This window comes from Cyprinus carpio, chromosome A7, assembly GCF_018340385.1.
Source record: "Cyprinus carpio isolate SPL01 chromosome A7, ASM1834038v1, whole genome shotgun sequence".
Taxonomy (NCBI): domain Eukaryota; kingdom Metazoa; phylum Chordata; class Actinopteri; order Cypriniformes; family Cyprinidae; genus Cyprinus; species Cyprinus carpio.
This window is the reverse complement of record NC_056578.1, coordinates 22,572,514-22,816,306: the sequence shown is the minus strand read 5'-3', so window position 1 is coordinate 22,816,306 and position 243,793 is coordinate 22,572,514. Positions and strand designations below refer to the sequence as shown.

The 243,793-nt window shown below is 37.8% G+C and overlaps 17 protein-coding genes and 3 long non-coding RNA genes across 37 annotated transcripts in view; 9 read left to right on the top strand and 11 right to left on the bottom strand.

Annotated features, from left to right (window-relative positions):
• Positions 1-10,540: 10,540 nt before the first annotated feature.
• Positions 10,541-11,195, bottom strand: LOC122145463. Its single transcript, XR_006160344.1, has 3 exons — positions 11,034-11,195; positions 10,728-10,810; positions 10,541-10,646 (listed from the first exon to the last, which is right to left on the bottom strand). It is a non-coding gene; the product is annotated as an uncharacterized LOC122145463 (long non-coding RNA).
• A 676-nt stretch (positions 11,196-11,871) lies between these two features.
• On the top strand, positions 11,872-41,912 carry LOC109055197 (PHD finger protein 21A-like). Of its 7 annotated transcripts, XR_006160464.1 has the most exons (18): positions 11,872-12,348; positions 25,611-25,665; positions 26,199-26,288; positions 26,436-26,468; positions 26,576-26,641; positions 28,760-28,909; positions 30,812-31,057; positions 31,319-31,402; positions 32,765-33,022; positions 33,648-33,806; positions 33,911-33,962; positions 34,045-34,124; positions 34,232-34,289; positions 36,237-36,259; positions 36,352-36,530; positions 37,345-37,420; positions 38,239-38,342; positions 38,522-38,663. XR_006160464.1 is itself a non-coding variant. In XM_042760416.1 (17 exons), the coding sequence occupies exons 2-17, from the start codon at positions 25,636-25,638 to the stop codon at positions 39,098-39,100; spliced, it is 2,052 nt and encodes a 683-aa protein (XP_042616350.1). In that variant the 5' UTR covers positions 11,885-12,348; positions 25,611-25,635; the 3' UTR covers positions 39,101-41,912. The 7 variants fall into 7 exon arrangements, 6 of the variants coding, with proteins under 6 accessions (XP_042616350.1, XP_042616348.1, XP_042616351.1 ...); XM_042760416.1 differs by lacking the exon at positions 36,352-36,530 and having other exon boundaries at positions 11,885-12,348; positions 31,355-31,402; positions 38,522-41,912; XM_042760414.1 differs by lacking the exon at positions 36,352-36,530 and having other exon boundaries at positions 11,885-12,348; positions 38,522-41,912.
• Positions 18,397-20,993, bottom strand: LOC122145651. The gene is made up of 3 exons (XR_006160465.1): positions 20,886-20,993; positions 19,979-20,133; positions 18,397-18,599 (listed from the first exon to the last, which is right to left on the bottom strand). It is a non-coding gene; the product is annotated as an uncharacterized LOC122145651 (long non-coding RNA).
• A 926-nt stretch (positions 41,913-42,838) lies between the features above and the next one.
• On the bottom strand, positions 42,839-45,889 carry LOC109095848 (ras-related and estrogen-regulated growth inhibitor-like). 2 transcript variants are annotated; one of them, XM_019109515.2, is made up of 7 exons: positions 45,727-45,889; positions 45,412-45,507; positions 45,266-45,322; positions 45,071-45,144; positions 44,257-44,404; positions 43,773-43,866; positions 42,839-43,514 (listed from the first exon to the last, which is right to left on the bottom strand). In XM_019109515.2, exons 1-7 carry the CDS (start codon positions 45,887-45,889, stop codon positions 43,325-43,327), a joined length of 822 nt encoding a protein of 273 aa, XP_018965060.1. In that variant the 3' UTR covers positions 42,839-43,324. The 2 variants fall into 2 exon arrangements, with proteins under 2 accessions (XP_018965060.1, XP_018965061.1); XM_019109516.2 differs by having other exon boundaries at positions 45,412-45,489.
• A 94-nt stretch (positions 45,890-45,983) lies between these two features.
• On the top strand, positions 45,984-57,709 carry LOC109055200 (autophagy-related protein 13-like). Of its 3 annotated transcripts, none has more exons than XM_042760408.1 (18): positions 45,984-46,121; positions 50,348-50,428; positions 50,532-50,612; positions 50,712-50,831; positions 50,911-50,957; positions 51,094-51,234; positions 51,352-51,392; positions 51,484-51,580; positions 51,681-51,779; positions 52,722-52,815; positions 53,478-53,576; positions 53,976-54,071; positions 54,263-54,402; positions 54,499-54,583; positions 54,911-54,988; positions 55,144-55,257; positions 56,369-56,497; positions 56,858-57,709. In XM_042760408.1, the coding sequence occupies exons 2-18, from the start codon at positions 50,360-50,362 to the stop codon at positions 56,933-56,935; spliced, it is 1,608 nt and encodes a 535-aa protein (XP_042616342.1). In that variant the 5' UTR covers positions 45,984-46,121; positions 50,348-50,359; the 3' UTR covers positions 56,936-57,709. The 3 variants fall into 3 exon arrangements, with proteins under 3 accessions (XP_042616342.1, XP_042616341.1, XP_042616343.1); XM_042760407.1 differs by lacking the exon at positions 45,984-46,121 and adding an exon at positions 48,889-49,097; XM_042760409.1 differs by lacking the exons at positions 45,984-46,121; positions 53,478-53,576 and adding an exon at positions 48,889-49,097.
• On the bottom strand, positions 46,273-48,705 carry LOC109095847 (putative nuclease HARBI1). 2 transcript variants are annotated; one of them, XM_042760412.1, is made up of 3 exons: positions 48,636-48,705; positions 47,289-47,977; positions 46,273-47,192 (listed from the first exon to the last, which is right to left on the bottom strand). In XM_042760412.1, exons 2-3 carry the CDS (start codon positions 47,956-47,958, stop codon positions 46,816-46,818), a joined length of 1,047 nt encoding a protein of 348 aa, XP_042616346.1. In that variant the 5' UTR covers positions 47,959-47,977; positions 48,636-48,705; the 3' UTR covers positions 46,273-46,815. The 2 variants fall into 2 exon arrangements, with proteins under 2 accessions (XP_042616346.1, XP_042616345.1); XM_042760411.1 differs by lacking the exon at positions 48,636-48,705 and adding an exon at positions 48,462-48,629.
• A 154-nt stretch (positions 57,710-57,863) lies between the features above and the next one.
• LOC109055199 (SPRY domain-containing SOCS box protein 3-like) lies at positions 57,864-60,099 on the top strand. Of its 3 annotated transcripts, none has more exons than XM_019072439.2 (5): positions 57,864-58,108; positions 58,363-58,536; positions 58,864-58,995; positions 59,268-59,459; positions 59,543-60,099. In XM_019072439.2, exons 2-5 carry the CDS (start codon positions 58,368-58,370, stop codon positions 59,752-59,754), a joined length of 705 nt encoding a protein of 234 aa, XP_018927984.1. In that variant the 5' UTR covers positions 57,864-58,108; positions 58,363-58,367; the 3' UTR covers positions 59,755-60,099. The 3 variants fall into 3 exon arrangements, with proteins under 3 accessions (XP_018927984.1, XP_018927986.1, XP_018927987.1); XM_019072441.2 differs by having other exon boundaries at positions 58,361-58,527; XM_019072442.2 differs by having other exon boundaries at positions 58,361-58,536; positions 59,268-59,458; positions 59,551-60,099.
• Positions 60,100-60,192: 93 nt separating this feature from the next.
• On the bottom strand, positions 60,193-72,785 carry LOC109055203 (rho GTPase-activating protein 1-like). The gene is made up of 13 exons (XM_042760410.1): positions 72,632-72,785; positions 68,873-69,017; positions 67,685-67,777; positions 67,513-67,600; positions 66,205-66,336; positions 66,022-66,108; positions 65,814-65,912; positions 65,593-65,703; positions 65,273-65,349; positions 64,962-65,039; positions 64,755-64,883; positions 64,033-64,136; positions 60,193-62,141 (listed from the first exon to the last, which is right to left on the bottom strand). Exons 2-13 carry the CDS (start codon positions 69,006-69,008, stop codon positions 61,971-61,973), a joined length of 1,305 nt encoding a protein of 434 aa, XP_042616344.1. The 5' UTR covers positions 69,009-69,017; positions 72,632-72,785; the 3' UTR covers positions 60,193-61,970.
• Positions 72,786-73,544: 759 nt separating this feature from the next.
• On the bottom strand, positions 73,545-78,353 carry LOC109081878 (prothrombin-like). The gene is made up of 14 exons (XM_042760406.1): positions 78,147-78,353; positions 77,887-78,044; positions 77,673-77,697; positions 77,247-77,318; positions 76,995-77,100; positions 76,674-76,804; positions 76,027-76,341; positions 75,632-75,739; positions 75,398-75,524; positions 75,130-75,297; positions 74,804-74,977; positions 74,120-74,298; positions 73,935-74,005; positions 73,545-73,806 (listed from the first exon to the last, which is right to left on the bottom strand). The coding sequence occupies exons 1-14, from the start codon at positions 78,262-78,264 to the stop codon at positions 73,651-73,653; spliced, it is 1,908 nt and encodes a 635-aa protein (XP_042616340.1). The 5' UTR covers positions 78,265-78,353; the 3' UTR covers positions 73,545-73,650.
• Positions 78,354-79,011: 658 nt separating this feature from the next.
• On the bottom strand, positions 79,012-82,934 carry LOC109055201 (zinc finger protein 408-like). Of its 2 annotated transcripts, none has more exons than XM_042760404.1 (5): positions 82,787-82,934; positions 81,756-81,967; positions 81,368-81,432; positions 81,018-81,268; positions 79,012-80,923 (listed from the first exon to the last, which is right to left on the bottom strand). In XM_042760404.1, the coding sequence occupies exons 1-5, from the start codon at positions 82,809-82,811 to the stop codon at positions 79,110-79,112; spliced, it is 2,367 nt and encodes a 788-aa protein (XP_042616338.1). In that variant the 5' UTR covers positions 82,812-82,934; the 3' UTR covers positions 79,012-79,109. The 2 variants fall into 2 exon arrangements, with proteins under 2 accessions (XP_042616338.1, XP_042616339.1); XM_042760405.1 differs by having other exon boundaries at positions 82,774-82,923.
• A 7,468-nt stretch (positions 82,935-90,402) lies between these two features.
• Positions 90,403-102,293, bottom strand: LOC109055204 (synaptotagmin-13-like). 2 transcript variants are annotated; one of them, XM_042760402.1, is made up of 6 exons: positions 101,820-102,293; positions 98,986-99,190; positions 98,098-98,235; positions 96,357-96,673; positions 93,759-93,885; positions 90,403-93,032 (listed from the first exon to the last, which is right to left on the bottom strand). In XM_042760402.1, the coding sequence occupies exons 1-6, from the start codon at positions 101,991-101,993 to the stop codon at positions 92,728-92,730; spliced, it is 1,266 nt and encodes a 421-aa protein (XP_042616336.1). In that variant the 5' UTR covers positions 101,994-102,293; the 3' UTR covers positions 90,403-92,727. The 2 variants fall into 2 exon arrangements, with proteins under 2 accessions (XP_042616336.1, XP_042616337.1); XM_042760403.1 differs by having other exon boundaries at positions 93,759-93,882; positions 101,820-102,291.
• A 6,244-nt stretch (positions 102,294-108,537) lies between these two features.
• On the top strand, positions 108,538-113,649 carry LOC109045596 (F-box only protein 3-like). Its single transcript, XM_042760400.1, has 5 exons — positions 108,538-109,032; positions 110,527-110,649; positions 111,768-111,883; positions 112,072-112,253; positions 112,379-113,649. The coding sequence occupies exons 1-5, from the start codon at positions 108,851-108,853 to the stop codon at positions 112,505-112,507; spliced, it is 732 nt and encodes a 243-aa protein (XP_042616334.1). The 5' UTR covers positions 108,538-108,850; the 3' UTR covers positions 112,508-113,649.
• Positions 113,650-116,849: 3,200 nt separating this feature from the next.
• LOC109091782 (CD59 glycoprotein-like) lies at positions 116,850-119,588 on the top strand. The gene is made up of 4 exons (XM_019105569.2): positions 116,850-116,920; positions 118,291-118,371; positions 118,480-118,581; positions 118,711-119,588. The coding sequence occupies exons 2-4, from the start codon at positions 118,317-118,319 to the stop codon at positions 118,908-118,910; spliced, it is 357 nt and encodes a 118-aa protein (XP_018961114.1). The 5' UTR covers positions 116,850-116,920; positions 118,291-118,316; the 3' UTR covers positions 118,911-119,588.
• A 6,239-nt stretch (positions 119,589-125,827) lies between these two features.
• On the bottom strand, positions 125,828-131,331 carry LOC109057709 (26S proteasome regulatory subunit 6A-B-like). The gene is made up of 11 exons (XM_042760399.1): positions 131,219-131,331; positions 130,626-130,706; positions 130,404-130,529; positions 130,179-130,283; positions 128,898-128,960; positions 128,649-128,786; positions 128,437-128,580; positions 127,199-127,444; positions 126,969-127,114; positions 126,514-126,595; positions 125,828-126,172 (listed from the first exon to the last, which is right to left on the bottom strand). The coding sequence occupies exons 1-11, from the start codon at positions 131,258-131,260 to the stop codon at positions 126,062-126,064; spliced, it is 1,284 nt and encodes a 427-aa protein (XP_042616333.1). The 5' UTR covers positions 131,261-131,331; the 3' UTR covers positions 125,828-126,061.
• Positions 131,332-132,784: 1,453 nt separating this feature from the next.
• LOC109057721 (mitochondrial carrier homolog 2-like) lies at positions 132,785-140,651 on the bottom strand. The gene is made up of 13 exons (XM_019074954.2): positions 140,496-140,651; positions 139,333-139,417; positions 139,086-139,192; positions 137,630-137,653; positions 137,406-137,462; positions 135,945-136,002; positions 135,794-135,845; positions 135,660-135,719; positions 135,300-135,393; positions 135,050-135,097; positions 134,311-134,378; positions 133,992-134,067; positions 132,785-133,494 (listed from the first exon to the last, which is right to left on the bottom strand). Exons 1-13 carry the CDS (start codon positions 140,580-140,582, stop codon positions 133,408-133,410), a joined length of 903 nt encoding a protein of 300 aa, XP_018930499.1. The 5' UTR covers positions 140,583-140,651; the 3' UTR covers positions 132,785-133,407.
• Positions 140,652-179,252: 38,601 nt separating this feature from the next.
• Positions 179,253-181,743, bottom strand: LOC109057723 (hatching enzyme 1.2). Its single transcript, XM_019074961.2, has 9 exons — positions 181,564-181,743; positions 181,417-181,447; positions 181,275-181,337; positions 180,969-181,121; positions 180,772-180,889; positions 180,478-180,656; positions 180,250-180,331; positions 179,996-180,117; positions 179,253-179,521 (listed from the first exon to the last, which is right to left on the bottom strand). The coding sequence occupies exons 1-9, from the start codon at positions 181,726-181,728 to the stop codon at positions 179,517-179,519; spliced, it is 918 nt and encodes a 305-aa protein (XP_018930506.1). The 5' UTR covers positions 181,729-181,743; the 3' UTR covers positions 179,253-179,516.
• Positions 181,744-181,787: 44 nt separating this feature from the next.
• On the top strand, positions 181,788-216,305 carry LOC122145649. The gene is made up of 4 exons (XR_006160463.1): positions 181,788-181,942; positions 188,208-188,310; positions 199,622-199,724; positions 215,461-216,305. It is a non-coding gene; the product is annotated as an uncharacterized LOC122145649 (long non-coding RNA).
• On the top strand, positions 201,262-210,475 carry LOC122145648. Of its 2 annotated transcripts, none has more exons than XM_042760398.1 (2): positions 201,262-202,000; positions 205,871-210,475. In XM_042760398.1, exon 2 carries the CDS (start codon positions 206,409-206,411, stop codon positions 207,363-207,365), a length of 957 nt encoding a protein of 318 aa, XP_042616332.1. In that variant the 5' UTR covers positions 201,262-202,000; positions 205,871-206,408; the 3' UTR covers positions 207,366-210,475. The 2 variants fall into 2 exon arrangements, 1 of the variants encoding a protein (XP_042616332.1); XR_006160462.1 differs by lacking the exon at positions 201,262-202,000 and having other exon boundaries at positions 205,758-208,361; positions 208,521-210,475.
• Positions 216,306-224,097: 7,792 nt separating the features above from the next.
• On the top strand, positions 224,098-226,808 carry LOC109096915 (low choriolytic enzyme-like). 2 transcript variants are annotated; one of them, XM_019110608.2, is made up of 10 exons: positions 224,098-224,217; positions 224,651-224,735; positions 224,921-224,924; positions 225,074-225,139; positions 225,230-225,373; positions 225,563-225,680; positions 225,860-226,038; positions 226,126-226,207; positions 226,290-226,414; positions 226,692-226,808. In XM_019110608.2, coding segments are annotated over exons 2-10 (792 nt in total). In that variant the 5' UTR covers positions 224,098-224,217; positions 224,651-224,663; the 3' UTR covers positions 226,694-226,808. The 2 variants fall into 2 exon arrangements, with proteins under 2 accessions (XP_018966153.1, XP_042616330.1); XM_042760396.1 differs by lacking the exon at positions 226,692-226,808 and having other exon boundaries at positions 224,162-224,217; positions 226,290-226,422.
• A 10,740-nt stretch (positions 226,809-237,548) lies between these two features.
• The window catches only part of LOC109096912 (complement C1q tumor necrosis factor-related protein 4-like), a 14,742-nt gene continuing 8,497 nt past the window's right edge, over positions 237,549-243,793 (top strand). For both annotated transcript variants that reach the window (XR_006160461.1, XM_042760393.1), the window contains exons 1-2: positions 237,549-237,743; positions 243,772-243,793. The exon at positions 243,772-243,793 is cut by the window's right edge. Coding sequence is in view for 1 of the 2 variants with exons in the window: in XM_042760393.1 (XP_042616327.1) it covers positions 243,777-243,793 (17 nt within the window). In the remaining variant the exon portion in view is untranslated. The remainder of the gene's footprint in view (positions 237,744-243,771) is intronic.

Below are 243,793 nucleotides of genomic sequence, written 5' to 3'. Positions count from 1 at the left end.
AGCAACAGTCCAGTGCTGCTTCTCTGTGGGGAATGCGGCACCTGTAGCCCATTTCCTGCACACGCCTGTGCACGGTGGCTCTGGATGTTTCTACTCCAGACTCAGTCCACTGCTTCCACAGGTCCCCCAAGGTCTGGAATCGGTCCTTCTCCACAATCTTCCTCAGGGTCCGGTCACCTCTTCTCGTTGTGCAGCGTTTTTTTTGCCACACTTTTTCCTTCCCACAGACTTCCCACTGAGGTGCCTTGATACAGCACTCTGGGAACAGCCTATTCGTTCAGAAATTTCTTTCTGTGTCTTACCCTCTCGCTTGAGGGTGTCAATGATGGCCTTCTGGACAGCAGTCAGGTCGGCAGTCTTACCCATGATTGCGGTTTTGAGTAATGAACCAGGCTGGGAGTTTTTTAAAAGCCTCAGGAATCTTTTGCAGGTGTTTAGAGTTAATTAGTTGATTCAGATGATTAGGTTAATAGCTCGTTTAGAGAACCTTTTCATGATATGCTAATTTTTTGAGATAGGAATTTTGGGTTTTCATGAGCTGTATGCCAAAATCATCAGTATTAAAAATAAAAGACCTGAAATATTTCAGTTGGTGTGCAATGAATCTAAAATATATGAAAGTTTAATTTTTATCATTACATTATGGAAAATAATGAACTTTTATCACAATATGCAAATTTTTTGAGAAGGACCTGTACATAAAATATATTAGAATACAAAACAGTTATTTTACAATTATAAGAATATTTCAAAGTATACTTTTTATTTAATAGCTATATATGAATAGCTTTATTTTGAGTACTAATAAAAATGACTTTATTACAGTAATGAGAATCATCAAAAAATGTTTGGTTTTAAGGACATTTTTGCTAACATCCGTATGCTAATCAGTGTTGGTACTGTACTGTGCCACTTCATCTAAAATCTTAGTCAAAACCACTCTTCTAATGCAATAAATTGATTATATTGTTATCTTCAAATTGTAGGCCTAAACATTGCATCACTTGTTTAAAAATAGACTATCAGTCTGAGAAGGGGAATGAACTGTTCTCTGTTCTGCTGCCTCTGATTTATGCATCTTTTAGCTGGGTTGCAGTGTGTGTACAACAGTGAGTCAGTGTGTTAGTCATCACTCAGGGAGGTTTTTTTTGGTGGTGGGGGGGGGGTTAAAACATTGTTCTGGATAGTTCTTGTTTCAGACAAGCACTCCTATCACAATATGACACTGCTACAAATGTAGTTCCATAAAGGGATGGACATTTGTGTATTTGTACGCACATGCGGGTGCTGTGACAAAATGAGAGAGAGATACTAGGAATACTGTAACATTTAAACAACATTATGCCGTGAACTAAATGCAGTTTGAGATTTCTCTAGATGCAGATGAGATTTCTTGCAAATCTGTTAGTAGCCTGGAGATATTTGCACAAAATCACAATCATACAGAAATACCATAGAAATACTGCTAGTTATCTGGGTTGAACGGTTTGTTTTGTTATGTGGAAATGAAGCAGAGGAAAATTCAATGAAATTCAGTGAAGAAATAGAGATAAAATGTTATTGTAAATGTTAATTGACCGTAATATAAGAATGTATATTACCGTATTATATGAAATGCTTGCAAATGCATGAACCTATAACTAAAAGTCTATAAAGTATGGGTTGAATGTGCACTAGCATAGTTGTGTTTAGTGTGTATTGAGATAAATGTAAGCACTAAATTAAGGGTGGTAAAATTAGTGAAGCCATATTTAGTGTGCATTAGAGTAACACTGAGCTGTTTGCCACCTACAGTGCCTACTGTGACTGTGTGGGAACACTTATCGGGTTTGATTCATCCAGAGCAGAGTGAGCCAGAGCCAGAAGAAGAGTGACAGAAGACAGACAAATGTGGAATCATCAACTGTATAGAATCATCTCTCAAGATTTACAATTTGGTTCATGTGTTCATGTGTTTGTGTATTAATAATTCAGCAAAACATTGGAAGAATACAGCAAGATTTCTGAACTCATGAAGAAATCCTTTTTATCGACTTTACCGTTTTGCTTTCAATAGACTGAGAGAAAAATGCATTTGACAGAAAATCCATGTTTGCTGAAATGTCACCATATATTTGTGATTTTCATAGTGTGCATATATCTGGTTGTCTATTATGATGTTGATTTATGGTGTATGGGGTGGTTTTGTGTGCCTGATTTGTGCCTGAGTTTTGTTACTGTGTGTGTGTGTGTTCAGTATGATCATTTAAATGTAATCATCAGCAGGACAGAGCCAGATCAGACTCAGAGGTCACAGGATGCACTGTGAGGGGGTGACCTTTTCATGTGTGTGATCCTGACATTTTCCTATGACGCCTGTGAGAACAGTGAAGTTTGATAAACACACACACCACCTGAGGCAGATCTGAATGATTCTCACATAAACATGAAATATTCTAATGTGACTCTGTTACAGGAGGAGATTGGATATATCCCAGAACCAAAGGGACAGGTGACTCATCTTACAGACCTCAGGGACAGAAACATCATTTGTTAAAAACATTCCAATCGCCTGATCACCCTTTATATATTATAATTAAGAATACATATATATGCATGCATATATACATAAATTGTCAGTTAATTTTATATTTACATAATTTTTCAAGTGACAAATATTTATATTAAAATTCTATTTGTTTTACATATTTTAATTAGATCTTTTATTATTTTATAAACACACACACACACACACACACACACACACACACACACATATATAATGCCCTACATAGTCATTTATTGTTATAAATACATATATATGTTTTACCATCACAGAAATAAGTTACATTTTTAGATGGATAGATAGATAGATAGATAGATAGATAGATAGATAGATAGATAGATAGATAGATAGATAGATAGATAGATAGATGGATAGATGGATAGATGGATAGATAGATAGATGGATAGATAGATAGTTTGTCTTCAGAGAATTATGTGTGTGTGCTTTCAGCTGGAGTGAATTCCCTCGTCTGTCCCTATTCTTCTGTCTCAGATGCACACCTTACATACCCTCTCCTTCTCTCACTCGCGTTCTGTGTCTTTTATTCTCTGAGGTTTACTGGTTATTTCAGTCAAAAGCCAAAATGAGACGCTTTAGGCAGCAACCCCAGAAGCAGCCAGCAATAAGAGGGATATTTATATCAATGCATGGGGTCAGTGTGTCTGCCTGTCTGAAAGAAAGAGAGAAGGGTGTGTCTACTCTCTGCTCCCACAGTCCTGTTCAGCAGCTGCACACTCTTCTGAGACTGGAGAACAGAGCACACGGCCGCATGGTTCTGATGTGGTGGTGGTGTGTGTGTGTTTGTGTGAGTGTGGGTGGTGTGGGGGGATAATAGCAGAAGACTGGGGGTCTGGTCTGCATGAGGAGGGTGAAACCCCCACTGAAGTAGCAGTGCAAACTGACCCAGAAGCAGTCCACTTCACTCTGAGCTCTGTCATTTTCCTAAGTGATTCACGAACCACACTGTCCACCAAACCATGAGAATAATCCTTAAAATAATAAAGCTACAGCTACCTTTGTAATCAAGGCATTGTGTTCCATTCCTCTTTTAGTTCAGTGATAGTTTTTTCCCTTCATTTCTCAATGTGAGGAAAGTGGTGTCTGGATTTTCCAGGTTTCTGTCTAGTTTAACTGGACATCACTAGGTACAGTACGGTGTAATATGACAATTTAACTGCTGTCAAATCATATATTAATCTCTTCCAAAATTGTCTGCGGTAACATAAAATTGTAGAAATTATTTGTACTTGAAACAGCATATGAACATAACAAACTCAATTACTGATCATAAGCATAAAAACTAGATATGCAGTCTTTATAAAAGTGCACAATTACAAACGGATTATAACTGATGTGATTATAGTAATTACAAGTGTTTTGAGTTACAAAAGTTACAATAAATTTGTTGCCATGACAAAGCCAACATACCACTATTATACAAACTTCAAATCTCTCAATGCAATGCAATAAATATTCAAACCACATAAGACCTAAGTTATTTTCAACCTCCATAAATTTTTGACTTTTAGTCAAGGCTGCTTTCCAATTCTTAAAATGGTAAAAAAAAATTTTTTATAAATAAACAGCTTGGTTTATACCTCTTTTGCCTGCACACCAATTGGACCACATAATGACCAGCAGCTAATGTTATTTAGCCTCCCAGAAGCATTCAATAACATGTGTAAAATTGCAGTGTGCTGTGAGGAAACACTCCAGTTCATCAATTCATCTATAATCACAAATAAACTCCTCTGCAAATGGTGTGAAGGGTTTTATTTTTTATTTGAAGTCTTGTCTGATCTGGTTTCTTCATCAGTGTGCTGCAAACAAATGTAGATGAACTCAGCACGAGTCTGGGCAGCATTTAGGAACAGATGGAGAGATGACTAGTAATAAAGCTATCAGATCTCTTTAGACACACGCACACACACACAAACTGCACAGATGTACCTGATCATTCTGCAATGTTATGATTCAGACTTTCCCTCTTCTTTTCAGGACGGTATGCTACAGTGCCATTTGTGTGAGGCTGTGTATGATTACTCCCAGGATAGCAAACATCACTCACAAAGTGTGCCTGTTAAGTGCTGTACAATAACACACATCATACACACACAATCTATACCAGTAGCCCCTACTGTATGTTAGCACACACTGACATGATTCAGTGTGTCAGCACTGTTAAATGAGTAAGAAATGACCCCCACAAGAGAGATCCGTGGCCTTACTGAGGAAGACTCACTGTATATTCCTCAGGGATGCCTAGAGCTCTGTCCAAGTCATCAGGACTGCTCCACTGTTCTTATTATGGTCATTTTATTCATAAATCAAAAGGACTGGAAAAATTCATTATTTCTAGAAATACTGCAAAGTAATAAGTTTATTTTCTAATGCAGATTGCATGCAGAAAGTTAAGTAGGGTCAACTATACAGGCACAGTTTAGGCCGAGACTAGTGCCAAAATATCTGTACTAAGCAAACTACAAACACACACAGACACCTAGATATGTACATACAAGCACTAATGGAAAAAAGAATAGACCTATAAGTGAATGTGAAGAAGGGATACCATTCGTTCTAGCTCAAACATGCATGTGATGTGTCTGTTTCCATGTGAATTCAAATGATTTCACATTCTGGGGTTTTTGTATGTTATTCAAAAACCACTTCACAGCAGCCTTTTCTGTTTGAGTTTCAAACATATGGCTTGTGAAGTGTTCTGCTATTGGGATTACTCTTCATTAAGTCTGTTGCAAACATTAAAAATGAAATATGAGCAATTTAATTTTGCTCTAATTCGCACAATTTACACTGGAAAGTCTCTGGGGAATTGCTGGCACTTGCGCTGCTAAGAATCCTGTCAGCTACAGTTTTAAAACTGTTCTGTGGGAGGCAAATTCGTGCATTGACATAGTAGAGTTTATGCAGAACTATTTCCATAGTCCAACCATTTAGTGTAATAATCCACGGGGTAAAAGAAAATAAGATTTTTAGATTAAGTAAATAATTGGTAAAAAAAAAAAATTGTTTTGGGCGAAATCTGGTAAAAATATAACAAAAGGTTTACTTAATTATTATAGTTCTTCCATTCAGAAGTAGTTTTTATTCATTTATTTTATTCAGCAGTACACACTTCAGTCTCCATCTATATTTCTTAAAGAAAAGGTGGTGAAGCATATCATGAGTCATTTAAAACTACATGAATAGAAGCAAGGTGTATAAAATTCTTGACAACTTAAAATATTTTGAGCTTTCTGCATAACATTTATGGTTCAAGAAAAAAAGTACTTGTATGCTTAGAATAATTAAGTACAGTGAGTAAAGAAAAGAATCACCCCCTTGAAAATAATCACATTTTGTTGCTTTGCAGCCTGAAATAAAGACAGACATTTTTTTGTTTTATCCAGCTGTATTTACTCAGTGCAACTTATAACATCCAAGTGAAAGATATAACACCAACATGTCAGAAAAAACAAAAACAGAATCACTGAGTTGGAAAAAGGATAATTTCCTCCGAAAAATGACTTGTAAATGCAATCAGGTGTAGCTAATCACCTTCTCAATGGCACATTAAGCCATTTGACTTCCAACTGTGTTCAGCCGTGGTCATTTTGATGAGCTCCGTATGAAAAGAGCTTTCCTGGAGCATTTCAGTCCTTGGTAGTGCAGCTGAAGCAAACGATCAGCTATGGGTGGCAAGGCAAGGTCAAAAGATCTCTGGCATAAAGTTGTGGACAGACAAAAGTCAGGAGATGGATACAAAAAAAAATTCAAAGGCTTTATCAATGCCTAGAAGCACAGTGAGGTCTACTATTAAGAAGTGGAGGGTATCTGGTACAACACAGACCCTCCCTGGATGATGGATCAGGACGTCACTCCAAACTGGATGAAAGAGCCGTGAGGAAACTGGTCAGAGAGGCGACCAAGAGGCCTACTCCAACTCTGAAGCAGCTGCAGGAATTTATGACAAAGAGTGATCACTGTGTGCGTGCGACAACAATATCACAAATTCTCCACAGATGTGGCTTGTATGGTAAGGTTCAAGAAAAAAAGCTACTCATCAAGAAAGGCCACATGCAGTCACGAGTTACAACTGAGCTCTGCAAAAACGCACCATCATTACTCCAATAAAGAATAGACTAAAAATGAATTATTTGGCCTCAATACCAAATGATACTGTATGTCTGGTAGAAATCCAGTCCAGCTCACCATCCAAATAACAGCATTCCTCCAGTAAAGCATGGAGGTGATGATATTCTGTTATGAGGGTGTTTCTCTGCAGCAGGGACTGGAGCACTTGTCAGGGTAGAAGGAAAAATGAATGGATCAAAATACCGTCAGATTCTTGAGGAAAATCGGCTGCCCTCTGCCAGAAAGCTATCAATGGGGAGTAAATGTATCTTCCAACATGAGAATAACCCAAAGCACACAGCAAAACTGAGCACACAGTGGTTGAAGGAGAAAAAGGTGAATGTCCTTGCATGGCCTGATCAGAGCCCAGACTTAAACCTCACTGAAAATCCGTGGAATGACTTGAAGACTGCAGTCCACAAACACTCACCATCAAACTGAACTGAACTTGAGCAGTTCTGCAAAGAAGAGTGGACAAATATTGCAAAGTCTAGATGTGCAAATTTAGTAGAGACAGAGATATATCCCAACAGACTATAAGCTCTAATTAAAGCAGAAGGTGGTTCAACAAAATACTGACACAAGGGGGTGTTACTTTTTCCCCACTCAATGATTCTGTTTTTTGTTTTTTTTTAGACATGTTGATGTTATATCTTTCATGTTTCATGAGTAAATACAGCTGGATAAAACAAAAACTGTATCCGTCTTCATTTCAGGCTGCAAAGCAAGCAAATATGATTATTTTAAAGGGAAATATGATTATTTTAAAGGGTGATTCTTTTCTATACCCACTGTAAATTAATTCAACTCAATAAAGCTATCCAAACTGTTTCCTTAATATTTGACAGTGCAACTTATCACCATTCATTCTTGTTTTCTTTTTTTACTTTCCTAACTGTTACAGCTTTATTTCTTATCCAGCAATCATGACAAAATACACTACAAGTCTTACTTCAACTAAAAAGAGAGCATATAAAAGCAAGCAAGCAGGCAGACAGTGATTACTGGGTATATAAAAGACAGAAACATACAGTATGCAAAAAGGGCCCTGTGGTAAGGAAGATGGAAGGAAACCATCTCTTTTCCTAATTCTATCTCTCCTTTTTATCTGTGTGTAGTAAGGTCAGAGGGTTTGGGTCAGCCAATGGAGTTCAGAGTGAAGGATGTGGTCATCCTGATGAGAGGTTTAAGGCAGCAGTGGTTCAGCTATAGCTTCAGCATAGATGTCAGATCACAGCACTCTCAGCAGCTGAACACAGCTTTGCTTACTCTGTGCCACTCAAACTAACACCACACACAGTGGTAGTGGTAAAGCATAGCTTTACTGAGTTTGCCCGTCATGATGCTGAGTTTATTGAGTTGAACTTACAATAGGGCTAGGCAGGGCTGAAGCCCCGGGGCCCGAGCAAGGAGGGGGCCCGTGATTGGCTGTGGAGTAGATTGACTGGCCATCGGTAGCGCTGATCGTTAAAGCCCCACCACGCCCTCCACGTATTAGCACTATTAATTAGTGGAGCTTTTCCGTAAATTCCATGCATTACCATTAGAGATCAAAATGTCACGTTTGATTTTGGTTCACCAATCAAATGCATTTATGTGAGAGAGGAGATCAAAAAAGAAAAAAAATACTTTAAAGATAAACAGCAGATAAAACATGATTTAGTTTTACTAAAGCTGATGATGAAGTGGACCGGGCACATGGAGCAGATAAAAACACAGCTTCATCGTCCCCACAGATTTTAGGTTAGTTTGATTATTAACTTGATGGATGTATATTGCTTTTTTTGTGTGTTTGAATCATAGACTGTATAAAAACATGGATGTAGTGTGTTTGACGTAACCCATAGATTCCTGAAGAGTGTTTTCGAAGTGCAAAATGAGCGGATCAGGCTGTCGCCATCTTGGTAGCGCGTCACCGCGCATCTTTCCCAGATAATCGAAAATGGGCAAAAAGGCGGGAGATGGTTGCTGAAGCCACGCCCACCTAGCGTGACAGCAGTGTCAGCAGCGGCAATCCACCTGTCACTCAAGTGGCCACTCCCTTAATTATGCAGAACTTTTAGGCTTAATATAATTTAAATGGATTAGTTATAAAAAAAAATTCACCCCCCTCACAGTTGTCATGAAGGGCAAAATTAGCTATATAGACCAAAATAATTTTTTGTATCAGGCTGTGAACATGTTTTTTTCTGCTGTAAAGTTGGACATTTTAACATGGGGAGTCTATGGGATTGACTCCCTTTTGCAGCCAGCCTCAAGTAGCCTTGACACTTTTATTTACTTGGGAGTCTATGGGAGAGTCTCAAGCTTCCCTGTTTTCATCCAAAATATCTTAAATTGTGTTCCGAAGACGAATGAAGCTTTTACAGGTTTGAAACGACATGGGTTTAAATTACAAACAACAAAAATTTCACCATTGTTTTAATCATACCTATAAAACAGTTTCAGCCTGATGCGTGCGTGCTAATAAAGTGCCTGAATTAACTTGAGTTCTTTTTCGCACCTTGTGCTTAAACGTTCAAATACACATAGTTATGTGTCAAAATTGTGAGTATCCTCGTAAACACAGTCATTTGTGTCTTAAATGAACGTTAATAGTTAAAAGATAAAACTTATAGTATAGTTATAGTATAGTGTATAGTAGTAGGCTTAGGCTATATGAGAACCTGGCATTATGATGATTTCTTGAAAGGATAGTTCACCCAAAAATTATAATACTGTCATCATTTATACTCAGCCTCAAGTTGTTCTATATCTGTATGAATTTCTTTGTTCTCCTCAACATACAAGAAGATGTCTGTCTGACCAACTGAGATTTTCAGCACACCGTGAGTGTATATAGTACTGTTTATATGAGCACTGTTTTCTGTTTGCTTTTCGGATCTAGAAATGGTGACGTCACATCAAACCTAAGTCAGATAAATAGAAATGAATACATTAGAATAAAATAGAATAGAAAAAAGTAGAATATTTATTACCACACAGACAGTGGCAAAAAAATTGAATGTGGTACACTACCATTCAAAACTTTGGGGTTGGTAAGATTTCTTTAGAAGAAGTCTCTTATGATCACCAAGGTTGCTTTTTTTAATTTAAGAATACAAATAAAAACAATAATATTGTGAGCTGTAATTAATAATAATTTAATTAATTACAGATTTGGTGCTCAAGGAACATTTCTTATTATTATCAATGTTAAAAACATTTTTTGTGGTAACTGATAAGTTTTTTAGTATTCTTTGATGACTAGAAATATAAATCTTTTGTAACATAAATGTCTTCACTGTGACTTTTGATCTGTTTAATGCATCTTTGCTGAAGAAAGGAACTAATTAAACCTTTCTGACCTCAAACTTTTCAATGGTGGAGCATTTTATACTGTACAACGCAATACAAAATACTCTGCAATTGTGACTGACCTTTATTGATCATGTGTTTCAGTATTTTGTTTGTTAGGGTGTCATGCGTCAACTACATAATGACAGTGTAAAATACACAGTTTGGGATGAGATGCTAAGCACCTTATCATGTGTCCTTTCATTAACTCTGAGAGTCTCCTTTGCTCTTTACTTTATGTAAACACATGTTGACAAAAAGAATGTCTGACTCCGTCTCTGGCAGCGTGGGACTCCTGGATAAACTCCTGGATAAAGTCTTGATTAGTTCAGTCACCTCGGTGCAGAAATCCATTTTCATACTTTATCAATGTTTTTCACAAAGATCACAGACGCAGCAGCCAATCACAATCAGCAATGAGGTCCAATGACACAAGAGCTGAAGAGGATGAGTCACTGACTGCCAACTGATATTTCATTGTGTTAGATGAAATAAAAAAAGATAAACAGCAGAAGCTACTGAGGATTCTGATGATTCTGATGGCTGCCATCATGCACTGCTGTGCAATGGATAGTAGGGTCGAGGACCTTAGCAAGCATTGTGTATTCCAAGCTACTTGTGCACTTTGAGTCTCCTAGGAATGTCTATGTTTAGTAAATGCAATCAATCAGTATTCATGCATATCCCAAAATAGTAAACAACTACTTTCACTGACCTCACTCCCGGAAATGTTGTGTTGTATATAAGATCGATGCCACACAGGCCTCCTCAGCTCATTGTGCCTCCAAACAAAGAGTGCTAGGAAAAGGAACAGGGAAACATCAGGAAATAGCTCTGTAATTAAACACACAGAAAGCACCGATACAATTACATTCATTAGAACATCAATAGTGTGTTCTTTCATCTGATGTATTAATTTCAACTGCTTTAGCATGTTATGCTTGCAATGACTCGACACTGATGTCACGCTCCTGTTCTGTATTTCATTATTAAATGGATATAAGAATTTTGAGGCTTGTACTTCTTGTTCTTTTCATGCGGCGGGATAATTCAAAGCGAACTGCGGTGACTCAGTGGTGCTGATGACAGAGAGTGTGGACCAGTTTAGGAGGCAAGGGCCTAGAAAAGAAAACGGTGCTGAGAGAGCAGGAGCGATCGCTCACAAACACAGCGCTCTGTCTCCCCCTACCGCCCACGTCACGCGACCGGTGCCACAAAAAACAAAACAAAACTGGTCACAACATTTTTGGCAATGTTGACAGATAAATAAATAAAAGTAACTGTGGGTAAATTCGTTTGCATTCACTAATCACTCTTTATATAAGATTACACCATACAGAACAATTTCACAGTATGCATAAAAAGTATATACTCCACATTAACTGAAATGTGTACAGTAGGCTGTATTTTGTGTAATGCATATCAGAGCATTTATACAAGACGGTCACTTAGCTACATCACCAGGAATATGCATGAAGCACGTGCAAAATTACTAGCAATAAAAATGGTTTGAAATGAATTATTAAAACACTTTTGTGTTTATCGCAATGTGAACGCTATGTTTGAATGTGTGTGAACAGCTCTAGCGGCTTTATTTGCGACGATTTAATAGGTTTACTTAAATTATCATGGATAAGACATTAAAAATAAAAATACCGTAAAGTACCGTGATTTTATTCAATACGTGAGCAAATCTCTTTTCTGTTGTCCTAACAATATCTCTGGCCCACACTGGATGCACATTATGGTAACTTCACTCAACATGAGTTTCGCTGAGTTTACATCCGGGACTTTTCCCTAGGCAATGGGGGCGCACTACATCCGTTCCTTAGGCAAAGTGAAATAAATTCGCCGCACCGTTACATAAACTAGTTCTCTTCTCCTAAGTGTTCTTTCGCACTCGGCAATAATTCTTTCGCCCCATTTAGCGACAATATTAGATTAATTTCCAACGTGACGAATAATGCGTTCTGTTGGACGAGTTATTTTGTGCGTTATACGGCCTGGTTTTGCTGTCCCATTATCTCTCCCCTGCGCGCATTGATACGCCGAGCGCACAAGCAGGGGGTGAATGGGATGGAAGAAGAGTTCTTGTTTTGTATATCAGTTTCTGTCTTTTTATGTATTTTTGGTTAAAAATCACGCGAACAAAGCGAAGATTCCTTCTGTTACACTGTTCAAAACTTTAAGGCGCTAAAGGGAGTAAATTCATCCGTGGGATAGTGTTTTAGTGGTGAAATGCTCGGCTGTTTGTAGCTATATATTTAAATAATTGGTGAGTGTGTGTGTAAGTGTATGAAGATCGGGGTCTGACTGCTGGAGGAGTGTGTACGAGGGTAAGTACACCTCGGTTTTTTCATCCTCATTTTGTGAACTTTTGGGAGCGGTGTCTTGGAGCTCTTTTCGCCTTCTTTCTGTGATTTTGTTAGCAGTGATTTGAGTGGATGTGAAGCGCAGAGCCAGCGCAGGGGGGTTTTGTTCATTTCTCTTTATTGTAGGAGTTGCGCGAGAGAGAGTGCGGCTGCAGTCAACGAAACGTTATAACTTACACCCGTTACACAATACCGCCTCGAACGGCACCGAAACACACTATAAACGACACTTGGTAGCAGAACTGCGCTAATATGGATGAAAATGTGATTCCAGCGCGTGCCGTAGTTTTCACACCATGCCGTGAAACAGTAATGGGATGCCATTATAAATGCACTTTGCGCTTATATTTCCATTCACAAGAGCGAGGGACGAGATCTCGAGCAATAAACCTGACAAAGTGTGTGTGTTTGTGTAGTCTTGGTGTGTTGAGCTCGTGCAGTGTTGAGCTACTAGTATTGTTAAGAGCCGCGAGGGCGACGAGACGCGTTATAATGAGAGATCTTCCCCAGTTCTTGTTCTCGGCACCACGCCTTGACATATCAGCACAAACGCGAGCTCGCTGTAATAAAGTCTCCTTGAATACATCCTCTGATAAGGTGGAGGAAAGTTGTAGGCCCGGTGTAGTGAGTTTGATGTGTGATTGTGTGAGTATATAAAGTGATGGTGCTGTTTCCGGTGTGGATGCGCTGGAACGCTAATGATGCTGATGCTGATGATGATGATGACCTTTCTCAAGCGTTCAGATGGCGACCGGGCGTCAAGAGCTCCTGTCTCACTCTCTCAGTGTGTCTCACAAGGTGGTGTCTTTTGTATTTTTTTTGTATTAGTACTGTTTTGGTTATTGGGCCTGGTAATGTATAGCCGTCAAACAGTATGGTTGTTCCTCATCACAATGACACCCTGGTTTTTTTTTTTTTTTTAGCTTGAAATCGCTACATGTGCCGCGTTATTAATGAACACAGGTTTCTCTTTTCAGTTATGTCATGTTTTATTCATGTGTTGCTATGCTCTTCCATTATCAACTATGTTGACTGTACAGCCATTTTTCTTCTCCACCTGCTTTTTCTGAGATTATTTTTTCCACCCATATTCAACCAGTAAAATACTATTTAATTGAGGTTTCTATCTGTGATGTGTAATGAATTCATTTAGTTATATTTTCCCAATGCATTATCAAATAATACAATTGCATGCTTTTTTTTTTTTTTTAATAATGCCTTTAGTTTTAGTTATATAGTTATATATACACTTTTGTATAGTGTGTAAATAACCTCGAGGTCAGTGCTGGTCTCACTGTATGCTGCCATCATGTTACTTTAACGTAAAGATGGTGAGTGATGGATGTGGTGGATGAGGTTTTTTTATACCAAGTCACTTGACCTGAGTGGTTTCAGGGCCCCCTTTTCAGTATTTTTCCGAGACATTAGGCCCACATATTCACTGCCCTCCCCCCACCTCTCAAATGTCTGTTTCCTCTAAGAAACAGAAACCATTTAAGGATTGAACTCGCAAGGTGTATTAATATACATGAAATATATGTCCATGCTCTTAGCAGTAAGGTGACTGTGTCCAATATAGTACAAACATGGAATGATTTTTTTTTCTCAGCTAAACTGATGCCTTAAATTTGTAATTAATAAAGTAAATGTTAGTTCTTAAACATGATTGTCTCAAGACCACTGGGATAGGCTTCAGCATCCATGGACAGTGGATGTTCTGAAGAGTTGTCTTATAAACAGATAGACTAATTGATGGAGTGATGCATTGCAGAGGTTACAAAGACTTCATTAAATGGAGTCCTGAATAAAAGTTGAGAAAGAGCATGTTCTTCTAAACCTGTACAACATAAGGCATCTAAGCAGACATTTACCTGACAATTTGGCGAATCCAGCATCCCTTTTTTGCCCCATCTCCATTTTGATTCTAATATTTCTGCCCTATATTAATAGAGTCCTGCAGTGATAATGTATTTTTGAAGGCCAACCCGGAAGTGAGCATCGCCCAATAGGATTTTTCCACTGGCTTTTGGAATATTGCAGAAAATAAGCTCTGTGACCAACAAAAGTTTGTCTTAGGGTGCTTTCACACTAGCACTTTTGATGGGCACCTGGGTTCGATTGACGTCAGAGTTTGGTTCGTTTGGATGATGTGAACACTGTCTTCCGAACTTGGGTGCGCACGCGCAAACTGTGCCCCGGTCCACTTAAAGGGATACTCCACCCCAAAATGAAAAATTTGTCATTAATCACTTACCCCCATAAATAACAGTGTCAATCGAACCTTTTATGGACCTTGACACTGTTATTTATTTGGCAGTCTATGGGAAAGTCTCAGGCCTCCAGGTTTTCACCCAAAATATCTTAAGTTGTGTTCCCAAGACGAACGGAGCTTTTACGGGTTTGGAACGACATGGGGGTAAGTGATTAATGACAAGAAGAATTGACAGAAGAATTTTTCAGTGGCAGTTTAACTAATAAAACCCTAATGTAAAGTGTGAACGAACAATAAAGAATCAAAACACTTTCAAACAATATCTAGGGCATGTTGTAGTCCAGCTTAAAATGTAAAGAAAGTTTGAAAATGAATAGCCTATTAAGTCTAAATATTTAAGATAAATGCAGATATATGAAATGTAAACAAAGCTTATCATTTTGAATATCAGTGACGTTGATAACATTAATCATTTTAAGCGGCTCATGTTGTTATGAAAACAGTCGCTTATTAGAATGATTGGGAAAGATCACGTAACACTTAAACAGCCTTCTGTCTGTACCGCCTTCATTCACATGCTTGTTTTCATCACTTTTGTTTTAATTCTCGGCACTGACTCGTTCGTTAAACTGAACATCCAATCAGAGCTCTCACTCTCGCCAACTGCCCCGACGTCCCTGACGCTGTTTCAACTGCCGCCGATGTGAACCTGACGAGAGCCGATGAGTGGAACACACCAAACAAACTAGCTTGACCATCGCTCGCCGTCGGCCCGATGATGGTAAACGGCCGATCGTCGGCTTGGTGTGTCCCGGGCTTCACGTGTATTTACGCTTTGGTTTGAAAGCAAACAGTGCATCGGCACAGCACGACGATGCTTTTCATACTTTCCTGTACCTTAACACTGTTATTTATTTGGCAGTCTATGGGACAGTCTCAAGCCTCCCGATTTTCATCTAAAATATCTTAAATTGTGTTCCGAAGACGAACTGAGCTTTTATGGGTTTGAAATGACATGGGGGTAAGTGATTAATGACAAAATTTTCATTTTGCGGTGGAGTAACCCTTTAACTAATGAGGTCTTATTGTAAAGTAATACCTATGGGTCTTTATAGGTCTTTTGCACTTGATATATTTTTCTTGTATTGCTTTATTGTATTTAAATATTCATTTATTTTTGTTATAAGAAAAAAGTTATTAAACCTGTTATACTTTATTATGACCACTTTTTAAAACTAAATTTCAATATCGTGATAATACCGTATACTGTGATAAAAGCATTAGCAATTAATCGCAACATGAAATTTGATACCGGCATGTCCCTATTCCTTTCATGAGTTCACATGTTGATATAATCCTTTATGATGATAAAGGTGAACAGACTGCTTTAAAGCGTCATATGATGCGATTTAAATTTTTCCTTTCTCTTTGGAGTGTTACAAGCTCTTGGAGCATAAAGAAGATCTGTAAAGTTGTAAAGACTAACGTCTCAAACCCAAAGAGATATTCTTTATAAAAGTTAAGTCAACCACGCCTACCTAAAACGCCTCGTTCTAACACGCCCCCACATGTCTACGTCACGATGTGGGAAGATTTGCATAATGCCGATCAAATGTTCACGCAAAGAAATAAGGCATAACTTTTATTCTCGCTCTTGCCGCAGCCACCATGTCACTGTGTGTTTCTTTGTGAAAGCGAAAGTATTTTGTTTGGCACTGTTCTGGAACATTCCAACTCAAATATTTAGATGTCTGCAGAACATTTTACGGAGGATGAGGACTGTTTCCTGGGAGAGTAGCCTTTAATGCCAGTGTCTGTTTCTATAAAGTGGAGCAATTCCAACTTTGCAAGGACAGTCTGTCGCTTCTGACTCACAGTTTGTAAGTACGTTTTCATGTTTATAGAATTTGCCACTGATGAAGCGAGATTTGAGCAGTGTAGAGTAGCGCTTGTTGTTTGTCATTTTTCCGATCACAAATGCAGACTTGGTTTTATGTTTATGCGGCGTGATATTTAACACAACGTGTAAAAATACAGTATTGTTCTTTTTAGCAACATCATATGACTCCTTTCATTTTTATTCTGGAATACATAAATAATACATGTTAATAGAGTACTGCAGGGATGATGTATTTTTGTAGACCAAAACCCGGAAACAAGTCAGCATTTTTTCCTTAAGTACACTCTCAGAAATAAAGGTACAGAAAAGTCAAAAAAAAGGTACAAATGCTCGTCGCTGGGGCAGTACCCCCAAGGGGAACAAACTTGTACCACATTAATGGGTACAAAGAAGTACCCCTACAGTTTGTGCCTTTTAGGTACAAATATGTACCTTTGAGGGTACAAATGGCTCATCGCTGGGGTGGTACCCCCAAGGTACAGCAATGGTACCCTTACCATAGGTACAGAGTTGTACCCTTTTATAATGTACCTTTTGAGAGACAATTTGGTACCTTAGCAATACATTTGTACCTTAATCCACTGGTACAAAAATGTACCCCATTAGATGGTACTAATTTGTTCTTGTTAGGGGTACCACCCCCAGCGACGATGCCATTCTACCTATAAAGTGGCAAAAAAGTCCTTGATAAATAGAAAAGAATGAGAGCAAAAGAAAGCAATGTTTTGTTTCCCACAATCAATGATTTAAAAGAAGTTAAACTGTACAAATTAAAATACTGGAAAGAGAATAACGACCGCACACACCACAATCTTCGTTTGCAATAAACTTTAATAAACAAAGTTTTTCACATTTAAAACAACTTTAACAGAGAATCACTTTATGAATGCATTACTTACTGCAGTGTAAGAACATAACATAGCATCATGCTTTATATTGACTAAAAGCTATTGTGAGTGTTCATTGTATGCTTAAAGGATTAGTTCACCCCCAAAATGAAAATTTCCTAATAATTTACTCAACCAATGCTATACAAGATATCCATGTCTTTCTTTCCTCAGTGGGAGAGAAATTATGTTTTTTGAGGAAAAAATTTCTGGATTTTTCTTCTAACAATGGAGTTCATTGGTTACCATCGTTTTTAAGTCCAAATCAATGCAGTTTCAAAAGTCTTTGAAGTGTTTAAACGGGCTGTACGCGATCACAGCTGAAGAAGGTTTTTATCTAGCGAAATGATAGGTCGTTTTAAAAAAAAATTATAATTTATACTTTTTACCTTCAATAGTTCAGATTGAGCTGATCAACAAATGGACAGGGAACTACGTCATCACGTTGAAAGGTCACGCCAGCACCAGCAGAAGTACCACCTCACTGTTTACAACGTGACCGTACGTAGGAGAATAGTTCAAATAGTATTGTTTGCCATATACATATATATATATATATATATATATATATATATATACACTATTCATATTCACTGAATACTATATGAATAACATTCTGATGAATATGAATAGTAGTTTAAATAGTATTGCCGGCGCCGGTGTGACCTTTCAACGTGATGACATAGTTCCCTGTCCGTTTGTTGATCAGCTCAATCCAAACTATTGAAGCATTGATTTAGACTTAAAAACAATTTTTTTTGAAAATGACCCACCGTTTCGCTAGATGACAACCTCTTCTTCAGATGTGATCGCGTACAGTCCGTTTAAACACTTCAAAGACTTTTGAAACTGCATTGATTTAGACTTAAAAACAATGGTAACCAATGAACTCCATTGTTAGAAGAAAAATCCAGAAATTTTTTCCTCAAAAAACATAATTTCTCTCCCACTGAGGAAAGAAAGTCATGGATATCTTGGATGGCATTTTCGCAATACATCGCAGGAGGAAGGTCAGAGTGTTCGTGTTTTTGGGTTGGTATTCAAGATTGAAAACAAAATATGAATAAAACGAGAAGATCATGGCTTCCTCTACCTTCATGCCTTCACACACCTCGACCCTGTCTACCTTCAGGGAACAGGAGCTTCATCCCTCAAATGTGGACTTCCAGTCTTCTTGGGTCACCTGGACAATTGGGTATGGTGTGTTGTGTTCACCCTGAAGAATACAGCAAAGTAGACATGGGGCAAACATGTGAATGTTCACAGTGCATTTTATGCAAACAACTCTAATCGTAGCTGTAACTCTATATTTACAGTAGGCATAATTGTCATTGCGTATGTATATGCAGCATGAGTCAAATACAATCTTCTGTTCGTGAACAGTTGTATTTCATTCATTAATCTGACTATACATCCGTACATTTAATTGCCATTTGCTCGTGTGATAGTAATATGCATCTTAGTATTATTTTAAGTAATAACTGATTCTATAAACAACTATAAAAGATACATTTCGGCTTTCTCTGGCTCCCTGCACAGGATGTAATTCGAAACCGGAAGTGTCTAACCGCACACTCGCTGGTCCAAAATCCAAAATGGCGGCCACGTGCAACTAGTCTATTCTAACCATAGACAGTAAAAGAAATGGACACAGCGACCCCGTTGGATTCAACGGAGACAAGTGAAGTCAATTAGAAGCTCACATTTTATGGACTCTCTATGGTCTTCTCCCTTGACTTCATGCCTCCACGTCCCCCCCGATAGCCTCATAGACAGTAAAAGATTGCCTGCGAGCTTCTCCTCCTGCCTATACAGTAATTTCTCTACTGTGCGACAGAGAGTCGCAGGTTATGACGCAATCGTTAGCCTATTTTTACAAAAACTGCTTCTACGGGGCCATAACGTAAGATACAAGGTAATAGGGCCTATTATACATTTTCGTGTTTCTTTAGAAATAATTAATGGACAAATGGAGTCTTTAAACGCCTCTGATGTAAAGTTATTCGCTGTCAAAGTGATGCCAAAATGAATGGGAGTCAATGGAATGCTAACAGCAGGTGGGGGTCCGCTAGCCAATGGCGGCGCCCAGGGATGCTTAAATAAAATATGAAACCCTGCCCCCCTGATTCTAACGTACACAACATAGCCGCCATCTTCTAACGTTAAACTGTGCTCCACGTGCACAAATGGAATCGAACATCATCCAACATCTTCAACTTATAAATATACAATACCCATACACTAAACACTTATATAATTGATTATCTACATAGCAGCAGCAGCAGCACTATTTGGGCATCAACTTAACTTTAACTCAACTTTTCAGTTGAGTACGTTGGCTGTTTGAGGAACTCAAGCTAGCTAACGATAGCTGTAGCCAACTCTAAGCTAGCTGGCAAACGTTAGCTAAGGTTATGCTTTTTTCTTTATAATCTTTACAACTAGCTACATATAACGAACGTTAGTGGCAACTTACAAATAAGTCCCGATATAATGTTAGTTCGATCTAACTGTCGCTAACATGCAGCCAACTTTAATCAGCCGCAAGTGTCACTTAAATGTAACTTTACGTTAGCTAACGACAGTATTACTCACCTCTGAATTTCTGTGCTTCAGCTTCTGTCATAGTTACACCACCTTCTGTCATGTTTGGATCAGCTCATCTGAGGATAAAGTTATTGAGCTGTCAAGCGTCCTGCAGGCTCCAGCGACCGCCGTGCCGAGTGAAATAAAGAGGCGTGACCACTGACCTAGAACACGAATAACGGCGCGAAAACACAGCCAGTCATAATATCAGACAGACCAACAACAGGATAATTTAACAATTTTCGCCATCTTATTCATCACTAAATTCACTTTTGAGAACGTTTTAGGCGAGAAAAGAACTGTTTAGATTTCGAATATAGGCAGTCTTGTGAAAATTGATGCCGAATTGACAATTTGCTTCAAAGTTTTCGGAGTTGAGAAGCTCCATGAAGTGAGGCGAAAGCCAGCAGGCGCCTGCCCCAGCCGCTAGCTCGTCGCTCGGCCAGTCCTGCTCAGAGACCCCGCTGTGAGCTGGAGGTCTCTCAGACCGGTCTCGTACATTAGAGGCTTTTATTTCGCCGTTGACGATTCGTTTGTTTACATGCTGTTCATGTAAACACTCAAATTCCATTCAAGCCATTGATGTACATCCAAGTTCACTCGACTACATACTCATGACGTCACATACATACTCACTATCAGTGAAACAGTACGAAATAAACTCAGAACACAGAATTAATGAATAAAGGAAGACATAAAACATGCAGAATAACACTATACTCGGTGCTTTATCTCCGCATCTCTGCATAATTTGCGGCGCGCGCGCGCTAATCACACCACATTTGCTAACAACGTGCGCAGCACAGATCGTTAACACTGTAAACAGTTTACAGTCTCGTATAGGAAACAATACAGTTAACAGTCCTTCTTATGAAGATCTAAAACAATGATGGTGTGCATTTTATACATTCGTTACCTGTAAAGGATGATATTAATCAACAAGTTTAAGCGATGCGATCATCAGCGTTGCTTTATCTTGAATGAAACGTATCGGAGAACTCCTTCTCTAAATGCGCGCAATGCCGCGCCCACGCCCGCACAACCAAGCACACATCCATCTTAACTATAATAATATATATTGAATTAATTTGAACCAATAGTGCTTATTATAGAACCCAAAATATATGCAACAATTATTTAAATGAAAACAATAATGATAATAATTATAAAAATCGAGTATAAATCTGTAAATAATCCCTTAGCAGAAACAAATGAAAATACTTACGAAAACTGATAGTGATAATAATTATGCACTTATCACAGAGGATTAGTTCAGCATACCACATTTACAAATTATGACAAAGGCTCTATCAGTCTTAGAAAAGGCACGCATAAGTAGCTGCTACACCAGAGGATTGTGTACCCTATAACTTGAAAAGTACTTCTTAGTACCCCACAGGAAGTGTACCCTTTGACTTGAATAAGGTACTTTTTTGTACCCTACAGGATGTGTACCCAAAAGGTACTTCTAAGTACCCAATGGGAATACGATAGGACCTTTAATGGTACATTTGTGAATGTTGTACCTTAACTATTACTTTATATGACAATGTACCTTTTCAAAGGGTACATATATGTACCTTTCTCCATGGATATTTCATTGTGTACCCCTTTTCTTTGGAAAGGTACTTTTTGGTACTCAGTTGGATACATGTTTGTTCCTTTGCTGGAACATTTGTGAAATTTGTACCTTAAAGTACTTAATTGTACCCTCACTGTACCTTTATTTCTGAGAGTGTAAGGTCTACTGTTGACACAAGCTCAAGATATTTTCCTGTTTAATTCTATGACAAAATACAACAGTAACACCCCTTCATAATGTTTTAAACCTTGTACTTGTCTTGAAAAAGTATAAGGTGGTTGCTAAATACGACTACAGACAGAGGTTGTTGGGGATATTAAATGCCATCACATCGAACGGATAAACTCATCTATTCATTAGTCCATTTTCACAGCCTCAATTTGTTTATAATCACACTTTTGCAAACTACTCTAACTCAGACTTTTCACGTTGCTCTTTGTATGGTTGTAAAATATATTCATTTATATATTTATTAATATACTATAAATTAAAATACATTTCTTTTAAATATATAGCACAGTAATGAGGCCGTAACATATGATAGATAAGACAACAAGAAAGGCTATTAAATGTGCAGTTTGTAGATCTTAGCGGCATCTAGCGGTGAGGTTGTGGACTGCAACCAACGGCTCAGTCCCCCGCTCACCCCTCCATTTAGAGAAGTTACGACACAGGTAAAGATGTCGTCGGTAAAGGAATTATATTTAGTTAATTATTCAATAAATCAATGTTATTGCGAATGTTAATTAGAGCTGCAAGATTCTGGATAAATTGAGAATCACATTTTTTTGGGTCTCAAATAGAGATCACGATTCTCCCACGATTCTGAACTAAATAAAATAATGTGTGACAAAATATTGCTGCAGTCTATTTAAAAGTGTCTAATTAATTTGAATGAATTATTAAACATTTTAATATACACTACCAGTCCAAAAGTTTTTGAACAGTAAGTATTTTTATGTTTTTTTTAATTACATAAAAATCAGCATATCAGAATGATTTCTGAAGGATCATGTGACACTGAAGACTGGAGTAATGATGCTAAAAATTCAACTTTGCATCACACAGGAATAAATTACATTTTAAAATACATTCAAGTAGAAAACAGTTATTTTAAATTGTAAAAATATTTAAAAATGTTACTGTTTTTGCTGTACTTTGGATCAAATAAATGCAGGCTTGGTGAGCAGAAGAGACTTCTTTAAAAAAACATTACACATCTTACGGTTCAAAAACTTTTGACTGGTAGTATATATATAATATATTCAATACCTCAATTTTTAATATTAAAATTATGAAAAAGTTGTTTGAATCAATGATTCAATGACTTATAAACCTACTTCACTTGTTTCATTACTGGAGGAATTAGCGTTTTTGAACGATTCTCTTGAATGAATAATTCATTCATTGACAAATACATTTTTATGTCACACAATGCAATCGACACAAACTTTATTTGAAGCCAGTTACTTTCAAAAAGGGATCTGCTCTATTTTGATCGCTGTCATATAGACATCAATGTTTATATCTGAACTATAAACTTTATCCCAGTATTTCTGTGATAATATAACTGACTGCAAGACAGAAATAATACTGTGTAGCTGAAAAGACAGTTTGTGAAGATGTTTCTTAACCAAACATGGTAACTGCTCTCTCTGTGTCAGTGGCAGTGCGAACACAGATCTGAATGACCCAGTAAGACTAGAGGTTTAATAGACTCGGGGAATCGTTGTCATTTAGAAATGAGATCGAGAGGGTGTCTGAATTGAGATTGCAATCTTTTAACGATTAATCGTGCAGCTCTAATGTTAATGTACATGTTCATCACTGTGTCAGTGTTTTATTCGCAAGAACAACAAAGTGATGAAACGCGCTCTGTAGAGCAGTATGTCCGTTTAGGGCTACTGTACAAACATGGTGGTGACTTACATGTAAGGGGACCCGCGGTGTATGTAGATAGATATTGGAGTGCCCTACTCACTCACTTTTACGGGTTTGAAACAACACGGGGGGGGGGGGGGGGGGGGGGGGGGGGGGGGGCTGGGTAAGTGAACATTAACAACAAAATTTTTAACTCTATTGGTTAGTAAGACTGCCACTCAAGGCTGGCAGTCATGCATATGCTCTGGAACAGAGTAATATCGCGTCCACATCACAGGCTTTTGCGATTAGCAAATCACAACGTCTCAAATCGCGATTCCGGTCGTAGATGCCGGGCCGGGTTTCCTGAACTGCCTGTTCTGCCATGGCACCCGGAACAGCCTGATCCGCCATGGGTCCCCGATCCGGTACCGCCCTGGAGGCCTTCTGTCCCATGTAAGCCTGTCCCTATAGGCCTCCAGAGCACCCCCACCCCTCCCGTTGGAAGATATGTGGCGCATGGATGCGCCTTCCAGGAGGGGGAGGTAATGTCAGACCTGTGTTCATGTTTTATCGTTGTTTAGCTCCCTATGCCCTAGTTTCTCCCTCGTGTTTCATTGGTTCTTCCTGTTCCTGCTCCTAGTGTATTTCATTTGTCTCAGGTGTGTCTCGTTATCCCCTTGTTTAGTTGTGTATTTGAAGAGTGTTCTGTTCCTGGTTTCGTCTTTCGGTATCTTGCCTCATGCCCTGTTTCAGATTGTATTTCCTTTGGTTGTTAAAGACTGTTTACTTTGAGTTTATTCCTGCGTCTCATCGTTTCCTCGCTCCCCACTCCTCAGAAGTGTGACAGTCATATGTTCCTTTTCTCTAAGGAGTAGATCTGAACTACTTGTGCTTCAGCATGTTTACTGAGCCAACAGGTGAGGGTTTGGTATGCCAGTCTGATCAGGCAGGTGTAGTGTGTTTGTGTGAGTGTGATGATCTCTTTGGCTGTTTGCCCTCACTGAATACAGAAGTCCCAGAAAATTGCCCTTTTTCTCTGCTGCGGGCAATTATAATGCAGGATTTGTTGTTTTTAATAGGCTAAAGTTAATCTGCTTCCTGTGGGTTTGTAAATATATATTTTTTTATATTCCTTTGGTTAAATACTTTCCTGAGGCAGATACATCACAGTGACTGGTGCAACTACAGATAGAGCATGCCACTCTGTAGATGAGTGAGAAGCTCTTAGTGTGTGGAGTGCCCATCTGGTAGTCTCTGCTTTCATTCCGATGAGAAGAGAGTGATTATCTGTGGCAGAGACAGAGACTGATTCTGTGACACAAGTACAGAGAACAAAAAATAACAGCTTAAACAAACTAGAGAAAGCAGGGACTGAATTTGACATCATTTTATACAACTCCAAAGACATATAAGACAGAGACGGTCCATTTGTGGGGGAATTCACAATGTATAATGCCTGGCTATATTCCCGCCTTACCATTTTTGATGGAGGCATTGCAACTCTCAACATGGTGGCTATTAAATAATTGCTAATTGCTGTTTGTTTAGTACAGAATGTGCTTGTTATGGGCCCAGACAGGTCTAAAAAATACCCTTTTGTGTGAGTTGACCTTAATGAGCACAATTTATGATTTATTTTCCTGATTTGAATTATGTCATTGAAATATAGATTTCGGTCTTTCCAAATACAAGGGAAAAGAGCTGGAAATAGCTGTTAAGGGGTCAATATGGCCACCAAGTGAACTGACTTGTCTGCAATGTGTCTCTGTAAATATGCAGTTCCAGGACATTGTACTAGCTACTTAGCAATTTGTAGTTCATCCATTCCAGGAACCTTATTAGATAGAAATAGTTCACCCAAAAATGTAAACTCTGTACAAAAAAAAAAAAAAAACTGTCTGAAAAAGTCACACAGGTTTGGAACAACATGAAGGTAGTGATGACAGAATTTAATTTTTGGGGCTGAACTGTCCCTTCAGCAAATAAAGAAGCATTGTTTTCTTTTTCCAGTAAGCCTCCAGTTTCTGTTTCCTCTAAATTTGAGATTGAATCAGCAACCTTTGCATGCAGCCCAAATCTTTTTTCAACAAAGCTTCCACTTTCTTCTATATTGTTCTGATGTCGATTTGTCACTCACGAGAGCGCTGCTGTGTGTAACTGTGTGTGCTCCTTACCATCCTCTCTTGTCTCTTCCAGCTCCACCCCCCACTCTGCCAGTTGGATGGTGTTCAAGACGGCAGACGTTGGGAAGGTATAGGATAAACCATTGTCCTAAGGGGGGTGCACACATTCTGACACAACTGTGATGGTCAACTTTATGGCGTTTCATTGGCTAGCTAATTAATTTAAATGTTTTTCTGGACTACACAGTGTAATTATTAATCAAAACAGTGGCATAGAAACAGTTCTGAATAGGTTTTTTACAAAAGACTCTGAGGCTGAGAGGGATGGAAATTGTTAATGCATGCATCAGCATCATTTCCCCCCAAAGAAGAGTGACAGAGGGAAAAGAACAGGAATGTGTATGTGCAGAAGAGTGCTGTTCAGTTTGATCCATGGTGTTGAGGCAGGATTTGATGAGAGTAGTTCTGATTGAATCAGTACACAGAGATATATTGTTACCCACACTGAGCAGATTTACGCACACTTGCACTAGAACACTAACAGATCTGTCATGGCATAGTCATGCACACTGTGAGACCTCAAAAAGCTTTTTTATTCGCAGTCATTCAATAACATCACAATTAATGAAAGAATATCTGCTCTCTTCCTCTTATTCTCCAGGCAGCTGTGTTGGGTTTTGGGAAGAAGAGATCGATGATGGAACTGCAGAATTTACAGGAAGCACTCAAAGTGGAAATCCAGATCCATCAGGTATCCCCACAGCCCTCCGCTCACACCAAATGGATGGAGTGTGTAATTGTTGCAGCTGTAGTGCCCTCTTTGTCCTCTAGAGGTCACTGCATCGGCATGTTTTTTCTACTCATGACAATGCTAAAACTTTCTCTCTCTTTCTTGCAGAAACTCGTGAGCCAGATGAAGCAAGATCCACAGGTGCGTCTCCCTCACTGAACATTTCTGTTACTGTTTGATCGATACGCTCTCATATACCGGCCGCTGGACTAGTGTATCAGGGAGGAGTGTGTGTGTTCTTTGTACAGAATGCAGATCTGAAGCTGCAGCTCCGTGACCTGCAGGCCAAGATCACATCGCTGAGTGAGCGGCAGGTGAGAGCTGCTCTCTGAGAGAACCCCTGCTGCCGTATCAGTGTTCTCTACGAGCTACACGTGTGTCTTGATCAGTTCAATTACTTGGGGTCTGAAAGTCTTTATCTTCTCGTGTGTCTCAAGAAAACGAGGCGATCTTGTTAGGTTATGCATCATGGCGTTGTTTTGTGTTGTATTGTGCTGACCATTTGTGGTGTGATTTGTGCGCTGTTGTTTTGTGTTGCCAAATGAACAATTTGCCAACACACACACGCTCAAATCTATTCTCCCCCCTTTCATTTGACATTTCAATAACTGATGATTAATGTCTGGGGATGATTACATGGCGTACTGTCCTTCGCTTGAGCTTACTGTACAGAACCCAAAGTTCTGTGGAGGAGATGGAGAAAAGATGCGTTGTAGACTGCAGGCAGCGGAAACCATTTTAATTAGTATCTCAAAAGCTTTTTAAAGTAACAGAACAGAGAAGCTACAATCAGCAGGAGAAAAACACACACCTGAGGTCATTCTGCAGAGAAACACAAGGTCAGTCCTATAATCGCTGTGACGTCTTAAAGCTTCAGCATTCAGAAATGTACCAGCATGCAGCGCTATTTTAACAAAGTGCGCTGCCTTCCTCGCTCGCACACATACTGTGTCCGGTGGAGTTCACTCAGATCTAGGAGCGTGTGAGTTTAACAGATGGTGGAGGGGTTGTGTTCATATTCATTAATGTAACTGTCACTCTGTCTTCACTGGTTACAGAATCAGCTCACACTCAGCTGAACACAAACAAGGAAGCTGCATTGAGTAAAGCCAGGCACTCTTACAGCCATCTGAAACTTTTGATATCTCCCTCCTTCTGTCCTCTCTTGGACGTGTTATGGATCCATACTTTTTTAATGTTGCTTTGCGTACACATGTTCATGTGTATGTATGTATGTGCAAGTTTTTTGAAGCCTGTAATGGCTTCAAATAAATTGCATTTGAGGTACGTGAGGAATGATCGTGTCCACCATTTAGAATCACATTCTTTTTTCTCAGTAGAGGTTCTTATTTGCACAGTTATAAGGGAGCTCAATAAGTGTGCAAGTATGCAAATTGTTTATTTTTCATTCCTCTACACCCAAACTTCATTTCTGTCCTGTTCATCTTAAGATGATTGTTAATTTGTAAAGAACCTACTACACGTCACTAAAGCATGTCTGTTTTAAAAAAGTTTTTCATAACTGTTTTGATAACTTATTATGCAAATGTTTGTGCTCAGTTTGTTGTTGTAAATGCTAAAGTTCTAGTTCTTATTATGTGGGAACCCTTCTAAAAAGATTTGATGGTATTATAAATAAGAACAGATGAACATTTGAACCTTTAAAGGTGAATTTCTGTGCTACTAGCAGCACTAAATAGAATTGTGTAATTAATGGTGTTTCCTAACAAGTTTCCCAAACACTTGTCCATCTGCCATTGTTCAGACTCTTAAAGGGAAAGTCCACCCAAAAATAAAAATTCATAAAAATATTTGAGCAGAACACAAAGTAAGATATTTTGGAAGAATGCTTCAACTGTTTTCGTTCACACATATAGATTACAATAGTTAATAGATACATATAGACAAAAAACACTGAAACAATCCTAAAAAGATCTGATAATAATACCTTAATAATAGAATAGAGGGGCAAAGTTTTAGACACAGGTTTCACATTACTTCAATATATCTTTACTTAATTACTGAGGTTACACTTGATTTGAAGAAGCAAACGTAGTGACATTGCTTTCAGTTGTATGCCGGACATAGTTCATAGTCACAGCTGATGCTAATGGTAATATATTACTGCTAAATGTTCCTGTTATGCCATTATCTTTCTCTTTTTTTTTGACACTTTTAAGATGTTTTTGAAAGCAGAATACTGTTGGCCCCCTGCCTGAGACAGAAAGAGACAAAGACAGAGTGATGTTCAGCTGTAGGGACTCCATGTTCCCTCTTGCTGTCAGTGCAAATGAGGCCAAATCCAACATCATAAACTCTCTTATCAACAGCAGGCAGAAGGAGAGGGTGTGAGTGAGGGAGATTTCATTGCAGGTTTAAGTGACAGAACACACAAAAAATGAACATGCACTTGTTCTCTCTTTCTCCCTCAGAAAAAGGTGGTGGAGCAGTTAAGGAGGGATCTACTGGTGAAACAGGAAGATATGAAGCTGCAGACACTACAAGCCGATGGGCAAACATCTACCTTGCTCATCACACAGACACAGACGCCTCTGCCTGCTGCCAGCCTCACTACTCCACAGGTACACACACAGCACACAAGAAGCAACACAGTAGGACTCCATACAGGACCTCTCTAAAGACAATGCCTTGTCTTTGCTGAACATTTAAAGTTTTGGTTCACACAAAACTAAAATCAGCTTGTTTGCAGTCACGTGATTCTGATGGGGAATTCAGATGGAGGGCAGGAAGTGAAAAGCAGAATGGATGTGCTGGAGGAAAGTCCGTACTGTACTGGTTTAGACACTATTACAAGAGAAAGGTATAAACAGAAAAACACAACTTATGTTGGACATGATCCTGAATTTAAATAATTGCCTGTTATCGAGGCTGTAGATATAAGCAACTAATCCTGATTGCAAACAAGCTATTTCGACAAACATGTATGTGGCCATTGGTCTGGTTAGCAGCACGAAAACCAAAACTTTTATTCAAATTCTGAATTTATTATATGTAGCTTAAAAAGCAAGCAGATAGCACTTCTATATAATCACTAAAAAGCTGTCACTCACTTGTCACTTCAGTTTATTGCAATCTCACAATGTTCTGTTATAATCAACAGAGCTCTCTAAAGTGCACAATGAATCTCTTATTTACATCGTGTCTATGTGGCATTTAGCAGTGAGTGAATTCTGACTGTTTCACGCTGAATGCGTGAGAGTTGGCTGTATTACTTTGTATAGTTTTAATATCTTAACCATTTGCACAAATGAGCATCTTCCGACTCCTCCCGACCGCAGAAGCAGGTTTACAAGCCAATTTTTGCTGCGTTTTTCAGTCAATTTCTTGCTTTTATCCTACTTAACAACACCTTTTGGTACACTATAAAAGCTCCTTGTGGTTTTTCGGTTTGATCAATTTGAGCAACCATAAACGACGCAAGGCACACGCAGTTTGGGTTTGTGATGGTGCTTCCTGTGTAGAAAATCACTTCCTGTCCTCCATCTGCACAAGAACGCAGTGACGTCAAGCTATTCTGTCATTATTTACTCGTTTTCATGTTGTTCCAAACCCATTTTTCTTTCTGGGATCACAAAAGGAATGAAGACCTGGGCTGTCAAGCTCCAAAATGACAAACACACACTAAAAATCTTATAAAAATGGTCCATAGAAATATTGTTATGAGAAGTTTTGGAATATTGTTTTGGTTATGCTTTTCCATGCAGTTAGGCTAAGCACTGAGGCTTTCAAGCTTCAAACAGGGGCACCATAAAAGTGGTCCATATGACTCCTGAAGCCATATTATAGCTTTGTGTGAAGAATGGGCTTAAAGTTTAATTTTGTTATCCACTTGAGATCTGCCCTAACTCTCTTTGGCATATTCATGAAAGTCAATGAGAAGTAGTTTCTTAAATTGGTTGTTTTGAGTCAGTGGTCTGAATTATTCATTTATGAATCAAACTGATTTTGTGAGACTTCGTTAACTCCATTTACACACATCCAAGTAATCACATTGATTGAGCCTAACTGAACTGAAAAACCTTTATGTAAACACCTCAATCGATCCAAATTAACTAAATCCAAGTGAAATTGGAGTGGTATAGACCTGAAATAATTCAATCAATTGTCAAACTGATTCAAAGATATCATCAAAAATACTTTGTGCACACGCACAGTTTACATCTTAGGGATGTGTATATGCTTATCTACATCTTAAGAACTGGTCACTAGAGGAGACTGAATATTTACGTATTTAAGTATTCAGACATATGTCCACTTTCTTTATAGATATGTCATTAAGTCAAAAATGGTAGTTATACTCATGGTAGCTTCAGTGACATTTTCTCAGTGGATTTTTTTTTTTTTTTTCATTATATGAAGAGTGGCCAGAAAAATCTGCAGAGCATAAGTTCAGTAAGAAGACCTAACCTATAAAAGAAAAAAGAAACATGTTTACAACAGTGTATGTGTTTGTGGCCCTGTAGAGCTCTGTGGCCCCTGTCATTGCTTCAAAGACTCTACCTCTGGTGCTGAGAGCTGCCACACCCACCTCACCTATCATCATGACACCAGCACCTACTATCACCGTGGTCACAACCCTTGGCAACACACTCCTGGCAAGCCCTCCTAGCGCAGATCCTCTAAAGTCCCCAGTAAACTTCCAACCGGTCATCCAAACAACCAATCAGGGAGCAGAGCCAGTGCGACTCATACCCAATAGCACTGTTGTTGTAAGTATTACTCGAGCTGTTTTGGCCAAGAAGAGTTTTCTTATTCCCACTTGTTTTGCAAACTGCATGTGAATTGGGAGGCAATTTCAGGCTGTCGGTTTTAATATAGATCCCAAGAGCTCAGGGCTGGTTCTTTTAGATTTTAGACACAATTATTCCATTGCATCTGCCTCTGTTTGTGGCTTAAATAGCTAAAGGTGTTTGTTGTAGGATGAATGTTGGACAGGTTAGTGGGTGTCTAAATGGGCGGTCTTGTCACAGGTGCAAGCTGCCTCCCAACTAATCAAAGTTCCTCAGTTTGTTCCTCCAGCCAGACAGACAACTCGGCCAGCCACTCTACCGCAGGTTTGTTTCCATAGAAACCCTTCACACCCTGCTGCCTGGCTGGACTAGTGAAAACCCCTCACTGCTGAGTGTTAGTGTGCATCTATGTGTCTTGGTTCTTTTTTTTTTCAGCTGCAGGTGTTACTTTTCTGTGTGATATTTTCTTAATGCTCCACCTTGTTTTCTTGCTCTAGATTTAATTTCTTTGTGCTTACATAGTGGTGACGTTTGCAATCCCTGCTTTGGCTGTTGCTTTTGACCCCACAGTAAATTAAACCTTAACCCTGATCTCTCTCCAGCAGTATTCTGTGCTGTTGTATTCTTTGTTGTATATGTTGTGTGTTTGTGTGTGTGTGTGTGTGTGTGTGTGTGTGTGCGCACATATATGCTAGGGTTGGTTGATATAATTTTACATTTATATTTATGCATTTAGCAGACACTTTTATCCAAAGCGACAGTGCATTCAGGCTATACATATTTTTTTTTACCTAACAAATCATGCATCACATAGTAATTTTCTATTACATGGCAGTATATAAGTTTGTGGTTGACAAGATATTTTAAAAATGTTTTTTTTTTTTTTAAAAGAAGTCCCTTATGCCTACCAAGGATGCATTTATTTGATCAAAAATAAAAACAAAACTGTTTTCTAAATATTAAAATGTATTTTATTGTTTCAGTGGCAAAGCTGAATTTTTAGCAGTCGTTACTCCAGTCTTCAGTGTCACATTATCCCATTTTATTTATTTTATAAATAGTTTAAAAGAACAGCACTTATTTAAAATGAGAATCATTTTAACATTATAAATATCTTTAAAAGTTTTTTTTTTTTTATCTTATTGACCTCAAACTTTAGATAGTGTATATTACATAAAAATCATAGTCACATAGTCATTTATATAATATCATTTAAGTTGGAAATTTATTGAAAAGTGGTTCATATATTAAACGATGCAAAGTTTTTTTTAATATAACCGAGTAAATTACATACTTTACAAATAAAAGGTACTTCATCTCGTTAATTTTTTTTTTCTCTTTTTATTCAGAAGTCGATAGATGCAAACTAAAAGATAAGGTTATTCATAACAAATAATTAAGCATTTTATTGAAATTAATTATAATATAAAATAATAGTCAATACATAGACAACTTTCAGTTATATTGGAGTGGAGCTGGTGTTAGAGGTATTGTGGCGTGGTAATGTAGGGAACGTCTTTCTGTAAGACAAATCTAGATGTGAAAGAGCTGCTGTGTTAAACTGCTGAGTTAAGCATCACTTTTCTGATACCTCAGTCATTTTTTCACTGCTTAGGTCCACCTTTTATTTTCTCCAGTCATTCCGCAAATAATTCTTCTTTTTTTCCTGTGTGTATGTGAGCGCAGGTCAGGCCAAAACCTCCAGCGTCTTTGTCTCCAGCCGCTGGTCAGGTTTCTGTGCACACCTTACAGTCACCGGTGTTACTGAGCACTGCCCTCCCTTCCTCTGGTCACGTCCAGCAGATGCGTATCCTCAATGGCCTGCCCTGCCACAACAGCTCTAACAACACAAGCATCCCAATCTCCCCATCTACACAAACGCAGCCATCTGCGCAGAGACACACGCAGCACTTACCTCACAACAGCCCAAGCTCTGACAACACGGTGAGGAAAATTCACAAGTGTATTTAGGTTTACTTTAAAACATTCATTAGCTCATAAAACATTTAAGGAAAGTTGGTTCACTTAGCAGCAACCTTTGTCCATCCTCTAATATTGGCTTATTTTTTATTTTATTTTTTTTTACAAGAATAGTTTAATTCAGCAAGGACACATTAAATTAAAATATGGCAGTAAAGACAAACTATTTCTATTTCAAATAAATGCTTTTCTTTTGTACTTTCTATTCATCAACTAATTCTGAAACAAAAAAAGTATCATGGTTTCCACAAAAATATTAAGCAGCACAACTGTTTTCATTGATTTTGATAAATGATAATAAGAAATGTTTCTTGTGCACCAAATCAGAATATTAGACTGATTTCTAAGTGTCATGTGACACTGAAGATTATAATTGCCATCACAGTAATACATGACATTTTAAGATATATTCTAATAGAAAAAAAGAGGTTTTAAATAGTTGTAATATTTCACAATAATACACTTTTTATTGTATTTGCGCAGTCTTGCTGAGCATAAGAGACTTCTTTCAAAAACATTTTTAAAAAAAGCTTACTGACCGCAAACTTTTGAATTTAGGTGTATTAAAACATCTTTGTTTCTGCTTCAGATACCCGCAGTGGAATATGGGACAGAGCCAAAGACTTCATTGCTCATCTCTCCAGACACGCCTACACACACTTCACCTCCACTCTCTTTAGATACGCCATCTTCACCTGCCCCCACCAACACACACACTCCTGCCTCCAAACATCAGGAGAGCCCTCTGGTAAAATACATTTATGTTTATATCACAATGTATAATGATGATAAGAAGTATGGTGATGTAGATTATGTTGATTACTTAGATAATGGCATGCATTCTTTCCACAGAAATTAGCCTTCATGTTGTCTCTGGGACTGGTCACACGCGACTATTTAGAAGGTCAGGAGAAAGAAATGTGTCTGTGTGTGGGTTTGTTTGTGTGCATGCATGTGCATTGACCTTTCCCGCTTTGCTTGTGTAGAGATTCAAAGCAGGCGTCAGGAACGCAAGAGACGAACAACAGCAAATCCAATATATAGTGGAGCCATGTTTGAACCAGAGGTAACAAACATACACATCTATTAAACAAGAGCAGTTACGTGCAGACAGGTGGAAAATATCCAATGGAATGAGCCATGCTTACATTGACATATGCTTCTGTGTTTCAGCGGAAGAAGAGCTCAGTGTCGTATCTGAGTTCTATAAACCAGTCCAGCAGGAAGAGAGGTGAGTTCAGTCTTTCTGTGCCTATATTAGATGCGCCGCTGGAAAAAATCCAAGCATTGACATAACAGGTTGTTAGAGGTTTTTGCTTAGGCAAGCATCACTGTTGCTTTCGTTCTTACTTTAGGGATTTAACTTGTCCTCCACCATTTCTCCTACCGACTTTAAAGTTGCGATGGTAGATCTTTTCCTCCAAATTGTAACATATCCGAGTGTAATGGATTACCAAAAAAAAATAAATAAATTGAAGACTTGGTTCATGCATTGGTTGTTGATTGGAGGCAGATCTGAATGGGAGTTTGCAGTGGATTGTAAGAAAGGGGCGGGGTTAAAGCGAAAGAAGTCTGTTGTTTCACTGGAAGAACAAATTATGTGAAAAATAAAGAAACATTTTGTTATTTTGACAATGAATCGTCTAGTTTTATCGCTCTAAAAATCACTAGCCAGTTATTATTCAGTTCAAGCTGTGTTTTTTACACCTCTCATCCTGAACTGGTCCACTCTGCTTTATTCCCATCAGTCAGTCAGTCTCTCTCTGTCTCACACAAGCACACATTCAGCAGTAATGACTGTTTGATTATGTAATGTGCTTACAGGCACTCTGGAGTGTATGTGTGAGGCAGAAAGAAATGACCCTGCAGTGTGTTAAGTGGGATAATGACTGTCTTCAGGCTGCTGTAAAAGTGTATACATTAGTAAAAGACTCAGACAATGTTCACAGCCTGCTTTATAGATTTACAATTAGGCGAGTTGTGCATATCCTAAAGGTGCGACAATACTGCCTCAATAGTGTGCCACTAATACTTGTACTGGACAGACTCAAATACAAAATCTCAAAACGCAGCATTACAGTCAACCAAAGTTATCTTTTGATACTTTTGATATGACCAGTCTGTTGCATGATATTAAAGGGGTAGTTCACCCAGAAATGGAAATTGTGTCATCATTTACTCACCCTCATGTTGTTTCAAACCTGTATGAGTTTCTTTCTTTTTATAAGATATTTTGAAGATTTTTTTGATTGTTCTTGTCCGTATAATGGAAACTCAAAGTCTTAAACAACATTGGACACGACTGACCTTCATAAGGGTGAGCAAATGAGTTTTCATCTTACGGTAAACTATCCCTGCAAGTTAAATCCTGAAAGAACTGAAGATGTGAGCACAAAAATTAAAGATGTGGCTTGCTTGAGACAAATATCTGTCAAAGTAAAGTATGTGAGTATTAATGTGATTGAGGACAAAATTATGCTTTTTGATATTTTTGGATTCAAAAGTTCCTGTCTCATTTAAAACCTGTAGTAAATATATTTGTTTGAAGGCTGATTAAAATCCTCCTTCTCCGGTAGTAGTGTTTGTTTAGAAGCTAAAGGTACTGTTCTGTTTTGAACTTAAATAGATCTCTACCACATTAAGGACCAGGTCATATTATTGGCTATATTGTTTAGTTGAATTTAGCTCTTGACTTGGGTCTATGTGTAAAATGAATAGAGCTAATTTAAAACAATAATACATTTTTTTTTTTCTTTTTAATATATGACATTGAAACTTTGCTACCGTGTGTAATGTAATAGTGCTATGAGTACTTGTTGATAAAGGACTTGTTCTGTTAATGCCCAGTGTGCAATATCTGTTGATATGATGCTACATATTCACTTAAGGCTCGTCTTAAAATTTGACAGCATCTGTGTTAGCTGTAGATGAAAATAAGCTTCTTGATGCCTGATAAGCTTCTTTGAATCATTGCCCTCTGATCGTTCTTTGTTATTGGCATTTCTTATCCCCATCTGCCTAAATATAATGCCTTCTGCCTTTATCAACTGATCTGAAGCCAGCTTTTGCAGAATGTGTTGTTACCCAGCATGCAATGCTTCCTTTTGTGATCTAACGTTGCTCTCTCCCTCCCAACCTCCATCACACCACCCCCGCCTGCTCCTTCCTGCTACCCTAGCCAATGAGGACAGCTTGTCAGAGGTATGCTACACCAAAGTTTTGTCTTCCTTTTCCTTTTCTTTTCTTTTTCTTTTCTTTTGTGTTTTGTTTGTCCTTTGTTTCATCTCACCCAGGTCGCCTTTCTAAAAACTGCAGTATTGTGGAGCGGGGGCCCCTCCCCCCAACCACCAGCAGCCGTCATTCTACCTCCCCAGACCTTCAGCGGCCCACTGCGGGCAGCCCATTCTCCCCTGCCCTTTCACTCACCCTTCCATCTCATTCACCCTCACCCAGCCCCAGCTCAGCAGGGGATGTAAGTAGCTGTGATAGTCCACTACAGTTACTAAGACACAATTCAGACTTCCCTATCCCACTGTTCACCGTGCTCACCAGCGACACCTAGTGCTAGCGGAGGTGAATTAAGAGTTTCATTTGTCGTTCACTCTCACTATTCATTTCATTTTTTTTGTACCATGCCGTGTCACGTTTCACTTTTGTCACTGATCTTACAAAGCAGACAGTCTTTATAGAGTTCATTTAACTTGTTATATTCTTTCAATATAGAGACTTTTAATATGAATGGCATTGTAATTTCAGAGCAAATTTTGATGAAATTGAGGACAAAGAGGTCGCTATTTTACTCAACCCAACCAAAAATGTTCTGTTTACAAACAAGCTCAGTTTAGATGGAATAGAGACTATAAGCATGAGGTTTTGACTGATGAGTCAGTATTGAGTGGCTGCAGTGGGCAGCATCTCATATGTGATACTTGCTAATAATCTGGACGTCATGCAGCTCTGCCTAAAACGCCAAAGCCAGAGGCATCAGCCCACAGTTCTGCTGCTTAAGACCCCTGAAGTTGGAAGAAATTGATGCAGGACCTAATATTTATTCCAAATATTAAAAAACATAAATTTACATCAAGACTGCTCCAAACTTTGTAAGTTTAGGTAGCCTCATTTCTGTCCACTTCATTTAATTTCACTATTATAAATTAATTTCCACATTAATGTTTGTTTTTTGTGTGTTTATGTACATTTATGTTTTTGTGTGTATTACTTTGAATGCAATGCAGACTGTGAACAATTGTGTATTTCAGTATCATTCAGTTACATGTTTTCTTCAGATTCTGCAGAAGGAAGATGCCATTGAGTGGCCAGGGACTCTTGCTATTGTCCATTCCTACATCTCTTATAAATCAGGTGAGGAGTTTCTCATATAACTAATGACGCGGTCTAGAAAAGTCACCTGCAGTGACACAGAATGGTGTTTAAACTGGTCTCTAGTTATGAGTTTCTTATGAAATGCATCAGTAATCCTCTGATCTCTGGAAAAACTGTCTTAAAATTGACTTAATTCTTCAAGCCATGAACCAAACCAACCAGCTCTGAGATAAACCATGACATTGCACACTTTGAGAAAAGCAGAAAAGTATATGACAGTCAGGAGAAAAGATGAAAGTTCTAGCCTGTGCACTTAACATCTCTTTATGAACTACATCAACAAGCTTTTGAAATACTCTGAAATACGAAACACACAAGGACAGAAGTATAACATGCTATTTGCTTATCAAGTTGATAATGGTATTAGATTTTTTTTAATTAATATTCTTATATTTGTCTCAGTGTTTGATTTGCTTTGACTTTCATACCTCCCTTTAATGAAATTTAAAATGTTGGAATAAAAACACAAACACAGGCACCGTAGAAAGTAGCCTACTTGTAAATATGAAGATTGAAGCACTTGAAATAAATATGCTAGAAAACCTAGCTCTTTCAAGAACATGTATCTTAAATGTGTCATAAGTGTCTTAAATGCTGACTATGCTGACTGTTGGCGCCAACAAAAGCCTCCACAATTGATTAATAACCTCAGCTCTCATAGTAGGTCTGTTTCCAAAAGGGTTCTACAGAATTGTTAAAAATCGATTTCTCTATGGGGAAAACCAATGAGATTTTCACTTCCAGAGCACAAGCTGTGCTTTCTTTAGAGATTTAAACTTACACTAATTTCCCTGCAGCTAAAGAGGGAGAGAAAGATCGTCTGAAGAGATGGAGCACAGAGCTGCGGCAGGAAAGAGAGACGCTGGAGCAGAGAGTTGGGCTGCTCAGCAACTCTATAACAGTGAGAGAATTCTTAAGTTCATATCCACTTTTGTCTGCACGATGAGTCATACCACTGAAATTACAAATCGAACTGATGCATTCATTTATTATTCCGTACCTCCAGAAGGCCACTAACTATATAATGATGAGATTTTGGTTGTATGAGTCAGCAGCACTGTGTCCTCTCTCCCTGCACAGAGCTGTGTGGACAGCAAGAACAGCGTACTGGCCCAGCAGAGAGAGATGGAGGCTTCACTTGAGAAGATGAGAGGGCTGGTGCGTCTGATCAGAGGGATCCAGTTGTCTCCCTTCATCTCCCCTGGGGTCATGGCGAATGGAGAAACCTCCCACAATGGAGCTTCCAAACCCAGCAGCTTCAGTGCGGTCACCACAGACACAAACAACAACACAAATACCCCAACAAGCTCCTCAGAAGCGACGGTGATAATTAGCACCCTCACAAACACGAGCGATACCTTAAAGCAGATCGCCACAAATAATAACCCAGAGGCTGCCAGTGCAAACAGCGATGAGGGCAGTGGGGAGAGCGCACAAATCAACAGCACGTCCAGAATCAAGAGCCAACCCACAAATATAAACGCCGCAGCCTTCAGCAATAACAGCAGCAACCAGGCGGTTATCAGTACCAATGGAACCGTGTCCACGGGGGAGGAGAATACAAAAAAACATATAAACAACAAGGACCTCAGCGTCATCCCACAGGCCCTCCTCGGCTCAATCGTACCCCTTACAGAAGTGACAGAAGGGGTGAAATAGCATCGACTACCCCGCCGCAGTTGGGGCCGAAAGCGTGCCAGTTAACAGTGTTGTTGTTTCGTGTTGTTGTTTCATCTCTTGTATCTATGAGGGAAAGAAAATCCATAGTGCCATTTACTACATGCAGGAAGGAGGTTCCTAAAGTACCAGCAATGTGTATGCTCACGTATGCACACCGAAAAGAGTTCTACAAAGAATAATGATATAGAAAAAGAGTAATAAAATTTAAAGATATCACACCATTGTGTGCCTGATACAGTTGCCATAGCACCTCTGAGTGGGAAAGCTTCTGAAGGCTGGATCGGGGTGAAGGTCTCGTCCTGCTAGATGAGTAGTGCAGCTTCCTATCAGGTCCTGTAGCTCTGATCTAAGACATAAGATATGACGTGTTGAGGAGTTCAGTGTCCGTTTTGTCTGTGAAACGCAACCGAGGTGCAGTTGTTTTGTCTAGTTTTCAGTTGTTGTGTCTCCAGGACAGAACATGGAGCACAAAAAAACAGGTTCTTTGTCACACACTGACAGAAATACAGGTCTTCCAGGCGTTCTTCTGGAGGTTTAACTAGTATCATTTGCATTTTGTCTATTTTGTGGTGTTTTTAAAAACCGAAACGTTTCTGTAAATAGGTTTTGCTATTTTTTACATATGACCTTATTTATCATTTTCTTCTTTCTTACAAAAAATATTCCGTAATTCTGTTCTGCCAAATAATCGATGCCACAGGGAACTGTTCTTTTACTTTACTCTGAACATTAAATAGATATTTAAGAGTAGTAGAGTAGTATTTGTAGTGTCAGTCCTGAAGTGTCTGAGGTAAATTCTGACCATGCCTTATCTACTGAACAGATGTGATTTACTGAGAGCGCGGTTCAGGCGCCGTCACAGAAGGGAATGATTTGAGATGTCTCTCACATCACTCTCACTCCATTTCCATATCCAGAGGATTTTTTTTTTTTTATTTACCCAGACTGTAGCAGGGGTCTCATGCTTTGTCCAACAGCTTGCAGTCAGAAATATCCCATAAAACCACTATGCCAGAAACGTTATGCTTATGGGCCAATTTAAGGGCTTCTGTTCTCTATCGTTTTAACTTTACTACACTGTTCTGTAAACCTCTCCAAAAGCACAAGACAGCAGGCGTACGTTATACGTGCCTAGCGCAACTACTTCACCATCGTCTCTTCGGGGCTCTTCTGTTATCGCTTTATTTACCCTTTGCATTTCTCTAACCGTATCGAAGCTCTCGACGCTCTCTCACCGCTGTGCATTTCACAGTGTGTGACTGCACATGAACAAGCACAGACAAACACACCAGACCAGTTCTAACACCTGAGATACAGCCGCCGTAGCTTGAACACTGTATCATGTGCCAAGATGACACTTCCGCAGTGTTTTTCTTAAAAACAAACAAACAAAAAAAAAGCACAAGAAATAATCCAGAAACACGGTGGTGTCAAACATTCTTTTGATAAATATCTTTATTTCAGGTTTGTGAGTGTTTTCAATGCTGAACATGCAGCTCTGGCCTGCTGTAGCCTCTGTGTATTGGTTGCCTTAAGTTCTATAGACTATGTTAGGCTGTTTCATCGTAGTGTTATGACTTGTCGGTGTCTTAGAGTCAGTTGTCAGCGAAACGTGTGCGTATTTTCCCTTTTCGGAAACGGAACCTACTTTATCATCCAGTGTGTGATCAGTCAGGTTGTGTTAGTGAGGACAGTGCCTGCGCTGCCTATAGTGAGTCTGAACACTACTCATAAGAACCCATCTTATATCAAAACATAAAATTATTTGCCGGTATGTTTATGAAAAAAAAAACTTACTTTTAGTTAAACCATTCCATCCCAGTCTGATGATCTGGGTATCCGCCCCTCATTTTTTATCGCATCTGCATTTTCAAGAGTTTCCAACAATCGCAGAAGTATTCAACACATTTTTTCTGAGAGAAGTTAATACTAAAACATATTTCATCACAATTGCGAAAATTCCAAAGTGACATGTAGAGAAGCTGCGTTCTGTTTGGTGGTTTAATGGTACGTCAGATTTTCTAGTGCATTGAAAAAAGAAAGAAAAGGGAAAACAGCCCTTACATAAATGCTCATCAGATTTGACATTTGCAAATGTCATCTCCCGTCCTTTAGGAGCCAAGAATCCTAAGGCCAGATGTGGTTAGTAGGACTGACAGTGCTTCTGTGACAGATGTTCCTTGACGAGATAGATGGGAATCTACTGTGTCTCCTTATTCATGTTCCTTACACATGAGAATTGGGTATTGTGTCCTGAAGTGTATGAAATCTGATCTCCTCAGATATTAATAGTGTTTACCGAGAGCTCAGGCTTTTGTTCATGTTTTCAAGATACGCATATTAATGCTTTTGAAGATTCACGTTCTTACACCTCATGCTGTTACCTCATTCAGGTTGATGAAACCCTAAAGTGAAATCAAGGATAGATTATAGCAATGTGAAAATCTCAGTGCTTAATCTAATGTCCTTAACTATAAATTGAGAACACAATTTACTTCAATTTGTTGTTTAAAAAAAAAAAAAAAAGTCTAATTCTTTCATAATAGTTTTTAAAAGGGATGTGTATTGCTCGTTTCATTTTACTTTTCTACATTTTGTATGTTTTGTTTCTTAATCTTTGTGTGTTGCCTGATGTCTGTTTACCTTTTCTCATAGAAGTCCATGTGTAAGTTATTTGAATATATAACTTCATGAATTCTTTCTGTTGAGGAGGCTGGATATTACTGGAGCATTTGATCAATTTGTATTTATTTATTTTTACCATTTTTGCTAAATAAAATTGTAAATTAAACAGTCTGATTTCTCTCTAAGATCTGTTTTACATTAAAGCAGTAAATAAATATTAACGCCGTCATTTTAATGAACATTTAAACAATACATGCACATAATACATACTATAATACAACATTTAACATTATGATACACTGTCCTGTAACCCAATTTAAAAATAGTTTACTCCACAGAGTGGATTGTGTACACTGCCAGGACATAGTCAGTCTAAAAACAGCTGTGTGAAATAGAAAAACACTATATAATTGGTTCTGCTCCCTCATGACATTTCAATCTAATAGAGGCACATGAGAATGGAATTGGATCAAAAGAGCATCAAAATACCAACTCAGAAGACAGATCATCTGCCACATGGTGCGTCATCTGCCATTTTAAGCTTGACTTAATATTAGACAAGCTCAGTCTATCAGAATGAATTCAGTGCCTATAAATAAGCGTTTGTGACTTCTCACACATTAAATTCAGTTTAAATACAGAATGAATGTTGCATTGGAATGACATTATTTACAGTAAAATTTATGCAAATGAAGAGGTAAACTGAGATCAAGTGGTCAATTGGATCCATTTTAAATAGGGTGACCAAACATGCCATTTTCCCCAAGGACACGTCCTGGCCAGGATTTCTATATTGCCTAAAATATCCAGGTTTTGGCTTTGGTTTCCTGTTTTCATACTTAATGAAGGTAATGATCTTTGACCAATAACATGCAGACATTGTAAGTAATCGACCAATCGTGGTGCATAAGAAGGTGGGATCTACAGAGAACGGTCAAAGCGATGCAAATACATGTACATATTAGTGTTGGACTAGAAGCAGCACTGAGCATACCGATCGGTGTATGACATCAAAGTACCGTGAGAGCGATTCTTAAGCACATGAAGCCGTCTGCTCTCTAGAGCTCTCACAGTACTTTGTCATACAACAATTGGTCTGCGCAGCGCAAACAAAGCCAAAACCTGGATATTTCAGGCAATATAGAAATCCTGGCCAGGACGTGTCCTGGGAAAATGGGACGCTTGTTCACCCCATTTTAAATATTAAAGTACTTTCTCTTAAACTGGTTTAATAGAGTATCAAGCGTTTATCAAATATGTCAGCTTCTGACTCAATCAGCTGCAAGTGTGAGGTGAGACTACCTGTTTTTCCAAACAATGGCAGGGAGTGTTTTAAGTCATTATTTTCACAATTCAGTTTGTTCCTGCCAGTGGCCTGTAAATTGCACACTGCACCTTAAAAACAAAACAAACAAAAAAAAACACTGCTTTTTGCTGTTTTAGGCCGTCTGTCATAAACACACAGATTACAATGCCCATGACAGTATTTGGAAATCCAGAAGGCACTTGTTGTTCTCTGAAAGGTTACAGGATACAGCACTACGGTTGTCATGTCTGAACTGCGTTTAGTCTTTCTGGTCACCACTGCATGGTTTTACTCCGTGTGAGCTTGTTTTTGAGTGCATGTCTCATCTGCAGCATCCGTGAGCGCTTGTCCATAGCCAGCAGGTGACGCTGAAACTCCTGACGCACTTCACGCACCAGCTGCCCGCACGCGGCCTCCACTGCTGAAGCGTCCTCTGCCACAGACAGCTCAAAGAAACTGCACCTACACCACCAGTGAAACCCTACCTTTAACACACACAGCAAAACCTTCTAATTCAAATATTAAATGATGTAATGGAGGCATTTAAATCAAACTGAAGATCATCTAAGTGTGTTCACACTTTTGACTGGTAGTAATGAAAACTTTTTTTTTTTTTATTAGGATGGATAACGGAGTTAAATGAACCTATATTTGTATATATTTCATACTATCACTTAAACCTATGCAGTTAAATAATAGTAGGAAAAAAATCATACTGACCTCAGGTCTGAGGCTAATGCCTGTCCCTCATCTGTCCTCACCACTCGGCCATTCTCCATGTCACATTTGTTGGCAACGATGACTGTTGGAATACCTTGAAGACACATATATATAGATACACACACACAAAGACACAGAATGATGTAATGGATAGCTCTGAGGAAGAACAGACTGCCATTAAAATGACAGTACCTGGAGATGAATGGTATAATAAAATACTGCAGAGTTGTGATCTATCTGTAATTTACAAACTTACACTCACAGGCTGCAGTTCACTATATTAAGAGTTCATGCCTGAAGTGAAATCTCTGAACTGAGACCAATTAAGGCAGGCTGAGTCACACTGATGGATAACAGCGCTATTCGCTAGTTGGAGGGACCATATACATAAACAAGACTGCTCGCAGCAGTGCTAATGGCAGAATAGTGTCACTATTTCTCCTTAGTTTGTGATCATTCACATCCACAATATGAATGGTCTTACCAAGCGTTTGTTTAATGTGGTCAATCAGTCTCTTCAGGCGCGACACAGCCTCAAAACTGCTGCGATCCGTCACAGAGTACATAATGAGAAACCCATCACCCCATTTAATGGAACTCTCCAGAGACGACGCAGCAGGTCCTACACATTCCTGAAAACAAACAGCTCTCAATCCAGGATCTTGAGTCTCCATTATTTAAAAAGATAGTTTTTCCAAAAATGAAACCCTACTGACTTTCACTTTATTGATAAAACAGCCATTCAATGTAATGACACAAACATTCTTTTGAGCTCTGCAAAGGAAAGAAAGTCATACAGGGTTGGATCGGCATGATGGTGAGTAAATGATGACAATTTTCATTTTTGGATAAACTATCCTTTTACCCACACCTGATTTATATCATCAGCTCATTCAAAGACCTAAACTGGGTGTATCAAAGTCCTCCAAAATACCAGAACCGCTACTCTACTGCATTTACACAGACGGTAAAGCTTCAGCCTAATCCTATGAATTATCAAGTGCTGCTCTACTGTGTAACACGATCAATGGCAGGCGGGCTGTTAAAGCTGCTCCAGCAGCCTGAGATTCAGCACAGCAGACATGAAAGGAATGGAATGGTTCAGAGAGTCCTGTGTCTCATCAGCTGTTTGACAAGTCAAGATCATCCTGCTGACTTTCTTTGTGTCTACGGATAAATAGGCCTGTAAAACAGCACAGCGGCAGATGCACAGTGACAAAGAGATGCTTCCTTAATAGGTAAGAGCCCAAATACAACGCAATAACATACTGTAAGATCTAATCTCAGACACTCTGTACCTTGTTAACAGTGTCTAAAATCTCCAGTTCAATCGCCTCCTTGTCCACGATTTTCTGACACCTGTAAGTGACCTCTAAGAGACACAAAAAGTATATGGCATGTCATATGATGCAGATTACTTGAATACAATACAGATACACAAATATTTAAAGCGTGAATACAGCACCACTGTGTATGCATTTCACTTGTGTTACCCCTTTTATGTTCATACTCTCCAATGAAACGTCTGGTGATGAATCTGACACACAGAGCTGGAGTTCAAAAGAGATAAACAGATCAATTAGAGTCATCAAGACCAACCAATAGTCATTAACCTCGAAAAAAAAAACAGCATTGTTACCTGTCTTCCCACAGTTATCTCTTCCCAGCACCACGAGCTTCGCCCTCAACATCTTCCGTACAGATTCTGACATGATCACTGTGGATAATATTATATCTGAATATAATAGTAACACTCTTAGAGGCAGGCCAAATGAATGAACGCAGCTACTGTTAGTAACAAGTGCTTTATTCGGGTTAAGCTTGACTGCACTTCCGCTACGCTAAAGATGACAGATAAATGCGGCACAGGAGAGATGCAATTCTGAGTATAATACAAAGTTAAGATACAAGCACCGTGTTAAAGAATGAAACAAAGTTCCCCCGAAATACCTACTTTGCTCCCGAAAGTTGTTAAAGTGCGAGCAGTGCGTGTTCCAGAGAAGAATCTTGTGGAGCTCATATACTGCAGCCTCTGCGCTCTCCGTCTGTCTGCTTTTAGTAATGACATTAGAAATAGCACACACACACACACACACACACTGCGGACAGCACGTCATTGTTCAGCGTGCTCTCTCTTCTTATTCCACACATTCATCACCGGGCTCGACTGCGAGACTCATTAAACAACCAGCTGATTTATCGCCTTTGACAGTCGAGCCTCCGGAGCAGCAGAGACAGCACCATTCATTAAACCGGGCTAAAATTAAAGCTTTTTATTTTTGCCTGATACAGCTTTTACTCAGATTACAGAGCATCAGTGGAGATCTTTGAGGAAGATACTCTTAGTAGGTAAGTGCTTCTGATGATATGAACTAACAATGTGAAAGAAGCTTGAGTTCATAAATAACTAGCAAGAGGTTTGCCCTGTTTGGAAAGTCATTAGTTCCTGTGGAACTTTGAAACATACAGTGCACTTGACAGAGATATAAACAGACAAAACTACTGTTGAGGTGTTATTTATTGGTCAACATTTTACAGGTCTATAAGTTTTGAGTAAAATATATATCAAAATTAAATTTAAATTACAATAACTTGTAATAAAATACCGTTTGTTTCCTTTTCTCATTCCTAAATACTTTACATGTACATTACTTGAAAATACTAATAATAAAAAAAAAAACTCCAGCTTTGCAGATTTTTGTTGTTTACAGGACCAATAAAGAGTGACAAAAAGCACATTCATAAAGGGATAATTCACCCAAAAATTCCACCATAATTCACTTAGTCATTCTAAAACTTTATGACTTTCTCTTTTCCTTACAAAGACAATATTTTGAGAAACATCTCAGTGTGTTTATTTATTTGTTTACTTACTTTTGTCCATACAATGAAATGAATTAAAACTCAAAAATATCATCTTTTGTTTTCCACAGTAGAAAGATGAGTTTGAAACAAGTAAAAGGTTCAATTATGATTAAATGACAGATATTTTTGGGAGGTGGGGGGCTATCCCTTAACAAACAATTAAATGGTGAATTCCATCCTAGCTGAAATGATTTTGGATGAGTTCCTGTCGAACTCTGAGAGCTTCTGGGTCGACAGTGTCATTGAGATCGATACTCTCCCCTGATTGGTCCGTGGCCTCAGTTCTCTCAAAAGTCCAGGCATCAAGGCCAGACTGCAGGGAGATGTTATGTAGCACACAGCAGGCCTGGATGATATGGGAGCATTTCTCTGGGGAATACTGCAGGTAACCTTTAGCCCCATCCAGGCACCGGAAACGTGTCTGAATGGCTCTGAATGTGCGGTCCACAATCTCATGCGTCGTTGTGTGGGCCAGGTTATAGCGGTACTCAGCAGGCGACTCCGGATTCTGCATTGGAGTCATCAGCCACTTCTTCAGAGGGTAACGGTTGTCACCTGGAGACAAGAGACAGAAAATACACCGACATTTTCACAAGATACTTTGGCGGTGTCAAGAAAAAGTAACTACGGCAACCAAACTATGGGTCTCACCTAAAAGCCAACCTTCATCCTGGTCTTGCTCTTCAAACAGCTTTGCCACACTGGATTGCTTAAAGACAGCTCTATCTGTCAGACTACCTGGCCAATGTGTCTCAGCGCTCAGCAGCAGCCCTCTGGCATCGCATACTAATTGGCAATTGATTGAGTGAAATCCTTTTTTATTTACATAGGAAGAGTCATCTGCATTGGGAGCTTTAATGGCTATATGCGCACAGTCCACTACTCCCAAGACATTAGGAATTCCTGCGATTCGGTAAAACTCCTCTTTAGACTGCTGCCTGGTGGCCTCATCCCGAGTGAAGCCAATAAACTCGGGCGCTTTCTCAATCAGAGCCTTAGTGACGTTAGAAACACAACGGCTCATGGAGGCCTGGCTGATGCCGATCGCATCTCCCATCTTGCTCTGGAAGGACCCGCTTGTGTAGAATCCCAGGGCTGCGAGTATCTGAACATCTGGGCTGATGGCTCGTGACCTCTGTGTCCGTCTCAACAAGCTGTCCTTTAGCAGTTCCACCAGATAATAAATGAACTCGCGTGGGAAGCCGAACGTTGTCATCAGAAATTCATCGGACACTGTCTCAATGTCAAATCGATCAAGTGTTTTGTGCCCCCGGCCATGCAGCAGCAGGTCACAGTCTAGGATTGCGATAGAGATTGCCATTCCACACACTCAGGAGGACCTACGGACAGATGACACATGTGAATGCCAGCTAGCGTCATGTCATGCCATGTCAATAACTAAAAGATGATGCATCCAGATTTTCATATTTCTGGGCTTCTCAGAAGTGGAAATCGTCATAGTTGGGTAAACGTCTAGTGGACAAAAACAACAACAAATATAATGTTTGCCTTCCTATAAAATCCACAATAGCATTTCTGTGACTTTCCAGAAGAGGAAAAGAAATTTAGAGATGAATTACGTTAGCCAGAAGAGAGAAACATGTCAAAATAGCTCAGCCATTGTATTAGGAGCACCCACACATCAGCGTTTCTTAGTTTCTGTCATTTAATGGCAAAGGAATAAAGCACAAAATATAGTGGTATATTTGTGCTAAATGTTTCTGCATGCACCGCTGCACTGATTTCTTCAATGTGTGACTGCTTACGACACAAGCTTAAAGCCTATCTTGACCTAATCCCATATTTGTATTACAGTAAAGTTACCTGTCGCCATTAAACTGAGCTGGTTGTATGATCTAGTTTGTCGGCTCAGCACAGTATTTTACACAAAACCGAACGCAACCAACTCTTGAATTAAATTATCTCATAGCGAACAAATCTGATGAACGCAACGGTAGTGAAAACAGTCAGATTGACTGAAAACGAGTTAATCGTTACCTGCACTGGCGATTGTTTGTGTACGCCGACATTGAGATGTGACGTCATTCACATAACAAATTTCCTGTTCAGGGGCTGCACTTTCGATATTTGTATTGGTTGCTTTAAATAATAAACTAAGAGCAGGCCCGTGCATATCATAATATAACATATATGTGCATATAACTTTATTATATCACAATTGCATACAGTCCTTTAACCATATTTATATAAAAAAAACGAAAGTGGAGTGGTTGAATCGGTACAGGCAACACGTCATCCCTGACCTAGCCAAACAAGCAAAATAAACAAAAACGGGGCGCTTGTCAGTGTGTGACGCTGTGGTGCTACGATGTGATTAATTAAAAATACAGGATCGTTCAGGGCTGTATTTGATCATTTTACGCAGTCATCCTCGCTGTGTTGCACACGTAGCGTCACACTCTTCGTGTTAAGAGTTGAGTCTCCGCTCTGTGATGAGCTGTAAGTATGTGCGCATGTTCTGCTAAGGAGCTAGCATTGGCTGCACAGACATACAGATGACTGTAAACTATTCGAGATGTCTGGCTGTGAGAAACAAATGGCAGCTCTACTGTTTTTAAATCTCGAGTCGGGTGAACTGGCAGCTGTCATGTGGCACTGATTGTTATGAAAGTGTTTTAGTGTTGTTTTTTATTGAGTACATGTTTAAATACATAGAGGCGAGCTGTCGTAGAGATGCGACACTATTAATGACACAAGACACCAGAAAATTCGTTAATTATTACTATTATTAGAGTTGGGTGGAGCAAGATGACCCCCACCTTATTTTCGCTCTTGATCACAGAAGACACATAATCTCATCTCAACACTTTTGATGAATAGCTTTGCTCTTCTTCATTTTGTCTTTTCATTTTTTATATCAACGTTTTTAAGATTTGGTTAGTCGGAACAGTTTTGAGGTTAACTGATCTAATTTTGCATCTTTGGGAAACAGTGATCTATGACATTGTACTATGTTGAATACTCTGCCAAATGTCTGCTGCATGCATCACAAAGATTTTGTGTGGATTTGTTAATTAGGGATTTGTGGACCAAATAATGTTTTTACATCTGTGGAAGAAAAAATAAAAATAATATATATATATATATATATATTATATATATATATATATATATATGTATATGTATATGTATGTATGTGTGTGTGTGTGTGTGTGTATATATACACATATACATACATACATACATATATATTAAAGTTAAAAGTTAGTTCGGCCCACAGAATTGGCACATAAGTCCCTAGTGGCATGTTATTGTTATTATGTTATAATAATGTCAATTGTTATAACAGTGGTTATTGAATAATAATTTCATGAGTTGGATCTCCATATTAGACATATTCTCTATTCATTAAAACCTGCTTTGTCTGTTTGTTTGTCTGTCATCAGTCATAAAGATATTTAAACTAAATTGTCAAAGTACAATTTTAAACAGAATAGATGATGCATTGTTTTACATACATGATGACACTCATCTTGTACATGTTGTATCTAAATATGTTACGATTTTAAAATATGTTAAATGAAAATGTGCATTGTTATTAGTTTTAAGGGGGCTTTTTCCTCATCGTATCCTACTAATTGACCTGACTTTCAGTTTTGTGTATTATGTACCTTTTTAATTATTGTGTTGTTTATATCAGCTTTTTTCACTGTTCACTGAGGAAAGTGTTTTTATTTTGTGTGTCTTAGGCTTGTGCGACAATGGATAGTGATCTCAGCTCACAGGACAGGAAAGACTTGGATAAATTCATCAAATTCTTTGCCTTAAAGGTGATTAAACACTGCAGTGCTAAGGGTATTGTTGCATTCATGAAATCTGGTATCCCAGGCAACAGGGTGATGATATCGTTTCCTTTATGTGTGTGTCTTTCAGGCAGTGCAAGTCATAGTTCAAGCCCGGCTTGGAGAGAAGATCAGCACTTGCTCCTCTTCATCACCGACAGGGTCAGACTGGGTAAGACGCATCCAGGATGCTTCACATACAGTGGTCCTCTTTTCTTCATCATAACTAACGTGAGATCTGCATGTCTGGTTTTCTTCATCTTTTTATTAATTTAATCTGGCAATAAAAGACATCCCAGAGGTGACTCATGAGGCCAAAAAAGCTCTTGCTGGACAGCTGCCTGGCATCGGCCGATCCATGTGTGTGGAGATCTCCCTCAAAACCTCAGAGGTCTAGTCTTGTTTAAAATGCCTAACTTAATAAAAAAGATGTTTACTTGAGTATTAAGAAGTTGTGTTTACTCATGCAGGGAGACTCCATGGAGCTGGAGACGTGGTGTTTGGAAATGAATGAAAAGTAAGCACGCACAGTTCCCCTACACAGACAGGACGAAGCAGTCAGCTGACACCTGCTCTGTGTCGAGATCGATACATTATCATCAAGTCAATATTTACTATACCAGGGCATAACTAGGGTTTGCGTTTTTTTCCAGGTATGACAAGGACATTAAAGTGTCCTATACAGTTTATAATCGGCTGTCTCTGCTGCTCAAGTCTTTGCTGGCCATCACAAGGGTGACACCTGCTTACAAGCTTTCACGTAAACAAGGGCATGATTATGTCATACTCTACAGGTACTCAACACACTTTCTTCTTGCTCCACAAGCCCTATATTGCTTGATACATGAGTTTATACAAGGAAAACAGGATTTCATTTGTACAATCAGATCTTATTAATATCTCTATGGTAGGATCTATTTTGGAGATGTCCAGCTGACAGGTCTCGGGGAAGGTAATATTATGAAGGATTCTCTTCAAAATACAAATAAAGGACACGTAGATGTTCTGTAGTATTTGTTTATCTTCTTCACTGCTCTCTGCAGGGTTCCAATCAGTGCGAGTGGGTGTTGTAGGCACTCCCATAGGCACCATCACTTTGTCCTGTGCATATCGCACTAATTTGGCCCTCATGTCTTCAAGGTATATATTACAACTTCCTGTATGCGACACATTCAAGTATTTTGGTTATTGTAGTTTTGGAGTGTTATTGTGCAAGAAATTGTCCTTGTGTGTCTCACAGGCAGTTTGAGAGGACAGGCCCTATCATGGGTATCATCATTGATCATTTTGTGGAGCGTCCCTTCACTAATATGGCACACATGCATCCCTGCAGTTACAGGTGCGTAAAAATCATAGATGTGGTAAAGGTATGAATGTTTTTTATTAATACTTTTATTCGGCATTACACAAAAATAATCAAAAGTGACAACGAATACTTTTACATTGTTTAATTTGTTAATTTGTTGATTTGTTTTAAAAATACAGTTTAATTTTGTTGTCACTTATTTGACATGAAATGTGTAGAATTTTGTCTGAGAAATAATAAAAGGACAGCTTTTCATTTATAATTTGTCTTAAATGTCATTTTGTTAAAGAAAATCGTATAGTGAAATCAGTATTGTGAATTATATTGCCTCATGAGATGAGTGAATTATTACATCCCTATACAAAACATTTCTATTCATCAAAGAATTATGGAAAAAATATATCACAGTTCCTACAAAAAAAGAAAAAGAAAGAATACTAAACTTTTCAACATTGATAATGATATGAAATGTTACTTTAGCACCCCATCGGCATATTAGAATGACTTCTGAAGGATCATATGACACTGGAGTAATGGAAATTCAGCTTTGCCATCACAGGAATAAATTACATCATAAAATAGAAAAAAGTTATTTTAAGTTGTAATAATATTACACATTCTTACTGTATCAAATAAATTTGATCAAATAAATGTGGCCTTGCTCTTGACCACAGAAGACTGAAAAAGAGACTGAAAAGAGACTTCTTTCCAAAACATTAAAAAAATCTTGCCAACCCCAAACTGTTGCATATATTGCAGTGTAGAATATCACCAGAATTGTTATTTATAGTAAAATTAATATTTCTTTTTTTTATTGTATAGTAAAAAGACATACAATGTTTAAATGTTTTTTTCAGCGTTCAAGATGAGTTGGAATTAGACCATTAATACCAGAAGTTCACTTTTATATGTACAGGGATTCAAGCTGATAACTCTGCTTTCTTGTCTTTTGGCTTGTTCTTTTTTCTCTCTTAGAGCGCCTGGAGAAGATGAGGGAGGGACTTATGCAGGAATAGAAGACTCTCAGGAGGTGTGCACCACGTCCTTTTCCACCTCCCCACCATCACAGGTAATGGCATCACTATCAGCGATCCATCTGTCCCATTAAAATAACCCTTCACCGCCTTCCTTTTACAGGTCAGGCTTCAGTACAGGTGCAGTGCAGCCTGCCATTAAGAGATTAACTGTTAACCTTGGATAAGCTGTTTTCATTCATGAGTCTCTTTCAACTGTTCCCTGATGAACAGCTCTTATTCTTTATATGTGATTATTATGTATTGGTGTTCCTGTGGCTCAGTGGTAGAGCATTGCATTAGCAGCGCAAAAGGTTGTGGGTTTAATTCCCAGGGAACACACATACTGATTAAAAAAAATGTATAGCCTGAGTGCACCATAAAGCATCTGCTAAATGCATAAATGTAAATGTATGTTAATTATACTAAAATAATATTGGTCTTGGTGTACTTGCTTCAGTATGTACCCTTCCACATCATGATTGTGTAGTATTGGAGGTTGCAGAAGACTAGCATTAAAGTCATTTATGTGACTATAGAATCAGATTCTCTCTTCCCCTTATCACTTTCTGTGGTAGTGCTTTCATTTCTGTTGTTGCTTTTGTTTTCTTTCTTTCTTTCTTTCTTTCTTTCTTTCTTTCTTTCTTTCTTTCTTTCTTTCTTTCTTTCTTTCTTTCTTTCTTTCTTTCTTTCTTTCTTTCTTTCTGTGTGCATGTAGTGTGTGTGTACTGTAAGTCAGGCACATTTTAAGACACCTAGGCCGACTCTGATGGCCACACTGAAGGTTCCCCTCATGGGGCTTGGCATCTCACAGCAAGTGAGTCCAGTGTGTGTGTGAGAGAAGTGTGTGTACACGCATGCAGCTGGTAGATTAAGTACAACGTGTGTGTGTGTGGCCTTCCCCAGTAACCTATACTCCACTGCTTACCCTTCATAACCTTGTATAACCTTTTAATGAAGAGGGTTATACAGTATCACTCACACAAGAAATTGTTTGAGCACTGCTCTGACAAAAGCACACAATCACTGCTGCCTTCTCCTTAAACTGACCTTCCTGCTGTGTTACTTGAAGCATTTGTCTGTTTGCTCTGACAACTACTCTGATCCTTCTTGCTCTCTGCTCTGCAGTGAGGTTTTTTACAGGACCAGATTTAAAAAGCCAACCTCTTAATCTGACATTTGACTCTTATTTGTGATATGAATATCTCTGTCTCAGCTTTACAGCTCTCGTCTGTCATATCAGACTCCGGCCCTGGGAACTGTGGATTTGTGCCATCCTACAGCTTGTACTGCTGCTGCACATCCTCACCAGGTACGGCACACAATGCACCAGCGCATACACACATGCAGAAGCCCCACCCTCACTATCATAACTTCATGCCCTTGATCCCTTCTGATGTAGAACAGCTGCTTGGAATTACTTGCACCTGTCTACAGAAATGGGTTTACTTGTGTCATTCTGACCTGACTGAGGTGGCCATGTATGTGTCTCTTCCAAATCAGATGGTTGTGCCGGGTAAAGAAGGTGGAGTCCCACAGGTGCCGGCTCAGCCTAATCATGGCACTGCAGCTGAGCATGGTCGTATCCCATCATGCCCCAATGGACAGTCGCCTCAGCCGGCACAGCCCACATCCTGTAGTAGGTAAGAGTGTGAAGCGATTCAAACTTGTCAATACTGATTTTTCATTTATCAACTCAGCAAAATTTGATTCCATGTTTATTTGTGTGTGTGTGGTAGTGAGGTGAAGACTGTGTTCTGTGATGCTCTAGAGACCACCTTCACCAGGAAAGTCGGTGCTTTTGTCAACAAAGCCACCACTCAGGTTAGAATATACTAATAATTTATAATAACCTTCAGAACAAAAATTACCTTAATGTATACTGAAATAGTTCTCATTAAAAGACATGCTGATTTGGTTCTCAAGAAACATTTCTTCTGCTTCTTATTGTAATTATTGTCAATGTTGAGCAACATTGTGCTCCTTAATATTTTTGTAGAAATTGTGAACTTTTCAGAATTTGTTTGTTGAATAAAAAGATCAAAATAACACCGCTTATTTGAAATAGAATTATGAACACTGAAAAATGATGAACACTGTCATGTTCAGGGGAAAATGCATTCTGATGTGTTGTGTATGTGTGGAACTCAGGTGACAACAACCAGCCTGGATCTTCCTTTTGCTGCATTCGCTCCAAGAGCCTATGACTTGGAGGTGAACGACCCAATGGTATTAAAACCGTAAAACACCCATACTTACTATGTATTTCATATTAAGAAAACCCACTTGGACACTACAAGACCTTAGTGTGCAGCTGCATCATCCAATGTCTCCTCATTTTCTTTTCTTTTTTGTGATTTAGAGGTGTTTTTCTCTGTTTGCAGGTGCACCCTCCTCCATCCCCAGCTCCTTCGTCTCCCTTGCAAGGCAGCCTGCACTCAAACAGCTCGAGCCACAGCGGAGGACAGCCACAAGACGACTTTGTCATGGTTGACTTTGTAAGTGCACCAACATATAATAAAAATGCACTTATCAAGATCTGCTGTAACAGCGAGCACATTGAAAGGCACTGCATCAGTACATTGAGTGAATGGGAACTGATAAGTATCATTAGAGAGATGGGTTCTGGTAGGCATTCTGTTGTTTATGATTCCTCTTGTGAGAGGTTTGACAGCAAAAGGGAGTTTTATCAAGCCCTTGACAGAACATCTAGTGATCCAGACAAATCAATTATTTGTCAAAAAAAGAAACTTGGACTCTGACCTGAGAGAAAGCTACATATGATTGATGTTTAATAAATCTGAAGAAGACTTTACTCTTCTTTATTTTTATTTCATAAATACAGTGTTGAATGATGCAGTATCTCTCAATTGGAAGTCTTTGAAGCTAGTGAGTTGATGTTGCTAAAGAGAGGCCCAAAGTGACCTGCTTGATCATGTTATATTTTTTTTTTAAGTCTGTTTCTGCATGACAGAGCAGCACTGTTTTGGTGTTGATCAAAGCTCTAGCGTCTATAAACAAACAAAACAAAACATAATAAATAAAAAAAAGAAAAGACCAGACCATCTTGCTTTGTGTGGGCAGCTGGGACATGAGAATTGGACTGCGAAACCAGTTGTGTAAACAAGCAAGTATTGATTATCTTGTTTAGTCAAACCTTCTAAGTCAGGGATGGGCAACTCCGGTCCTGGGCAGCTGCTGTCCTGATGAGTTCAGCTCCATCCCTAAACAAACACAGATCAAAAATCTAACTTAAGCAAAGCCACCGGAAGGCAAGCTTGCAGCCTTTAGCCAAAAATGTGTAATGGCTAATTTTAACGCTATGGCTTTGGTGCTACAAAGGGAAGGAGACAGAGGCTGTTTTATGATTGGCTGAGATGCCTTACATGATCCAAGTTAGCCGTTACGCTTTTTCCAATGGTAAAAAATACAGACCCTTGCATCTCCCAATAATAAGACAATCTCTGACTTAAGTCTTCAGAATTGCTTGAAAATTACAGACAGGTGTGTTTGATTAAGGTTCCCCATCCCTGTTCTAAGTGTATGGAAAAAGCCAGATATGGTTCATATTATGTTTAAGGACCAGTTCTGTGTTTGTGTGCCAAACAGAAACCAGCATTCTCTAAGGATGATCTTTTGCCAATGGATCTGGGAACTTTCTATAAAGAGTTTCAAAACCCTCCTCAACTTGCAAGCCTGTCCATCGATGTCAGCGCTCAGTCTATGGCTGAGGATTTGGTGAGAAACAAACACATTCTTGTCACAGCACATACCGAACATTTTTGCAATCTATATAGGACAGGTTGACCTTTAAAGTAAGAAAGGCATGAGAATATACATAAGAGTAGAGACACTGAGAGTATTCATATAGGTATGATTACATTACAGGTAGTTTTTAGCACCAAACCAGGGTTGGTGTTAAAATCTTAAGGATTTTTTTTTATTGTGTGGATAATAAAAATAATTGCAAGTATTGTTTATGTGTAGTACTTAGGGTGATTTATTCACATTCATGCCGTAGTATGATGTTAAAACTTCGGTAACATTGTGATGTGTTCATTATTAGATGTTTGGTAAAGTGAACATGTATTTTTGCAGGATTCTCTTCCAGAGAAACTGGCCATTTATGAGAAGAACATTGATGAGTTTGATGCGTTTGTGGACACGCTACAATAGAACAGAACAGAGATTGCATCCTTCACAACTTCTTTACTCTTCTTGCTTCCTTCACTGAAGCATCCCTCATTGGATGTCTTCATTAACCCTGTTTTGTGTCAGTTTTTCCTTGTGCAATGAACTATGAAGAGAATCATCATTCAAGAAAAAAGTGAACTGAGGTATAAGGAGAATAGCATCTGTTAAAGGAACTGAGCAACATAAAATTTCCAACACTTGTATTTATTATAATAGCAGAAGTGTTTAAGTAAAGCTCACTGTAATGAATGTATAAACCTGTACCAGCCTTTATTTTTGTTTTGCTCATCACGACAACTCATGTAGTTCACTGACTAGTCACTGAAGCAGATTTCTGTCATTGTACTGCTGACACCATACAAATTCTCTACAACTTAAATGTGAGGGGAAAACTTGAATAATCTAAGAGTATGTCCAGTTTTGCTTTATAGGCTTAAACATGAATGACACTACAGTGAACATTGACAACAGTGAATTGTGAGTCTGTGTCTGCTTACCTGGTTCTTGTAAATGCATTTTACCATAACCTATTTTTTTTTTTTTTTTTTTTTTTTTGAAATTAGGGACAGTTTATCATTAATACTCATCAGATTTTTAAATGGTGAGGAATGCTTTTTTCCCTTTTCTTTTTTTTAAAGCTTATGTTTGGCAAGTCATTAGGAGCTGGACCTTCTTTTATTATTTTAAGTGTCTTCTTTCTCTCCTCACTTTGTTAATGTGGCATGTAAATGTTGGGTAATAAACTGATTTATTTCAGACAGGCCTGTTCTTGATTGCCCTTTATGCTGAACTAGTTCCACTAGCTAATGAATATTTGTTAGCTCGTCGTTCGCCCAATGGAATGTCGAAGGCTTGGCTTATGAATATTATTTTAGGATGCGTCAATGGAAGGCTACTGAGCGACGTCAGCAGCGGCTACTGTAAAATTCATGAGCGCCGCAGCACAAATGCACGTCTACTTCCAAATTAGGATGAAAACTGTTGTTTTGACAGCAGTTGTGAAATGTTTTTCTCTCGTCTAGTTAAAGGAACGCCTATATGCAAACTTGACTGTGCAGTCTTTATTCCTTTTTAAAGGCGGATTTCAAGTGCACAAAAGAAAGATTTAGTTGCTTCTTAATTAAACTTCGGATTACATCATTTAGAGTACACTTGGTAAGTCACGTATGTTTTCTCTGTAGTAGATGTGTGCGTCGTGTGCACGCGTCTGAATGGTCTCCGCGTTTTGAAATATAGAAAAATAGTTGGCACGGTACACTCGTCGTCTGTATGTAATAACACATATTTAACTTTAAAATATTCGAATGATAGCAAACTATCAAATGGTGGCAAAACCCCCACATTGCTTTCTTTATTGTTTTGTTTAACTGTACAGTCATTGCTATGTATATATGCTGTGTGTTGTAGAGAGCAAATGTTGCGCTCTTTTCGAGGTCACACCTGGGAGAGTTGGGATTGGGATCCGGACAGTAAATCTCCTGATGCTCATCTCTCTCTATGCCGACAAGCGGTATATTTTCATGTCAGCCCTGTGTTGGACAGTCAGGGTACTGCAGGGGTCAGAGGCACCAAAGGTGAGACTAGTGAGTGATAAACGCTGTTTTTGTTGTTCACGAGTCAGCTAGTTTTATTATTAAAATGCAATCTTACATTTCATCAAGCTGATACTGTTTTAGGAGTAGACGTCCAGTGATAAAAATTTGAACATGAAGCGTTAGTTTATTAAGTGATAGTTTCCTTTGCAACACACCTGGTTCGAGTCAATTTTTAACTAGCAATTATAATGTTATTAAGTGTTTAATAATGCTCTAGTTTAGTATTGCTTTGTAGGATAACTATCATGTGTTATGGTATGATTTTCTGATAATAATTGATTCATTACTACAGAATATCACATATTTCTGTGTAAGGTTTCACTCGTGGTGAGCATTACTGGGAGATTGAGTTCCTAGAGCCTCCTTATGGGTGCTCTGTGATGGTGGGGGTTGGTACCCAAAATGCACTTCTGCATAAAGGGGATCAAAAGTTTGTTAACCTCATTGGTGAGTACAGTCATGTTCCTCTTAGGAATGCTCATGTTCTTCTCCCAATTCAGCCCAGCCCAGCCCAGACCTAAACTCCCATAGGTTGATCTTACTTGACAACCTAAAAATGAATAACATCATCTAATTTTCAAACAGGAATTTTAATTATCAACACCACCTAGATTAACAAGGGAGGAAACGTACAGAACAAGTAGACCATATAAAAGCACACAATGCTTTTCTTTGAATCATTTTAACGGTGTTTATTTTATTGTTATTGTTTATCAAAGGCATCGACAGTGAGAGTTGGGGTCTGTCATACAAAGGCTTCATCTGGCATAATGGAAGGAGTCAAAAATACACGGAGCCTTTTTATGAAAGAAATACAGTCATTGGGGTTTTGCTGGATTTGAACACTGGGACACTGACGTTCTTCCGGAATGGAGTGAACCTTGGGGTGGCCTTCACTGGCCTGGAGCAGGTAAATATCACTGCACTGAGTACGTGGAAGTACTGGATGTAAGTTATATGTGGGAATTCCAAATGCTCCTGGAACTTTTGTGTTCCTTTCAGGCCAGCAAGGCTCTGTATCCTCTGGTGAGCTCTACGGCCCCTGAAACTGAGCTTCAGCTGGGTGTGAGGAGCCAGAGAATCTCCTCCCTACAGGAACAGTGTATACACATCATCACACAGTCCCTCTCACATTATAGACACGCACACGAATTACCATTACCCACATCTCTGCTCTGTCAAATACACACACATGCGCATTTATAAGTGAGGTATGACCTGTTTCTGATTCATTCAGAACATGCCAACCTCAAACAACAACACAAATATTTCTAGTGCAGCAGATCCATTTTATATGCAGCCTACCTCAAAAATTATATTTTTATTACTTCTGTTGAACAAAAACAACATGTGTGACTTTAATGTAATCATATTACTGTTTTTATTCTTAATTTATATGCCATTTCTACATTTTATAGATGATATTGTTGGCAATGATTGTGTTCCAAAATAAGATATAATTACCTGTATTATGCTCACAGTAGTTCTTTGGGACCAAATATGTAAAAGCCAATTAAATATAACTGCCTGCTTTTATCCGTATTAAGAAAACTGTGGTAAAAGTGTTTTTATTTGCTCACCAAAACCTGTGGATGTCTAAAAAAAAAAAGTTTAAAAAAACAAATCCAGAGAGGAAAAAAATTGTTATACCTCTAACGATTTATTACTCTGAAATCACAACATGATATACAAAAGTAAAGATTTCAAAAGCACAGAATACATTTTAACAGCCAAAATGGAAGAAAAGAACCTTCACAAAAGAAGTAATAAGTTCCACCTGGAAACCAGATATTCACGTCTACAGTAAAGGTGAACAGGTAGGTGTTTGGATACAGATACAACAAAATGGCACAAAGTTCACAGATCTGTCCAGAGAAAGGGAATTTAACAATTAATATCATCGCCAGTTCACTCCATTAAGGCACACATACACTTGGGTTTGAGGGCGCTTGTCTAAAACTATTCAAGCCACTGGTCAACATGTCAATGCTCGAATGGATTGACATGAATAGGACGTTTACATGACACAGTAAACAGTTACAATTTTATATCATCAAGGCATATGACACTTAACTCATTAGTGCTAAATAATAAGTACCTGCTTTATGGTTCTTTTGGATTTCAGACCCAAGACTCTATTGTGCGAAATCTGGATGATTCACTTCACGTACAGAGCCCTGGGATACAACTAAAATGTCACTGTTTTTTTATGTACTCTAGTACACAAGTAATAACTCACTGCACTGTGATACGTTTCCTCAAAGATAAAACCACAATTTTACTGAGAGGACATAATGACATCAAATTGTTCTTTGCTATTTCTATCTTGATTTGGGCTTTTGTTGCACCCAAATGCCCCCATGTTTAATGGCACTGTCCTCGACAGGCAGTATGTCTTCCAAGTTACAAAAAAATTTGATCACACAAACATTTTAACCATATAATCTTTGGCCAAAATAAAAATGTCTAGGGTAGAATAATACAACAGCATTACTGAACAAACCACACACAACTCCACACATACAGAGAGAAAAAGCAGACTGTTGGCAGACATACAGCGTGTATGTATGTGTGTGTGAATATATATATATATGTGTGTGTGTTTGTGTGTGTTTGTGTGTGTGTATAAATGTATATATACACACACATACAGGTTTTGATCATAAAAATGACTTTTCTGTTTCAGCATCAGGAAATTTGTGCTGGCCATAGAGCATCTGCCCTGTTCTTGGAACCACTGAGACAACAAAAGAAGATGAAACAGATTATAGAAATAATAAAAAATATAATGATTTGATAATATAAATGAAGACTAAATGAAAGCTCTTTGAGACAATACATAATATCATATATTTTATGTAAAAAGAAATAAGCATGTTTAAAATAAGTGTTTCAAGTTTGAGTAGTAGTGCTTTATACTTGTCCATAGCTTGTGCCAACTATGGCTTACAAAAATGAGGACGTGTGCATTTAGTCTAATTTTACTTGGAAAAATTAACTGAAATGAATTCCGTAAAGTCCAACAAACAATATCTGAAGTATTGCAGATGAGCTACCAAAAAATAAAAGCAGCTACCTGTACACTTTGTTGGGTTTATTGATCTAGGCCTCTGCTAACAGACCATATAAAACTCTAGTGCCTGTGCCAGTACCATTATGTCTGACAGCAGCTACATGACTTCTGCAGGAAAGAAAAGGAGACGATTGTCAGAATTTGATCACAGCCTAAACGTTTGTGACAGCTTGACCACTCTGTGCCCTCCAGTATCCTTTTTTCTTGGCTTCACCCAGTTAAAATACTCATGCATTTGGCAATACTGAGGGAGACACGAAGGACGGGACACAGCCACAGAGGAGCAAAGCTATGGAACTAGGAGGGACAATAACCGGAGAGGAGTCCTCGTGAAAAGTTCTCCTGCTTCTCATTGGATAAAGACCTCCTGATGTAGGTCGAGCAGGATGCGGGTGAAGTTGTTGATTGGTCCGATTGCACTGAGTGTCATGGAAGCATCCTGCCCCCACAGCAAGTTGGGCCCAAACACCACAGCCAGGTTGGCATTGGTCATCTTATTGACTTCACTCTCAGCAGACACCTGCACATTAATAACAATTAAGATCAGAAAAACTAAAGAGCGCGAAGGAGAAAGTAGGAAAGAAACAAATTATAAGAAGATACATTTGAAATTTTAAATGTAATATAAAAAAATAAGTACAGTCGTGGCCAAAAGTTTTGAGAATTACATAAATATTAGTTTTCAAAAAGTTTGCTGCTAAACTGCTTTTAGATCTTTGTTTCAGTTGTTTCTGTGATGTACTGAAATATAATTACAAGCACTTCATACGTTTCAAAGGCTTTTATCGACAATTACATGACATTTATGCAAAGAGTCAGTATTTGCAGTGTTGGCCCTTCTTTTTCAGGACCTCTGCAATTCGACTGGGCATGCTCTTAATCAACTTCTGGGCCAAATCCTGACTGATAGCAACCCATTCTTTCATAATAACTTCTTGAAGTTTGTCAGAATTAGTGGGTTTTTGTTTGTCCACCCGCCTCTTGAGGATTGACCACAAGTTCTCAATGGGATTAAGATCTGGGGAGTTTCCAGCCCATGGACCCAAAATTTCACCATTCTGGTCCCCGAGCCACTTAGTTATCACTTTTGCCTTATGGCACGGTGCTCCATCGTGCTGGAAAATGCATTGTTCTTCACCAAACTGTTGTTGGGTTGTTGGAAGAAGTTGCTGTTGGAGGGTGTTTTGGTACCATTCTTTATTCATGGCTGTGTTTTTGGGCAGAATTGTGAGTAAGCCCACTCCCTTGGATGAGAAGAAAACCCAACACATGAATGGTGTCAGGATGCTTTACTGTTGGCATGACACAGGACTGATGGCAGCGCTCACCTTTTCTTCTCCGGACAAACCTTTTTCCAGATGCCCCAAACAATCGGAAAGGGGCTTCATCGGAGAATATGACTTTGCCACAGTCCTCAGCAGTCCATTCACTATACTTTCTGCAGAAGATCAATCTGTCCCTGATGTTTTTTCTTGGAGAGAAGTGGCTTCTTTGCTGCCCTTCTTGACACCAGGCCATCTTCCAAAAGTCTTCGCCTCACTGTGTGTGCAGATGCGCTCACACCTGCCTGCTGCCATTCCTGAGCAAGCTCTGCACTGGTGGCACTCCGATCCCGCAGCTGAATCCTCTTTAGGAGACGATCCTGGCGCTTGCTGGAATTTCTTGGATGCCCTGAAGCCTTCTTTACAAGAATTGAACCTCTTTCCTTGAAGTTCTTGATGAACCTATAAATTGTTGATTTAGGTGCTATCTTAGTAGCCACAATATCCTTGCCTGTGAAGCCATTTTTATGCAACGCAATGATGACTGCACGCGTTTCTTTGCAGGTCACCATGGTTAACAATGGAAGAACAATGATTTCAAGCATCACCCTCCTTTTAACATGTCAAGTCTGCCATTCTAACCCAATCAGCCTGACATAATGATCTCCAGCCTTGTGCTCGTCAACATTCTCACCTGAGTTAACAAGATGATTACTGAAATGATCTCAGCAGGTCCTTTAATGACAGCAATGAAATGCAGTGGAAAGGTTTTTTTTTTTTTTTGGGATTAAGTTAATTTTCATGGCAAAGAAGGACTATGCAATTCATCTGATCACTCTTCATAACATTCTGGAGTATATGCAAATTGCTATTATAAAAACTTAAGCAGCAACTTTTCCAATTTCCAATATTTATGTAATTCTCAAAACTTTTGGCCACGACTGTATATGTGCGTGTATATTATTGTTATATATTTTTTCACCCCCCCCCATATATATATATATATATATATATATATATATATATATATATATATATATATATATATATATATATATATATATATATATAATATGTAAATCTATAATGAATATAAACTTTAAATAAAAATTATTTTTGCTGAACTTTGCCAATTATAATGAGCATTACCTGAGCAAGAAACTGTATAAGGAAGTACAGTGATGCATAGTTCTCCTCAGGAAGTGACATCAGCATGTTTCGAATCCTTTCTGCCCGAGACTCTGTATCAACATCTGATAACACAACACATGTGGAATGCAAATCAAGCTTGTGTGAATGTGTGTGTGGTGTGGTCATGTCACTTTCAAGGCTCATTGTAAACAGTCTACATGCAAAAGCTGTGGTTTTAACAATCAGTAAACAAATGTCAGTATAGTAGGTGTACAGATTAGGGATGTAACGATTTTAACGATTTAACGTTTTCTGCAGATATGTTTTATGTAGTATAGTTTCACATAACCAAAGTCAGACCATTCTGTTTTTGCTTCAAATTTTAAAATTATACAGTCTAATTTAGAGTAAAAACTACTCATGCTGCATGTATGCTGTATCTTTGTTTGGATCATGATTAAAATCCAGTGGTTGCCTCTAATTTTAAATGGAAAGAGCACAAAAGAAACATGCAGCAATAGCCTAATAAAACGACATCTTTTCAATTACTATATGTCTTCAATCTCATTTTGTAAAAAAAAAAAAAATGGTGAGAAAATCGAATCGTGATTCGAATGGAATCGTGAATTGAGTAAATCGTTACATCCCTAGTACAGATGTGTGTGTGTGTGCACGTGTATGTGAGCTTTCTGGAAGTTACTGGTGTTGGTATGTAAGTGCGTTGTGTTTTGTGTTCTCACTGTGGAAGTTGACAATGTCGTTGTAGAGCTGATAGGTGAGCAGCGGCTCTGGCAGTTCTCTGAGGAACATCTTTAAGATCACAGCTGCCAAGTGGACATCGTCCAGCTGATAGAAACTCACTTCCTCTCCTATAGACACATGCAACATTTCTAACGACTGATGCCAATCATCCTTGTGAACAGGAAATGTGCATCACACAACTTTACCTGAGTTATATTTCTGCTTAACTTCCTTAACCAAAGAAACATTAGCAGAACGCCGGAATATTCCCTCTGTCTTAAGACCTACAATGAAGATGGGAATAAAATTCACATTCTCAATTTAAGAAAGTAAATAAATAAAGTTTACACTATTCTATAATAAATTTGGCCCATCATTCCACAACCCACCCCCCAGGCTAAACAAAAAGACTAATGTAAGTATATCCAACCTAATGTGGATACATACAGTACACTCACGTTAAGAGGTATGTAAAAGTTTGATTGAGCAATAAATCTGACTTGACTAAAAGACCTACCATTCTCTTGCAGGAATCCAATAGTATCACGCATGACTGGTGGGATTCCCTCTGAGTCTGCCGTCCTGTGTCTCAATCTGATTACAAGCAACATTACAAACCATCATCTAAATAAGCAAAGCTCCTCCAAAACAAAGCTAAATAGCAAAAAAGAATTTCTCATAGTGCACAATCAAAATGTAAAAATATTTCTATTAAATTCTGTAGTATAAATGAGACTGTCATCTTCAACTACATTCAGTCCAAACATTCAGTAAGAAATAATTTCTTTAACAGTAGCTGTGTTAGATATGAGATGAATTGTTAGTGACTTTACTTACACTGACAGTGGAACCCCAAACTGCTGGAAAGGAAGAGGAGGACTATGAGGGGGAGAGATCGGTCCTGGGACGACAGACGGCTTCAGGGACAGACGGATCTTATCATCATACCTACACAAAGAAACTCCTGAATGCATCTCAGAAGAACAGGCTAAGACATGATCGTGTGATTCGAACACATGCATAACTGCGTATATAAAAGCATATATAGAATTTCTTACTCTCGGACTCTGTTGGGGATCACCAGCTGATCACACTTCACAATCTCCTCCAGTTCACTCAAATAATTGATGTAATTTATCTTGCGGCCAAACTTAAAGCTGTGAACAGAACATAAGCATTCAGGCTTTAAGATTCAGATTACAATACAGATCACACCTGATAATCAAAGTGAGAATAAAATAACATTGAGTATGGTGTGGCACTGACCTGATGATGGGTTTGAAGAGAATAAGGATGGTTCTGATAAACATGGTGGGGTGGACAATGTACAGCGCCTTGATATTTTTCTTATACCTGCAACAGACACAGCAAAACTGAAGCTTGAGGTTTGTTCTCATGTGCTGCTGTTAAAGCACTCATGAGCCTCTCACTAACAACAGCATCACTCACTTCCTGTCAAACTCTCGATAGGCATCCCGAAGCCAGCTTAGAGAGGGCTTGTTTTCGCTGGTCAGACCATGATGGAAGTAGATGAGGGTATAATCACTCTCCACATACTTATCAAGAGTCTGCTTCAAATACCTGCACACAAATACACCACACCAAATCAAAACTTGAGTTCATATTAGACACTAAAACAAACAGAAGGCACTTATTGTTATATTTGTGAATCAGCTGCCAATTACTGAAACTTCAGGTTTTATTTATACACTTCAGAGTCTGACATTTGCTCTAGATTCCATTACACAAACCCTTCTGCTCTCAGACGACTCCTGAAGTTCCCAATAGGGAACTAAACTAAGTCTTGATTTCACTTCATTAAAAACTGCATTGTCTTAGGACGTTGTCTTATGGTGCTCTAACCCACTGAACACATGATTTATTTATAACTCAGCATACGAGTGGTTGATATTTAACCAAAAAAATGAAGGAAGGAAAACCTCAAGAATCGTCCTAAATATATTTCTCACAGGAATATACATTTTGGCATTTTAAGCTAACTTTAATCTTGGAAGAACTGACAGTTAATCCCTGAAATCATCAAATGATGTGACATATGGTGCATCATACATTTATATAATTATGTAAAATTACATACTTATATTCAATAATTATTCCACTGAAATAAAGTTTCAGATTAAGTACCAATGTGGTGAACAAAATCACGTTATAATTTAAAAAAAACTTTTGACAACATTTCCAACAAACTCGGATCATTTTATCTGATTATTATTTTGAATGTCACACCAGGATAAAAAAAACAGTATTCTAAAATTTGACATAAGCTTGTATATTTTAACCTTGAACTAAAAAAAAAAAAAAAATCAGGAGATACGAATTTAATCAACATATAGTTACAACATATAAATTAAAATCTAAATATATTATTATTAACCAAATAACCTGGTAACCTTTCCTGAACCTGGTAACGTAACATTTCTGTCACACGTTTGAGGTATTCGGCCAATCACAAAGCACTGGATAGCTGGCCAATCAGAGCACACCGCGCTTTTCAGAACGATGAGCTTTGAATAAATATACGTGTTTCGGAAAGGCAGGGCATAGAGGAGGAACAATAATGTACAGTATGTGGAAAATAATCTGTTTTTTAAACAAATTGCATTACACCAAATACACAAAATAATGTTTTTAATAGCAACGTCATATGACCCCTTTAATAACAGCTGACACAGTGCATTGAGCCCGACTTGATACATCTAATGAAACATATAAATGAAGTAGAGCAGCGATGCCTACATGAGAAGTTTATGATGATCCAGCTGATGTTGGGGAGGCATGCGGCAAGCATTAAAAACAATGACCTTCCGACCAAAGTTATCATCACCTAAAAAGAAAGAGAAAGAACAGGAGATTTTAGAATTAGAATTAATGTTAGCTGGTGATGCTTGTGCATTTTATAACACCTCACCTGCAACCTCCACAATCTGATGTCTGGCAATGTCATAGAAGGGGTCGTCCCAGGGCAGATGTGATGTGCCGCCAAGGCTTTTAATATCTGAAGCTGCAGGAAAGACTATAATGAATGCTACATTTCAAAGAAAAATAAAAAACATGTAACTGACATGATCATAAAATATCCCAAACACAAGCTATAGAGTATATGGTATAGAGTGATAGAGGTAAGTCAGCTTCTCAGATCCCACTTGGCACTTTGCTAGCTTAACCACATGATCAGGATTAGAAAAGAACATCCACCAACCCGACAAATGCAAGTAAAACCAGCCGTGGTATCACATATCATGTCCTTCAACCAGAAGCCTTCAACATCAAAACAAAAAGCATAAAGAGGGCCACACATTGGACAAGAACCGGCCCCTAAATTCAAATCATTGATGCCACTTTATTCATTCTTGAAATGAACTTTTGCCTGTATACTGATTGTGTTCACTGCTTTGGACTGCTGCCATAAACTTGAGAACAAGAGTACAGAATGATGCATCCGGTGTGCCATACCTGCTACTCATCCAGTGTGTGACTGAGCCCACTAGGAAACGAAGCCACTTTTTCTGAACTGTTTTTTATTTTTTTTTATGGATGCCAATGGAATTAATTAATTCAGTACACTGGCTTCTGTGAGGATATAAACTGTCAGCCTGCTAATTTTTGTTTCAGCTAGAAGAAATTCTGAATGACCAGAAACTTAATTTAGTAGCCAAATTGTCCACTAAGTAAAAAAAAATAATTTCAAATTCCGCAGATGATGAATCAATTACACTGGGCTTCACCCACGCCCGCCCAGTCACAGTATCCTCTGTAAAAGTGCTAAAATGTGTCTCTGGGTATATGCCTGTGTCGTAAGTGTGTACTTTATGAGTAATGCTTTTTGACTCCTTGAGTTCTCTGCTGCCTCTTAAAAAGGCAATGACAGTTATGTCAACAGGAAGGTTTCGGCTTCACTTGCCTCTAAAAATACAGCAAGCATTTGATTGGTATTCAAGATAAAATGGTAAAGTACTGGACAGTTACTTCCTTTTTCTTACACTGCTTTATTCTTTGAAAAGATCAGTATAATTCTGCAAAATGAAACTAAATTTTAAAATTATTATTATCACATCACACACATAAACATGCACAATTCCCACCACCATGCACTCACCGGATTTGCTCAGGCTAACAGGGTCATCTGGTGGCCACTGTTTTTCCTGAACCAGTTTGAGCTGGTCCAGCGCAGCGCTAGGAGAGTCATCTCCTCCCAGATCATCGTGAAAGTCCACCAGCAGGTCAGAGGACATGATGGTCCTCTTAGACAACACAAGTCACACACAAAGGTTAGACACAGAACAGCAGGTTACAATACCACACAATGTTATACTGAGATCTGTGAAAGCTCAGCTGCCTTCACACTAGGTTCCTGTCTGTCCACCAGCATAAGCCTGGGTAAATGCAGCACTTTCACACGGGCAAACTTGCATGTTCAGTGACTGAATGACTCAGATGAGTGACCACAATGTCAAATGCTGAACAGGTCGTTTGTGTTTGTTTCATAACTCACTCTTGCTAACTGTGAATCTGCTTTTCACTAGAATTAACAGAAGTACCTTTCATAATACAGCACAGTACTAACATAACACATTATTAGAAAATGGCTAATATTAACTTTGTTTTCTGGCTTAGATACAGATTCATACTTTACATTTGTAATAATGCAAGTATACGTGTACAAAAATTATAATTATTTTGTTATTTAAAGCATAGTGCACCCTTCTTCAACAGCGTTGTGCTAGGAAAACCAGCATATAAATAAATAATATTTATATCAAGTTCGATTTTTTAGGCACTGACCACATTGCCTCGATACGAATGAGTATCGAAAAATGTCTTGTCGTTCAGTACCGAATTTTGATACCTAAGGGGTTAATCTGGTCAACGTCAGTGAGCCAGTAAGCATGCAGCATGCAAGATTTGCCTAAATCAAGTGCTGGTGATTGGCTCTGGTGAGACATCAAGAAAAAACACTAGTTTACGCCGGTTACGCCGAGAGACGTGAGGCTGTAGTGTGTAAGCGTCCAACCCCCATAGATGTAAGTCTGTGTGTATACTAGTGCATTTTTTAAAATGGCGTTTTAAAATGAAAATGATCCTTGTGCATACTGGCATTTCCACTGCGTTTCAGAAAAGATCAGGGTAGTCATGGTATCAGTATTGAATATTTGAGAACGATGCCCAGCCCTACTCACAAAACTCAAAAAAAAAAAAAAAAAAAAAAACCTTAACTCCTACATTGCATGAATATCACATTCAAAAGAACAGGTAAATTGTGGCATTAAATTTGATTATTAAATTAGCAAACTGAGTCCATTTAAAAAAGAAAAAAGAAAAAAAAAGCATGGTTAAAAATGATTCATTTCCAGATCACATAATCACTAGCTGCTCTGCTCTGCCTGTGCACTCCATCATAAGCAAACTACCCCTAACAATTAATACCATTTGTTCTTTCTAAAACAGTACACAGTGCATTCATTTGAAAGCTTGCCCTTAGATTTCATTTCATCATCGAATGTTTTTATTTGCCACAGCTATAATGATCACAATCAATCTTCTCAGCATGCATGTTGGCAGGGTCAAGATTTGTGGAACTAAATTCTTAATTATATCTAATGTTATAATTACATTCTTTTAGTATTAAAGTATTGTGGCACTGTGAATGTGCTATATATTTTTAATCTGTGTGTAGCTATAGGGTACCTAGTGCAGGCGTCAGTAGGGCTCAGACAGTGATCTCCTGTGACAGTCCCTCGGCAATGAGGCCGTCTAGCCGTATACTGACAACAATTTTTGGTTTTACCCTTTGCTCCTATTTACATCCTCTACCCTAGAAAAGCCAGTTTCACATTTACTATCATCTGTGACAGCCTTTATTCTGCTATCTCTAAATAATGTGATAACATTAGAACAGTCTTCGGGTGATGTAACCCGTAATCTATCGCTCTGATTAAAGAACATCTCAGTTATCTAGCCTCGTTGTAAATACTGACAGCAATCTTGCTATAGATTGCTTATAGTCAAAGAAACCATACAAAGAAGCTTTCACAGTTCTTATGTTACTAGTTGGACTATCGTTGATGTCAATACTTGATCATACATCTTTTGGTTCTAACCAAACAGCACCCGTCCAAAATCAGTCCTGTCCCTCTCTACAGTGCCATCTAATTCATGAGCCAGTTCGAAAGATCATCAGCAAAAACAATGTGCCTCATTCACAGTTGTGCTTCAAGGCTGCACTCAGTGAATCAACCAGCACTTCAGACAGAAACAAAGACCCTAAAGAGAGCTTAAAAATAAGAGACCTAAAGAAAAAATCAACTACACTTGCTAAAATATAAAGACCACAACATAAAGCAATAACTGCCAGAATAAAATCAATAGCTAGTGCTTTTCTCATGTACTAATGAGCTTATTATAATTATTAACAAACTCCATACAATCAAGATTTCACTTTAATTTATAATCTTATGAGCACTACTACAGGAAAAAAACAAATATTGGGATCTGTGCTTGATTTCTGCCCATTCAGATGGTAGTTCATCTGTGGCTGGTCAGTAATACTGAGTGCCAAACATCGCTTAAACCAGCTCCATATTGCTGTAACGTTCCTCAGTCATAAGTTACTAAACATCTGCTTAAAAAAATGCAAATGTGATAATTATCAGTTCCGTTTCAAGATGGTTTAGATGTGCTCAGCTGACAAACACAGTGAGGTGCCACAGAATTATCTGCAGAATGGAGCAGACGAAAGCAAAACTGAGTGTGAGGTCTAGAGCTTAACAGCGTCATGTGCTTCTGCTCATCTCTCTGCAGTGTCACACATGGACCAAAAGGAGACAAAAACATAACAGTTGATCTCTGCACGTCTCAGATGATCACATTAGCAAACTGGTAGATTAACTGTGATAAGGTCATTTGCGATAAGGTAGAAATATATTAAGGTAATTAATAAATTGTGAGGATAGGATGGATATGAAGGATTGCCTTCTAAATGGCCCTGCGGTGAAATCAATTGTTTTTAGATATAAGTATAAATGTAAGTATAATGTAATGTTAAATGTAAGTCTCTCAATTAATGTGAGTTCATAGAAATTGCATCATACACAATAATAATAATAATAATAATAATAATAATATAAGAACGAATGGCTGTTTAAAATAGTTTTAGATGAAACATACATGTTACACTGCAGTGCATGTCAACAACCAAAAACCACTTTTTTGTTAAACAGGTACTGTTATCTCCATGTACAAACAACCATGGTAGAGCCAAGATTTGACTATAACTTATCTCATGATCAACATTACAGGCAAAACAATCGACATTCGGGATCAGGGCTTAGCGCTCGATTTCTGCCCAAACATGTGTTCACGTACGTCTATGTGCGATTCATCCGTGGCAGGTCAGTAATCTCCTGTAAGACGACATAAACACGATCGTGTTCTAACAGCTTTCAGAGTATTGTAGTAAAACGACCAGGGCTTGCTCTGTTTGTGATCGTCTGATGTAGTCGCACGTCTGTCAGTGTTTCTAGGGAAACGCAACATCTGGATGCGCAGCCGCGCGACTAACGCACCCAGCGAGACCAGGGTCTGGGTCAAATAATACGAGACAGATCAGGTCTCACTGTTCAAGCAAACAGCCAGATGCCGCACATATTTGCTCGTTATGATCATTCGACAGTCTGCTAAGCTAACTAACGTTAGCTGAAAAACCTGTTAACGTTACATCTTCACTCAACAGAACGGAAACTCTAACAAGTGTCGCCCTGCCGAGTGACTAGCGGCTTATGCGGATCTGAGAACAAAACGCTGAGCAAAAAAAAAAAACTACAGATGTTATGAATAAAATATGGAGAAATTAATTTACCTAATTTTCAGCGCTCCCTATAGAAATCTTCACGAAATGTCATGCGGCACTTCCGGTTTGCGATCCGTGTAGTTCAGTATAAACGGCCCGGATGCAGGAGGAGAACGAATGACCACACCTCCAAGAATGTGTTGTTGTTGTTATAATCGTTGAACAACGGGTAAAATGGGCCACATGCATATTAATATGTCATTGTTTAAAGCAAACGAACCACCGTACACGTTTTATACTGCTCTTTGTGGGTTCAGTCAGGTCTCTTTTATCATAATGTGTCTGTGTATATTATAGATCAGTGATTGAACAGAACAAGAGCCTTAAATGTCAGAAGTCTGCCTCCATGTCAACACTCCTTCATTCCGGGACCACTGAATCTGTGCAACACCATAAGTTAATTTAAAGTTACATTATACCCTTATAAGAAATGTATTAGTTTAAATGAGTTTGATTTAAGTCTGTTAAGTCTGAGGCGATTGCCCTGAAACTGCTTTACATTTATTTTAGCATTGCATGACATTTTGGTGTGAAATACATAAATTCGGAAAAGAGAGCATTCAGTGATCAGTTGCACGGCATCCTAAATGATCTAGGAAGATGAAAAACAATTTTACTAATTTAACAGTTTACTGATAGGAAACTTTATGGCCTTTAAATTGCTAATTTTTCTTCTTCTTTCAAAGCATCTCAGCAGAATACAGTGGATTTGATAGCTGTGAAAAAATAAGAGCATCTTTGGTGCGTGTTGTAATCACCCTCAAAACTGTTATCATTCAAGTCACTGTTCCTTCTCTACTTCTGTATGGCAGGAACCTGGCATTTAATTTAATTTATTTAAACCAGAATTACATTATAAACAAGACACCTGCCTATTCTCACCTTCAAAACACAGAAAGAACTCCATGATCACACACTGATATCAACATACAAAGAATTCAAATTTATTTATCCATTTGCAGGTTTGATCACATTTGACCAAAGTGTTCATTTACTGTGTGGCAAAGGTGTTCTTTCAGCTTGGAAGATCACTCCTCATCTGATGAGCCTGTTTTTTCGATGACTTTCTTCATCCAGCGACGCATACGGAATAGATGTGTGTAGAATCCATATTTGCCATCGCGGTCACAGCCCTCACCCCACGACACGATGCCAATCTGATACCAGCGTTTATCTGTAGGACTCTGTGGGCAGTAATGGGTTTTAAAAGGACAAGATGTTCAAATATAGAGGTGTGAGTCCAACAAACAGAGCTTTATAGGTCACTGACAAGTCAAACTCGTTTGAGGAGAGAAAAGCATAAACACCATACCTTCATCACAAAAGGTCCGCCACTGTCTCCTTCACAAGCATCACCTCTTTTTGTATCATCTGGCTGGTAACCTATAAAACAAGAGATGACCTTGTTGTGACACCTGAGTGCAAAAGCATCACACAAGCTCTCAGCAAATGAACTGTCTAGTGTCTAAAACCAATTTAGAATATGAAGTATATTACCAGCACAGAACATGTTATCGGTGATGATGACCGAGGTGGAATTGCGGCACAAGTTCTGATCTGTAATGGGCAAGTGAATCTGTTGCAGCACTGATGGAAGATTGGTTGGGTTTGAGGACCACGATTCCCTCAGGTTCCCCCAGCCAGTCACACGGCCCTTGTAACCTGCAAACATCAAACTTCAGAGAGAAAATCTGTCAATTACAGCTATATGCATACTGTCAGTTTGTTCTAAAGTTATGCTAAAATGCTTTTTCCATACAACGTCATTCGCCAAGAAAATGTGTCCTTAGTAAGTTTCACCATAAATAAAGGTAACCAAATGCATAAAGGGGGTTAAAGGGGTTAGCATCATTATGGTGTGAAGTTTCAAAATCGGAATGAAATGAAAATCTACTTCTAAATGCATGTTATTAATCTTATTGTGAATGATTCATCCATGATTCATCAGACTTCTCAAATTGTTTAGTCTGCTGAAACTCCACCTGTTTCTTACAATTGACTGCTAACTTGCATTCATCTGCTTCCATCCAATCAACAACTTATGAGTAGAACCTAGTCCCTGCCCTACACGATTTTCTTTTCCAATAATCTTTTCACTTGTATAAACAGTATGGAACAATATATCGCTACATCTGTCTCATTGTAAATATATATCTATATTAAACTACTGTATTTTCTTACTTCTTTGCAATGCTCTTGGTGGGCAGACAAACAGGGTGGATCTCATTCGTAAAGGTAACAGGCTTCTTCATGTGCAAAAGAGCAATGTCTCGGTTCAGGTTTTCCTTCCAGTTATATTTAGGGTGGACAATGATTTCATCAATGGCCACAATCTTCTCAGTGCCCCTCTCATACCTGAATCAGAGAGAAACAGGGAAGGGTTAAAACAGCTTAACCTTCGGTAAACTGACGTTTCTAAATTACTTGGCATAAATAAAGTATGTATTTGTGAAAAGTCCAGTGGAAAGAAATATATACAGGTTTTCCAGAATTTTTTGAGGGCTCACTTGGTACGAGAGTGTTTTCCAAGGCGGACGATGATATCATTGATTGTGAAGTTCTTGTTCCACGGTGGGTAGAGAATGCAGTGGGCGGCGGTGAGAATCCATTCATCACTGATCAGACTGGCTCCACACAGCAGCTCCTGAGGACTACGCTTATACAGCATCACCTGCCTGCAAATAACAACAAACACATCATACAAAGTGCAGCATTAGCTGTCGAGATGATCAATAATGTCAAGATGTTTAAAAACAGCCTCTGTATTGTATTTACCATGGAGCACTGCCCATTTCAGCCTCCTCTCCTCCCACTATTCTGCTTCCAGAGTATGACATTAGCAGCTCCTTCTCGTTCTTATCTTCTTTGCTGATCTTCTCAAACAAGGGGCGCACTCCACAGTCTGACAAAAGACAGATTAATCATCTTAATTATCAGCTGATTTTAGAAGAACTCAAACTTCTAGTGATAACATCCACAAAACAGATGGGGAAAGTATCAAACTCATACCTTGTTCTCCATTGCCAAAGCTACGGGGGTTAAAGAAAGCTTTCCTTTTGTCTCCGAGAGTTGTTCTCTCTCTGCCTGAATCCTCGACAAACTTGTCCAAAGGGGCATCTGAGAGTTAATGACAAAGACCGAATGATGTTCAGTGTTGGCTTAGTGGTGTGTTTATAATTTATGTCTAATGCACTTAGGCTTCCTAAACATTTGAAAATGACATTTAATCCTAATTTAAAAACTTTGGTCCAGATGTCACTTTCAATGAAGGTTTTTGTTGTTAAAAGGGTTAGTTCACCCAAAAAGGAAAATTCAGTCATAAATGATGACAAAGTGTAAATTTTTGGATGAACTATCCCTTTAATGTATGTGTGTTTTTGTAGAAGGCAATACTGTTCACTTACCGCACATCTCGAAGTCACAGTAATCAATGGTAATGTTTCCACCTGCTACCTTTACATAGCACCAGGGACCCTCCATATCTCCATCTGGGTTTCTGCAGTGGTTCTTCACCAGCTGAACATGATGCAGTAACTCTTTCCCTTTAATTAAGGCCTGCACTTCTGCTGCGCTCCACTGCAGGCATGTGTGACCCCCCAGAGTCACAGACAAAACCCCTGTGTAGGTCTCCCCACTTCCATCTAGACAGTCTTCAGTCTTCAGGTAACGCTCTTCAGGTTTCACAGTAGGTGGTCGAGGAAGGGAAACAACAGTCTCACCTGAGGAGGAAAGAGTGAGATCATCAGGGCAGGTGGGCCAGCATAAATGATGGAATGGACATGTAGAAACTTTTTTAAACTGTATTTACACTGAAGCATAAAATGTGCCATAACCACAGGGCACAAATATGTGTCAGTTGCTATCAAATATGGTAATATGCATGTTTTAGTAAGTCAGCAGTCATTTAGCAGATCCACAACTACATCCGGTACACTTATTACTGCAACAATTTCCTCTGAGCAACCTGGTTCAACAACACAATGGTGATGGCTCAACTCTCTGGTTGCCAGCACAGAGCTTTAGTTATTGCACCACAGGACATTTTCTCTACCGCATTTTGTCACGCTGCAGGACTCCCTCCTGACTGTTGGGTCTCTTGTAAAACACCAAGGGCCTTCAATGCTCTTATCTGGGTTTCTGCAAAAGTTCTCCGGTAGCTTCAGCTGTGTCACATTAAATTCGCTAGGGGGGGGAACAAGACGGTCATAAGACAGAAGAGCTGCTTTAACATCACTGAAGGCTTGTAAAACTAAAAACATGAAAACAAAACAACCTTTTCTTTACTGAGAGCATTTGTGTTTTCTAATCAATCAACATAAAAAGATTAAAAATGGTTCAAAACAAGAACAACAAAAACAGCAGAAGTACATACTGAATCCTGTGGGGGAAGTTGCTTTTCCAGTACTGGCACGACTTTCCAGACTTAGTGACAGACGAAGTACCACCGTAGTTTTCACCAATATTAATGTAACAGTCTCCTGTCAATCACACATCCAACTTATAGTTTTTTTTTTTGCAACATAGAAACTAAAGGTTTTACCAAATATGTCTTTGTGTTACGAGAAGGACTCATTTTTAGTTTTACGGACATATTCTGTGTTATGTAAGTATGCATCCTCCTTACCCTCTGTTTGCACACATACTCTCAAACTGTTGATATTTTGTGGTGTTCGGGATAATTTTGTTCCTTCACACGCTGTGAAAAAAAAAAAAAGATTAAAAAAAAAACCCCTTAAAAATAACAGAGGTGCCAGTTCGGTAGCATCAGAACAATTTCATAAAGTTATACACATTTAATATTAAAAAATTGTTCAAATTTAAAGGATTGTCTCTTCCTCCAATGATATTTGTTCACAAACTGTCATTCATAAGGTATGTTTATTATTGCTAATGTTTTAATCTGTTACTAATCTTTTTCATTTGTAAATTGAGCAGGGAAAGGTCAGTGACAATGCACTTTGTCCCCTGTTCAATACAAACTGTTTACACAAAATGTTGTCACTGTTTACACTGAAACTTTCCGTAATGTGTTATATATATATATTCTTACCCATATATTTCGTCCAAAAAATCTCCTGTGAGGCAATGGAAGAAAAAAAAATTATGTAGTATACAATATTAGATAAAAAAAAAAAAAATAACAATAATTATACCACACTTAAAATATCTGTATAAAGATATACCATTAAAAAAAGAAATCATTAATTTAAACACTTCCATTTATTTTCAACTGCGGCTAATCTGTCCACAAGGGCATTGCTCACCGTTTTATCAGCCCTCTCGAATACTTCTCGAGCTTCCTCATGGTCACAAATCTCTTCCACACACTCTCTCTCCAGATTCCCAGGTTTTAACTCCTCAAAAACAGTGTTAGCCCTCTTTGCCCGAATGATCTGAAGGGCTTCCTTACTGTCGATGAACACTGAGGCACAAAAGTCAATATTTCTCCAAAAACATTTAGACTTACATGTAGAATCATCACATTATCATTTTGTTCTTAGCCTAAATCTCCGTTAATGCTCACCATTATGACACCATGTGAGTTGGAGAACTTGTCCAAGAAGTAGGGATAGTAGGAGAGTTGCTGGTTTTGCTCCCATTCTTGAGTACTGAGCCTGTAATCCTGAAAAAACTTGGAGCATCTCATCAAATCTTTTCACCCACTCAGTCAGAAAGCCCACAGCTAGAGTTACTGGAGTCACCAAGTTAATATTGAACTACCAAAGTTCAAAGAGAACAAACTGTCTGAACTCTTTTCACTCAAAAAAAAAAGCCACTCTTCTGTATCAGATCACCCTTATATCAATGTGTTACATTCTGTGCTTTATGAGGAACATGAATCACAGATATATTTAATGAAAACATGATGATACGCGTCATATCTCCAAAGCTATGTGAATTCATGCATAAGGATACAAATTTATACAAATTCTATTATTCATAACAAAAAAATCTTACAAGTCTGTTTAAATATTTCACACAGTGCTTTTTTTGGTTAAATATATTTTATTATTGAAATGTAGATGCATTTTTGGTACAGGCCATCAGAAATAGCTTTCATCATGAAATGATCTTCTCTGTGTAGCTGAAGAGCTCTGTTAGTGCTCTGCTTATAATCAGTCTGTACTTTATGTAAAATGTACAAACATAGCATTTCAACTTTCCTGTTAAGGTATAAATGATGTCCTCATTTTTAACTCCAATACAAAAGATATATCATGAACTTCCTCTTGTATTAGCTCATTTGCCAACCCAACTGTGTTTTGCTGATGTATTTGTACAATGTCTGTATAAACAGTGATGAAACAAGGTCCACTGCGCACAGGAGTCAATATTTACTGATACGTGCCACAAACCTTGCTAAAAATCAAAGAACAGCAAGACTTAAATTCAACAGAGCTTATACATTTATTTCACAAAGGTTGTTTGTGCTTCGGTGTGAGACATAATAGGAAGAGACAATATGTGAAATGGAAACACTTCAGTGTCACAGCCCTGTCTCTATTTCTACAGTCTCTGCCACTGAACCCAGACCATCCTGACCTTGTAAAATGACCAAACAATTATTAGCAACATGTTCTGGAACTACAATACAGCCACTGCTGGCATCATCTTCCTGCACAACTAGGCATTTAGCATTAGCTTCATGTTCCTGAAGCTCTATAGACTTAGAAGGCTGTTCTTGCACTACTATACACTTGGTATTTTCATCTGAGACAATAATCTCAATGATATCCTCACTTATCTCAATGCGTTCAAGCCCTTTTTCTGCTCCCTTTTCCAAAACAATTGTGCCACGGTGGTACACTCCAGAGTCCAAAATCACACCTTCTGGGCGAGACACCATAGTGAAATCCTCTGAGGCTTGAACGTACGCCACAGCCTGTCCCTCCTCCAAATTACTGCAGTCTGTCCTATCCTGCTCACCTTCTGCTTTCTGGCCTGACCTTTTGGGTCGACCTCGTGTCGGTAACGCATGTCCAGAGTCTGAGAGATGTTGGTGCGACTGCAGATGCCGCTGTAGACTCTGCATCATTGTGTATTTGGCTCCACACACCTGGCAAACATGTGGCTTCTCCTCCAGGTGAGACTTCAGGTGGCGCCGTAGCTTGGTTGCCATCGTGTACCCTTTCCCACATTGTTCGCATCTATAGGGTCTGTCTCCTGTATGCAGCCGTTCGTGGGCCCGCAGTGTGTGAGGGTCCCGTAGAGCCTTACCACACACGGGACACAGATACACCTCACCTGTGTGTGAAATCAGATGCCGGCGCAGTTCAGGCACTTGGGAAAAGCGCAGCTCGCAGTGGTCACACTGGTAGGGTTTCTCTCCCGTGTGGATGCGCATGTGTCCCAGCAGATTGCCACGTTGACGAAAGCTCTTGTTGCAGTGCTGGCAGACGTACGGCCGTTCTCCGGTGTGCAGGCGCATGTGGTTCCTCAAAGAACCAGAATTGGCCAGTTCTTTATTGCACTCTGGACACTTGACTTTGGGAGCCTGGTAGTCCGGCTCTTTTGACCTATGTACTTCCCTGTGGACGCGTAGCGAGGGCCGGCGAGCGAAAGCTTTTCCACAGATGTCACAGACAAACGGCTTCTCGCCTGAGTGAAGAACCTGGTGCTCCTTGAGGTCCCGTTTCAAGCCGTAGCTTTTGTCACAGTGCTGGCATTGAAAAGGCCTCTGACCGCGATGCATCAGCAGGTGGGCTTGAAAGCTCTCCTGCGAACTGTATGTTTTACCACACTCTGTGCATGCGTAAGGCTTCTGATCCTGATGTGTGAATCTGTGTTTCTTCAGATGGCACAGCTGAAAGAAGCTCTTGTCACACTCGTCGCATTTGTACTTCCTCTCTCGGATAATAAAGTGAGGAAAATCCCGCTCGGTTTGCTCTGCGCTGGAGTCCTCATTAGTATACAACGTCTGCATCGTGTTGTCTTTGTCATCCGAGAGCTTCTTCTTGCTGCTTAGGTCTGACCTGTTTTTTGATTCTTGTCGTTTGTAGATATGCATGGTTGACGAGTGCACTTTTCGAGGTTTAGCGGCAAGGCGAGAGCTGGCTCTCAGGCTTCTTTCTGGCTTCAAATGTTCTGATGAACTCTGGGCTTGTGATGTACTCATACTAATGCTCGGAATCTCTTCTCTAGCAGGACGCTTCTCGCTCTGCTCAGCTTCAGTCTCCACATGTGCCTCATCCACCCCATTCTGCTCCATGACACTGGAATCACAGCCTATAGACTCCTGCACAAGATTTTTCTCCTTGATTGGAGGTTTTGTAACCTCTTGTGAGACACTTTGAACAGGATCTGTTAGAATACAAAAGTTTCCACATTTCCTAATAAAAAAAAAACATTATATCATGGACCTCTTACATAGCGCAAATATTATGTATAAACTCACCTGAAAAGCCTGAGAGGTGATCTAAAGCGATGGCCTCTAAAGCATCATCTTGTTCTCTGTTTGGTGTACTACTAATTTCACAGGCTTTTACTTCCAGTACTTCTTTTTCAAGAGGGGCTTTCTGTTGATCTTTCCAGAGGAGCAGTTCTGTTCCTGGCTGAATGTCCCGACAGACCTTGAGGCCTAATTTTCCATCCACCTCGAGCACACTGACATTGCTCTCTTCTTCATTTTGAGCGCTGCAGGCAAACCTGTGGAGGCAATTAAACAAGTCTGATTCTGTGATGTCTTGATGTGCAACTTAGTAATTGTACTAAATACAATAATAAATGAATTCTGGGTGAACTTACCTCATCCAGTAGATTTCATCTGAGATTTCACATTTGAACACATTATGGCATGCATGTTGCAACCCCTGGATAATAAGAACATTGGGGCTATTACTCACTTACAGTAAACAGTTAAAAACAGCAACAGCTTATGTAATGCAAAAACTGGAAGGCCGGTGTCCTGCAGAGTTTAGCTCCAGCTTGCCTCAACACACCTACCTGGAAGTTTCAAGTATATCTAGTAAGAGCTTGATTAGCTGGTTCAAGTGTGTTTGATCAGGGTTGGAGCTAAACTCTGCAGGACACCAGCCCTCCCGGACCGAGTTTGGTGATCCCTGTACTAAACAAACAAACCTTTATTTCAGCTGTATGGTGCAGAATGAAATCAGAAACACACTGCTATGCGTACCTCAGCTTTTTCCTTCCTGATTATTCTGTCAGGTTCCTCCAGACCAAGCAGGGTGCCTTTCTCTAGCACGCGCCCAACACACCACAGACCCAGCTGTCCATCTTCGGCCAGAGAAGGACCCAGGGTCAGCCCTCGTGGTATTGATCTCAGCACACGGTGAATGGAGTCTCTCATGTTCCCAGAGTCTTTATCCCTTCCACTTCCTGCAGCCACTAGATAAAAACACAGGACAATTAGACAAGGTGGTACTTTCACACTCTCATTTTGAAAACTGTCTGTCGCTCAGAGAATTATGTGATAAAAATGTTAATTTTTCATTAAACTATTTTCCCCTCTATTATATTTCTATTCTTTTGCTTTTTTTTCAGATTTATCAAAAAGATTTCTCTCTTCTTACTTAAGATTTCTAATTTTTTACTGTTTGAAGAAAAGCCTATATTAATTTATTATGGTTTTACAGTAATAACCACAAAGGTAGTAACTACTAGTAATTTTTGTACTGTGAATGTCACAGTTAGATACAGTACAAATTAATACAAATGAAAACTAGTTGATATACGAATTAATGCAGTTCCTAAATTGTAAATGCACATTTATATATATATATATATATATATATATATATATATATATATATATATATATATATATATATATATATATATATATATATATATAAATGTGGTCAATTCAAGACTTTGGTACCCTTTTATGTGATAATTCTGTTTGTAAGTTTATAAAGCAATGTGCAGTTTGTAAACTAGAAAGAATTATGGGAGAGCAGCGCTAGCTGACGACAAAATATTCGAAGTTCAGTATTATTGTCCAATGCGTTCCATCGTTCATAAGTGCAATAAAACATTATGGAGTAACGCGCAATGTCCTATAGATCTCCAGCAAATATTGTTTTTGTTGTATGTCTATAAAGCTTCTTCATAGATACAGAGTGTGCCAAAAACCAGCGTTCGTCTAGAAGGTATCTGGTTGAATCTGAAAACATAAGCATGAGCATAAATACTTTTTCAACCAACTCAGGGCTATATTTCCTCTGCGCATTGGCCACTCGAAGGTGTTTATCCATCCAAAACTCCGGGAAAATTATCGTTCTCCAGCCAACGGTGCACCGACCGGAAGTCAGGTAGCTGACTGTAACAGAGAAACGGTTCCCTGTAGAAACAGCTACCGCTGCTCTACATGCAGACAAACTTTCTAGCACAAGGTGGCGCTAGAGACACATCTCCGCTTCACACAGAGGCACACAGCTAGAGCACAAGGCACAGACACAGCACAGTCCTCGTGGGCGTTTTGACAAAAAGACTAGCCCCCGGTTTCACAGACAAGTCTTTAAGCTCGTCCCTGACTAAAATGCATGTTCGAGCTGTCTCACCTGAAAATTATCTTGCTATATCTTGAAATATGTCAGTGTCGTTGTTCTGTGTCAAGATGCACATCTAAGGCATTTTTGTAAAAGTTGCTTAAACACCTTAATTTAACTAAGGCCTAGTCCTGGCTTAAACTAAGCCTCGTTTGTGAAACCGGGCCTAGAGGTTAATAAAGTATAAAAGACCACGATATTCTGATGTAGTGTTTGTATTTTAAAGCTTTCATGCTGGCTATTCACAATTTGCCCACAGTGTCAGTACAAATGCAGGACATAGCAGATTACTAAGATCTACTGATTTATCATTCTACATGTTATAAATTAAAGTTCTGACTGGCATGACATTAATTTCCTTACAATACACCAGCACAGTAACTTGTCCATGCCACTAGAGCCTATCAGAATCTATACTATATCTTTTTGCAATGCCATTAGAGTTGTAGTAGCCGTTTGTCAACAAACAAAAAGAAATTAAACTTAAATCAAACTTTCAAACGACAACTTCTAGCACCCTGGGCAGGTGATGTACGCAGGCAAGAAATGAAATCATATTCAAACTGGATTCAGGGTTGTGGCTGGTTTATTTGTTCCAACTGAGCAAACAATACAGCATCTCTCGTGCTGGTAAAAAACCATATGCCCATCACCCAGGTGCTACAGGCCATCTCCTACTTCCTACCTATATTTACCTTTACCTGTGCCCACTACCGCCCTCAGGTGTCTAAATCAAATATTGTAGTTATTAAACTAACCAAAAATAAAGACTAAACATATAAATAAAAACAATTAACTAAACAAACAAACAAAAGAATATTACCAAATATAGATTACTAATATAATCAAATCATAATATTAAACAAATTAATTAACAAATTAGAACTACTGAAAGCAAACTAATGTAGCTCCAACAAGAGTAAAGAGCCTTTAAAATAATAAATGAATGCATACATATTTCATTTTAATAAAAAGCACAGGTATTTTCCTTCATCTGCTCCCCAGTATTCAGTCTAGATGAGGTTACAGTGTTAGTTTAGGATACTGCTACATCAAGGATGCAATTTCAGATTATTTCACTGTTTGCTACTTTTGTATCAAAAGTTTCAAACATATGCTACATGCATTTTGAAGATTTCAAGAAAGTGAACTGACGGTAATTGACTTTGAGATTATGTGAGCTGTCCTTGTTTGTTTTGTAATTCTGTAATAGAGAGACCTGAGCAGAAGAGTAGGCTAATGCACGAAACATATTTTGCAGAAATATATGTTACAGTAATCTAATATGCCTGAACAAGTTTGTGCCAGAAGCCAGATTTTCCTTTTGTTATGCTACCTGAAACAGATGTTGCAGTGGGATTTGTAAAGGCTAGCTGGGTGTCCAGTATGCATTAGGTGACCATGACTGCTGTAATGGCTGGCTTTAATCACAGCAGCTAGCAGCTAGCAGCTAGCAGTGCCACTTATATGGCACTTACAATGGAAATGGATGATGTGCAGAAATAAAAGTTTTTGTCAGTTTTTGACCGAATATACACATGTGTATATATTTAAGATATATATATATATATATATATATATATATATATATATATATATATATAAATCAATATATATATATATATATATATATATATATATATCAGAATCAGAATCAGAAAGAGCTTTATTGCATACAAGGAATTTGTTTTAGTGACATAAGCTTCCAGTACACAGAGACAACAACAACAAAAAACAAAACAAACCAAAACAAAAAAACAAACAAATTGCAAATAAATAAATTGTATGAACAGTTGTGCTATAGATGACAATGGATTAGAATAGAGCAAGATGCAGAGATGTACTTGGATGGAGGGGTTACAAATAAATATAAGAATATTGCACATTTTTTGCATAAGTGGGGAACATTTAACTGTTCATGAGGTGGATTGCCTGGGGGAAGAAACTGTTCTTGTGCCTGACTGTCCTGGTATTTGTGGCTCTGAAGTGCCGGCCAGATGGCAAAAGTTAAAAAAGGGGGGTAACTTGGATATGAGGGATCCAGAGTGATTTTCTGAGCCCTTTTCCTCACTCTGGATGTATACAGTTCTTGAAGGGTGGGCAGGGGAGCACCAATAATTCTTTCAGCAGTCCGAACCGTTCTCTGTAGTCTTCTGATGTCTGATTTTGTAGCTGAACCAAACAATATATATATATATGTGTGTGTGTGTGTGTGTGTGTGTGTGTGTGTGTATTCATACATATAAATATACACAGTACAACCACATATATTATGTAAACACAAACTTTTATTTTGGATGTGATTAATCATGATTAATCGATTTGACAGCACTTTTACATACACATACATACATACATATAATGCGTTTTTTTTTTTTTTACTTTTATGTGCTTTTGACAATAATATCCACCAAAGTAGAGCAGTTTATTGTGTCAGAAGACACATCCAGTCACAGTGAATGTGTTAAGCAGCTAATTCTTTAATTGCTTACTTGCCTCTGCATTGAAATCCTATCAGTTTGTTTTCTTGAAGATCAATCTGTTTCTGTTTTTTTTCCCTCTTCATTAGCTCTGTTACTTTCCCCATATCCTGTTATCCTCTTATCTCTGTCTCCTTGTGCCAGTTATTGATCTCTCTACTCTGGTAAAAGTGATTGTTGAATTGTTACTGCTAAGGACTTGCACATTTTGTGTCTGTTAGTTTTGAGTTGATTGTTGAGGATGAAGAGATGGTCTGAACTGATGTTTCTAAACCTTGATGTTGTTCAGCAGTCCTTCCTTTCTAAATTACCAGCCAGCCCTCGTGATGAATGCAGAAAGGATCTCGATCACTCAGCCTTCTCACGTCACCGTGGCAACATGACCAGTCTAACCCAGGAGAGGCTCAGAGGGCAGACTGGATGTAACACGCACACATGACCCGGTCGCTTCAAGCTGTGATTTGTTAAACATGTAGCAACCTTCATTCACAGGTTTTATGGTGGCTTGAATGAAGAGAGAACACATTCTCATATAACATCACATCTTTCTGTACATTTAAGAAGGAGAAAAATGGTGTGCAAAGGACCTGATTTTTTAATCAGAGTTCATTATCATCTGAATGGAGCTGCAATAGTGTTGTGAATCAAGATTGTGTCCATGCATGCTTGTGTTAAAGGAATAGTTCAGCCCCAAATAAAAATTCTCACCCTCAGGTCATCCAAGATGTAGATGTTTCTTCATCGAAACAGATTTGAAGAAATTTATCATTACATCACTTGCTCATCAATGGATCCTCTGCAGTGAATGGGTATCGGCAGAATGAGAGTCCAAACAGCTAATAAAACATCACAATAATCCACAAGTAATACACATTACTCCACTTCATCAATTAACATCTTGTGGAGCAAAACGCTGCATGTTTGTAAAAACAAATCCAACATTAAGGCTTAACTTCTGGCCAAAATAACTTGCCATAACACTTCATCCAGTGAAAAAGTCCGTACCCTGTTGTCATCTCACATCAAAATCCACTGACATTTGTTTATAACTGTTTTGATCTGTGCATATTTCTCTCCTGATTTAGAGATGACTACATTTCATTGGAGAAAGCAGTATTATTGATAGAGGTATTTTGGTCAGAAGCGACGAGTTAAAATTAAAATGCCTTAATGGTGGATGTGTCAATTGATGGACTGGAGTCATGAGTCTCTCATACTGAGAACTCTTCTTATGTTTTTAGCATAATGATACATTTAATAGGTAATAGCCCAAATACATCTGTTTTTACCTTTGTGGTATTTGTATCTTTATAAAAATGCTGCAGATGAAATATTAAAGACATTAGTTAAATTAGACGGCATACTGAATTTAACACAGATTTAAAAAACGAGGCTGTGAGGGATAGACTTACAGTCTTTACAATGACACATGCTATATAAAGATCATATATCAAAACTTTTATGCAGTATGTGTGTGTATATATATATATATATTTACAGTAGATGACAATACAATCCATTGGATGCACTGTACTTCTATCTCTCACAGCTTCATTTTTACTCCTGTTAAAAAATTAAATATAACACTAGGTCTTAACAAATTACATGAAACATTTTTCCTCAGGTTAGATACTGATTATTGAATAGAATCATACTATGCATTGACACACTTATTGGTTTTGAATGAATCGGTTGAATGAATAACTCACTCATAAAGATTGTCACCACTTCCTGAAGTAACGTAATGTAACCTGCAGAAAGAGTCACTTTCTGAATTCCCACCACTAATGGATATACTGACAGTCTGTCAGGAACACACAGATACAGACAAGCGGAGTGATGGAAACAGTGAGAAGTCCCAGTACTGTTATATATCAGCACTCAAATGCTGAAATCAAATTTGAGGACCAGAACTAACTGTTGTAAAATCCTAAATATAATTTTCAATTTTACAACATAACATTTAACTACGGTTTCACTAAATCCTATGGCCTAGTGGTTAGAGAGTTTGACTCCTAGCCCTAAGGTTGTGGGTTCGAGTCTCGGGCTGGCAATACCACGACTGAGTTGCCCTTGAGCAAGGCACCGAACCCCCAACTGCTCCCCAGGCACTGCAGCATAAATGGCTGCCCACTGCTCCGGGTGTGTGTTCACGGTGTGTGTGTGTTCACTGCTGTGTGTGTGCACTCTGGATGGGTTAAATGCAGAGCACGAATTCTGAGTAAAGGTCACCATACTTGGCTGAATGTCACTCTGTTTCTGTATACCGGCTGATACCACAGAAATTTAGCAATATTAAACAGGCCACAAAGAGGAGCGAAAGAGACAGAAGAGTTGATACAAAGCAGTACAGTGTTTTTTCTCTCCCTGCTTGAGAGCAAAATTTCACTCAGCTCAGCATCAGAAAGAAACATTTTCTAGAGCAGCTTTTCCCTCCATCTATATTTCATGTGTGGTTTCTTTGGGAAGAAGATGGTTTTGTTCAAAGCAGTGTTGTGGTCAGGGTGAATGAGGACAGTGCTTTTAATGCTGTCCATGCTGGGCAAGGGAAGTAATGAGCTGTAATTTTGTGGTTCTCTCTCTCTCTCTCTCTCTCTCTCTCTCTCTCTCTCTCTCTCTCTTTCTCTCTCTCTCAATTCAATTCATGTGAGCTTTATTGGCATGACTTGCACAGTGTTGCCAAATCATTGACATATAATACATAAACAAAACAAGAATAGATCTATAAATCAGTAAGTAAATAATTACATTAATATTTTTTTTTATTAACTTAAAAAAAAAAACCCTTCATACTATGTACTACAACATGTAGATGTAAAAAATAAAAATAAAAACTTTAGTTTTGTGCACTGGCTGACTCTCTTCGTTTGTGACATGCTGACATGCGGTGTTTTGCTGCTGTAGCAATCATGCTGGAATTTTCTCCTAAATATAACTTAATATTTCTGCATTTGAGAACGCCATAAAAATTTGGTTGTATTTCTTGGAATGTAGGGAATTATGCAGCTCTAATGTTGTGGTAATAATCACAATGCAGTAGGAAATGTTCTCGTCTCTGTCTGTGCCGTCCTCGCTCTACAGCCAGACAGTGATCACTCAGTCTGTACCTTGTTAGTGCCTTTCTCAATTTGTGCTCTTTTACACAGCTCTGCTGGTTTATAATCTCTTTTCAGGTGTAAATAGAGCTCCATCTTCTTTTGTATTTTAGTGGCATCTTTCCAACAGGCAATGTAATTTTCTTTTTGTAACTGTGTGATTTGGTTGGGCCACATTGTGCTGTGCTGGTTTGGGTGTAGTTTGAGCACCAGCTGTAAAAGGGCGCTCCTCTGCAGGGCTTCAGCCTGGTATGAGCTTGGCTCATTGCATTTCAGATGCTGGTAGAATTTCAGAGCTCTTTTTTGAATACCAATTAATAATGGGTATTGTCCTAATTCAGCTCTGCACGAATTGTTTGGGGTTGCTCTGTTTACTTTTAAGATGCTTTTACAAATTTGTGAATGCATAGTTTTGATTTTTTTCCCATTTAGAGAAATATTGGGTTTTAGGGGTCTCCATATCTTGCTGCAATAAAGAGCAATTGGTTCGATTAATACTTTTAGGATTTTGAGCTAGGTTTGGACTGGAATTTCATGTTGAATTGTATTTTTGGTCATGTAGAAGACCCTCATTGCCTTTGCTTTTAGTTCATTCACAGCCAGATTGAAGTTCCCTGTTGAACTGATTTTTAGTCCCAGGTAGGTGTATTCATGGGTGTGTTGGAGGACCTGGTTTCCTGCTCTGAAGGTGTATATATCTTCCCTACACCTGGATCTATTTTGAAAAATCATTATTTTTGTTTTTGCTAGGTTGATTTTAAGAGTGCATGTTTGACAGAACAAACTCTCTCTCAGTACATTTAAATGAACGTGTTTTATTCTCCATAAATACATTTGAATTAACTTTAGATATGTGTTGTGTATAACTAGGAAAGAGTGATGAAAATCCTTTCCACAGGTCATTCTCTCCACTGTTTCACATGATCAGAAACATATTTATGTGAATTTACTTCTGAGTTCATTTAATCTGAAGAACTCATTGTTTTGAAGAGCACAACCCTGATCAATAAGCTTGTTGTCAGTGGTCAGCCATAATTTTTCACTCAGTCCTTCTGAAATAAGGACAGAAACAGACAAAAGACATTTGTCATGTGACTTGTAGTGTGTTCTCTCATTCATTCATACACACACACACACACACACACAGCTCCTCCGGGAAGAGCGAGCCAGCAAAATAATTTTTAACTCTGGCAGGGCAATATCAAGCAGGTGGGAGTTTGTTTTTTTTATCAGTGGGATTATGTAAGAAGCTCATCAGTGATGCATTGCAGTTACCGCTGGTATCCTGTGCCATTTTCAAGGCTGCCGAGCAGACAGACAGTGGACTCGTCCATTCTGATTATACAGACTACTGTGCTCTGTCGTGCCCACCAATAACCACACAGAACACATTAATGTCACCTGTTATGCAACAAGACACTATTTATATGTGAGATGAGAGGGAGAAATAAAAGGCAAAAGAAAGATTACTTTAATATGCTGTGATTCATTTTGTTTTCCATTCTTGCTCTCTGTCTTTCTCTGATATATTTCTCAGTGTGTGTTCATTTGCACTGATTGTGGGAAGTGCTGTTGGTCTGGATAGCTGTCACGTCCTGATATTGCTCATCTGCGTGTCATCTATCAAGCCAGACCAATTCTATAAATAGATCCTTCAAATCTCTGACATTAAGCAAACACATGTGAGAAACAACACATTTTGAGAAAGGAATATTTATTTCACACCAACACATGGCTATTTGTTTCAAGCATATCTGTGGATTAAAAATAAATTTCTGTCCGTACGAAATTGAGAGTGTTATGCAGTAAGTCATACAGATGGATCAGACTGCAGTGATTAACATTCCATTGGTCATCCCTCTCTGGAAAAGTATCAAGCACGGCAATGATGTAAATTCAATAACCACTGCACCGTAAATATTCAAACATAACTGAAGGGCAAATAGAGATTAAAAATGGTTATCTAATGTTTTTACACATAAAATGGGGGATTTCACTGCTTTTAATTGCTACCCAAGGAACCTCTACAAATATATTTAAAGCTTAAATTGACCAAAATAATTTTAACGTATCTGACATAAACATGATGAATAATTTATGATCTAACTGGAGATTTTATTGTAATCAGGTCACACAAAACAGATTGACACGAAAATACACAACAAATACTTCAGTAGATATCTTGTGTGGCTGATTGTTTTAATTTGTCATGTGGTTGAATGACTACTTTGTTGGATATAGCACAAAATATGCAATTCTTCCAAGATAAATGCACAATATTTGATTTTAGTGGCATTTGGCATGTCACCTCTAGATTGTGCACTCATGGTGAAACACAAATACATTTTTGGAATAAATCAGGGTTGGTTGTGTTTGGCTACAGTTTGACTTGGAATTGGAAAGAAGGAAGCATATACTAACTTAGGTTAAAGTCCATACTTTTAGGTTAAAAAATCCATAGTTTTACATGGGACAAACATCTTTAATGCTACAAAATTTAAGCATTTTACAACAGTGAGCTATAGATCTGTAGCTTGAGTGAAGCCTGTTTTCGCCACAGACTAAATTATTTTAATAAATAAATTATTTTCCTACAATTCTTGCAAGTTTATAACAGAATTGCAAGAAAAAAGATCAGAACTGATGTTAACTTACAATTGCAAGTTCATAGAATTGCAAGTTTATATCAGAGAGATCCAATAAAAACTCAGAATTGTGAAATGTAAACTTGGAATTGCAACAAAAAAGTTAATGTCTCACAATTGTTTTCTCAGAATTGTGAGTTTATATCTCACAATTCTGTTTATACATTTTTTCTTTTCACAATTCAGATTTTGTTTCTCGCAGTTCTGAGAAAAAAAGTCAGCCTAAGTGTCAAACTAACTGATATAAAATTTTCAATTACCATTTTTAATTGTAACTTTTTTTTTTTAAACAGGCTTTCATAGGTCTCCAAACTGAGTAATTATCATTCCAGTTATGTGTTTAATTTTTTCATCTAAAATGTCCTAAAGTACAATAATGGTAGAGAACATCATCCTCTATTACACTCAAGAGTATAAAGTAATTGCCCCTAGTAACTTTCCTGGAGCCTGGCAGTACCTGTTGAGATACTTCATCCTGCTAATACACATATGGTATATTGTATACATATCCAGCTGTTTATATATATTTACATTTTTTAAATTAAAAGACAGTGGTACATTTTTTTTTCTGTATACATGCATATTGAGAAGAGTAAAGCTGCCCTATTGAGACCCTGTATATTTATTTAGTGTGTTACTGCAGTACACAATCTACAGTTAGTGAGCAGGGCTCCATCTTTCCAACTGTGACAGTGTGACTAAGAGCATCCATAAGCCTTCATAGCAGGAAAACCACACTGTTTGCTATTAAACTTAAAAATGAATTATATTCTAATGTTTTCTAAGTGTTCCCGACCACAATAGACTGATTTCTGTATTCTGATGCTTTCAGAAAAACCCTGCCTGTGGATCATATAAGGGCTTCATCTGACAAACAATGCTTTAACCTAATATTTGTTGTGATTGTTTATTCATGATCAGTTATGAGGGACATCTGTTCTGCCAAACCTGGTTAGATACAGTAGTTTAACCTTTCTCCTGATCTGATCCAGCCAGGCTTTACACTCTGCAGTACATCAGATATGAGCCGTTTGCTTCGCTCTCCCATCGGTCACTATGATATTGACTGAGTGGGCTGTTCAGTCATATTTTATATCTGAGTAATTTGAAGATACATTAACAACAACAAAGGTAAATGCAGCACTGCTCACATTAAAATACTCTAAACTACTGTGTAACAATATTAGTACTGCAGAGAAAATAGTTTCATATTACTAAATGATAACAACTGGGTTCACGCATTATATCTAGTTAAATATTTATTATATTGGAGTACTATGTTTTTACACAGCAATAGAGTACTGTCATAAAAATCCAACCACACATTTAACCAATCATTGCGTAGAGGTGATGTTTTGCAGAATATTAACCTGTATTCTAGGTGTATAGAGGATGCCACATCGCAATTTGTTTGCGTGGATTATCTAACATCTGTTTCCAGTGCTGCAGGCCGGTCCCAGAGGTGTGGAGCCCCAGCATGCAGCGGCCCAGGGGGAGCAGGGTCCCGGGACTGGCCAGGTTCAGTACCTCCAATTCAACACTGGATTTAGCCAGTAACTCACTAGGCAGCTCCAACATCATCATCTCGTTCCAGACCGGATTCATCTTGTGCTTCACTCGTCGCGTCTGCTTCTTTTTCAGCTTGGCATTTTGGTGTTTCAAGGTCAGCTTTACCGATAGATCTATCAGAAAACATACAGGGTACAGTGTTCTCTTTATTACACCTAAAATATTGATACTAATATTGAATGTACTGTCTTTTAGAACCAGCAGTTTGGAAAATGAGTGGATGGATAGATGGATGCATATATTTATTGTGTGTACATATACATGACTGGTCAAAAGTTTGGAATTATAAAAATATTTGAATGTTTTGAAAGACGTCTCTTATGTTCACCCAGGCTACATTTACAGTAACATTGTGAAATATTATTTCAGTTTAAAAGAGCTGCATTCTTTATATTTGAATATATATTAAAATATCATTTGTTCCTGTGATGGCTGAATTTTCAATAGCCATTACTCCAGTCTTCAATAGAACTAGTAACATTTTAAAATATATTCAAAAAGAAAACAGTTATTTTAAGTGGTATTAATATTTCACAATGTTACAGTTCTTATTGTATTGTTTTTTATCAAATAAATGCAGCCTGGGTGAGCATAAGAGACTTCTTTCAAAAAAAGAAAAAAAAGAAAGAAAAAAACCTTTATTATTCCCTCTGTTTTGACTGGTAGTGTATTTCATTTAATTGCTAAATGCATTGCATTGAGCTGCTGAATCTTTAGTTCACTTCCATATTAGAATAGAGATCATACAGATGATAATGTAACTAATAGTTGATTTAGGATTATTTTTAATGTTCATATTAATTTAAGTGTTGTTATGGTCATATGTTGGGGGTAAATACCTATGTTATCTTTCAGTTTGTCTGACTGTAGTCCTCTTGCCTTCATTACCACCACCCCAAGTCTATTGGCCGCTGGCAGATAACTGAGTGACAATAGTAGCTCTCCAGATGATGATGCCACTTCCTGCTGAAAAAGACTGGGTTAAAGTCTTGAAATACTTCTTGTGTTAAAGTTTTTTTATTTACAGCATTGACTTGAAAAAACATTTTTGTGCCAGGATATTTTACTTAACTCTGTGTTCACGTAAATATGGATTTTAGAATTTGCATATTCATAAAGGTCTCTTTTCAGGGTTTTGACATGCATAAAGAATCATTTCATGCAAATGATCTGGTAATTTGTGAGGCAGACTGAATATGGCCAGACCCTCCTTCAGGGTAAAAGCTGCTGATTTGAAATTGTCAATTTGTCAGCACAGTCCTCACATTAAACACTCTGAATGATGGGATTTCATTAGCATCATGACCTTATACTAATCTTCCCCTGCCTTTAGTCCACCTCACATAATCAGCTGCATGAGCAAAACATGACATTTTCTTTCACAAATTTTCTGAAATCTAATCTGGTGCTCTGACTGTTTTGTTTTTATACTCCAGTGCAGTGACAATGAACACAGTGACAAATACTACTGATAAATATTATTTAAATGAACAATACGGAAAGCTTTAGAGTAATGCAGTCATTATTTTGATTAACATTCTTGTCATTGAGTCAAAATAGAATAATAATATTAAAACTGATAAAGTCTGGATAGGAACTGAAATCACATTCAATGCATGCAGATATATCTGCCCATATACTTAGCACATCATTTTTCGTCTCATTCCCATATTCATCAAAGATACTTAGCTGCAAGAATGGAATTAAAAGGTAGAAAATAAAAGAGTCCAAGGTCTTCCATTCATAAACTAAATCCCTATCCTGAATAATTAAACACGAATCATGTGAAAAATTAGAGCACTCAAAAGGATAAACAGTGTGTGAACATTTTGTTGTATATCAACAAATTATATATTTTTAATGATGCTTATACAACCCAGTTCAACTTGCGTCATCCTTTTCATCACACGCCTGGACCAAAACATACAGTACATTCAAAACACAAACACACACAGACACAGACACAGACACAGACACACACACACACACACACACACACACACACAGACAGAGACAGACACACACACACACACACACACACACACACACACACACACACACACACACACACACACACACAGACAGAGAAAGACAGAGACACACACACACACACACACACACACACACACACACACACACACACACACACACACACACCAAATACCTCTAGGCATTACTTCCTCTCTCTCTCTCTCTCTCTCTCTCTCTCTCTCTCTCTCTCTCTTTCTCGCTCTCTCTCTCTCTCTCTCTTTCTTCCTCTCTGCAGTCCAATGGTAGTTAGTAATTCCTGGCATGTCTTTATGTGTGTATCTCTCTGTTAGAACCGGATCTCCTCTGGGAGGTATGATGACGCAGATAAGGATCTCCAGCTCTGGAGGTCTATGACATCATCAACAGATCACACAATAGTGGGGGTGGACTGTGTGTGTGTGTGTGTGTACGGTTTAGGACCCAAGAGATTGAATTGAAACAAACAAGGTGAGGAGGGAGTACACAGAGAAACACATAAACACAGCATGCTAAAATATTCATCTCGCACCAAGTTTGCAACCACAACAACCTCTTATTGTGAAAAGTGTGTCAGAAGAATATCACCTACTGCTGTACTTCATATGTTTTAGTGTTTAGAATGCTTTAATATGTTTTCACTTTTGATTCAGGTCTATGTTTCAATTTTATTTCATTTTATTCAGGCCTGTATTGTAATATGTTTTTATTTATTTATTTATTTATACTTCGTTTAGTTTTCTTATACAACATAAACTACTTTAAAAAGTGTGGTCCAAAAAAGAACAACAACAGTACGGTACAAACAGATATACAAAAATAAAAGTAAACAGAAAAGGTCTTAATTGTCAGGGATAAATATCTATGATACATGCAATGGAAAACATCAATCCGATCAAAAGATCACAATTATTACATCTTGAAGGAATAAAGAAAAATAATAAATAATGTTTTCATTTTTTTTATTTAGGATCAGGTCTATGGGTATCCACTTGTTTGGATAATCTATGAATACTGTAACTTAACACACAGGGTCTGTTTAAAGTCCAATAAATATAAATCAGTTCAATCTGTATGATTTTCCCTTGAACGGTCCATTGATATCTTCCTCTGCATCTACCATTACATTAGGCATTGTCCACACATTGTGTGGTTTTATTATCCACTAAGTTAAATTCTTATTTATTACCTGACTTACTGGAACACTATTCTGATATTTGGGTCATTGTTCATTTGTGGTGGTGAGTGGTGTCTCTCTATTTTGTAACAGTTCATAAATCTTTAAATACCAATAAATTATAAAATGTTTGCATATTTGTATTCTGTAGGGTGAAAACTTTGTGCACTATTAAGAGTTAAATATTTTATTTAAAATTCATATTTAACTGAGTTTGAGAGATTTCAGATGAATTTAAAGCAATGTTCCTCACCTGTTTAGGTGGCTGTAAGTCAACCCAGCAGTCAGCGTCCAACATCATGCTTATATCAGCCAGCTTAAAGCGCATCGTGCCCAGAGTGGAATTATGGGAGAATCGATCACAGCAGTGAAGTGAGAGGGCCACCTCTCCATCTAGACTGTCTGTGTCTTCTGTGCCCTCCATGGGGAGAGCGAACACCAGCTCCTCTCCCCACTGCACATGAGCTGCTAGCTTGTGGACGGCTGTGTGAGCGTGCTTCTGCTCTTCAGAGACGCTCACACACCCTGATATATATCCCTCACATCCGGCCTCCACTGATATATTCTCCGCTGCAGAAAAAAGAGAATATGAGTCATATTATAACAAGGAACAGGATGACAAATTGGGCCACATGAAGCTGCTCCAAGGCGCAGAGGCACCAAGCATCACATTCTCACTTCTCATTCCTTTCTACATCTCAGCCAGCATGACTGATCCTCTCCCCTTTTCCTGTTGGGATGTGCAGAATAGAGGTTTTGAGTTTAAAGCAGATTTACTCTCATTACCGATAATGATGCGTATCAATCACGGCTGCTACTATTGAAATGGTAATTCTGTGATTAAGAGACTTTAAGCTGCCTGAAAGAGGCTTTTATTTCTCTCAAACATTGGTTTAATCACAGAGAGTTTTGAATATCAAAACCACCCTCTGTTCCAGCCTTGAAAGCAGAGCAAAACCATTGTTCAGTGGCAACTCTATCCCATAAACACAACACACCTGGCTGAGCCATAAAAGCCTGCTTTTTACAGATACATGTGCTCATGCTGTGTGACCTTCAGATGACATGTGCACATACTGAAAAATGCTCCTAGAGCTTCACTGGAGCTGAGTGCAGAATTGTTTGTGTCTGTCATCTGAGTTGATCTGTTTGTAGGTTCTTTGCACAGATATTTCCCCCCCGTTTTGCAGTACAGTTGTCTAAAGTCAGAACCAGTCTGCAGATTTTGGGCAGTCGGAGTTGACATAGTTTGCAGAGTGTGAGCACAGACTCTTTGCAGAGCACAGACTCCAATTTTTTAGCTTAAGACTATGATTCTATCCAGTATCCAAAGAATATCAAGGATAGAATCATAGGATATCAAAAATGTTTTATATTTCTAATCTGATTCAGTTGTTATGTTTACAGAACTTACAGAATCAATGATTTGGCTGCAGCAGCCAAATTATCAGTAAATAACAACACAAATTAGTGTTATTTTAATATTTTATATGGAATATAATGGTATAGTGTTTATTAATATTTTGAATTAGTTTTGTATTTTCATATTTTAATATTAGTTTAAGTTTTAGAAACTTTATTATGTGCTTACTAGTTTTATTAGTAACAAAACTTTATTTTGAAGTTTAACTTAAAAATATTTTTAACTTAAAAATATTTTTATTTTTAAAGCAACTGCATTTTTAAAAAAAATTTTTTACAATCATTCGGATTGGAACACTTGATGCTTTCTGACTTGTAACACAGTGAATGGCGAAAGTTTGAAAACTATGAAACTGAATTAGTGGTTGCAGACAGTGTCTGAGTGAGGTGTTGCTAATAAGTCTTCTTATAACATGACAGCATTTCCACAGGAATCCAGATTGTATGTATCCTTTGAAACACCTGTTGGTAAATTATCACCAAAAGGATGCTACACAATATGAGATTCACCTGCAATTCACAGGTGCCCCACTCTCTTTCTAGAAACATCAGAGGGGATGAATGTTTGTTACCTTCCACAATGCTGATGTGTAGCTCTCCATTTTCTTTGTGCAGGCTGATGGAGAAGTGTAGTTTAGGATATAGGATGGAGCTACTTGTCGTCATGGCACCAGTTTGCTCAGATGTGCAGGGCGTTTCATCTGCGGAAGCTAATATGAAGAAAATAAATATAAGTGACATTCAGCTCTGAGTACATTTTAGGAGCAAATTTTCTAGAACCAGAAAAACATTACAGACTATAGTTATTTCTGGTCCTCTTGGGACTTTGCACTGTTTCATGGTGACAAGTTACTGTCTTTTTAAAGTGAGTCATGGAATCATTTACATAACCGATTCAATCAATAACATTGATTAATTCAGGATTAATTAATTCATGAGTGCAATAGAACAAGTGCTGTGAGATTCTTCAAGAAAGGTAGCACTTCTTATCTTTCTTTTTCTGCATCTGCTAGTGGGTGGATAAACGTTAAATCTTGCTCAGATCTTGGTCATGAATTATTATATTGTATGCAACCTTTACTTGACATGATAGAAGCTGTGAGCTATGAGTCAGATCAATGTATGTCATTCACCAGGCATGATTATAGGAGCAGGTTTCACTGAGAGGTTGACAATTGCCTCTGGGTCACATCTGCACAGATTTTAACAGCAACTGCAAATGCCACTGGTGTCTAACATGTTATTAATGGTGTTTAATGGGCCGAAATTCCAATTTCCAAGTTGGTTCCAATTTTCCAAGTTCCAAGTGGTCTGGAATGCATAGGGAAGCTGTCCACATACACACACACACACACACACACACACACACACACACACACACACACACACACACACACACACACACATGAACACAACCTCCCCCATTGAGTTCCATTAGATTTTAGCTGTCATATCCTTACCTTGCCGCGGGAGGGAGAAGATTTTCTCATGATCGGTTGCCTGGTTACAGGTGTCGAGCTCGGCAGCAGACATGTCACTGGTAGCTCCATGTTCTTTGTAGTTTATTACCTCTTGAGAAGTGACACAAGGTTTGGGGCAGTAGATTTTAGGAAACTTCAAAGATGCTTGAGGCTGGATGGGTTCTGTGGACTTCTGCACACTGAACTAAAACATGTACATAAATAAGAAAGAGAAAATAAAAATGATGAAATAATATGATTGGTTGGAGAATAGATAGGTAAAACAAAAGTAGTAGGTTACTCCACTCAAACCATTAGGTATTCAACCTGCTCAGAAATTTCTTAAAATTTATGATGAAATATTCAGAAAACATTGTGCCAAGTAATACCATACCAGTAATACTTGATCTTAACCAAAGAGTATATTCAATAAAATTAGACTAATCCTAATCAATCAAAAAAAAAAAAAAAAAAAAATTTTTTTTTTTTTTTAAATTAAAAAAAGTAATATTGTCTCAGTATGAATTAATCATTTCCATTCCTTCAAAGCTTACATTACACAGACATAACTGATTTTAAAAACCTTGACATGAGACAGGGGCATTTCACTAAGGGGCTTTCTGATGACTGAATTTAATGTCTCATTGAGGTTTTGATGTGTAGAGTCTGAAAAAAAAAGAAAAAAAAAAAACCAACCTGGAAAGCATGAATGAAAAAATCAATACCAGAACACTCAATTTCCCCCAGGTGGGCAGTTATCATGCTGAAATAGAGTGCACAGAGAAAGGAGCGAGAGAGGATATTCTTATACACCTCTCATCTTCCTCCAACCTCCTCTTCATTATTAACAAATACTGGTGCAGTGAGACTGACCTTAACTCTAAATATACATGATAACCATAAACATATAATCCTCTAGATACAGATAGGCCAATAACACTCAGTTCTGTCTTCACTGTGGTGTTTTTTAGACAAAATCAGCAAATCAACCATATAATCAGTTTTTGCTCATGTCTGCCTCAGATTACATTTTAATTGGGCACATCAAAAGAGGCTGAAAGATTTAAGAGGAAAATCAACACTCTCACAATCAGCACCTTCTCTTTCATAAATGGAGAGAATGATTGTAGGATTGTTGATTTCGCAGGTTCCAGTCATAAAGATTTAATTTACTGTGTAACACAGAATGTCACAGATTTTGGCAAAATTTGGATGAATAAATCAAATTGCAGGGTTGTGCACTTAATCACATTGTGATATGGACAAGTGTCTGTGAATATTGAACCGCAAAAACACTACCATTTTAACATGTCTGTATGTTCTGTGTGTCTCTGTGTGAAAGAATAGCCCAGTTTCATGTACTATACACAAAAGCATGCATGATGCTCGTGGTGCTTTCAGCATTCATTTTCTGTAAAGACGCTTTGAAACTATATGCATTGAAATGGGGGAATCAATTGGGGAAAAAAGAAGAAAACTTCAAAGGGCTCTAGAACAATGGATAAATGTCCCTATAGATCTAGTGTCACTTTTAATGAAGACATTTTTTTACTTACTTTTCCTTCAGCACACACATATTATGGTCTGTAAGTGATTATTCATGACTCTGTATAAATATACAAAGACTATGAAGGGAAGTGTGTGGGGAGGGGTCGGTTTTTGCCAACATCATGACGACCAAATGTCCCCAAAAGGATAAAATCTGAAATTTTGTGCATTGTGAGCACCAGCCAATGGCCCCCACGAGAAAAACAGCTTAAAATAATCTATAAAATGAGGATGCTATCAGAGAGGATCCTCAGTGAGGATTACATTTACAGGCAGGGGATGGGAAATATCATTAGCTCAAGATAAACAATACAAGTCATTGGAAAGACATGATAAAAGTCATGAGAGAAGAACAATTGTGTGTGTGTGTGTGTGTGTGTGTGCGGCTATGTGAGTCGTGACTCAGTTTCAGGGAAAGCTCAGCAGATGCTGAACAACATCAGTGTGAGAGTGTGTGTACAAGAGCATGTCTGTCTGTGTTTTTAAGTGCAAGAGCACAGAAAGACAAATCATTTATAAAATCACTCTGGAGAAGATTCTAATAATAACACACTTGTCCCTCACCATTCTTAACTTGCCTGTTACTGGATGAACTCAATGTTCTTTGAATTAGTTCAAAACTTATTTACAAGGCGGTGGTTTCGTATGAATTCGTATGATAAACATACAATTTTTAGGAAAAAAGTAAGCATGAAGGCCCACCCCTAAACATAACTGTCACTGGAGAGTGAGCAAATCATATGAAAACGTATGAATGAGACCATACAAATTCATACAAATTAGCCACCAGTTTGCCAAAATATAAAATACATACAAATTGTCATGAGAATGTGTTGGCTTTTCTGCCCCTACTATACCAGGCACTAGTAGCAGCAGAAATTTGAAATAAGGTTACTGGTGACATATGGACAGCTACATTGCATTGCATTTGCAGCCAATACATTTTGATAAACAATGTATTTACTATATAATAATAGAGCAGAACACAATTTTTAGTGCATTTATACCATAATGTTACATTATGAGCAGGCATTCAATAATGACACAGTCATCCACTAAAGCCTTTTAGATACATGCAAAGAAATCCTTTTCTGTACAGCATCATTGTTTCTGCCTCAGTCTGCTAATCTGTGTTATGTAAGTGCCACTTCCATCCTTCCACTCAGGTCAGAACATTTCACTCGTGGCATATCCCAGCCTTTGTTCTCATATCTGTTTGTTCTTTTATAAGCTGTGTCTGTATTTAAAATCAAAACTGGTTGCCGGTCCATGAGTATTGGTCTTACCTGTGTCAGAGTATGCAGGATACTGGGTTTGGCTTTCTCTGGGTCAGTCTCATCCCCTCTTTCAAGTTTCCCCTTCTTACAGCTCTTGCACAGCAGCGAGAGCCCACACAGCGTCAACAGTCCAGACACGGTTCCCAGCGTAGCCCCCAACAGCGCTGTCGCAGACATGAGCATTCCCACCTTGAAACAGACACCCAAACACACCGAATGAAGTGCAGAGGAGAAAAGAGGAGGAACAGGAGGAATAATCCACTCTTTAGTGATGTGACTCCATGGTGAGTGAGGAGAAGGAGGAAGAGAGAGGAGATGAGTGGAGAGCTGCTAGAGACATAGAGTAGCACATGTATGTGTGTGTGTGTGTGTGTGTGTGTGTTTGTGATGCACTGTCTGAAACCAACTCAGCCTGGCAGACAGAGCAAAAGGGAGAGAGAGAAGGAATGAGAGACAGACATGGACAGAAGGGAGGTAATCAAAGGGGAGGGGCTCGGGTGGCTGGCGACTCCTCCTCAATAAGGAGAAGTCTGTCACTGCAGCCCACCCCCTTCATCACCAAAGTGGCTGTACGTCAGCCTTTACGTCAGAGCTGCATGAACTCACCTTCACACACTGGGTGTGTTGAGGCAGAGCTTCATATATACACTCACAGTAAAGATTCTTAAAATAATGAGGTCTGAAGTGTAGGAGTGTCATTATTTTATTTACGCATGGCAGACATTTCTATCCATTTTACATTGCATTTTATCAGTTCATGCATTTGCTGAGAATCCATGACCTTGCAGTTGCTAACCACTTGCAGTAATCTTTGAGCTAAAAAGTTACACAACATTAAAGGCAGGGCTGTCTTTTATAAATGTGGTAATACTAATATGCCTATTAAATTTACATTTCTGACAGGCCTGTATTTTTGGTGATTTTGCTTGGTGCCACCAAGCTTGTGCTGCTGTTTTGGTCATACAGTTCACTCACTCTCTAGTGTGCCATAGTGCACACTGTAAAAAAAAAAAAAAAAAAAAAAAAAAAATAGATATATTAATCCTCTCTCTCTCTCTCTCTCTCTCTCTCTCTCTATATATATATATATAATAAAAAATAAAAGAATCTCACATTTTTACTGACACATTGATTTGTTGTACACTTCTACAAAATTATGACTTAATAATAGGCTACTATACGACTTTTTACTGATGCTTTCACAAGAACAGATTTGAACTGGTGCCTAGTAGTTTTTTTTTTTACTGTTTTGGTAATATTTTTAAGGTTTGGAATTCATTCCTTTAAAAATATGTATCTGTCTGTGATTCAAAGACACGAGGAGGTAATGTTTGATTGATCTGACCTTGAGAACGAAAGAAAGAACGTGGATTTGTGACGCCATCTTGAGGTGATATATAAGCAAAGCATTTTAGCCCATTACCTGATTAAATACCAAAGTTGTCTTCATATAATAGTTACAACCCTTGCTATTATTTAAAGGGCATATATCTCATTCTACGGCTGTATGTATTCTGTGGGTTCTTATTAAGAAGCGGTTCCGTTAAAAATACCAGAACTGAATTATTTATATTGTACGTGTTCGGTTCCGTTAAAGGGTTAGTTCAGCCAAAAATGAAAATTATGTCATTAATGACTCACCCTCATGTTGTTCCAAACCCGTAAGACCTCCGTTCATCTTCGGAACACAGTTTAAGATATTTTAGATTTAGTCCGAGAGCTTTCTGTCCCTCCATTGAAAACGTATGTACGGTATACTGTCCACGTCCAGAAAGGTAATAAAAACATCTTCAAAGTAGTCCATGTGACATCAGAGGGTCAGTTAGAATTTACTGAAGCATCGAAAATACATTTTGCTCCAAAAATAACAAAAATTACGACTTTATTCCGCTTTTTCTTCTCTTCTGGGTCTACAACTGTAGATAAAATAATGCACATATCTGTACATAAATATTCTGTTCCAGATTTTCCCACATTATTATTATTATTATTATTATTATTATTATTATTATTGTTATTGTTATTATTTGTATTTTTTTCTTAAGTCTTATTTAATTGTTTTTTCTGTCTTCATGTCATATATGTATGTATGTATGTATGTATGTATGTATGTGTGTATGTACCAATACAACAAATTCCTTGTGTGTTTGCTAAGCTAATTCTGATTCTGATTAATTTATTCTTCCTTAATGGTTTGAGAATAGCTGTCATTACCAAACTTGTTTGAGAATAAATAGATTTTTTATTTATCAAACAGTTAAAAGCCTCCAAGTTAATTTCAGTTGTGTTTTTCTTCACATGTAATTACCAATGCAGATATAATCAAAAGTTGGTCACAATTACACTTTGTACCACATTATACAAAAATCCATGTGAAGGTTGACCAAGACCACGATCAGATCTTTATGTTTTAATAGATTAAGCTTTAGCGACAGTGACAGTGAAAGTGACGTGACACTTGACCCATACTCAGAATTCGAGCTCTGCATTTAACCCATCCAAAGTGCACACACACCCCGTGAACACACACACACCCAGAGCAGTGGGGATAGGTGAATAGTGAATAGGTAACCTTTTTTCTACATCTCAAGTTGTCAAAAGTGTTTGCGTTGATCTTGCTTGTTCTTTTCTCAGCTGCAGTTTTGTAAATCGTCGACTCAATGAGCTGACAGGCCATAACTCCCTGTGGAAGAGACTTTGTCAGAAGCACAGGCTCCTTACAGAGTAAGCTCACTCCTCATGCCCTCAGAAGCATTTGATTCATCACATTTTTCTGTCTTTTTTTTTTTTTTTTTTTGTTACTTTTTTAGATTTGTTTAATCAAAATATATTGTCAATGACAATTTTTTATTTTTTTTTTTTCGTTTTCAGGGCAGACAAAAGCCACAGAGGCGTGGCATGGAAGGAGCTGTTTCGTGAGTTTTATGCTGATCTGGGCCGTTACATTGACTATTATGGCATTCTCAAGAAAGCCTGGGATGACCTGAAGAACTACCTGAATCAGAAATGTCCCTGAATGATAGCTTCACTTAAAGGTCTGTCCACACTGTTACTCATCCAACCATATTTTGAAAGCCTATGGGTATTTTTTTTCTTTTTCATAATATGAGTGTTGTCCACTAAAGGTTTTGTTTCCTGTTCTCTGAAGAGGGAGTGAGGGAGGAAGAACTAGACACTATTGAGGTCCAGATTGGCTGCAAACTCCCTAATGACTACCGTTGCTCCTATAAGATACACAATGGACAGAAACTTGTGGTACCTGGGTAAGACTTCTGATAATATCCTTGATCATTTCAAAATCCTACTGAATTTCTTTCTTCTACTTTAGAAATATAAAGTATTTATTTAAATGCTTGTAACTGATTCGTGGCCTAATGGTTAGAGAGTCAGACTTGTAACCCGCAGGTCACGGGTTTGAGTCTCAGTACCGGCAGGAGTTGTAGGTTGGGGGGGTGAATGAACAGTGCTCTCTTCCACTTTCAATACCCACGACTGAGGTGCCCTTGAGCACCCAACCCCCACGGTTCCCTGGGTGCCACAGCAAAAATGGCTGTCCACTGCTCTGGGTGTGTGTTCACTACTCACTGCTCTGTGTGTGTGTGTGTGTGTGCAGTTGGATGGGTTAAATGCAGAGCACAAATTCCAAGTATGAGACACCATAATTGGCCACACACATGTCACATCACTGAGTTAAATAACATTTACTGTATACAAGCAAGTGCACTTCCTTTCACATAATCAGCCTCTGCCATAGTATCTTATATTATCAATAAATTGCTAAATGAATTGGATCAGTGTAGGAACAACAAACGGTATGAAATTATCAATAATCACTGGGATCAGACTTAGGCCTGTTTCAGAAAGGAGGTTAAGTGAAGACTCTGAGTATGTTCACACTTAAATGAGGATAACTCTGGGTTTTCAGTTTCAAAATGGAAAGTTTGTCCAACCGGAGAAAGCAGGGTAAGTCAAGCCCTTCTCTGAAAGAAAGGTAACTTGTACGCAGAGTCAGTTACCATGGTAACTTACACTGTGAACCTAACCTGGTCGGGAGCAGGTTTTCTTTGTTAAACCCAGAGTTTCTTTCAGTCTCCTCTTTTTTTAAAGCATAAGCGATGTTTAAACATCTCATTCATTCATTCACTCATGCTGCAAAAAGTGCATTTCTTTGGGATCTAAATTAAGTGCATTTTAATTAAAAGAAGAAAAATAATATTAATGCAAATGGAAACAAGATTATTTGTCTTACCCCATTGGCAGATAATTTGCAAAATAAGAAAAATATACTTAAAATAATAAATACCTTATGTCATTTTTTTTATGTAGAAAATGCATATTATGTAATTTTTCTTATGTAAAAAATGCATTTTGATTTAAGAATCTTTAGATATTTTGACTGGAAACAAGAAGACAAAAATACTAAGTAAAATAAGCATTTTTTGCAGTGCAGGTACATTTATTCATTGCACATATTTTCATCATGCAGACACTCTGGAAGTGACAAAAATGGCATATCCTCTTATACTGAATCCTGTACATGAGGAGGCTACATCAATTTGTAGGGAGTGACATTTACATTTTTTTGCCATATCCACATGCATATTTATTTGAGCTGTACCATTTTTAAATGGTAGTTTTCTGTATATAATTAGGGACGCAGAGCACATTAGTAAGAAAAGTGTGTCTCGCTTTCATGCTCTTTCTTCTAATATTTGTGTTGTTTTCTGAGCACAAGCCCATCAAAAATGAAGATGACTGATTACTGTATTGAATGGAAGGATGCCAGATGGAAGGGTAGTTCGAGATATATGCCTTAACCACCACCACAGTTGTTAAATTTATTTGGTCATTTTTTTCCCCCTACAAACACAGAAGCAACAGTTATTATTTTTTCCTATTTGATTTTAATATTCTTCCGATACTTGGTATTGTGGCCATGTCCTCTTTATCTGTTCTTCATTATTTTTGCAAGCCTTCTTGCTGTTGGCTGAGTAGAAGTCAAATGTTCATTTTATCTACTGTAATTAATAAATGCAGCAGTTTGGATTAGAGAACACTTTATTATGTGAAAAGAGCATTAGACTATGTGGAAAGAGGTGCTGTGCACTGAAATAGACATCAAATGTAAATGTAAAGTCATGTATACACTCATGAACCTTTAGAAAGTGAAAGTGACGTGACATACAGCCAAGTATGGTGACCCATACTCGGAATTCGTGCTCTGCTTTTAACCCATCCAAAGTGCACACACACAGCAGTGAACACACACACACACCGTGAACACACACCCGGAGCAGTGGGCAGCCATTTATGCTGCGGCGCACGGGGAGCAGTTGGGGGTTCGATGCCTTGCTCAAGGGCACCTCAGTCGTGGTATTGAAGGTGGAGAGAGCGCTGTACATTCACTCCCCCCACCTACAATTCCCACCGGCCCGAGACTCGAACTCACAACCCTTGGATTGCAAGTCCATTAGGCCACGACCTGTTTTATACTTAAAGCTTTACCTTTATTGAATTAAGGTTTTATACTTCATGTTTAGCTGCTTTTTTTTTGCCTGTAGGATACCATGAAAATTAATATTACTTCAATAATTTACCGTTCTGCCACTTTTTACAATTGATATTATAACAGTGATTAAGTATTAAATTTATTTGTTGACTCGCAAGTATGCAGACGTCTTTTTGTCGGGTGCTGTTGCCATGGTGAATCATAATTTTGGAGCTCCATTGATCATGGCTTTTCATTCATATTTACTTGTATCAATAGGTGTGTTCGACTTGAATCGGCGCTGCGCAGACCGATCGGTGTATGACATCAAAGTACTGCAAGAGCGATTCTAAGGCATAAGGAGACGTCTTTCTAAAATTAGAAAATTTTGTATCTGAACTGTAAATCATGTTTTTTACAGTAATTTTACAGTTTAATATGTTTTCATTAGAGATTTTATATGTTACCATAGACACTGCCCTACCACGCTCATATGGTATTAATTTTATTTGTGCAGGTCTTAAAAAAGGTATTTAAAAGTCCTAAATGAGCTTAAAAATTCTGCAGATAACCTGTAAAATGGCAATCAACCTTTCACATGATCATAAGTGATCTTTACACTGTTTCCCCTCCACAGGCTGATGGGCAGCATGGCTTTGTCCAATCACTATCGCTCAGAGGACCTGTTGGATATTGAGACCGCAGCAGGGGGATATCAGCAGAGGAAGGGAATGCGGCAGTGTCTTCCACTCACATTTTGCTTCCACACTGGCCTCAGCCAGTATATGGCCTTGGAGAGCACAGAGGGACGAACTCGCAGTGAAATCTTCTATCAATGCCCGGTTAGATCACCACCCTCAGACCACAACAATTTACCATGTATAAACATGCATTTATGTAGGGCTGGCGAACAGTTATAAAAAGTGAAACTGATGCAAACCACAGGAAGCAGGTTATATAGTAGCTGGAGAGAAATATTCACAGATCAAGCACCGCTTAAAAGTCCAAAATGGTTCAAAACAAATATGACTTTTTAACTGGAAGAAGTATTATTATTGATTATGGACTTTTTGTCAGAAGTGATGGTTTAAAGTTAAAATGCATTGATGGATTTGTTTCTTTCAAACGCAGTTTTTTTTCGTGGGGATTACTTGTAGATTTTTGTGGTGTTTATATCAGCTGTTTGGTCTCTCATTCTGATGGCACCCATTCACTGCAGAAAGATCCTCCAAAACTGTTCTAATGAGGAAACAAAGTCATCTACTTGGATGGCCTGAAGGTAAGAGTAAACTTTCAGCAAGTTTCATTTTTGGGTGACTTACTCCTTTAAAAGGCTTCCCAACTGCATTGTAGCTGACAGGAGGTGAAGCCATTTACTGCATCAAGAACAGTTTTGCTTGTGCATATGGGGACTCCAGCACTAAATAAAAGAGGGATTTTTCTTGCATTGTTGCACTTTGACCAGTAGGAGGTGCTCTTGTCTTCTTTTGTATTACAGCCCTTCTTGCTTTCTCTCATTTATATATTTTCTTCACAGGATCAATTCAAGGACATGTTCAATACGGGTAACAAAAAGCAAAAGGCTCCATTAATGCATTGCAGTTTTATCAGATCATATGAACCCTTCTCAATCCTCTTTTCTTTTTTTTCAGGTCCTAACTTTACTGAGTGGTTTACTTCCTATGATAATGTTGTAACAGGAGAATACCCCATTATTCGGGACCAGATCTTCAGGTGGTCCATCTTTAATTATCTTACACTTAGTAATGTATGTCAGCATTTGAAATCACAAATCCCACATTAGTCCCAAGTCTCAAGTCAACATTATTTATAGAGCCCTTTCCACTACAAAGTAGACCAAAGGACTGTACAGTAACAAGATGAGAATAGTAATAGTAAAAACAAAAATCAACAATAACAGAAAAACAATTAAAACAATTTACATCTTCCAAAAGTCAACAATTAAAAGCCATAGAAAACAAGTATGTTTTCACATGATCAATTGTGTTTTAGGACTAGATGAAACAATCCCCTGTTTAACAACCGGAGGTATGAGTGATAAAGATGTATCCCTCTGAGTGGTTTCTTTGCTGTAATGGCTGCCGGTCTGGTTGAGTAGGAGATTAGAAAGGGGAGGTGGGTTTTAATGAGATTTAAAACATCAACTGAGGGTGCAGATCTGATGTCAGGTGGAAGGGTATTTCACAGTCTTGGGCCAGCGACAGAAAATGCACGATCCCCCTTTGTTTTCAGGTGAGTTTTTGGAACTGAGAGCAGTAAGCAGTTAAATGATCTTTGAGATCTACCAAATGAGTTCAAATGAATCAGGTCCATAATATATTCTATGGCCATATCATGGACAGCTTTAAAAATGTACAGCAACACCTTATAGTGAATCCAATATTTAACCGGAAGCCAATGCAGCTTTTCCAAAACTGGAGTAATTTGCTCCCTTTTCTTTGTACTAGTAAGGAGCCTCACAGCTGCATTTGGACCAATTGCAATTTTGAAATAAGAGACTGGCTCACTCCCAAATAAAGTGCATTACAGTAGTCCAAATGGGAGGAGATAAATGCATGAAACACTATCTCAAGATCAGCACCAGACAAAAAGGATTTCATTTTTGCAATAGTCCTCAACTGAAAGAAGCAACTTTTACCTCACATTTAATCTGATGATCAAACGTTAGAGCGGAGTCTAAAATTACACCCAGATTTCTTATTTGGGACTGCACATTAGTTGTCCATGTACCTAACACATCGTTTATGTCACAGTCAACCTTATTTGGCCCAAAAATGATTACTTCAGATTTACTTGCATTTAGCTGTGGGCGAGTTTGCTCTAACCAGCACTTCACCTCCTCAAGACATAATAACAAAAATGAATGAGAAGTTGATCCTCCAGATCAAATAAATCTGAATAAAGTTGATAAGACATACTGTGTTTTTTAAAAAATAAGGTTTAAAGGCAACAGAAATAATGAAAACAGAATAGGCCCCAAAATGGAGCCCTAAGGTACTCCATAGTCAATAGAGACTGAAGAGGAAGAAAATTCCCCAACCCTCACTGAAAAGGATTGTCCCTTCAAATAAGAAGAAAACCATTTTTTTCATCAGTGCTGTGTCCTGCCCTAAAGCCAGACTGAAAAGCATCTAGCACATCATTATTTTACTCATTTTACTTTATTAATTCTACACATTACATTTTATCCCCTTTATGTTTGTTCAGGTATGTTCATGACAAGCGCTGTGTGGCAACCACTGGTGACATCACAGTATCAGTCTCTACCTCCTTCCTGCCAGAGCTCAGTTCAGTCCATCCGCCACACTTTTTCTTCACCTATAGAATCAGGTACTGCATAAATCCACACACATTAATTTGGCTTTGTAATCTGAATCGGGCTATTTAAGTGCTGAGCTCTGCATGAATGCTTTCCCAGGCCTGATAAGTGATGAAAGTTTGCTGATGGTGATGAAAGTTACACTGTGATATTTTTGACTGTGAAAAGGTGAAGAACTTTTTTTTTGTTTTGTTTTGTTTCGCATGTAGCATGCAATATGGACAAAAGTTATGTCTCAGTATTTTCGGAGATTATTGAGATTTTGCCTCTGTTACATTTTAACCAATAAATTAAATTAAAATAATAAGATAATGTTACCAATCAAATGAAATCCGCATCAACAACATCCATTTTTGCACTGCAGAAGTGGCACAGAAGCTGCATCTGAAATGGCATTTACTTACATTTACACAGACTGAAAAACAATGTTATGTGATGTTGTTTAAATCATATATTTGATTATGAAATGATTTAAAAAAAAAAATTCAAGTCATTGTCTTAATGAGTTCAGTAATTCATTCAAATGGTTTGTTCAAATGGCTAAATAATTTAGTCATTGAATCATCCATTAAACTAATTTGTTCAAACTGCTGATTCATTCGGTTATAGAATTACTCAAACTGATCATTCAAAATGTGGATTAATTCAATAATGAAGCACCGATATGTGTTATTCTGAAAAGCAAAAGTTCTGCTGTTGTTTCAATTTAATTGTGTGTTGTAACTCACAGTGTTAACTTGTTTATTCCACTGTTTTGATAAACTCAGTATGACATTTGAAATTGTGCTTTAATTTGGTAGAGAACAGCAAATCATTCTTAACTGGCAATCTATTAAACATCACATAGTGAAAGCATGCTCCCAAGGCAAGTTTTTGTTAGATTTTTGCAAAATGAGTGACATACTCAATGTCATCATGCACATTGTTTAATCAATAATTCCATTATTATCGTAGATGATACATATTGCGCACCCCTGTGGCATGCTTCCTCTATTTCTTTTTCCAGTGTCTTAACAAAAAGTAGAGATCCCAATTCTTGATTTGTAAACACAGCTGTACTAAGACTTGACATATGATGATACATTGAGCTGAACCTATGACCTCTGAGCCATGCTATCTTATGCGTCAGGATTGAGATGGCAAAGTCTGCCCTGCCAGAGAGTGCATGCCAGCTAGACAGTCGGTACTGGAAGATCACAAATGCAAACGGAAATGTGGAGGAGGTCCGTGGCCCTGGTGTTGTGGGTAAGAACATATCCCTCTAAGTTAAGAGTAAATTAGAATAATTCGCATTGGTGACAGATATGTTGAATTATCAAGATATTACATTCTGACAGTATCTTTCTGTCCATATAATTCATAGTGACAATTGCTCTACTTTCTAAAGAATGTCCTGCATCTGTTTTTTGCATATAATGTACATGCGAGTGCAGGCGAGTTTCCAGTGATGACACCTGGTAAAGTTCACGAGTATGCCAGCTGCACCACGTTTTCCACCACCTCTGAGTACATGGAAGGACACTACACATTCCACAGGCTCAAGAATAAAGGGGACGTGTTTGACGTTTCAATCCCACGCTTCCACATGGTGTGCCCACCATTCCGTGAATCAATGGTGCGGTCGGTATATCACTATTTATATCTTTGAGTTATATCCAAGAAAAATGAATATCCAAGATGCTAATATGTGTACTTTTGTCATTCTGAATCCTTCATTCTGTGTTTGTCTCTCTCATTTAGAGCTCAGTCAGTGAGGTGTCTGCTCCTTACGGTGATGAGAATTCATCGGACACAGATGACTATGAGCAGGGAGAAATGCATGGCATGAACATGGCTGACCCGGGAGGATGCTGCCCTCGGCATGTCTGATGCACTTTTACATGCCACGGCCAAGACCCGCCCACAGATACTGATGCACAACCCACTCGCACAAACGGCAGAGCAGGAGGACAAACAGAGCTTTTAGGCAGCCATTGTTTATTGTACAGCGCTCTTGTGCCTGTCACCTCTTGAACGTTTTCTCCAGTTTCTGTGGCCATGGGTCTGGGTCTGTGTCTGTGCACGTGTGAGATTATTGTGCGTCAGTTTGAGTCTGCAAGTGTGGTTTGTGATTGAGTGAGAGTGAGAGAGTTTATTGAATGTGTGTGAGATTCTGTGAGATTGGCTCGTTTTGCCTGGGTTTCACAATTACCTGCAAATTACCTAAAGGGATGGTTCAGCCAAAATTGAAAATTGCAATTTACTCACCTTTACGTTGTTCCAAACCTGTATGTCTTTGTCTCCTGTGGAACACAAAATAATATATGAGTATATTTTGTCCATGCAGTGAAAGTAGATTCCATTGTTGTTTTGGACCCACTGACTTTATTTATGGACCAAAACAGTTTTCCTTCAAAATATCTTCGACCGTAGACATTTTTGGCAGAAGTAAGACAGTCATACAGGTTCGGGATGACATGGAGGTGAGTAAATGATGACAAAAATGTTCGTTTTTGCCCGAACTATCTCTCTAAAAGCTTACAATAACAGAGCACGAGAAGAAATTATGACACTACTATTAGCAGAAAAGTACATGCACACTGAATTGAGAATACTTGCTGTGTGTGTTTATATATTATATATATTTATAGATATATAGTTTGAATACTTAACAGAAAGGCTAAAATAAATCGATCCCATTCATTTCCTCCACAAGGCCTCAGGTTTTGTGTAGCATGTATGTGCTTGTGTATATATGTTTGTTCTTGTGTCGTTTGCACTGAGGGTTTCGGGGGCAGGCTGAGGTACAGACCTTGTGAAGTTAAAGTTCACGCATACAACAGCTAACCTGTGCAAGCAATCATTTAACTTTACCTGCTACTAGTTCTCCACTAGTTAGCCGTTCAGAGGTGCTTTTGGCCTGTTCTCAGCAATGCTGGATGGGTGTACCCTTACGAAAAGAAGTTTATTCAAGTGTGCTATTAGTATACTTCTTTTAAACTAAAAATAGATAAGTATGCTTTTAGTTTACTTTTTATGTACTTCTCAGATATGGGCTTTATGTACTTCTCAGAAGTATACTTAAAATGAAATTTAAGTATACTTGACTTATACTTAGAAAAAGTCTAAATATACTTGAACTTTACTTAAGTATACTTAATAAAATAAACTTGAAGTATACTACTTTTTAGTAAGGGTAAACAGAAGGTCAGCCAGGACACATTGGTGTACTTTTTAGCTCTGATTATCTTAAGGGTTGGAGGGTACACAGACTGGTGTGAATAACAAAAGATAATTTTATGAGAAGTTTATGGAATTATTGTGACTTTCCACATTTATCTCCTTGAAACCCTGTGCAAGAAGTAAATGATCAGAAAATGTCTTTGTACAGTTCAGTTTTTCAGAATGAAATCTAGACAGACTTATGAATTTCTTTGCTATTTTCTTCCCCTTTCCTTCCTAACGGCAATGTGAGCTAATCTTGCCTAGAGATATGTATAATTTTGATATTCATGGTTTGAATATTATGTTATCATCTTTGTAAAATCAGTTTGCTATTATGTTCTCTGTTTAGCCCTATTGTACTTCTCCGATTACTTAATTACTCCTTTTTTTATTTTGTATGTGTTAGGTTTTTTTATTTATTAATATTTTTTTATTTGGAGTAAATAAAAAGGTAGTGGTGTATCAATACCATGTTTCACAATCACATTATTTGTTTACATAACCATTGTGATCAGGATGCTTTCTACTATGGAAGCACAAAGAGGCCATTGATCTATTTTTCACCAGCCAGTCTCAGCGCTATTGTCTTACGCTCTGGAATATCTCTGAATACATCTATTGTTCTCACAACACAAAACATAGTCATTTTTGTCACTCTGACCCAAACCCTAAACCTATCCCACCCGGATAGTGTCAGTTGTCATGGCAACATGTAGAAGAGGCCTTGTTGTAGTCAGACTGATGTTTCTTTGTTAAGCTGTTTTGTTTTATGGCCCACATCTCCTCCCATCTCTTTACTCATTAATTTCAACTATTCTAAAAGAGAGAAAATGCTAAATTTTTGTAACGTATCTTAGATTTCTTCAATTCCTTCAAGTGCCCACACTAGGGCAAATACATCAGACATGTAGGCTTTTCAGGGCAGATGACTTCAAATCACAATGCATTGCACACCAATGTATGTTTAATGGCCCTTTATGCCTAGAGACTTTGTGTCTTGTTTATGCAAGTAAGAATATAAACATTGTAGATGTACTGTATGTGGAACGGTGGGATTTTCACTAATAAAACTTTAATATTCGGCTTTCAACCACAGGATATTGAAGAAAGATTATAGAGAAGGTTCTCTCATAGGAGGTTCATTCCTAAAACCAGAATAATGCTGGATTTCAACAGTTACAGAAATCACAATGCTAAACTATCAATTATTATACTATAGAATAACTCTGTTTCAGGGAGACTGTTCATACATTACTTGTGATTAATCAGTTCTTATAGTGATGAATTGTTATAGCGATATTATTTCTTCTTTTTTATTTCTTAAATTAAAATCACCGCAACACCTGATAATATACAGTGCACAGCATAAATGAGTACACCTCCTCTAAAACTTAAATTCAGCAATTACTCTTTACTCAGAAGACATGTTAGGGTTCTTTGGAGATACAATGTTCCAACAAGCCTGCTTGATCAATTACCAAAGAAGAATGCCAAAATTATTCAGCAAAATAAGATGTTCTTATTAAAGTGATACATTTTTGTGTTGCAAAAATGAGTACACCCTTCTGAAAGTTTCTAAATAAAAAAGTGTATAGGTTTAAGGCTATTTTTGAAGTATATTGAACCAAAACTTTTAAAGACAAGTAATTTCCTGGAAATTAAAAGTGTTATATAGCCCACTGAATCATACTCATAATCATACAGACTTAATGCCGGCATCAGTGGAGCCACTTGGGAGAGAACGTCCAGGTGACTTATTTCTTAGCATTAAAGAGGAGAATGGTACAAGAGGAATACCAAATTATTATTTTAAGTGTAAAAATATAGCAGAAGTAGCACCGACATTCAAAAGCAATGGACTTGTGACAAGGCTCCTGAAATAATCAGGTCTTCACTTTAGTTTTCATTTAGTGATGAGTGAATTTTTGCTAGAAAAAGAGCAGGAGAAATAACATGCAAGTGTCTCAGAGCCGGCAAGAGCTATGAAAAGAGTGACACTTTATCTCACAGAGTATGACGCAGCCTCCAGAAGTGACATGCATGCCTGCTGTCACCACTAGAATCACCTACTGTAGCCAAAGCAAAATAAACTCATTTAACCTCTACCAGGGCTCGTATTTACAAAATACAGATTTCTTGGAATCCATACTCTGGTCTCAAGAGACCAAGTCAATCATTTCGGATCCAAAAGCATCCAAAATATTCTGGTGTTGCTAGAGGAGGAGTACAGAGAGAAGTGCCTGGTTCCCACAGTGACATTCAGTGGTAGTAAAGCTCTTCTATAGGGATCTATGAGTGCTGAAGGTGTGAGGGAGTTGTGTTTTATCAATGCTGTCATGCATTCACACAACACTGTGTGATGTAATACTAAAACCTGAAACTGAAAATGCCACCCTCTTTTCATTTCCTGCATTTTTTTTTTGGTTACATGACAATAAAGATATTCATTCTCCTGAGGTGAAAATCCTTATTTCACTCAGTCTTAACGCTCTTGAGCAGCTGTGGGGGATTTGAGCTGAGAAACACTCCCCCTTAAGACCAGAGCATTTATGGAGGTCATCCAGGAGTTAAACAGCACAGATGTGAAAATTTGTCATGAACTTGTACACTCAGTGCCAAGAAGGGTCAGAGCAGTATACTTCAAGTTCTGGAGGACATACTAAGTACTAGAATATTATACATTATTTTGCTGAATTAAATCTAGGGTATACTCATTTGCAATCCTTCATTTAAACAAAATTGGATTTACTTATCTTACAGAAAATATTGGCATACATTTTGTTGTTTTTATTAAGTATATGTTTAATATGTTTCAATTTTGCCATCTTTCCATGAATTATATTAGTGATCATTAAGAAAATACATATTTTATGTTTATTCAGAGGGGTGTACTCATTTATGCTGTGCATTGTATTACATTAAAATATTTTAGGACAGTAGAATGGTATACAATTAAAAATACAAAAGAATCATTGAAGAGCATCGTGGGCGTGTTTAAGAAAGTGTGAGTGGCTCAATCTCTTCAGTTTTCAGATTGGTCTGGATGTGTCTGTGGTTGGATTCCTTCTTCACATTGGGGTAAGGCTACAGAAAAGTAACTGATAGATTATGGGATACTGCTTAGTATATTCTTCGCTTGTGAACCAGGCTGATTTAGATTGCATTTTTACAACTTTTAAAAAACTATAAAGCATTAAACATATTAACTTTTTTCTGAGATCATAGTAGCAAATTATTATAAAATGTGTGACATTTGATTTAAGGTAGTCTATTGGTTTCTGTTTTACAAATACTATAGATTCTGAAAATCAATCAATCAATGCTTAATTTAATAAAATGGAGACAAGCTGTCGGCTGGGTCAAAAAAATTATTGTTTTTTAGTTGGTTGACCCTCCAAACACTTTTTTTCCAAAAATATTTTGTGAATCCTATTCAAATTAAAATTATAATGAAATTGTTGGTTAAACAATAAAACACTGGCATGCATTTAGAGCAAAGTTACATTTCAGAGTAAAGTACAGCTTTAACTAAAAGGTCGAACTGTGTTCTCAGGACAAGGTTTTTTTTTTTTTCTTTTCATAATGTGGCAAGTGTTATACCATAAATACATGTTATTTATATGTTATTTATATGTTATATAGTTATATAATTATTATTATTATAATATTATTTATATGTTATATATAATATTATTATTATATGTATTGTATATATGTGATTCAAGATGAGTTGCCATAGGATGTTGAGAAAAGGCATGACATGTTCAGAATTTTTGAATTCTGTATGAAGTTCAAAAGACAAATAATACAGCAGAATAGATTCAGTAATGTCTAAAACAAAATAACAACAAGCAAATAACAATAATAGTTTTGGTGGTAGATGCAGTAATAATAGTAGTAGCTATAATACAGGCCAGATCATTGGCCAAAACTATGTACTCCTTAGATGACCCACAATTCTTCTATTATGATTATGTTAGTAATCTTTAAAAACAAAAATGTCAAAATTGTCATCATCTGCTCATCATCATGTTGTTCTAAACCTGTATGACTTTGTCACTTCTGTGGAACACACAAAAAGTTATATTTTGAAGAATAATGGTAACCAACCCCGTTGTGGGGATGGTTGACTCACCAAACACCAAACAGACATTTCTCAAAATATCTTCATATATGTTCCCCAGAAGAAAGTGAATGACTGAAGCAACTACAGGCATGGTGTTTATGCATTAACCTTTAACAAGTCTAAACATTACCACTGATCACCTTTATTTCCATAGGATCTAATACCATTCTGAATGTGAGGGTTCGAGACCAGTGTACAAGTTTATAAAAGAAATTTAGGATGAATTTGACTTTTAAATCTAAATTTAGAATGAGCATATGCTGTCACATTCAGACAAATCCAAATTATACATTTCTCAGATTCCTGTCTTTCTCTTTGTCAGGATTAGACTGGTAATCTGAAGGCATTATGAAAGCTTCTGTTGGAGTGTGTGTGGTGTTCGTTCTGGCTCTGGTGGAGCTTGGTATGTATTGTCAATGATCCTGTTTTCACCATGCATAAGATATGTTTTTGTTATATTTTGCATTACTATTCTTGCGAAAATTTGATCTCTGTCTCTGTGTCTTTCAAGGCTCTGCCATTAAATGTTACAATTGTAGGGACTACACGGGCACATGCTCTAAAATTCGAGACTGCTACTATGATGATGCCTGCGTGACCATCTACGAGAGAGGTGACAGCTCACTCACTCTTAGATAATAGTGTCTTTCTGTATTCTAACAAATTGTCAAAATGGCCCAACCATTCCCATGACCCTTTGACTTTGCATGACATATCTCTCTGTTCTCCCTTTTTTTTCTAGGTGGTGACACATACAGGCAGTGTATAAAGTACTCTGAGTGTGAGTACAGCACACTCGCCCAGAAGTTTCCCAAAATTTCCAGCTTCAAGTTCTCCTGCTGTGCCACTGACCTGTGTAACACAGCACCTGTGTCCGTGTCCAGCCGCTCTGTGGTGGGAATACTGCTCTCACTAGCACTCTTCTGGTGGGGTGTGCTCTAAAACGTCACAAACACAAGCGCTTCTGCATTGTTCCTTGTAAAGCTGGTAGTGGTATCATGCAGTGAGAATGCAGAGATCTTCTATATCTTGAGTTAATTGGTCAAAGAAGAATTCACAGCTTAAATCTCAACTGTATGTTAAAACGGTGTGTGCTCACTGCTAAAGCTTGTATTTTTTAGTTTTGTACTTAATAGTGAAAGGGAAACCATCTGATTATAATGTATTGTATTCAGTTTTGCTTTGTGTAGGCTATATGTACTCTTTCGGGGCTAAACCTGTTACCCAGAAAATTGGTGGGTTGTGAGGGTTCTGATGCTGACATGTTCAAAGGGTTATGTGTTATATTATAGTCATTTTCATAAAAACTGTTTATGCCTGCTTTTCCTCTGCCTTGTTTACGAATGTCTCTTTTAAAACTTAAAATCTTTTGAAAAACATTGTGTGCAATATGTAGACATGTAGTCTTTTCAGTGTACTGATTAGCTTCTTGTTACCACTATAGCCAGCGAAACTTACTGAACCTTTGTGACCAATAAAAAGATCATGCGGTTTTATGCAAATTGAGAGTTTGAGAATTCTGTTAAATATTTACAGTGCATCTGTATCATGCATCTCATTGCTTCTTATAACCTGCAGTGCTATAAAGAATAAAAATATATTGGTAACCTTTATATAGCATTTTATTTGTGTGGAGGAAATTTTATTTCTATCTGAAATATTTATATTATTATTAGTATTATTTGCTTCACTGTACTAAAGAGTGTTCTTTAGACTGTCTCTGAGTGCTTCAGTTTGCTTCAGTATGCTTGAGCTTTTAATGAGCTGAGAGTTAACAGGAAATCTTTTAAATGTGTGTGTGTGTGTGTGTGTGTATGCAAGACAAGTTTGAGAGAGGAAATGTTATTTTAGCCTCTTAGTCATCCTGGCTTCTTAGAAATGCATCTGGAGGACATAGTTGGACACTTTAAATGGACATATATGTTGAATATGCATTATGATTGGATGAGATCAAAACATCCGCATTTGATGAAGGTATAAAAGTTGAGTTGGGGTGTTTCCTCTTGGTTGCACTCAACTTGACTGTATGACTATTGAAATTTTCTTGCAAGAAAATAAATATTCAAAAGAATTTTGTCTCATACCTTTATTAAAATTGAAAATATAAAAAAATATATATATGTCTTAAGAGATTTTATCAAGCTCTAGATTCATCTCATAGAATATGCTGCAATTTCAAATATTTCCATTTTGAATTTTCAATAAATTTAGATCAAATTTTAAGAACACTATCTCTAAGGGAGTGCCCAGCCACCCTACGGAGAAAGCTCATTTCGGCCACCTGTATCCGGGATCTTGTCCTTTCTGTCATGACCCACAGCTCATGACCATAGGTTAGAGTAGGAATGTAGATCGACCGGTAAATAGAGAGCTTCGCCTTGCAGCTCAACTCCTTCTTTACCAGGACAGACCGGTACATCGACCGCATCACTGCAGAAGCTGCACCTATCCGCCTGTCAATCTCCCGCTTCATCCTTCCCTCACTCGTGAACAAGACCCAAAGGTACTTGAACTCCTCCACTTGAGGAAGGAGCTCTCCACCAACCAGAAGGGGACAAACCACCCTTTTCCGTCTGAGAACCATGGCCTCGGACTTGGAGGTGCTGATTCTCATCCCATCTGCTTCACACTCGGCTGCAAACCATCCCAGCGCACGCTGAAGGTCCTGGCCTGATGAAACCAACATGACAACATCATCTTGAAAAAAGCAGAGACGAAATCATGTTGTCCCCAAACCGGACACCCTCCGGCCCATGGCTGTGTCTAGAAATCCTGTCCATAAAAATACTGAACAGGGCCGATGGTAAAGGGCAGCCCTGCCGGAGTCCAACATGTACCGGGAACAAGTCTGACTTACTGCCGGCAATGTGAACCAAGCTCCTGCTCCGGTCGTACAGGGACCGGGCAGCCCTTAACAGAGGGCCCCGGACCCCATACTCCCGGAGCGCCCCCCACAGGATGCCGCGAGGGACATGGTCAAATGCCTTCTCCAAATCCACAAAGCACATGTGGATTGGTTGGTCCACCTCCAAGCCCTCGGCTTCTGCTTCCTCAATGGATGACATGTTGGTGGAGTTGAGGAGATCCTCAAAGTATTCCTTCCACTGTCCGACGAAATCCCCAGTTGAGGTCAACAGCTGCCCACCTCCACTGTAAACAGTGTTGGCAGGGCACTGCTTCCCCCTTCTGAGGCACCGTACGGTTTGCCAGAATCTCTTTGAGGCCAACGATAGTCTTTACTCCTCCCAGACCCAAGTTTTTGCCTCCACAACCACCCCGGCTGCAGCCCGCTTGGCCTGCCGGTACCTGTCAGCTGCCTCAGGAGCCCCACAAGCCAGCCACCCTTACCAAAAAGTAGTATACTTCAAGTTTATTTTATTAAGTATACTTAAGTAAAGTTCAAGTATATTTAGACTTTTTTGTAAGTATAAGTCAAGTATACTTAAATGTCATTTTAAGTATATTTCTGAGGAGTACATAAAGCCCATTTCTGAGAAGTACATAAAAAGTAAACTAAAAGCATACTTTCCTATTTTTAGTTTAAAAGAAGTATACTAATAGCACACTTGAATAAACTTCTTTTTCGTAAGGGCAGGCCTGGTAGGACTCCTTCTTCAGCTTGACGGCATCCCTTACTTCCGGTGTCCACCACCGGATTTGGGGATTGCTGCCTCGACAGGCACAGGAGACCCTACGGCCACAGCTCCGAGTGGCCGTGTTGACGATGGAGGTGGATAACACGGTCCACTCGGACTCAATGTCTCCAGCCTCCCTCGGAATCTGGTCGAAACTCTGCCGGAGGTGGGAGTTGAAAATCTCTCTGACAGGGGGCTCAGCCAAAGGTTCCCAACAGACCCTCACAATACATTTGGGTCCGCCGAGTCTGTCCAGCTTCATCCCCCGCCATCGGATCCAACTCACCACTAGGTGGTGATCAGTTGACAGCTCCGCCCCTCTCTTTACCTGAGTGACATACGGCCGGAGGTCAGACGAAATGATCACAAAGGCCTAGGGTGTCCTGGTCCTTCTGTACAATGATAGACAATTTATATTTTGACCCAGTGCTTTTGGAACAGAGTGTGTTTAACTCATGTCATATATATGACCTTTTTATAGACCCTCACTATTTGTACAGCTGAGATCAATTAAGAACAAGAGAGAAAAATCGATGAACGTCTCTCTGGCATTGAGGAGATAGTGTGAAGTGTATATTCTACATAAGCTATGCAGTAGCCAGGGCTGTCACGGGATAAAATCTTTAGGGTGGGCCTCCCACTGGCTCAATGTTTTTTTTTATTTTATTGAGTAATTGGTCTCGACTAGTTCGAATGGAGATGCAAACAGGAAATTTCATCTGCTTCTACCACTGCTAATAATAGTTTCTGTGAGCATCTCATCTACTGACTATTGTCCTCTGCACATATTCATTACTATTAGTTTGAGAAAACAAAAGTTACACAGCTGCATTTTTAAATATTTGCAGTGTGTCATTGCATTGCATCAGAAATAGCTGTACTGTTGACTCTGTCAAGATTTTCTTCAAGACAAAAGACTTTCCCTTTCTCATTCTCTGTGTCAACATGCAAAAACACACAAAGCCCACAATAGGGAACCCCTGAGTTTCGGAAGTGTTTAAACAACACAAGACTCAGAATGCTCAAACAGAACCAACACATTGAATTTATTAGTTAAACAGGCAGGTGAACAGTTCACATAAATGTGCATGAGTTTATTTGAGACTAATTATTTCTGGAATAATCTATTATAATCTAAGATATGTTTCCAAAGATATTAACATCATATTTTACATTAAATTTGCCATGTTTGATATGGCATGTTTATTGTTTATTTTTTGCAAGCCACCATATGAAAGTTTTTTGTAAGTCTCTTGTCCAGACCAATTTTGGAAGAAGCAGTCAGAAATAAGACTTAACAGAAAACTATAAAGTATAGCAAGTTCCTCATTGTATTCTTTGAATTAAGCAGCATGAAATTGATGATAATTTTTTACTTTAGAACTTCAGAAATGTAGATTTATGGTGATTAATTTATAAAAATAATTCCCAATCCTGGGTATTTTATTTATTTATTTTTTTACGTAAAGATGTTTGACACTCTTCAGGCATGTGCTGATATAGAAATGTATGCAAATGTACAGGTCTAACTCTCACTTTTCTTGGTATGAAATCTCCCTCCAGTGTGATTCAGTGAACACAGTCAGTTCAACATTGGGCCACACATATAATGTCTCTGATTTCCTGATCTCCCAATGTGTTAGATAGCCCATTAGTTGTGAGAATGCATACTTTGCTAATACAACGTTGTGTATGTAGTGGTAGTGTTGTTGGCCAGAGGTATGCTGTTTGCTAAGGTGAAAAACATTGTGGTGTATATAAAGCATCTTTTAAGCCTGAGGTGTTCTGAGTTTACTCAGTCTGTTAAAAAGCAGGAGGACTATTTGGAGATCTCACAAAACTGCTACAGTTTGGTCCTATGAGAGAAGAGGGCTGAACAGAAAAGGGAATGGACACAAAGAAGAGAGGTCTTTAAAGAGCAGACACTTCTCAGTAGGTGAGACATGAAAAAAACATTTGATTCTGGGGAAGACGCTGAGAGAGAGAAAACCATGGATACAGAATAACTTATGTCCTTCTTTTTAAAAAGATAATCTGAAAACAGACTAATCACAGAAGAGGGAACTGGGCACATTTATTAACAGAAGCAGAGGTTAACTCCTAAGAAAAACAGGTATGAGATGCTTTGTTTCACATTGTATGTCCACCTCAGGTGTGATAGAGAAGCATTGCTTTTGTGGGATAGATTTTATTACTGTTATTCCTATACATGTAGTATGTACATCACTAGATTAGTAAAAGAAAAAAAAAAGAATGAGATGCAAGATTTTTTGAACGTTCCTGTATTTATTGACATGGATTAGTTATGTCCAAGTATAACATACTCTGCCTGAGTAAAATAAAAATACAAAATCCCTGTTTGTGTTTAAATAAGCAAATACTTAGGAGTGATTGAATCGTTATTGCACTGATTATGCTTCTGACATGTTATATGTTTGGCAAAAGTTTTTAAGACCCATCTGATACAGTGTGTAGCTTTTTATTTGTTAAACAACCACATTGGAAGAAGTATCCCATGGCCATATTCTAATCTTTTTTTGGCCAGGCAATGTATAAGCTGCCAATTTATGGGTTGAGAATGTATGTGACAACCAGAAATTATATGAGAAGGTCTTTCTCATCTGTTTTTTAATTCACAGCTTCCAATAACCTTTTTTTTTCTTCTTTTGTCTGTAAGTGACATCCCACAGAAATTGAATAGGATTGAGGAGGAAGGAAGTCACTGACTCTTTCAACTAATTTGTGGGAAACATCTAAAAACAGAACAAACAAGAATCCCGGGGAAAGACAAGTGCTACCCTCATCAATTTATAAAGAAGCATTTCTTTTTCAAACCATTCTTCCCCTCTCAAGCCCTTAAAAAGAAACTCCGTTCTCTTTGCTGCTCATGTTATCCACTTGCTTTCTGCACTAGGTGCAAGTGTGTGGCTCTCAGATGTCCGGGTCTCTGCCCTTCCCTTTCACTCATGTGATAACAGAGAATGGTCTGCAACCTGGGTGCTGATTCCGAGCGTGTACCTCCTAGTGTTTGTCGTGGGCTCCCTGGGTAACAGCTTGGTGCTATGGGTGTACATGGACCACCGAGCGAGAGGCGGTGGGAGGACTGGAAGAAGTTCCAAATCTTCCCAAACCCCCGATCCATCTCCTTGCCCCTCCTCTACATCTTCTCATACAGTAACAGAGTCTTTAATAGCCAGTCTAGCATTGGCTGACCTGGCCTTTGTCATGACCCTGCCGTTGTGGGCAGCGTACACAGCGCTGGGCTACCACTGGCCCTTTGGCCAAGTTCTGTGTCAGGTGAGCAGTTACACTGACAATGAACACCACAAAAGTTTACCAGTACCATCTGGGACACATGAAGTGACAGTTAGTAACAAAGAGAAATAAAGAGAGATTTATTTGGCAAACAGTCTCAGTGAGAGAGCTGAACTGTTTCTGTGGAAAATTCTTAAAGAGGACTGTGAGAATCTAATTATTCTTTCCATTCATCTGAAATTTAGCATGAACTTCACCCCCTCAAAAAAACAATATGCCAGTGTGGGAACTGATAAACAGACAGGATCCAGTGAAGGTTTTCCCATGACATTATGCCTGAAAAGTAAAGAGGATCTTTCAAGTTTTAGATTAAATACAGCAACACTTCCCAAAATTATGATGCAATTCAAACTGCACAGTGGTATGTTGTTGAATTATGAACAGCTTAAGTATGATATTAGCCCTTCTGTGCAAACATTTTTACATATAAAATTTTAAGAGCCTGTTCAGCCATATCGGTGACTTTCAGTATAAGCAAGTATGTATTTTTGTATTTATAAATGTACAAGCATAAAATAAAACTAGAAAAAAAAAAGTTGAAATACTTTCTTCAAACCCAGCAATGTAAATTGATTCCTGTGAAAGGTTTAAACATTTCAGCACTATCGAACATTGCTGTTTGTCTGAGGATCTCTACCAGCCTGACACAATACCACCGGCAAAACCAGTGGTATGAATTTGGGGCGGGACTAACTATGTGAGTAATGGCAGATTGGGAGCATTTGTAGACAGTCACTTTTGCAATTACATTTTACACTTGTGGTGCAGAAATTACACTAATGGGAGAGCTTGATTACAAAACTAGGATTATTCACTGACGGTTTTCCCATCACTATTAATAAAACAGGAAAAACAGCGAAGATATAAAGAAACAACACTTGACACCTTCATAGTAAACACACAAATAAATGGAAAAAAGGTTTGTGTTTTAATGAACTGAAAGACAAACAGAGGTTAATTGAGAAATATTCCATAAGTCATCACCGTGAGGCAGTCCAGTCTGATTTCAGTTGATCCGTCTCCATCAGAACCAGGTAATTACTCAGAACAGTACTGGATCCCAGTAGCACAGGTTTACCTGATTCTGCTGTTGGACCACTTTCACACTCACACACATGCACACACATACAGTCCTCCACTGGGTTAAGCATAGTACTGCAGATTGGCTTTCTTCTTTGCCTGCACCTCCAGAATGCCCTCCATGTAGTCCTCATGGTTAAGCTCAGTGGCCCCACGGCGCAGAGCAATCATACCCTAAACATAAAAGCGAACAATACAATTTTAGGTAACATGCAATAACAATAAGGCACAATGACAACTTCCATAAGAAAAAACACAAGTATTTAAGTGGTGCATTAAAGGGTGTAATTTTGACTCTGATTCTGTTTTGCAAACAAAAATCTCTTTTTGCCAGGTATCATCAGACATGCTGTATCTTGCATTAAAGCACATGAATGAGTGAAGTACTTTTTAGTACACATGCGCCTCCCCTTTTTGGAATCAAACTTGTCACACAAATGACATCCAAGTCCAGGGACTAAACCACATTTTTAATACCACCTCAAAAAAAAAAAAAAAAAAGACTGCATACTTACAGCTTCAACACAAACTGCTTTACACTGAGCTCCATTGAAGTCATCGGTACAGCGTGCCAATTCTTCATAGTTCACATCAGGACTACAGCACACAAAGAAGTTAAAGACACCGTCATGAAATAAATTATGGAGGAGAACATAATGCTAATTTTTGTTTAAGAGAATTATAATTCAAATTTGCTTGGCAGTTGTACTTTAGTTTTACAGATAGAACAGACAAATGACTGCCATGCAATCCAATAAAACATTATATATGCTCTGAAAGCTCTTGTTTTGTGTCATTTACTTCATGTCTTGTCTACAATAACTGCGTGCTCTACCACTGCAACTGTCTCATCAGTGGATGTGCAAAAACAACCATTTAAAAGCAAATGCCCAACCTAACAGTAAAATATATATTCACTAATAACAACAGCCAAGACCAACTAAGACACAAAAGAACAAATGTTCCATACCAGACGTTCATCTTGCGTGAGTGGATCTGCATAATGCGAGCACGAGCCTCCTCGTTGGGCATGGGGAACTCAATCTTACGATCCAGACGACCTGAACGCAGCAGAGCCGGGTCAAGGATATCCACCCTGTTAGTGGCAGCAATCACCTTGGGGGTCACATAAAAATAACTCAACTTGAGGCTGACAGGTCCATGATTATGACAGAGTTGCATATGGGTTCAAGTGTGTACCTTCACTTGCATGTTGGGCTGGAAGCCGTCTAACTGATTGAGCAGCTCCAGCATGGTCCTCTGCACCTCTCTGTCTCCGGCCTTCTCACTGTCAAAGCGCTTGGTGCCGATAGCGTCCAGCTCATCAATGAAGATGATGGAGGGAGCTTTCTCCTTGGCGAGAGCAAATGCATCACGTACCAGTTTGGCACCATCACCAATAAACATCTGCACCAGCTGAGGGCCTGCCAACTTCAAAAATGTTGCCTGAGAAAAGACAGTAAAAGAATAACTTAAGGTAAAGTTTGATGCATCAACACAAAAACTGTTGTGCAGGGGTGTCAATCTCAATTGTTTGCACCCCCAAAAGGGCACACTATAAATCAAAGACCAATTTAATTACTCATCATAATAAAGGCTTTTTTTAAGAGTTTGATCATTACTGGAGCACATGTCCCTTGAAAATTTCACAAAGTTACTTCTAATTATTATTATTTTTATTTATTTTTCCAAACCTAACAGCACCAGTTTTTGGGAATACACTTCACACTAATTTATTTTCTAACCACATTATGTAACAAACATGTATGTGCTGCAGATAATTAGTTCAGCTTAATTTAATTTGCCATATAGGTCCTTGTTAAAATTGCCTATGTAAACTTTTTTTTTAGGTATAAAAACTGGTATTTTTTTAGTTGATGACCATATATTTATACCTTGGAACTCCATTTTATCAGGGTAATTTTTAAACAAATGATTATAGTTTTTATTAAGAACAATTATTTTTTTCATTATTACTCCCACTTCCAAAAATGTTGTATTTTTACCAACTATGAATCCTTTACTAGAACTAATGTCTGAAACCTAACAAACACTGAACAGTGATATATGAGGCTCGGTCTGCAGTAAATGCAGAGATGGATTTCATGTGGAGCAGCACCTGCTCTGAGTTTGGGTCGCTTTTAACCTGCATTAGGGAACGCAACATGCACCAAACAATACTTGTAGTTAGAAGTGCTTATAAATCGGCTGTTGTAAACCAATGAAAAAGCTTTAATGGTCCCTGCAGTTTTGCATCAAAATAAGTTAGATTTTTTTAACATTTGAAAATAAAGAAAATTAAGAAATAGTAATACTGTTACTGATACAACAGTAAGCGATAGCAATCATAATTTTATCAGGAAAAAATCAATAAAATTTCAACCCCAAATCATTCATCCCTAGCACTGATGGCTCTCTTTTGCTCCGAGACTCTGCACCTTTGTTTGGGCTGCACAGGCTCTGGCCAGCAGGGTCTTTCCTGTGCCTGGTGGTCCGTACATCAGAACTCCCTTTGGTGGTTGGATCCCCAGATTCTCAAACTTCTCTTTGTGGTTCATGGGCAGAACAACTGCCTCCACCAGCTGCAAAAAAGAAGCAATTAGTAAAAAAATAAATCAACTAATGTTTTGTCACTGATCTCCTTCATTACCTCTTGAATCTGTTTGTCAAGGCCACCAATGTCACTGTACTGCTCTGTAGGCCTCTCATCCACTTCCATCGCCTTAACTCTAGAGTCATACTCAGTGGGTAGAGTCTCCAAAATCAGATAAGAGTCTTTATTCACACCCTGTGAAAAGGTGCAGAAGCAAATTTAACATGTTTCTAGGAAAAATACAACATTATTTAAGGTTGTAAATATCTTGAACTAGTCCGTCAGGAGAAATTAATTCTCACGTACCACAAGATCACCAGGTTTCAGTTTCTCAGCATCCACCAAACCAATCACAGGCAGGAAATAGGTCTGCAATTATAGTAATATGTCATACACTAAAAACCATTAAGATAAAGTATATTATTTGCATGTGCTTTAAAGCCATTTCATTTGCGTGCCTGAAGCGTGTGCACACTAAAAAGCCTGCCAAACAATGCCTGATTTCTGACTAAGTTATCTTTCGCATCTGATAGTGCTGCTAACACTGTCAAAAACACACAAGGTTTACATATAAACACAGTTACTTATGTCTAAAGTGAATGTAAACAGTTGAGACTGAGAAAAAAAAAAAGTGGATGCTTGCCTGTATATTAGATGCATGCAGGTCTAAAAGTGACAGCAGACTAATAGTACGAAACATGCTACTGCTTCTCATTAACGGGACAGTTCACCCAAAAATTATCATTATTTACTCTCTCTCATGTTGTCACAAACCTGTATTAATTTCTCTCTTGTGCTGAACACAAAAGAAGTTTGAAGAATGTGGGTAACCAGGTCACTGGGGACCAGCAACTATTTGGTTACCCACATTTTTCAGAATAACTTTTATGTTCATCAGAAGTCAGGTTTAAAACTACTTGAGAGTGAGAAAATGATAAAAGAAATTTCATGTTTGGGTGAACTCTCTCTTTAATGTTAATAAAATAACAAAAAGAGAAAAATTCCTAACTGCTCTTGACTGAAGAACTTTAATACAGTTGCTTTAATAAGAATCCATGTATAATTTATACAGTGAAAAGCACTTTATTTTTATATCTGTTCATTTAATTTATTGAATGCTACTGCTAAATACACCTAATGTACCTGAAAAATAAGGCACTGTTTGTTTATTTGTATATAATGTGTATTTGTAATGTGAATCTTTGTTCTTATTTTTTAATAAAAATAAAATAATACCAAACATATTTATCCTCGCCCACTTTGGCCTGAATGTCTGCCATTCTTTTTTATTTGTACGGCTTTGCTTTTAAAAATAGAGAAACTAGTTTGGCTGTACTGCTCAGACAACTTGTAAACTAGTGCAACCAACATGACAAAGAATTGTGATAAAATCATGAATCGTGATTTTTCTTAAAAGAATCCTTATATGATATTTTTTCCATATTGCTAGCCCCTAAGATAAACTGACTAAAACCTATTCAAAACATGAATCAGTATTAACACACAAAGGAAAATGTTTGTGATGAAGGAGAGGAAAGCAAGATGGAAATTTACGGCTGAAGCTGTTCAAATAACAAACCGGCTCACCTGCCGCGTGGAGGTTTTGATGACGGCACACTTGCCCTTCCTCTGCGAGTCCAGATCAATATTGGCTCCATCCTCCTCTTGGTCATTAGGATCTACATCTAGCAGTTCCATTCAAACACACAAACTTTAAATCCCATGCACATACTGACGTGGACCAAAAAGTGTCCTTATGTCCCATTCTGACACACCACATAAAAGGTCTAAAATAAAGGGGACATATTTTACCTCTATGACGTTGGAGACGAGGTAGGGCAGAGTCTTGTTCACTTTGATTTTCTCTGTGTTCTCCTTGATCTTGTCCTTCATGGCTTGCAGCTCATGAGTGACACGCAGAACCTCACTCTTCATGATCTGAAATCACAAACATCACAATGAGGCACAGAGCTGCAAGACGACACCGAAAACAATCATCAGCACACTAGATGTGAATCACAGCATGGAGGTTACCTTAATCTCACTGTCCAAAAGACGAGTCCTCTGAACAATCTCCTCAGTGGACATCTTAAGGACTTCTTCGCCGATGCCATCCTATAAGATATAACAGAGGATTCATGTTTGAATATTCCTTCTGTTTCAAGTCCTCCAGCCTTTAAACTCATATAGGTCTGATACACTAGATTTAAAATGAGTAGCAATACTCATACATCATCTCCTGGTTAAAATTAAGCTTCAGTTTATTGATCACCATTAGCTCACAATGCTAACGTTATCCTAGCAAGCCACAGGCACACGTAAGATACTTGTATCAAAGCAATTTCGACCTTTTAGAAATTGAACCGAATTAAGATTTGGAGTTGTTCTGTCATTATCTAACATGTGATCGTATGGGTGAATGAACACACGGATAAAGACTGAATGAAGCAAAGTGAATTTCACTGTGTCATGCTGCGCTCTTCCATCAGAAGGCCATCAGACCCAAAGCCGGAGCTGAAACATCATTCAAACACGTCTCTCCTAATACAGATTTCTGCACATGTGTACAATATATACCAGTTTGGGCAAACAGTACAGAACCCCAAAAAAAAAAACATAAAACAGACCTCCACTTCATCCCAAACTGATCTGTCATTCAGCGACGACATCTTGAAGTGTTGATTCGGCTCGTTTTCTTCTTCTTGTAGATGTTTCTGCTCGTGGTGCTTTAGCGCCACCAATTGGACAGGAGTGTAGAGTGCCAGACGTAAGTGAGAAACAACAACAAACAAACCCTCCAATAACTTAACAGTATATGTTTATATGATATTTAAATCCTTTCATCTAAAGCTGTTGTTTTGAGATATTTTAATAAAGCACTTTGCGATGTGACGTTATGTTTTCTGCTTCATATGTGACTCAGAATATAAGAACATGTTCAACAGTCGTTGTTGTTGTACATAGTCTTGTTTCATGTTTTTCTATTCTGGATAAAGAATAATTTAAACCAGTTATTTTTGTGTCGTTTTCCCTTTAACCCCTGTCTCGCTTATAACATTTATTTTGCTACTCAGCTACTTTGTTTTCTTGGGCTCCCAGGTACTCACATGAATCTTAGCATTTCCCCCATATTCTGTAATTTAAGCAAATTTAGAAGGATTTCATAAACAATATTTGGTTGTGATGTAGACTATGTAGAGAATAGATCTAAGCATATTACCATATTCAATGACTGACCTGAATTTTGGGATATATATTGATAAAACTGTATGACCAGAGTTAGGAGTCCTGGATCCAATGTATATATCCTGAGCACTGAGAAATATGCCTGATTTAAAAATAGATTTACAATTAATTGATGAGGATAGAATTCTCCTTTTTAAATTTATTCTTCAGTTGGAAATCATCTCCAGGAAAAATGACATGTAAATAAGAATTCACAACAATTAAGTTTGCTACACTTAACAGTGTATAAGGTTCATGCTCTCTCTCTCTCTCTATATATATACTTAACCTAGTTTCCTAGAAATGCTGCAGGAGATGATGAAGACCGATTTTCTGTACTCTCCGTACTCTAATGTCTACTTACATAAAATGAAGACTCCTAGCATATTAATATTTTACACCACATATTGAGATCACATGACAAACTGAGCACTTTATCTGCCATGTTAACCAAAAAAATGTGTTGTACATTGCACCATAAAAAGTATATTGTACCATATTAATACATTTAATTGCTTAATGTGGTAATATTAACAACATTAAATATAACTGATGTACATGTGTGTTACATTATAATTTTACATTATGCATAATTGTAGACAGGACACTTAAACATACAGCTTTACTACTCTAGTTAAGCTTTGGTTGATACTAATCAATTAAATACATATTTTATCTTTTTGAAACATTTTATATCATCAAATGATAACTGTCAGATCCCCCCAGTTGAAATCTCATAAAAACTCATAGTAGTTAATACATCCCTATTTTTTTGCACCATGATATTATGTAATAATATATATGGTATTTGCAGTTCGGGTTAAACTGTATTTCATTAACTGGACAATGACAATAGAACTGAAGATGAAGAACAATGCTACAGCTAGTTTCTGAAATGTTTCTGTATGTTTAGCACCTGTCTGTTGTTGTGCAGATGATGGATGACTAAGACACAAAGACCAAAGAAAAAAGCATTCTCACATTTATTTGAGTCAATTAGAATGGCATTAGAAATAAAAATCTCAACTGATTTAGACTGGACTAGAGCTCAGATGGATGTGGCTGGAAATTGCCCTCCACAACACACACAGTTCTTCCTCTCACATGGACACACACAACGCAGTGTACTATTAACAGGGAAGAGAATTTCTTGTTTGTCAGTCAGTCAGTGCATGAACCAGTAGAAACAACAGCAGGTGTAGAATTACTGTTTTACTGACAAGCAATATGGTCAAGCACAAACAAAAAAAACAGATGTAAGGGGCCTGTACTGGACTCAGGCACAGATGGTCTAGAGCGCCCTCGAGTGCTCACCCGGAAATTATACTGTGGTCTGTTTTACTTGGTTATGTATACAAATCCCTGGGTTTTAAAATAAAGCTCTTTATGTTTCACAATTTCAAATTGCATCGTAATGTAGTGAAAATGTACTGATAAAATGAACAGAAATACTCCTGGAGGCTGATGCGGACTGATTATCAAAAAAAAGTTTGTCATCTTAAACAAGTGCATACGAAGAATTAGGAGTCCAACTTTGTGGGCCAGCTCAATTATATTATTATAATTTTAGACTATACTGATAGCTTCCCATTCAAAAAAATCTCTTCTGCTCAACGGCATACATCTTCCCTGCAGGCAACTTTCTGAAGAACAGACTGTTGCCTCTGCTCATGTTGCCCTGAGACACACAAGAAGAGAAAAAAACATAGTCAATTATATTTTCTGACAGTTTCTTCAAATGGTAACATTGCTAAAGCAGTCATACTTAATAATGAAGTGTCTTATTTAGTTGGTCACAGTAGAAAAACATTACCAGGTACTGTGGTCAACAAAACGTTTTCTGTTGCTCAAGATGTTCTGTCACTCATCCAGTTTAACAGATCAACTTATTTGGATGACAAGAGAAGCATCTTTATCTTAAGCAACAGAAAAAAAAAACAGATCCAGTTGACTATAATAAATCACTTCCAGGTTGTTTTAAGCAGTCACGTAGGTAAACTCATCATTACAGTGGTGTGCTGCTTTAGTTCTATTAGCCCTTTAGTTCGATTAGCCTATTCAGATTCCAATGATCGTTAGAAGGTCATCAGTGGAAGAACATTCAAGACATTCAAGAAAAGTTAACAAAATTCAAATCCCCATTCCCAGTAACTCATATCAAGAAAAATTGCTCACCTCTCGGCTCAGGTGACTCCAGCAGTGGAGCCAGTTGGGATAAATGGCAGCATAAGGTGGCAGACCTCCAGCCAGCCTGGGTCATATCAGGAGAAACAATCCCTCCATTAGTCTTAAATATTGTATTGTACAGGTGATGTCATTTTCAGAAAAGGATAAGAAGTGAATAAATTAACTATAGTCACAGAACTTGATCATTCGAAAGGGGTGAACAAGTATATGATTACAAGATGCTTATGAAGTTCTCTGACTACTGAGTCACTATTTATGTACAGTAAAATCTCCTTTAATGCTACTAGAGTCTCACAACATCCCTTACCCACAGTTATTTACTGCCATCAGGTTGGACACCAATACAAATGGATACGTCAGCATACTTGCAAAAAACTGAGCAAAAGTTGAAAAGAAAGAAGTACAAAGGTAAAACATGTTAGAATGAGAGCAATAGCACAACCTTGTCAAACAAAACAACCCTCTATTGACACACTGGCAATAAGGTTGCATTGGCTGATACATTTTTTATTTTACTTGCCAGATACACACAAAAACATATACGTACAGAGCAAAACACCTCTCTCCAATTTACTCTTTCAGCTGGTGCTTTCCAAAACAAGAGTTGTCTTGTGTTTTTTACTTCTATATTGTTAGATTACTTCTATATTGTTCCATATTGTTAAATTAGACACTTTTCTTATTTTTATTCTTACAATTATATTATTAGTATTTTTAAATACAATTTAGAGGTGTAGGAGGAACAATCTGAAAACTCCCAATCTCATCAGCTTCTCCTCAGAAAACAACACAGCTTTATAAGATTCTGTAAGTATATACATTTATTTGTAATATCATTTGAAAGCATAAAAGCTAGAAACATCAGTCAATAAAGCATTTTTTTTTTTATTATAGAACATTAATAATTGGAACTGAAATGTGGCAACCATGTTTTAATGAAAATGTATAAAATGCATATTTGTTATTTTAAATAGAAATTATGGGCTGGTGGTGGTGCTTGAGACTTTTTTCGTCATTTAATGTTTCTGTAAAAAAAAAAGACTTACCCCGGTCACAGCTTGAGAGCAGTTTTTGATCTCTCCTGTATGACTCGTCTGAAACGGGCACAACAGAATAATCAACTCCGCAAATAACATACAATTATGACTGATACTTGTGTACAATTGTTGTACGCAAGTATGCAATGATGAATCAGTGAATACCGAAAGATTTAAAGTATCTCACATGCATAAAATGAAATTTTGTACAAATCTAAGGTCAAGACGTTTTGTTGTTTGTGTGTGTTTGTTTACATACCGAATCATCTATAGCGTAAGTGTTAATGAAGTGAGCAAGCATGTTGCAGATCCACAGGGAAAGAATGTCACCCAGTAGACGAGGAATGAGGCCACTGTGGGTTGGCAAACACATAAATGCTTAAATTAAAAACAAAGGGTTGTAAAATGGCCTGACAGCACTCATGAAAATTTTTCTTGTCAAGCCTACTCAATTTATTTATAACTTAAAATGTCAAGTAGATTAGTAAGGTTGACAAATCTTTCTCATACATGCATTTTTAAAATGGTGCCATAGATTAAAAACAATACAACTTTTAAAAATGCATGCTGAGGCAACCCACAGATTACTTCATTTGAAATTATGTAATTTTGTACTTACGCAAAAAAACCCAGGATTCCTTCTTCTCTGTAGATGGTAACTATGGAGTCAAAGACACCACTGGAAAGAACAAAATAAATGATTAAATGTGTGAGACAGAAAAGAGAACTGTCCCTGTAAAGAAAACAACTGACCTGTATTTGGCTTCTCTACCAATAAACTGGACCATGCATCTGAGAGTGATCACTGGGATTGGAAAAAAGACAACAGGTGACATTCACAGACTGAGAGAAAAGTGAAATTCAAATCACAAAATCTGTTATTTATTGTAATAACTGTATTTACCATGAAAAGGGTGTGTGACAATTGTCGCACATGAGCGTGCAATCATCTCTTTAGTGGTCTGAAAAGACAATAAAAAAATGGGGGTGTTCATCAAAAACACACAAGACATTTCACTTCTCAGAAAACAATAACTGGTGCAAACATGAAAGTCTGTTTGCAAATATATATATATATATATATATATATATATATATATATATATATATATATAAAGACTGCAATGCAAACTGTGCTGAAGATACATGTCATCAAAGTCAGGCAACAATATTAATGCAGAAACTAAGAAATTGATTTTTCTATCAAGATATTTTAAGGAAAAATGATTGGAAAAGTCTAAACAATTAAAGAGGTCATATGATACTGCTAAAAAGAACATTATTTTGTGTATTTGGTGTAGTGAAATGTGTTTATGTGGTTTAAGGTTAAAAAAACACATTATTTTCCACATAATGTACATTATTGTTTCTCCTCTATGCCCTGCCTTCTGAAGCGCGTCGATTTTCACAAGGTCATCTCTCTAAAAATGTGAGGTGTGCCGTGATTGGCCAGCTATCCAGTGCGTTGTGATTGGGGGAATGCCTCAAGCGTGGGACAGAAATGTTACGCCTCTTAACATATTGTGATGCCTTGTCCAGCCGGAGTGACGAGACAAACATACAACCCATTATAAACATTTCTAGTCCTTTTTTCTTTTGGAAGGCAAAAACAAAGTAGTTTCGCTTTCTCAAAGAAACAGCATCACACACCGGTTTGAGTGAGCAGAGGCAGGCGGCTTGAGAACGGTGCAGCAGGCGGATTTTACAAGGGGTGTACCTTGGTCTTACAGCAACCACATGTGACGACCCCGGGCTGGACGCGGATATCGTCCTCTTTTGGAAGGCCAAACAAAGTAGTTTCATTTTCACAGTGAAACACACAGTGTCTATACGACATGGCGGCCACAACAATACTACAACGAGAATAAAAGGTACACTTTCTTTCTTTGCGTGAACATCTGGGCGGCGTTATGCAAATCTTCCCACAAACTGACATAAAGATGTGGGGGCGTGTTAGAACGAGCCGTTTCGGGGGTCGTAGACGAGTGTTAACTTTTATAAAGAATATCTCTTTGGATTTGCGACTTTAGTCTTTGCAACTTCTCAGATATTCTTTATTCACCAAAAGCTTGTAACACTCCAAAGAGAATTTGAAATCGCATCATATGACTCCTTTAAAACACGTAAAGGTTTTTGTCATGTTCTGAGCATAAAGAGTAGTTTAAAACCAAAATTAATGTCTGGTTTCTACAATTTTCACTTGAGAGCAAAAGTCTGCCTTTAAACTGGAAAGAAATAAAGATTTGAAATTTATTGTGATAATTATATATATCAACTGATATGAAATATTGTATTGTGATAATTTTTTTGGCCATATCACAGAAGGTATGAAAGCTAGTCCAAAATTCTGCTTTAAATATCTCACCTCATTTACTACATGTTGCAGAGAACCATCCTCTGCTTTCTGACTGCTTCCCCATATCTGAAAAGTGAAGAGATGGGATACGTGCTATCATATTATCTCACATACAAATGTGCAATTAAATTAAAGTGTTAAAAAAAAAAAAAAAAAAAAAAAAAAAAAAAATTGGTAAAAATAAATGGATTCAAGCACTAAAATACTAACTCTATACACATGCGTGTTCCTACCTCAATTTTTTCATCCTGGCATTTCTGTGGGTTATAACAAAAGGTTAGAGACATTTAAAACAGGGTATAAATAACCTCTACTTAACTGTGCCCAGCCAAATAAACACAAAAGTCACATTACAACAGTCTGAACAGTACAACATACAGCCACCAACACCCTAACACAATTCACGGTTACAGAAGCCTATCTAAAGGCTGGAATCATGCACTTTACTCGTTTTGTTCTGAAAGTCTGGTGGTGTGTTATCCTTAGTTTCTCACTCAGAAACATGCACATTTCTTATCAAACCAGTCTCAAAAAAGGAAACCTCTACAGGGCTCACAAAATGTAAAAATCCCTGGTAGCCCTTCGGGCAGGTACTCGGAAAATTAATTTAACTAGCCCAAATAAAAAAAATACCCTTTTTTTTTTTTAATATAGAAAATCCGATTTCTATAGGAGTTTAAATGTCAATCAAAAATATTTTCAATACACAAATATCAACAAATATGAAATAAAGAAAATTAATTAACCATTTTAAGAGCATCACAAGAAAAATTAAAAATAAATTTAAGGCAATTTATGACCCATTTTAAGAGCTGCACAAGTAAAATGAACACTGTATTAGTGGTGCTGGACAATGTCTATGGTAACATACAGTAATGAGCTATAAATTTACATGATTTACAGTTCAGATAAAGGTTTTCACAAAAATCTTATACAACAGCATTTCAGCCTTTAGACCATTTTTATGAAAAGGAATAAATCAAGCATATAAATTATGTCAATTTAAAACGTATAAATATTACTGTCTTAATTGTTTAGATTTTTAGAAGGCACATTAATTTCTCTCTCATTTACAACTCTATGTGTTTGCTGCGTAAAAAATGAGTCAATATTTGCATTGATCTGACCATGAACAGCAAGAAAGGCTTGTTGGAAATGCAAATTCATTCTCTGGAGCGCTGAAATATTGCGGTTTCCCCGGTAACGGCTGTACGCAAAGCAGCTCCGCGCTCATAAACGCTGCTTTATCAGGAATTATAGGTAAATTAATTAAAATGCCAACGACACGTTTCTGAGCACAGTCGGTTCCCTTCGATACATTCAAATAAAGACATCCACACCACGTTTTGACTTGAAACGTGCAGCGCTCATATTTATTCAATGACATCATTGCCTTTTAAAGTTTAATTCAGCCGTATCGCGACTCTTGTCTTTCCATCCCCAACTGTAAGACCTCTAGAAATTATAATTAAGAAATTTCTTATACCATTTAATGTATTTAAAACTTTTTATGGCCTTAAGTTTGATACAACTCACTTAAGGAGTTTTTAAGGAACCGCCTTTAAGGTAGCCCGTCGGGCAGCTTGATGATACATTTTGGTAGCCCGACTGGAAAACACAATAGACCCGGGACGTCGGGCTTGCGATTTTGTGAGCCCTGCTCTAAAGAACCTGGTGTGCTTACCATACCTGCAACACTTTACTGTGAACAATGGTCCCAATGGTCCCAGCACAAAGCCTTGGGGTGAGACCCTTAAACAGGCCTGATTTCCCATCGATCTTGATGATGTGTTTGGCTAGATGAAACAAATGAAAACGTGAGAGCTGCATGCATTTTACAGAAGTCTTAAAATCACATTCAAAATCAAATGGAGACTTGAATTAATGGCTACGCAAACAAAAACAAAGCAACCAGAACATCGCTTGTTGATCTTACCATATGCAAAGAGACCTGGAAGCTGGTACACTTGTCGACCAAACAGATTTCTGCCTAGAGTAGGAGGAAGAGGTTCATGTCCAACCTATATTTACAGATACAAACAAGTTAATGCAACAATAAATACAGGTGTGAATGTGACAAACGGATACACAATACATTTTATAGTGCCTGGGAAAAAACAAGAAGAAAAAAAAAACCTACGCTGGCACACAGTTCCCTCTTGTAGTACTGTAATATTTCACAATATCTGACATGAAAGACGGTCTTTTGTATTATAACTCTAGGGTGAAAACGTGTGGTAATACATCAAATGTAAAACAATGTTAAATCTTGAGTATAAACCTCATTTAGCTTACAGAAGTAAAGCTGAATCAATTTACTTCCACTTCTACACAAATCAAATGGGGTGACATCTGTGCTTGCCTACTACAGCATTTGTTATAAAACTGTAAATGTAGAGCACACTGCCTCACACACACACACAAGTGTGTTTGTCTATGTATCCCATAACCTGCAATAACCTTTATCAACAGCCGGTGTTCTGACAAATAATGCTACCAACACTGTATTTATCCTTCAGGGTCGGGGTAGGTGTACATGTCAATAAAGCCTCACACCTTATTAATATCACGCAGGAAGCAAAATCTGATAGGTAGCACTTTTCGCTAATTATGCTACCATCTGTTTTAATGGGAGGTAACGTTAGCACAAATCGTCAGAACACCGGAAAGACAGACATGCATAACAACAATATTAAATGATATATGCTACTCGCACTGTTTTCTGGGTACATATAATGCATTAAATTACAGCACAACGTGTTGGTATATTTACAAAAAATGCTAGAAAAATGATTACTGACAGATCTAACAGACTGACCTTTCATAGCATTAACTCACACCCGTTAAGACAGCGGTCAACAACCCTGCTAGTACAGCTAACTACACCCACACGATGAACACCGACATCTTTATCCCTGTAAACCAGTGTACTGCACACAGCGATGCTCATTGTCTCAGAAGGACACATTATTGTGAGATGTATTAACCAGGTTACTGTTAATAAACGAACTGGCTAACGCTGGTCCACATGCTATCGACACTCCTCGACAGCAGCGCGTGGTGTCATTTCTGCGTGTATTGTGTAAATCCTAACGTTACCTGAACTAAAACCTTGATGTACATAAGAGGGTGGGAAAGGATTGTTAATCCAGACCCAAGGAGGACTTGGCCACATGTTTCCGCCATTACCAAGACAATCCGAAACGTCCCCCTCCTTGACAGAGAAGGTCCGTTGGTAATACGCGCAAAACAGTGTTGCCAGATCTCGCTAAAAAACTCCGAATAAAATTAGTCATAAAATAAGCCTAAAATAAGCGATTTTCCTCACGTACAAAAGCCGATCTCAGTTTTGTGCTGCCGATGTTTCGCTGGTCTGATTCTATAATTTCATTTTATAGTTTACAAACAAATTAAAATGTTTTGCAAACAGCCTACAACTATCTAAATCACTGTGGGTAAAGAAAATTTAAACAGAAAGCAGCTCGAACAGCAGGTGGGATAATAACTGACAAATGTGAATATTGGTCGGCCATCATTTATTGTACTACCTGGGCCAAGTAAGCGCTAATAAGAGACTTTATTCTAGAAAAAATAATAAAAACAAGGCCTAAAAATTGCAACCCACGATGGCCTAAATTTATAACCTACTGGATAAAAACCAAGAACAATGTGCTTATAATAAGCGGACATGGCAACACTGGCTCATCACGTGATGAGGTGACTCGTGTACATAGGTCATCTGACTGGGAGCGCTTTCTACATTCTCCGGCAGACGGCGCACTCTTACGTCATATTAACAATGTTACATGTGATATGTTGGTCTCTTGTTGGATTTTTTAGTAGTTGAAGTAAAATGAAAGTATTTTATGCAAAAAATATTGTATGTCTTTAAAAGGTCGGAGCTGTTTGTGATGTAAATGAGAGTTTTTGATATTATATTTGTAGTTTGTCTTTACGCCATCCAGGTAAGTTTACCCTGAGGGGACTGTTTCTGTGTATTAAAAGACAAGATACTAAAATATGACCCACCTCAGCCCAGGGGGATCTGATGCTACTCATGGCAGTGTATATATTTTATAATTTAATGTTTAAATTTTATATTTTCATAAATTACTTTATGTTTTTGATTATAATTTTGTTTAAAGCATGTCATTTTCCATTCCTGGGAAAAAAAAAAGACACCAGCTGAATAAAGTACGGAAGTCCTAAGAGGCCATGGTTTATTAAAGCATATCAACATATTCTGTTACACCAAATACACAAAATAATGATCTTTAAAATAGCATCATATGACCCCTTTAAAATATGTATGAACCTAATACATGACCTAGATTATTTATTTAGCAAAATCTTGTCATTTTAATAAATATGACATGAAATTTATTAAAAATTGTTGCTGCTACAGTTAAGCTCAGTGTGCTCCCTTTTAGCTCTTCCACATTGAACATCTATATAAATACTTCATAATATTATAATATAGACTTTAAATATTAACTGATGGTTGTCACTTTAAGTTCATCGTTATAAAATGGATAATAACTTATTCTCACAGCTTCAAGATGACAAAATCTAGACGTAACTATAGTTTGTGCTCAAAGATGAAAGGGGCATGTCGTCTATTTAAAGAAGGAGCCATCAGAAACCTGTCATATCTGTCAAAAAGTGGTTGCCCACTGAAGCTAAGCAGGGCTGAGCCTGGTCGGTACCTGGATGGGAGACCTCCTGGGAAAACTAGGTTGCTGTTGGAAGAGGTGTTAGTGAGGCCAGCAGGGGGTGCTCACCCTGTGGTCTGTGTGGATCCTAGCGCCCCAGTGTAGTGACGAGGACACTATACTGTCAAAAAGCACTGTCCTTCGGATAAGACATTAAATCGAGGTCCTGACTCTCTGTGGTCATTAAAAATCCCAAGGCACTTCTCGTAAAGAGTAGGGGTGTAACCCCAGTGTCCTGGCCAAATTGCCCCCCAGGCCTTTGTCAATCATGGCCTCCTAATAATCCCCAACCACTTGATTAGCTCTGTCTCTCTCTCCTCTCCAGCTGTAGCTGGTGTGTGGTGAGTGCACTGGTGCCGTTGTACTGTGGCTGCCGTCACATCATCCAGGTGGATGCTGCACACTGGTGGTGTTTGAGAGACTCCCCACATGACTGTAAAGCGCTTTGGGTGTACAACAATACACAATAAAGCGCTATATAAATGCTTCATTCATTCATTCATTCAAAAAAAAAAAAAAGTGACTAAAGGCTGGAATACACTAAACGACTTTTAAAATGTGAAGAGATTTTTAAAACACCCGGCATCATACACTTACAGACTTTGTAAATTGTCGCAAAGGAAAACAAAAAGGACACATACACTAAATGCCCTTGCAGACTTTAAATTCCTTCCAATCATAACAAACTCACGCAGAAATGTGTGCATTGTTGCAAGGAGACATGTTACATGACAAATGAAAACAATACGTGTTCTTAAATCTGCTGAAAATATAAAACATGTTTGATCTCCTCCGACTGCATCGAATCAAAGACTAAAAACTCGTAGTCTGTGACCATCAGACACTATGCGATTTTCTATGGAGTCATCAGTTGACTCAAATCTACAGACTGGCTCTGACCTTTGGCAACTAGCGTCAGCTTCTTCAGACTGTAAATCGGTGGAAAATCAGGGCAAAAAATTGTGTAGTGTATTCCAGCTTTAAGAGACGATAAACAAGTTGACATCCATTTAATAAAAGGTTTCATAATGAGGCTAGTTTCTGTGTTCATTCCCATGAATGAAATGTTTTATTGGTTTGTTTTATTTTATTTTTGAATATCTGCTGAACGTGACTAGTCTAGATGTTGCTTAAATGACACTTCACTATGAATATATAACTGATCAAAATGAATGCCTTGTTACTTGATTTTAGTGTTCAGTTTTGTTTATTTTATTTTATTTTTTCTGTGATTGATTCTGTATCTTTAAATAAAACACTTTTTAATTATTCTTTAAAAAGGTTGTTTAAAATAAGAATTTTTAATAAAACATGATGTGAGCTTAATGGGAACAGGAGTGTGCTTATAAAGGTTAAAAAAATGTACCCATTAAGCACAGCCAGACTTTTTGCATTTAATGATGTATATCTTAATTGAAATGCTTTTGTCATTTAAAATAAAATGAAATATTTTTGTGTGAGAGATTCATATTTTTTTATCATAACTTCTTGTAATAAAATCGATATCTTGTGCACAAGAAATGTATATTTTGGTGAGCTTAATAGGAACATTTAGCTGTAATTCAAGAATGAAAATGCGTTCCTTATTATGGCTTCTTGTTTTTTAATAGAAGCAAGGTCTCATCAAAGTCAGTGCTCTCTGAAATTTTATATTAATTTATTTTTACGTTATTGTATATATTCTCATCTGATTGTGTAATTGATCAATATAGCAGTCATCCTAGATCTGATTTATCTTATGCATAACTTAAAGCGATTAGTCAATAATCATTGATGAAAAATGATGATTCTTTTTCTCTCTTTTGCTTGTTTCAACAGGAGCAAATACACCCCAAAGGCTCTTTCAAGAGCCACAGCACTGAGCATCTTTGGCTTTGTAAGTATGGGTTTTAAATATCAGGCGCACTATACTGCAGCTATGCCATGCTATGCAGCAAATTAGAGTATTCCGAAATGTCTTAATAATTAAAGAGATGTTTTGCAATAAAATAATAATAATAATAATAATAATAATAAATAAATAAATTATTATATATATATATATATATATATATATATATATATATATATATGATTAAGCATCCCGCACCTGTGATTTGCCATGTTCCTTACTGAATAGTCAATAATCATTGATGATAAAGATTCACACAGACATATCATCCTGACTACCTGGAAAAAAACTGTTTTGTGAATTTAGTATTTTGTCGTTTTGTAAAGAGTTACTCCACCGCAAAACAAAAATTTTGTCATTAATCACTTACCCCCATGTCGTTCCAAACCCATAAAAGCTTCGTTCAGAACACAATTTAAGATATTTTGGATGAAAACCGGGAGGCTTGAGACTATTCCATAGACTGCCAAATAAAATACACTGTCAAGGTCCAGAAAAGTATGAAAAGCATCGTCAGAATACTCCATCTTTCATCAGTGGTTCAACCGTAACGTTATTAAACGCCAAAATGGCGGTGCGCTGATTTGGAGAGACACAGAGGAGAGGAATTGTTGAATAAAGTCTTTATTTTTGTTTTCATTGTGTACAAAAAGTATTCTCGTTGCTTCATAACGTTACGGTTGAATCACTGATGGCAGATGGACTATTCTGATGATGCTTTTCATACTTTCCTGGACTTTGACTGTTATTTACTTGGCAGTCTATGGGACAGTCTCAACTCTCCCTGTTTTCATCCAAAATATCTTAAATTGTGTTCTGAACGAAGCTTTTATGGGTTTGGAACGACACGGGGGTAAGTGATTAATGACAAAATTTTCATTTTGGGATGGAGTATCCCTTTAAACTGTAAATAGGCCTACATCTAAAAGCAACTTCAGACGCAGCTTCTATCGCTGAAGGATTGATAAATACTGATTTAATTGGTAACAGCCTATTGTTATATTACATGTATTCTAATTTAACATTAACATATAAAAATTTAACATTAAGGATGACATACATATTTAGGCCTAATTTAAAATTCTGTTTAAATGTTTAAAAAAAAATCAGTTGCCCCTAATGAGAAAGTTAATTTCTGACACTGATAGAATCATCTCTGGTTTATTTCTAGCTGTGAGTGCAGGTATGAAGTAAATTCAATAGATAAACAAATATTTCACGGGTAGGTTGCAGAACTTAAGCTGCCTAAAGAAAGCTCTGTCTTTCTCGGTACGGTTTGTGTCAAGCCACTCGTTAATCTGGCTGTTTGATGAAGAGAAAGAGATTAAATGTAGTAGAAATAAAACTCATTAACAATCTGTAGAAGCGGAGGACTATTATTATGTTTTTTTTTATAACTATTTTTATGTTGTGAGGTTTGGTTGACTAATCAGCAGAAAGGGGTGTCTTATTCCTGCCCACATGTAGAGATCCGATATTCAAGCCATTTACTCATTTTCTATCCCTGAACGTAAAAATAAAAAATAAAGGCAAATTCTTGATTTTTCGTTTTGAACAAACGGAAAAGACAAAAAAAAGTGACGCTTATTTTAACTTCAACCCTGATACTACAGTATGTTGTCATCAGTAATCGCTAACTGAAGAAAGGCACAAAGCAGTAGATTAGCTGATGCTAAAGATTAGACATAATAGGAATATATTAATTTTTTTTATTTGTACAGATTGCAATGTAACTGTAAAAATAATGTAAATATGTAGCTTCATAGTTCTGTACATATGTGTTTACATGTGCACTGGAACTGTTTGTAAGTGTGTATTGCTAATGTTATATCCCGGCTCAGTGAAGCAACAGAATACAAAAGGTTCTGAGTTCAAGTATTGGATATTTATATGGGTTCAAAAAGAAGAAAAACAAACAATAATAAAGAATCACATAATTAACAGAACTAAACTAAAAATGGCAAAAGGTCCAGCCAGGCTCAAATACAGTAAGGTCTTCACAAAGGATCTAGGTCTCTTAAATATCCAGTTTGTGATTGATAACAGGTGGATCCAATTAACCTGTAAAAATAGAAAGGAACAACAACAGAACCAAAACAACACCCGTAGCACCTCCCTCTTTTAAAAGGGAGAGGATGAAGGACTCTACCACAAACAATAACCTCACCAAAGTTAAAGCTTAGTCCCTATTTCCATTTCCACTCTCCCAGACTCCACACACCACTTTGGTTTCAAACCCAGTCATCTCCTGGAGCGTGGAAAAAAACAACATTTCAGGAAATAAACCAATAAAATAAAAATCAGGGGCTAAAGTGATCAAAAGATTTATTTCTCGTCACATGGAGCCCGGGACAGCGCATCTGCTATCACATTGTCCTTGCCCTTCAAATGATGAATCTCCAGAGCATAAGGCTGTAAAAAGAGAGACCACCTAATAAGACACTGGTTGGGATTCTGCAAAGAGTGAAGAAATGTAAGAGGGTTATGGTCAGTATATACCATTATTGGCATAGTCCCAGCAGACAAATAGACCTCGAAATGCTGCAGTGCCTAAATCAGTGCTAAAGCCTTCTTCTCAATAATAGAATAATTAAACTGACATGAGCTGAACTTCCATGAGAAATAACTAATAGGGCGATTTATTCCACCCTCATCAGCCTGCAACAGAACAGCTCCCGCTCCAGCCTGACTGGCTTGGACGTTAAATTGTTTGTCCAGTCGAGGAGCTGTTAAAACAGGAGAAGACATGCAATCGCTTCACGTTCTCAAAGGCATGTTTACACTCTGGTGTCCACACAAATTTTGCTCCTTTCCTCGCAACAAACCAGTCAATGGGGCCACAACAGAAGAAAAAAATAAAATAAGATAAAAAAAACCTTGCTACATGTACTGCCTTGGGCGAACCGAGACTTGTCATAGCGTTTGCATTTTAAAGCTCTTTTGTTGGTTTTGATTGCTTTTGTTGTCCTTATTTGCAAGTCACTTTGCATAAAAGCAAATGACTAAATGTAAATGTATTTAATAATTAATGATCTACTTAAAATTTCCACTATACCAAAACAAGTGGTTAGCGTTATTTCAAAGGACATTTAAACCTAAATCTCTGAATTTTCTTACATTGTGCTTTATTGTAGGCCTATATTGTTATTGTACATAGCCTAACTATGTGATCCCTAAAAAAAAATTGTATTCTTTAGCCCCGGAATGAATACGCGGAAGTGACCGCATATTGGATACAATATTCTAATGTTCCAAATATAATTTTTATGATTTTGAAACTTTAAGACAGAGGCGGTGGTTTTCTAAAGAAAGCGGAGCTGTGGAAGAGACTGTGTGCAGAGGGCGATTTTAGCTGTTTTCCTCAGTTTGATAGCTTCACTGTAAGTGAGAATATGGAGAGAGACACAGTAAATTTCTAGTTTCCAATCATACTTCCCTCATGTAAGAGAGAAGTCTGAGCAACTGGATTGGGTTAGAAACCCATTAACACTTTCCCATAGCAACCGTGGCATGCTACCTGTTCACCTGAGGGAGGAGCTATTGGAATTATCCACAGACTGTGGGTTGCAGACTACTTTTGAAACCTGTTCCCTGACAGAGTTTTGGGTGTGTGTGAGGAGAGAGCACCCTGAGCTAGGGAAAAGGGCTTTGGAACACCTACTACCTACCTCTGTGAAACCTCATTTTCAGCACTGACCCAGATAAAAACAGACTTTGCCTTGAAAATAGTCTGATAACAGCTGTAGCTTCCCCATCCCTACAAAGAATGTCAAAAATCCTAAGAGAAGGAGAGGCCCATGTATCCCATTGAAAGGATCACGGAAAAAATTGACACAAATGGGCATACTAGACATAAAGACATGTATGAAAACTGAACTGTTAGTTAAATTTAATACAACGTCAACAATAAAAACAGCTAGCTAGTTTAACTCATTACCTTAAAAGTCCATAGATATCACCATTATTTAATATGGCTTTTAACACGTTTTCCGACAAACGGAAGTGATGAGGCCTGTTTTCCAGGTTTGGTCAGGTGACGTTCTACATATACCCTATTCAGTTTTAGTCACAATTATTCTTGATCTCTTATTCTGTTTCCAGTTTCCATACGGTTTAATTAGATTAATTTGGAAGTATTTGGAAATATTTCTGAGAATTGGATGGCAGCCAATTATGTTGATTTAGTATTAATTTTGGTTATAGTCTTGTATTCTTCAAGAGTACTTCTACAAACCTGATTCCAAAAAAGTTGGGACACTGTACAAATTGTGAGTAAAAAAGGAATGGAATAATTTAACATATCAAATGTTGAAAGTGAGACATTTTGGAATGTCATGCCAAATATTGGCTCATTTTGGATTTCATGAGAGCTACACATTCCAAAAAAGTTGGGACAGGTAGCAATAAGAGGTTAGAAATGTTAAATGTACATATAAGGAACAGCTGGAGGACAAATTTCAAACTTATTAGGTCAATTGGCAACATGATTGGGTATAAAAAGAGCCTCTCAGAGTGGCAGTGTCTCTCAGAAGTCAAGATGGGCAGAGGATCACCAATTCCCCCAATGCTGCGGTGAAAACCACCGTGCTGTTTGCCGTTGCCGGCTAAAACTCTATAGGTCAAAAAAGAAGCCATATCTAAACATGATCCAGAAGCGCGGGCGTTTTCTCTGGGCCAAGGCTCATTTAAAATGGACTGTGGCAAAGTGGAAAACTGTTCTGTGGTCTGACGTATCAAAATTTGAAGTTCTTTTTGGAAAACTGGGACGCCATGTCATAAAGAGGAAGATGCGACAAAGAAGACCTTAGACAGTTGAGCAACTAGAAGCCTGTATTAGACAAGAATGGAACAACATTCCTATTCCTAAACTTGAGCAACTTGTCTCCTCAGTCCCCAGACGTTTGCAGACTGTTAGAAAAAGAAGAGGGGATGCCACACAGTGGTAAACATGGCCTTGTCCCAACTTTTTTGAGATGTGTTGATGCCATGAAATTTAAAATCAACTTATTTTTCCCATTAAAATGATATATTTTCTCAGTTTTAAACATTTGATATGTCATCTATGTTGTATTCTAAATAAAATATTGAAATTTGAAACTTCCACATCATTGCATTCTGTTTTTATTCACAATTTGTACAGTGTCCAAACTTTTTTGGAATCGGGTTTGTACATTGACTTAAAAGCCTATTTTGCTCTAATATTTACACACAATACACATGTTGTTACAGTAGCTGATACATATTCCTTGGATCAAGAGTTGTCACAACTAAAAAGATTCTTTAAGACACAGCCAAAAGAGAAAAAAAAGGTTTAAGTTTGCAGGGCCATAAAGTTAATCAGTACCTTTAACATGAATGTACATACAGTCAATTAATGGAGTTCCCTGACAAGGATCTCCAAGAAAGCTATACTGTTTAAACAGTACTATACTGGGAATAACTGCTGTTGCACACGTTGTTACCCTGTCTGTCCATGAACAAATTTAGATGAGAGAAACTTATGACCATTTCTCACACATAGCCTCAGTTTATTTATTTATTTGTTTATTTATTTTTTCAGATCAGCTGTCAGTGGATATGGAGGCCAACCAAAACCAACTGGGATGCTATTTGTTGGCTTATTTGTTTTTGTTGCCATATTGTCATTATGTCTGCTTTGATTAGTTCTTTATTTTTTTATTTTTGTTTTTATAATGTTGCAGAATAAAGCACAATAAATATGTAAGTAGTGGATGTATTTGATAGTAACAGTGAATAAAAAATATTCTTCTGTATATGAACTTAAGTCAGTTATTTGTGATAAATTCAATGGCATTCACGTAAAATATTCAAAGGTTTTGTAAAATAATTAGTGTAATATAAAATACAGCAAAATTACTGTAATATTGTAATAATAGTAAAATGCTGTAAAACTAAGTAAGAGTAAGGACATAGTACTGTAAAACTAAGTTGTGGTAAAGGTATTTTACTGTAAAATAAAATTACAGTAAGGGCATTATACTTAAAATGAAATTGCGGTAAGCTACTATAAAGGGGCAGTACTGGCAATAGTGCTGCCAAATTACAATAAAAAGTCTAACAGTGGGAGTTGCTTCATGCACTGGGCTTTTACCATGAACAGAACTGCAGTGACCATGACAATTGTGCCCAAATCCTTTTTAAAAACATATTTCCTGGTACCTCTGATTAGAACACATGTCTTAAGCAGGTTGTGATGTACAGTGTAAAAAAAAAAAAATTATATATATATATATATATATATATATATATATATATATATATATATATATATATATATATATATATATATATATATATATATAAATTTCTGTAAAAAAAGGATGTTGTACTGGCAAAAATTACCAGGACATTTTCTGTTAAATTAACGGACATTTCCCAACTTTAAACCGGAGAGTTCTGTAGATTTACATTATATTCTGTACAATAATGGACAATCTCTTATCCAGAAATTTCTACAAAATTATAGCACAGGCCTATCTTTAGTAACAAATAAATCCAGCAAAATATATACAAATTGAACATGGTTTATTTTTTACATCATGTAAACATTCTTAAAAGTGCATTCAGTGACTTTTGTTTGCCTTAAACAGGTGAAGACAAAAATATCACTACATAATTTCATGTAACAATGTGTAAAGCACCATTGAAAATGCCTGTATTGTGGAACACATTTTTGTTTTAAACTGCAACAGGCAGAAAAAAAGAAAATAGGAACAGGAACTTGTTCAATATTGGTGTTGCACCAAATAGTGGTCACAAAGATAAACTTAACTGTGAAACAGTCAAGATTCAAAACATTTTCAAATACATGGGAAAAAACTAATACAAAGACAAGTCTGTTATAAATAACACTTGCTATAGACTTCTACTCAATAGTCAAGTGAAATGTTCCAGTGTTGACACCATTTTCCTATTGGAGAACACAAGACAGTTCACCCAAAAATTTGAATTCTGTCATCAGTTACTCACCCCCATACCGTTCCAAATCCAAAAGATTTTCATTCATCTTTGACACAAATGAAGAGTATTTTTTTTAATGAAATCTCTGTGCTTTCTGTCCCTCCATTGACCGCCTATACAACTACCACTGCCAGGTCCAATAATGTATAGCTGTCAGATTTCAATAAAATGATCTTCATTAGTATTCCAAAAATGAACAAAAGACTCACAGGATTGGAATGATCATTTTCATATGGTATTTTGGGTGAACTAACCCACAAGGCTCATCGCTCTGAAAAAGCGAGGTGTGCTTGATTGGCCAACTATCCAGCGCATTGTAATTGGCCGAATGCCTCAAGTGTGAGACGGAAATGTTACGCCTCTTAACATATTATGATGCCTTGTCCAGCTGGAGCAACGAGACATAAACATAAAACCCATTATAAACGTGATATAAACATGATTTCTAGTCGTGTCTTCTTTTGGAAGGCAAAAACAAAGTAGTTTCGCTTTCTCAACGAAACAGCGTCACACACCGTGGCCAGCTTGAGAGAGCAGAGGCCGGAGGCCTAGAGTGAGCCGGGGCCAGCTTGAGTGAGCAGAGGCGGGCGGCTTGAGGCGGATTCTATGAAGGAGTACACCCTGTGCGTGTGGCAACTACATGTGACTACCCCAGGCTGGACGCCGCTTCATCCACGGTGAAAGCCCATTCTGCGATCCACAATGCAAAGTTGATGTATTTCCTCAGCGACCAGCATGGATCAGCCCCAGGCATGACAAAGCGTATATCGTCCTCTTTTGGAAGGCCAAACAAAGTAGTTTTGATTTCACAGTGAAATACACAGCGTCTGAATGACATGGTGGTGGCAGCAACAACAATACTACAACGAGAATAAAAGGTACGCCTTCTTTCTTTGCGTGAACATCTGGTCAGCGTTATGCAAATCTTCTTACATACTGATGTAGATAAGTGGGGACGTGTTAGAACGAGCCGTTTCAGGTGGCTGGATGATGTAATCGGCTGTAATCTTCCCGCTAGTAGTTTTCCCCTGATTGAGCTGGTTAATCATTTTCTTTATTTAAATGGAGTTAATCTGGAGGTAGAAAAAATTCAGCATGATCCTCATCCAGTCCCTCCCGAAAACCACTGAGCCTCACCAGTTCACCCTTCGCCAAGAACCTCCACTTATCCAGCCAAACGTTCTGACCACCCATTTCTTCCCAGCACCGTCTCTGTCTTCAGCCAAGAAACGCCGACAGTTCCCGGGTCAAGTCAGCCAGCCCCAAAGCTCACTACAGTGCCCCCTCCTTTTGCTCCAGTTCCCGAGTCAAGCCTGCCATCCTGGGAAAAACTGCTGTTGCACAAGTTGTTACCCTCTGTCCATTAACAAATTTAGATGAGAGAAACTCATGACCATTTCTCACACATTTCCCCTCTGTTTTCTTTTATTTTTTTCAGATCAGCCATCAGTGGTTATGGAGGCCAACCAAGACCAACTGGGATGCTATTTGTTTCCTTATTTCTTTTTGTTGCCATTGTCATGATTTCTGCTTTGATTTGTTATGAATTCAGTTCTTTTATTTTTGTTTGTGATGTTGTAGAATAAAGGACAATTAATATGCAAGTAATGGATGTATTTGATAGTGACATTGAATAAGAAATATACTGCTGTACATGGACTCAAGTAACTTATTTGGAAAAAATTCAATGGCATTCATGTAAAATATTTAAAGGTTTTGTAAAATAAAGTGTAATATAAAATACAGCAAAATTACTGTAATATTTTAATAATAGTAAAATGCTGTAAAACTAAGTAACAGTATGGATATAGTACTGTAAAATTAAGTTGTGGTGAGGGTATTTTTCTGTAAAACAAAATTGTGTTAAGATCAGTATACTGGAAAATTTAATTACAGTAAGGGCATTATACTGTAAAATGAAATTGCAGTAAGGGCATTTTACTGTAAAATTTAATTGTAGTAAACCTACTATAACGGGGTCAGTTACGGTAACTTACTGGCAATAGTGCTGTCAAATTACAATAAAAAGTCTAACAGTGGGAGTTGCTTCATGCACTGGGCTTTTACCATGAACAGAACCGCAGTGACCATGACAAAATCCTTTTTGAAAACATATTTCCTGGTACATCTGATTAGTACACATTTCTTAAGCAGGTTGTGCTTTACAGAGTAAAAAAAAGGGATAATGTACTGGCAGAAAATTACCAGGACATTTTCTGTTAAATTATTGACATTTCCTTCAACTTTAAAACGGAACGTTCTGTATATTTACATTATATTCTGTACCATAAACAGACAATATGTTGTGCAGAAACTTCTACAAAATTATATCTTTATATCTTTAGTAGCAAATAAATCCAGCACAATATATACAAATTGAACATGGTTTATTTTTTACATCATGTAAACATTCTTAAAAGTGCATTCAGTGGCTTTTGTTTGCCTTAAACAGGTGAAGACAAAAATATTACGACATAATTTCATGTAACAATGTGTAAAGCACCATTGAAAATGCTTGTATTGTGGAACCCTTTTTAGTTTTAAACCGCAACAGGCAGAAAAAAATAAAATATTGGTGTTGCACCAAATAGTGGTCACAAAGATAAACTTAACTGTGAAACTAATACAAAGACAAGGCTGTCATTAATAACACTTGCTATAGATTTCTACTCAATAGTCAAGTGAAATGTTCCAATGTTGACACCATTTTCCTATTGGAGAACACAAGACAGTTCACCCAAAAATGTGAATTAAGTCATCAGTTACTCAACCTCATACTGTTCCAAATCCAAAAGATTTTCATTCATCTTTGAAACACAAATGAAATTTTTTAAAAGAAATCTCTGTGCTTTCTGTCCCTCCATTGACTGCCTATACAACTACCATTGCAAGGTCCAATAATGTATAGCTGTCAGATTTTAATAAAATGACTCAAAAGGCTCCTGCCAGCCCCAAAAGTCTCAAAAGGCTCCTGCCAGCCCCAAAGCTCACTCCACTGACCACTCCTTGAAAGCGCCTTCCAGTGCCTGCTCTTCCAGAGTTCGCTCCAGTGTTGGCCCAGACCACGCCTTTTCCCCCCGATCCAGAAGAGGAATCTAGGGGTGAGGAGAAGGGTGTCGGCCCAGGCCCCAGAGTTTGCTCCAGTGTCGACCCAGAGCACATCTCCCGGAGGGCTCCTGATCCTCAGTCAAGCCAAGGAATGGCTCCCGATCCCTAATCAAGCCCAGGGAGGGCTCCTGATCCCCAGTTCCGCCCAAGGAGGGCTCCTGTTTCCCCGTTAAGCCCAGGGTGGGCTCCAGGCCTCGAGTACAGCACTATAAATTTCCCCAAGAATTTTTTTTGGGGGGGATAGTAGGGCTCGGGGGCGGGGGCTGGGGCCGCGGCCTCGGAGGCTGCTCCCCCAGGGCCTCCCGAGTCCCCAGATCTGCCCTTAGAGCGTCTGTCTTGAGGGACCTCCAGAGAGTTTTCATCATTATGTTGATTTAATCCCAGGTGTTCCCTGTGTAATTTCCATTGATCCCATGTGTGACTTGTCTTCCTATTATCCTGTTCTGTGTACCCTTACCAAAAAGTAGTATACTTCAAGTTTATCTGATTAAGTATACTTAAGTAAAGTTCAAGTATATTTTGACTTTTTGTAAGTATAAGTCAAGTATACTTAATTGTCATTATAAGTATATATCATAAAGCCCATTTCTGAGAAGTACATAAAAAGTAAACTAAAAGTATACTTTCCTATTTTTTTAGTTTAAAATAAGTATACTAATAGCACACTTGAATAAACTTCTTTTTCGTAAGGGTATAAATAGTGTTCCCTGTGTTTAGTCCAACTCCTTGTGCTACATGTGATTCCCCGCAATATGAATAAATTCCTTGGTTGTGTACTCCTGGTCTCCCCTTTCCTTGATCCATGTTCCTGCACTGTAAAAAAATGTGACATTGGTTCCCCTAATCTGAACCTTTGACCCTCATTCAGGATTTCATCACAGGAAATGACAAGAAATTAAATGAATGAAACTGAAGTACAAAGTAACATGCAGGACAGGTTGAGATTGAATTATCATCTGCTATTCCAAATACTTTCCAGTTTACACATTGTTTATAAAATGCTAAACTTGCATTTCCAATGGTCTTCAACTGCATCTGTCATGTGATCTTGTCAACAATGTTTTACGATATACCTAAAGTGATAGTTCACCCAAAAATGAAAATTCTGTCTTTAGTTACTCACCCTCATGTTGTTCCAAACACATAAGACCTTCGTTCATCTTCAGAACCAAAATTAAGATATTTCTGATGAAATCCGAGAGCTTTCTGACCCACGGCGAATGCGTGTGGTGCTGCTGACATAGACCCTGCATGCGCTGCACCTTGTTTACTGGCAAATGAACGCACATGCATGCATTGCGGTACTCTCGTTAATGACAGCAGACTCTCCCACGGGAGAAGAAATCATTGAATAAAATTATTTTTGTTTTCTGAACGATGAATGAAGGTCTTACAGGTTTGTAACGATATGAGGGTGAGAAACTAATGACAGAATTTGGGCGAACTATCCCTTTGAATTTTTTCAACTAAACAGCAACACAACACAAAACAAAATGCTTAATACACAGTTTCATTACATGTTATTCCAGCGTAGGTGCAATCTCCTGTCACGGTAGGAAATCCATTGGTTCCTCCGTGTCATGTTTTGTGTTTGTTTTTGTACTCACGTAGTCTCCATGTGCTCGTTTGGTTGATTGTTGTCACCTGTGTGTTGATTGTCTCGCTCCAGCTGATCCTCATCTCCACTCAGCTACATAAACTCACTCATCTCTCTGTCTATTGTCAGATCCTCATTCATGTCTCAGCTTCCTAGTTGGATTACCGTCTCCCGTGTTCGTGTTCTGGATTGTGTTCGTGTTGTCGTCTTCGTGTGAGTGTTCCGGTCTGTTCCTGGTTTCATCCATCGACCGCCTTCACATTCACCCCCGACTTCACCATCAGCACTTCTCACGCCACCGTAGACCTTCTCTCACCATTGCCTACATACTGGACTCTATTATCAATAAACTTCTTCTGATTGCCTGCATTTGCCTCCTCCTCTTTTACGAGCCATCACAGTAGGATCTGACCATCATGGAAGCAGCAGGCGATCGCTCCCCATCTCATCTGGAGGAGTTTCTGCAGAGAGCCGTTGGTCGTATGGATCGCCAAGACAAGGCGATAGATGAGATGGGTCGAGCTTTCCAAGCAATGGTGACGAAGGTGTCCGAGCTCGCTCTCCAGGCTCAACATCAACAACAACCGCCACCCGCTGCGCCTCCCACGCCACCCACACCGCCGATCGTCTCCGGGGGGATTTCCCAGTCCGAACCACGCCTCCCCATCCCTGAGAAATATGCGGGTGAGCCAAAGTTTTGTCGATCATTTCTGTCTCATTGTTCTCTGCACTTCGCCCTGCAGCCCCGCACGTTTAACACCGAGGAAACGAAGGTGGCATTCGTCTTGTCACTACTGACGGGGAGGGCTGCCCTCTGGGGGACGGTGGTGTGGGAGAACCAAGACAGCTGCTGTGCCTCGTTCCACGCCCTTTCGGAGGAGATGAGACGGGTCTTCGACCGCTCCGTCTCCGGGAGGGAGGCGGCTAGACTTCTCACGGACCTACGTCAGGAAGACAGGTCCGTATCCGACTATTCCATTGAGTTCCGCACCCTGGCGGCGGAGTGTAAGTGGAACGAAGAGGCGCAGTGGGATCACTTCCTGCATGGGTTGGCTGACCGCATCCAACAGGAGATCCGCGCCGTCGAGCTCCTCACTTCTCTCAATGGCCTGATCGACCTCACCATCAGAGTAGACAACCCGACTCGACCAAGCCGCCAGACGGAGGGGGAGAAACAGTTCTCGCGACCAGACCGGAGGCTCAGCGTCAGCGCTCAGAGGTTGCGGTCAGCCCACCGGGAGATCTTGAACCCATGCAGGTGGGGCGAGCTCGGCTCTCCCGGGAGGAGAGGATCAGGCGGAGATCCCTGGGACTGTGTTTATACTGCGGCAGCCAAGAACATCACATCCAGCGCTGTCCGATAAAAAGCCCAAGCCCGATAGTAAGACGGAGGCTACTATCGGGTGGGATCTCTGCCAGGAAGACCTCATCTACATCGACACTCCTTCCGGTGAGTCTACGGTGGTCCACCCACGCACTCCATCATCACGCTTTGTTGGATTCTGGGGCCGAGGGTAGTTTCATGGACTTTAAGTTTGCTACTAGACTCAACATTCCTCTCACCTCCCTCAAACAGCCCATTGCACCTTTTTGCACTCAACGGACACAGACTGCCAGTCATCACACAGACCACTTTACCTGTTTCTCTCATCACATCTGGCAACCATACGGAGGAGATTTCATTTTACATCACGGACTCACCTCAATCTCCCATTGTTCTCGGTCACACCTGGCTCCAGAAACACAACCCCAGGATCTATTGGCGCCTCGGATCTGTGGCTAGCTGGAGCGAGGAGTGTCATTGGTCTTGTCTTTTGTCTGCTGGTGTTTAATGTTTCTGAGTCTGTGTTTTCAGGGGGAAGCAGTGGATTTGGCTAACGTGCCCGCGGAGTACCACGACCTGAAGGAGGTGTTCAGTAAGTCTCGTGCTGATTCTCTTCCTCCTCATCGTCCCTATGACTGTGCGATAGAGTTATTGCCAGGAACTTCTCCGCCTAAGGGCAAGTTATATTCTTTGTCTATTCCAGAGACGGCGGCCATGGAGAAATATATATCCAGTTCTCTAGCAACGGGGTTCATCCGCCCTTCTTCTTCTCCAGCGGGGGCGGGGTTCTTTTTTGTGGGAAAGAAGGACGGATCCTTGCGACCTTGCATTGACTACCGAGGGCTGAACAACATAACGGTAAAGAATACCTATCCTTTGCCGCTTATGTCTTCAGCTTTTGAGAGGTTGCAGGGAGCGTCCGTTTTCACTAAATTGTGGGGGGGATGAGTGGAAGACTGCCTTTAACACCCCTAGAGGCCATTTTGAGTACTGCGTGATGCCTTTCGGGCTAACGAACTCGCCGGCAGTCTTCCAAGCACTCGTTAATGACGTGTTGCGAGACATGGTCGATCTGTTCATATATGTTTACCTGGATGACATATTGATTTTTTCTTCGTCTCTCCAGGAACACGTGCAACACGTACGACGAGTGCTTCTGCGGTTGCTAGAGAATGGATTGTTTGTCAAGGCGGAGAAATGCGTTTTTCATGCACAGTCTGTTTCTTTTCTAGGACACATCATTTCGACTGAGGGAATTCACATGGATCCTGACAAGGTTAACCCTCTGGAGTCGATTAACGCGTATACGCGTTTTGGGGTATTTTCTCCTGATAACCCCGAAAAGAACTTAAATTACACTTTCAGTTTTGATCATACAGATAAGTGCAATACATCAATCGAATCTGTAAAGGGTCTACTTTTTTTTTGTATACAGACATAATAACAACAAAACTTTGTGCACTTATAAAATAAAGATAACAAACAAGGAGTGCTGTCTGCAGCCTTTGTCTGCGCTGATCTTCAGATACAAATGCGTCATTAAAATGAACTGTAACTCAGTGAATACTCAACGAAGAGACATGAGAGAGATATCTATAGAAAGCCTGACATGTCTACTTTTAAACTAAACAAGTGCTGCTGAAAACAAATATTCTGTGATAAAGTAATCCATATGAAAACAACGCGATGTCCGTTTTTTCACGTCTCCCTTCATTATCTTGTAATGCGACCACGCCCCCGCGCACCGAGCGCGCTTTTGAGATTCAAATGTTTCACTGAAGCGCGCGGCTTTTGAATACGCCCACACAACAGAAGACAACGCAGCGAGACTGTTCTTCAAGTTTTTATTATTTTTTACTGTTTGCTTCGCGATGAGAGGAATAAGACATAATTCACCCCAAAAAGATGTGATGTGGTTGAGGATTTGAGATTTGGATTTCCTCAGAAAAAAGAATGAAGCACTTTATTCAGCAGAGATCATAAACATGAGTAAGTCTCTTTTTATTGATTTATATACTTGTACTAGTTTTCACATAACGTGTAAACATTTTACTAGTTAGACTTTTTCCAAAGACTTTTTTCCAAACTATAATTCCTGACTAAATGTATAATCAAGTGAAATATTATGAAGTTTCAATAACAATTATACACTACTATACCATTCAAAAGCTTGATGTAAATAATATAAATGTACCAATAAATGTAACTGTAACAAATGTAACAATCATTGCTGTTCTTTCAATTTATCCCCCCTAAAAAACCTAAAAAAAAAATTCTCAGCTCTTTTCAACATTAATCATAATAATAATAATAATAATAATAATAATATAATAATAATAATAATAATAATGATGATGATGATAATAATAACAATAAATGTTTTTTTTGTAGAAAATAAGATTTTTAAAAGGATTTCTGAAGGATTGTGTCACTGGAGTAATGATGCAAAAAATTCAGTTTGAAAGTCAGCTTTGATTTTTCCTAATAAACTGTTTAACTGCACTCACAAGTGAATATTAAATTATGTTGTGGGATAATTAAATATATTCTAAATAAACTACAAACATAAAATTATATAGATTTATTTTGTCCTCACATTCTTTCTTGTAACTCATCCCTCTCAGTGACACAGCTGACTGAATGGCTCATTATGCAGCTCATTATGTAGGTCTTTGTCTTCTCAGGTGTGAATTCATGATAGTTGACGCCTACTCGCATATGACTTTTACCAACAAAAAGTGTCTTAGAAAATTTAAATCAATATATTGTTTTTCTGTAAGTGAGTAAACAAGATGATTTTCACATCATTTAGAAAAAAAAAAATTCTAGGCTACAAGCTCCAGTTCTCAAAATATCTGGGAACCAATTTTCTGTATGTGTTTTATTGCCTTATTCAAGTGATTTAACATTTTTAGTTTTTCACTAACCACGCATAACATTTTTTTTCTCAAAAACACAATCATGTACATACATGCTGCTCACATATTATTATAGCCTAGTTTGTGCTGATTACAGTGAGATTAGACTTTAGCCATTTAGATATTTATAAGAAACTGAAAAAAGCACAAATGTCAGGGCATGACAAAACTTCTCCAGGCCCCAAAAATACCCTTAGACTCCAGAGGGTTAAGGCTGTGGTAAATTGGCCATCCCCAGAGTCTCGCAAGGCCCTGCAGAGATTTCTGGGGTTCGCCAATTTTTACCGGCGTTTCATTCGCAATTTCAGCCAACTAGCCGCTTCTCTGACCGCCTTGACCTCCCCTAGTTTGACGTTCAGGTGGTCAAACGCAGCCGAGGCTGCGTTTGCCAAACTGAAAAGCTGCTTTGTTTCAGCTCCCATTCTCGTCACCCCTGATCGCTCACGTCAATTCATAGTGGAGGTCGACGCGTCAGAGGGGGGGGTAGGAGCAGTGTTGTCCCAACGCGCATCCTCAGACGGAAAGGTGCATCCTTGCGCGTATTATTCTCACCGTTTATCTCCTGCAGAAGTTAATTATGACATTGGCAATCGAGAGTTGTTGGCAGTCAAACTTGCACTGAAGAATGGCGTCACTGGCTTGAAGGGTCGGGTGTACCTTTCATTGTATGGACGGACCATAAGAATCTCGAATACATTAGAACCGCCAAAAGACTTAACTCCAGGCAGGCTCGGTGGGCATTGTTTTTTTCGGTCGTTTCGATTTTACACTTTCTTACCGGCCGGGTTCCAAAAACATCAAACCCGATGCTTTATCCCGTCTTTTTGAGCGTTCCGATCGTACTGCTACTCCCGAGCCCATTTTACCGGGGACCATCATTATCTCCGCGCTCAGATGGGAGGTCGAATCGAAGGTGTTGACTGCCTTAGAAGGGGTAACGCCCCCGGCTCGTTGCCCACCGAACCGATTGTTTTGTGCCGGAGGGGTTACGGTCAGGACGTTCTCCAGTGGGGTCATTGTTCCAGTGTTGCTTGTCACCCAGGGGTTAGTAGAACTAGGTTTCTAGTCAAGCAACGATTTTGGTGGCCTGGGATGGCTCGTGACGTCCACGACTTCGTCTTGGCTTGTTCAGTTTGCGCTATTGGTAAGACTTCCAATCGACCTCCAGATGGGTTACTCTTACCGCTGTCTGTCCCTTCGAGACCCTGGTCCCACATTTCGCTAGATTTCATTACCGCCCCCCGCCCTCTAAGGGCAATACGGTGATTTTAACCGTAGTGGACCGGTTCTCGAAGGTGACTCATTTTATTCCCTTGCCCAATTACCATCAGCCAAGGAAACAGCGGTAGCTGTCATTGACCACGTCTTCCGTATACATGGCCTTCCGACAGACGTGGTTTCTGACAGGGGTCCCCAATTTGTGTCCAAATTTTGGCGAGAATTTTGTAAATTGTTAGGAGCGACTGTTAGTCTTTCTTCCGGGTTCCATCCCCAGAGCAATGGTCAAACCGAGCGAGCCAATCAGGATGTCGAAAGGGTTTTGCGATGTTTGGCTTCCAATAATCCTTCGTCCTGGTGTCAGCAACTCTCAATTTTGGAGTACGCACACAATTCTTTACCAGTGTCATCCACACACACGTCTCCATTTAAGTGTAGTTTAGGGTACCAACCACCTAATTTTGTCAGTACGGAATCCGAGGTTTCGGTCCCCTCCGCACACGCACTAGTCCAGAGGTGTCACCGCACCTGGACCAGAGCTCGCAGAGCTCTGCTCCAGGCTAGGTCGCGCACCAAGGCTAAGGCCGATCGCCAGCGGTCGAAGCCTCCCCGTTACGTCGTCGGTCAAAGAGTGTGGCTTTCAACCCCAGAATATTCAGATGCGTTCCGTTTCGAATAAGCTTGCTCCCAAATTTATTGGCCCGTTTTCTGTTACCAAAATCATTAATCCGGTAACAGTGCGTCTTAGCCTTCCTCCGGCGTACAGGAGGGTTCATCCCGTGTTCCATGTGTCCAAAATTAAACCGGTGATTTTTTTCCTGTCTTAACCCGCCTGCCCCGGTTCCCCCCCCGCCTCGTATCGTTAATGGGGAAACCACATATTTGGTTAATCGTATTCTGGACTCTAGACGGAGGGGACGCGGATTTCAGTACTTGGTGGATTGGGAAGGTTACGGTCCGGAGGAGAGAAGGTGGGTTCCTGCTCGGGACATACTGGATCACCGCCTTATTGATGATTACAATCTACAGGTAAAGCAGGCTGGGAACGTCAGGTGACGTCCTAGGGGAGGGGGTACTGTCACGGTAGGAAATCCATTGGTTCCTCCGTGTCATGTTTTGTGTTTGTTTTTGTACTCACGTAGTCTCCATGTGCTCGTTTGGTTGATTGTTGTCACCTGTGTGTTGATTGTCTCGCTCCAGCTGATCCTCATCTCCACTCAGCTACATAAACTCACTCATCTCTCTGTCTGTTGTCAGATCCTCATTCATGTCTCAGCTTCCTAGTTGGATTACTGTCTCCCGTGTTCGTGTTCTGGATTGTGCTTCGTGTTGTCGTCTTCGTGTGAGTGTTCCGGTCTGTTCCTGGTTTCATCCATCGACCGCCTTCACATTCACCCCCGACTTCACCATCAGCACTTCTCACGCCACCGTAGACCTTCTCTCACCATTGCCTACATACTGGACTCTATTATCAATAAACTTCTTCTGATTGCCTGCATTTGCCTCCTCCTCTTTTACGAGCCATCACATCTCCTCTGGATGTTTTATGTTTAAAATAAAACAAAGAGAATGTGTATCACAGCTGATTAACATCACCTCTGTAACGTTAAAATGTCAGATGCTTTATGACACATTTAGTAACAAAATAACAAATACAAAGCATCAACAACAATTAAAAGTTAATAAAAAATTAAAAGTGAGCACACTGTAACACATACCTCCACGCCGAGTAACATGTGAAGGTTTTTGTTACATTTAACAAAAAATAATTTACCACGGAAGTGTAAGAATGGTTCCGCAAACCAGAAATACGACTTTAAATTGAAACTTTGACAGAGACTATCTCCGTGAATAATGACGCCTGCTCTAGCACTGTTTTTGTGCCAATAATTGACTGAGCTTCTTGTTCCCACAATACAAAGCGTAATTCAAAAATATGGAAAAACACCTGTAAAAACCAAATACAGAAAATTCCTTCAAATTATTACGGCATATTGTACTGTATTTTTACGGACTTTTTTACAGTCTATATGGTAATTGCAAATCTTCTCAATGAGGGTGGAGAAGCATTTATTGTTAAATGCTGCTAAAAGTCACTAAAGTTTGTGCTGCAAGGGAGTTTTTAAGCAGAAATAGGAGATTATAGAATTTATGATTTTTAATATGACTGAATATTATTTTTATTCACTGTAATAGGGCAGGAGCACAACTTTGACAAAATCAAGACTAACAGCCCATCTTCTCTGGATACCCCCCCAAAAAATATGAGAAAAGTGTTGTGACAACTACAGGTTGTGACAATTGTGCCTCTGGAATGTGCTACTTGAGTGTGTGTGTGTTTATGTGGTTTCAGGTTTACCTTCTCCAAGAACAAACAGCCAACCATCATCCCTTCCTGACAGTAATGTGTATATTAGGCAAGCGGAGAAAATTAGTTCAAATGATATTCTGCATATTAACAGACTCTACTGCAGTATGTTTTAAGTCCTGCAGATTTCAAAATTTTATTTTAAATGAATTAATAAGAGAATTATTAATTCGTTTAAAATAACATTTTTAAATCTTTGTCCTTACATTCTAGGTTACCTTGATAAACAAATGCATTCATATTTTTTTACTGTATACATATTTTTCAGAAAGGCACAGACAGGAGCTTGTGTGTTATCTGACACTGACATTTCACTTATAGGTGATTTAAAGAAGACAAAATACTTTACAGATTCAGTTTAGGTGTTTTTGATTAGCATAATTTTAGAGTTGGGTCTGTTTTTAATTATCAAGTGAGGGTTGCAACTTTTCAGGTAGTCTGGCATGTAGATGAGTAAAAATTTTCTAAAACATAACATAACATTTCTCTTCCTCTGCCTTATGGTTTGAATGTCAGTTTGTAAGGTTGCTAACCCCTAACAGAGCCATATATAGTTTCTTCTACACTGAGAGTTTGTGCAAGGTCCTCTTCTTTTGAAATGAGGGTCTGTTAAATGGTGAAATTTGATGTAGCAAATGTTTCAGAGAAATCTTAAGAGATTCAAGTTTTACACTATGAAAACAGACAGATTTAATAAATGACTACTAAATTTACTAGATTTCCTAACATTTCTAAGTTCATTTTATTCAAATACTACTGAACGTTCATTGTTCTTATTAGAAAAAATGTTGTGTGAATTTGTATGATTTGTGAAGTTGTGTGAATATAACTGATTATATTAAGCTTAACTCAGAACACTAGCGTATAGCCAGAAAAGAGAGTCTAGGTGTGCAGCAGAATAACTTGGTGCGCCATATTTATTGTCAGATTAATGTGCAAAAAAACCTGACTCTGCGTATCACTAACATTACAGAATAGACAGGGCTGATGTGTAAAACTATACTCTGGCTCACCACATAACCATAAAACTATAAAATATAACTATGCATTACACTCAGGACGCCAGCAACATAGTCTTAACACAGTACCTTTAATAGTGCATGTAACCATACAGCCTATGAATGAATGAATTTTTAATTAAAGAGAACTTGGAGAGTGTGGGCTGCTTTTGGTGCTTTAATTAGTTTTTTTAATAATGAGGTCTAAGTTTAAGAATACACTAAAAGTTAAAATTATAAAAATGTCTAATTTTCTCTATTTAACATTAGCTTACAATCGTGAATGACTTCTTCCCTCAGGTTGAATGCATGTTTTCTTGCCTAGCTGGATGTAGTGCTCATGATCAATAATCATATTTTTATGGTCTGGTGGTCATATGGCGTATGCGTGCAAATGCGGGGCAAACTGTGTTACGTATAGCTTTCATTTGGAACACTTCTTTGATGCCTTAAAAACGGAAAGATTGCGTATTATATTGGCTGGCAACCTACCTGTTGATGTCAGGCCAGGGGAGGGAGAAACATCCTCATCAGGTATAACGTAGGCATTGTGTCCAGCTGTCCATCAAGACAAGGTTTTAAAGATCAAGCACGGAGCTCTACTACATATTGCTAGCTAGGAATGTTTAGTCCAGTGGTTCCCAAACTTTTTCGGCCCGGCCCACCTTTTGTAGAGAAAAATATTTTTTTTGGAAAGTCTCTTATGCTCACCAAGGCTACATTTATTCATTAAAAATACAGTAAACACTGTAATATTCTGAAATATTGTCAATTTTAAATATCTATTTCAATGTTTTTATAGGCTACTGTACTCCTGTGATCATTTTCAGCATCATTACTCCAGTCTTCAGTGTCACATGATCCTTCAGAAATCATTCTAATATGCTGATTTGCTGCTCAGTAATAATTTCTGATTATTTTAATGATGAAAACAGCTGTGCTGTTTCATATTTTTGAGGAAACAATTTTTTCACGATTCTCTTATGAATATTTGAAATTGTCCTTTGTTTCAGAGCACTAGAGTTTGTCAGAGATGTAACAGGGCATCAGTTTACTGTCATGTATTTGTCGTGTTGCGTCACGCCACATCCACAGCAATCACATGCCTTGCCACATAAAGCATTTCTGATTTACTTCTTGCAAGAGACCCAGCGAGATTCAAAACTCTTTTGCTAAAGGTTAAGAAATTGAAGAACATGAGGTATTTAAATGCATTTACACTGAAGAATGTACTTGTCCATGAAATAGGGCAATTTTTTTTTTTTTTATCTTGCTCTATCAGTGCAGTCACAAGTAAAACTTAAGTTAGTTTATATAGTTGATAATATATAGTGATAGAGATTCTGAAATTTGAGGTCACATGTAGTCATTTTTAAAACGTTATCTATTGATTCTACTAATTTATATAACATATGATCAGTATATTTTAAAAGTTATTTAAAATAAATGCTTTATAATAATTGTTAAACTAAAATTGCTTGTGTGTAATGGATTAATAATAATAAATAAATCATATCATAATCATATCATAATCATATCATAATCCTGGACAGCAACCAATCTGGCTTCAAAAGTGGCCACTCAACTGAGACTGCCCTGCTCTCGGTTACTGAAGCCCTGCGACTGGCAAGAGCAGCTTCAAAATCCTCAGTACTCATTTTGCTGGACCTGTCTGCTGCTTTTGACACTGTTAATCACCAGATTCTCCTATCCACCCTCAGAAAGATGGGCATCTCTGGAACCGCACTCCTGTGGCTTAACTCCTACCTCTCAGGTAGATCCTTCATGGTGTCTTGGAGGGGTGAAGTTTCTAAGTCACAACAACTTGCTACTGGGGTTCCTCAAGGCTCTGTACTTGGACCGCTTCTCTTCTCCATCTACATGACGTCATTAGGATCTGTCATTCAGAAGCATGGCTTTTCCTATCACTGCTACGCTGATGACACTCAACTCTACTTCTCATTCCAACCAGATGACCCGACGGTAGTTGCTCGCATTTTCAGCCTGTCTGAGTGAGATTTCTAGCTGGATGAATGACCATCACCTTCAGCTCAACCTTACTAAGACTGAACTGCTGGTGGTTCCAGCTAACCCATTGTTTCATCACAACTTCTCTATACAGCTGGGTTCGTCAACCATTACTCCTTCCAGGACAACCAGAAACCTTGGAGTTGTGATGGATCATCAGTTAAGCTTCACAGACCATATTGCTACAACGACCCGGTCCTGTAGATTTGCCTTATTCAACATTAGGAAGATTAGACCCTTCCTGTCAGAGCAATCCACCCAACTTCTTGTCCAAGCTCTTGTTCTCTCCCAGACTGGACTATTGCAATGCTCTCCTGGCGGGCCTTCCTGCATGTACTATCAAGCCTCTGCAACTGATCCAGAATGCAGCAGCGAGGGTTGTCTTCAATGAGCCGAAAACAGCCCATGTTACTCCTCTCCTCATCAGGTTACACTGGCTACCAGTAGCTGCTCGCATCAAATTCAAGGTACTGATGCTTGCCTACAAAACGACCACTGGCACGGCGCCAACTTACCTAAACTCACTAGTTCAATCTTATGCACCCTCCAGAAGTTTGCACTCTGCAAGTGAACGACGCCTTGTGTTGCCATCCCAAAGAGGTTCAAAATCACTCTCACTGACTTTTTCCTGGACTGCTCCCAGCTGGTGGAATGACCTCCCGATCTCAATTCGAACAGCTGAGTCTTTACTCATTTTCAAAAAACATCTAAAGACTCATCTTTTTTCGCCTGCACTTAACCAACTAATACTAGTACTTACCTTTTTTCTTTTTCTTTTCTATCATATTCCAAAAAAAAAAAAAAAAAAAAAACCCTGGCTCCGTGTTCTGTACTAGACTAACTGAGACTTGTCATAGCACTTGTATACCGTTGTTGTTCTCTCGTTGATCTGATTGTTTCTACTGTTCTCATTTGTAAGTCGCTTTGGATAAAAGCGTCTGCTAAATGATTAAATGTAAATGTAAATGTAATTATATAAATCATATAAAATAATTCTGAGTAATTATCATTAAAGCCAGACAATTTTGTAGGATTTTTTTTTTTTTCACTATAAAATGACCTTTAATTTGGAGGAAGAGAAACTGGGGGAGTGTCTTTTCTGTGTCAGACATGTGTCACTTTACTCACATCTGATTGGTCCAATTTCAGTTTGAGAACTCTTACCCAGAACATAACCTGCCCCTGAGCAGGTTAGCTGTGGAGTGTAAGTTACTATGGCAATGAACGCTGCTAAAAGCCATGCCACTTTCATGGTACCAAAAACACAGGATTGGTGCTAACTTAACTGTAGTCTCGCGTAGCCAGACCTTCAGACTGACGGCTGAAGGTCTGGAATGGTAGCTTTCATTGGCCAAGGCCCACCCATGAGGCCATTTGACCGACATGTCAAACAACCGATCACAGTTCGTATTGTTCAGCGTCACGTTTCGGGGCGTGGAAATGTCACCACAATAACAGACCAGTGTGTAAAAATTTCTTATGTATTTCAAAGATTCTATGCCGCAAACTTTAAATATTTCACATACTTTTGAAAATCCAGCGTTTAGTTGATCCTGATAAGCACTCGTCATCACAGTTGTAAACACTACAGCTTTCTTCTTTCATGAGGGGGATTTGGCGCCACCATCTTTGTTTCCAGGTGGAATGTTCAAGAACGTGACACACACGTCTCTGGGAAATCCTGTAGAATTCAACCAATCCGATGGCGACTTCGACACTCCTGAAGTGTTTCCACTTTTGTGTCCCATATGCATCAGCATTTAGCCAGCGGTCCGTGGACGTGACGTCTGAGGCTGAGACTAATTAAACTGAAACTTACCTGGCTAGCAAGCCAATCCAGCTTCATAGTACAGGCCCCAGAACTGGTAAACGGAAGCTCAGACGCACTTGTTTGATGAATGTGAGAACCTATCAGAGCAAAACAGCTTACAGATGATTTATCATATTACACAAAATGCATTGATTTGACACTGTTGCAATTAATGCTTCAATGCTTAATGTTGACACTTCATTACCTGTTCAAAATAATCCATTAAACAAGTTACGATTTGAGGAGCGTGCACTAATATGTTCAGTTTCATTCGTTTTGCGAATTGTTTCAAGGACCCGCCCACAACAGGGGAACTAATGACTATTAACGTAAACTCCACCCATGTGAACAGTTTTTCCACAGGAACCGAATATTAGTCAACACCACCAGAAGTCATGTTACATGACTTGACTGATTTGGATGACTGATTAGAAAGGGCGATCTACAGCGCATCGCAGAAAGGAACATTCATGTTTTCTTAACAGCTGGCCAAAATCAAAAACTAAAATAAGTCTAAAATTAAATAAAATTAAATAATCTTTGAGAGCATTGGCCCCCTGGTGTTTCAGGGGCCCTACGCAACATGCTGTCATTCTCAAGGTTGAAACTGAAAAAATGTGTGGCCTATAACTCTGCCGTGCAAAGGCCATAACTTCGTTTTTGGTCGAAAATGAGTTACTGATTTGGGCTATTCAAGACCATTTAGCATATCATGTGGATAAGTAGCCTATATTGAGTCAATTTCATTGTTTTTTTTTTTTTTTTTGGGGGGGGGGGGTTTCAAGAAAATAATGGGTTGTCTTAACAACAGTAACTGCAAAAAGCCAAGGAGAAACCCAAGGCAGAACACCGTATACGAGTTACCGGTCTTTGATTTTGTTTTGGAGTGCTCAAATTGCCTTTGTTTAGCCGTGCTTGAAGATACTGTGCTGGCCTAGGAGTTATTGCCTATGGTATTCTGCCTTGTTTTGCTGTCCATTAAAGTCTGCCGCATTTGTCACAAGTCATACATCTGTCACTAAAGCATTTCATAAGACAAACAAATTAGATGGATCGCTATCTAACTGCACCATATATTAAACAAGCAAAGACTAGATAACTTGGCAACAATAAGTAATCGTAAATCTATTTTTTATTTTTATAATGCAAATTATTTACTCAGTGCTAGCCTGTCAGTCTGGGACTGCCCACTTCTAGTTGCATGCGAAGCATGCAGTATGATCACACATAAAATCAGTAACAGTCCACATGTAAATCCATATCCTACCTTTTCTTGTAACCCAATAAAATTCATGGCAATGCATTTCTAATCTACAAGTATTATTGCTTACTGGCGTTCACACCAAGTCGTCCTTTTAGGCTAGGCTATTTATTTTTTTCAGTTCGATTTAAAAGCAATTAGTCCAAGTCTTGCATTCTTTTACATTAGTAAACATTGTAAATACATTTGCTACAAAACGGTATCCACTCACATTATGTTTAACCGTTAGTAAACATTGCCAATACATTGGTTGCAAAACGGTATCCACTGAAATCATATTTAACCGTTAAACATTGCCAATACATTGGTTGCAAAACGGTATCCACTCAAATCATATTTAACTGTTAAACATTGCCAATACACTGGTTGCAAAACGGTATCCAGTTACATCATATTTAACCATTAAACATTGCCAATACATTGGTTGCAAAACGGTATCCAGTTACAAGTTTCACTTTTTATCTGGTTGTCACAGTCAGAAAAACTGTTAATAGTCACATTATATGTTATAGCCTATGAGATAATCCATGATCACTAGATTTCATAAAGGTGTAACTATAAAGATTTTATAAATGGTGATCAACCACCAAGTATTGATAATGTGGAAGTTTCTGCCTTTTGCCCTAGTGTGACATCTCACTTTTTGCAGACCATGCAAAGGCAGAGTACAGTAACTTCAAAATAGGGTTGAAAAGTTTGATAAGCACTCGTCATCACAGTTGTAAACACTACAGCTTTCTTCTTTCATGAGGGGGATTTGGCGCCACCATCTTTGTTTCCAGGTGGAATGTTCAAGAACGTGACACACACGTCTCTGGGAAATCCTGTAGAATTCAACCAATCCGATGGCGACTTCGACACTCCTGAAGTGTTTCCACTTTTGTGTCCCATATGCATCAGCATTTAGCCAGCGGTCCGTGGACGTGACGTCTGAGGCTGAGACTAATTAAACTGAAACTTACCTGGCTAGCAAGCCAATCCAGCTTCATAGTACAGGCCCCAGAACTGGTAAACGGAAGCTCAGACGCACTTGTTTGATGAATGTGAGAACCTATCAGAGCAAAACAGCTTACAGATGATTTATCATATTACACAAAATGCATTGATTTGACACTGTTGCAATTAATGCTTCAATGCTTAATGTTGACACTTCATTACCTGTTCAAAATAATCCATTAAACAAGTTACGATTTGAGGAGCGTGCACTAATATGTTCAGTTTCATTCGTTTGCGCATTGTTTCAAGGACCCGCCCACAACAGGGGAACTAATGACTATTAACGTAAACTCCACCCATGTGAACAGTTTTTCCACAGGAACCGAATATTAGTCAACACCACCAGAAGTCATGTTACATGACTTGACTGATTTGGATGACTGATTAGAAAGGGCGATCTACAGCGCATCGCAGAAAGGAACATTCATGTTTTCTTAACAGCTGGCCAAAATCAAAAAACTAAAATAAGTCTAAAATTAAATAAAATTAAATAATCTTTGAGAGCATTGGCCCCCTGGTGTTTCAGGGGCCCTACGCAACATGCTGTCATTCTCAAGGTTGAAACTGAAAAATGTGTGGCCTATAACTCTGCCGTGCAAAGGCCATAACTTCGTTTTTGGTCGAAAATGAGTTACTGATTTGGGCTATTCAAGACCATTTAGCATATCATGTGGATAAGTAGCCTATATTGAGTCAATTTCATTGTTTTTTTTTTTTTTTTGGGGGGGGGGGGGGGTTTCAAGAAAATAATGGGTTGTCTTAACAACAGTAACTGCAAAAAGCCAAGGAGAAACCCAAGGCAGAACACCGTATACGAGTTACCGGTCTTTGATTTTGTTTTGGAGTGCTCAAATTGCCTTTGTTTAGCCGTGCTTGAAGATACTGTGCTGGCCTAGGAGTTATTGCCTATGGTATTCTGCCTTGTTTTGCTGTCCATTAAAGTCTGCCGCATTTGTCACAAGTCATACATCTGTCACTAAAGCATTTCATAAGACAAACAAATTAGATGGATCGCTATCTAACTGCACCATATATTAAACAAGCAAAGACTAGATAACTTGGCAACAATAAGTAATCGTAAATCTATTTTTTATTTTTATAATGCAAATTATTTACTCAGTGCTAGCCTGTCAGTCTGGGACTGCCCACTTCTAGTTGCATGCGAAGCATGCAGTATGATCACACATAAAATCAGTAACAGTCCACATGTAAATCCATATCCTACCTTTTCTTGTAACCCAATAAAAATTCATGGCAATGCATTTCTAATCTACAAGTATTATTGCTTACTGGCGTTCACACCAAGTCGTCCTTTTAGGCTAGGCTATTTTTTTTTTTTCAGTTCGATTTAAAAGCAATTAGTCCAAGTCTTGCATTCTTTTACATTAGTAAACATTGTAAATACATTTGCTACAAAACGGTATCCACTCACATTATGTTTAACCGTTAGTAAACATTGCCAATACATTGGTTGCAAAACGGTATCCACTGAAATCATATTTAAACCGTTAAACATTGCCAATACATTGGTTGCACAAAACGGTATCCACTCAAATCATATTTAACTGTTAAACATTGCCAATACACTGGTTGCAAAACGGTATCCAGTTACATCATATTTAACCATTAAACATTGCCAATACATTGGTTGCAAAAACGGTATCCAGTTACAAGTTTCACTTTTTATCTGGTTGTCACAGTCAGAAAAAACTGTTAATAGTCACATTATATGTTATAGCCTATGAGATAATCCATGATCACTAGATTTCATAAAGGTGTAACTATAAAGATTTTATAAATGGTGATCAACCACCAAGTATTGATAATGTGGAAGTTTCTGCCTTTTGCCCTAGTGTGACATCTCACTTTTTGCAGACCATGCAAAGGCAGAGTACAGTAACTTCAAAATAGGGTTGAAAAGTTTGAGCTCAATATTTTTTGATGTACATAAATTTCATTACACTGCAAAAAAAAAATTCAGACCTCCCCAACTTAAAATTTTCTAATGAGTGATTGCATCTGGATTTTCCATTGGCCCAATTGAAATTTCAGCAAATTGAATTTTTTTCGATTGTAGCAACAGTCTGTTAACATTGACTCAATGAGAAATAATATGTTGAGCCAACTGGAAAAACATTCATCTACCAAACCATGTTATTGGCCCAATTAAATATTTTAAATAGTAATAGCATACATTTTTTTGTTTAAGCTAATATAAAAAAAGTATATTGGCAAATTTATATTGCCAAAGCAACCTTACTAAATTAATAATTCCCTGTTGTGCCAAAATAAAAATAAAAAAAATAAATAAAAAATAATTAAATGATGATACAATGAACACTGACACATTTTAATACATTTAATCAAATCTACAACAATATTTTAAAAATACCTTACAATGATAAATACATTGAAATTTTCTACACAGTAAACCTAACAAAATCATGCATTTTAATTCTCATAAGATACACAAAGCTGATAAATTACACTTTAAACATTAATACATTCACAATCATGCAAAAATATCAAAAACACTATAAAATGTAATAATTTATCTGAGGTTACTTCAACCAGTGTTTAGTGTAATGTCACCTGAATATTACCATTCTCACAAAGGTACTCTGAGCTCATGAAACTTAATCTTCAAATGTTTGCCAAAAAATAAAAATAATAATAATAATAAAAAAAATAACTTTAATCTCATAAGAGGTACTTTGAACTTGAAGGGTTAGTTTACCTAAAAATTAAAATTCTTTAATTACCCTCATGTCATTCCACATCTGTAAGACCTTTGTTCATCTTCAGAACACAAATTAAGATATTTTTGATAAGATCTGAGAGCTTTCGGTCCCTCAAAGCTATGCAGCTTACAAATTCAAGGTCCAGAACAGTAGGAAAGACATCATTAGAGTAATCAACGTGACTCTAGTGGTTTAAACCTCAATTTAAAGAAGCAATGTGAGTGCTGTTTGTGAAAAAAATAAATACATAAATAAATAATCACCTTCTCCCGGTTTCACAGACAAGGCTTAAGCCTAGTCCTAGAATAAAATGTAAGTCTTAACTGTTTCAACTGAAATAAACTTGCACTGACTGATCTTAAAATATATCAGTGCCTTTGTTTTGTCTCAAGATGCACCCCAGTAATGTTTTTTTCTAAGCATGTTTATAAAAATTACTTTAATCTCCAAATTGACCTACGGCCTAATCCTGGCTCAGTCTAAGCCCTGTCTGTGAAACCGGGCCCTTGTTCACTAAAACATCGATCTGCAACCCAATAGGGTAATCTGCAAACAAACCTCTTGCATTGCTTCATAAAATTTAGGTTAAACCAGTTTAATTTTTTTAATTTAGGTTAGTCCACTGGACTCACACTGAATATTTTAATGTATTTCCTTCTGTTCTGGAACTTGAATGTATATTGCATAGCTTCCGGAGGGTCAGAGAGCTCTCAGTTTTAACAAAAATATCTTAATATGTGTTCTGAAGATGGCTGAGTAATTAATGACAATTTCCATTTATTGGTGAACTAACCTTTTAAATCCTTGTTGTACTCCATGTTGAGTGCATACAATAATCTAAGGAGTACAATAAATACATTTACAAAGTCTCCTAAATTGTTAGTTTGTTAAGTAAAGTCTCCTAAGTTACCTCCTCTTCCAGGAAAATGGAGACATTTAGCACACTTGACTTGACAGGGTTTTTGAAGTGCAACTAGTGCTGCTTACTATTCCAATTTTCATTGCAGTTGTGTGGTTCTCCCAACGGCTCTGTAAAAAAATATAAAATAGCAATGTCAATATAAGTCTACATATAACTTCAATAACTTATGACTAACTTATCCTACATCTAAGAGCTCATAGTATTTGACACTAATATGGAATTAACATATTCAATAAGAACTGAGTTAAATACTCATTGTTAAATTTATAGTGGTTCCTTTTTTACACTTCTGACTAAATGGTGCCTGGTAAGCTCAGACCTAGCAAAGGAAGGTTACACTGAGGGGAACAAAAAAAAAATTGTTATAGCAGAAACGTTTTCCTTGTGTCTCATACATTTAATGTAATAACCATAAAGTGAAATAAAAACAATTTAGTTCAATAAACAGCAACTTTAGGTAACCGAGAGATAGGGGTGTGCGATATTGACAGAAATGATATCTCAGTATTTTCTGAGATTTTATCGCTAACAATAAGATTGACGATATTCTGCTGAGTGTGTTATTGTGCTGACATTTTAAAGACTACCGTGGACTCCTAAAGTTTTGATATTCTGCATATTCTGTGTGTTGGTTAGTTCACAGCAGTCATAGAAATTAATTTTTTCCAATATGCTTTAAGTTTTACCTTTTATGGGCATTTTTACCTTCATAAAGCCATTTTTCTAAAAGTGTGCATCATCTTTTGAGTCAAAATCTTACATTTTAATAGTAAGTTAGAATAAGACATTTGGGCTGTTACCAAGCAAATTAAATCAATATCATCAAAATTAATCTTTGCAATGCAGTGGAAACACATAAGCTGCATCTGAAGTGGCATTTAGAAGTATTTACACACTGTTTAACGCAGGACATGAACCATTTAAGCTAGAGTTACAACTGCATAAATATTGTTTTGATATTTTAAAAATTAAAAGGTTGAATACTGATATTTGGAATTATTTAAAAATGAAAAGATATTTTAAATGTGAAATTAAAACCACCAGTAGGTGGCAGCAAGTCACTGTTTATAAGTGAGTCATTGCGATTGAACCGAATCTTTTGAACGGTTGATACATTCAGGAAGGAAACACCGACATTGTGTATAAAACGTAAGTCCCTTAATATTACCATCTTGTTTTTTGAACTATTGTATAAAACCAATATTACATTTGTAATCATGTTGCTTTGTGGAAAAAAAAAAAAACATCACTCTTCATGTGATATTGATTACCATTTGAAATGATGTAAATATATATACATTTTCTGCCCCTATAGCTTGAATTTTGTGATCATTCTAAATGCATTTTACTAGACTGAATCATGCAGTGAAAGAAGGCACTCTAAGCGGGATTTATACTTTCACTTCACTTCCCGCTGACTGCGAGCGCACCTTCCCAAACGGACGAGGCTTTACTTGTCGCGTTCGCCGTTGTACTATTCTTTGTCCTCTAAAACTGTCGGGAATCACCGATGAGAAGTCATTTGACTGTACAAGTCTTGTGATGAATGAGTTGATGAATTAATAGGCTACTTTCTTTATGTACAAACTTAAAACAATCTTAAACTGCTGGCTGTATTTCGCATCAAACACAAGACAACTTTAAGCAAATAGTGTATAATAAATATCTAAATGAATTCTAATTCTATATAATAAAAATAAAACGTACTTCAAATAAAAAGCCTTAGACAAACTATGCAAAAAAACAAACAACAACAAAAAAAAAACTATGCATTGTTTTCCATCAAAAGCACCTGATGGAGTTTTAACTTCACATTAAACTTTCTGTTTCACACAAACGCCGGCACAGACGTGCATGTTCAGCTAGAATCGCCCTGAACTTGTGCATCTTCGCTGCGCGGAAAGTTACAAAAATGCCGTGCACAGCGCCACGTGAAATGAGTTTGCGCCGTAGACTGTAAAAAACATGGACGTAGTGTCCATGATGTCACCTGTAGGTTTCCGAAGAGCGTTTTTGAAGCCTAAAGTAGGCAGAACCGACCATCGCCATCTTGGCAGAGCGTCACTCCCGGATAATCAAAAATGGGCAAAAAGGCAGGAGCTGGTTGCTGAAACCACACCCACCTATCTCGATGGTGGTGACAGCAGCAACAATCCATGTGTCACTCAAGTGGCCGCGCCCTTAATTATGCAGAACTTTAAGGCTTAATATAATTTAAACGGATGAGTTTCACCCCCCTCACAGTTGTCACGAAGGGCAAAATGAGCTATAGACCAAAATAATGTTTTTTTTTCTGCTGTAAAGTTGGCCATTTTAACATGGGGAGTCTCTGGGACTGACTCCCTTTTGCAGCCAGCCTCAAGCGGCCAGTCGATGAATTACAGTTTAAGTCACTTCCGTGTTGGCCTCACGAGAGAGAGCAGGAGGTTGCGGCTTGGTTCGCGCGCACTTAAAGTTAACTATCGGCAACACCGCGATTACATCATATTTTTTAAAGTAAAAAGTGACATGACATACACACAAACACACACACACACACACACAATTCGTGCTCTGCATTTAAACCATCCAAAGTGCACACACACACACACACACACACACACACACACACACACACACACACACACACACACACACACACACACACACACACACACACACACACACACACACACACACACCCGGAGCAGTGGGCAGCCATTTATGCTGCGGTGCCCGGAGAGCAGTTGGGGGTTCGGTGCCTTGCTGAAGGGCACCTCAGTCGTGGTATTGCCGGCCAGAGACTCGAACCCACAACCTTAGGGTTAGGAGTCAAACTCTCTAACCACTAGGCCACAACTTCTCCACTATTTTCCGCTTGCGCCCAAGTGAACTTGCAGATGCGTCGAGTAACCTCTTTTTTCTTGTCCTAAAAATAGGAGCGGCCATTTGTAAATTCTATGGGTCTGGCTTCCAGTCTCATCTGCGTCCTATTTTTAGCTGAACAAAACAGTTTGTTTCGCTGCTTGATATTGAAAGTTGGTGTGTCTTATCATATTATTTTAAGGTATTATCTTAATTATGAGCACACTGGTTTGTAGTGCAAACAGTTTTACCGTTTACTGCACGTTGTTATTCTCCTTGTTCTGTACCTACAGCGGCTAATGAACCGGAAGTCTCACCCATAGGCTTACTTCAACAAAAGGTGGATAAATCAGCCTTAAATGCACACACGCACGAGTCTAACCTTCATCACATAATGTATGCCTGCACTCTGTATGTGTGTTTTGTTTGGTATTTGTGATATAACGTTAACGTTACTCATAATGTCGAACCCCACATCGTTAAAACAACAGTTACGATATTATCGCAGACGATATATAGCCTATTATCGCACACCTCTACGTTACTGAGAGATCAGTGTGAGCTAAACTAGGTTACTATAACGCAAGCATGACACACGTCAAGGCACAAATTCACCTCTATTCTGCAAAATACAATGTAATATAAAATGCGTTGTGTCCTAAAGTAAAATATTCACAAACTCTGTTTAACTTAATTCATTTAGCGAATACATAACGTTAACTTATCAGAGGCGGTAAGGTAATGTAGTAGCTACCCATGTTTTTCGTTTTTATGTCGAAATACTGAGACCTGCACTCTGTTTAACTTGAACATGACTTAATAAATACACAGTTCAGTACTCACCATAACGTTAATGACGGAAAATCTGTCTGGAAATTATGTTTATCGCTCCTCAGCATCGGCTCTGCTCTCTGGCGCACAGGAATTTGAATCTGCCAACGGTTTCTCTCAGGCGCATGCGTACACGCGCTTTTTTGCTGTAAGGCTTGTTGGGCCAACATATATTTTTCACTTCTGCTTGATAGATGAAGCTGAGCACAATTTAATATGTTCGGTGAATATATATTTTAAATTTTAACTTTAGACCTTCAGCTAAAATTAGTACATTGTATTTTTTTTGTTTGGGGGTAATTTTTGGAAAGCAGTTGGTTGAGTCAATGTTTATTTATCAGTTTCCACAATTTTTCAAAAAAAAAAAAAAAAAAAAAAAAAATTTATATATATATATATATATATATATTTTTTTTTTTTACAGTGTACTAAAACATCTAATTGCTAGATTTCCAGTGTCCTATATATTTAATTTGGCTGGACAAATAAAAATCTTTAAAGTTATTTTTCTCAGTTCCACACTCCGTGCATAACTTTACATTTAATTTCTCAACATTTCGTCATTTCCTATACCTACATGTGTCTTCCTCTCTTTCAAATGTGTGTGCTAAGCAATGCTTACACCCCATCAAATGTTTGTGATGTCAAGAGGAAGGGCCATCTGAGGATAAAGTCTTTTACTGTATGTGACATTTAGGAAGAACTAACTCTGGTTTTCTGCACTGTGTGATACACAAATATGGAAATGCCTTTTTATTTAAAGCCTTTTAAAAACTACACAAAATATACAATATTTGTGTCTAACATCTCTGCAAAAAAACAAAACTTTTTGATTCGGACAACTTGTGGTTCATTAAGTGTTTTTATTTATTTATGTTATAATCTGTGTTTCTCAGAAATAATGTAAATTAGTGTGACCAGTGAACGAATGAGAATATAGATTATATAGAATTTACCAGATAATAATTAGATAATCATGTATATTTTTGAAAGTTTCATTAATGTAGGTTTAAAAAGATATAAAGCTGCTATATTTTGGAAAATGTGATATTGCTCTTTGTATTGAGAACATATTATGGTTATTGTATCAGTAATTTTACTGATGTACATACAGTTTGGATGTAGTGCTTGGTTCTTACTTATGCATGAAGTACTGATATTAATATCAAGACAAGGACACACTAATTTTGCATTCACCACTACTGCAAAAGGATTACCAAAAGCCAAAAAGAGAAAGAGAAAATCTATTATAAACATATATTGGTTAATAAAGAACAATTCAGTCACAGAAGCCATCAGTCATAGGAGTGTTCTTTTTTATTTCTTTATTATTATTTTTTTATGCAACATCTTGTTTTAAATAGCATTTTGAGTTCACACTATTGAGTTTCATTTGTTACAAACTTTTGATACTGGAACATTGTAAAATGATTTTAAAAGGTCTCTGAATTTTAAAAGATAGATTAAGGAAAATAATTTGAAACTGGTGCAAAACCGGAAACCTTAGAAAAATGGTAAAAAAGATGATGAACGCTGTCATCAAACACATCCTTCAGACAGACTGGCAGCACTTCAACCTGAGGGGAAAAAATAGCAATGAAGATAAAAAATAAAGACATTTCACTGTGAAGACCACCAGGCGTCACTAGCTGTTTTACTAATTTAGCCTGCAAGATTCAAATAAAGACCATCCTAGTAGACCAGGGTCCAGTTGCATAAAAGGTTTAGACTAGTCTTACAAGTTAGTTATCTATTTTTTTTCTTTAAAACTGGTCATATATATATATATATATATATATATATATACACACACACATTTTTTTTATTAAGTTACATAAATTATAGATTAGTCTAAATTGAATCCAAAATTAAGATTGATTACTCATTGGCTGACAAATTTGTACTTACGTAGAGGATAAGTTTATGCTAAGTTTATGCAACTGGCCCCAGGAAAGTATTTCTAGTGCACTGTATGTAAATTCAAGGTTGTGTTTTCAGTAGAGAATCACAAAAGCTGTTTTAATTCAAATGATAGTAAAGGCTTAACATACGACAGTAGAGTTTGTTAATCCGCAGGATGTCATTGGGGCTCATTTTTCGAGCTTCTCCAATCACAACGTTCCTATTAGGAATGGGAATCATAGTGGGCTCGTTGTTCTTGGAGAAAGCAAACCTAAAACCAAATACATGAAGAAACAACAGTAAGCTCTGATCATGAAGTTTTTAGCATATCCCAATAAATAAATAGATAAATAATAATAATAAATAAATAATAAAATTTGCACTGAACTAAAAGGACACTTGCCTTGAATAGTGCATCACAGAGTTGTAGTCATAGGGGGTTCCCAGATTATTGGTTTTTCTTTTCTTGAAATTGTGCTCCTGTTCTGTTGCAGTGAAGAGAAAAGTATAAATGTAAACTAGGTAAATACACAGTGAAATTGAATCTAGGCTGCAATTATTGTGACTAAATGTAACATGTATTATGCATTTTTGCACTTTTTCAACTTTGTTTTTTTCTAAAGAAACATACGAGGAATGATGTTCTGAAAAAGAATTTTGATGTGTTTGTCACGGTCACTGCGGTTCTGTTCATGATGGAACCCGAGAGCATGAAGGAGCTCGTGCTGAACAATATAATCATAGACACATCCACGGCGCTGTAGAGAAACAACCTGTCCTCCACCTTGGCGCCCCAAATATGAATAGCAACTGTGGATCACACATAACACATCAGCATTCAGGTTGTATATTTATGTTTTGGGGAAGCACATTTACTATATATACAGAAATGGGACAGAAAGAAGCCCTAAATCCAGAGATTTACCCAGAATCAGATTTTATGTTGAGAAAGTCCCTCTGCCCGTTATGTGGTACGAATCGAATGCAGGAAATCCCCGTAAAGGAGTTTAGGCCTTGTTTAATCACTTTTATTTCATCTGGAGCTGTAGCAGGAGTAAACTCTTAATCAGAACATGTGACACAAATGAGATAAAATCAAAAGTAGTGATCATTGTCACTTACAGTACTGGTTAGAGATCTTGTAGGGCACATAGACTAATCCATTTCTGCTTTTGCGCCATTTGCATCTACGAGCTGTGCACGGATCTGCATTCTGGAACCCTGTTGGTACGGCGATGTCTCCAAACGTGATCAAGGGCCCATCCATTCCTTGTCCTGTGCGGTATAGTATAATGCACAGAATAATTCAGTCTGTTGATTCTGATAATACAATTTCTTAAAGGATGAAGGAAGCCGAGGAATTTGCCGTCAACTGCTACACAAAATATGTGTCTATAGTATTAAATAATATAGATTTCATACTCTTACCTGCATTTTGGTTGGTCTCGATTAGATTTGGCACTGGCATATCATTTTTCTCAGTGATGTTACCTGAGACATGAATCAGTAAATTAATAATAATACACTACAAAATTACAAGTTAGTATTTTTTTCTTTTTGTGCATCTTACCCGACTTCCAAAAGATCTTTTCGTTGAAATCCTGTTTATGGATTTTAAACACAAGTATATTAGAAACCCTTCGTAAAAAACGAAAAGATGCTCCCAATGGAAAGCTGCTGATGATATAATTTTCCATTTCAGATATTCTGTTCTCACCTCAACAGGACGGCTCCGTGCAGGAACAGAGCTCAGCAGAAGAGAGATGACCACCACCAACAGATACATGATGAGAGCTTTCTCATGGATCAAACAGAGCTGGGAGTTATATAGTCCTCTGAGAGCCTTAACTTCCTTTTTTCTGTGCTGTAACCCAGCTTTCATAAATCCACTTGCACAGTGCCCTACCCAATAAGCGATATAAGCGGCTGCATAGGGCACCCGTGGCCACCAGGGGACCCCGTGTCAGGAGTTCAGACAGCAATCACGGGAGTAAGGCGAGATGATGGCGGAGATGTCAACAGCAGAGCTGAGCTGGAGCGTTCTCTGAAGCTGTGCTTCCATAGGAATTAATTAAAAACGTTAGTGAACACGCACTGTAAGTGTCTGATAAATCTTGTATAATGCAATGCGCGTTCAGCACCTCCGGTCCCGATCGCGAAAGCGAAACTAAAATGGATGTGTGCACGGATTCAAACACAATTTCAATACCAGCAGTTTGAGAGCGGCTGCGGCTCCCTGATGCATGCAAATTAGGCTGCATACAATATCTAGGCTGTCATTAGTATGCACACTATAATAGGATATGTAGTTATAACGATCTCCTAGCTCTGTATCATGCTTGAAGAAAATAGTGGTTTTTGTTTGCGCTTTGATTTGAACATTGAGAGAGTAGCCTACTTTGATTATGGGTGCACTTAGACTAAGAAATAACTGTTCTTTTTTATTGTTATCATCATTATTATTATTATTTGTTTCTATGATCTATTTGTGGAAAAAAGTTAAGATAGGAGGTCAAACAAATACAATTCTACAGGTCTGAAGAGACTCGTGAAATCATACAAAAGAGAAGTCAGTCAGTTGAGTCTGTGGCGAAATATTTTACGGTGCTTGAGTATTGTCTGTTATTGCATATATAATAATTCATAGTCAGAAAGCAGAACTAAAATGGCATTTATTAAAAGATTAGTTAAAACATTTCAAATGCACCTGCAGACTACTTTTCCAGGCAGGTTTTTCATCATTGAAGATTTCTTAAAATAGTGTAAAAATATTGTATGGTCTCATTCTTGTGAACCCTATCTCTTGTCTCGTCTCAGATTTTTGCCTTCACCTTGATGTTGCTTAAATCTGCTTCAACATGTGTTTACACTTATGTTTGATTATTTTTGCATTATAATCTGGCTTGTCATGCCAGCCCAGAAAATGAATTCTTCTTCTTCTTCTTCTATTATTATTATTATTATTATTATTATGTTCTCTAATGTATTTTTCATAACCAGCTGTTTTTGCTTTAAGCATTAATTTCACTGAATTAATTTCACATTAATACATTTCTCTAAAGCAGTCATTAAACTCTTTAATTTAAAATGTTAAACTGTTTAGTTGTAAAAGTTTCATTAAAACTGTCACACAAAATAAAAAAAAAACACCACAAAACAAAAAAAAAAAATTATATTGTCATCATTTAAAATGTATTTGTCTTATATGGACCCATTGTTATAAAAATTTGATTAAACAATAAAAAGCTATGTTATTAGATTTATTTATTCATTTATTTACATTTTTAAGCTAAATCTCAAAATTGTCCTATGGTGTGACTGTCTCAAGGATGTTGTGTTTGTAATTAAATAAAAGTGAAATAAGAGTGAATAATATTTATTTTAAAAATAATAAAATTAAATCTCACTCATGGAAAAACATTGATTTTATCTAAGCTCCATTTACATACTAATATTTTTTTTAGGTATGTCTGTATAATTATTAAGACTGCAACACAATCAACCATTATTCTTCATATCTTTATGTTGTAAGCTGTGGGAAAACAACAGCAATAGCATTTCCAAACTGCAGTTCCTTCCTACAGCAGACCACAAACCTGGTTTACAAAGAGGAAGCTTTTATGTCTCTGGTTTACTGTTAACCAGATGTTGAGACATTTGATTAACATGTTCTTCTTTAAAAGTATGCTGAAATATTTCAATAGAAACAAATATTTCACCTTGCACAAACCTTCTTTAGATGTTCCTTTAGAAAAATGTATGTGTGCCAAACTAACTCTCAGCCAGAGTATATTAACACATTTTGAACTACTGTGAACAATCAACAATTGTATACTTATTATAGTTATTTAAAGATTAAACTAATGTTAAATATGTCTACTATACTCTCCTATTCTTCACACCAGCACAAACTTTAGCTGCCACTGAAAAAAAAATAGAAATTTGAAATGATCATTTGCCACATAAGAGATCTAAATCAGTTTCTGTTTGGCCACTTATGCACTTAAATGGTTTAATTTCACAAAAGAGAGAATCTTTCTTACTATTAAACTGTAAATTCACTCAAATGTTTTATGTAGCTAAAACTTAACTAAATTGCATAAAACAAATAAAATCTAAATTTTAACATCTCTCTCTCTCTCTCTCTCTCTCTTTCTCTCGCTCTCTCTCATTTAAAGGGTTAGTTCACCCAAAAATGAAAATTAGACCATAAATTACTCACCCTCAAGGCATCCTAGGTGTATATGACTTTCTTCTTTCAGACGAATCCAGTCGGTGTTATATTAAAAATTGTCTTTGACCTTTTGAGCTGTTTAATGGCACTCAGCGGGTGTTGCAGTGCATCAGTCCAAAAGAAGTTAAATAAAAAGCGCCCATCCATAATAAAAAGTGTCTAACACGGCTCTGGGGGTTGAACAAAGTCCTCCTGTAGCTAATCGATGTGTTTTTGTAACAAAAATAACCAAATTCAAAATGTAATAAATCACTTTAATATAGCTTGCGCCAACAGTCGTACTCAGAACCAGTTCCAGAGAGGTGATGTATGAGGTCGGCGTTGTGCATGCGCCACACAGAAGTGACGAACGCGGAAGTGCAGGGGAGTGATCAAAAAAACATAGAAGTACAAAACGAGGATTTGTAAAGAAAAATGTCAGAGGATTTCGATATAAGCCAAGAGGATACTGGTTTTCCTTTGCTCAAGTAAGGAAACTTTGCTTCCTTTGCTCCTGTTCACAAACGTTGGTTTTCACGAGACTCACCTGCGCATGTGGAACGCTGACCCCATACGTCATGCCTCCGGAGTTGCTTCTGTGTACAACTGGCAGGTACCAGCATAAGCATTCTGTTATCAGTTGTAGAAGTTGTGGTTGTAACAATAAAAGACCACTAGATGGTGCGATTGAAGTATCAGAGTTGTATTGCAGGAAGCCATGTAGAAATATAAATGAATGATGCATTGTTCTGCTCTAAGCAGAGCCGGATTAACGCAAAGGCAAACTAGGCACGTGCCTAGGGCCCGATTGGCGGGATGGGGCCCAGACAGAGGGACAAAAAATAATAATAATAAAAATAAAATAGACCGGCCTATAATAATAAATAATTAAAATAAAAATAAAAATCTTTTTGTCAATAATGATTAATCATGGGCCTCATTTTATCTGAGAGTAGGCATCTCATTTTTTGAGTAAAAAACAAATAATTTATGAGTAAATTTGGAAATATGAAAAAAAAATATGAAGGAAAACTGGCTACCTGTTGATCACAAATGTCCTATCTACAATTTGTTCTCTTTTCAATATAGGCTTATTAATTAACTAAAAAAATAGTGACATTAGGAATGATTTTACTCATTGATTTAATCGATGTTTTATCTTAACCATAGACCGGCCTATATAAAAAATAGTTACATTACGTCACATTAACGCCAGCCCATGACTGTATTTATATAGAGGCGCCAGCCAGTTAAGTCCGAGGAGACGTCAGCGCGCGGTCAGAGGTCAGAGCGGGACAACAAAGCTAGCAGGCAGGTGTGTTTTGAGTAGGCTAACATTCAAGATTCTTTCGGGTGCGGCAAAACGTAAAAAGAAAAAAAATGAAGAAGAACAAAAGAAGAGACAGCGGGGGGCTTTACAGAAGTTTCAGTCGGGCAGCCGACCGACAGCTGTGAACCTGCTCGAGTCAGCAGAGCCAGAGGCCGAGCCAGGCCCGGAGACACGGCCCGAAGTTGCGGTGGAAGACGCGGCGGAAGACACTGTGGCGCCCACGCCGTCAACATCAGCGCCGTCACAGAACGACAAACTGATGGAAGAACAGCAGCCAGCCAGAAGTGAGCCCAATATCGTTTTGCAGCAGGAGCCTCTAGACCCAGAAAGGGTATTAACAAGCTACCCATCTGATCCTGCAAAGTGGGACCAAAGTTGATGACAGGATGCCTGAGTACTTTTCACTAAACCATCCTTGTCAAAATATTGGAGATTTCTCTGCATCCTTATATTTATTTTTATTTATTGTTAGACAGTTTCTAAATGGTCTTGATGAATGTGAAGGGGTCATGTTTGCCTTCTTTATAAATGTTGTAAGCTATTGTATTTTGCAGAAAATCTTAATTACAACATTTATAAATGTTGTAAGCTATTGCATTTTGCAGAAAATCTTAATTAAATGTGTTGATTAAATGTAAACAGAGCAAATAAGATAAAAACTTATTTGCTCTGTTTACATAGTTTACTGACACCTATTAGTTATTTACTGGTACTACTGCCTTAACAATGACACTCCCAATGGATGAGGATAATTTAATAGCATTTAATAGAGCCGTGTAATGACATATAAATAATGAATATTCCAAAGAGCCCGAATAGAACTGGCGCCCCACGGCCGTCATTTAATGATGGAAGAACAGCAATATCAAAAAATAGACTGTTTAATATACAACACAACCAATTTGTAACCAAAGACTAGGCTATGTAAAATGTGAATTAACTTTTATTAGTAACTTTGGTAAGTTTCAGGTTTCAATTCATAAATAACATCGATGGAGGGGGCCCAAAAAATGCAGCCTGCCTAGTGTAGTCCATTTATTTAATCCGGCTCTGTATATATATATATATATATATATATATATATATATATATATAATTGGGGGAAAATGAAATTCTCCATTAAAAGACCTGATTTATGCTTTGTTGGAATCGGACAAAAAATCACACCCATTTAAAGTAGATAGTGAAGTTCGTCTTTTCTTAATTACTATATATAAATAATCACAATACAGCTATTTTTAGGGTCACATATGATGTTGTTAAACCACGGAGAAGTACCATATTGTCGCAGTTTTAATGATGTAAAGAACGCAATGCCTCAGAAAATCCGATCTGCCTGTTTACATGAAAGTGAAAGTGACGTGACATACAGCCAAGTATGGTGACCCATACTCAGAATTCGTGCTCTGCACACACACCGGAGCAGTGGGCAACCATTTATGCTGCGGTGCCCAGGGAGCAGTTGGGGGTTCGGTGCCTTGCTCAAACTCTCTAACCACTAGGCCACGACTTCCCCACAATGACAATGACAGTCGCATTGGCACATATTTAGATAGGCTACGATTTATTTCCACATAGCCTGAGTTGACAAAGAAAGTTGATGATCAGCATCATGGTACCAACAAAATATTATTACTTGAGTAAAAGAGAATATTACTTGAGTAAAAGTCTTAAGTATGTTATATTTATTGTACTTAAGTACAAAAAGTATTTTTAAAATCTTAAACGTACTTAAGTATTGAAAGAAAAAGTACAAGTAAATGCAAAATGGAAAAGAAGCAAATAAATATTTATATAAAAATGTTCATACACAGCTTGAGTAGCAAGAACCTTTCCACTTTCTTCTCTTTTTTCCATTTTGTATTTTTGGGTAAGAATAAGAAGAACTTCATCCTGTACTTAGTGTCTTTCATTCCAACATAAGAAAACATTTCTGGAATCTGCATCTGAAATAGCATTTAGCCTACAGTATAATGTATTTCAGCGGGGACATGGCTGCATTTAACCTGCAATTACAGATGCATAAATAGGCTTAATGTTTTGTTTTTAACATAAAACGTTGAATACTGATATTTGAAATAATTTAAAACATAAAAAATAGTCGAAATGTGAAATTAAAACCGCCAGTAGGTGACAGCAAGTGAATGAGTGAGTCATTGAGATTCAACCGATTCATTCAAACGGCTGATTCATTCATAAAACAAAGCATTCGACCGTGTTAATGAGTGAATGACTAAATCATTTATTCAACCGATTCGTTCAAAAAGCTGATTCATTTACTAAGTAAACACCATCCATTGCTCACAGACGCAAAACAGTGCTGTGATCTTTGTTTGGAACTATTTTCGCTAGCAAAATTGACCAAAAACAAGCAATATTATGTATAAAATGTAAGTCACTTATTGCTTTACTGAACTTGTATAAACTGATTATTAAAGGTGGTATCATGTTGATATCTGCAGAAAAACGGTACTCTTTGTGTGATATAGATTAAGCTAACTAGGCCTACATTAAATTTTATAAATATAAAAATAATAAATACACAACACCAACAAACAAAACACCACAAAACATCTACAACACATGATACAAAAAAACTACCAAAAAAAATCATAACAACCTTCCATCACAACATAAAAAATAAAAAGACACAACCAACACCGTCGTTGATTTGTTGTGTCGTGCCGTCCAGTGTAGACACGTTGTTAGAACTCTTATTAAAAACAGATGTTGTGCATATTTATGAATCAAATTTTTTAACTTTAACATAGTTTAACTTTTTAACATCATAATATTGGTTGTCTTTCTTTTTTCATAGTTTAGCTCCAACCCCAATTAAGCAGACCTGAGCAGCTGATCAAGGATCACCAGAAACTATGCAGAACGTTGGTCCTCCATGCCCAGGATTGGACACCAGTGTTGTAAGTCATTAATCTAGAAGTAATCCTGCCTCTCTGAATTGTCATGTTCAGAACATATTGCAGGAGATCTCAACATTGTCTCTCAAGGTCCACTTACATGCAGAGTTTTGCTCCAACCTAGTGCAGTGCACCTGAACACATTAATCAAGGTCTTCATTTTTACTAACTATAAAGTCACAAACAGGTGAGTGTGATCAGGTGTGGACCTAAACTCTGGGTGTGTATCACTCAGGTCCCTTGCTCAGTAGTCCGTGGTTAAGGGCTGTCTCAATCATAATTTTTTTACAGTGCGCTGAAATGTTTGCTCCCTAAAAAAGCTGTGAAAACCAGGAAGCATCAATGCTCACTATGTTCCCTTATAGGAAGTTCTGAAGCTCACAACTTAAAGAGATAATTCACTACAAAATTACACATAATATAATTTAAAACACAAACCAATATTATATTTCAGCATAAACATATATCACTAGACAGGTAATGTCTAATCTAGTAAACATTTCCAATTTATTTATGATTGAACTCTTGCACATACATGTAACAAATATTTATCATAATGTGTTGTAAAGAGCATTGAGAAAAGATATCAGTTTTACTCTTGTGCATTAATGTCAGTAGTGATGTTGTACAATGAGGACAGAAATAGTCACCAGTGTATAGTGAGCCATTGTGCTTACCGGTGCCTGAATTTGTGTACACAATATACAAACCCGATTCCAAAAAAGTTGGGACACTGTACAAATTGTGAGTAAAAAAGGAATGCAATAATTTACAAATCTAATAAACTTATATTTTATTCACAATAGAAAGTGAGACATTTTGAAATGTCATGCCAAATATTGGCTCATTTTGGATTTCATGAGAGCTACACATTCCAAAAAAGTTGGGACAGGTAGCAATAAGAGGCCGGAAAAGTTAAATGTACATATAAGGTCAACTGGCAACATGATTGGGTATAAAAAGAGCCTGTCAGAGTGGCAGTGTCTCTCAGAAGTCAAGATGGGCAGAGGATCACCAATTCCCCCAATGCTGCAGCGAAAAATAGTGGAGCAATATCAGAAAGGAGTTTCTCAGAGAAAAATTGCAAAGAGTTTGAAGTTATCATCATCTACTGTGCATAATATCATCCAAAGTTTCAGAGAATCTGGAACAATCTCTGTGCGTAAGGGTCAAGGATGGAAAACCATACTGGATGCCCATGATCTTCGAGCCCTTAGACGGCACTGCATCACATACAGGAATGCTACTGTAACGGAAATCACAACATTGGCTCAGGAATACTTCCAGAAAACATTGTTGGTGAACACAATCCACCGTGCCATTCGCCGTTGCCGGCTATAACTCTATAGGTCAAAAAAGAAGCCATATCTAAACATGAACCAGGATCACAGGCGTTTTCTCTGGGCCAAGGCTCATTTAAAATGGCAAAGTGGAAAACTGTTCTGTGGTCAGACGAATCAAAAATCGAAGTTCTTTTTGGAAAACTGGGACGCCATGTCATCCGGACTACTGAGGACAAGGACAACCCAAGTTGTTATCAGCGCTCAGTTCAGAAGCCTGCATCTCTGATGATATGGGGTTGCATGAGTGCGTGTGGCATGGGCAACTTACACATCTGGAAAGGCACCATCAATGCTAAAAGGTATATCCAAGTTCTAGAACAACATATGCTCCCATCCAGAAGTCGTCTCTTTCAGGGAAGACCTTGCATTTTCCAAGATGACAATGCCAGACCACCTACTGCATCAATTACAACATCATGGCTGCGTAGAAGAAGGATCCGGGTACTGAAATGGCAAGCCTGCAGTCCAGATCTTTCACCCATAGAAAACATTTGGCGCATCACAAAGAGGAAGATGCGACAAAGAAGACCTAAGACAGTTGAGCAACTAGAAGCCTGTATTAGACAAGAATGGGACAACATTCCTATTACTAAACTTAAGCAACTTGTCTCCTCAGTAACCAGACGTTTGCAGACTGTTATAAAAAGAAGAGGGGATGCCACACAGTGGTAAACATGGCCTTGTCCCAACTTTTTTGAGATGTGTTGATGCCATGAAATTTAAAATCAACTGATTTTTCCCTTAAAATGATATATTTTCTCAGTTTAAACATTTGATATGTTATCTATGTTGTATTCTGAATAAAATATTGAAAATTGAAACTTTTCATTCTGTTTTTATTCACAATTTGAACAGTGTCCCAACTTTTTTGGAATCGGGTTTGTATTAATTCACAACTTAGCGAACTATGAAGCTGATTGTGGTGTAACCTCTGCATGACAGTGGACCTTGAGGCCCAGAGTTGAGAACCCCTGACATACTGTTTACAGGGTTTCCACGGGTCCTTGAAATCCTTGAAAGTTTGAAAAATTTTTGAAGAAAATTTTTCAAGGCCCTGGAAAGTTTTTGAAAATAAGCATACATTGACACAGTTCCTTGAAAGTGCTTGAATTTATTTTGTGCAAGAAGTTTTATATGAAAAAAATTCCATATTATTCCCTCTGGTCCGCTAATGTGTTATTTCGCCAACACTTTGTGGCCTGTGCATACTAGCTTGCTTGATTTACATTAGTTACACGCATTTACGTGTTACGTTAAGTGTTTCCCACTTGAGGTACTTTGTGTTGTATGTTGCCATGACGTTAGAGTGACCATATTTCCTCTTTTTCCTTTTTTTTGTCCTCTTTTTAGATTTAAAAAATGCCTCTGGCCAGGATTTCTGAACCGCCCAAAATGTTGGGGATTCTGCTTTTTTTTTCTACAGTTGTCAATGATTGTGTGAGTTTTTGTATTAGATGCCGCAATGGACAGTTTTCTTAATCCCGCTCCCACTGAATTTCTGACCATTATTGCCCGCTCCCATGATTTTTGTGTTCAGTCTCCCCCGCTCCCGCAAACATTCTAATATTGCATAATTTTTGTGCATCTGGGGTGCATCTATCAAATACGCAAATTATTTAAATCTATTTTAAATACTGTAAGTGCTCACTCTTCACTTTCACTTCTGTTTACGCGATCATGCACGCTTTGTGTAAAGTAAGATCAGATATTTGTCAATAAGCTTAGGATCTGTTGAGCAGCAAATCCTCCAGCATGGTCTATCAGCCATCTCTCTCTCCTCAACACATGACCTGTCAAATCTGACTCCTGCAGCTCGTGTTGAATGCAGGGTTGCCAAGTCTGCATTTTTTTTCCTATGGCTACTTTTAAACTGTTAATGGCTTGTTTTTCCCCCGTGGGTTAAAGGTTTGAAATGTTTCTTAAATTATATTTGACTGAAATGCTTGTATTGAAACATTTTGCATTCTGCCTATGATAAAACTGTGCTAGATGTTAAGTTTTGTGAAGGATGGCCACTGGTAGTAAGCTTTTTAGCTGTGTTTATGATCAATATGCATAACAGTAACTGTAAAAAAATTTATTTGAGGTATGGAAATGACATTTTCACACTACTTTAACCACCAACCAACCACACCCAAGCTTGCACCCACTGTCCTCTTTTTGGAAAACTAAAATGTGGTCACCCTACATGACGTTCATGCACACACAGAACTACTACAGTGTTACCTCAACGTTTCACAGACACACTGTGAAATTAATGTTGAATTGCTTTGCTTGTTAAGATAATGTAAACCCATGAGGTAAGAAAAACTTAAGAGCATATTCATATATCTTAAAACTTCTGGTTACATGAGCCTAAACTCTTTACAATAAAATCCTTATTTATAGTTAATATCAGACACTTTTAGAATACAGTATAGGATGTACTGAATATTCTTCAGTTTTATGCAAAACAGAAATACAACAAATAGAATATCAGATCTCTGTCATGGCCAAAAATAAATGCAAAAAAAAAACAAAAAAAACATATAGCAATATTTAACACACATTTCTCTGCTGGATGTATATAACAACAATAATATTTAATACAACAATTAATCTAATAAATCAACCAAATAAAGCATTCGACAACCATTAATCGATGATCGATTAACTGTCAATAAGAGATGCAAACAATTAAAGCTGTCGATGGTCAGTTAATCGATTTAATGTTGGGTTGTGTGCGGCTCATGTGCACTCTACACGTGCGAGCGGCTGTGAGTGACGGTATATAAACGCATCATCATTCATTAACATTGTACAAATTAAGCTTTTAATGTGATTTAAACTTTAAAAGTACATTAAAATAGAAACAACACAAAAGTTCTTCAACATGGAAAGCAATAGAAATGTAGTAACTAAGTCATTTCCCCAGATAATCGTTTCATATCGTGCGCTTTGCAGGGCCACGGGACAAAGGACAGAAAGGCTAACTTGTTAATTTGTTATACGACTTGTTAATTTGTGGCAACTGTCCATGTTTCATTAATTTTGTTCCCTAAATAACACATGATTTAAGTGAAATAAGGGAACAAATTAATAAATTGAACGAATTTTTAATTCGTGAAATCTTTATTTCCCTTCCCATGTTTACCACAGTAAGAGATGCGAAAACAGTGATTAAAAGTGAAAGATAATAAAATGAACCTGCGAAATTAGAGGGTTAGACTGTGAAGATTTAGGAAAAGAAACAATGCCTAAATGTTATTGAATTTGTGGAAATTTGTGACCAACCGGCAAACCAGAACAAAGCCACATAAATATGGGCTCGAACGGTATACAGAGGCATGCTCGCGATCTAACATTTTCCAGTTAACCTCTAATAAACAACGCTTTTATACCACACTTGTCATAATCAGAGTTTATAATTTGTAAATAAATAATTGCTGGATTCAAAACAGCAATTAATAGGCTCTGTGACCGATATTGACGATACGTTTTCCCGGAGCGTTCAGTGATGTCACTAAACGGTGACGCCACAAGCATCGTCCACAAGTTTCTGCACGGACCTCACTACTCAACCCCTGGGACAAAATGGGAAGGAAAATGTATAGCCTATATAAGAAATAGGCATAAAATAAAAATAACGATTTGTTTTCATAAAAAGTAAGCTAAACACTTTTGCGGAAAAGGTTTTTTAATTATTTATTTTTTATGTCTCAGCTGTTTCAATCGCGCTGGAGCCTGGCGCACACGTATTCCAGCAATTCAAACTTACATCGCAGTCTGTTCATTATCAAAATAAAATACAGTCAGCTAAACATATAAAAGGTTACACTGGTCAGTTTAAATAGACCGTAGTATACCGGTTCACTCTGCTGGTATGCCAAGGACGTTTTTGCTCATATGAAGAGGATCATCTTTTCCGTCTATATGCGAATGCGTGTAAACTGCCTAGTTTACATTTTACATTATAAATAATGCATCTGAATGTTTAACATGCAGATGCATTGCGAATATGGTAAATTTGGATTTGTGCCGAATGAGACATGAGCAGTAACCTCCAAATAAATCTAGCCAGAGCCGCGCTCGCTCGTCCTCGTCTGCACGCATGCATTGTCACGATCTAATGCACTGTATGCCGGATTTTTAAAAACAAATAGGCCTACCTGGACGCAAAAATTCAAAATATGCCATTTTCCAGAACAGAATCCAGCAGGATCAAATTAAGTACTTGTCATAATAATCACATAAAAATATTTAATGTGAGCAACAGTGTGTTTTGCTGCAGCAACGCCGACGGAAGCGGTTCACGGTTCACTGTGCAGCACAGCCACACGCGTGCCACACCCAGCTAACAAAAAAAGGTCCCCAGGACGTCCCCTAAATGGCCTCTGCGAACGTCCCCCGGACATCAGCGTGTAGGGCCCCCTTGACGTCGAGCGGACGTTCGCGAAGACGTTCTCCGGACATTCATCGACCGGGGACGTTCACAGGACGTGCAGCGGCCATTCGGGACGTTTAGGGGACTTCAGTCATGAAAACAACGGTTAACTGTTCATCCAGGTGTCAACTATAATGCACACCTTTTATATTTTTTGATAATTATTAAAATAAACTGTAAATCATATGGAAAACAATGCCTACTTTTCATTACCGAATGGACTTACAGTAAACACAAATTTAAAGCTCAATAGCATTTGAACAGAATGACTCACATTCATAAAACATACTGTAAAGTGTTCATCTAGGAGTCAACTCTGATGCACACAATTCATATTTTTCATAATTATTCAAATAAACTGTAAATCAACTGTAAAATATTGCTACTTTTCATTACCGAATGGGCTTAAATGTAAAATATGCCATTATAGTTGACACCTGGATGAACAGTTAACCGTTGTTTTCATGACTGTTAGTCCTTCTCCTTGCATGCTATTGACGTTAGAGAAGTGTATAGTAGTTTCGCATGTAACTTTAGAGATGGTCCCTAGATTTGCGAATATCGAATGTCCAACTTTGTGCCAGTCATCTAGTGATGCTAACGTTAGCTTCGATAGTGTTCACATAGCCTAACGTCAGCAGCCGTACGGGACAACCTCAGCAAACGTTCAAAAAGGTAAACTTTTCATAAAATGTAAGCATTTGGAGATAAACAGTAGTTACGGTAACTATAATGTCTAATAATATAAAAGTATAAATACCTTTTCGACCAAACAAAAGCGAAAACTCAAGGCCGTGTCTGAGGGAATCACCGGGATAACCGTTAACTGTCACTAAGCAGCTGAGCATTGTCATGGATACTTGCTACATACAAGGCGTTTCTCAATGTCAAGGAAGGATCCTCGGAAGCCAGAATTTCGAGGATGCTACGTCATCGACATCCGTCGAAGGACTGTTCCAATGTCGAGGATCCTCGGAATTTCAACCAAGGACTGAGTCCTTTGTTCGAAAAATATCCCATATACAGGAAAGGATGCATATGTGTAGCCTTCGCGCTCTCAAATCACCCACAATTCTACGCGCGCAGCTTTACTATCTTGTTAAAAAAATTCAAAAATGTTGGACGTTAGCGGAGTCGAAGCGTTAACGGGGCAATATGCTTTCAATATGTATTTACGTTACCAAACATTTATTATAACTGTAGTAAATATAAGTAAAGTTTAATGTTTAAATGCCAGTACAAATTACTACCGTATTGATATTATAAACTATACAAATACAAATTACGTTATAGACCCTTTTACTGTTTGTACACAATGATGACGTAGCAACGTATGCACGCGCATTTTGGCACAAAAATATGGCGAGAATCAGCAGCATGTCAAGCTACGCGAGTGGATTAAGCAACACAGACAGAGAAAGTTATTTAATCGCCTACAGCAACAGGCGCCGCCGGTTCTTCTGAAACAGTCGTGATCCTGTCAGAATCCTATAAAACTTAAGCCCATTGGTGGAATATAATATCGATTAGTGCAACCGTAAACGCAACAACCAGACATTTTGATGCTGGGAAACCATTTTGATAAACTTTCTGAGTTGCTAACACTTTAGAACCACTGGGGAACAACACCACTTCCGTTGCCAAAATGCGCGCGCAGCTATTTGATCATGTGGGCTGTAAAAGGGTCTTTTGATGGCTAACTGAACCGGACCTGTCAATTAACAATTGTTAGCTTGGTTGCCATCACCGGCATTTATTTTATAAATAACTAGTTAAGTTGTCCAAAGTAATTTAAAGTTAATATTATACCATTATACCATTCACAGCATTATTCATAGCTTTCTCGTCTTTTTTAACAGGGACCAAGGAACAAACGGAGGCGTTCATACGTCTCTGTGTAGAAAACAAGCAACCAAACCAGTAACGTTTGCACTTCCATTTTTCAGCGCCCATCGCAAGCAGTTTTAGCATTTAAAACTTGGTTTGACTATCCATAAATATAATTTCGGATAGTCATAATTATAATTCGACTAGTCACAATGACAATTAGAGATATCTGCAATTATAATTCCAATAGTAAGAAATCGGGTTAGTCACTTTATGACTAGTCAAAACTCCATTTAAGATAAGTTTTAAATGCTAAAACGGCTTGCGATAAGCGCCGAAAGCGGACCTTTTCACTGTCGTAATGACGTGCACTTGCTAGCCTGTTCCATTTACGTGTTCTCCGAATGCTAAAGAGGAGCCTCGCCTAGCCTCTGAAGGAAGTGACTTGGAAGGACCAGTCCTGCCAAGGAAGTATCCTTGACATTGAGAAACACCTAGAGTCTATGTGCGTGCCCTAAAGTGACGTCATTGGGTCATGGGCTCATTTGAGCTACACTTGCTTGGATCCTATCGGCCAATGTGGCTATATTACTTTTTTTTTCTTTTTTTTTTTTTTAACTGCATGTAGTATAGCGGTCTTAAATGCAATAACTAAAATAATAAATTTCCTAAATAACTTTTCTTTTCGGCTTACCAACAGTTTAATATGTAAATGAAAAGAATTCATTTATTTGTCTTACCAGTGTTGTTTTCTTTGGCTGCATTCATCACTCTATAACATTATTGGAGAGCTTTTGGGATGCAGCCTTACTTTCTTCATTCATGGGGAATGCATAAACCTAATTGTAGCCTAAGTTCAATTATATTATTGAAGGGCATCATGATTTTGATGTTTAAATGCTGAAAATAGACTCCTGATTTGATGACATTTTTAATTAGAGAAGTTACTCCTATTTTCTTTTCCCAGAAATGAAAATTATTAATTTAACATCAACTTAATTTTACAATGTATTCAAATCTATATAGTAAATAATAATAATAATATCAATCTGCGAATCAAAAAAATTTTTTTTTGCATTTTGCATTCTATTATTATTACAGTTTTTAAAAAAAGATTTTATTTTAAGGAATGAAGTCTGTGGAACTGGGCTACTTTAAAGGGATACTCCACCCCAAAATGAAAATTTTGTTATTAATCACTTACCCCATGTCGTTCCAAACCCGTAAAAGTTCTGTTCATCTTCGGAACACAATTTAAGATATTTTGGATGAAAACCTGGAGGCTTGAGACTGTCCCATAGACTTCCAAGTAAATAACAGTCTCAAGGTCCATAAAAGGTATGAAAGTCGTCGTCAGAATACTCCATCTGCCATTAGACGTGCAATCTGGGTTATATGAAGTGACGGGAAAACATTTTGTAAGCGAGGAAAACAAAAATAATGACTTTATTCAAGGTCCACGCATTCGGTCCAAGGAAGGTATCCGGTGCTGGCTGAAGGTTTCCTGCGTGTTCGGTCTTTTCAGCGCGTAGAGTTATTCAATTTAGGTTAAACTCAAATCTGACTCCATTTTAGTATCTAATCTGACTCCATTTTAGTATGACCCTGAATTTAGGTTGAAAGGCAAATTGGTTGTTTGCCTGTCTCTAACTATTATTAATCTGAGATTTGATTATTCTATTTATTCTCTCATATTATTATACTCGCTCATTCGGAAACCTATAACCTTTTGAGTCTCTCACAAATCGGGAATATGATCTCTTAATCATAAACTTGTCAGTCTTAGTCATTAGACAGAGGCAATTGACTGATACTTTTAGACGCCACACCATGCTTGCTTATTTCTAAAAGTATGTTATTCAGTCCCCATAGATCTGTACACAATTATAGTAAGACTATATCTATCCAGAGGTCATGACCATTACCATAGAACCAAGCTGATCAATTTAACTTCCTCTAATGGTAACTTTACATAATCATGCTGTGGTTTCCCACGTACACTTAGTTAGAATAATATTACAATAATCAGAGGTTAAGGCTCAACCTATTCAGATTGATCTAACAACACTCTGTTGTTCTGAACAGAAACCCCATTATTAGCCTCTACAGTCTGAGTACACATGACTAATGCCAATGTGTTAGTCGGAGCTCTAAAACTTCAGTCAACGTGCCCCGATGTTCCACAAACTGAGTTTTAGTCCATTACTAACCTGAGCATAGATTTGTGGTATTACTGACTTAACGTAATCTACTAGAGTCAATAATTACAGAGTAAAACAGAATAGAATCAAATGTAACAATTTATTAACAGTCAGGTAAATATGTATTATACCAATTACATAGCCAATTCAAAGATATCAAATCAATACAAGACATCAAATTCTCAAAGATGAATCTAAGAGTGAAAGATGCATATCTGACTTCTAGTGAAATACATAGTATGAAGTGAAGAGACACACACCACACTATGGGCTTTCTGGCTACAGAATCACCCTGATCCTCTTGCCACAATCCCTTAAATACCCAGATAATTCAATAGGTTTGCCAAATGGTGGTGTCTGTCATTATAATTAAGTATTGGTCCCTTATTCAGGGGGTCACAAGTGGGCAATCAGAATTTGTGATTGAATGGGTTATTGATACTTGTAGAAGAGGGGACTTATTTACATACAGGAGGTAGTTTGCATGAAGGACCTGGGGGAGGACACACCTTAAGTAGCACACAATATTTCTTGTTCTCTAGAACTTCTTAGGAGTTTGTACTATGTCAAGAGAATGAGACCATTTTACCAGGCACACTGAGACATTTCAAATGATACCAAACATATATAGTCACTTGTTGTATACAATTAACATTGCATAGATTTAGAGTGAGTTTCAGGTGAGGGAGAAAGGATGGGGAACATAGTGTGAGGAGGGAGTGTGATGGTGAGGTGTGAACTGCTATGCGTGATGCGTCTCCGATGGCACTGTAACTTATGCAGGAGGGTGTTCAAGAGAGTGTTCAAATGTTAATTATCAGGAAAGTCCTTTGTTCTCTTAGGGAGAAGTCGTCTCTCAGTCCAGATGGTACGACTCCAGCCTTACAATCATAATAGGCTGTATATTAAGTTATTGGGAGAAAACCAATAGTTCTATGTGAAATCAGACATTTGAGTACCCCCATATAGTCAAAATGGCATAATTATAACACCTTGCGAATATTCGACTGAGATTGGTATCGAATCAGGCTCCTCGAATCGAAGCATCGAATCGTCGACAGAATTTTCAACATCATTACACCAGTCTCCAGTGTCACATAATCCTTCAGAAATCATGCTTTGCGAAATAATTTAATAAAGTGCAAGAAGCTCTTAAAAATATTAACGTAAATAGTCATTTTTTTCCTCTGATGATTTGTATTGTATACCCAGAATGCAATGCACAGTGACGTAGATTCCCATTCTCCATCTCCAAGCTACACACTCTCACACAGTGTCTACACTGAATGTGACAAAGTGACTGTTAAAAATCATTTGAACTTTCTGTCAGTACATCATAAATAGAACGAGGCATCAGTTTACCGTCGTTGATTTGTTGTGTCGTGCCGTCCAGTGTAGACACAGCGTTAGAACTCTTATTAAAAACAGATGTTGTGCATATTTATGAATCAATTTTTTTTTACTTTAACATAATTTAACTTTTTAACATCATAATATTGGTCGTCTTTCTTTTTTCATAGTTTAGCTCCAACCCCAATTAAGCAGACCTGAGCAGCTGATCAAGGATCACCAGAAACTATGCAGAATGTTGGTCCTCCATGTCCAGGATTGGACACCAGTGTTGTAAGTCATTAATCTAGAAGTAATCCTGCCTCTCTGAATTGTCATGTTCAGAACATATTGCAGGAGATCTCAACATTGTCTCTCAAGGTCCACTAACATGCAGATTTTTGCTCCAACCTAGTGCAGTGCACCTGAACACATTAATCAAGGTCTTCAGTTTTACTAACTATAAAGTCACAAACAGGTGAGTGTGATCAGGTGTGGACCTAAACTCTGCATGTGTATCTCTCAGGTCCCTTGCTCAGTAGTCCGTGGTTAAGGGCTGTCTCAATCATAATTTTTTTACAGTGCGCTGAAATGTTTGCTCCCTAAAAAAGCTGTGAAAACCAGGAAGCATCAATGCTCACTATGTTCCCTTATAGGAAGTTCTGAAGCTCACAACTTAAAGAGATAATTCGCTACCAAATTACACATAATATAATTTAAAACACAAACCAATATTATATTTCAGCATAAACGTATATCACTAGACAGGTAATGTCTAATCTAGTAAACATTTCCAATTTGTTTATGACTGAACTCTTGCACATACATGTAACAAAGTATTTATCATAATGTGTTGTAAATAGCATTGAAAAAAGATATCAGTTTTACTCTTGTGCATTAATGTCAGTCGTAATGTTGTACAATGAGGACAGAAATAGTCACCAGTGTATAGTGAGCCATTGTGCTTACCGGTGCCTGAATTTGTGTACACAATATATTAATTAACAACTTAGCAAACTATGAAGCTGATTGTGGTGTAACCTCTGCATGACAGTGGACCTTGAGGCCCAGAGTTGAGAACCCCTGACATACTGTTTACAGGGTTTCCACGGGTCCTTGAAATCCTTGAAAGTTTGTGAATCTGAACAAAAATTTTCAAGGCCCTGGAAAGTTTTTGAAAATAAGCATACATTGACACAGGTCCTTGAAAGTGCTTGAATTTATTTTGTGCAAGAAGTTTTATATGTTATATATTATTTATATATTATTCCCTCTGGTCCGCTAAAGTCTTATTCCGCCAACACTTTGTGGCCTGTGCATACTAGCTTGCTTGATTTACATTAGTTACGTGCATTTACGTGTTACGTTAAGTGTTTCCCACGTGAGGTACTTTGTATTGTTCGTTGCCATGATGTTAGAGTGACCATATTTCCTCTTTTTCCCGGACATGTCCTCTTTTTAGATCCAAAAAATGCCTCCGGCCGGGATTTCTGAACCGCCCAAAATGTTGGGGATTCGGCTTTTGCTTTCTACAGTTGTCAATGATTGTGTGAGTTTTTGTATTAGATGCCACAAGGAACAGTTTTCTTAATCCCGCTCCCACTGAATTTCTGATCATTATTGCCCGCTCCTGTGATTTTTGTGTCCAGTCCCACCCCCTCCCGCAAACATTCTATTGCATAATTTTTGGGGAGCATCTATCAATACGCAGAGTATTTAAATCTATTTTAAATAAGCGCTCACTCTTCACTTTCACTTCTGTTTACGCGATCATGCACACTTTGTGTAAAGTAAGAACAGATATTTGTCGATAAGCTCAGGATCTGTTGAGCAGCAAATCCTCCAGCATGGTCTATCAGCCATCTCTCTCTCCTCAACACATGATCTGTCAAATGTGACTCCTGCAGCTTGTGTTGAATGCAAGGTTGCCAAGTCTGCATTTTTTTTCCTATGGCTACTGTGGAATTACAAATTTATAAAATTTTAAATCTAGGATCCAATGTAATAGTATATAAACTGAAAAAGTTGTGTACATTGTGTTTTACATTTTGAGGTAAAAAAGGATCAAATCAGGAAGCCCAGGTGTCTGAGATAATGACCTTTTGTCTTTGTGCTCTTCCTTGTCATTTGGCTTTTAAATCTCAAGGCACAGCTGTCTCTATGATAATGTGAAGGTATGGGCGATACTGTCAGGCACCTCTGCATTTGAATGACACTGTTATGCTGATGAGATCAAAGCTGGGAAAATTCCAGTGTCGGGCTGATGCATTTGCATGCTTTGTTTAGATTGTCTCCACCTCTATGTATCCCTCCCCCTAGAAATGTATATAAACTACAAATGTATAAATGACTAGTTAGACTTTTGATGACTGCAGCACCACGCAGTGCGTTCTCAATAAAGAATTCTGCTCAAAGATTACCCAAGAGTCTCCTGGTTTTCGCTTTTGAGTTTCCAACAGTTTTGGTGCCGTGACCCGGATAGAGCTTCTCATCTGAATCCAGATTGAAACTTCAAGATCAACAAAGATGTCTTTGTTCCAGACTGAATCTTTCTGTACAACCAAGGGTTGGTGAGTGTAACACTATACAAAAGAACCTTTAACCCTCTGGAGTCTAAGGGTATTTTTGGGGCCTGGAGAAGTTTTGTCATGCCCTGACATTTGTGCTTTTTTCAGTTTCTTATAAATATCTAAATGGCTAAAGTCTAATCTCACTGTAATCAGCACAAACTAGGCTATAACAATATGTGAGCAGCATGTATGTACATGATTGTGTTTTTGAGAAAAAAAATGTTATGCGTGGTTAGTGAAAAACTAAAAATGTTAAATCACTTGAAAAAGGCAATAAAACACATATAGAAAATTGGTTCCCAGGAATTTTGAGAACTGGAGCTTGTAGCCTAGAATTTTTTTTTTTTCTAAATGATGTGAAAATCATCTTGTTTACTCACTTACAGAAAACAATATATTGATTTAAATTTTCTAAGACACTTTTTGTTGGTAAAAGTCATATGCGAGTAGGCGTCAACTATCATGAATTCACACCTGAGAAGACAAAGGCCTGCATAATGAGCTGCATAATGAGCCATTCAGTCAGCTGTGTCACTGAGAGGGATGAGTTACAAGAAAGAATGTGAGGACAAAATAAATCTATATAATTTTATGTTTGTAGTATATTTAGAATATATTTAATTATCCCACAACATAATTTAATATTCACTTGTGAGTGCAGTTAAACAGTTTATTAGGAACAATCAAAGCTGACTTTCAAAGCTGATTTTTTTTTTTTTGCATCATTACTCCAGTCAAACAATCCTTCAGAAATAAATTTAACAATCTTATTTTCTACAAAAAACATTTATTGTTATTATTATCATTATTATTATTATTATTATTATTATTATTATTATTATTATTATTAATGTTGAAAAGAGCTGAGAATATTTTTTTTTAGATTTTTTAGGGGGGGTAAATTGAAAGAACAGCAATGATTGTTACATTTGTTACAGTTACATTTATTGTTACATTTATATTATTTACATCAAGCTTTTGAATGGTATAGTAGTGTATATTGTTATTGAAACTTCATAATATTTCACTTGATTATACATTTAGTCAGGAATTATAGTTTGGAAAAAGTCTTTGGAAAAAGTCTAACTAGTAAAATGTTTACACGTTATGTGAAAACTACTACAAGTATATAAATAAATAAAAAGAGACTTACTCATGTTTATGAACTCTGCTGAATAAAGTGCTTCATTCTTTTTTCTGAGGAAATCCAAATCTCAAATCCTCAACCACATGACATCTTTTTGGGGTGATTTATGTCTTATTCCTCTCATCGCGAAGCAAACAGTAAAATAATAAAAACTTGAAGAACAGTCTCGCTGCGTTGTCTTCTGTTGTGTGGGCGTATTCAAAAGCCGCGCGCTTCAGTGAAACATTTGAATCTCAAAAGCGCGCTCGGCGCGGGGGCGTGGTCGCATTAGAAGATAATGAAGCGAGACGTGAAAAACGGACATCGCGTTGTTTTCATATGGATTACTTTATCACAGAATATTTGTTTTCAGCAGCACTTGTTTAGTTTAAAAGTAGACATGTCAGGCTTTCTATAGATATCTCTCTCATGTCTCTTCGTTGAGTATTCACTGAGTTACAGTTCATTTTAATGACGCATTTGTATCTGAAGACCAGCGCAGACAAAGGCTGCAGACAGCACTCCTTGTTTGTTATCTTTATTTTATAAGTTCACAAAGTTTTGTTGTTATTATGTCTGTATACAAAAAAAAAGTAGACCCTTTACAGATTCGATTGATGTATTGCACTTATCTGTACGATCAAAACTGAAAGTGTAATTTAAGTTCTTTTCGGGGTTATCAGGAGAAAATACCCCAAAACGCGTATACGCGTTAATCGACTCCAGAGGGTTAAGACCAGTACAAATTTGTTATCCTGTGCGCCGTGTGTTTGGTTAGCTAAGTTATCCTCTAAAAAATATTTTAGAGATGAAGGTTATCCTCTGTTCAGGCAGGGAAGATTAACATTACATGTTAATATTCGTTATCCTCTGTTTCGACAGGGAAGAACTGTTATCCTCTGTTTCAGCAGGGAAGAATTGGTTACCCTCTGTCTCAGCAGGGAAGTTTAGCGTAAAGTGCTAGAAGTTTGTGTTACCCTCTGTTTCGGCAGGGAAGAATTGTTTATCCTCTGTTTAGGCAGGAAAGATTAGCATCACGTGCTAATATTTGGTACCCTCTATTGATCAGAGAAGTTTTAGTGTTCCGATTGTGTGGTAACAAAGAAACTCACAAGATGTTTAGAAAGAATGTTAGATTGATCCCCACAACTGAAAAACATGGTCTCACAACTCCTTTGTGGTCATATAGCAAATTCAAATCACTGTTAGGAGTGCAAATGAACCTAATAGTCACTGAGAAAGTTAGACAAGAACTAACTCAGAAATATGATATCCTTCCAGACAAGACTTAGTCTGTAGATGAGTGTAAAAAAGGTACTAGGAGCATGTATTCACAAGAACAATTTGAAAGGCATTATCTGCTGCCACAGAGAATTTGGTTTAGCGCTAGCTACACAAAACCTTAGCGTAACTCAGAGCTAGAGGAACAGAACAAAGAGCTCCGAGGTAGAGTATCCTCATTGACTAAGAAATTGAATCGCAACAAAGCTGCAGCAAAAACTGACATGGAAGAAGTTAGTCAGACTGATAACATTTATCCTGACTTACAAGCTTTTTTTGAAACAGATGTAGCCATCCAGTCAGTAACTGATGTGCCTGTAGATTCAGTAAAGGTATGTTGCGCTAGGAGGAGATCTCAGGGAATTGAGGGAACTGAAAGTGTTCCTCCCAACCCCTCTGTTGTCCAAGTACAAACTGTTGCCAAAGTTCTAGGACCTAAAGATATAGAGAGACTATCCCAGAGCTTACCCTCAACATGCACAAATATTTCTGAATTTAGAAGAGCATTAATCAGCAAAATGCATCTCTACGACATGTCGTTAGAAGAAGTCACACAGCTGATGTCACAAATTTCAACTGAATCTGAATTCAACACTTTTGAGTCTGCTGTTACTTCTGAACTACAACATGTAAGTAAAGGCGATTTGAGAGAAAGTGTTTTGAGAACTCTAAAGAATATTTTTGGGACCCAAAATAGACTGGTCTAGAATCACTAAAGCCGCGTTTCCACCGCAGGAACTTTACCCAGGAACTAGGGACTTTGGGCTGGTACTCTGTGTGTTTCCACCGCAGGAACCAGGAACTAAATAAAGTTCTGGGTAAAAAAATGCCCCTCAGAAAGTCTCTGTTGGCGAGGTAGTACTTTTTCAAAGTTCCGGAACTTTCGGGGGCGGGACTTGGGCGCTAAACATGCTGATTGGTTGAGTTCACGCAGCATTGTGATTTCAACCACCATTTATTCGGTTTTTTTTTCCAAAATATTACTGTTATTATGTCATGAAATGTAATTTTAAAAGTATTTCAGGCGAGAATATAGCTTTTTAAAACTCCAATCTGTGGTTCATTTATAAAGACAGCGCCTATTTAAAAATGTGTTTCACCGATTTCGGAGACGGTCAGCTCCACACGATCAGCGGGAGCTCAGTGCTCATGTATCCGCCGAGAGCAGTCTCGACTCGGCTAGTCCTTCTGATATGTGCCGCTGGCTCTGATGTCTTTTTAGTGGTTATACATAAAATATAATTCATTTTGAGTAAATCTAACATGTAATCTTTGGTCTGTATTCAACTTATCTATATGTTAAAATAAAGTACATTTCTGCGGCTATTATTATCTTCAAATGAAAACGAAAGGAGGCAGTTGTGTTTGATATCATATTTCGTTTTATTGTAAATATACATTGAGGAAAATTGCAGTAGCCAAGGCGAGCTGACTGATGTTATCAAGTATGCTGCTGTTTGCAGAATTACTGGATTTGTGTCGTCGCGGTCATCACACTCCCGAGTTGAATGCGCAAAGTCCGAACTCCCGAGGATGCAAGTCCAAAATCAGCGTACTTTGTATTGAGAAATTGTTGGGGCTGTGAGTAGCTACCTTTCCCCTGTAATCCATCACAATGACAAAATAATTTTTGTGAAAGGTCCAAGTCACATTTCTGGGTCAAACAATTGGTGCAGGAAATAGATCTATTACACAGGATTGAGCAGCTTCAGTCAAAGCCACACCTCCACCTACTACTATTAAAACACTCAGATCATTTTTAGGAACAGCAGGTTACTGTAGACCTTGGATTGAAAAATATGCCTAAATTGCTCAGCCTCTCTATGACTTGTTGAAAGGCCAGGTTAAAGATTCTGATACTGTTTGTATGGAAGAAATTCACCTTTCAAAGCTTTCAATGATTTAAAAAGAAAACTATGTCAAGCTCCAGCATTAGCAATTGCACAATCTAATAAACGCTTTGTGTTTTATGTACATGAACACTTTAAGACTGCATGTTTAATGCAAGATCATGGGGGCAGTTTACACCCAATTCATTACTATTCTGGTAATCTTGACATAGTCGCTCAAGGCATGGGCCCGTGTCTTATAGCAGTGCAGGCAGTTCATCTAGCTCTTCAGGCTTCATCAGGAATGGTGTTAGGACAGACTGTAAATGTAAGATGCCCTCATGCAGTGTCTGCACTAATGAATCAAGCAAAAGTCACTTCTGTCACCTCCTCTTGTTGGGGAAATTGGTTAACGACTCTCACAGCCCCGAACATTGTTTTACAGCATGCGCCAGTGACAAATCCATCCTCATGTATGATGTCTGCAATGACTGAAGTTTTGTTAGAGGATGAAGGTGAAATAACTCACGATTGTGTTACGCTTACATATGCAGCTACGAGTTTAATAACAGAAACTCCCATAGAGAATGCAGAATTGGAGTTGTTTGTTGATGGTTCAGCTCAAGTCATTGAGGGTAACAGACGAGCAGGTTATGCAGTAACTTCCACCACTAAAGTTGTAGCTTCAGGTCATCTTCCAGATAATTTTTCAGCTCAAGCTGCAGAACTAGTAGCCTTAACTAGAGCATGCACACTAGCTTCAGGATCGATTGCAAATATTTACACTGATTCCAGGTATGCTTTTGGGGTGGTTCATGATTTTGGTGTTATTTGGCAAAGTAGACAGTTTTTAACTTCTGCTGGATCCCCTATTAAGCATGCTGGATTAGTGAACGATTTAATGTTTTCCATGAAACTTCCAAAGAAATTAGTGGTGATCAAAGTGAAAGCACATCTCACAACTAATACTACGGAAGCTAAAGGTAATGCTCTTGCTGATGTAGCTGCTAAACAGGCTTGTTCCTATGCAACTGTACGAGTGTGTTCAGGTAGTACAGCACAGAAGACAATTCTGCCTCCTAAATCAATTATTGATCTGTACAAAGATGTTCCTCTATATGAAGCATGAACATGGTTTGACAAAGGAGCCACAGTGGATTCATCTGGATGCTGGACCAAAGAGGGGAAGTATGTCGCTCCCGAATCACTGCTGCCATATTTGGCTCAACAAATACACAATTTGGGTCACAGTTGTCCAGCAACGATGAATCACAGGTTCTCAGATTAAATTAAATTAAATTTAAAAATTAAATTTATGCATTTAGCAGACGCTTTTATCCAAAGCGACTTACAGTGCATTCAGGCTATCAATTTTTACCTATCATGTGTTCCCGGGGAATCGAACCCCCAACCTTGTGCTTATTAACGCAATGCTCTACCACTTGAGCTACAGGAGCAGCAGCAGCTACAGCAGCAACACATACTCCAGCTCCACCAGGACCATTTCGTCACCTGCAAGTTGATTACATATCATTGCTTCCTTGTAAGGGAAAAACTGATGTTTTGGTAGTATTGGACAAATTCTCTAGATGGCTAGAAGCTTATCCAACAGGGCTTGCTACAGCTGCACATACTGCTAAATGTCTTGTCACTGATTTCATTCCCAGATGGGGATTACCAGATTGCATTGACTCAGATCAAAGTACACACTTCACAGGACAGGTAGTCAAGGAAGTGTCTAAAATGTTGAAAATTAAGTGGAATCTTCACTGCCCCTATAGGCCACAAGCATCAGGACAAGTTGAATGAGAGAACAGAACTATCAAAACCAGGCTAAGCAAAATGCATCAGGAAGAAGTACCATTGGTTGAGGCGCTGCCAGCGGTACTGTGTAGTATGAGAGAGTCAGCCAACAGATCAGTAGGACTGAGCCCTCATGAGATTATTACAGGACCCCCAATGCAGATGCCAGGTGTGATTGATCTTAGAAATGCTGATGTACACATTGCCTCAGATGCCCTGATCACTTACTGTGAAGACCTCACAAAGGCAGTACAGAGTGCCAAAAAGAGAGCTGAGTCGTGTTGGCAGACTCCACCAGAAGGGGGACGCACAATCATCCCAGGTCAGTGGGTCATGATAAAGTCATTCAGAAACAAGCCGTTAGTGCCTAAGTGGCATAGACCACATCAAGTATTCCTAATTACAGCAGCTGCAGTGTTTTGTCAGGGAAGGAAAATCTGGACTCATGGTTCACACTGTAAAGTTGTTCCCCCACCTACAGGGTTAGGACACACGGACCAGTGAGGTGCCCAGGAAAGAACCGAATGCGACAGGCTTCGGGGGCCAATCCTGTGGTGAAGATTCCCTTATAGGCCTTCCCCCACCCACTAGTCCATCTTTACCTCATTGTTCTTTAGGTGTCGCAGTAATTAAGAAATAGGGAAAGAAGGAACAACAATAGCAGACTCAAATCGAACAGAGGATACAACACTAGTGTTTGCAGTCTTTTACAACAAATACTGCTCTGTCGTCGTTTGTTTTCTTTCTTACTCTGTGCGGATACCACTTGATGGCTGTCCCGAGACCTATTAGCACCGACCTCATCACCTGTGTTTAAAGCCACCACCTCTTAAAGACAACCAGACCCACAACCAAGCCAACTGTCATGGAAGAAAAATTAAATATACAACGCAGAGAATGACATATGGGAACTTCAGTCATCCATCAACATGATCAAGATTGCCGTACTAGTAATCATCATGGACATCACACAAAGTATAGACTCCAGAAACAACACATTCCTAGAGCTGATGAATATGTCAAGAAATGCCTTGTTTGCTGGAAAGGATGTTTGCATGCCACTTCCACCTTCGGTAGGAACAGGAATCCCAGGGGTAGCACACCCCATTTCTGATTGTGATACCTGCACTCTATTTAGTGTTGTCACTAATGGAATTTTAAACCAAAGCACATGTCAAGTTAGAAGCTTATTGACAGAAACTGGCCAATGATACGGCTTTGGCCCTGGGTAACATCACGAACACTCTCGCTTCACACAAGATAATGATCTTACAGAACAGAGTGGCCTTGGATTACATTCTTGCAACGCAAGGGGGAGCATGCACCATTATCGGACCTAAGTGCTGCACTGGGTTACTGGATCCAAAAGAGAACTTGAACAAAATTCAATAAGACATTCTTGATCTTTCATCAAAATTACAACAGATGACTGACGACAATTCTACATGTTTCGGAAACCTGTTAGGTAAACCCTGGCTGTGGATCAAGGAAACAGCAATTCTGCTGTTGTTTTTCCTACTGGTGTACTATCTATGCGTCCACAGTATCAAGTGTTTAATTCAACAACTAACTCATGCCCATCACAGGGAAATTACAGTTCCAACCAGGAAAGATTATTACCCATAAGAACTACATGGACCCTAGATGCATGTTTGTTTCTTTCTCAACATGTCATTCTTCAGTACAGACAGTCAACACAGAGCAAGTGCTATGTGCCTGTAACGATCACAGGTTACAAGAAGGAACTTTTAAGTGTCTAAATTTGTATTTTGTGAGAGTTATTAGAACTCTCAAAGGGAAAATTGTGGAATTACAAATTTAGTAAATGTTAAATCTAGGTTCCAATGTAATAGTATATAAACTGAAAATGTAATGTACATTGTGTTTTACATTTTGAGGTAAAAAAGGATCAAATCAGGAAGCCCAGGTGTCTGCGATAATGACCTTTTGTCTTTGTGCTCTTCCTTGCCATTTGGCTTTTTAAGCTCAAGGCACAGCTGTGCTTTTGTCTCTATGATAATGTGGAGGTATGGGCGATACTGTCAGGCACCTCTGCATTTGAATGACACTGTTATGCTGATGAGATCAAAGCTGGGAAAATTCCAGTGTCGGGCTGATCCCTGTACTGCATTTGTATGCTTTGTTTAGATTGTCTCCACCTCTATGTATCCCCACCCACCTAGAAATGTATATAAACTACAAATGTATAAATGACTAGATAGACATTTGATGACTGCAGTGCCATGCAGCACGTTCTCAATAAAGAATTCTGCTGATGATTACCCAAGAGTCTCCTCCTCTATTTCCCCCCGTGGGTTTGAAATGTTGCTTAAATTACATTTGACTGAAATGCTTGTTTTGAAACATTTTGCATTCTGCCTATGATAAAACTGCGCTAGCTGTTAAGTTTTGTGAAGGAGGGCCACTGGCAAGCTTTCTAGCTGTGTTTATGATCAATATGCATAACAGTAACTGTAAAAAAATGTATTTTAGGTATGGAAATGACATATTTTCACACTACTGTACCACCAACCAACCACACCCAAGCCTGCACCCACTGTCCTCTTTTTGGAAAACTAAAATGTGGTCAACCTACATGATGTTCATGCACACAAAACTATTATAGTGGTACCTCAACGTTTCACAGACACACCATGAAATTAATGTTGAATTGCTTTGCTTATTAAGATAATGTAAACCCATGAGATAAGAAAAACTTAAGAGCATATTCATATATCTTAAAACTTCTGGTTACATGAGCCTAAACTCTTTACAATAAAATCCATGCAAAAGTTAATATCAGATACTTTTAGAATACAGTATAGGATGTACTGAATATTTTTCAGTTTTATGCAAAACAGAAATACAACAACTAGAATATCAGATCTCTGTCATGGCCAAAAAATAAATGCAAAAAAAAAAAAACTTTTTTGCATAGTTGTGTTTGAGACATGAAAACTGTAACAATGTATCTTACAAGATATATCTCACATTTCACTGCTGGTTATATATGCTCTATATAATCCAGTAGTGACGAATAAAAATCTTGAATCTTGAGATAACACAATGTAACCTCGCTCTCACAGTGGCCATTCAGCCACAGGTCACTGCATCTTTTGCGGTGTAAGTAATTATTTTTTTTTTTTAATGTCAAACACATTCTTAGTATTTATATTTGGTTTGATTTTTATAACTGTTTTAGGGTCAATGTTTCGGTAAGGTTCTTTTGTACAATCCTTTTAACATTTCAGCAGCTGACTTTTTTAGTACATAGTAATTTCAATTGTACCACATTTGCAATGCATATATAGCAGGGCTTCAGACTAAATTTTGAGAGTTCTACAGAATACAGATGGTGGCACCAGAAGCAGATTTGGTAGCGCTGGGGGTGGTGTGTTGGGGTATTAAAAATAAAGATAATTAAATCATAAAATTGTTATAGTTTTGCATTAATAAGTGTAATTACTAGTAATATTTCACATTTATTTATTGGTAATGCACATTTGACAGTAAAGCACTGAGCTTGAGTTGGGAAACACAACATTTACTTTTATTAACAACAGTAGCATGTGCAAAACTTAATATTTATATAGAAAATTAACATATTCTACTATTAATTGTATATTTTTTCATCTGTATTACATTGGAACTGACCAACAACTTCAGTGATTATAAAAGGAGCTCTCTTATTTTCAATGCGTGATTCAGTCACAGAGAAGTTTGTTTTTCAACTTTGACTTTTCTTACTTCATACACAAAAATGAGCAAAACTTTTACAAAATTCGATTTCTTGATGATTTAAAATTTTATAATAATGATTTCATCATTTTAAAATATAAAGTAAAAAGTAGAAATGAAAAACTAATGAGCCTATAAGTGTTCTTCTGCTGCCATCTACTGGTTATATTGGTAATTTGATGCCCCTTTTTTATTTTACAAAAGTGTTTGTTTACCACAAAGTATATTTTGGTAATCCCTTTATAAATAATGTTTAAATTGTATCCTCTTTAAAGTTTTAAAGTGCTGTGAATAGTTGTGTGAGATACTTAAAATTGCTTGAATTTCTCGCTCAAAAGTTTGTACAAACCCTGAAATGCATAATGTAATGAAATTCAACTATTTGTGCCAAAACAGCATGGTTATAGTTAGCGTTACTACTTCTGGTTATATCTAAAAAAGGACAGCAGTTTGTAAGTGTTTTGCCTTGTTTTTCTCATTAGATTTCAGCGTGGTTGTCGTTGCTAGGGAACTTTGTTTCACTTACTGTGTTTTACCGTGGTAAATACATGATCAAGTCGCGTTTGTTCTCACGTTTGCCTATCGCTGGACTCTCCAGTTTCGGTTTGCTAAATAGTAAGGCATGACCAAAGCCAGTGAAACTACTTATTTACCTGTTTGGAAGACCTTGTTAGAAGAAGCAGTCGAGCAACAGAAAAGGACAGCAGTTTGTAAGTGTTTTGCCTTGTTTTTCTCATTAGATTTCAGCATGGTTGTCGTTGCTAGGGAACTTTGTTTCACTTACTGTGTTTTACCGTGGTAAATACGTGATCAAGTTGCATTTGTTCTAGCGTTTGCCTATCGTGGGACTCTCCAGTTTCGGTTTGCTAAATAATAAGGCGTGGCCAGCTGACTTCAAAAACAAGTACTCAGGCAAATATAAAAATGGTTAGTTTCACCGCAGCAGTGGTCGCGGCAGCCCTTGTGTGAAGCCTTCTCGTGTGAAGACTGATGAGTGTAAAGACCATCGACTCTACCTGCGCGACTCCACCGACCAAGAACACAGACAAGGCACTTGAGTATTGCTTTTCTCCCCTTTCTTTACTTTTTGTATAGCTTGTTATTAAATACTTATCTAGGTCAATTGTACTCACTATGTGCTTTCAGATCTCTACTATTACTACTAACACTCGGAGAGCATGCACTGTACTTCGGAGCAGGCCTATCCCAACAATCAACTTATCCTTTCCAATCATCCTTCTACTTGTCCACTTGATCATATCCCCACTCACCTCCTTCAGGCCATTTCTTCTTCAGTCATCCCTTCACTTACATTATCAACACCTTGATTCACTCTGGTACATTTCCCTCAGCATTTAAGCAGGCTCGGGAAAGCCCACTGCTTAAGAAACCATCTCTAAATCCAGCACTTTTAGAAAACTACAGACTGGTATCCCTTCTTCCATTTATTGCAAAGACACTTGAGCGAGTTGTGTTCAACCAACTCTCTATGTTTCTTGTACAGAACAACCTCCTGGACAGCAACCAGTCTGGCTTCAAAAGCGGCCACTCAACTGAGACTGCCCTGCTCTCGGTTACTGAAGCCCTGCGACTGGCAAGCGCAGCTTCCAAATCCACAGTACTCATCTTGCTGTATCTGTCTGCTGATTTTGACACCGTCAACCACCAGATTCTCCTGTCCACCCTCAGAAAGATGGGCATCCATGGAATCGCACTCCTGTGGTTTAAGTCCTACTTCTCAGGTAGATCCTTCAGGGTGTCTTGAAGGGGTGAGGTTTCTAAGTCACAACTTCTTGCTACTGGGGTTCCTCAAGGCTCAGTGCTTGGACCATTTCTCTTCTCCATCTACATGACGTCATTAGGATCTGTCATTCAGAAGCATGGCTTTTTTCTATCACTGCTATGCTGATGACACTCAACTCTACTTCTCATTCCAACCAGATGATCCGACGGTAGCTGCTAGCATTGCAGCCTGTCTAAGTGTTATTTTTAGCTGGATGAATGACCATCACCTTCAGCTCAACCTTACTAAGACAGAACTGCTCGTGGTTCCAGCTAACCCATCGTTTCATCACAACTACTCTATACAACTGGGTTCGTCAACCATAACTCCTTACAGGACAGCCAGAAACCTAGGAGTTGTGATCTATCATCAATTAAGCTTCACAGACCATATTGCTATAACGACCCGGTCCTGCAGATTTGTCTCATACAACATTAGGAAGATTAGACCCTTGCTGTCAGAGCTAGCCACTAGGGCTGGGCGATATATCTAACGATATGATCATGCGCATCTAGTCAGTAAATCTGGTTCCTTGATTAGCGCTAAATCGCCATCACCTTGTCAGTGATCTACGGCTCTGTCTATTAAATGCCGCTCCATTTGAAAGCAGGTGATTGCGATTTAGCGCTAATCAAGGAACCAGATTTACTGACTAGATGCGCATGATCATATCGTTAGATATATCGCCCAGCCCTACTAGCCACACAACTTCTAGTCCAAGCTCTTGTTCTCGCCAGACTGGACTATTGTAATCCTCTCCTGGCAGGCCTTTCAGCATGTACTATCAAGCCTCTGCAACTGATCCAGAATGCAGCAGCAAGAGTTGTCTTCAATGAGCCAAAAAAAAGCTCACATTACTCCTCTCCTCATCAGGTCACACTTGCTACCAGTAGCCGCTCGCATTAAATTCTAGGTACTGATGCTTGCCTACAAGACGACCACTGGTGCAGCACCAATATACTTAAACTCACTAGTTCAAACTTATGCACCCTCCAGAAGCTTGCATTCTGCAAGTGAACGACACCTTGTGGCACCATCCCAAAGAGGTTCAAAATCAATCTCACGGACCTTTTCCTGGACTGTGCCCAGCTGGTGGAATGACCTCCCAATCTCAATTCAAACAGCTGAGTATTTAATCATTTTCAAAAATATCTAAAGACATCTTTTCCGCCAGCACTTGACCAACTAATACTAGCACTTACCTTTTCTTTTCTATTCTATTCTATTCTTGGAAAAAAAAACACATAGCTACATGTTCTGTGATAGACTAACTGAGACTTGTCATGGCACTTGTATACTATTGTTGTTCTCTCGTTGGACTGATTGCTTCTATTGTTCTCATTTGTTTATAACAAATTTCTGTGCAGAATTTGAATGCTTCTCACTAGAGCTCACGGCAACCTTAACCAACGCAAAATCAACACTGCTTCCTGAGTAAACCTTTTGTGAGCTCGGATAAGATTGTTTGTGCTTCCTTGATCCGAGCTTATAAACGGTCCGCACTGTGCAGCTCAGATGAGTAGCGCATTTTTCACTAGCTTTTGTTTCGCTTAATGTTTTTCATATGCAACAGAAATAGCAGCGCTTATGAGGTGGGGTAACGTAGTGGTCGACCAGTGTGATTGCTCAAAAAATGTAATCGCACTGGCAGAAAAATGGTCGCAAAATGTGACCATTTGGTTGCAGTCTGAAGCCCTGTATAGGAAGTATATACAAAAAACTGAAAATTCTAGAAAATTGTTCTTATCCTGTAAGTCAGCTCCCACTCTTTTGTGCCCTGAGGTGGAAATGCCCTAACAGTAGGGAAAACTCAAGTGTATACTTTACATTTTGGACAACCATTTGTATTATTAAATGTTTTACATTTGCACTTTAGATATTGTTTTCTTTCTCACTTTAGATGCTGGAGAAAAAAACAGCCAGGCTAAAGCATTCAAAGTGGAAACATCTGCCGTGGCTCAATAATCCAGAATTGGGATGGTGGAAGGAGCAGAAGAATGAGACAATCAGAGATCAGGCAGAGATCTGCTGGTGCCCCTGAGGGAACCGATTTACCTAATGTGTTAGTTAAACCAAAAATTTTCATCACTCAACTTCATGTTGTTCCTAATCCAGACTTTTGTTCATCTTTGGAGCATAAATGTAGAACTTTTTAATCTAATCTGAAAAATTACTTTTTTTATTTATAAAATAAAATTCACGAGAGCACCATGATGCATCATTGTTGCATTGGCGTGAGAGCTGGCCATCGCAAGTATTTTCATACTTTTGTGAAAATGTGTTGGGGATACATAATTTCTGAATAAAATTTTTTTGTTGTTGTTGCTGGTTTTTGTTTACACAAGGCATCTGTTAAAAAATTCACTTGTGTTCTGCACAAAAGGGTCTTATGGGTTTGGAGCAACATGAGGGTAAGTAATTAATGACAGAATTTACATTTTTGGTTGAAATATGTTCTAATGTGGTTATAATTGGTAATTGTTTTCATTTTCAATATTTTAAAGATTTATTGTTTTGAAAAATTATGTTTATACAGAAAAGATGGATTCATTTGATAAGTTACAATAAAGACTTTTAAATTGATAAAAAAAAGTTTCAAATAAATACTGCTCTTTTGCAAGTTCTATTCAAATAATACTGAGAAATTTAATGGTTTCCACAAAAATATTGGGCAGCACAACTGTTTTAAACATTGATAATAATCAGAAATGTTTCTTGAGCAGCAAATCAGCATATTAGAATGATTTCTGAAGATCATGTGATACTGAAGACTGGAGTGATGATGCTGAAAATTCAGTTCACAAGGATAAATTACATTTTACAATGCATTCACATAGAAAACAATTATTTCTGTAGTTAAATTACACAACACAACATTACTTTTTATCAAATTCAGTCTTAACAAATGAACACTTAAGATGTGATCAGGAAAGTGTTTTTTTTTTTACATGAAAGATGTATTTAATTTGTCAGTACATGTGTCAATATACTCTTGTGAATTGTCTTATTTTGACAGTAATTATGAATATGAAAAATAAATATAATCAATGAATTCACGTTTGTAATTTGGCCTGAAAAGACGTCTTTTCAACTTAAACTTTACAGCCACATTTAGACGTAATTTTGACGTCTTTTTATAGACGTCTTTTTACCTTTCACTTTTCAACTAAATTTTAACGTTGTTTAGACATCTGCCAATATGTATATATATGTGTGTTTGTGTAACAAGTATATACACACACACACACACACACACACACACACACATATATATATATATATTTGTGTAAATTGTTAAATTAAATTGAACATTCATTGTTATATATTTATTTTCTTAAAGCGTCTGTCAGTGTAGTTTTGGAACCTCATTATTTTGTGACTCTAGATGAGTAGATTTCATTTCTGTTACTTGTCATTGCCAGATGAAAGCTTTTTTTTTTTTTTAAATGCAGTAGCTAAATTCATTTTGGCCAATCAAAGCCAAGCTTTTCAAATCAGCTTTTCAGGCAATAGTCCAATCACACCACTGTATGCTGTTGAGATGTATTCAGCAGAAATGATCCTTGTTATACTTTATTTTATTTTCCTGACTAGAATAACCAGGTCATCTCCTGCCTTCCGTGAATAACATAATAGGTGCTTAAAAGGTGCGTTTGCTAAGTTGAAGCAGATGTGGACAGATGAAGATACTGCCCGTAGGAAATACTTATTTTTGGTTGTAAGTTTTTACTAGCCATTTTTTTAACTAGCCATTTTGGATTTAACTTTGAGCTCACTTCTGAGTTTTTCCTATAGGTGGATAGTGCTGGTGAGTATTTGCTAATGCTAGCTAACCCGTGGAATGCAAACATCAACCACTGCAACTTGACACTAACAATTACTAGCTAGTTATCTAGCAACTATATATATGTGGTCCCTTAAAGTCTAGGTAATGGCATTTGTCTCATATAACAACAATAAAAACATTGTCCAATGTATTGGCAGAAAGTATCATTTAGACCTAGAGTTATAGCATGTACACCATTAACATGCTTTTTAAAATTAAAATTAAGTTGTCAACAATTTGTAATTGTAACAATTGTAAAGAAGTAAATGTTATAAGTGAGTATTTCATTGTGAAAAATTAGTTAAAATTTGTTGTTTTCAGAGCTGCTGCTGTTGCAGTGGAAGACAAACTGAAATCAGATCAGAGAGATGAGTAAAGAAGAGAGGAGTAAGTATGTTTTAATCTCATATCAATAAATCTCAAAGGTTTAATTCTGGCTGACATATTTTCTAATAAAGTGACTATTGGGACTCTGAGTGTCATGCTTTGGATTCAGCACTTTATGTTCAGTGTAACAGAGAGTGCTGTAGGTGATGACAGACAAGAGGATAAAGACAGATACTCATGTCAAGCTTGATGAGGATTTAGTCCTGCTTTGAAAGGTAAACTGAGAACAAAGAAATTCTAATGTATATCTATTCAAATTATAATACATATGATATTCAAAAACACCACTCAAAACCACTCAATAATTATTTTTCCTTTCACACACCCTGAAGCAGTTTTCAAATACCACAGTGTCTGAATTGCAAGCCCTCAGATTCAGAAAATGCATCGTTGAACTCAAAGAAAAGTGACCCTCCACTTGAAGATGACAATGAAGATGGAGACATTTAAAATGTTCTGTTTTTTTGTATGATTTAGCCATTTGCAGGCTTAAAAAAAGAAAGAAGCACTTCATTCAAGTGCTTTACTGTTTTTCAGTAATTTCTTTATGTGTGTGTACAGAAAATTGCATTATGCATTTTTATTCAGTGATGCAATATTCATAATGTACTTTCCAGTAATGCAGGTATAACAGAAATGTTCTACAAATGTTCTTGGGGAAGTCATGGGCTAGTGGTCAGAGAGTTTGACTCCTAACCCTAAGGTTGTGGGTTGGAGTCTCGGGCTGGCAGTACCACGACTGAGGTGCCCTTGAGCAAGGCACCGAACCCCCAACTGCTCCCCGGGCGCCGCAGCATAAATGGCTGCCCACTGCTCCGGGTGTGTGTTCACGGTGTGGTGTGTGTTCACTGCTGTGTGTGCACTTTGGATGGGTTAAATGCAGAGCACAACTTCTGAATATGGGTCACTTGGCTGTATGCCACATCACTACAAATTGATTAAAGTAGTTCTGTTATAGCATTTCACTGATCTTTATTTTATTTTATCTTCATTTATTATTTATTTTGGTCAAGAGTTTGTATATGCATCTGTGTGTTTTTAAATGTACTCAAGGAATGTGTTGTAATGTACACAGGATATAGTACATTAAAGTACATTATGATACATGAACGTGTGTGTACATCTGTTATTTTAATTTCATGTTTTTTGTACTTTTCAATATACTATTTTAGAATTTTCAAATACGATTTTAGAATTCTTTATATTAAACCAATAGTGCACTGGTAATGCATTTATAAGCTGAAATGATATTAAAAATGTACTAGAAGAAGTACATTAAAGTGAAGCTTAAAATATAATATAACTGTACCTCGAAAAGTATAAAAATGTATTTTCAATATTGCAAAGAAGTACAATTAAATTACACTGAAGTTACTTTAAGTTGTTTCGTTATAACACAACTAAATATATTAAAATATACTGCAATTAGTTTGATCTTAAGCATATCTTAAAGAGCACTTAACATACTTAAAGTTGTTCCAAAATAACACATTATTATGCTCTTAGTATAATATAATAAGTGCACCGATATTAGTACAACTTCAGTGTATTACTTTTTTACCTGGGGCAGCAGAAGGCGTATAGACATTTTAATAAAAAATAATACATAACAGCAGATCAATACAGTAAATTCATTGCCTGTCATTCAATTAATATGAAAACAACATTCATCTGGATCTGTCTTACTAGCACATTTATCTCTAGATATGCAGGGGTTTAAATGTAGTGAGGTACACAATAGGGTTCGCTAGATATCTGAGCTACAACATCTAAACTAATGGATGATTAAATTCAAGAAAGAAAATTAACAGGAAATTAAACACAAGTAAGGATGAGAGGATACTTAAAGAAGTAAAAACTCTTACTGTTTCTGATTCATCTGCATGTGAAAGCACCATGCTGTGACAGGGAAATTCACACCTGTTCTTGACTGAAGGTTACACAAGACTAAACTCACTGACTAAAGAAAAAAACTTGCATGTTTATCATGTTTTTCTCAAATGTTTCAAAGATAATGTTTCTATTCATACCAGCATGTACTGTTTAGAGCATTCCCCACCTCCGAACATGTGGCCACAGCTAAAATTCAGAACTCAGGAATTGCTGTGGTCACAGTTTTGAGAAAATGTTAAATAAAAAATAAAAAAACAGGTAGTTGGCAACAGCCGACATCTAAAAAAAGCAATAGTTAACTGCTGTTGGTAGATTTGTTTGCAGCTCTGTTTTTGTTTTTTTCTTTTGTGTGCAAAGGCAAGTGAGTGTGAACTGATTATCTTCTCAGACTCCCATGATTCTTCTAAATCCAACTTCTGTGTTCATTTAAAGAGCAGTATCATTACAAGAGACTACAACCGCATTCAGTCCTGCAGTGGGTACCTAAAAGAATCGTACACAAAACCAGTTCCTAAAGTGTGTCACTCACTGAATAAAAGTCAAATAAATAAATTAATAATAATAATAATAATTATTATTATTATTATTATTATATAGATATCTTAATCTAATATTGTATGGCAAACACTTTTCTACATGGTGGACAGAATATAAAATTATAACATATCTTCATGACTCTTGTTAATGGTTTATATTAAATGGTTAATCGGCTTTAAAAAAAACAAACAAACAAAAAAAATATATAAATTACTAGGGGTGTAACGGTATACATACGGGTCTTTCAGTTTGTAAATTTCACTTTCACTGTGTAAATTGCAACAACAAATAGAAATTTTATAATTTAGAAGTTGATTTAAAAACTGCATAATGTGCAATTTACATGTTTGCATACAATTATTTTTTAGTTAAGTGTTGAAAAATAAATAATCTAATTTAAATTTGGGCTCTGTTGTTAATTGTAATCTTATAGTAATGTAAAGGGGCTCCCTGTAGTTTAGAGCATAAACTGAGGTAGATTTTAATTCCTAAGAAAAAAATAATAATTCCCTGTTTAAAAAAACAAAAAACAATGTAATGTTTTTCCCCTCCTGTACCAAAACCACACTGCACCATGAGGTCAAAACGGAGGAATGTACCAAACCAGTATGTATGTGTACCGTTACACCCCTGTGAATTTCATATTAAAATATAATATAGGGCCTATTGTTTTAAGAAGGGACCAAATAAAACTAACCAAAACATTCTGATGCATTCATCAGTTGTTTATGAAACGTTCCAATGAACGGAATTTCACACCTGCTCTTGTTCAAACATGGTTAAACAATCTTAACTCTCCTGCCCATATTTGTAAAGAGCATTGCGATATAAACTCGCACCAGGGTATAAAACATGTTGCTCTATGAATCTTGTAGGACTGAGGAGAAAATAGTGGTATTTTTAAAGTGTCCATTCAAACTGATTCCCATTCATGCAGTTTCGAAAGGGAAATGAAAAAAAAAAGGAAATGCAGGTCTTTTTCTTTCTCTCATTATACATCTTTGTCTTCCATGTTTGTGACCAAGGTTTCTTTTGGCCTGTTGGCCATGCTAATGGTTTTTTCAGCTGAGGGGAAGGTAAAACACATTTTCATATATACACACATACATCAGTTTGCAAATTATGCATGCAATTTCTTTATACTAACCATCATGTAATATTGAAAAATGTAATACGATAGCTTTGACATCATTTAATTTTTTCCGTGTTTCGTTTTCATGTCCATTTTGTGTGTGGTGTTCTGACATAACTCACATGCAGCCTATTTCTTACATAAAAAAGTAAATATGTCAAATTCTGTATCCTTGCTGAAGTCATGAAAGTACCTCGTGCATCTTGCTGAGACTAAATAAAAAGATAAACCTTTCCATAGCAACCTCTGACCTTTGCGTGGTCTGGGCTCTTTCTCCTACAGCACCTGTATCCGCTTCTTCCCCCGCAGCAATGAGAGAGACTATATCACCATTGAGTCTCGCAGTGGGTATGGAACATAAACAAACTAGAGAATAGATTATAGTGGAAGTCAGATTGAACATTGCACATTATTGTCAAAATAAGAATGACAGGTAGAAGCCTCAGAATGACAATTACACTTAAATTTTAGAATGATGATAATGAAAATACATATGTGATCAAGAGATGGATTCTGTTGTTTTACAGATGCTACTCATATGTTGGTCGTCAAGGTTACAGCCAGACTGTGTCTCTGGCCCGTAATGGCTGTCTTTACCACAGCACTGTGCAGCATGAGCTTCTCCACGCTCTTGGCTTCAACCATGAACAGACCCGCAGTGACCGTGACAATCACATCCAAGTCATCTGGGAGAACATCAGTGATGGTACACTGTTAATAACAAATCTATTTATGAAGAATACATTTAGCGATTAGTCCAGTACTTTAATGCACATCTACTACACTAAATGTTTTGTTTGCTCATCAGACATGAAGTACAACTTCAACAAAATCAACACCCTAAACCAGGGAACTCCCTATGACTACAGCTCTGTGATGCAGTACGAGAGGTGAGTGAGTCCTGTATAAGGAGATGCGGTTTCTCTGTGTGTAAGACTGTCATGTAATTGCATCTGTCACTTGCTCTGTCAGATATGCTTTCTCTAAGAATGGCAGCCCCACTATGATTCCCATTCCTAATAATAATGCTGCGCTGGGTACATCTACTGAGATGAGCCAGAATGACATCATCAGAATCAACAGGCTCTACCAGTGCTGTGAGTGTAGCATCACACACATTCATCTCTGTGCTCCTCATTCCAGAACTCATACTATACTTACAATGAAATACAATATACACATTACATTTGTTGGAAGGTTGTTGAACATATAGCTCATTAAAATGTTATATATCAACAGAACATGCCTTCAGCACCCAGAAATGCAGTCTAAACTACAACAAAAGTTTACTCGAGTATCATAGATTGTGTTGACTTCTCGGCTTAATTGAATCACCAATACATTTTCAAAGAGAATATCAAAGATTGTGTCAGTTGATTTTTAAAGACTCTGGCCTAACTGGCTGTGTGAATTTTTTCAGAGAAAATGGATTATTCACACTGATTATTTATTATAAACTAGTGTGAATAATACATTTTTGATAGCATTTGCAATTTTAAATATAACAATGTAAAGAAAACAAGAATTTATGGTTATCTTTTACTGAATTGATGTGGTAACAAATAGTTTCCAAAGTCCAGTAGGCCTACCATACTTCAGAAACCCTGAATTACACTGTAGGGCTGTTGGGTCACATTTGTTGAGAAATGTCATGCTTACATCATGTCTGTAAACACAGAAAGCGGGTAGCATTATTGTGTAAAATTTGAGCAAACTGTTCTCATTCTCAACCCTTCTTACCATCTGCTGAATCACCCACTGTCAAAACAAAGAAACCTCAAACAGCTGCTGTTGCAGCAAATATCTTGCTTTTCATATCAATACTAACCGCATGATTTCAAGAGTGATTGTGTTTCAAATACAACAGTTAAGTAACCAAGCAATTAATATTGCGTAATTAACTCCATTACAACTGCTTTGAAAAATATTAAAAGTAGTTGTAATGGTTGTAAAAGCAGTTGTAAAAAATATTATGGCTAAGACCAGAGATATGGATTTAGGATATAGATTTAGAAAAAAAAGCACTTACAAAGTAGTGTGACAAATTTGAGAGATTCTGCTTTTACATTTATTCCCAAACTAATTTTGATTTAATAACTACACATTTAACTAAACATGTATGTTAGCAACAGCCAAAAATCGATTAGTCATGGCATTTTATTATCGGATGTTTAAAAAAACAAATAAAGTATTTGTACAGTACAGTATTTGTTAATTGCTCAGTTCATCATGAAGGACATATACACTTATTTGTTTACACTTATTTTGTCCTTCCGGACTCCAATGAGCTGGAGATTGCAGTGTTTAAATTCTTCAAATTACAGCTCCTGGATCCATTTGATGGGATGAAAGTGATTACAACTGCATTCAGTCCTATAGCTTTGCCACAGAACCTGCATGCAAAAGCATCAGAAAGAATCACAACATAAATATCTGTTGAAATAATGGCTAATTAGCTTTAAGAAGAAAAAAAGAAAAGAAAACATTCATAACAGATTATATAGATGAAAGATATAAAACCAGAGACAAAACAATAACTGAAATTGATTTCCAATATATTTATTAAGTTTTGTTAAGTTAGAAAATAATTTGTATAGCAAATGAATAAATACTAACTTGATATTATATAATTATGTCCCAAGTGTTTATATGTGTTTACTTGTTTAAATGTGAGAACATTCTTGCTGGTATTTCATCAGGTTTGTGTGTGACATGTTCCTTTATAAAGCTACAAATGAGGGAATTTCACACCTGTTCTTTTTCAAACAACGTGTCAGCATGTCTACTGTGCTTCTGGCCATATCAGTAAAGATCGTATAGATACGGTATAGGTACAAAACCTACGTGTGGCTGTAGTGTTGCACTGGCTTTGGAAATCTAAGGTAAGAGAACTGGTGTGTTTCCCTCTCTCTGTTCAAAGAAATTTATATTTCACAGAGTTCTAGCATTGTTTGAGCATTAGTTGAGGAAAGATAATTGTTAATAATGATTATACAGTATTTGATTCTAATGTAGATCTGAAATGTATTGTGTCCCATTTTATTAGATTTTCACACTGTGTCCTCCTTATGGATTTTTAGTATTACAGTAACACATGGAATTCATTAAAGTTATGTTGAATATCATTGTTATGGTGACATATTGAGCCCTGTGATGGACTGGCCACATCCTGCCTTTGCCCAGTAACCATATAGAATAAGAGGGTAGAAAATGAATGGATATTATGATACATTGATAAATATTAGTAAAAGAGCTGAAGTTGACCTTCATTTGAGGTATTCTGCCTAAACAGCTGTGCCTTGGTTCTTTCTACAGGTCTTTGGACACCATGTTTGTGACCAAGGTGACTTTTGGCCTGTTGGCCCTGCTTTTCGTCTTCTCTGTTAGAGCTGAGGACATGGTAAGACACACACACTTATATCAGTAGGTTGTAAATGATGCATGCAAAAACACTGCATTATGCATGCACCTCTCTGATACTAATAACTGTTATAATTAAGAATGTAAAATATGAGTTTTACTTGACATAATGTTTGTTTTTCATGTCCATTTTGTGTGTGGTGTTCTGGCACAACTCTAATGCAGCCCGGTAAGTCAAATACTCCAGCAGCTCTGACTTTACATACTCAATGAGACTGTAAGAAATGAAACAATTTAGCAAAGGCTAACGGTTTCTGCATGATGAACTGATTGAAGTAATGGTTCATTAGTGAATGTGTTGATGTGTTTTTATAATAGCTGTTGAGGACAAGTCTGCTCAGCTGTCTGTGTCTGAACTGCTGCACAGAGCCAACAGAGGCATCAGTACGTTCTCACCACATACTCACCAATACACATCAATATGCTGCACCTGTTCTTTGCTAAACAGTACCAAATGAACTGTTTATGTGTTAGTTCCTGAACCTGATGAGCCCAAGCTAATGGATGACATTGCTGTGAATGAGAGAAATGCTGATCCCTGCACCTCCCGTGGCTGCCTCTGGCCCAAATACAGTGATGGGAAGATTTATGTGCCTTACGTCATCGCCAACCACTACTGTAAGTCACTAGTATTATGATTTATGTTTTCATTTAGAGCCCAAAGATAATAAAGAATAGGACAGACTCTTTACTCTTCCTGATTTTAGGGCAGATCCTAACGCTCAAGTCTTATAATCAGTGCCAAAGCATGTGAGTGTAAAACAAAGAAAAAATTTCCATAGCAACCTCTGAGCTTTGCCCTTTCAGCCTCCCGTGAGCTGGAGATCATCAAGCGTGGTCTGGACTCTTTCTCCTACAGCACCTGTATCCGCTTCTTCCCCCGCAGCAATGAGAGAGACTATATCACCATTGAGTCTCGCAGTGGGTATGAAACATAAACAAACTAGAGAATAGATTATAGTGGAAGTCAGAATGAACATTTCACATTATTGTCAAAATAAGAATGACAGGTAGAAGCCTCAGAATGAGAATTACACTTAAATTTTAGAATGATGATAATGAAAATACATATGTGATCAAGAGATGGATTCTGTTGTTTTACAGATGCTACTCATATGTTGGTCGTCAAGGTTACAGCCAGACTGTGTCTCTGGCCCGTAATGGCTGTCTTTACCACAGCACTGTGCAGCATGAGCTTCTCCACGCTCTTGGCTTCAACCATGAACAGACCCGCAGTGACCGTGACAATCACATCCAAGTCATCTGGGAGAACATCAGTGATGGTACACTGCTAATAACAAATCCATTTATGAAGAATACATTTAGCGATTAGTCCAGTACTTTAAAATTTAATTTTGTTTGCTCATCAGACATGAAGTACAACTTCAACAAAATCAACACCCTAAACCAGGGAACTCCCTATGACTACAGCTCTGTGATGCAGTACGAGAGGTGAGTGAGTCCTGTATAAGGAGATGCGGTTTCTCTGTGTGTAAGACTGTCATGTAATTGCATCTGTCACTTGCTCTGTCAGATATGCTTTCTCCAAGAATGGCCGCCCCACTATGATTCCCATTCCTAATAATAATGCTGCGCTGGGTACATCTACTGAGATGAGCCAGAATGACATCATCAGAATCAACAGGCTCTACCAGTGCTGTGAGTGAAACATTACTGCCTAGAAACTAGGCCCCACTATTTAGCACTGGATGTATAGATAAGTGATGGCCAAGTGATTGAGTGATTGCATACATTATCACTGCATTGCCTAGCAAATCTGTCATGATATATTACAAAAAAAAAAATATTTTTTACTAATGTACACAGCACCTTCATGAGTATTTAAGAATACCTTTTTTTGTTGTTGTTTACTTTTAGCACAAAAATAAGTAAGGGGAACTTTAAATTGACTTTTAGTGATTTCCCTGTCCTTTAGGAGCAGTGCAATTTCATTCAGCACCCAGACATGCAGCTCAGAGAAAACAATTCACTGAAGATCCAAAGTCTCATGGATGTTGTTGACTACTGTTCCAATAAAAAGTATTTGAGTGAGTTTCTGTGAAGAAATGCATCATTCATACTGTTTTTTAATAATAAAGTATATTTAATAATAAATGTAAACTTATGCAATATAAATTTAAGTTAATAATATCACACACACATTCGTTATCCTGACTCAAGATCAGTGATTATGATAATTAAAGACTGATTTGATGTAGGATGTTTGCTTACAGAATGTATGATTTTACAGCAGAGACAGCGTCATGAAATAATAAAAAAACAGGCAGTATTATCTTATTGCACAATAAATATATCATTACAGTAAAATATAACCATTTAGGTTTATATGTAATAAAGTTTCTTCACCCATCACAACTAAAGGTTTGACTCTTCCCTAAACTTCCCTAAAAAATAAATAAATAAATAAATAAATAAATAAAATCTGTAAACTGTATATCTCAAAATGGGGATCCAGCACAATGCTATATAATATCAGATATTGTAAAACTGCATAGAACAATTTAAATGCATAAATACATTTAATTGGGCCCCTAATATGAACAAATATAACAATAACAAATTATTTTTTAATAGAATTTTTAAGTACTTTTAACACATTCAGCCATCTACGCCCCTCCCCCACCCCTCAAAACTCACTGGTTAATGTTTATATTCTCCTGTCAATGTTTTTAGATAATTAAATGAGCAGAGACAAAGAAAATTAAGATTTCACACAATACCATTTGATACTGGCTGTTTTAACAGCGGTCTCATCTGATATTCAGCCACTTGATCACTTTTTGTATTCAACCTCTGAACTCTTGCAGTGCACTGTGGTAAAAGATTTTCAATAAATCTGTGTATGTACCGGAGAGATGGAGAATTCATCTCTGCAGAGGTTTCAGGAATCACTCAGTTCCTGCTGCACATTTTCTGTTTCTCGTTCAATGCAAATACACAGCGTTAAACACTGTAGATGACTGAGCAATGTTCAACTTTGTAGTTATAGCTAAAATATTGACAATGATTCTAACATATAAAGGTGCTACAGCACATACCATCTCTGTATAGTTTCCATGTTAAAACTGAGATTTCACTCTGTGTTGGGGCCCTCTGCATTTAACTTATAAAAGGAAAGTGAAATTAAAATACATATGACGTTATGGCTTTGAACACAATACTATATTGCTATACGAAAATAAAAGAGTACAGCAGAATCACTGATAGGAAAAGTCTTATTTCTTTTCATACCTGAGATTTTGGCATGCATATTTTAATGTTTAATTCTACTGACTAAAAATGGGATCTGCTTGATAACTACAGACGTAAGTCACGTCTTTGCTGTTAATTTGATAGAATCGATTTTGGCACAGTTCATCAACGGATGCTATGCTATTCCCTTTCGAACGGTGTCTCCCATTGCGTTTATCATGGGGACACTTTGGGGAATGAAATACCCACTACGCCACGCGTCAACGCATGCCTGGCCACCTGGTGAGAGATGGGGAAACCCAGTCAATATGGTATAAGGAGGGACATCCCATACAACAGATGAACATAACTGTCCTCAAACAGCTATGAAATTATACAATGGGCCATCTGCTTAAAACCCTAACATAAGGGAGACAGCCCAAAGTATGGGAAATTCAGGGGACCTCCTGCTTGGAAATACCCTGAAATCAGAGGAGACCGCCCACACATAAAGGAGCACTGCCTACTTTAAAAACCCTAAAGCGTGGAGGCAGTTCAACCCCTCTCACTGCTCAAGGAGGAGAGACTGGACCATCAGCAGGTAGTTCACGAAGATACAAAAAGCTCACCATTTACATCATAAATCCAGCCTCAGAGGCTGTAAGCAGCAGTTGAAATACTCCGGATCAGGAGAGACATCAAGGAGAGACATCGGACTGAGTGTCACAACGCTTCCTGTCAATCAACTCTCTGAGGTCTCCCCTCCTCTTCTTAGCATCACGCTTCCTCTGTGCTTTACTCCGAGAAGGGGGAGGAGCATGAGTGGCAACACTAACTTTCTGGTCCTGCCTCCAATCCTCAGAACGTGATGGACCAGCGCCCTCAGAGGCTCCAAGAGGGGATCTGGTTTGGCGGGGAATGTACTTCCTGAAAGCAGCCGACTATGCCCTCGCCTCCCTGAATGTTTCAAACACTGCCTCAACAGATGTGCCAAAAAGCCCAAAAGGCGAAAGTGGAGCATAGAGAAGAAAGTTTTTCTCCTGCTAGTGTTTCTCTAGCATCCAGATCCCGCCGATCACTCAAGCTTCAGTTTCCACTGTGCCTCGGCAGCAGCGGGACCCAGGCCACGAGGCACCTGGTGAGAGTGGAGCTTCCTCATTGAAAACTTTTCACTATGAGTGCATTCAGTACTCTCGAGCACTCCTCTCTGAGACACATAATGCAAAGGTAATGTGTGTCCTCAGGTGTCAAATATCAATGGCTCCTGAAGACAAAAAAGCTGATGTCGTGCATTACAGGTGCCCCTTTATACTCCAGGCACTTTGCTAATGACATCACAGGGTGCGTGTTCACACATGCTTCAGACACCGGTCATGCTGATGGCATTCCTCAAAGTGTCCCCTAGGGGTGCAGTGTTGAGTTTCTTAGAAGGGGAACAATTAACATTTTTTTTTATTTCTTTGCACTTTTCTAGTCATTTTCCCATAACAAAATAAATGAAAAATTAATTTTCTAGTTTCTGCATGTTCTAATGGGTGATATTGTTTCAAATCATGAAACAGGTTTGTGTTGCCTGACTTTGATGACGATTATCTTCATTACAGTTTGCAGTGCAGGCTGCAATATCAATATTTTTTTTTCTCTTAGAAATGATCTGGACTCTTTTGCTTCCATGTTCTGTATCTGTATTTTTAAGACAGAAGAAGACATGAGCTAACCAACAGTCAACCATGTCTGTGTCACCTGGAAGAGCATCATAGAAGGTACATGTTCATACCTTACCACAAGCTAATCAACCTATTGTTTCTTTTGATATATGTGGGTTTTGTACAATAATAGATTTCACTAGGCAAGGATTTCGAAAGCATCCTTTTATTTCAGAAATCACCAACTTTAATCATTTCTATATGTTTTGACAAGACAGTAAATTGAACAATTGTGGTGTGATGTGAAATTTGAAAGTGGGTGCGATATCTGGATTTGCTCTTTCCATCAGAGAGCATTTGACATTTATTCACCATTATTACATCCATTTTGTTGTGTTTATAAAAAAAAAAAAAAAAAAAAACCTTACTGACACTAATGCCTGTCCTTCTGATGACACCCTGTGGACTGGTTTGCTATTTACCCAGCAAGATCATCTTAGTTTGATCTGACAGCATTTTCATGTAGTCAACAAAAATATGCTCCAATACACAGTTCTCATATTCAAAATAATGAGTGATCTTATCACCACAGTACTTACACAGTACTCACAAAGCAGAAAAAACTACACTTAAACCCACCATAGGAATTTGAGACATGTTTTGTTAAAATTCACACACCATCTGACACAGGGTTCTGTGTTTAGGTTCTGTTTAGATGGTGTTTCATCAAAAGAGCTCACAACAGAGGAGAACCTTGTTTCACACTGAGTGCAAATTGGCTTAGTTATGAGGAAATGGAAGAAAATTACATTTTTAAATTACGTTGACATCACTTAAGGCTTACCGTGGACGACTGAATAAGGTGACGTCATCACAGCGTCTTGAGCAGAACCACTTTATGAGCAAACGTGGAAAGAAGCTAACAAATATATCTACAAAGTATGATAATTCTTCATTTTGCTGTAAAATTAAGGTTTAATCCTCATTGTTCAAGCTTAGTGATTCTTTTGTTGTTTTGAATATCAGAAAATGACATCACTGTTTTAGTATGCATGCATGTCAGAGAATGTGTTTGAGAATTGAGTGGCATGATTTTAAATGTAAGATGAGATTCTGTGTGTTGCGCTAAAGGAAGGTACAGTTCCCTCTCTCCTGGCAGAGGGTGTGAAACAAATGCACGCGGGGGATGCATGAGGTGGTATGTGGCAGACTGCTGGTCTCTTAGCAACAGCACATGTACATGAGAGATGAGAGATGAATTCTCTCTTCAAAGTAATATATCTTACAGTCATTGATGTGATGATATCACCTTTAAAAAGAGATATAATGCTGGTAAGTAAAAGAGGGATTTCCTTGTCTAAACTCAGATCACTCACAAGTGCTAAACGGCTGTCCTAACCTAACCCCAATATTATGAACAGCAACTGTGAAATTTTAATCAAAGCAAAAGATACTCCATGTTTGAGTGATATTGTGACGCAGAAGGTTCTTGATCCCTGTGTAATGACATTGTAAAAAAGGATATTTCACACAAAAGTAAAAATCCTGTCAACATTTAATTGCCTTCATGTCATTGAAAACCTGTGTTATTTTCTGTGGAACATAAAAGAAGATATTTTGAAGAAATCCTGTTTTGGTTACCATTGACTTCCACTGTATGAACCTTAAAACACTTTGAGGAATTTCTCAAAATATGTTCTGTTCCATAGCAGAAGAAAAAAGTCATACAGATTTGGAATGACTTGATGATGAGTACACGAAGATTTTCATTTTGGGGTGAACTATAACTAAAGAGTGAAAGGAACTCTTTACTATGGAATCATATGCTAGGCTGAATTGTTATTGTACACATTTTCTTTTATAATGATGGAATAATTATTCTTCCTGTTAATCAGTGTGGAAAGAAATCGAGAAGCAGGATAATGTAGTTTTGATTTAATGCTTTGATTTGTAAATGAGTAATGAACAAATTACCCACAAAAATAGGTCAGACGATAAAATGTGCGCACACACAGAATTTCATGACCCATTTACTCTCACCTACCAGACAATTAAAACACACACACACACCACATATTTTTACAGAGAGCACATTCTCTCTTTTTCATTAGCTTCTCCTTAAATAGATCAAATATCACAGAATATTATTCGTGGTTTCCAATTATCCTCTGCAGTGTCTTCAGCAGCTCCTCCTAGACATCAGTGTGTTCCAGTTCATCCAAAACTGTCCCTCTTCCTCCCCCATCTGCTCCTCAGGAGGTGAGAATTGGTTTGAGAAGTCCCCCTAGGGACTGGATAAGCTACCTCCCTCTCTCTCTCTGATCTTTTGCACTCACTCGCTCTCTCCCTCTGTCTCTCACTTTGTGGCAGATGGCGGTTTATCAGTGAGAACACAAGATCAAGACTCAAACAAATGCTCATAACAATCACAAGTCCCATAAGTCTTCTTCTCTATTCATTTCCAGTTGGCTAGGAAGCTGTTGATTCGATTTTTTTGGAGGGCACTTTTTTTAGTACTCCCCGTGAACACATCAATGAGATTTCCTGGCCTAGTGGGAGGCATGTCTTTGCTCTGATCTATAACATCATTAGTTCTGATTGTGAGATGTGAAAATACATATTTGTGTGAACAATTCAAACCACTTTAAACACAATGCAAATAATCCAAGTAATTTTAGAAATAGAAACAATAAACAAAATTATGAATTATATACTACTTACACAGCTTGTGAAAAATGTTTTTTTGCAAAAAAGTGGGGGAAACTACATTTAAATTAAATCCACCATAGTATTTTGAGACGTTTCATTAAAATTCACACACCATCTGACACAGGGTTCTGTGTTTAGGTTCTGTTTAGATGGTGTTTCATCAAAAAAGCTCACAGAAGAGTAGAATCATACCAGACTACAGTATCAAAAAATAAGGGAAGTCTTTTCAGGACTTGTGTAGCTGTGTAACTCAAGTGTAATGCAGGGTCCACGGGGTGCTGCTTGGGTCCCTTTGGAAAATTTGAGGGGGAAAAAAATATTTAAAGTTAACTTCTTTACTTGTGAATATGATTAACAGTAATTAAAGGAATAGTTCTGCCAAAAATATGAAAATACTGTTACCATTTCCTCACCCTCATGTTGTTCCAAACCTGTATGAGTTTCTTCTGTTGAACACAAAAGAAGATATTTTGAAGAATGTGGGTAAATTCTTCTAGTTAACAGTTACTTCACTCACATTCTACAGTATGGAAAAAAAATCCAGAAAAGATCATTCATATAGGTTTGTAATTACTTGAGTAAATGATGACAGTATTTTAATTTTTGTGTGAAATATCCCTTTAAGCAGTAAATATTTTAACTTGACAACTGAATTTTGTGATGTTGCTGTCTTATCCTGCTTTCTGAACTGATCATAAAGCATGAGATTAAATACAATTATTTATTTCAGCCATAGCCCTAAGTGGATCCATCACTTGCAAGGGTTCATCCAATTTTGGGGCATGAAAAAGTTTGAAAACTTTTGCTTAATTAAAATGTTTATTATAGATATATTCTCTGTATTGAAAGTGACTTTTACACACACACACACACACACACACACACAAAAACAAACAAAATACTTATTCTGACCTGTTAAAAGAATAAATTTTCATACTAGTGTGTGTGTGTGTCAAAAATGCGATCTTGACCTGGTGTGTCTGTAACCTGTGCAGTTTGTTTGAAATTACTTCAGTTAAAGATGCATAAATACCCATAAATTGCTAAAAAATAAATCAATCACAAAATGAACATTCCTCCTGACAGACCAGGGATATTTCAAAGAAACTATCTGACGAAGTACAAACACTCAATAAGACACACAGTAAACCTGTTTGAAGTGACAAAACAGTGGAGAAATGGAGATTGCGTGAGGTGAGAGATTTGGTGGTCTGTAGATTAAGCCTGAGAACATACACCTATTTATTCTATCACTTTATTGCTCGCTATCTCTGTCATTCCCTGCCTTTTTGAAGGAGTTATTTTGAGGAGATGGAGAGAAAATGAGCAGTGTCAGAGAGAGGATGATGGGAAACTGGAGCTCAGGAAATTTGTTCCATCTAATCCCCGTAACTGGAGAGATCTGTCAAGGAAAATTCCCTCTCTGTCACTCACTCTATTCTTGATACACACACACAAACACACAAACACATTTCTTGCTGCCATGAGGCATGAAGTTTGGCACCTCTCATTCCAGAGCAGCTTGTCATGGTCTGAGCGTGAAATTGAGGGGATGTATTACTGATTTCATGTTGCTCAGTTAACTTCCCCTGGCTGCCATGCTCATGTAGTGCTGCTAGCAATGCTAATAAGTTAAACAACAGTTTGTGTTTGCTTTCTGGCTAAACAGATTACAGCTTGCTCTACTTGTCACCTCATAAACCAAAAGGTGGTTCATAGGTCCTCATGATTTTTTTTTTTTTTTTGTTTGGCAAAATATTTTTTCCAGTGAGAATTAGGAAGTCGTGCTATTGACTATTTTGAATTGTTGTCATTATCAGCTTTAGCAACATTATATGGATATCAGAATTTAACTTACAATGTAATATTTGTTAAAAAAAAGTGGATATAAAAATAATACTTAATTTGTAAATAATATTTAATAATAAATGTGGTATTTTTATTCGGTTTATGCATTATTCTTGTAAGCATTGTGACAAAAAGACATTATTTTGCAATTTTTTCTTAAAAACAAAAATATTCTCCACTCAAAATGAAAATACTCTTATCATTTATTCAACTTCATGGTGTCCCAAATGTATATGACTTTCTCACAAATAAGATTTTTAGAAAAATAATCCATCTCTGTGAATCCAAAATAATGCAAGTGGATAATAACCCAAAAGCTGATGCTTCTTAAACAACACACGGCGATCATGGTGGTAATCCATACGACCTCAGTGAATTAATCAATGTCTTCTGAAGTAAAACAACAGGTGTGTGAGAAAAATACTAATATTATTAACTCTTTAAACTATAAACCATCAGTCTGAATATGGATATTTTTCTTACAAAAACGCATCAATTCGCTACAGGAGGCATTTGTTCACCCCCCCGCCCAGAGCCACGTGAGACACTTTTTATTATGGATGGGTGTTTTTTATTTAACTTCTTTTGGACTGATGAGTAATTTATGGGCTAAGTATTATTTTAGTTGAATAAAGTCATTATTTTTGTTTTCTTTGTATACAAATAGTAACCTCATCGCTTCATAACGTTACGGTTGAATCACTGATGACAGATGGACTATTCTGACGATGCTTTTCATACTTTCTTGGACCTTGACTGTTATTTATTTGGCAGTCTATGGGACAGTCTCAACTCTCCCTGTTTTCATCCAAAATATCTTAAATTGTGTTCCGAAGACGAACAAAGCTTTTACGGGTTTGGAAAGACATGGGGGTAAGTGATTATTGACAAAATTTTCATTATGGGATGGAGTAACCCTTTAAATGTAATGTTGCGAAAGACAACTCATGCACTATGATGGACAAAATAGTTTTTACATTCTTAAATGTATAGTAAATGGTAGTTCAGGAGGAGCTTGTTCATCTTGACCTGTCAGTCACAAGACAAGCACATTTAAGTAGCTCCTTACCTCACTCCTGTGACAATTCTTTCACACCCTTGCACCACCCAAATCTGCCAAGTTTTAACTTGAAGTAGTCCAAGGGGTATCTTTAGTTTAAAGTGCTCGAGTCCCTACTTTATGGACTGCAAGCTAAATACTTTTACCCTTCCATTCTGATTAACCTCTTTCAAGACCTATATTCCAAAATTGGGGCATGAGAGTTTGTGTTTAGAAGGAATGTCCAATATAAAAATGACCATGTGATGAGTGGGACGGGGCCGAAAGCCGTGGGAACAGGTCGAGGCCGGTGGAGTAATTGGAAATGAGCAACACCTGCACCATTCGTCACAGACCACCATTCTACTTTTTCACACACTCAAATCAGGGCATCTAAGGCTGCATTTACACTGCGGGTCTTGATGCCCAAATCCGCTTACATCATCTTTTAAAGTGACCTGTATCCGATTTTTGCATTTACACTATCCACTGCTGAAACTACCAAACGTAGATGTTCTGACCCGGAAAAGGAAGTAAAACAGCACGAAATACAATGGATGCAGATGCAAATAAAATTATACAGTGTTTTGCTTTCCACAATATTTTGAAACCTCCGCATTGCTCCACTGTGTGTATCCTTCGTTCTCCATCGTGCCTATAATAAGTCATGTGATCTCAGTTGGTGGTGTCCACCTGAGTTGACATCACTTTTTTAATGACGTACGACTCGCATTTACTGGGGAATATCCGATTTATCTGCTTACATGGCACACGCAAATGCACGTAATCGATTCATATCCGATGTATTACCACATATGAATGAGGCCTGAATCCGATCTGAGAAAAACGGAATCCATGCGTTTTTTTCCTGCTTACACGTTCACTGGTCATATCCGATCTGTGCCACATGAGAGGAAAAAAATCAGAATTGGGTCACTTGAACCATGCAGTGTAAATGGGGCCTAAGACGTCAGGCTCTTAAGAGGTATCAATGCTTATTAAAACGCTTCAGAGATCCGTTCGTTTGCATTTGACCAACAGATATTTATTGATATAATATGATAATATGAATCATGATGACAGTCATGATATTATTATCTGTGTAGCTCACAAGTTGGCTCAGGGTGAATAAACTATTATTTCAACAGCTAGAATGATATCGCTGTATAAACACCTGTTCCAGGGGAATGGCTCAATTAAGAGCTCAGACCGGGCAGTCTAGATGTCTGAGGAAAGAAAGTGGCTGCGACTGTTTAGAAAGGAGTCTTTCATCATAATAGCATTTCAGTCACCATGAGTTTAGTCTTCATGGCTGAATCCGCTTGAGGAGGGGGTGAGCAACCTGTTTTCTTCAGATGCTCATTTCAAGCAGCAGTGAGTCACAGGAGGAGAGAGAGAAAGAGAGAGAAAGCTCATCTCTCCTCATGACCCGTGTGAAAGTCATATAGCAGCCTTTTGCACTTTAAAATGGGATGATTCAATTTCACATCTGAATGAACATCTTCAAATCAATTACGCAAGAAGACCCTACTGTATAATAACTAAATATAGCTATTATTGTCATCTGCCAGAGACTAGATACAAGCATCATGACAAGTAATGAGAGAGGGCCAGAATGATTGTTATGGAAACAGATTAATCCGCTCAATGCCAGAATGATCAGGATGGAGTGGAGGGAACTGCTGGGAACAGGAAGACAGACCCTGTCCATATGGTGCCTGCAGAGAGAGAGCAAGATAGAGAGAGATATACAGACACAGTGCAAAACAGAATGGTCAGTTGTGTTATATAAAATAAAATGACATATATAAAAATATATCAAAGATATGCAAACAATGTAAAGTGGAATAACTAACAAAATCCATCTCTTACTCTGTGTAAAATGTCTCACCTGTGGGACTCTGAGTAATGACTATGATTATGTGCAGAGGTGTGAAATTACCACAGTTGTTGTGACAAAACTAAAACCTGTGTGTATTACAGTCTGTCATTGCACTTGGGTCTTGTGAGAAAATACTCTTGCATACATAGGAATAATGCATACAGCCGTTTTCATATTAAGTGCACATAGACACATGCATATTCACAAAATAAGATCATTAGAGATCATCATGTCCAGTTTGGTTTGCTCTTAAACAGATGTTTGCTCGTGGACAACAGGCAACACCCCTTGAGTCTCCCTATTGATAGCTGTTTGTTATGCTCCAGAGTCCCCCAATCAGCTTGCAGCTCCCCGATTGCTCTTAAATCCTCCAATGACTGTATTAGAGAGAGAGAGAGAGAGAGAGAGAGTGTGTGTGTGTGTGTGTGTGTGTGTGTGTGAGAGAGAGAGAGAGAGAGAGAGAGAGAGAGAGTGAGAATGTGCACGTATGAATGTGTGGGTGTGTGCTGCACCAGACATCAGCAGCAGGTTGAGAGCCGACACACAGAGGAAGCAAGAGAGAGAATAAAAGAATAAGGGGGGAGAAAAAAAAAGAGAAAGAGAAACAGACACTTCTTCATTCAGTCCTCTGAGAGAACTTCAAGACAGCTTTGTGCAGCTCTGACCACACAGGTAAGAACAACAGCATTAGGATGTGGTTTCTCTTTATCTCTCTCTATCTTGTGATGCAGTGGCGATCGCACCCAACTGCTTTGTATTCCTCTTATCTGATTGGTGTAAACACTCTATCAGAGGTGAAAACTTGTACAATTGGTATTATACCTCTCTGTGCTGCAGTTGACCTGATGTGTTACTGTCATTTAATGACCATATGAGATTAGGGGAATTGATCTACTTTTGTGATGATGCGCTACGGTTCTCTTTGATGCTGATGCTGTTATTGTTGAACATAGCAGAGAGCAGAGCTGCAACAGAGGTAAACCTTTGGATGGACGCTTTGAAAACAGCACATGTGGGGTTGATACTGACAAAGCCAGGTTGTACTCTCTCCACGCTCATATCTACATCACCTCGGGACAGCATGAGCGAGGGAGAGAGACAGAGAGGCTCTTTGTTGCTGATAGTGATCTGATACGCATCTGCACTGCCAGGGAGATTTCCCCGAAGACACTAAAAACCCATTCAGCTTCAGCATACGTGTGTGTGTGGAATGAGAAACTGAATATTTATACAGATAAACTCATTAAAATTGTATGAAATGACTATCTGGCTTCCCAATAAATGTCCATGTCTCTATTTATAGATGTTAGCATGTAGGTTAAGATAGAGGAAGGGTTTTGCATGTTTCCAAGGCAAAAATCAAACACTAAAGCATGCTGTTCTATTCACACCATAAGTCAAAGATGTTTTATTGTGCAAGGATCACTGTAAATGAAAACATTAATTAGCTTTGATTCATATCCACAGCATGTTTAATTGGATGCGTGGAGAGTGAATGCATAGAGTCTGTTGTAAGGACACATAACACTGAATTTATTATACAATTCCTGATGTATACAGCATATGTATTTATAGCATATTTCCAGACTAATTTCTTAGTTCTATACAATTAATGTAAATATTTTTAACATTTTCAAGTGCATAATGGTGTATTTGTTCGAGGTGTTGTTTTCAAGGACAGTGAAAGAATTTTTAGTTTTTTGCTTGTGGCATTGAGATAATTAAATAGGATGAGTCTGAGTGAGAGGTATTATTATTTATGTTTATTTTCACAATAGGCTGTGCATCACGTATTTAGTTGTAGTCTAACAGGAGAGGTGTTATGTTTTTATTGTTTTTTATTATTTGTACGCTGGGTCATTACCCATGTCACAGATGACAGATTACACACACACACATACAGGGCAGCAGGCGAGCTGTGCCGTTACCCAACTTTATTCAATTTGACTGCTGTAGATTACACAGTGAAATATTGAAGCAAGAAAAATATTCAAATTGATAGTAGCTCAATTTACAACCACTTAGTAGTCTAATGGAATGCTGTAACTGTGGAAAATGACTGATTCTGTCTGTCGCTGGGAGTTTCTGGAGATGCCAGCTGTCGGGTTCAAGCCCTCATTACACACACAGAGTTGTGACTGTCATCGTCCCAATATTTAAATGTCTCACTTGTCTTTTATCTTCCTCCTGTTCTACTTCTGTCGTTGACTCATAAAACTTTTTTTCTTTTTTTTTCTTCTGATCTCCAGCACCTATATCCTACTCTTCTGTAAAGACTGCTGTATTTTGTCTGTGTGTGTTTGAGATTTAGAGTGTGCAGCCAGAATAGAGGGTGTGTGTGTGGCTGAATGTTAAATGTAAGTGACAGTATCAGAGTGTGGTACCAAAGGCTGTTAGGGAAAGAGAGAGAGAAAGAGAGAGGAGATAACTGGGCCCCGGAGCATACACTCACAGGCACTGCACTCTTCAGTGTATGCCAACACTCTACAGACCCTCATTAAACACCACAGCCATGTCACAGACACTGCCCCTCATGTGCTGAGTGGAGTTTCACAAGCAAACTGAGGCCAAGTATGTCCACTCTTTACCTGCAATCACATTTTGCTTTAGATCACTTTAGTGCTCCTGTTGATGAATGTTAGTGTTTCATGTGATAAAAGCGATTATATCCACAGGTTGGAGTGTCAATAATGTATCGCATCTCTCAGCAAAAGCTTTGTGAATGCTACAAGCCACCTAGAATCGGTCCGTGGAGAAACAATTGGTGTCTGTTTGTATATTGTTGCTATAGTACAATTTCTGTGATGTAAGGGGGTATTTACACTTAGTCACTTAATGTGTTTTACATAGCTTAAAGTTTACATGAAGCAACAATTCTTACTGTCTACTCTATTGTGATCTATATTTGACTATTACATTTACATTTAATCATTTAGCAGATGCATTTATCAAAAGCGACTTACAAATGAGGACAATGAAAGCAATCAAAATCAACAAGAGAGCAATGATTTGCAAGTACTATAGCAAGTCTCAGTTTGCTTAAAGGGATAGTTCACCCATACATTGTGTTATAATTGTTGTTATTTTTGTTGGGGTTTTTTGCACATAAAAATATTATCATAGCTTCATAAAATTACGGTTGAACCACTGATGTCACATCATGGACTTTTTTGTTGATGTTCTTAGTACCTTTCTGGGCCTTGAACATGGTAGTTACCTTGCTGTCTATGGAGGGTCAGAAAGCTCTCAGATCTCATCAAAAACGAAGGTCTTACGGTTTTGAAACGACATGAGGGTGAGTAATTAATGACAGAATTGTAATTTTTGGATGAACTATCCCTTTAATGCAGTACATGTTGCAAGTTTTTTTTATTATATAATAAATAAAAAGAAATCACATAGAAAAGAAAAAGAATAGAGCAAGCTAGTGTTAGAGGCCTTTTTTTTTTGCTTTTGTTAATTGTATAATAAATAAAAAGAAAACAAATAGAATACAAAAAGATTAGAGAAGCTAGTGTTAGTGTCTTTTTTTAAAGAAAAGAATTAGAATAGAGAGTACTAGAGTTAGAGGGTCAAATAAAGATGGAAGAGATGTGTTTTTAATCGATTCTTTAAGATGGCTAAGGACTCAGCTGCTCGGATTGAGTTGAGCAGGTCATTCCACCAGCAGGGAACATCTAATTTAATAGTCTGTGAAAGTGATTGTGTGCCTCTTTGTTTGCAGGTAAAACATTAATGCCTTTGCAAGCCAGTTTGTAGCCAGTGCAAATTATAGATAAACAGAGGTGTGACATGCATTCTTTTTGGCTCATTAAAAATTAATCTTGCTGCCGCGTTGTGGATTAATTGTAATTTTACTACGGGGCCGTTGAATGCTTGAATCTGATTGGATGACGAACATTCTGAGGTGTGCAATTATTTTCTGGGAAACGCATGGCGAACATAGTTCCAGGCAGCTCTTTTGACCGCATTACAGTTCCTTATCACTTTACATAGTTAACTGTAATAATGGAAATTACAGGACTAACAAAAGCTACATGACAGACGATTTTCTGAAAGTAAATGCACATGACATTTCTCACTAGCCAGGTAATAACCGCGCTGTTTAGAACACTGTTGAGGGACGCACAGAGGTAGCCTTATTCAGGTTTACAGGTTTTATAGAACTGGCTGGAAGACCTTCCAAGAGAGCATTGCAATAGTCTAGCCTGGACAGAACAAGAGCTTGAACAAGGAGATGTGCAGCATGTTCCGAAAGAAAGGGCCTGATCTTCTTGATGTTGAATAAAGCAAATCTGCAGGACCGGACAGTTTTAGCAATGTGGCCTGAGAAAGTCAGCTGATCATCAACCATAACTCCAAGGTTTCTGGCTGTATTTGAAGGAGTTATGGTTGATATGCCTAACTAGATGGTGAAATTGTGATGAAACAATGGGTTTGATGGAACCACAAGCAGCATTTTCCCTAAATGCTGAGTGAAAAACACCAGTGTGTAGGGATGTGTTAATGATCTGAGTGAGTGCAGATACAACTGCAGGACAGATGGCTTGAAGGAGATGAGATGGAATAGGATCAAGCGGACAAGTAGCAGGATGATTAGAAAGGATGAGTTTGGAGACTTCTGCCTCAAAGAGAAAAGAATGTAAACGAGTGTATGCTTGCTAGTAAGATGTGCTTGACAGATTGTGGTGTGGAAAATTGTGCACTGATGGTTTTAATTTTATTAATTGAAGAATTTGGCAAAGCTGTTTGAGTTGATGAAGGAGGGGGAGGAGGAGGACAAAGGAGGGAGGAAAATGTTTTAAAGAGCATGTGAGAATTAGAAAATTTTTAAATTTTGTTATGATAGTATGTCCTTTTAGCAGTGGAGACATCAGCGACTATGAATCTTGTTGCATGTAAAGTTCACTCCTCATGAACGTCTGACATCAGAATTAACGAGGACTGTTTACACCAACACATATCTTTGGTCTGAATGAAATTATAGCCAGACTGTAGCCAGATGAAAATGGTTTTCATACAAACAGTGATGTACATAAGGAAACATGGGCAAGATATAAATGAATTAAACTGCATATACGGCATTTTTGATCTCAGCTGCTGCATATAAACATTTTGTGTTTTTGCTTCACTGAGCTGAAGGGTTTACTCTGCGTGTTCTCAAAGGACGTTGCAGTTCAGCATTCGGTGAGGAAAAAGGTGTAGCTGAGAACACAAGAAAGGCATTGACAAATATTGATGTCTTCCTCCCCAGTGTTCAGATTGTTAGGGCATGAAAGCATTGCTCAGCTAAAAATAGAGATCAAACAACAGGAGGAAAATGTTATTTTGTTGTTGTTACTTAACCCACCAGCACATTTGAATATCCTGTAAACACTCAGTCAAACATTAAATGTTAAACAAGTATGCAATCAGTAGTAAATGCTCCCAGGATATTTCATGAATGATTTACATGATACTAAGCCATTTAGCTTGAAACAGATTAAGGATGTGGATCACAATCATATAAAATCAAATATTTCTTAAATAAAATACACTTCTTATGGGTTAGATAATTGTTTTTAGGTCAGCTAAGACAATGATATTTTTGGAAAATCCTAACATATCCACCTACACATGCTGATTTACTCAGGTGTTTCACATAAATAATCTTAAAGTGTTCTAATACCAAACATAATGCAGGCATGACATTTTTAGCGTGGCTTAACTCAGTGTTTCATCCGTGAAACAGAAGTCCAACTTCTCTGGCATCTCAGGAGATCTCATTAAGAGAAAAAACCTCTTTACAATTTATCCTCTTTTCATTTTTATTCATATTTCAATGTGTCAAAGGGATGATGAGCTCCATCCATCATTAAATCAAACAGAAGCTTAAGGTTTAATGTCTTAATTCATGCAGCAGGCACCATCAACAGTATAATCTGTATCTTGAGGATGTTTAAGTCTATTAAGTAAAATGTGAAAACATACAGTAGCATTGCAGATTGTGTGGGACGGTTGTTCCAGTAGTGTGGGCGAAGGTCTAGTAAAACAGGGAAAGATGCTGTGTTGCTCCATTATGGATCTCTGAATTTGTTGATCTGGTATTAGAGACAAATTATGAAGGATATTTCACAGCATTGTTTAGAGACAATTACCAGGCTGCAATATCCCATGTACACAGTACATAGATCAGCAGATGGAGGGCTGGCGATATCTGTGTCACAATAAGAGGTACTGAATGCAACCTAAGCTCATTTGCAGTCTATGTGCAAATCTATAACAATCACTATACAACCCTTATAATATGAATCATTTGATGAATCACAACAAATGGGATCACTTCGGAGCATCTCTCTTGATTTAAATAAAAATGCTTCAGAAATGCATTTTAATACCATGATGTTTTTGTAATCTTTTTGTATCATCCTATTACAGCTTATCTCAGGGGGAAAAAAGAGAGAGGGTCTGATAATACAGCTCTCATCATGCTGTATTTACTAAAGGCACTGATCTGTTCTGTTTTGATCCCACCTCCCGCTGTCACTTGTGTGCATAATGAGTGCTCTTTTTTTGGAGATGATGTTTTGGCAATGAGCAGCAGCTATCATTTACAAACTTAGCTGTTTTAAATGAGATTGTTAAACGGTTTTTGTTTTGTTCACGGCTTTGTTGAAGATAATTAACAAAGTTGTTTTATTATTCTTTATTCCCTCTGCAGTTAAAATGTTGCCTGGTACCAG

Coding starts and splice junctions, on each gene's coding strand:
- LOC109055197 (XM_042760414.1), top strand. CDS start 25,636: ATGGTGTTCAAGACGGCAGACGTTGGGAAG. Junction 34,125..34,231: donor GAGCCATGTTTGAACCAGAG/GTAACAAACATA, acceptor TCTGTGTTTCAG/CGGAAGAAGAGCTCAGTGTC. Junction 38,343..38,521: donor TGCTCAGCAACTCTATAACA/GTGAGAGAATTC, acceptor CTCCCTGCACAG/AGCTGTGTGGACAGCAAGAA.
- LOC109095848 (XM_019109515.2), bottom strand. CDS start 45,889: ATGACGTGCTGTCCGCAGTGTGTGTGTGTGTGTGTGTGTGCTATTTCT. Junction 44,405..45,070: donor TTTTAGACACTGTTAACAAG/GTACAGAGTGTC, acceptor GTTTGTTTTCAG/GAATGTGTAGGACCTGCTGC. Junction 43,515..43,772: donor GCATTAGCCTCAGACCTGAG/GTCAGTATGATT, acceptor CTGGTGGTGTAG/GTGCAGTTTCTTTGAGCTGT.
- LOC109095847 (XM_042760412.1), bottom strand. CDS start 47,958: ATGGCAATCTCTATCGCAATCCTAGACTGTGACCTGCTGCTGCATGGC. Junction 47,193..47,288: donor GGATGAAGGTTGGCTTTTAG/GTGAGACCCATA, acceptor TCTTGTCTCCAG/GTGACAACCGTTACCCTCTG.
- LOC109055200 (XM_042760408.1), top strand. CDS start 50,360: ATGGATAGTGATCTCAGCTCACAGGACAGGAAAGACTTGGATAAATTC. Junction 50,613..50,711: donor CACCGACAGGGTCAGACTGG/GTAAGACGCATC, acceptor TCTTTTTATTAA/TTTAATCTGGCAATAAAAGA. Junction 54,403..54,498: donor CAGCCCACATCCTGTAGTAG/GTAAGAGTGTGA, acceptor TGTGTGTGGTAG/TGAGGTGAAGACTGTGTTCT.
- LOC109055199 (XM_019072439.2), top strand. CDS start 58,368: ATGTTGCGCTCTTTTCGAGGTCACACCTGGGAGAGTTGGGATTGGGAT. Junction 58,996..59,267: donor AAAGTTTGTTAACCTCATTG/GTGAGTACAGTC, acceptor TGTTTATCAAAG/GCATCGACAGTGAGAGTTGG. Junction 59,460..59,542: donor CTTCACTGGCCTGGAGCAGG/TAAATATCACTG, acceptor AACTTTTGTGTT/CCTTTCAGGCCAGCAAGGCT.
- LOC109055203 (XM_042760410.1), bottom strand. CDS start 69,008: ATGTCCTCTGACCTGCTGGTGGACTTTCACGATGATCTGGGAGGAGAT. Junction 67,601..67,684: donor TCAGATTGTGGAGGTTGCAG/GTGAGGTGTTAT, acceptor CTTTCTTTTTAG/GTGATGATAACTTTGGTCGG. Junction 65,913..66,021: donor CTCTTCAAACCCATCATCAG/GTCAGTGCCACA, acceptor TTCTGTTCACAG/CTTTAAGTTTGGCCGCAAGA.
- LOC109081878 (XM_042760406.1), bottom strand. CDS start 78,264: ATGCTCCAAGTTTTTTCAGGATTACAGGCTCAGTACTCAAGAATGGGA. Junction 77,101..77,246: donor AGTATGTGTGCAAACAGAGG/GTAAGGAGGATG, acceptor TGTGATTGACAG/GAGACTGTTACATTAATATT. Junction 73,807..73,934: donor GCGGACCTTTTGTGATGAAG/GTATGGTGTTTA, acceptor TACTGCCCACAG/AGTCCTACAGATAAACGCTG.
- LOC109055201 (XM_042760404.1), bottom strand. CDS start 82,811: ATGCGCAGAGGAAATATAGCCCTGA. Junction 81,269..81,367: donor GATGAAATCTACTGGATGAG/GTAAGTTCACCC, acceptor TTGCCTCCACAG/GTTTGCCTGCAGCGCTCAAA. Junction 80,924..81,017: donor TCACCTCTCAGGCTTTTCAG/GTGAGTTTATAC, acceptor GTATTCTAACAG/ATCCTGTTCAAAGTGTCTCA.
- LOC109055204 (XM_042760402.1), bottom strand. CDS start 101,993: ATGCTCATGTCTGCGACAGCGCTGTTGGGGGCTACGCTGGGAACCGTG. Junction 98,236..98,985: donor CTTCTCCCTCCCGCGGCAAG/GTAAGGATATGA, acceptor TCTTCATATTAG/CTTCCGCAGATGAAACGCCC. Junction 93,033..93,758: donor CAAACTGAAAGATAACATAG/GTATTTACCCCC, acceptor GTTTTCTGATAG/ATCTATCGGTAAAGCTGACC.
- LOC109045596 (XM_042760400.1), top strand. CDS start 108,851: ATGTTCAATACGGGTAACAAAAAGCAAAAGGCTCCATTAATGCATTGC. Junction 109,033..110,526: donor ATTCGGGACCAGATCTTCAG/GTGGTCCATCTT, acceptor ATGTTTGTTCAG/GTATGTTCATGACAAGCGCT. Junction 112,254..112,378: donor CACCATTCCGTGAATCAATG/GTGCGGTCGGTA, acceptor TCTCTCATTTAG/AGCTCAGTCAGTGAGGTGTC.
- LOC109091782 (XM_019105569.2), top strand. CDS start 118,317: ATGAAAGCTTCTGTTGGAGTGTGTGTGGTGTTCGTTCTGGCTCTGGTG. Junction 118,372..118,479: donor TCTGGCTCTGGTGGAGCTTG/GTATGTATTGTC, acceptor GTGTCTTTCAAG/GCTCTGCCATTAAATGTTAC. Junction 118,582..118,710: donor CGTGACCATCTACGAGAGAG/GTGACAGCTCAC, acceptor TTTTTTTTCTAG/GTGGTGACACATACAGGCAG.
- LOC109057709 (XM_042760399.1), bottom strand. CDS start 131,260: ATGTCGTCGCTGAATGACAGATCAGTTTGGGATGAAGTGGAG. Junction 128,787..128,897: donor TGAAACCTGGTGATCTTGTG/GTACGTGAGAAT, acceptor ACCTTTTCACAG/GGTGTGAATAAAGACTCTTA. Junction 127,445..128,436: donor CCTGTGCAGCCCAAACAAAG/GTGCAGAGTCTC, acceptor GTCTTTTCTCAG/GCAACATTTTTGAAGTTGGC.
- LOC109057721 (XM_019074954.2), bottom strand. CDS start 140,582: ATGGCGGAAACATGTGGCCAAGTCCTCCTTGGGTCTGGATTAACAATC. Junction 137,654..139,085: donor TTCACAGTAAAGTGTTGCAG/GTATGGTAAGCA, acceptor TATAACCCACAG/AAATGCCAGGATGAAAAAAT. Junction 134,379..135,049: donor GCTCTCAAGCTGTGACCGGG/GTAAGTCTTTTT, acceptor ACTTTTGCTCAG/TTTTTTGCAAGTATGCTGAC.
- LOC109057723 (XM_019074961.2), bottom strand. CDS start 181,728: ATGAAAGCTGGGTTACAGCACAGAAAAAAGGAAGTTAAGGCTCTCAGA. Junction 181,448..181,563: donor CACGGAGCCGTCCTGTTGAG/GTGAGAACAGAA, acceptor ATCCATAAACAG/GATTTCAACGAAAAGATCTT. Junction 181,122..181,274: donor CGAGACCAACCAAAATGCAG/GTAAGAGTATGA, acceptor TATACCGCACAG/GACAAGGAATGGATGGGCCC.
- LOC122145648 (XM_042760398.1), top strand. CDS start 206,409: ATGCAAGATCATGGGGGCAGTTTACACCCAATTCATTACTATTCTGGT.
- LOC109096915 (XM_042760396.1), top strand. CDS start 224,664: ATGTTTGTGACCAAGGTGACTTTTGGCCTGTTGGCCCTGCTTTTCGTC. Junction 225,681..225,859: donor ACCATTGAGTCTCGCAGTGG/GTATGAAACATA, acceptor GTTGTTTTACAG/ATGCTACTCATATGTTGGTC. Junction 226,039..226,125: donor CTGGGAGAACATCAGTGATG/GTACACTGCTAA, acceptor TTTGCTCATCAG/ACATGAAGTACAACTTCAAC.